We start from the raw sequence: 288,358 nt of genomic DNA on the forward strand, positions 1-288,358 counted from the left end.
ACAATTTGAGTCTTGCCATAGAGGATGCAACCAACCTTTATATGTAGTGACTAGTCTTAAAAATGAGTAAGACTGTCCATTCAGAATGAAATGTGAGAAGATGGAGGAATTGGGAAGAAGGGCTCTCTCCCTCTTCTTCTGCCTCTAAGATGGGGGTGGGCCAGACGGTGGGGAGGTGACATGAAAGACAGGATTGAGGAGCATGACAGAAGACCCAGAATGAGTATTTTGGATTTGGGGGAATGAGAAAGAATCCTGACCAAGAAAAGGTTAAGGAATTGTGAAGCAATTGACAGCAATCAGCTGAAACTGGGAACACTCTGTATTGGCACTGAGAGCAGAGTTGGTTCTTGTGTCTCCCCTTCCCCGCCCTCGCCAAGTAGACGCAGGCTCCAACTTTCAGAATCTGAGGGGGGTGTTCTGTAAGACTGATAGAAGGCTGGGGCTTGCTGTGTTTTACCAGTGTAGATGAAGGGGCTTCGTCTTAGAAAAGGAGAGTGTGTGTGCTGAGATCTTGATGTGGGTCCTGAAAATGACAGACGGTGAGCACAGCAGGAAAGCACAGGACAGGACAGAGGGGGGCGGGACCAACTCTTAACGGTGTGGCCTGGCTGTTAACAGCGCTCAGAAAATCTAGGAAACAGAGCCAGCGTTCCCAGGCTTCCGCAGCAATCCACCTGGCGGCGAGATTTTGCGGTCCTCGCCCACACATCAGTCCCACCCAAGCCGCAATCGAAGGTAGGGATCTCCCTTTCCCGGGTACCCGGATCCCAGCCTGACCCGGAATCTTCTCTGCCGACCCGGAAACAGAACCGTGCGGCGGAAGCGCCGCCGTGGAGCCACCGCCCCCTCGCCGCCTAGCCTCTGCGTTGGGTATCCGGACCGCTGTGGCGCTGGGTCGCCCTGATGGTCCCGGACTGGCTGCGGCGGCAGAGGCGGCGAGAGGATGACCTCTCCCTGGGAGCGGAGTGCCGACTTGGCTCGTTTCTATACTGTCACCGAGCCCCAGCGACACCCGAGGGGCTACACTGTGTATAAGGTCACCGCCCGGGTGAGTGCTGGTGTCCGCATAGGAAAGCCGGGACTGGTACCTGAGGGTTTTGGGGTGGGGACCGGGGTGTGGGGGTGCCTGACCGTGGTCAGAGCCAAGGCGGGGACTGGGTGCGCCCAGTGGCTGGACACGCATCGGAGGGAAGACTTCAGGATGGCTGGGGAAGTGGCTGCATGAGGGATGCCCGGCTCGCCAGTGGAGGGGTTGCGGTAGAGTCCCCGTTCTGGAGTGGGGCCGTGGTGGTTGGTTTTAAATGGATGACTCAGCCCCTATTCCGTTTAGACTTTCTCTTCTGAATCAGAAATTTGCAGAAGTGGATTTGGTTTGCTCCAGATGAATAATGTAGACTTAATTTATGCACTGTTGGCTTATGTAATACAATGTACTTCTCTTGATCTCTTACTGAGAATCAGGTTTGCTCCGAGGCAGATAGTCTTGGGAAAGATGTCAGTGTTGGCCGCTAACCTTGACCCGCCGGGTCTTTGCCTCAGATGTTCGTGGTTTTCAGTAGGCAGCCTGTGAAGTATGCTGAGGGCCTCTTGTATGAGTTTCCTTGAGGGCACACAATTGTGAGGATCCTTTTATATCAATTAACTGATCCGATTTGTAGTACTTTGTTTATATTCCATTGCTCTTGTCTATTTTTTTAAAAGATGTATTTATTAGAGAGAGAGAGAGAGAGAGAGAGAGAGAGAAATTGATCTTCCATCTGCTGGTTCACTCCCCAGATGCCTGCAGCAGCCAGGGTTGAGCCCAGAATTCCATCTGGGTCTGCCATGTGGCAGGCATTCATTTACTAGGGCTGTCATCTGATGCCTCCTTAGGCACATGAGCAGGAAGCTGGATCCAAAGCGGAGATAGGACTCTATCCCAGGCACTGCCATGTGGGACGTCATTGTCCCAGGATGGCTTAACTTGCTATGCCTCAGTACCTGCCCCATTGTTTTGGGTTTTAGAGTTTGTATCTCCCTTTTAGGAGAGTAAGAATAACACGATTGTCTTTATGTATGTAATGGATGTGTATTTGTGTATGAATATGTATAGTAGTCATTTTATATACATTGCTCAATTTAATCTTCATTTTAATAATGAGGAAACAGATGAAAAGAAGTTTAGTAACTCGTCCAGCTTTACATTGTAAGGCAGTAGCAAATCTGGAGTTTGAAACCATTTCTGCTTAATATATATAAAACGTTAAGAATTGCCTTTATTCTTACCACTTTTTAAAGAAGGGAGGTACAGATACTGTAATAGTACAGTATGCATTCAGGAAATGTGGTAATCATGTGTGGTAGAAAGCTGAGAAAGCAGGGCTTGCGAGAACCTTCAGGTGGACTTAGGTAGGCAGAGTTTTGGGGGTGGCAAGTGGCATGTGGTATATGGAAACGGTACACAGTTTAGACAAATGTGAGAAGGCACGATGAGCAGGTTTGCCTAAAAATAGGAACAATGTTCCCATCCCAGTGTGTTATTTACCTCTTAGTATAACACTTAGCAAAAATTATATTGTGTTAATCTGCTTGCCTGTTAGTGTCTTTTAATAGAGCAGGTCTCTATCATTGGTATTTGTTTCCTAAGGTGGTGCATGGCTCACAGTGCTGAAAAACATTGTTGAGTGTTTTCCTTCCCACACGAGTGGCATATCCAATCAATGTTTAGTTTGAGGCACTAAGTGCAGTGAGGGCCATAGGACTGAATAAAGTATGCATCTTCCTTTGAAGAATGCTCATCATAGAAGAGAATTTGCCATATTTAACAGGCACAGTGTTAGAAAGTGTTAAATTCTGTAAAAGACTACAGAAAAAAACTTTGGGAATTCAGAAGATAGATTGCTTCTGACTCAAGGGATAGGGCCCCTAAAGGCCTGGACGTGGGAATGTGTATGGAGCTTGAATAGTAACCATTAAGTATGATATTTTGTTCTTATTTTTACAAAAGAAAAAGTTAGTTAGATTCAGATCTTATATACAAGAGATCGTTAATTCATGGAAAATTTGTATTTTGAAAGTAAGCATGGATTTCAAAAAATTTTTTTGCATCACAAATGAACTCATTATTTTTCATTTATTTATTTATTTGAAAGAGTTATAGGGACTGGTTTTGTGGCATAGTAGTTTAAGCATCATCCTGTACTGCCAGCATCCCATATGGGCTCTGGTTCAAGTCCTAGTTGCTCCTCTTCCATTCAGCTCTTTACTATAGCATGGGAACACAATAGAAGATGGCCCAAGTGGTAGGGTCTGTGCACCCAAATGGGAGACCTGGAAGAAGCTCCTGGATACTGGCTTCAGATTGGCTCGCTCCAGCTGTTGCAGCCATTTGGGGAGTGAACTAGTGGATGGAAGACCTCTCTCTGTGTCTTTCCCTCTCTCTGTCTGTAACAGTGCCTCTCAGGTAAATAATTCAATCTTTAAAAAAAAGAGAGAGAAATCTATCTGCAGGTTCACTCCCCAGATGGCTGCAATGGGCAGGGCTTGGCCAGTCTGAAGCAGGAGCTTCAGCCTGGTCTCCCACCTGGGTGCAGCAGGGCCCAAGGACTTGGGCCATTCTCTGCTGCTTTCCCAGGCACATTAGCAGGAAGCTGGATAGGAAGTGGAGTAGCCGGGACTCAAACTGGCGCCCATATGGGATGCCAGCACTCCAGAGGGCAGCTTAACCTGCCACACCACATCGCTAGCCTCTGAACTTTTCTTTTTTTAATTTAAAAAATTTATTATTTATTTGAAAGACAGAGTTAGAGAGAGGCAGAGGCAGAGAGAAAGTGAGGTCCTGCATCTGCTGGTTCATTCTGCAGTTGGCTGCAACGGCTGGAGCTGGGAGATTTTTTTGTTTTGTTTTTTTAACAGGCAGAGTGGACAGTGAGAGAGAGGGAGAGAAAGGTCTTCCTTTACTGTTGGTTCACCCTCCAATGGCCGCTGTGGCCGGCGCACCGCGCTGATCCGAAGCCAGGAGCCAGGTGCTTCTCCTGGTCTCCCATGCGGATGCAGGGCCCAAGGACTTGGGCCATCCTCCACTGCACTCCCGGGCCACAGCAGAGAGCTGGCCTGGAAGAGGGCAACCGGGACAGAATCCGGCGCCCTGACCAGGACTAGAACGCGGTGTGCTGGCGCTGCAGGCAGAGGATTAGCCTATTGAGCCGCAGCGCTGGCCCTGGAGCTGGGAGTTTTTTCCAGGTCTCTCATGTGGGCGCAGGGCCCAAGGACTTGGGCCATTTTCTACTGCTTTCCCAGGCCATAGCAGAGAGCTGGATAGGAAGTGGAGCAGCCGCAACTCAAACCAGCGCCCATATGGGATGCCAGCACTGCAGGCGGCAGCTTTACCTGCTGTACCACAGTGCCAGCCCCTGAACTTATCTTTTAATTCACCTTTCTATGAACTTTCATTGAGCTAACTTTTACAATATAAAATAGAGGGTAAAGTAGCACATTGCCCTTAGAATTAACCAAATCCATGTCTTTGCACATGCCGTGTTGCTGAGGTTATTTGAACCTGAAAATTTTTCACAGTGCCTATCTTCTCCCTGTAAATATTTGTATCTTTATTTACTGCTTATGTTATAGATTTTGTTCTTTGGATTTAAGGTTTGAGGGTCAATGTAGAGAGATACTTTAAAAGTAACTGCTTAATATTATAAGACAAGTAAAATGTTTATTATTTTTTGAGACTTAAGAAGAAAAACACCTTTCCTCTGGAGAATAAACCAGGTAAGTTGTCTCCCCGGAGAGAACTTCTCGAGATAAAAGCTAGGAATGTCTTCTGCGTGTTTCCTGCTACCAGTTTAATTCTAGCTTCAAGGAGCAATTTCTGTATTCTTGATTTATGCCAGGTTCTTTCTTTCTTTCTTTCTTTTTTTTTTTTTTTTTTTTTTAGAGGAAAGGTGTATTGTCGGGTGTGGCATCCCTGATGTGCTGGGGGGAGAGGGTGAGAGAGTAAGAGAGCTTAGGAGAGCGTGAGAGGGAGATCGAGAGCACGTGTTCAGGAACAGCTCCTGTTAACCTTTTGCCGGGGAGCCAGGTCACTGGAAGTGCCGTTGTTAAGTTTTGGATGACGGAAGAGCGATTTCATTTTCTTAAGTCTCCCTTGTGCTTTTTTCTTTTTTTCTTTTGGCAGTTCTCTGGAAGCTGGTAGGCTTAGATAACATTGTGTCTAGTCACAGGCATGCTCACAGATTCCCTAGATAAATTGTATGATGCTTCTTAATTTTTATCTTAATTAAGCACCTCTTTTCCAAATTAGAAAATTGTTTTGTAATTTCTTTTGATTCTTTAGTTGAAGGAAACATAAAAAAGTACCATCAGCAGTATTTCTGGTTGTTTCATCATAGTACGTTTAGAAAACTCTGATATTGTGATATAGATTTCTCAACAGCATTGGGTGAATGGCAGTTCTGGTCTATATTCTGTCCATGATGTGGAAAGAAAATATATGATTTTATTCTTTTTTTTAAAGATTTATTTATTTATTTATTTGAAAGAGTTACAGGGAGAGGGAGAGAGAGAGAGAGCATCATCTGCTGTTGACTCCCCAGTTGGCTGGAGCTGGACCAGGCCAAAACCAGGAACCAGGAACTCCATCTGGGTCTCCCACATGGGTGATAGAGGTCCAAATACTTGGCACATTCTCTACTGCCTTCCCAGGCACTTTAGCAGAGAGCTGGATGAGAAGTGGAGTAGCCAGGACTTGAATTGGCATCCGTATGAGACGTTGGTATTGCAGATGGCAGTGGGTTACGCTGCAGAAGGCCACAATGCTGGCTTCAGTATTTCATTCTTAGGACAGTAAGAGATAGTTACCTTCATATGAAACCTGAGGTGTTTTCCTAAGTTCAGGATTTGCCATGGGCAAGAATGGAGATGGATGGACTGTAAAAATTGTGTTAGTGTTTCTTAATTGTATTTGAGTTTTTATAGATGTTGCATAAATAAATAATGACAATAGTAAATGAGCAACATATGATAAAAATAAAAAGTTGATTGACTAGATGCTTTTGAGAAATACTATATATCTTCCATTTACTATTATAGGCTTTGAGGAATTATACTGTAAAAAAGTTTTCTTTCTCAGGTCAGGTCAAAGTAACTTTGAATTGATTATTAAGCTTTTCTTTGCTCTCTTCCTAAAACACTGATTTTAAAGATTAGTGATATTCTGTGCAACATGGTTTGTGAACACTGCTTTAGGATAATTTTCAGGATGACTGGGTGACAGAATTTGCTATAGCAGAAAGTTCTTCCAGTATTTGCTAAGCCAGTAGTACTTAACACTAAATGGAAATTTGTGAGCTTTCAATGAAAGGAATCATTGCTTTAAATTTCAGCTTTCATGGAATTTATTGGCTGAATTTTATGACAAACTATTTAAACTCACCCAGAAAAAATTAAGTGCTAATAATCTGTATTAGAGTGAATTTACAGTATTTTGTGTGAGTTGTTCTTATTGTGATGATTGCTGATAAACTTTTTTTTTTTTTAAAAAAAGATTTATTTATTCATCTGGAAGTTACACAGAGAGAGAGAAAGGTCTTCCATCCACTGGTCCATTCCCCAAAAGGCCACAACAATGGCAGGGCTGGACCATGCTGAAGCCAGGAGCCAGGAGCTTCCTCAGGGTCTCCCACATGGGTGCAAGGGCCCAAGTACTTTGGCCATTTTGCTGCTTTCCTAGGTGCATTAGCAGGGAGCTGGATCAGAAGTGGAGTAGCTGGCGCTTGAACCAGCACTGTGTGGGTTTCTGGCTTTGCAGGTGACTGCTTGATCTGCTGTGCCACCAGTGCCTGCCCTGCTAACAGACTTTTTGTTTTTATTTATTTATTTTTTAATTAATTATTTAATTTTTTTTTGACAGGCAGAGTGGACAGTGAGAGAGAGAGAGAGACAGAGAGAAAGGTCTTCCTTTGCCGTTGGTTCATCCTCCAATGGCCGCCAAGGCCAGCGCGCTGCGGCCGGCGCACCGCGCTGATCCGATGGCAGGAGCCAGGTACTTATCCTGGTCTCCCATGGGGTGCAGGGCCCAAGCACTTGGGCCATCCTCCACTGCACTCCCTGGCCACAGCAGAGAGCTGGCCTGGAAGAGGGGCAACCGGGACAGAATCCGGCGCCCCGACTGGGACTAGAACCCGGTGTGCCGGCGCCGCAAGGCGGAGGATTAGCCTAGTGAGCCACGGCGCCGGCCACTAACAGACTTTTAAACGTTACAAAAACCTGGGCCTTAGGACTCAGTTTTAATCATTTTTAAGATGGTCACAGTCTTCACTCAGATTTTTGATTGTTATTTTTCATCAACTTTTCAATAACTAAAGAGAATCACAGAAAAAGTTATTATTAATGAACACATAGGGTCAACTTACGTTATTCTACTATATTTTTGGTTTCCATTGCAGAGAATATATTATTAAAGTATGTAAATGAGATTATACATGTGGGGTTAATGAATCCCTTATAGTGGCAGTGCCAAGTGGTTGAACTAGGTAATATACTTGGAACGTGAGGATTTTTTTTAAAGGTTTATTTTATTTATTTATTTATTTATTTTTTTGACAGGCAGAGTGGACAGTGAGAGAGAGAGACAGAGAGAAAGGTCTTCCTTTGCCGTTGGTTCATCCTCCAATGGCCGCCGCGGCCGGCACGCTGCGGCCGGCGCACCGCGCTGATCCGATGGCAGGAGCCAGGAGCCAGGTGCTTTTCCTGGTCTCCCATGGGGTGCAGGGCCCAAGCACCCGGGCCATCCTCCACTGCACTCCCTGGCCACAGCAGAGAGCTGGCCTGGAAGAGGGGCAACTGGGACAGAATCCGGCGCCCCGACCGGGACTAGAACCCGGTGTGCCGGCACCGCAAGGCGGAGGATTAGCCTAGTGAGCCGCGGCACCGGTCAATATTTTATTTATTTGAAAGACAGAGTTACAGAGAGAGGTAGAGGAGGAGAGAGAGAGAGAGAGAGAGGTCTTTCATCTGTGGTTCACTCCCCAAATGGCCACAATGGCTGGAGTTGAGCCAATCCAAAGCCAGGATCCAGGAGCCTCCTCTGGATCTCCCACGTGGGTGCAGGGGTCCAGGGACTTGGGCCATTCTCTGCTGCTTTCCTAGGCACATTATCAGGGAGCTGGCCTGGCCCCAAGATTTTTTTTAGAAGGTAGTGATGTAAAAGTCAGACACCATGTGTTCTCCATTGTACTCTAGTCCCTGGCAGCAGAGTAGTTACTAATATTTGTTGAATGAGTAAGGGACAAAATAAGTGAAACTTAATGGTGATAAGGTTTTGTGGAAGTATGTAAACTTAATTATTGCTGAAAATACCATAGATAGAGTCAGTAAAGTTCATTGGAAAGAGCACTAGATCAGGAGTCAGAAAACCCTAGTAGTAATTCCAGATCTGATGGTGAATGAATGCCAAGTGATGTTAGCTGTGTGACTTCTCTGGATCACCTCATTTTCTTATCCATAAAAGGCACCATAAAATGCTTTATGGATGTCATTGTGCAAAATCAAGTTGTTTTTTCCATGCTTAGCATAGTGTCTTGAGCAGCTTATGTTAGCATAGGTGCAGGTTCTTCATAATAAAAAAAGGGCTAAGAAACAGTGTCTAAGACTAATTCTTGAAGTGGTACCAGAGTGCTGGGGGGTAGGAGGAAGTGTTACCTAAAAAAGAGAAGCAGAAACACCAGGGTGGAAAGACAAGCATTGTAAAGGTGCTTTATAGATGTGATTTCACTAAGCTTCGTTTATGCTGTCGGGGAAAAGGGTCATTAATACCTAACAAATAGTTTTTATCTAACTTCCTTCCTTGATTTGGGAAGTAAAAATGATTTTGGGTGGTTAAATAGTTCCTTTTGTAAGCTTAAAATTAAAGATTTTCACTTAGGTAGTTTAAGAATACTTAATCTTTGATTTTCTGTATTTTCTACAATAGCTATGAGTTGCTAATATTCTCATGAAAGCAGTAAAAGTCTAAAATTACTAAACCATGTTCTTATTTATTTATTTTATTTTTTTAAAGATTACTTATTTGAAAGGCAGAGTTAGAGAAAGAGAGATCTTTGATCTGCTGGTTCACTCCTCAAATAGCTGCAATAACCAGGCCTAGGCTGTGCCAAAGCCAGGAGCCAGGAGTTTCTTCCAGGTCTTCCACATGGGTAAAGGGGCCCAAGCACTTGGGCCATCCTCTATTGGTTTCCCAGGCTGTTAGCAGAGAGCTGGATTGGAAGTGGAGCAGTTGAGACTTGAAGTGAAGCCCATTTGGGATGCTGGTGTCACAGGCGGTGACTTAATTTGCTATTCCACAATGCTGGCCCCATTTATTTTATTTTTATCTTTTATTTGAGAGGCAGAGACCCAAAGGGAGAGACAGAGCCTCCATTCTCTGCTTCACTCTCCAAATGCCCCCAACAGCCCCTTGCTGTGGCCAAAGCCAGGAGCCAGCCACTCAATCCAGGTCCAAACCATGTTCTTAACTGCTTCTAGGACACCACTGTGATCTGGACACTGAGGATTGGATGTCACAGGAAGGGCCTAGGGTGAAATACGTCCAAGTCAGCTCTTAGCACATTACTGGTCAGTGAGATATAAAAATAAGTCGGAGGACTATGCCCTCTTCCCTCCTGCACCTGCACACAGTCAGTCCACAACTAGACCATGCGCTCCCTGAAGGCATGGCTCACCATTGTACCTCCAGCACATGGCAGAAGAATGTGAACTCCTGAAATGGCTGAGAAATCATAACTCCATTGGTTATTTCCAATAAAATGATTTTTAAAGTTGTGGCTATTGTTAGGGGTTGTTACTGTATTTTTGCTTATGTGGTACTAAGTGCTTAATTCCTGAGAGTGGCTCACCTGAAGAAAATCCAAAATGTGATACTGCTAATATGTACATTAAACTCAGAAATAATTTCTGTCACAAAATGGTCATTTGTGTGTGTGTTAAGGCAGATTATTTAAAATAGTAAGATACCTTAATGTGTTACAAATTTGGAAACTCAATTTTTCAGAAAAGAACAAATTGTGAAATGTAAGGTATGTCTGGGTAAACTTTACTGTAAGTGATCATATGTTGACTGCTTTTGGTGGGTTACTTATTAGTGGATTAACAGCGGATCCATGACTTTTCTTCTCATTAACACATTTATAAAAACCTAAAGACTCATAGAAGACAAAATTAAGTCATTTAATTATGTGAAATGCCATACAACGGGAAAGATGTGTGTGCTTGTGGGGAATGGGCTGGCTTTTGAAAATAATAGTTAAGGGGCCAGTACTGTGGCTCAGTGGGTTAACGCCCTGGCCTGAAGTGCCGGCATCCCATGTGGGCGCAGGTTCGAGTCCTAGCTGCTCCTCTTCTAATCCAGCTCTCTCATGGCCTGGGAAAGCAGTGGAAGATGGCCCAAGTCCTTGGGCCCCGGCACCCGTGTGGGAGACCTGGAAGAATCTCCTGGCTCCTGGCTTCAGATCGGTGCAGCTCTGGCCCTTGCGGCCAGTTGGGGAGTGAACCAGCGGATGGAAGACCTCTCTCTCTGTCTCTACCTCTCTCTGTAACTCTTTCAAATAAATAAAAATAAAAAAGATGAAAGTAATAGCTGAAATAAACTTGGATAAAATAATATAATGATAGTTACCTGTTTGAGCCTCTTATGTTAAATCTATTGTGTTTAGTATGGTGGCAATTGGCCACATGTAGCTATTTTAATTTAAATTTAAGTGAAATAAAATAAAAAAATTCGGCTCTTCAGTTGAAGTAGCCCTTGGTAGCCTGTGGCGAGTATTGAACAGTGCAGATAGGGAACATTGTTTTTCATTATCATAGAAAGTTTTCTGTTGGACAGTGTCTTCAATCAAATTTATTCTGAAAGTTGATGATTACAGTGAGGAGAAATTGGAACTCTTTGCCTTCTGGAATTCATAAGAAAGTTAACACTCTCTGTTGCCGAGTGGGGGCCGGCGGCAAACTTTTAAATTATATAGATTTCTTGCTGTGTTCTTATTTGATGTTCATAGCAGCCAGGTTTGGTCCATAGTGTTGTCTCCATTTTATAGATGGGATGAAGCCTGCAAGTAGAGGAACCATAATCTGAATGAATTTGTCTGACTTTAAATCATATATATATATTTGCTTTGGATCTCAAGGGTAGTATTGAATTGCTCATCATCTGTAGTTCCAAGTATTTTGTTATCAGTCATTCCTTCCATAGGCAACCACTTTAATGTGTTTGGTGTGTCTCTTTGTTTGCTGCTGCAAAATATTGTAGCATCAAGTTCATTAATTTTACATTCACATAGATGGTATTAATGCATAACCTAATTAAGACTTCCCTACACTACAGTGTCATTTGATGACTTAACCACCCAGCCTTCTTCTTTTTTTAAAAAAATTATTTATTTGAAAGGCAGAGAGACAGAGAGAGAGATCTCCTATCTGCTGGTTCAGTTCCCAAATACCTGCAGCAGCTGGGGCTGGACCAGGCTGGAGCCAGGAGCTGGGAACTCAGTCCAGGTCTCCCGCATGGGTGGCAGGGACCCAAGTTCTTGAGACATTATCTGTTGCTTCCCAGGGTATGTATTTTTAGGAAACTGGAATCAGGACCAAGCTGGCACTTGAACCCATCCACTCTGCTGTGGGAAACAGGTGTCCCAGGAGCTATGCCACCTTCTTTTCAAAAGTTTTATATGGTAGTTTTTTACCTGGTTGTTAGGCTTTTTGGTCTTTATGATTAGGGAGGTCTAAAAGAATCTTCTGTTTCCTCAAGGTGTGTGATAGAAGGATTATTTGTCTTTGAATACTTGCATATACTTTGTTGATGTTACCTTTGCTTGCTTCTTCACCAGTAGATGGTTAGTGATTACTTGTCACAGATATTGTTGTGTCTGAGTATTCCATCAGCTTTTTCTTTAATTGAAATCTTATTGGCCTACTTACAGATTCCCATACAAATGTAGTTGTAAGAAGCAATGTAGAGTTCCCTTGTATATGGTGCCCAAGTGCAGCTGCTCTTTATGCTCTCATTTCTATGTCGCTTGGAAGGGGAGTAGACAGGGCTGTTAGTTAGGGCTTCAGGCATGCTCTTCTGAATGCAGTATATGAGCTTCTAGCTTGTGGACCTGATTTTAGCTGCTTTTTTGCTTAATATCTAGTATGTGTTTCAAATAGTGAAGGTATGATATAGCCAAGTTTTGGGTAAGTAATTCAGAATTGATTTTCTTGGACTTAAATTGAATTTTTATACAAGTACTCTTGAAAATAATTATACAAATTGGAATCTTAACTCTTGGTAGTGATGAAATGCTTCTGTGTATGTTTTGTTTTAGGTTGTTTCACGAAGAAATCCAGAGGATGTCCAGGAGGTAACATTTTATCCATATGGAAATTTAATTTTATATATGTGATAACACATTTAATTAGATGGTTTATTGAGGAAACTGCCTGAATCATGTGTATGTCAGTCTTCGTATGTGTGTGTGAAGACATTCTTCAGCTCACAAAACAGTAGCTGAAGTGTCCTGTTTTCAGACCTGCTAAGTAGATATTTGGTCTTAGTAGGTGTAGATTTATGTAAATAAGATTTGAAGGATTACAGTGCTGCTTAAAAGTGATGATTATTCTGGTAATTAATACTCATAAGATTTCAGTATTAAGGGCCCCTGTTTACCCATTTCAAAAGCATGATGCCTGTTTAATAAAATGAAGTGTCTTACAACTGAAATTACCTTAAAGATTATAATAGTAAAAGTCAAATAGTAAATATTTAATCACAGTAAGTAAAAGTAAAATAGTAAAAGCAGACTCTGTGTACTTCCACTTTTATGTTGAATTGACATGTTGGCATCTTGGAAAACTATGTTAGGTGTAGATATTTCTTTTTAACTTTTTAAGTTAGTCATTCTTTTGCAGGTTCCTTTTCTCATTTTTCCCTTCCCTTTTTCTAAAATGATAGCAATCTGATACGTGTTTTGCATACAACTGTGAAGTCTCTATATATTATTCCTCTGGGCTTGCTTATCTTTAGGAATCCTTACCGAGGACCATGCTTCTTTTAATGCTTCTTGATTGATTTTCATTTTGGTCCCTGCTTATTTGCACTAAGACTAGAAAGACATATTTGTATATTGGGGATTTTCTTTCTTTTTTTCTTTACCTCACTTGTGTTTAAAACAATTGGTATAAATTTACAATCTCGATTTTGCAACAATTTTTTTTCCTCCCCCAATTGAATTTGACTATCTCTAGATGGAATATGTACTTTTTATTTAGCTGCAGGCCCACTGAACAGAACTGACTTGATTCATGCATTTAAGTTGTCTGTTTGACACTGATTGGTTTAGATAACATTTAAACTTTGTGCATTACCATTGCTTGATGAGACTGATCTGATATTTGTTTTTATCCCATGATTAAAAAGCTCAATAAAAGATAGATCTTTAAAAGATTTCCTATTGTTTTCTTCATGATTTTTAAATATCTTGCTTCCCACCCCCCCCCCCCCCCCCAACAATCAGGAAGAATGTAATATTGTTATTTTGGAAAAAGAAGATACATATGCTGGTGAAAATAGTTTGCACCATTGTTTAATTAAAGTACTCTAATTAAGTATCAGTTGATTAGTATGAACTGTTTTTTAGAGTTTTACTAATTATGTTAAACTAATTAACATAATTTATTGAGTCAACACCAAACAACAGGCTATTCTGTTTTTGAAGATTTGCAGCACTGTGAAAATTGAAATCGGTTGTGTCTCCTTTGAAAACGTTGCTTGATTGATGTGTTGTAGTTTGTAGCTTGATGTTCCCCTTTTCCAGGGAGAATCCTGAACCAACCTATCCATGAACATACTCTCTGCCATTTCCTTAATCCTTTTGGGGTGAAACTCTTTTATAATAAGAACTGTTGGTGAACCATTCATCAGAAAACTCTTGTAAGTGTCCTTTAGTTAGACAATTGCATGGTCCTTTGTTAGAGATGATGTTACTTTTAAAGTCTTCTATCTACTTGGCTTCTTAAAATGTAGAATAACCTGGGAATTATAGCAATTTTTTTTTCTTTTTTAGATTCCCCCTTATTTCATTTAAATACCAGAATTCTTTTTTTTTCTTTAAAGATTTATTTATTTATTTGAAAGGCAGAATTACAGAGAGAAAGAGAGAGAGAGAGAGACAGAGAATATCTTTCATCCACTGATTCACTCCCCAAATAATTGCAATGGCTGTAGCTGGGCTGATTTGAAGCCAGGAGCCAGGAGCTTCTTGCAGGTCTTTCACATGGGTGCAGAGGCCTAAGTATTTGGGCTATCCTCTGCTGCTTTCCCAGGTGCATTAGCAGGGAGCTGGATCAGAAGTGGAGCAGCTGGGACTTGAACTGCTCCCTATGGGATGCTGGTACCGCAAGTGGCAGCTTTACCCGCTATGCCATAGCACCAACTCTTAAACACTGGGGTTGAAATGTAGGAGAGAAATTCACCACTTCCCACTTCCTTTTCTTTCACTTTCTTTCTCCATTAACTAATTGATTTAGTTATTGCTTTTAGAATGTAGTCAGGGAGTTTGTGGATTAAAAAGGATTCCATAGCCTAGGCAGCTCATGTTAAGAGCCTCGGGTGGTCACTGATGTCATACATGAGAGTGTTAATTGTTAAATTAACAACAGGGGTCACTGTGCACTAACTCCCTGTGTAGGAGCTCTGTCCCCAATGAATTGTATTATGAGAGTTAACTGTGATACTTGTTCTCAAACAGTTTTGTGTGTGTGCAAATTGTTGAAATCTTTACTTAGTATAGAGTTGGTCTTCTGTGTACAAAGTTAATTGAAAATGAATCTTAATGGAGAATGGGACTAGGAAGGGGAGAGGGAGGAGAAGAGGGGTGGGAGTGTGGGAGGGAGGACGGGTGTGGTGGGAAGAATATATTCCTAAAGTTGTACATATGGAATTTGTATTCCTTAGAAAATTAATTAGTTGTGGCTCATTAGGCTAATTCTCCGCCTGCGGCGCCAGCACCCTGGGTTCTAGTCCTGGTCGGGGCACCAGATTCTGTCTCGATTGCTCTTCTTCCAGTCCAGCACTCTACTGTGGCCCGGGAGTGCAGTGGAGGATGGCCCAGGTGCTTGGGCCCTGCACCCATATGGGAGACCAGGAAGAAGCACCTGGCTCCTGGCTTCGGATCGGCACAGCACGCCGGCCGCAGTGCACAGGCCGTAGTGGGTGACCAACGGAAAAGGGAGACCTTTCTCTGTCTCTCTTCTCTGTCTAACTCTGCCTGTCAAAAAATAAAAAATAAATAAAAAATAAAAAATAGAAAATTAATTAGTTAATTAAAAAAAAGAATGTAGTCAGGCTTCACATAGGCTATTGAGGACTAGTAGATGTACTGTTAATCCAACCAAATACAGGTCCAGTAAAATATGAGGAATTTTGGGTGCTTTTCCTTTATATGTACCTTGGCACATACCATCATATCTCAGTCTTTCTTCCTAAGAATGCTTAAAAAAAACCCCAGAAATACTTATTTGGAGTAAATACATTATCTAGGGTAGCTTTCTTTTTCTTTTAAAATTCCCTGTATAAATTTGTATTTGATAAGAATAACATGGATTAATCTGCAGGGGGACAGCAGTGGCCTCTTTTTCAGCTTTTTCTCTAGAACATAAGCAATCTGTAGAAGGATAAAGAGATAGTGTGGCAGTGCCCTCCATCCCCACCCCTTTAAAGAAAAGTAATCTGGGGCTGGTGCTGGTGCTGTGGCGTAGCAGGTAAAGTTGCCACCTGCAGTGCTGGCATCCCACGTGGGTGCCAGTTTGAGCCCTGGCTGCTCCACTTCTGATCTAGCTCACTGCTTATGTGCCTGGGAAAGCAGTAGAAGATGGCACAAGTTCTTGGGCCCCTGCACCCATGTGGGAGACCCAGAGGAGACTCCTAGCTCCTGGCTTCGAATTGGCCCGGCTGTGTCCATTGTGGCCATTTGGGGAATGAACCAGCAGTTGGAGGACCTCTCTCTCTACCTCCGCCTCTCTGTAACTCTGCCTTTCAAATAAATAAATATTTAAAAAATAAAGAAAAATAACCTATGCCCATCTTTCAATAGGTAGCATATTTCACTGGTGAGATTTGGGAAGGGAACAGGACTATACTGGAACGTCCTATGTCTCTTGTCAGCAGCTTCTAACTTTTAATCCCTTTCATAGTAAAATAGTTTTAGAGATAGGTACACAGAGATATAAAAGGAAAGAAAAAACTCTTGAAGAGAGAGGAGAAAGCTCGTAAGCAAATACAAGTATGGTGGTAATGTTGGTTACAAGAAAAGATGATCCAACAAATTTTTAACTATGAGAGTAGAAGGGACAAATTTTGAATTGGATAATTTTGTAAAATTCAAGGATCAAGAATCTTTGTTATCATTAAGTGTAATTGAAAAGGAAACATATTAGGTAAAAAAAAATTTTCAGGGAATGCTTTAAAGCCAAAATTGAAGCTTTTATTAAATTTGTGGTCTACATATGATTGTCATTGAGTTAATATCTCATTGAAAGATTATCTTCAAAGTGTTTTTAAAGAGTAACATTTATGCAGTTGGCTCACTAAATCGACAAGGAATGGGAAAATATTGGACATTCATTAGAGAAAATAATTTTTCTTGTGTCTTTGGGTACTTTGTGTCACCCAAAAATAATCATCAGTCCTTGGAATTAATTGTACTTTTGTTCACTTTTTCCTTTTGAAGATTTCTGGAAACTTGTAATCTTAAAAAGGGTACGAAGGAAAAGAGGCACTGGATAACACCATTTTGCAGTGCTCTTTGGTATTTTTTGTTCAGTCCAAGTGCTGAGAATAAGGAATATGTGAGTGAATAAATTAGGGCATAGTGAAGAAAAGTAGACCATCCCCGTGGGGGTTCTAATTCTTCCTCTTGCAGACTGCCTTCCAGTTTATATACCCCAGTCTTTTAATCATTACTTAAATGGTTAAATTCTGTCCGTCGCGGTACTCATTCTATTTTTTTTTTTTTTGACAGGCAGAGTGGATAGTGAGAGAGAGAGACAGAGAGAAAGAAGGTCTTTCTTTGCCGTTGGTTCACCCTCCAATGGCCGCCATGGCTGGTGTGCTGCGGCTGGCGCACCGCGCTGATCCGAAGGCAGGAGCCAGGTACTTATCCTGGTCTCCCATGGGGTGCAGGGCCCAAGCACTTGGGCCATCCTTCACTGCCTTCCCTGGCCACAGCAGAGAGCTGGCCTGGAAGAGGGGCAACTGGGACAGAATCCGGCGCCTTGACCGGGACTAGAACCCGGTGTGCCGGCGCTGCTAGGTAGAAGATTTGCCTAGTGAGCTGCGGCGCCGGCCGCAGTACTCATTCTTAAAAAGGATTTTAACTAGATATGAATTTTATCTGTAAACTTAGAATGTCTTTTTTTAAAAAAAATGTATCTATTTATTTGAAATGCAGAGTTACACAGAGAGAGAAGAAGCAGAGTGAGAGAGAGAGAGCGAGAGAGGTCTTCTATCCGCTGGGTCACCCCTCAATTGGCTGCAATGGCCAGAGCTGTGCCGATCTGAAGCCAGGAGCCAGGAGCTTCTTCTGGGTCTCCCACGCAGGTGCAGGGGCCCAAGGACTTGGCCTATCTTCTGCTTTCCTACACCATAGCAGAGAGCTGGATCAGAAGTGGAGCAGCCGGGACTTGAACCGGTGCTCATATGTGATGCTGGCACTGCAGGCGGCAGCTTTTCCTGCTATGCCACAGTGCTGGCCCTGAAAATTTTTTTTAAAAGACTTACTTATTTATTTAAGAACAGTTACAGAGAGCAAGAGAGATCTTCCACCCTCTGGTTCACTCTCCCAATGGCTGCAATAATCAGGGCTGGGCCAGGCCAAAGCCAGGAACCAGGAGCTTCTTCCAGGTCTCCCATGTGGGTGCAGGCTGCGCCATAGCACCAGCCCCTAGAAAGTTTAAAAAAGAAAAATTATCTTAATTTTCATTTGAAAGGCAGAGAGAGAGCTAGAAAGAGGTCTCCTATTTGCTGGTTCACTCCCCAAACGCCCTTAACAACCAGGATTGTGCAGGTTGAAGCTGGGAGCCTTGAACTCAATCTGGGTCTCCCATGTGGGTGGTGGGGTTTATTTCATCCATTATCTGCTGCTTACCAGGGAGTGCTTTGACAGGAAAATAGGAATTAGGAACAGAGGTGGGACTGAACACAGGCACTCCCAATATGGGACGTATCCTATGTGGCATCTTAACCCTGTGCCAAATACCCACCCCTTATCTGCAAATTTGATTATTTCCATAAGGTACTGTCTTTTCAAAAGCTGTCACATCCAATGGCTTTAAACCTTATGTAATGTTCAGTTCATAATGACATTTACCTTATATAACATAAATCCATTACCCATTTTCCCTTGAAAATTTAGTTCTACCATAATATGTTTCAAAAATATGAATGTAACATTGTTTTTCCTCATGATAAAATTATCATACAACTAAATTAGAAACTACAGACAAGCAAAAAATATGATAATTAAAATCACCCAAACCTCACAATCCTGGGCCCTTTTTTACTTTTCAGCTGTTGGCTTGATCTTATTAGTTAGATCTTTTCACCCTTTCACTGGTACTGTTGGTTTTATGCTTTCGCATGTCTCATCCACTTCCATTTTATCATAAAGTCTCTTCTTGTATCCCAGTGGCCCATCTCTTGTCCCAGCCAGACTTCTCAGCACTTTGCAGTTGGTCTCCTCCTCCTTCATTCTGCCTGGTCATCTGGTCTTAGAGGCCCCTGGCATTCCCTTGTTAATTTTTTTTTAACCTCATTACACACATGGGGAAACGTTTCCTGAGTGATTACAGCTGTCTTCTGATTTCTCACAACTCAATAGATCTTGCTCTGTTTTTGCTCTTAAACCCCAAACTCACCTACCTTTTTTTTAAGATTTATCTTACAGCTGGCACCGCGGCTCACTAGGCTAATCCTCCGCCTAGCGGCGCTGGCACACTGGGTTCTAGTCCTGGTTGGGGCGCCGGATTCTGTCCCAGTTGCCCCTCTTCCAGGCCAGCTCTCTGCTGTGGCCAGGGAGTGCAGTGGAGGATGGCCCAAGTGCTTGGGCCCTGCACCCCATGGGAGACCAGGATAAGTACCTGGCTCCTGCCTTCGGATCAGCGTGGTGCGCCGGCCGCAGCATGCTGGCCGCGGCGGCCATTGGAGGGTGAACCAACGGCAAAGAAAGACCTTCTTTCTCTCTGTCTCTCTCTCTCACTATCCACTCTGCCTGTCAAAAAAAAAAAAAAAAAAAAGATTTATCTTACTTATTTTAAAGACAGAGTTACAGAGAGAGGTAGAGCCAGAGAGAGAGAGAGGTTTTCCATTCCTCTGGTTCACTACCCAAATGACCGCAACGGCCAGAGCTGAGCTGATCCGAAACCAGGAACAACTTCTGGGTCTCCCATGTGGGTGTGGGGGCCTAAGGACTTAGGCTGTCCTCTACTGCCTTCCCAGGCCACAGCAGAGAGCTGGATCAGAAGTGGAGCAGCCAGGACTTGAACTGGTGCCCATATAGGATGCCGGCACTGCAGGCTGGGATTTAACCCATTGTGCCATAGCACCATCCCCAAACCCGCCTATCTTATTGAACACATTCAATGAGATGCCTCACAAACACCTAAATTGAATATGTTTAAGACTGATTTTTTTTTAAGATTTATTTTATTTACTTGAAAGGTAGAGTTACAGAGAGGGAGATACACGAACACACACACAAACACAGAGAGAGAGACAGAGAGAAAGCAAGAGAGAGAGGGATATCTTCCATCTGCTTGTTTATTCCCCAAATGGCTGCAACAGCTAGGGCTGGGCCAAGCTGAAGCCTGGAGCCTGGAACTCCATCCAGGTCTTCCATGTGGGTTTCAGGGATCCAAGCATTTGGACCATCCTGTGCTGCTTTCTCAGGTGCATCAACAAGGAGCTGGATCAGAAGTGGAAGAGCCAGGGACCAGCCCTAATGTGGGATCCTGGTGGTAGCTTAATTTGGGGTATCACCATGCTAGCCCCTAAATTGAACATCTTTCTTGCTTCAAAGCTGCTGTTTTCTTTTCTGTTCTTCGTCCCAGAGAATGGCAGCTTCACTTACCCAGTGGCAAAAGTCAAAATTCTAGTAAAATATATGAGGTATATTTCTCTCCTTTGAGTAACTTTGTCCCCATTCTCCACTCTCCCATTGTTTTGTCTGGCTGATGACCTTTTCCCTCTGGACTCTCAGCTGAGATAATACTTTCTGTAAAGTCTTCTCAGGTACCCAAGGCTGGTTTAGACTCTTCTAGAACACTGTTGGGCTGCTCCTCAGTATTTATCAAGCCATCTATCATGCATCTCTTACTTTGGTTAATTCTTCCAAACTAGAGTATGAGCCTTTGAAGGGAAGGACTGTGGTTCTCATCTGCTGCAGCATTGGTGCCACCACAATGCTTAGCACAAAGTAAGGCCGAAAAAATACTTGTTTTGGAGATTGTTTTTCTGGTTGAATAAATGAATAATGAAAGGGAAGCATGAGGAAGAAGCAATTCGTTTAAATTAATTCGTATTATGGTCTGCCTAGCCTCCTCAGTCTATAACTGTACTAGACAAAAAGCCCTACTCATCAAGGTAGAATTTTTGGTACCATGACAGAGTTTGACAAAGGATTTCGATATATACAGAGAACAGGTTTTTTGGTAAGATTCCTTAAGCAACCTTTGTGGCCTATTATTTGCTCAGTAAACTATGTTGTATATAAACAAACTTAGAGTTTGTTAAAGGTGAGATGATTGGATTATGTGGAAGCTAAGGTCCCAGTATACCAAGAAATGAAATTTAGAACTCAGTTTTACCTTATTTTGTGGAGAATGAGGGACTGGCTCAGTGATAGCAAGGTCATATGTCAAGTTCTTTTTCTTTACTGTTTTCCAGTTTAATATGAGTAAATTTGAACAGTAATTCGTGAATTATTAGTGTTATCTAGATATTATCATTTTGTGTTTTGCAGTGTACTAGTTTCAATGATCTGATCAGTAATCACCTTGTCCTCAGAATTCATATTACAGGTTTAAATTGAGTTTTATAAAAGAAAGGTCTATGAAATACAATAGTTCATGTTAATTATTTACTACATAGTCATTTCTTCTTCAGTATTACTTAAGTTATCTTTTTAGGCAAATGCTGAGTGTGTCCTTTGTGTTTAAAAATTTGCTAAATTAGTAATTTTGTGTTCTTAAGCATGCTCTGTTGAGAATGAATACATGTTTTTCACATTGAGCTCATTTCCAGACAAATAGCAATTAGGTTTTGAAGAGATCAAGTTACTGAATACTTGTCTAGTATGAATAAAACTGTATTTGTTAAATTTAAAAACCCAAACAGAATTACTACATTTTTAAGGCAAATTTTATGAATTAATTCCAGACAGTTATCTATATTGGTTAGAATATCTGTTTGCCTTTGACAGTTTTGAATGCTTTAATGAAAAGATTATTTGATGTTCAGAATGGTTTTGCTATAAGATACACGCTTAATATTTTTTCTCTTTTTAGATAATTGTATGGAAGAGATACAGTGATTTTAAGAAACTGCATAAAGAGCTGTGGCAAATTCATAAAAACCTATTTCGACATTCAGAGTTGTTTCCTCCTTTTGCAAAAGGAATAGTGTTTGGTAAGTGCTATTTTGAAATTGCAATTTAATAAAGGTGATGATTAGCTAATTGTGTGAGTCTACTCAACTCTCGCCCAACTCCATACACTGCGAAGTCAGTGACCCTTTTACTTAAGATGGTTTATATTGTTTAGCAAACACTTGCAGTTGTTTCTTTATGATCTTAATATAGCTATTGACTAAGTCTGAACTGTTAGATTCCTGATGTTTCTGAGACTGATCAAATAAAAAACATCTGTATTTGATAAGATTTAATTATGTATTTGATATAGAAAAGGTAAGTGGAAAATATAGGAAAAAAACACAAAAATGATCACAACAATTTAAAAACACTCAAGGATAAACACAGTTATATGGTTCATAGTTTGGATTATGTTCTACCAATGTGGTTTGTGTGAGAGGTCTTCAAAAAGTTCATGAAAAGTACATTTAATGATGGCACTATGTATAGATTTCAAAATACTTTTGAGCCAAAAAAAGCATTTATTAAAAAAATACTTTCATTTATTTGAAAGACAGAGAGAGAAAGGGAGAGCAAAAGACAGAGATCTTCCATCTGCTGGTTCATTCTGCCTGCCTGCACTAGCTAGGGCTGGGCGAGGCTAAAGCCAGGACCCCAGAATCAATTCTGGTCTCCAACAAGGAAGGCATGGACCGCAAGCTCCTTTGAGCCACCATCTGCTGCCTCCCAGGATGTGCACTAGCAGGAAGCTGGGCTTGGAAGCACAGCTAGAATTTGAACCCAGGCACTCTGATGGGGGACACTTGCAGTGGATATTGGAGACTCTGACCTAGAGCACCTGCAAAGCCATTTTTGGACTTGTGACCCTCAAGGACTGTGTGAGATAGTCAATGTTCCTTGTAGGCTACTCTCTGGTTTGAGAGTAACTTTTTACATAATAACTGGCTAATAGATTTGGTTACCTAGAAGTGGGTGCTCTCACGAAAAGATTGAAAATGGGGAGAGAGCTTTTGGAATGAGCATGGGCCTTGAGATGATTGGTAGTGAGTGCCTGAATACTCAAAGAAGTGATTAATAGACCCCTTGTGGGCCATAGTGAGCATTTGCAAGGAAGTTGGGTAAATGCAGGCGTACACCTTCCGGATAGGTTAACGCCGGCGAGACCTCGGAGACACCAGACGCGTTTATCGGCTTTTCAGCTTTCACTTTATTTTTCAGCAGACTCGCGTTACATGTCGCGAACGCCCGCCCTGTCACTGGCATTCATTCACAACTCCTTCATTCACCACTCCCGCTTACTACTCGCATTCATTCACAGCTCCCGCCTGTTACCGGCGTTCATTCATAACTCCGTCCTGTTTCCGGCGTTCATTCTTAACTCCACCTTTTACCGGCGTTCATTCATTCACTCTGCCCTTTTACCGGCGTTCATTCATTCACTCCGTCTTTTTCCAGCGTTCATTCATTCCTCCGTTTTTTTCCAGCGTTCATTCATTCCTCCGTCTTTTACCAGCGTTCATTCATTCCTCCGTCTTTTACCAGCGTTCATTCACTCACTCCCGCCCACCGTCCACCTATTTATATATATCATTCACGGAAAACATGTTACCAACTAAGTGTGGGAAACATGCAATAACAGGATGCTTAAAGTCAAAACAGGATCTTGCAATTAGCAACGGGCAGGGTGGAAAAAGCCCAGCACTAAACTTCTTGTCGGGAGCGGCACAGCTGGCCAGGCTGTCCCGTTCCCCGACATCTCCCCCTTATTTCTTTGCCAAATGGAGTGGTACTGTGCCTGTCTTAGGTGACCAAGAGCATCTATCGGGCTTACCCGTCATTGGCACATGAACATGAGGTGTGGAGGGAGCGTTCATGCCCTGTCTTAGGTTGCCTTGAAGACCTCTCAGAACTTACCCGTCTTTGACTACCATTCCAGCAGATTCAGCCACACCTGAATCTGTCCATTTTGCATGGGGTACTGGTTAGCTGGCTTGTTTAACCACCATTTGCGTATTAACAGCCCTTGCAAGATCCGAACAATAATTGATCCTGTTATTAACATGCTACCCAAAAGACGGGAACACAAACTGCAGTAGATCGAATAACACAGGGTATGCCAACCAGGCCTAATCTTGCAACAGCTGAATAGCAGTATATCATCAAGTGCCTGGGCGGTAGATCTTGTGATGCTATCAAGTATGGACAGTGTGGAGGTTTGGCTCACGGCCATGCCAATAGCGGCCTAACAAGCTGATAACGCCGCAATTACTGCAACAACGACCACGGTGACTCCAAAGTCTCTCCTGTGTTGAACAGCCATAGAGAAGTCCTTCTCAGGCAAATACACAACTGGAGAGGGAGAGGTAGGGCTCTCAAGAGACCCCAATACTCATCCAGCTTGGCCATCGTCGGTGACAGTGGCGTCATTATTAGTAGGAGTAGGATCACGATCATCTTGCCACTCTATTGTTCTTGTCCGTCTTTCTGGAGTCCAGATTGGATTTTTTTCTTCCTGTGGGAGAAAACAAACAGCGCCTCGTACCCTTCTTATTAAAGGGTATGGGCCTTTCCATTTGTTATCTTGTGGGTCTTTCCACATAATCATTTTTCTAACGTGTGGCTGAGCTTCTGTCGGTTCATGGGGTTTATTACTATTGGGGGTCTGTTCCAAGATTACATGACGTTCTGCCGGGGTGAGACCATCAGCTTTTTTATTTAAAAAATTTATGGTAAGTAAGGCGAGGTTGAGAATGTCTTTAGGGGAACGGGATAGTGCCCCTATTCCCCCTTTTTGTTTTAATACAAAGTTTTTCAGATACAGATTAGTGCGTTCCACAACGGCTTGTCCAGTAGGGTTATATGGGATGCCGGTTAAATGAGAGATATGAAAAGTTGCTAAAAACTCAGCAAAAGCCTTAGAAGTATAAGCAGGTCCATTATCAGTTTTTATTATATTAGGAATTCCCCAAGAAGCAAAACATTGTAACATATGTTGCATTACATGGGAAGTGGACTCTTTGGCGGTGGCGGTAGCCATAACTACTCCTGAGTAAGTATCCACCGTAACATGGACACAGGATAGCTTGCCAAAGGCAGGGATATGCGTTACATCCATTTGCCAAATGTGACATGGATAAAGGCCCCGGGGATTAGCTCCAGTAGGCATAGTAACAGGCTAATGAATAACACATTTTTCACAATTTTGGACAATAGATTTAGCTTTACGAATAGGGATATTAAACCTCATACTTAAGGTCTTACTATTAACATGCCAAAGTTTGTGATATTCTGTTGCCTGTTCCATGGCAGTGCAAGCTAAAAGGAAGCGGGAATGTTGATCGGCAAGGGCATTTCTCGCGGTGAGAGGACCTGGCAGGGAGGTATGTGCTCTAATATGGGTGATAAAAATGGGATCTGATCTCCTAAATAAAGCGTGCTGAACAAGCTCAAAATAAGGAAACACTGTAGAACTTTTGGATATTAACGAAGGGGAGCCTAGCCTCTTAACAGCATTAACATCATATAAGCTATCAGAAACGATATTAAGAGGACCCTCAACCATATTTAATAACTTAGCCACTACAGCTAGCTCTGCATGTTGAGGTGAGGGAGATGCAGTAACTGCATGATGCACCTGACCTTGTAAAATAGCCACCCCGGTACCTCCTTTTGCTCCATCAGTAAAAGCTATGGGTGCTTTGGGAATGGGATTAGAATAAACTCTTTTAAAATAGTGTAAGGGTACCGTGTCGCAAAATCTAATAAAGGGATGATTGGGATAATGGTTATCTACACTTATGTCAAGGGTGATGGTGATGTGGGACCATTGCCAAGTTTCCTTAGCCCACTCCTGAATGACTACAGACTCTAACGGAAGAATGCAGGACTGTGGTCTTCTCCCTGCAATTTCTATGACTCGGTGGATGGCTTGTAAAACTAAATTTCCCATAGCCTCCGCATAGGAGGTAATAGATCTGGGCATATGGTTATGTGGGTATATAAACAACAATGGTCCTTCTTGCCAGAGTAAAGCATAGGGATAATGACTTTGTATGAACACCAAAATATTTAAGGGCATAGTGGGGTCACACCGCTGCATAGCAGTGCTCTTAAGGCGCTGTTCAAAATTTTTTAATACTGCTTTTGCCTCCTTTGTAAGTTGTCTGGGTGAATTTAGGCATACATCGCCTTCCAGAAGTCGGAACAAAGGGTGCATTTCTTCAGTAGTCATTTTACAATAAGGCCGAATCCAGTTTAAATTTCCACACAATTTTTGTAAGTCATTTAAGGTTTTAACATGATGAGTGGAGATGATGGGGGTTAAAGAACTCTGCCCAATTTGGTTTCAGGCGCCGCCGTGGGTGGGGAGTTGAATCCCCAGTATTTATAAAAAAAGCGGCTTCATCGTCATTACGAGCACTTTCGTTTTCAAGCATTTGCCTTCTAGTCTGTTTCTCCGGCCCAGATTCTAAAACTATGGGCCTCATCTCGCTGGAACCATTGCCGGCAAAACAGCAACAGCGCATAGAATGAGGGGGTGGTTCATAAGGAGGAGCGGAGGGCATTAAGGGCAACTCCGAGTATAGTGGAAGCGATCCCAGCGTCTGCGAATGTTTCGCTTTTGGTCGGGCTCCTCCGCTTGCTTCCATCCTTTGTTCCTCTATACTATCTCCCTTTTCGCTACTATCATGGGAGTCTTCGCTGAGCTCCTCCAGTAGTTCAGAGCCTTCATCTAAGAGTTCCCAGATCTGGTCATCCTCCGACCGTAAAGCAGTATCTATCAGATACCACAAGCGGATCACTCCCTCCTCGACTCCAGCGTTTTGCAATTCACGTCCCACCCGTCTCCACCGAACCTGTGATAAATCTCCTTCTTCAACAAACCAAGGACAAGTTTTATATAGTATCCTCGTAAAATTGCACACAGCTACACTCTTTACGGGCGTCCCCGTTGCCTTTAAAAGGCGGCTAATCAATAGGTGCATTTTCGTGGTGGACTGTGTGTTCCCCATTGTACCGCAGTATTCCTAGGCTTTTTCCCCTAGACTCCCGTCTATAGACGTTTTTTTTCTTACCTTCTTTCCGCGTCGCAGCGATCCGAGTCACGGCACCAGTTGCAGGCGTACACCTTCCGGATAGGTTAACGCCGGCGAGACCTCGGAGACACCAGACGCGTTTATCGGCTTTTCAGCTTTCACTTTATTTTTCAGCAGACTCGCGTTACATGTCGCGAACGCCCGCCCTGTCACTGGCATTCATTCACAACTCCTTCATTCACCACTCCCGCTTACTACTCGCATTCATTCACAGCTCCCGCCTGTTACCGGCGTTCATTCATAACTCCGTCCTGTTTCCGGCGTTCATTCTTAACTCCACCTTTTACCGGCGTTCATTCATTCACTCTGCCCTTTTACCGGCGTTCATTCATTCACTCCGTCTTTTTCCAGCGTTCATTCATTCCTCCGTCTTTTTCCAGCGTTCATTCATTCCTCCGTCTTTTACCAGCGTTCATTCACTCACTCCCGCCCACCGTCCACCTATTTATATATATCATTCACGGAAAACATGTTACCAACTAAGTGTGGGAAACATGCAATAACAGGATGCTTAAAGTCAAAACAGGATCTTGCAATTAGCAACGGGCAGGGTGGAAAAAGCCCAGCACTAAACTTCTTGTCGGGAGCGGCACAGCTGGCCAGGCTGTCCCGTTCCCTGACAGGTAAATGTTACTGGAAACCAAGGAAGGAGGATCTTTATTTAGTTGGAGAAGGTTCAGCCACACTGTTGCCTACAGTTATGTGGAAAGAAGGAAATAAACCAAATGAACTGGTTAATCTTGCTAAGATTTCCAACCAGAGTATTTAAAGTACAGTATGATTTCTTCTTGCTGCTTATCACAAGATGTGATAGGAGAGAAACTAAAGGAAGGGTTACTCAAGAAAAAGAACTTAGGACTTGTCTTGAAAATGCTGTCTTTCCAGATAGCAAACAACTATCACAAGTAAGAAATGACCTCTGGGGCCAGCATGTGGTGCAGCAGGTGAAGCCACTGCTTTGGACGCCAGTATTCTGTATTAGAGTGCTAATTCAAGTCAACTTCCAGTCGAGTGCAGAAAGACAAAAGAGGATGGCCGCAGTGCTTGAGCCCCTGCCACCCATGTTCGAGACCCAGGTGGAGTTCCCGGCTCCTGGCTTTGACCTGGTCTAGCCCTGGCCATTGTGGCCATTTGGGAAATGAATCAGTGGATGGAAGATCTTTCTTTTCCTTTCTCTGTATCTCTCTCTTGCTCTGGCTTTCAAATAAGTAAATAAATGACTTCTGATTAAAGATCAAATTGAGGGCCTTGCCAGGGAAACATGTTCTGAAGATAAAGCCTTAAAAATATTTTTTTAAGACCTCAGAAAAATTGAGGGAGACTAAATATTCTCTGGAGAGATTAAGTTTTTCGTGTGTGTGTGTGTATGTGTGTGTGTGTTTTTTTTTTAAAGATTTATTTACTATTTATTAGAGAGGCAGAGTTACAGACAGGGGGCGGGGAGGGGAGGAGAGAGAGAGAGAGATTGATTTTTCCGCTGATTCACTCCCCAAATGGCCACAATGGCCAGAGCTGGGCCTATCCTAAGCCAGGAGCCACGAGCTTTTTCTGGGTCTCCTACGTGGGAACAGGGGCCCAAGCACTTGGACCATCTTCCATTGCTTTCCCAGACATATTAGCATAGAACTGGATCAGAAGTAGAGCAGCTAGGACTTGAATTGGCATCCATATGGGATGCTGACACCACAGGCAGAGGCTTGATGTACTATGCCACAGCACTAGCCCAACAACAAGGTCTTAAGGAAGTAGAAGCCACAGACAAATCAGCAAAACCAAAGGTAGAAAAGATCTTAGATAGTTGAAGAGATTTATGGGTATGACATTGGTCTAATGGGACAAGCCCAAAGAATACCAGGAGACCTAAAATGATCTATGCAGAAACACTTTTTTGGACTGACAGGCACAGAAGCAGTGAAAAATGAGGAGAGGCATTTTGTAGTCCCAAAATTATATTGGCAGGAAGCAGACTGAAAAACCTACACAGCTACAAACCTGTTACCTTTGATAAGGGGATATGACTCATAAGCTTTAGCTAGTAGCCCAGAGGCCAGAGCCAGAGCTTTGTAGCATTATTCCCAGGCTGTGAGACTTAAGAACTCCCAGTGTGTGTGCCCTGCCTCCCACTCCCCCCTTATTGTACAGGTGTGCCAGTAGATCTATGCCTGATCTGCTGTTGCATTCTGTGCTGGATGTGTAGGTGGTGGATAAGTTGTCTCGTTTGACAGGTCAGGAAGAATTGTCCTTAAGGAATTACTAGGGCACTTCAAAAGTTAGTAGGAAGTGAAATGAAAAGGCACTTTTATTTTGGTGCAGAAAGTGAAATGGAAAGGCATTTTTATTTTGGTGCAGAAAGTTTAAAATCCGTGTAGAGCTTTTCCATGTTGTACATTTTCCATGGCCTTTCTGAAGACGCTCGTGTACGTCAGGAACTGTACCTGAGGAACCTCATTCACGCCTGGACCTGGCTGAGATGGAATTCTGGACTCTGAACTGCTACCGTAATGGGATGAGACCTGTGGGGACCTTGGGAGGAGGCTGAGTGTATCTTGTATGCAGGAAGGATGGGAATCATTGAGGGCCAAAGGGTGCTCTGGTGGTCAGCTTCTAGAATGGTGCTCAGTGGTCCCTGCCCCTGGTATTCATGTCCTTGTCCCATGAATTAGGGTTAGTCTGTGTATGGCAGAAGGGACACTGTGTCCCTTTCAGGGGTAGATTATGAAAACCTGCAGCTTCCATCTTGGGTGTACTTGCCCCCAGCCTGCGTCTCCCCTCTGTGCATTATCCCTTGTTTTGGGGAGTCCAGTGGCCGTGTTGTGAGAACACTCGGGCAGCCTGTGGAGGTGAGGAATTTTTCCAGCTTACAGAAAGTTGAAAATAATGAATGAAAAGTAGTGCCAGACCATCTATACACCTTTTAACCAGATTCACCTATTGTTAAGCTTTTATCCCTTTTGCTTATCATTTGCTTGTCTGTTTTCCTCCTCACCCCACTGCTCTAACACATATGTGTATCTAAGACATTTGTACATACTTTTTTTTTTTTTCTCCTGAGCTGCCTCGGAATAAATTCCAAATTTAATGGCCTGTTAATTTTAATTATTTCAATGTGAATTTCCTGAGACTAGTGATCTCTTATTACAGCAGCAGTTCAGTTATCAACTTGGATAAATTTAGTTCTTATTTTTAAAAAATTATTTATTTGAAAGAGAGAAGGAGCGAGTGAGAACTTCCATTTGTTGGTTCCCTCCACAAATGGCCGCAACAGCTGGGGCTGGTCCAGGCTGAAGCCAGGAGCCCAGAGCACCATCTGGGTCTCCTGTGGGGGTGACAGAGGCCCAAGCAACTTGGATCATCCTCTGCTGCTTTCCCATATGCATTAGCAGGGAGCTGGATCAGAAGTGAAGCAACTGGGACTCAAATCAGCCTCTGATGTGTGGTGCTGGGTTAATCTGTGGCACCACCACCCTGGTCCCTACATTTAATATTGATTCAGTACTTTGATCTAACTTACTATCTGTATTCCAGTTTTGTCAGTTGGTTTGATAATGTCTTTTCTGTCAGTTGGTTTGATAATGTCTTTTCTCCCTCGAGAGTAGAATCCATCTTAGCATTCATATTTCATTTAGTTATCATTTTCCTTTGGTCTCTTTTTGTCTAGAACATTTCTATATCCTTTTTTTGTTCTTTTACTACATTGGCATTTTTTTTTTTTTATTTTTTGACAGGCAGAGTGGACAGTGAGAGAGAGAGACAGAGAGAAAGGTCTTCCTTTGCCGTTGGTTCACCTTCCAATGGCCGCCGCGGCCGGCGCGCTGCGGTGCGCTGATCCGATGGCAGGAGCCAGGAGCCAGGTGCTTTTCCTGGTCTCCCATGGAGTGCAGGGCCCAAGCACCTGGGCCATCCTCCACTGCACTCCCTGGCCACAGCAGAGGGCTGGCCTGGAAGAGGGGCAACCGGGACAGAAACCGGCGCCCCGACTAGAACCCGGTGTGCCGGCACCGCTAGGCGGAGGATTAGCCTAGTGAACCGCGGCGCCGGCTACATTGGCATTTTTAAAAGAAATTTTTATCATTTATTTGAGAGGCAGAGAGACAGAGACAGACAGGAAGAGCTTATAGCTGCCTTTTCACTCCCCAGATGTCCACAATATCTGGGACAGGGCCTGGTGAGTGGGGAACGGGGAGTTCATTCCAGGTCTCCTGCATGGGTGGCAGGAATCCAATTACTTGAACCATCACCATTGCCTTCCAGGGTCTGTATTAGTGGGAAGCTAAAGTCAGGAGCCACAGGCTGGTATCAAGCCCAGGTTCTCCTATGTGGCATGTGGATGTCTTAACTGGCATCTTACCTCCTAGGCCAAGTGCCTGGCCCACGTTGGCATTTTTGAAGAATGAAGAATGCATTCTCCTCTCTCTGTTTCTCCCCTCCTCACGACCATTTTTCAGAGATGATCATCATTTTAGTTCTCTGATGTTTCCTCGTGTGTAGTTTGTGGTAATGGAATATTCCTGGCTGGTACTCCTTCTCAGAGTATCATATCTGAAGGCCTATAATGTGCACCTGACTCTCATGAATGATAGGCATTTGTGTCACCTGGTCTAAGTATTGGTCAGCTTTTCCTCTGTGTGTTAGTTTCTTGTGGCTGCTGTAACAAGTGACCACAAACTTGGTGACTTAAAATGATGGAAATTTGTTTTCTCAAAGAACTTTGGTTCTGGAGACCAAACTGTGAAATTGACATCACTTGGCTGAAACTGAGGTGTTGGCAGGACTGTGTTCCTTTCTGAGACTTGAGGGGAGAGTCCGTTCCCTGCCTCTTTTAGTTTGTATCTGTCGGCATCGATTGGCTGTGGCAGTGTCATTTCAAACTTGGAGGTTCTCATCTTTAAGCCTCTGTCTGCACTGTCTTCATATTAACCTTTCTGTGAAATCTGCCTCTCATGTAAGGAAACATGTGTTGGCATTTAGTGCCTTTCTGGGTAATGCAGGATAATCTCTCCATTGTAAGATTCATAATCATAAACACAAAGACTCTTTTTTCCAAGTAAGCTAACATTTACAGGTTCCAAGGATTAGGAGCTGTTATCTTTGGGGGAGGAGAATAATCATTTTTCAGACTACCACACACTGTATATTCATTTTTAAAATTTCTTACAGCTAGTAAGATTTAGCATTCATTGATGATTCATGTATGAATGAGTGATTGGTGATGACTAAAGAAAGATTTTCTAATTCCAACACCCCCTCCATGTTGGCCATTGCCCTCCCTTCTCCCTTTATCTTTGCATCTTTTAAAAAATGCTTATTTGAGATACACACACACACACACACACACATACACACTCAGTGAGTGAGTATGCAGTAGATGGAGCTTCTATCTGCTGGTTCACCCCAGCTGCCCATGTCTAGGCCTGGGTTGGGAGCTGAAAACTCAATCTGTGTCTCCCATGGGGGTGGTAGAAGCCCAATTACTTAATCCATAACCATGACCTCTCATAGTCTACATTAGCAGGAAGCTGGAATTAGGAGTTGGAGCCAGATATTGAACCCAGGTGTTGCATTATGGGCTGGGGCATCCTAACTACTAAAGACCCAGTGATCTTCCCCATCTGTGTATTGCTCTCTGTATCTGTGTATGCACTGTGTTTGTGAATGTACCCATTTATCCCTTACTGATTGGAACTCATACACCTCTTTTCTCCTGATAGGCTGGAGCCCATTAATGTCCTTGCTTTGGTGCTCAAATGGTTCCCGTTTTGAATGATAAGAGCACTTTTAAGCTGACTTCTCTGTCCTTGTAACTTGCTGCTGCCATATTTTTCTTTCTTTTTATTTTAATACTTATTATTTTTCAGCATAACTATTTAGTGCTTGTCTTGAATTTTTCTGCTATAGGCCAGCAATCTACCCCTTCTTCGAGAAACCCTGGTGGTTATTGTCGGGAATGGTGTTCAGGGCTGTGCCAGTTAGCCATGTAGCACATTTTATCTGCAGATCCTTGACTTGCTGGGCCTCCTTTTCCAGCTGGCCTGGATGAGCTTGGTCAGTAGAGGGTGTTGGAGGGACCCTGCAGGATATAGGGTATTGATGTGCTTGAGTTCCTGCTTGCTCCACGCTGCCAGTGGAGTGTGTTTAATACCAGAAGGTGTTCATGCTCTGGCAGATTTTGTTGTGGATTTCTGCATGTGGCTCCTGACCTTTTAGCCTGGGCCTTCTGGCACCACGGCAGAGACTTTCCTGCTCGCCTCTCCTGGGCTGTGGTCCTTTGCCCTCTAGCTTTGGCTCTCCTGCTTTGGAACAGCTGGGGCTGGGGCAGCTCAGCTAACCTCGCTCATTCAGTGTGCCGCAACCACACCATCTCCAGTGAGATCTGAATTCTAGCACCTCTTTCAAATACTTCTTTTGGTTCTTTCCCTCCACCCTAGAAAAATCCCGTAGGGTTCTTTTTTTATTTTTAAAGATTTATTTATTTACTTGAAAGTCAGAGTTACACACAGAGAGAAGGAGAGGCAGAGAGAGAGAGAGAGAGAGAGAGAGAGAGGTCTTCCATTTGCTGGCACTCCCCGGATGGCCACAACGGCCGGAGCTGTGCCGATCCGAAGCAAGGAGCTTATTCCCCACAGTTTGGTGACCATCCAGTTAAGGGCACCAAGGCACGTTAGGCCTGTTGGAGAGCAAGCTTCCAACTGTGTTTCTGCACAGCTGCCCCTCTGCTTCATCCCGCGAGCCCCATGTAGGCTTGTTTCTGGTGCATCTTCTGACGTGGACACTGCTGACTCCAGGCTGGGTTTCCCTGATGCCCCCTCTTACTCTGCATGTCTGGCTGCTGGCATTGGCCTGCCGTTACCCCGGAAAGTTGTTTCTCAGGACCTTCCCTGCACAGATGCTCAGACCCCAGGCCTTGCAGCATGTTGCTCCTGAGTGGTTCCTCACACCATGACAGTCTGCCCGCCCGCCCGCCCGCCTGCCTGCCTGCCTGCCATCCTTGACTTGCTCAGACTCTGGACAGGTCTTTCTTTTTTGACAACTCTGGGTCAGTTCTGACCTGGGGAACCCAGCAAACTTCTTCCTCATCTGGTGGCTGCAGCCATGACTTCTCTGTGAAGACCTGAACCCCAGCCTGGGGAGGGGTTTCCCCTTCCCAGTGTTCCTTCCTTGGCATTCTCCTTCCCCCTGGGGTATTCAGTATCCTCTTTTACTTTCTCATTATTCTGTTGTCATGGTTAATAATTCTTCAGATGAAACTTTCCCCATTCAGATTGCTGTGTGGTTTGGATCCCTACTGACTGTCTCTTTAGTTTAGGAAGAAGTGTGAGCAGCATGAAATAATTCAGAATGGCCTCTCTCCACTGGCTTGTAGTCTACAAGGCATAGTGATTTCTTCAGGCTGATTACAGGGCTCTAGAACTCCCTGGACTTCAGTCTTGCTTCCTCAGGATGTTCTGCATGGTTTACAGCTGCCTGAGATTTGAGGGCAAGATGCAGAGAATCTCATTTAGTGGACCAACATCAGTTTCGTTTATTGTCATCAGAAGCTTGTTGCTACAATTCAACAAATGATAGTAACAATTATGGTTTTTAATGACATCTGGAATCACAGGGACCCTTCAAAAAGTTCTTGAAAATGCATATGGTGAAAAATAATGCATGGGTTTCAGAAATTCTGGTGAGATGAAAATAATCTTTTAATTCCATTTTTTCCCATGAAGTTTTTGAAATCCCATCATATAATAGGAAAATACTTGTGTTTTCTTAGGTGAAAAACAGTTGAGAGATATGAGTGATAGAGATAGATCAATAGCAAAAGAAACATTAGTTCTTCTGGGGCCATCAATCACTTCTGTTTCCCTACTAAGCATTTGGGAGTTAATAAGCTCTTAACATCTTAGGCTGTTAACTATCGACTGCTTGCTTTTGGCATTGGAGCTCAGACTTCATGGTACTTCACGTTTCTGTTGCCTTGTGTTCACAGTTACTATCCAATATCTATGGTTCTGTACTTTTTTCTTTATATGTTCCTGTTTAAAGTTGCAGTTTTGGGACCAGTGCTGTGGTGAAATGGGTTAAGCTGCTGCCTGCAGTGCCTGCATCTCCTCTGGGTGCCAGTCTGGGTCTTGGCTACTCACCTCTGGTCCAGCTCCCTGCTGATGAGCATGCAAAAGCACCAGAAGATGGACCAAGTACTTGGGCCCTCCCCAGGCTGGGGTTCAGGTCTTCACGGAGAAGTCATGGCTGCAGCCACCAGACGAGGAAGAAGTTTGCTGGGTTTCCCAGGTCAGAACTGACCCAGAGTTGTCAAAAAAGAAAGACAGACCTGTCCAGAGTTGGAGCAAGTCAAGGATGGCAGGCAGGCAGGCGGGCGGGCAGACTGTCATGGTGTGAGGAACCACTCAGGAGCAACATGCTGCAAGGCCTGGGGTCTGAGCATCTGTGCAGGGAAGGTCCTGAATACCCATGGTAGGAAGGTCTCCTACCCATGTAGGAGACCCAAATGAAGCTCCTGGCTTTGGTCTGGCCATTGTGGCCATTTGGGTAGTGAACCAACAGATGGAAGATCTCTCTGCCTCCCCCCCCGCCCCACCCCATCTCTCCTCTCTCTCTAATTCTGACTTTCAAATAAAATGAAATAGAAAAAAAAGTTGCAATTACTCTTTGTAATTGCAACTATCTCTTTTGACTGGCATCTCACTGCTCCTGTGCCTGACAAGTGTGATTATGTGCCAAAAGTCCATTATTGATAGTGTCTTCTTTGACGACTTTTAGTCCAGTAATAAGCTTATCACTGAGTGAAAGGGAGTGGCTTCTAAATTGGTTAAGGTTTTCAGCTATTATTGTCTGTTGTTATCGATTATCTTCAACTTTTTTCGCATCCTTCCATATTGTAGAATGAAAGTTTCTTATTAATCTTAATAAGTAAGCAATTTATCTCTTTCAATAAATAGTACAGTCCATTTGTAATACTTGATAACTGTAGTGAACCCTGCAGGCTGCAGCTGTGGTGTTGTGGAGGGAATGGTGGTTGATCATTTGTCTTTTAGCTCCTCCCTCATGTTTAGTAAGTAAACCTCAGCTACAAAGAAGCCCTGTTTTAATTTACAGAATCATCAGAGCTGCAGTGCCTGTTCTAGTGGAACAGTGAAAATAGCAGTTAGATTTGGACCTAAATCTTCCGTCCACTCTTTATTGGTGGGTGATCTTACGCAGGTTAACATCTGGCTTTAGTTTTCATGTTGGTAAGATAGGGGTAAGACCTTGTGTTCTGAGGATCCTAGTGGTGGTGTGTCTGGGTGAGTGGCTAATGCAGCTCAACTAGTATTGCTTTCTGTCATTTCGTTAGTTGGCCAGTCTTCTGCCACACTGGATCCTGTGTCTCTTTCTTCAGTTCTGCAGAGCTCTACTGTGAAGTTCCAGGTTTGCCTTCCAGACTTTAGGTCTCCTCTTCTAGGAAGTTCTCCATGTTTCCTGTAGGCTGAGGTGGATTTTCTCTACACCCAGTTGTTTCTCATCAGGATGGCACTTAACTCATTTTATTTTTCTCTATTGTTTTGAATTGGGAAAAATTTCAGATATACAGAAAGAAACATGTTTAGTAAATACCTATAAACCCGTTTTCCTCAAGTTCATGAATTATTCATGTTTTGCCACATTTTCTGTATTTCTCTGTGTCTCATTTTTGCTCATATCATTTGAGCATAAGTAGCAGATATTGTGACATTTTGCCCTTACGTCCCGTATTTCTCCTGTGACCACTGTATTATACCCTTCAAATGTATTTTATTTATTTATTTTTAAAGATTTATTTATTTATTTGAAAGAGTTACAGAGAGAGAAAGAGAGAGAGCAAGCTCTTCTGTCTGCTGGTTCATTCCCCAGATGTTTATAACAGCCGGGGCTGGGCCAGGCTGAAGCCAGGAGCTTCTTCCAGATCTCCCACAAGTGTCCAGTGATTCTCCAATTGTCCTAAACATGTCTGTGTAAGCTTCTTTTAGAGGCTGTAGTCATGCCCTTTCTGTTTGTTTCATGTGGAATAGTCTTTATAAAGCTTGTTTTTGTTGTTCACGACATTGACATTTTTATAGACTGTAGAATGGTTAGTTTGTTGAAGGTTTCACAATCTGGAACTGATTGTTTTCTTGTGATTAGCTCTTTTTTTTAAAAAAAATTTTTTTTTTATCATGAGACTGTGATTTCCTATGAGAAAGAGACATGCAGCTCCTGACAGCTAAGATCTAGCCTGGCACTAGCTTTCAGTTCAACCTTGATTTTCCTTGGATTTGGCCTGGCATTCGCAGCTGGCCTGTGTTGTTCTCCTGTTGAACATAAACAGTTTCACAGAACACAAATAGTAGACAGAGTCACTCTGTGTCCTTGGATCAAGACAAAAACAAAACAAGAACTCCCTGTAATTACTGAGAACCAAACAAGCACATGAACGTTTTTCAAGTCACAAAAGTGATATTCTGTCTACCATGAGTGCTGCTTTTTCATAAATCATAGCTTTAGTGTTGCTTTGTTCTCACCTTGTTGGGATATTTATTAAAAATCATGGAATTAGTAGAATTAGGTGTTTCTGATAGCAGCATAGAATTATTCCTGCTTCCCGACAGCATCTAATCTTGAGCAAAGCCCCCACTTCGTTGAATCTTTCCCCCAAGTGGCTTGCATAAGCTTGATCCTGGAAGTTCTTCCTAACACACTCTTGATAAAATGCCCCAAAGTTCCCAATGGTGTGTATTCTCCCTAATTTCGAGGAATTATCAGTCCACTGTGTTTAGCCAGAGGGTGTTCCTGCTGCTGTTCAGCTAGACAGAATTCACACCAGAGACTCTTGGCCACTCTTGACTCTGAGAGTGAATTTTTGATATATTTAAGAATTGGCCGGCGCCGAGGCTCACTAGGCTAATCCTCTGCCTGCGGCGCCGGCATACTGGGATCTAGTCCTGGTCGGGGGCGCCGGATTCTGTCCCGGTTGCCCCTCTTCCAGGCCAGCTCTCTGCTGTGGCCCGGGAGTGCAGTGGAGGATGGCCCAAGTGCTTGGGCCCTGCACCCCATGGGAGACCAGGAGAAGCACCTGGCTCCTGGCTTCTGATCTGTGCGCTGCGCCGGCTGCAGTGCGCCAGCCATGGCAGCCATTGGAAGGTGAACCAACGGCAAAAGGAAGACCTTTCTCTCTCTCTCTCTCTCTCTCTCTCTCTCTCTGTCCACTCTGCCTGTCAAATAAATAAATAAATAATCATCAACATCAAGCTTTTCTGGCTAGTTCCTATTAGTCAAGAATAAGTTTTAGTTTCATATAGCCAGTTTTTGGTCAACGACATTTGTATTTTTTTAAAGTTATTATTATTATTTTGACAGGCAGAGTAGATAGTGAGAGAGAGAAACAGAGAGAAAGGTCTTCCTTTTTGCCGTTGGTTCACCCTCCAATGGCCGCCGCGGCCAGTGTGCTGCAGCCGGCTCACCGCACTGATCCGAAGGCAGGAGCCAGGTACTTATCCTGGTCTCCCATGGGGTGCAGGGCCCAAGCACTTGGGCCATCCTCCACTGCACTCCCTGGCCACAGCAGAGAGCTGGCCTGGAAGAGGGGCAACCAGGACAGAATCCGGTGCCCCGACCAGGACTAGAACCCGGTGTGCCGGCGCCACTAGGTGGAGGATTAGCCTAGTGAGCCGTGGCGCCGGCCCATTTTTTTTAAAGTTATAAAGTAAACTACTTCTAGATAATAACAGAAAATAGAGAAAATATTGAAGTTTATAAGTCAGGGAGAGAGGCTTTATTTTCAGTGATTTAACAGCCAAATTAGAATCCCTCCACCCCTGCCACAGCAGTTAATAAACCATTGTTGGATAAGTGGGGCTGGGGCAGTGCCTTATATATATTATGCACACATAATACATTTATATATTATGTAATATTGCACAGTCAACCTCAAGGAAAAATTGTTTTCCATTTTCTGTCTTTACCTATATTTTCCCTACTCTGTTCACAGGCAAGTAAACATTAGCAAACAGTGTGAATGGAAATCTAAATAAATCTTCAACAAGAGAAGCACCTGTTCATGATTTCTCATGTTGTTGCTACCTTTCAAGTGAAATCTTGATTTTATTACGGGATAAACAGCTATGGATTAGCCACAAGAGTGTTATTGTCCACCATTAGGATGACTATGGACTCTTGTTACTTTTTTTTTTTTTAATTTTAGAATTACAGGGCTTTGTTACTTGTATTAAAGCCAATAGTTATTATGTTAAAAGCCATCTGCCTCTCTTTTTTTTATGCTACTGATACTATTTTTGTTATTATACTGCAATATCTTAGGGACAAAGAAGTGAGTGTGTTCTTTCATATTTGCTTTGATGATTGTATTCAATGTAATTGAATCTTCTAATACATAGCCTTTATTTTTGGTTTTCCTCTAGTCTGAAAAAGATGTTTTAATTCTTCTCTGCTTGTCTGAGTTTAGTGAAACAGAAATGCATAGATCAATAAAAGTATGACAGAGGCAAGCTTTTAACATATTTATTGCATTGTTCAAGTATTTTTGTCTAGTTTAATGGGGAGGTGAGGTGAGATACTGAGATTAAAGTCTCCAGATTTTTATGTATTTATTTCAGATATAAATATGACCTTTTTAGGGTATCATTAAATATTAAGAAGGCTACCATTAAAATTTCTTAACAAGTAGTTGACACATTTAAAAATGATATCACATGGTCTTGTGGGTTAAAGTATAAAGTAATATATATATTTTCTAGGTTTCTGTTCTAAGATCATTAATATTTTAAAAATTACTAATATTAATTCCCAGAGACAAATTGGTTTTTTGTCTAAAGGATAAATATATTGGACCAGAATCATAAGCACAGGTTTATATTTTCTTACCTAAACAAGAGAAGAGATAATGAGCATTTTACCCATCTGGCCAGTGGATTTTTCCCAAGATTGGATAATTGAGATTTTTTTCGGGCCAGAGAATTTGTTCTACTTATTGGGGCTCTTTTTTGAGTTTGTTTCCAGATAATATTATTAATGGGTAAGCTAGGGGTGGACCATTTGGTGCAGGCGTTAAGGTAGTGCTTGGGACATCATATCCCATATCTGAGTGCCTGGGGTCAAGTTCTGGCTGTTTCTGATTCAAGTTTTCTGCCGATGTGCAGCCTGAGAGGCAGAAGGTGGCGGCTCAAGTAGTTGAGTCCCTGCCATCTGTGTGGGAGACCTAACTGAGTTCCAAGTTCCTGGCTTTGGCCTGGCCCAACTCCAGCTAATATGGTGTTTGGGGAGTGACCAGCAGATGGGAGATCTCTTTCTCACTCTCTATGAGACTCTGCCTTTTAATAAATAAAAAAATTAGGTAAGTCAGTAATGTTATTTTAGATATGCTGTTGTTCACTGGGAGAATTGAGTATAATTGTTGCCTATAAACTGAGAACTATGAGAAAAATAGATTTGGCATGTGGTTTATTTTATTTTCTTGAAAGGCAGAGAGAGAGAGAGAGAGAGAGAGAGAGAGAGAGATCTTTATTCGCTGGTTCACTCCCCAAATGCCTGCAGCAGTTGGACTGGGCCAGGCCAAAACAAGCAGCTGAGAAATAAATCTGGTCTCCCAGTTGGCAGGGATCTAACTAGCTGAACCATCACTGCTGCCTCCCAGGGTGTGCAGGAGCAGGAAGTTGGAACTGGGAGAAGAGCCGTGTCTCAAACCCAGGCTCTGATATGGGATACAGGCTTCTAAGTGGCATCTTTTTTTTTATTTTTTTTTTTATTTTTTTTTTTTTAAGATTTATTTATTTATTTGAAAGTCAGAGTTACACAGAGAGAGGAGAGGCAGAGAGAGAGAGAGAGGTCTTCCATCCGATGGTTCACTTCCCAATTGGCCACAATGGCCGGAGCTGTGCTGATCTGAAGCCAGTAGCCAGGAGCTTCTTCTGGGTCTCGCACAAGGGTGCAGAGGCCCAAGGACATGGGCCATCTTCTGCTTTCCCAGGCCATAGCAGAGAGCTGGATCGAAAGTAGAGCAGCCAGGTCTCGAACTGGTGCCCATATGGATGCTGGGGCTTCAGGCCAGGGCATTAATCCACTGTGCCACAGCGCTGGCCCCATCTAGTGGCATCTTAACTGCTGTGCCAAGCACCCACCCCAGGATTAGCATATTAGGTTTGGTTACTTGTGACATAATTTATTTTATTTTTAAAATTTGCTTATTTATTTGAAAGTCAGGTTTATACAGAGAGAGAAGGAGAGGCAGAGAGAAAGACAGCAAGAGAGAGAGAGACAGAGAGGGAGAGGGAGAGAGAGAGAGGTCTTCCATCCGCTGGTTCACTCCCCAATTGGCTGCAATGGCCAGAGCTATGCTAATCCAAAGCCAGGAGCCAGGAGCTTCTTCCAGGTCTCCCATGTGAGTGCAGGGGCCCAAGGACTTGGGCCATCTTCTACGGCTTTCCCAGGCCATGGCAGAGAGCTGGATTGGAAGTGGAGCAGCCGGGACTTGAACCGGTGCCCATATGGGATGCCAGCACTGCAGGCATCAGCTTTACCTGCTATGCCACAGCACCAGCCCCCTTGTGACAGAATTTAAAGCAAGACAGAATTCCATTTGTTTCTCAAGGCAAAAGATCTGTCAGTAGCCTCAGGCCTAGCAGTGCCATCGTGATCAGGAATCTAAGCTCCTGCTTGTTCTGTCATTTTTAACATTCCACTTCATAGGCCTTCCTGGAAGGGGAAAGTGACAAAGAAGAAAAGTGAGGGGAGAGAGCTGTATTTTAAGAGATTCCTGGGCACATACAGAATACCTTTGCTTACGTGTTTTGGCCCCAAACCAGTCCATGTCCACACCTAACTGCAAGGCCAGCTGGCAGTGGTAGTTTTCTTCTCTGGGCTGCCGTGCACCCAGTTACAAATGGGACATCAGCTTACTGAGGGGGAAGGAAGTGAGAAGAGATACTTGGAGAGCAACTGGAAGCCTGTTCCATAGTAAATCAAACATTATACTGGATGTTAGGAATCTTGTTCACTACCACTTGTCTGCTGCCAACCTTCCGTGGTCTTGAGTCTTTGAGGATGCTGATGAAGTTATAGTCCCTTTTCTTAGAAAAATTTTCAGTGTGTATGAGTATCTGTGAGGAATTCTGGATTGTTGTCCTGGAAACTTGTCTGTGAGCTGTGGCATAGGGCATTGTTTATGAACCCACAGTTAAGATTTCTCCTTGGGTCGGCGCTGTGGCGCAGCGGGTTAACACCCTGGCCTGAGGTGCTGTCATCCCATATGGGCGTCAGTTCGAGGCCCGCCTGCTCTTCTTCTGATCCAGCTCTCTGCTATGGCCTGGGAAAGCAGTAGAAGATGGCCCAAGTCCTTGGAGCCCTGCACCCACGTGGGAGACCCAGAAGAAGTTCCTGGCTCCTGGCTTCCAATTGGCGCAGCTCTGTTTGTTGCGGCCAACTAGGGAGTGAACCATTGGATAGAAGACCTCTTTCTCTCTCTCTGTCTCTGCCTCTCCTCCCTCTGTGTAACTTTGACTTTCAAATAAATAAATAAATCTTAGAAATAAAAAAAAGATTTCTCCTTAGGATTTTCCAGTGTAAGATAATTTATTTATTTTTTTTTAAAGAAAATTTTTCTGGGGCCAGCACTGTGATGTAATAGGTTAAGCCTCCATCTACAGTGCCAGCATCCCATATGGGTGCTAGTTCAAGTTTCAGCTGTTCCACTTCCTATCCAGCTCCCTACTAATGACCCTGGGAAAGCAGTAGAACATGGTCCAAGTGCTTGGGCCCCTGCACCCAAGTTGGAGACCCAGATGAAGCTCCTGGCTCCTGGCTTTGTTCTGGCTCAGGCCCAGCCATTGTGGCCATTTGGGGAGTGAAGCAGTAGCTGAAAGATACCTCTCTCTCTCTCTCGCTCTCTTGCTCTCTCTCTCTTTCCTTCTCTCTCTGTATCTGCCTTTCAAATAAATAAATCTTTAAAAATTATTTTTCCAAGTTTTCTTTTTTTTATTTATTTTATTTTATTTTATTTTTTTGACAGGCAGAGTGGAAAGTGAGAGAGAGAGATAGAGGGAAAGTCTTCCTTTGCCATTGGTTCACCCTCCAATGGCCACTGTGGCCGGCACACCGCGCTGATCCGATGGCAGGAGCCAGTGCTTCTCCTGGTCTTCCATGGGGTGCAGGGCCCAAGCACTTGGGCCATCCTCCACTGCACTCCCTGGCCACAGCAGAGAGCTGGCCTGGAAGAGGGGCAACCGGGACAGAATCCGGCGCCCCGACCGGGGCTAGAACCCTGTGTGCCAGCACCGCAAGGTGGAGGATTAGCCTATTGAGCCACGGCGCCGGCCCAAGTTTTCATTATTTTTTTAAATAGAGAAATGAAGCTCTTTTTTAAAGATTTATTTAATTTATTTGAATGGCAGAGTTAGAGACAGAGACAGAGATGGAGACAGAGAGAGGTCCTCCATCCTCTGGTTCACTCCCCAAATGGCTGCAATGACCAGGGTTGGGCCAGGCCAAAGTCAGGAGTCAGAAGCTTCCCCCAGGTCTCCCATGGGGGTGCGGGGGCCCAAGTACTAGGACCACCTCTGCTGCCTTCCTAGGGGCATAAACAGAGAGATGGATCAGAAGTAGAGCAGCCAGGACCTGAACCAGGATCTGTATGCAATGCCAGCACTGCAGGCAGTGGCTTTACCTGCTATGCCACAGCACTGGTCCCGTTTTCATTATTTACTGACACAGTCAACAGAAATTTGCCAGCATGCTCTGTGTGCTAGTTACAGTGGTAGCACTTAAAGATTCATAGACAGTGTGATAATCTGTTAAGTATGCTACGATGTGCCTGGCATAGAAGTGGGAGCCTTAAGTACTTCATCCATTTTCTCCATTTCACAAATAAACAAATCATCTGCTTGAGATTTTAGAGCTAGTGAATGATAGAGCTTGTGTTGGAGCCCATATCTAACTCCAAAACCTTCTTTATCATGAAACAGATACTTTTCCCTAAGCTTGAGACAGGTTGGGTAGAGTTTTAAGTTCTTGCCTTGAGTTAGAAGACCGGGAGTCTCTCTGTGCCTTAGTTTTCTGTTAACATTTTGTAAAACCGCTTAAAATGTTTCAGTTTGTAATGATGTTGCTCTTTTGATTTTGTATTTTTTTAAACCTATATTGCAATCAGTGTGATACATGACATGCCAGCCAACCAGTAATCTAATCTAAGAGTAATTCAGTATGATATTTGAAAATGTCTTATCAGCATTCAAATTGTATGTATCATTAAAAATTCTATGAAAACCACCTTTCGATCACCTTATAAAGCATATCTCACTGGTGTTGTGTGTGTTCTTTTTTCTCACGAGCTTGCTGTCATGTACGCTGACAGCCTCACACATGGAGTTGAGCATAAAAGCCTTTTGCTTCGAGCTGAGGTTTTTGACCCCACTGATAGTACAGATGTTCTCATAATTTCCTCTCTTCAGCCCTGTTCTAAATCAAAGAGTAGAAAAGGGAAAATTGTGTGAGTAATTACAGTATTAAATTATGATAGAAAACCATTGGAGTTCTTTAAAATTCTCTTTTCAACTTCAGTTTCAAATCATCAGCTCCTTAACTGGTGTTTCTTACAGTGATGGGTCCTGGATTATGAACACAGCATTTATTTATCACTGACACCTCTGCCTCTTGTTTTATAGTAACCTTGTTTTCTTTTCTAGTGATAGTGTTGCTGATTCTAATGGTAGGGATTAGATTTGACTTCGGAAGTTTGCTTGATAAGCCCAGCAAGTAGGCAGTGGTGGGCCTGCAGCTGCTTTCTGATCCGTGGCATAGCCAGTGGGTTGATCATTCTTTCCTTAAGTGTGGGTTCCTGTTTAATCCTAGGACGATTTGAGGAAACTGTTATTGAAGAGAGAAGACAGTGCGCTGAAGACCTGCTCCAGTTTTCTGCCAATATTCCTGCTCTTTACAACAGTAAACAACTTGAAGATTTCTTCAAGGTTTGGTCATCTTTCTGGAATATTTTATATCTTATTAAACACTTTTGTTTTCTAACTTGTAGCAAAATAAAACAGAAAGTGTTGCTTTCTTTTGAATTTTGTTGTTTTCTAAAAAAAGTAGAACAGCTAAATAATAAAGTCTGAGATACAGATTCTATTTTTAGTGCAGATATGTATACAATTTCAGCTTGATATTTTAAAAATTATATCAATTTTTCTTTTTTCTTTTTTGAAAGCAATGTTTGTTTTCATTGTACAGTGACACACACACACACACACACATCTTCTCTCTGCTGGTTCATTACTCAAATGCCTACAACAGTCAGGGCTGGGCCAGGCTGAAGCAGGAAGCCTGAAACTCCATCTGGGTCTTCCACAAGGGTGGCAGGGAGTCAAGTACTTGAGCTATCATCTACTTCCTTCTAGGGTGCACATTAGCAAGGAGCTGGATCCCAAGTGGAGAAGTTGGGACTCTAACTGGGCATAGTGATGTGGGGTACAAGTGTTCCAGGTGACAGCTGCTGTGCCAAATGCCTATCCTATCTGCTTAATTTTTTTACTCTATAAACTACATGAAGATCATACATTTGGCTTTTGCTTATGACCCAATGCAGATCTTGAGAATAATTGAATTGATAAACAATTAGCTCTTTATTATTCTTTTTACTGTTGTTTCTCTGTGTCAGGGAATCTAAGCCTGTAGGTAAAGGCATTATTATTAAGCAAGGAGAATATTGCTTTATAGAAGTAACAAAAAGCAGTCATGCAAATTAACGCATGCCACAGAACTGAAAAAACAGTTTGGGTTAGGAAAATCATGGAGTAAACAATCTAAGTAAAAATGACCTGTTTATCCTCTCTTTTGTATCTGGGAATTCCTGATTATAATGATGGCTGGAAGACACTTGCTTATAGACTTTGTGAAATGAGACACTTGTTTTTAGGGTTTGTGAAAGCTTGAGTGTCTTCTTTTGAGAAAGATCTATTGCCCATTGTTTAATTGGATTATTATTATTTTTTTGCTATTGAGTTTTTTGAGTTCCTTATATGTTCTGGATGTTAGCCCCTTGTCAGATGAATAGTTTGCATTTCTCTCATTCTCTAGCTTGTCTCTTTACTGATTCTTTTGCTATGTAGAAGCTTGTTAGTTGGATGTAATCCCATTATCTAATTTTGCTTTGTTTCCTGTGCTTTTGAGATCATATCCAAAAAATCTTTGCCTATTCCAATGTCTCACTTACGTTTTCTTCTAGTAGTTTCAAAAGGCAGAGAGTGAGAGAGCGAGAGAGAGAAAGAGAGAGCACACACATGCTCACATTCACTGGTTCACTCCTCAAATGCCCACAATGGTCAGGGCTGGCTCGGGCTGAAGCTGGGAGCCAGGAACTCAGTGTTGGTCTCCCACATGGGTGGCAGGGACCCAGCTACCTGTTGCATCCCAGGGTCTACATTGGCTGGGAGCTGGTGCCAGGAATCAAACCCTGGGCACTGCAGTATGGGGCACAGGCATCTTAATCGGCACCTCAACTGCCAGGCCAAATGTCTTGGTAACTAACCCTTTTTGTTAGTGTCTTTAGTCTGAACTGAATCTGTGGACTCTGTTTCCTGTGAATTATGTGATCGCTGATATCTCTACTTAATTTTTAATTTAGTTTCATTTGTAAGCATGGCCACTTAGGGATTAGTCCTGTATCAGCTTAGTGCTTGGCCAGAGTTTGGCCATTACTTGGGCTTAAATACCTGTGTTGTTATAAGCTCCCCCTTAATGCTGATGGTTCTCTCTCTATTTTCAAAATTGAGGCAGTTTTTAAGTTTGCCCTGATTTTACTTTCTTTTGAGATTTCCTGCATTTGCTCTGTGCATAGGTACTGTTTCATGCTTTGCCAAAGGCTTGGGTGATGGTTCCTTTTCTGCTCTCTCTTCCATGAGTGGGTAGCTTATTCAGACCTCCTGTGACTCTGTTTTCCTGGATCTCCCTGCTATATGCCTTGTCTTTTGCAAACTGCCACTCAAGCTTGCTGAGCCACTGATGCTCACCATTCATCTAGCACTGAGAATGCCAGCGTTACTGACAGCAGTGTTGAGGGTGGATTATTTTCTATGCTTCAGTCCAGATCACATCAGTTTCCCACACAAGTGAGTTTGTTGGTTTTCACGGTTTGCCTTGCCCTTCTATGGTTAGCATGGCAGTCTCACTGCAATGGGGGTGGGACAGCCTCTAGCAAGAAAGTCCCAGACTCCCATAGTTCTCACTGTGGTTCTGTGGCTTTTGTGATAAACTGCGTTTTCATTTGCTTTATGCTTTTGATCAATTTCTAGAGCCCTCAATGGTAGTTTTTTAACAGATTTATCCAGTTTTGTCATTGCCTTTTTAAAAACCATTTGTTGATCTACTCATTCTACGGTATTTGAAGTTTTTCCCTCTATGTTAACTTAATTAACATAAAATTTTGAGATATTATATGACAATTTTTTACTACTTACTCAGAAAATACTACAAAGATTACTCGTTTTGAACTGGAGTGTATTTTTTTTTTTTTTTTTTTTGACAGGCAGAGTTAGACAATGAGAAAGGTCTTCCTTCCATTGGTTCATCCCCCAAATGGCCGCTACGGCCAGCGCACTGTGCCAATCCGAAGCCAGGAACCAGGTGCTTCTTCCTGGTCTCCCATGCAGGTGCGGGGGCCCAAGTACATGGGCCGTCCTCCACTGCCTTCCGGGGCCACAACAGAGAGCTGGACTGGAAGAGGACCAACCAGGACAGAACTGGCGCCCCAACTGGGACTAGAACCCAGAGTGTGGGCGCCACAGGTGGAGGATTAGCCTAGTAAGCTGCAGCGCCGGCCTGAACTGCAGTTTTAAAATAGACTTGTGGCGGCCGGTGCTGCGGCTCAATAGGCTAATCCTCTGCCTAGCGGCGCCGGCACACCGGGTTCTAGTCCTGGTCGGGGCGCCGGATTCTGTCCCGGTTGCCCCTCTTCCAGGCCAGCTCTCTGCTGTGGCCAGGGAGTGCAGTGGAGGATGGCCCAAGTGCTTGCGCCCTGCACCCAATGGGAGACCAGGAGAAGCACCTGGCTCCTGCCTTCGGATCAGTGTGGTGCGCTGGCCGCGGCGGTCATTGGAGGGTGAACCAACGGCAAAGGAAGACCTTTCTCTCTGTCTCTCTCTCTCACTGTCCACTCTGCCTGTCAAAAAAAAAAAAAAAAAAAAAAAGACTTGTGGCATATTTTTATGCTACGTCCCTCTAGTTTCTATAGAATATTTTTTTTACTTTTATTTTTGTTTCATTAAAGATTTGTTCTTTATTACTTTGTAGAATGCTGTTTGATAAATAATATATCTCTAGGATTGCAAACTAAGATATTTTGAAGTTTTTAATCTTATAAGCAGCTCTTATATCAGCTAATAATAAGCGTTTACTATTCTAAATACGTATATTGTATTTTAAATTTATTTTTTATTTGAAAGGAAGAGTTACAGAGAGGCAGAGCAGAAAGAGAGATCTTCCATCTGCTGGTTTGCTCTCCAAATAGCTGCAACATCTGGAGCTGGGTGCAAGGTGTCCGGCACATAACAAATCTTCCCAGGCAGACGAATCAATTCACAAGCTTTTATTGGGATTCCTCTCCCAGGGGAGGTTCCTCAGTCCCAACAGAGCAGGGGCTGAGAAGTCTTGCGTCAGACTTTGTGAGGGCTCCTTTTGTAGGTACAGGGCGTGGGGGTTAAAGGTTGAGGCAGGTCTGATCCTCATTGGTTGACCTTTAGGCACAGGTGGGGACCTTTTTTTTTATTTTTTATTTATTTATTTTTTATTTTTATTTTTTGACAGGCAGAGTGGACAGTGAGAGAGAGAGACAGAGAGAAAGGTCTTCCTTTGCCTTTGGTTCACACTCCAATGGCGGCCGCGGCCGGCGCACCGCACTGATCCAATGGCAGGAGCCAGGTACTTCTCCTGGTCTCCCATGGGGTGCAGGGCCCAAGTACTTGGGCCATTCTCCACTGCACTCCCTGGCCACAACAGAGAGCTGGCCTGGAAGAGGGGCAACCGGGACAGAATCCTGTGCCCCGACCAGGACTAGAACCCGGTGTGCCGGCGCCGCAAGGCGGAGGATTAGCCTAGTGAGCTGCGGCGCCGGCCTCAACAGGTGGGGACCTTGATGAGGACTTTTCTTCCCCTGAAGTATGGGTGGGGACTCTCCATTCTGGGAAGTATAGGCCTTCTCTCCTTGTGGATTACAAAGCTACCAGTTATAATTATTTAAGAATTATAAATTCGTAAATCTGTGATTGGAGCACAGTGTAAAATTGTATCACCACTCCTTGTTTGATGATAGCATTCTCTGGTTTCAAAGAGAGTAACAGTAAATATCTTTTGATGTCTGAATTTGCAAACTTAAATGTAAATTTAAAATGATGGTCACATAGAGATGAAGCTTATATTTTTAAAAATATCTTTCAAAATGTGTTTCTTTGCTGACAATATCTTGCTTCTTTGGTTTTCCTACATTTTATACAGATAGCTCTCAAATGTACGTGGCTTCTCAGATCACTGGAGGTATTCTGTGCTATGTTGTTGTTTATAATGCGATAAAATTTAGTGACTTCTTAATGGATTCCATAATTTATCATTAATTGAAATGACTAGGCAGTAAGGATACTGAACAATATATTTTAGCGGATGAGATTTTTCTTCTGCATTTTCTTTATGGGTACTTTTGATAGATTTAAATTTTTTTTAAGAGAAATATTCCCATTGAATGTTTAAATACTAGACTATTTTTAGAGCAGTTTAGGTTTATAGAAAAATTATGCAGAAAGGATAATTTTCCATAAATTTCCTCTTCCCTACTGCCACTCCACAGTGCCCTTGATAAGTAGCATGTTGTATTGGTATGACACGTTTATTACAACTGTTTTTCTGATATTGGTATACCTCTTGATTTTTTGAATACAGTAGTAGTTGAGTTTAATAGATTAATAGTTGCTGTAATCATTGTACTTATACTCAGTTGAAATATTACTGCTTTTTTTAAAATTAGTTTTAATGACTGTGAAACACAATTGCTCTGATCTTTTTAGGGTGGAATAATTAATGATGGTTCTGAATTAATTGGTCCTGCTGAAGCTTACCCTGATTCCCTCGTTGATTCCTTTCCTGAGTGTAGCACAGAAGGTAAGAGTCTAATTTTCTTGACATTTCTGAGGTTTCAGTTGCAGAAGGGTGTCAGTCTTACCTGCATTACAAAAAACAGATACATGGAGGAATTTGAGGTTTCTTCACTGACTCTAGAATGCTTCTTTTCCTTGATCCTGGGTCCACTGGACTGGGCTGGTGATGTTTCACATTTGATTGCTTGCTTTTGAAATGTTATAATGAGTAGTTTGGAGTTTAGTAAGGCAATCCTGTATTAGACAATACAAATGCTAATATAAGAATGCCTTACTTAAGTTTTTTAGAAGCACTTGGAGACAATTCCAAGGCTGGCTTTAAACATTTAGTCATATCTCAAAGAAGAGACCTAGGGCAGTTTTAGTGTCTTTTATGTTTTCTAATAGCTTGAGTCTAAACTAAAGCAATTTTTGTACTTTCAATCACTTTAACACAAGAATGCTTAATCTCTTGTTTTATTCCTGTATTAAACCATACTTGAATTTCTATGAAGATTTAAATATGTACATTTTAGCCTTTGGATTTCCATAACTAGTTTTCTTTCAGGAAAGATTATGGAATTAAATAAAAAATAGATTTGAAAAGAGATGAGGAGGGTCTTTAAAAGGAAAAATAATTAGATTTGTCCAAGGTGGCTTAGGTTTGGTTTGTAAAAGATAAAATAACAGACTAAGTCATATTTCTTGAACTCTTTTATGAGTAAAAGTTTATGACAGAGGAGGATGCCTTATGACTCTGTCACTGGAGGTAGTCATGTCTTCTTTTGAGAAATGTCTATTTAGGTCTATTGCCCATTGTTTAATCAGATTATTATTATTAATTATTATTTTTGCTATTGAGTTGTTTTAGTTCTTTTTATGTTCTGAATGTTAACCCCTTGTCAGATGAACAGTTGGCATTTCTCCCGTTCTCTAGCTTGTCTCTTTACTGATTCTTTGGCTGTTTAGAAGCTTCTTAGTTGGATGTAATCCCGTTTGTCTAGTTTTGCTTTTGTTATTATTTATTTGTGCTCTCACATTGAGAAGAAGTTGATGTTTGCTTGTAATAGTCCCTTGGACTGAGCAGCAGAATACGTTAGTTTAAGCCATGTGTTCTATGTAGTGCATAGGAGTCACATGCTCAGGTCTCCCTTGGGCAGCATCTTTGACTCCATCCCGGTTCTACCGAGGTCATAGAAGAACATTGTTGGGCCGGCGCCGCGGCTCACTAGGCTAATCCTCCGCCTAGCGGCGCCGGCACACCGGGTTCTAGTCCCGGTTGGGGCGCCGGATTCTGTCCCGGTTGCCCCTCTTCCAGGCCAGCTCTCTGCTGTGGCCAGGGAGTGCAGTGGAGGATGGCCCAGGTGCTTGGGCCCTGCACCCCATGGGAGACCAGGAAAAGCACCTGGCTCCTGGCTCCTGCCATCGGATCAGCGTGGTGCGCTGGCTGCAGCGCGCTGGCCGCGGCGGCCATTGGAGGGTGAACCAACGGCAAAGGAAGACCTTTCTCTCTGTCTCTCTCTCTCACTGTCCACTCTGCCTGTCAAAAACAAACAAACAAACAAACAAACAAACAAAAAGAACATTGTTGATCATACTTTACTTTATACTCCATGGTTTTATTCATGTATTTTTTTGGTGGGGCAGGGGGAATATTTATTCTCTGTAACCTGCTTTAGTCAGAGATCTTTGCTAGCTTTTAGAAAATCTAGTGCATGTTTGGTGTCCTAGTGTAATTGTGATTCTAGAAGGAGTTTCCTTTGAAGATGACTAGTCTGTGATAACCTGATCTGGCTGTTGTCTCAGATTGCTTTTCTTCTTCTTCTTCTTCTTCTTCTTTTTAAAAGATTTATTTATTTGAAAGGTAGAGTTACAGAGAAAAGGAGACAGAGAGCTTCCACCTGCTGCTTCACTCGCCAAATGGTTGCAATGATCATGGCTGTGCCAGGCTGATGCCAGGAGCTTCCTCCGGGTCTTTCATGTAGGTGCAGGGGCCCAGGGACTTGGCCATCTTCTCCTGCTTTCCCAGGTGCATTAGCAGGGGCTGGATCAGAAGTGGAGCAGCCGGGACTCAACTGGTGCTCATATGGGATGCCGGCACCTCAGGCCACCGCTTAAGTTGCTGCACTAAAGTGTCGGCCCCTGCCTCAAATTTCTTATTCCTAGGAGAGATGCATACATATTTTTCATCTGTAAAACATACTGACTCTGTGATGTCCACTAGAGAAAAAGTAGGAATGTTAGAAAAATTTCAGAGGGTATTCGGTGAAGAGTATTGTTCTTGGGAATGCAGATTTTCTTTCTCCTCCTAAGTATTTAGTGAGGAGTATTGTTTTTGGAAATGCATAATCATTATCTCCTCCTCCTCCCCTTCCCCCCTCCCTCCCACCCCACCCCCACTTCCAGGAATCGAAGATTGTTACGATGTGGGAGATATTACATTCTTTTAATGACCATAATAAGCCTTTATTGCCAGAGAGAGTCAGCCATGGGATGAGGAGGGCGTCTCAGGAATTGATTTCAGTGGAAGGTAGTTGTGGATGAGAGCCGTGCAGAGGTCTTTTTGTCCTCTGCTGTAGTCTGAGAGAAGGGGAGGAGCATTATTATTAGGAATGACTTTTCTTGGGATGGTCTTCTCAAATATTGCAGGCCACGCAAGAGAACAGATGGCTATATTAATGTTCAAAGAGATGCAGCCTAGGCCGGCACCGTGGCTCTACTTGGCTAATCCTCCGCCTGTGGCGCCAGTACCCTGGGTTCTAGTCCCGGTTGGGGCGCTGGATTCTGTTCCAGTTGTTTTTCTTCCAGTCCAGCTCTCTGCTGTGGCCTGGGAAGGCAGTGGAGGATGGCCCAAGAGCGTGGGCCCTGCACCTGCATGGGAGACCAGGAGGAAGCACCTGGCTCCTGGCTTCGGATAGGCCCAGTGCGCTGGCCGCAACACACCGGCCGTAGCGGCCACTTGGGGGGGTGAACCAATGGAAAAAGGAAGACCTTTCTGTCTCTCTCACTCTCTAACTCTGCCTGTCCAAAAAAAAAAAAAAAAAAAAAAGAAAAAAGAAAAACAACAACAACAGAAAAGACTTAGGATGCCTGAAGTAATTAGCTTTCTGTCACTCTAATGAAATGGCCAAGGTAGCCCAATTTAGAAAAGAGAGAAATTGATTTTGGCTTCACAGTTCAAGACTGGGTGTGGTCCATTGGCTGGCTACCCCTTAATGGTGCCCCTGCTGTGCGGTATCCTGCAGTAGCACTGAGCGACAGATGGCAGGGGTCAGGGAGCTCACTTGCTGTCTGTGTTTGGGATCTCTTTTTGAAACCTGGGGGCTTTAATCCTGGGAGTGCTCAACAACGATCCAGTCCAACCCAAGCACCTCCCAAAGGCCTCACCTGCAAATGCCATAGCTGGATTAAGTTTTCACCCTTTTAGTACCATTAGCATAAGACTTTGGGGAACACAGGGGCCTTTGGGGGGGAGCATTTAACATCTAAACCAAAGTAACGCCTATAAGTAATATTGATGCTTTATCTTGTCACCGCAGTTTAGTTTTTCAACCACATTACCGTCTCTAAAATATACTGCAGTCCACACAGAATTACAAACATGGAGCTGGAAATGCTGTTCATGGGATGGTTATGTGTTTTTCTCCCTCCCAGCCTTTGTGCCCGACAGAGACAGAAGGAAGTGTCGGACATCTTCCAAATGCATTGTCATTTGAGAGGGAAAATGGCTTTTAAATATCCTAAGATTGTCTGGGACTGTGGGAATGTGGGAGATTCACTTCATACCGAAAGATTTACAAGTCTCAAGCAGGACATAGGGTCAGGGCATCCAGGAGTAGAAGGACAGGAGAGCCAGTAGCCAGCAGCCAGTGCGGCCCACAAGTAGCAGTGATATGGAGGCTGGGGAGTGGCAGTTGTTTGTGGTTTGGACTTAGAGCCAAAATGTGAAGTCCACTGTTGGGCACTGCCTAAAATAGTCCCTAACAACATGGCACCTGGGGGGTCATTGGGAGGGCATGACTGCGGTTGCTGCAGTTAAACCGTTTGAGATTAGACCACCTGCAGGGATAGGTCCGATTTATTTCTGGACACGTGGACAGTGTGTGATCCTTATACGTCGCTTAAGGTGCCCCTGTGCGTGGTCCACCCGTGCCTGCATGACCTTTTTGCTGATTGGCTCCCCTACTGTGCATGTCCTTCGTAAGCTTTATAAGCCTGTGCAATTCCTCAATAAAGCGGTTCCTGCTTCGACAGAACTCACAGGTGCTTGTGGTGTGTACTTGACCCGTCGACCTTACCCTTCCTGTTTGCCTTGTCGGGGAGTGTCTGTATTGGTTCCTGCTGGTCAGGGACCATCCTCGGACTTGAGACCCCGACAAGTGGCGCCCAACGTGGGGCACGACGGGCTCAAATGAGCCCTAAAGAAGGACTGACTCCGGCCTAAGTAAAAGTACCGGCGGATGTGGCTAATCGAGGCTCTCTGGGTAGGTATCCCTGAAAGGATGGGGCAATTTCATGCTAAGTTTAAGGACCCAGCGCCTAAGGCGCTGAGATACACACTAAAGACTCAAGGCTTAAAGCCACACAAAAAATTTTGCACACCTAAGCCGGTTGATAGGAAACAGATGGGCTGGGTGGTTAATGAGGAACGTCAGGAGGCTCATAAATCCCGAGGCAGTTGAAACTCAGGTAGAGCCTTCAGGTGTGGTGGTAACCCCTAAAGGCCCAGCATGGCCTCAACCCACCGCACCCCCATTTACAGAGGGGATGTCCGGCCCATGTGGCCACCTCCTTATGGTCATTCCCCTCCTTTGGATCACCCGCTGCCATCTTGTCCTTCTAACCAAGATGGCTTGCAGCCGCCATCTTACCTTGCATGGCTTTTCCGGTAAATGTCAATCCAGGAGGTTACCGGCCTGCACCGTGGTATCCTTGGGAAGCCCATGAGCTAAAAGAATTAAAAAAGGCTGTTTCTGAAGATGGGCCAAATTCTCCATGGACCGAGACTATTCTCCAGGGTTTTGCTCATCAACAATGTACTACCCAAGACTGGAAAAATTGGGCTAAAGCTGTACTCCCTGGTCCTCTATACATAAAGTGGTGTGCCTTTATTAATGACGAATGTCATACGCAGGCGGAAAGAAACCAGGCCGCTAATCCTCCTGTACCGGTAACTTTTGGGATGCTTTCTGGACAGATCATAGGCATTCTATGAGGATCTCCTAGAGGAGGAAGAACATCAACAGCAATTTAAGCCACCAGGCTCCTTAAGCAACTACAGGGGTGACCCGTTCTTCGAGGCTTCTAGGACTGGTGTTCCAGCCCCCCAGGTCAGACCTCACCCCCAATCCTAGAGGCCACTGTTCCATTGGTCCCTGCAGTTCAATGGCTCCCGGGGCCACCTATATGGGTGGAACAGTGGCCACTGCCTTGAAACAAGTTGTCAATATTAAAAGAAATCATATCAGAACAATTACAACTGGGATATATTAGGCCCTCTATGAGTCCATGGAATAGCCCTGTTTTTGTTATTCGAAAGACTTCTGGACAAGAAAGTCACCCAGGAGGACCCCCTCCTGAGGAGTAATTTTCTTTTCTCTTACAGAGATGAAAAGACCATATTGGACTCTCTGCCTCATTGTGACTGGATCATCATGATGCATCAGGAGTGCTGCTTTTATGTGAATCGCTCCGGCATTGTCCAGGACAAGATCAAGACCCTCCAAGAAGACCTTGAAAAACATTGTACCTGTGGTTGGGCCTTGGGGGATGGCTTCCTTATCTCCTTCCCCTTGTGAGCCCCTTGGTCTTCATTGTCCTTGTAAATTTGTCTAAGATCGCATCACTGCGGTCCAGTTAATGGTGGTCTGACAACAATATGCCACTCTTCAAAAACCAGGTTATGCCGCTCTTTAAGCGCCAGATTGGGAACCCTATACATCCGCCCACGGCCACTGCCAAGATGTAGAGGTATAATACATCATACCCTGAGTTGCTGAGGTGGTAGCCAATGATGGGTAAGATCCCCTGGGACTGCCCCTAACAGCTGGAGTAATAGTCAAAGATGGGTAAGATCCCCAGAGGGGACAACCTAAGACAGACATGCTCCTTAAAGGGCTAATCCCAGTGAGAGGGGACAACCTAAGACAGGCATACTCTCCGCTCAGTTCATCTTCCTCTCTTTAATATAAAACAAAAAGGGGGATATGTTGGCCATTGCCTAAAATAGTCCCTAACAACATGGCACCTGGGGGGTGATGGGGGGGGGGGCGTGTCTGCGGTTGCTGCAGTTAAACTGCTCGAGATTGGACCACCTGCAGGGATAGGTCCGATTTATTTCCAGACACGTGGACAGTGTGTGATCCCTATACGTCGCTTAAGGTGCCCCTGTGCATGGTCCACCCGTGCCTGCGTGACCTTTTTGCTGATTGGCTCCCCTACTGTGCATGTCCTTCGTAAGCTTTATAAGCCTGTGCACTTCCTCAATAAAGTGGTTCCTGCTTCGACAGAACTCACAGGTGCTTGTGGTGTGTACTTGACCCGTCGACCTTACCCTTCCTGTTTGCCTTGTCGGGGAGTGTCTGTACTGGCCCCTGCTGGTCAGGGGACAGTCTTGGGCTTGAGACCCCAACAGTCCACTCCATGGCAACTTATCTGAGAGCGGTATTTTAGATGGTGTTTTGAAAGTGAATTGCCATACTCCATGCTTGTGATACAGTTTGCTGGTGGACTGAGCCATAGGGACAAATCCTATGTGCTGTTTCAGATTCCGTCAGTTATAGTTTGAATGGCATGTAGTCTTAGTTTGTTTTCTGTTGCTGTAAAGGAAACAGCCAAGGTTGGGTGCTTTATGAAAGAAAAAAAAAATTTATTTAGCTCACAGTTTTGGAGGCTTTGAAAGCCCAAGATGAGACAATAGCTCTGTCCTTTTGGCCTCGGGTGCAGCCCCTCTGGCAGCATCGTGACCCAACAAACAAGCAGAACCGGAACCTGCCCTGTGCAGAGGGATTACATGGTAAGCTAGGAAGCCAGAGACCGGGGAGGGAGCAATCTTGCTCTTTTAATAACAACACACTCTTAGGGGAGCCACCCAGGGCCCCAGAAGAACTGTGTTAGCCTCTTCTGAGGGTGATGCCCCCCACTGACCTAACTCCTTTCCTCTAGACTCCTCTGCTTGAAGGTTCTCCTACCTCAACTCTTCGGCACAGAAACGTCAGGGGTCGCACTGTATCCAGACCACAGCAAGCTCATCGTTGTTAATATCTTAACAATACAGGCCGGCGCCGCGGCTCACTAGGCTAATCCTCCGCCTAGCGGCGCCGGCACACCGGGTTCTAGTCCCGGTCGGGGCGCCGGATTCTGTCCCGGTTGCCCCTCTTCCAGGCCAGCCCTCTGCTGTGGCCCGGGAGTGCAGTGGAGGATGGCCCAGGTGCTTGGGCCCTGCACCCCATGGGAGACCAGGAAAAGCACCTGGCTCCTGGCTCCTGCCATCGGATCAGCGCGGTGCGCCGGCCGCATCGCGCTGGCCGCGGCGGCCATTGGAGGGTGAACCAACGGCAAAGGAAGACCTTTCTCTCTGTCTCTCTCTCTCTCACTGTCCACTCTGCCTGTCAAAAAAAAAAAAAAAAAAAAATCTTAACAATACAGTTGATCTTTCTTTTTTTGGAAATTAAAGCTTTCTGAGGAAAATAGGAAGATCTGGATTTCTGTTTTTTTGGAAACTGCAATTATTCCATATTAAAGGGATAGAGAAATCTCTTTAAAGTTTCATAAAATCAATAATTTTGTGATGAATCGGTAAATATATTTCATTTAAAACTGAAAATTATGAAATTATTTGATAGATTTTTGGGTACAAAGTTAATATTTATCTTTTTGAAAAAATTTATATATTTATTTGAAAGAGTTACAGAGAAATAAAGATCTTCCATCAGCTGGTTCACTCCCAAAGTAGACGCAACAGCCAGGGGTGATCCAGGCTGAAGCTAGGAGCTAGGAGCTTCATCTGGGTCTCCCATGTTGGTGGCAGGCACCCAAGCACTTGCGCCATCCTCCGCTGCTTTCTCAGGCGCATTAGCAGGGAGCTGGATGGGAAGTAGAGCAGCTGGGACTTGTACTGGTGCCCAAATGGTATGCAGGTGTCGCAGGCGGTGGCTTAACCTATTGTGCCACAACACCAACCTCTGTTTTACATTTTTTTAGATGAAATGGTGCTTACAGCATTTAATTTCAAAGCAATTCAACTGTTTTCTCAAAAATGGAAAAAGATTTAATTGGTGAACATTTTATTTCCATTTTAAACTTTTTTGTGAAACGAAACTTGGCTATGAAGTTACAGTAACACTTGTGGATCCCTGCCCAAATTGGTACACCGGAATTGAGCTTCTTGGCCTGTTTCTTTAATCTTTTGGCCCATCTGAAGGAAGTAGGTTGCTTTATTGCTCTGCTGGCTGTTGCTCCTGGTTGCTTCAATGTTGGTATAATGTCTCATCTGCCGATGCATGCTGTTTCTACCTCCTGATACACTACTTGACTTCCTTTGCAGTTTTGGTAGGCTGTTTTCTAGGATCGTTCAGCAAGTAAGAGAATATGACTAGGTGATCATAACTACAGATTGAGAAATGAGCTTATCCATAGCAGATCCTAGAAGTGAATATTCTTATATATCTCCGAATAGCAGCAGCTGCCTTTGTTTTGACTATAAATTGTGAATAGAACTCCCCAAATACTCGTTGGAACAATTGTAGAGAGAAGAAAAAGATCTTTACTAAGCTGTATTACATTAGTCATAAAATGGGGTGAATGAGATGGACATTTTAGGGACAGCATCTTTTTGCTGGACTTTATAAGCTTTCTTAAAAGTGACATTTCCCCCATGATTTGTGTGTTTATTTGATGGCAAAGTAATAGTTAGTTTCTGTACATAGACAGTAATTCTTGCCTGAATTGTAGTTAAACTGTCTTAAATTGCATAGTGTTGACTATTTAAAACATTCAGTGGACTAATTGGAAAAGTATACAGTTATTTTTGTTTGAACCGAATCTTCTTTATCAAAATGCCATTTATTTCCTCTTTTTATTTTCTTTTTTTTTTTTAAAGGAATAGCATTCTTTTCAAAAAAAGATTTATTTTATTTATTTGAAAGGGAGAGTTACAGAGAGAGAGGGAGAGGCAGAGACAGAGAGCTCTTCCATCTACTGGTTCACTCCCCAGATGGCTGCAGTGGCCAGAGTTGGGCTAGACTGAAGCCAGGAACCAGGAGCTGCTTCTGGGTTTCCCACGTGGGTGCAGGGGCCTAAGCACTTGGACCATCTTCCACTGCTTTCCCAGGCCTATTAGCGGAGAACTGGATTGGAGGAACAGTCTGGACATGAACTGGCACTATGTGGGATCCTGGCATCGTGGGTGGGGGCTTTATCCATTAGGCCACAACGCCGGCCCCACATTTGTCTTATTTCCATTTGTTGGATTTAAAGTTGGTATTTTTGAGTCAGGATCATTTTAAACAGGAATATTCCTCAGCATACTGGCTATGTAGCAAACAAATCTGTTTTTTAGATGAACTGGATTACATGGTGTAGTGTAACCTGACAAAATATAGAAAGTTGAAAGTAATTTAAATTTAATCAGAATATAATGCAAATGTCCACTAGGTGGCACCATGATAACTGTAAATCTTGTGCTGGGCTTCTAGGCCTTCTAGTATTAATGTTATTCTGGTGCTTACTCAGCTTTAAGAAATTACTTTTTTCTCTTAAGTGTTTATTTACTCAACTAAATTTTATTTACTTCTGTTGAATTTACTGTGATGGAAGGTGCTTAAAATAAATAGAAATATAGCAGGTCATTTTTCTTAAGATAAACACAAATGAGAATGTGTTTTGTATGAAACCACACATCAAACAAATGATACAAATTATAAATATTGACTCCTGAAAATGCTAGAGCAACTGAAGATAATAATAGACTTTAGGAGTTTAGGGGTCAGTTGGGACAAATCACAAAATAATTCATAATATGTCATGAAATTAGGGTTTTAGAGTAGAAGGAATCCCATATGTTGCAAGTAAAAAAAAGTAATTTTAGAGAAATGAAGCCATGTGCCTTCTAGGTAATGGGTATTATAGGTGTTTAATAGCACTCACAGACTAGTTTGAAATGAAAATCTTATTTTTTAATTTATTTGACAGGTAGAGTTAGGTAGAGTTATAGACAGTGAGAGAGAAAAACAGAGAGAAAGGTCTTCCTTCCGTTGGTTCACCCCTCAAATGGCCGCTACAGCTGGAACTGCGCCGGTCTGAACCAGGAGCCAGGTGCTTCCTCCTGGTCTCCTATGCAGGTGCAGGGGCCCAAGAACTTGGGTCATCCTCCACTGCCTTCCTGGGCCACAGCAGAGAGCTGTACTGGAAGAGGAGCAGTTAGGACTAGAACCAGCGTCCATATGGGATGCTGGCACTGCAGGCAGAGGATTAACCAAGTGAGCCATGGCACCAGCCCCATGGAATGAAAATTTAACTTCAGGGGCTGGCGCTGTGGTGCAGTGGGTTAATGCCCTGGCCTGAAGCGCAGGCATCCCATATGGGTGCCAGTTCTAGTCCCGGCTGTTCCTCTTCCCGTTCTGCTCTCTGCTATGGCCTGGGAAAGCAATAGAAGATGGCCAAAGTCCTTGGGCCCCTACACCCACATGGGAGACCCGTAAGAAGCTCCTGGCTCCTGGCTTCGGATAGGTGCAGCTCCGGCTGTTGCAGCCATCTGGGGAATGAACCAGCAGATGGAAGACCTCATTCTCTGTCTCTACTTCTTTCTGTTACTCTGTCTTTCAAATAAATAAAATAAATCTTAAAGAAAATTTAACTTTATGGTTGGGAGGCAAGAGAAGGCGTATTTGGTGTAGAAGCTGAGCATGGACTACTTGCCCGCTGGTTACAGGTTTGCTCTATTGGAGCCCAGAGAAGGGTGTGGAGAGCAGCAGACTGAAGTGCACTGGGGGAAAAGGGAAGCCTAGAGAGATTATGGTTATGGTTAGTATGTTTTCTGAGTTTATTCTGTATTTCACCAAATGTGTACAGTGGATATTCCGGTGTTCCTTTCATAAAATTTCAAGGATGAAGCGTAGACACGTCCTAAGGATCTTGGACATATCTCAAGGATGTTACAAAGATGTGGAACATCAAAGGAATGGTTCTTTTTAGTAACAACCACTATTGACAAATGATAGGTAGGGAATCAAGTACAGGCATCCTAACTGGCAGTACGCTTTGGATTTAGATATTAATTTAAAATCCAATTTCTAAGGGCTTATGTCTTAATGGAGACTGATATGGGTGTCTTCCACCTTAGGGTAACCTTTGTTCAGCTGGCTAGGTGTCTTGCTTTGTGCTTGAAGCATGAGTCATTGCTACTAGGGAAAGGAGAAATTCTGTTTTGTTGACTATGGCAATATTTGAACCTCAGAGCTCAGTGAAAGCCATCAGCTAATAATAATGAGGCCATGTATTTTATATATAGTCACCCATGAGAGACCACCTGTTGTTCTAAAGGAGACCGATCTCTTTTTACAGATGGTCTTCAAATACAGATTTCTGATGGCATATAGTATAAAGATTTATTCTCTGGCAACTCAGCCTTTTCCCCTGGGGCTTGTCTTTCAGAGATGGTGTCCGAGGCAGATTTCACTGTACTGCCCTACTCTGAGCACTTCAAAGCACAGAGGTGAGGGTAGGTAGGTGAACTGGGATGCTAACTAAATCCCTCATGTCTGTAGCTGCTTTTTAACAAGTCACCTGGGGCCCTCTAATAGCCCTGAGACTTGAATCTCTGTGATATGAACCTGGAGGCAGAACGCTTTGATAGAACCTTTGACTTTTTCCCCTTGTATCACTTCCAAAAAAGGCTTAGGGTTTGGACTGGATGGTGCTGGAGAAGGATACACCTTTTACTCTTCTGATGGCCTAGAGGGCCCCTTTAAGTATGGATTGACTTCGGGTTGGTTTAACTTTTCAGGAACAGTCTCTATGTTGTATCGTATGTCAGTGGTTGCCCTGCCTCAGCCGTAGTGTTCTTCCTACCTCCCTAAACTGAGAACCTGCCCCTTGTTTGTTGCTCCCTAAGTCTTCCTGGTTAACATTCTTCCTGAGTTTTAGGGAGCTGGTCTCTACTTCAGGTGATATTGATAGGTAGTTTTGTAGAATTGTGAGACTGTAGTTTCTAGGAATTGAGCAAGCACTCTGCTGAGCAGACATATTAAGGATATGAGATGGATAAACAAGGCCCTGAGTGTCTTCATATATATAAGTGAGATTCATTGCCATGGTGATAAAGGACATTTGAAAACATTGTCTTTCCTTGAGCAGGCTGGAGAAGCAGGTTGAAAAGAAGAATATTTAATAATTACTTATATTCGGAAAAGAAAGATATCGGTGTGTCCTGAAGATGATTAGCAGCAGCATATGATTGTGGGGATTCGACAGGTTAGGCTTTCCAGGCAAGGCAAAGGGCTGTTTAGGTTTAAGAGAGTTAAACAAATCAGGCAAGGAGGAGGTGTCAGGGGTTAGCCTGCTTTGAACACATTTTTCTTTATAATCATTTATTTGTAACTTCTCTTCAGGGTTAGGAATGACTGCCAGATGATCCCTATAGGTTTATATTTTCTAAGCAATGCCTATATAACTTCTTTTATTCTCAGAGTCTTAATTTTATCCCCTGTAAGCATCTCTTTGATATTTTTCAGGTACCAAGCTTAAGGGCTCACCATGTACAAGAGTATTATTAAAATCTGTCATGTAGAACTGCCTGAATTTCACCAATAATAGGGAGATTATTGATTCCCTGCAATCGTCTTACTAATATTTAGTGTATCTTTCTAGCCTTTTCCCCAGCATGTTTGTGTCTTTAAATTAGAGCTGTAGCGTACATACTGTTTTATCATTTGTTTTTGCATATTATATCATGAGTACATTAGCAGCAAACACTGTCCTGTAATATTGTGTCACAGGAAGTCACATAATCTTCTGTTCTTAGGAACTTATTCCCCAGTTTTTGTGATGGACATTCTTACCCATAGATTTTTCCATATGTGTGATAGTGTTTGGTATAAATTGCTGAATTTCTGGGTTGGAGATGTAAGTGGTTTTTGTACTTTGATATGCTTTACCTAACTGGCTTCCAAAAAGGTTGAACCGGAAGTCTTTTTGTTTCCCTTTGTTTCTTCTGGTTTGGCTAAAAAACTCCTCTTCCTAACCTGCTTGTGTTGTGTGTGTGTGTGTTTGTTGTTGCTGTTTGCTTGCTTTTAAAGAGTCTTCATTTAGAAATTGGGTAGAATTTGGCCAGCGCCGTGGCTCACTAGGCTAATGCTCCGCCTGCAGCGCTGGCACCCTGGGTTCTAGTCCCGGTTGGGGCCCTGGATTCTGTCCTGGTTGCTCCTTCCTGTCCAGCTCTCTGCTGTGGCCCGGGAAAGCAGTGGAGGATGGCCCACGTGCTTGGGCCCTGCACCAGCATGGGAGACCAGGAGGAAGCACCTAGCTCCTGGCTTTGGATCAGCGCAGCGTGCCAGTTGTAGCGGCCATTTGGGGGGTGAACTAATGGAAGGAAGCCCTTTCTCTCTATCTCTCTCACTAACTCTGCCTGTCAAAAAAAAAAAAAAAGAAATTGGGTAGAATTTAAAAACACTTTGAAAAACATATTTGCCTATTTACTTGTTATGTTACTATATGATTTTCTCCGTAAGTATTTTGGTGGCCTTTTCTGATCTAATCTTAATTTTGATTTTCTTTGCTAATAAAATAAGCTTGGAAGGGTAAAAGGAAGTATGAGAATGTTACTATGTTTTTGTGGTTGAAAGCCAAAAAACTGAGTAGACATAACTTTCACTTCTTGCCCTTTGTTGTTATTGTTCTTGCTAGAAAGGAAAATCAGGCAAAGTATGACGCAGGACAGTGTGGTAGATGGTGTGAAGGTGACAGTTACAAGACACTGGATAACAGACAAAAGTTCTGTAACACGTTTCCTTTCTATTGTGATTAGCTGTATAAATCAGAACTGTTTTTCCAACTATTTGTACATCAGTTGCAATGGACTAGGGAAATAGATTTGTATTGAAATACATAGAATATTTTAAAATTATTTAAAAGATATCTTGTAATAAAGTGATATTTCTCAGAATAGTGGCTGAATAACTTTGTAGATGGCTATAAAGGAGTCTGATGATGGAGTTCTGTCAGGATGACTGAATTGCCTGAGAACTGAAAAGATTTCCACTCATTTGAGATTGTGGATTTAATGAAATCTGTTGCTTTTTGGGAACAGAATGGGTTCTTTATGATTATTCTAAGGATTTGAAAAAAAAATTGAACACAGGGGTATATTGACAGGGTGCCAAAGTACTGTCTAAAGCAGATTTGAAATTTGAGCTTAGCTGCCAGTAACATGTTTTTACCTTAACTTATTTTATTTGATATGAAGTAAGCAATTTGAGTCTATAATAGAGGTTGGCAAACTATGGCCCATGGGCTGAATGTGGCCCGCCACCTGTTTTTGAATGGCCTATAAGCAAAGAATAGTTTTTACCTTTTCAAATGGTTGGTTGACCAAAATCAAAAGAATATTATTTTGTTACATGAAAATTATATGGAATTCAAGTTTCAGTGTCTATAAATAAAGTTTTATTGGAACACAGCCATGGTTATTCATTTATAGGTTGTCTATGGCTGCCTTTGTTTTATAGCAGCAAAGTTGAGTAGCCGTGACAGGGACCATATGGCTTGCAAAGCCTAGAATATTTACTCTGGCCCTTTAGAGAAAAAACTGCTTATCACTGATGTAGAATTGTATAGCTTAATTTACCTCCAATTTTGATTTAGTGTGTAATCCCAAGGAAATAACTTTTTCTTTAATGCATTTTCTTTTCTGGGAGATGGCCATTAATGTTCAGTTGTGATATGGATCTCATAGCTGATCCCAAACTGTTTTTCACATGACCCTGTTGTCAATCTGACAGTGCTCAGTGATCACTGTCTCTCAAAATGTGATCTTCAGTCCCATGCGTGTTCCTGGGATCTTTGCAGGAGATCCACAAGGCAGAAACTCTTTTGATAATGACACTTTGGGACATTCTTTGCCTTTTCACCCTGTTGACATGTGAACTGATGCCCGAAACAATGGTAGCGCCGGGCCTGGGTGTGAATGATGACAGTGACACCACACTAACTCAGTGCACATACTTGTAGGAAATCGATTCTAATTTCTTGTAAGAATGTCCTCGATAAGGCAGTAAAAACTCTTAATTTGATTAAGTCTCAGCCTTTGGTATATGTCTTCTTAATATTCCACATAATAATATGGGAATGTACATAAAGTACTCTTGCATACTGAATTACCTTGGTTTTCTTCAGGCCAAGCATTTGTGCAGTTGTCTGAATCACAAACTGAGTTAGCTGCTTTTTCCATGGGAGGCCGTTTTTCTTGAAAAAATAATTTTTTTGAAATAATAAAATTGTTTTTCAGGCTTGGGTGTTCGGCAGATTTTGTTTATGATTTATGCAGATTCTTTTTTTCTTGAAAATAAATAAAGTGAGCTGACACTTCAAGGAAAACAACTGATACTATTTGTTGCCAATAATGAAGCAAAGCTTTCAGTTCCAGATTGGGAATTTTAGATAACTTCTGTCGCTACTTTGAGTGTGACAGTTTCCCAACACTTAAGTAATTTTCTGATGAAATTGGCGGTGATATTAACACACATGATTTTTGGGAGATATTTTAGTAATAAAATGTTGTGTCAGTATTTGGAAGACCTGCGCAGCTCAGACAACCAGTATTTTCAGAATGGCCAATGTGTAATGCTACAAACTCATGCGTGGATCAAGAATGCCTTCAGTGTGCAAACAGACCAATAGATTTGAATGTAGCAGAAGTCAGATTTACTTTGATAGGATTTCTGATTCCATATTATAGCCAAACTTTAAGAAACCACCTCTTAGAAGGTTTTGGTATAGTATCAAAGAGCAGCACCCACAATTATCTGAAAAAAAAAAATACTGGAATATTTGTTCCTTTTTTAGTTACATATCATGTCATATGTTCTTCATGTCTTTTCAACCAAAACAATGTAATGTGAACAGACTGTATGCAGAATCAGATGTAAGAGTGTAGACATTTTCTGTCAAGCCAGGTATTAACAGATTTGTAAAAATGTGAAGCAGTGCCGCTTTTCTAAGTCAATATTTTTGTACTTTGGGAACTTTAGTTATTTTTTGTTAAAATGATGTTAATGGCTTTATTTTTAAAATTTTTAATTTTTTTAAAAAGATTATTTATTTGAAAGGTGGACAGAGAGGAGAGAGAGGGGTGTGGATAGCGGTCTTCCATACGCTGGTTCATAACCAAATAGCCGCAATGGCTAGAGCTCAGCTGATATAAAGCCAGGAGCTTTTTCCCGGTCTCCCACGTGGGTGCAGGGGCCCAAGGACTTGGGCCATCCTCTACTGCTTTCTCAGGCCATAGCAGAGAGCTGGATCATAAGTGGAGCAGCTGGGATTCACATTGACACCCATATGGTATGCCAGTACTGCAGGTGGCAGCTTTACCTGCTACCCCACAGTGCTGGCCCCTCAGTGGCTGTAATGCTTCATTTAAAAAATGTCCTAGTATTGATACTTAGAAAAAAGGTATCAATGTAGTATTGGTAAACATTTACAGATAGAGTCTATGTAAGCAGAAGCTTTTTTGAGTCTTTAGTCTTTTTGAGATTGTAAAGGGAGATCCTGAGAGAAGCAAGGTTGATATCTGGTGTGGTGGGTCAGGCCCAGGTGCCATGGAATCAGTTGTATGAAGTGGGAGAAGTCATTTTTCGTGCTACATAGTTCCAGAATGCCTATTACTGATTTGTTTTTCTGTGTGAAAACTAAGATGAGGGGCCAGCACTGTGGCATAGCCGGTAAATCTGCCATCTGCTGTGCTGGCATCTCACATAGGGTTACGTTGCCCTATGTGTGGCATAGGTTCGAATCCCGGCTGCTCCACTTTTGATCCAGCTCTCTGCTATTGCCTGGGAAAGCACTAGAAGATGGCTCAAGTGCTGGGCGCCTGCACCCGTGTGGGAGACCAGGAAGAAGCTCCAGGCTCCTGGCTTCAGATAGGTGCAGCTCCAGCTGTTGCAGCCAACTGGGGAGTGAACCAGCAGATGAAAGACCTCTCTCTCTCTCTCTCTCTGCCTCTCTCTGTGTAACTCTTTCAAATAAATAAAATATATCTTAAAAAAAAAAACAAAACAGAATTAAGATGTAAAGGTAGGCCAAAGTTCTCTCTGAAAGCTAGTGGAAGAGCCTAAAACAAAAATTTCTTAAAAATTCAGTCTTTAGGGGCCGGTACTGTGGTGTAGCGAGTAAAGCCATCACCTTCTTTGTTAGTATCCCAGATGGGCACTGATTCAAGTCCCGGCTGCTCGACTTCCAATTCAGCTCACTGCTATGGCCTAGGAAAGCAGTAGAAGATGGCCGAAGTCCTTGGGCCCTTGTACTCACATGGGAGACTTGGAAGATATTTCAGGATTGGCCCACCTCTGGTCATTGTGGCCATTTGGGGAGTGAACAAACGATGGAAGACCTCTCTCTTCCTCTCTCTGCCTCTGACTCTGTAACTCCCTTCACTTTTCAAATAAGTAAATAAATTTTTTAAAAAGTCAGTCTTTTTTAAAAAAATAGCATACAGTTTCCAGATGTTAATACCTAAAAGCACTACTTTGAGGATGTGTTATTTCATCATTATACAGATGTATAATTTTTTTAAAGATTTAATTTATTTGAAAGTCAGAATTACACAGAGAGAGAAGGAGAGGCAGAGAGAGAGAGAGAGAGAGAGAGAGAGAGAGAGGTCTTCCATCCGATGGTTCACTCCCCAAGTTGAGCTGCACCGATCGGAAGCCAGGAGCCAGGAGCTTCTTCCAAGTCTCCCACATGGGTGCAGGGGCCCAAGGACTTGGGCCATCTTCTACTGCTTTCCCAGGCCATAGCAGAGAGCTAGATCAGAAGTGAAGCAGCTGTGACTCGAACCGGTGCCCATATTGGATGCCAGCACTGCAGGCAGAGGCTTCACTTGCTACACCACAGTGCCGGCCCCTAGAGTGTTATGAGAATCTTTTATACTTTATCATTGACTCCGTTCCTTATTTAAAGACTTATATAATGGGGTAGATATTTGACCTACCATTAGGACATGCACATCACAGAGTACCTGGGTTTGATTTCTGGTTCCAGCTTCTGATTCCAGCTTGCTACCATGCAGATCCTGGGAGGCAGTAGTGCTGGCTCAAGTAATTGTATTGATGCCACCCATAAGGGAGACCTGGAATGAGTTCCCAGCTCCTAGCTCTGGCCCAGCCCAGTGTGGCAATTGCAGGCATTTGTGGGGAATGAACGAGTAAGTGAGAGCTGTCTGTCTCTCCATCTCTGTGTACCTCTTGAACAAATTCAAAACAGATTTTAAAGCTTTGCATAATTAGTAGTATTACCAAGTGATTTGCTGTTGATCACGTCGTAGGTTTTTTTTGTTTTGTTTTTATTTGACAGGTAGAGTTATAGACTGTGAGAGAGAGACAGAAAGGTCTTTCTTCCTTTGGTTCACTCCCCTAATGGCCGCTACGGCTGGCGCTGCACTGATCCGAAGTCAGGAGCCTGGTGCTTCCTCCCAGTCTCCCCTGCAGGTGCCAACCTCCACTGCCTTCCCGGGCCACAGCAGAGAGCTGGAATGGAAGAGGGGCAACCGGGACAGAATCCGGTGCCCCAACCAGGACTAGAACCCTGGGTGCTGGCGCTGCAAGCGGAGGATTAGCCAAGTGAGCCACAGCGCCGGCCCACGTAGTAGGTTTTAAGATCTGGGATTCATGCTGTTTTTTTTTTTTTTTTTTTTGTAAACTCTTTTTTTATTTATTTTTTTGACAGGCAGAGTGGACAGTGAGAGAGAGAGACAGAGAGAAAGGTCTTCCTTTGCCGTTGGTTCACCCTCCAATGGCCGCCACGGCCAGCGCACCACACTGATCCGAAGGCAGGAGCCAGGTGCTTTTCCTGGTCTCCCATGGGGTGCAGGGCCCAAGCACTTGGGCCATCCTCCACTGCACTCCCTGGCCACAGCAGAGAGCTGGCCTGGAAGAAGGGCAACTGGGACTAGAACCCGTTGTGCTGGCGCCGCAAGGCAGAGGATTAGCCTAGTGAGCCTCAGCGCCGGCTTAATGCTGGTTTTGATCTTAATCCAAAACTTACTCTTTTTCCTTTATCATAATGCTGTTTTTTCTTTTTTAAGCAGTTGTGTGTATATACAATAGTTTTCTGCAAACTGTTTACAAGATCTTGTGGTAAAGGCTCTTCTTGGCAGTAAGGGAGGATAAAAACTTGCCTTCAGTTTCAGTTAGATGATTAAGGCAAGGAGATTGTCTTCCAGAGCTATTAAGAAACAGTGCAAAAGTGAGTGAACTAAACTGAAACAAATTGCTGGACACTGACTTCCATCACTAAATTACAGCCTTCCAAATTGACTTGGATAGTATGAAAAAATGAACAGTTAGCATGATTTGCATTCTTTTGGCTGGTCCTCAATTTAATATCTGTTTGCTGTTGTGATCATATTTTTAGGCTTCTCCAGTGACAGCGATCTGGTATCTCTTACTGTTGATGTGGATTCTCTTGCCGAGTTAGATGATGGAATGGCTTCCAATCAAAATTCTCCCATTAGAACTTCTGGTCTCAATCTTTCTTCGGATTCTTCAGCACTAGGGGCTGTTGCCTCTGACAGCGAACAGAATAAAACAGAAGAAGAAAGGGAAAGTCGTAGCCGCTTTCCTGGCAGTTTAAAACCCAGGCTTGGCAAGAGAGATTATTTGGAGAAAGCAGGAGAATTAATAAAGCTGGCTTTGAAAAAGGAAGAAGAAGACGACTATGAAGCTGCTTCTGATTTTTATCGGAGAGGAGTTGACTTGCTCCTAGAAGGCGTTCAAGGTACAATTTTGTCTGTATTAATCTGTGTTGGCACATTCTTATGTTGATCCCTGGGGAAGAAAATATATACATACAACTGTATCTTCTGTATAATCCCATATAGAAGTAAGACTAAAAATGAGAAATTGATGAAGCTTAATTTGATATTTGCCTGTATACTTTGGTTACATGAGATGTCAGACATTTCCCAGAGGTATTTAACGTTATACTTGCATCAGTTAAGCTACAAAAACAAGATTCCTTTAAAAATCAGCAAGTCACCCGGTCTCTTGTGTGAATATTTTTTTTTGCTTGATCAAAGTGTTGACCACCTGACACCTCCCTCAGGTATTCACAGATTCTCTAGCACATTCACTCTTTTTTTAAAAGTAGTTGATTAAAAAAATCTTTCTTAATGTAAAGAGGTTTCATTTTCCACATATACTGATTTAGGAGTAGAGTGACACTTCCCATCCTACCCTGCCTTCCACCTATGCCCACACTCATGCTCCTACCCTTAGTGCATTCACTCTTAATGGCCCAAAGAGACAAAATGAAATGTGCTTTTGAACTAAGAATCTAAAAGATTCTTAGATTTGCCTGCTACTCTACCCTCTTAGTTAGTTGCACCATATTCTCATCTAAGTAATGGGTATGACATGGGATATGTGGAGTTGAATGTAATTGAATGTCTATAGGTAGAATTGAATTTTTTTTTAAAGCATCAGCTTTTGTTCTAGTCCTTTGCCTTTTCCCTTAAGAAGCAGGGTGTAGGGGCCAGTGTTGGGTGCAATGCTTAAGCTACCATATGGGATGTGTGCATTTCACATTGGAGTGCCTGTGTTTCCCTGATCCTACTAAAGTGCACCCTGGAGGGCAGCAAGTGGTGGCTCAACTAGCTGGGTCTTGCCTACTCACATGGGAGACCCGGATTGAGTTCTTGGCTCCAGTCTAAAGCTTGGCCCAGCCCTAGCTCTTGTGGGTATGTGGGGAGTGGCAGATCTCTCTTTTTCTCCCTTTCACTCTGCCTTTCAAGTAAGTAAATAAACAAAAATAAACAAAATAAACAAAAAAGTGGGATGAAGCATTCTTCAGTAAGTTACGTTAGTTTTTACACACAGCAATGACAAGTTAATGTGACATTCTTGCAGTGGTTGTCTTTCCAGAAAGTCGTCTTTCTTACTGTTGTTCTGTGGTCTTTGAGTTGTTGGTACCCTTCAGATTACCATAGCCTCTCCTATATTACCACTTTTTCCTGCAGTACTCTTATATGTGATAGGAGTAAATTTAAAAAATCAGAGTATGATTGAAAAATCAAAGTTGAAATTTATTCAGCTAGTCAAACTTGAGACTGTCAACCCAGAAACAACCAGTAACTTGCCTGTGCTGGCTGTTCTGCAAGTCTCATTTTCGTTACATGTTTTATACTTTTCCTATGGGTTGAGTACATGCATTAAATCAGGCTTGAACAATATAGATTTATTTTTAAAAAGATTTATTTATTTGAAAGGCAGAGCTTGAGAGAGAAGTTTTAAAGGAGAGATCTTCCATCTGCTGGTTCATTCCCCAAATGGTGCAATAGCCAGGGCTAGGCCAAGCTGAAACCAGGAGGCAGGAACTCCATCTGGGTCTACCACATGAGTGTCAGGGGCACAAGCACTTGGGCTGTCCTGTGCATTAGCAGGGAACTGGATTGGAAGCAGAGCAGCCAGGACTTGAACCGGCAATCTGACATGGGATATTGGTATTGCAGGCAGTGGCTTAACCTGCTGACCATAGCACCGTCCCCTAAACAATATAGATTTATGTGTGTTTGTCAGTCACATTGAAAATTGGAGTATGCCTCACTGAAAATTGAAGAACAGCTAGTAATAGCCAACAGACTTGACTATTAATTAAGGAGGCACATTATATTCTCACTTTCATTTCCATATGGAATATTATCTATATGCAGAGACAAACAGTGGGGTCGTTACTCACTCTTCCTTTAAAGGCTCTAAGAAGGAAAGCTCACCTCTTGTTAGGGGACAGTTGATGCTTCCTTGCCCATGAGTGCTGTTTCCTTGGTCAGGGTAGAGATGGTTGTGGGTCTTGGAAAGGTCTTTATACTGGGCGTGTCCACAGCACAGACGGTGCCTGGCTGATTGAGTTCATGCTGGTATCCTGTAGTACAAGAGTCTCTCTGGTTTGCTCTTTAAACCTGGCAGCTTTATAATGTAGTATGAAGATGTATGCCTAGCTGTATAGCGAGGAATAGGGAATTTGTCGGGGATTCTAACTGCTCCTTGACTAGAATTTTGACCGATTCTGTGGTTTTTAGCGTTCACTCTCACCTCCACAGCTACCTGGTACTACCAGTCTGTGAATTTCCAGGGAGTTTTACTGTGTTATCTGAGTCAGGCAATTTTCTTGAGTTTCTCAAGTCAATAATCTCTTATCCATCTACATTCTAGCTTCTGAAATACTGATCTTGTTTCTCAATCTCTGTATTTTATGTGGTTTTTGCCTTAAGTAAATTCTTTTTACTTCCACGTTAATGGTGTTTCAGAAGGGACCATTGCTTAGTAGATATGTTCAGTTTGCTATGCTTAACTGGAAATTTGTATTTCACAGTTGCTAATCATTTTGGTGGACCTGAGGATTAAAAAGCTATTTATACTTTGAGTGTGTAGCAGTCAAAAGGAATTGGAATTTTGTTATTTGTTTGTTTGGTTAGTAATTAGTATCTTGGTGAAGTTGCTGATATAACCATTTAGAAACTGTTAAAACATGCAGTTCCAAATAGTTGATGGTATGATTCATTTTCCATTAAAGTTGTCATAATTTTAGCTATCACTTAAGATTTCTAATTGAGAAACTCATTCTTAAGTCATGGGTTGACTGATAGATTATTTTGATCTAATTTTGTTTTCAGATGGTACCATATTCTAGATTTTTTGGTTTATTTGCTGGTGAAACATTGTCATTTTAGAGGTTCACTTATTTTTGTTTTGTGTCTTATCTGTCATCTTCGGTTAGGAGTTTAAAATGGAGCTGAACTGCTGAAGATCTACTCTGGTATCTGCCCCTTTTCCTTTCGGATATTTGTGTGCTGAGACATCACTTGAGTCTCATTGACATAGGGGAGACACAACAGTGTGTCATCTTTCTGTCTGAAAGCCATCTGCATTTGATGTCAGGACACTTCATAAATGTTGCCACTTGATGGCACCAGAAAAATAAAAATCTGCTTCAAAATGAGAATTATAGATGCATGTCAGCAAATAACAAAGAATGTATCTTTTGGTTAGTTCCTTTGCTGATTGTGCTGGTGAGTTATTTCTCCCCTAGAACTTGATACTAAACCTGTTAGACCCCTGTGTTAAGAAATGTTACTGTTGTCCTCTCTCTCTCTCTCTCTCTCTCTCTGCCTCTCCTCTCTCTGTGTAACGCTGACTTTCAAATAAATAAATAAATTTAAAAAAAGGGGGGGGCGGTGCTGTGTCGCAGAGGATTAACACCCTGGCCTGAAGCTCCAGCATCCCATATGGACCCCGGTTCGAAACCCGGCTGCTCCACTTCTGATCCAGCTCTCTGCTATGGCCTGGGAAAGCAGTAGAAGATGGCCCAAGTCCTTGGGCCCCTGCACCTGCGTGGGAGACCCAGAAGAAGCTCCGAGCTTCTGGCTTCGGATCGGCACAGCTCTGGCCATTGTGGCCAACTGGGGAGTGAACCATCGGATGGAAGACCTCTCTCTCTCTCTCTCTCTCTCTCTCTCTGCCTCTCCTCTCTGTGTAACTCTTTCAAATAAATAAATAAATCTTAAAAAAAAAAAAAAAAGAAATGTTACTATTGAAACATATTTCTTCTATTTAATGTTTGTCTGTCTTCCTGAAACTACTGTGTCCATTCCTGCTGTGCATCATTTTCTTTTTTTTAGATTTATTTTATTTATTTGAAAGACAGAGTTAGAGGTGGGGGACAGAAAGATCTTCATCTGCTGGTTCACTCCCCAAAAGACCAGGGCTGAGTCAGAGCGAATCCAGGAGGTAGGAGCTTCTGGGTCTTTTACATGGGTGCAGGGGCCCAAGCACTTGGGTCATCTCTTGCTGTTTTCCCAGGTACATTAGCAAGGAACTGGATCAGAAGTGGAGCAGCCAGGACTTGAACTAGTTCCCATATAGGACGCCAGTGTGACAGGCAGTGCTGGCCCTGGTTTCTGTTGTTAATGTGCCATCAAATCCAGAAATTTAATCATTGACTTATTGCTTTTAGTCTTATTTGTTCATAATATGATCAATTTTTATTCAGCTAAACTGTGGAACCCACAATCATGGAATTATAATTTTTAACCAATATTTGAAATAACTTTTGCTTCAATTCTCATGGTTGTAGATTTAACTGCCCATCAAATGAAAAGTCAGATCAATGTTTCCAATCCAAGGAATCTTTAAAAGTATACCAGTTACCACTTATAACAGGCATATGGACATTATCCTTTAATTTATGGGAAAATTGGGTACTGTAGCTTGATTTGATGTTTATACTTAGAAGAGATGCTTTCTTTGGGACAGTTTGTTCCTTTGTGACAAAACTTATTGAAACAGCCTTATAATCCATAATCCATATAAATCATTGTAATTCAACTCTTTTTATGACAGTTGTTCCCATTCCCTCAGTTTGGATTGGCATTCTTTATAGTACAATAGTTATTTCTGGATATCTGATAATCCAGGCAAAATCATCTTTCAGAACTAAGCAGGAGTGCTTTATACAGAGATTCTTATGAATTGATACAGTTTGTTATTTCACTACCAAACTATTTATCCTAGAGGAGTTTATCTGGGTAGATCTGATAAAGATGGCATGATGTTTTTCTTACTAACAGGTGTTTGCACAGCTGAGATGGAATGCAAAACGCAACAGTAGCAGTTCTGTTTGCCAGTCCAACAGAGAGGAAGCATACCCTGATAGTGGTGACTTTGAATACACTTCACTTATTCTAATGGGCTAGAAATGGTTCTTGAAATGAAGATGATACCATCTACTCTTCTAAATTCTCAGGTCTTTGTGGGCATAGGAAGGAAAGTCCAGAAGTCAAGGTGGAAGGAATGAAGTTGACTCTTTGGAAAGAATGTTGTAATGCGTGCCATTCTTTTATGGCCGTCTTGTTTGTTTATTAGTGTAGGTGGCTGATGGAATTAATCTGTATTCTCAATGTGGTCTTATTTGGATAGTTGTGATAATGTAGAGTGGCAAATGGATTGCATACAGGTGTTACTGACATGTTTAAATAACAGCAATTTATTAACTGTTACTTGCTTGCCACTTTGTCACTATACAAAATTTCTTGGGTTATTTAAAATTTTCAGAACAGTTCCACAAACTAAACTATAGCTGATCATACTGGGCTTTGTCTAAGGACACCGAAACGTAGAGGGTGCAGAAATTTAATATAATGATTCTGGAAGCTTGGCACCTAGTTAGTGAGAATAATTATTTAAAACAGGATGCTACCAGATGGTGAGCATTGTTAGTAACACCCATCTGTGGGCTACATTATGAATTACAGAGTTGATTTGAGAACTGGTTTGTATATAGTTTGTGTCAGGTGCCAAAATCGCTGGCTTGCTATGTTTGTAAGGTAGATACAATAATCCCCATTTTACAGATGGAAGAAACTAAGATTTATATAAATTAAGCTTTTTGCTCAAGGATACAAGCCAGTAAGAGTTGTGCCAGGATTTTAATCTAGGTCTTTCTCAGTCCAAATCTTCTATTTTCCCCCATGAGGTCATGCTACTTCTCAACATTTTAAAATGGAGAAGCAACAGATCTTCCCCACTCTCAAATATTTGAAAACTTTATTTTGAATATTTGTTCTTTTTCTATCTACCCATTTGTTTATTCATTCAACCATCCCATCTGTCCATCTAGTTTATTGTTCAACAGGTTTTATCCTTGTATCTATCAGGCACTGTGATAGGGACTATACTTTTTTTCATAAAGATGCAAAATAAAATTGAGTGATGTCCCTTCAAAATGAGATGTTTCTGTCAACTCCATAGCATGTTAATATGACCCATGACCATGTAGTAGATATCCATTTGAAAATATTATCTGGGATTGGCATGTGGCTTGGTGGTTTAAGCCAGTGCCTATGACACCAGTATCCCATATTGGAATGCCCATTTGAGTCCTGGCTGTTCTACTTCAGATCCAGCTGTATGCTAATATATCTGAGATGGTAGTAGGAGATGGCCCAAGTACTTAGAACCCTGCCACCCATGTAGGTGACCTAGATGGAGTGCCTGGCTTCTGACCTTGGCATGGCGCAGCTCTGGCTTTTGTGGGCATCTGGAGTGTGAACCAGTGGATGGAAGATCTCTGTCTCTCTGTCTCTTCCTATTTGTCACTCTTCTTTTCAAATAAATAAATAAACAAATCTTTTTTTTTTTTTTAAAGAAAATTTTGACTGGCTGATTTGCTGCCTCAGCCATACTTGTTGCTTCTTACTTGCTGCTTATGCCATGCGTTTGTCCTCTCCCTCCCTCCACCCTGTCCTCTTCGCTCTTCTTCCCCTTCCTTCTTTTTGCTTTACCTTCCTTTCCATCTCTCTCTGCTTCCTGGCTTTGTTTCCATTGAGCCCTCTTGCTTGCAATTTCGTTCATAATGAAAAGAGCTCCTAGATGTTGTTGATGTGTAATTTTTCTTTCAAAATGTTGTTGCTATTTTTGACCAGTGAGACTATTTCTAATGTTAACACTCAGCTAAGAGATGCAAACAGTCTTTTGCCATCTTTCATAGTTTATCCCATTCCTGGGTAGACATGTGCTAGGGATGCCAAGACATTTTTTTAAAATGGTGTGCTCAGGAACTGCATCTTTTGCATCTTTTTTGGGTCTTGACTGTCTTTTCTTGGGAGAAACCATTAACTGACAGACACTTCTAGGTTTCTTTTAAGTTACTTAGACTTCGTTCCAAATTGAGCCATACTCAGAAGGGCTTTAAAGACCCTGTAAATGTGACTAGTTTCTGTATATTGGAATGATATATACTCAAGTACTGTAAAAAGCAGGTTGGGCCATTCATTCCTTTGAATGAGAGTTACGCAGATATTTAGAAACACCCCCCCCCCCCAAAAAAAAAAAAAAAGAATAAGCTTGTTTGCTTTGGAATGAACGGATATCTGAAAAATATTCTAAGTCTGGCTTTGATAAAGGGAAATAAGTCAGATGACTTTTTTTTTTAAAGATTTATTTATTTATTTGAAAGTCAGAGTTACACAGAAAGGAGAGGCAGAAAGAGAGAGAGAGAGAGAGAGAGAATCTTCCATCGGCTGGTTCACTCCCCAATTGGCCACAATGGCCGGAGCTGCACATATCTGAAGCCAGGAGCCAGAAGCTTCCTCTGGGTCTTCCCATGTGGGGGCAGGGGCCTAAGGACTTGGACCATCTCTTCCCCTTTCCCAGGCCATAGCAGAGAGTTGGATTAGAAGTAGGGCAGCCGGGACTCGAACCAGCGCCCATATGGATGCTGGCACTACAGGTGGCAGCTTTACCCACTACGCCACAGCGCCGGCCCCAAATGACTTCTTATTGTTGAATTTCAGAATCGAAAAAATGTAACTTTAGAAATAGAAGTCTAGTCATTTCATGTTTATTAACTCAAAAGATATTACAAAAGTATTTTCAAGTCAACTTTATATTTAAATGGTTGCCCAGTTTGGTAACAAAATATAGCATCATATAGGGCTAGCAAAACAAAAGCTGTGGTTTTAATGGGCAGTTGTGGTGTGAACTTTTTGTTTTGTATTGCGTTGACTTTTAACCGTCAATTTCTGAGCCTCTTTGAGAACTATTGCAGTCAACTTTTTCATTTCTGTAAAAATGGCAGTTGGAATTTTGATAGGGGTTGTATTAAATTTGTAAAAACTTAGGGAATACTGCCATCTTGACAATATTAAGTCTTCTGTGAATATAGGGAGTCTTAACTCTTCTTTAGGTCTTTGTTAATTTCTTTTAGCAGTGTTTTGCAGTTTTCAATGTATGAGTTTTTGAGTTTTCTTTTTTTTTTTTACTTCCTTGGTTGAATTATTCCTAGGTATTTTATTCTTTTGAAAGCTATTGTAAGTGGTATTTGGAGGGAGGAGGGGAAGTAAGTATTGTTATCTTCTTAGAATTGTATCTTGAAATATATGAAGTCCGTTCTCTTTATATGAATAATTTTTTAAAATAATTTTTTTCAGATTCTTCATTCCCAGTATATATAAACACAGCTGTGGCTAGCAACTTCTTGAATTCATCTATTAGCTCTAGCAGGTTGTTGTGTATTCTTTAGGATTTCTATATATAGGAGTATTATCAGTGAATAGTATAGTTTTATTTCTTCCTTTTCAATTTGAATAACTTTAATGTCTTTTTCTTTCTTAATCTTGTGACTAGAATGTTCTGTAGAGTTTTCAAGAGCATTGGGAAAACAGGCATCTTTGTCTTATCCCTGATCTCGCGGCCAAAGCTTTCAAAGTGTGATGTTAGCTGTTTATTTCTCATAGATGCCCTTTATCAAACAGAGGAAGTGCCTATCTAGTCCCAGTTCCCTGGATTTTTAATTCTAGTTATTTATTTTTTTTTGTCATGAAAAAATGTTAAATTCTGGCAGGTTTTTTTCTACATCATTTGGACTGATCATAAGTTTTCCCCTCCCTTTGTTCTATTAATGTCGTGTATTACATTGATTTTCTTATGTTATGCCACGCTGGCTTTTCTAGGATAAATCTACTTGGCACAGAGATTTTTATCTTGAATTTGAACCCAGTTGGGCCCTTTAGTCACTCTTTTATGTTTTATTATCATTGTAATACACTTGGAAAAGAGGGGGTACTTTTTGAAGGAAACTCTGCCCCTATTAATCTGGAATTTGAAATCTTCTTTTTCTTTTTAAAAAATTTTATTTGACAGGTAGAGTTATAGACGTGAGAGAGAGAGACAGAGAGAAAGGTCTTCCTTCCGTTGGTTCACTCCCCAAATGGCCGTTATAGCCAGGACTGCACTTATCTGAAGCCAGGAGCCAGGTGCTTCTTTCTGGTCTTCCATGTGGGTACAGGAGCCCAAGCACTTGGGCCATCCTCCTCTGCCCTCCTGGGCCACAGCAGAGAACTGGACTGGAAGAGGAGCTACCAGGACTAGAACCCAGCGCCCTTTTGGGATACTGTTGCTGTAGGCAGAGGATTAACCAAGTGAGCCACGGCGCCAGCCCTGAAATCTTTTTCAAAGAACAACACTATTAAACAAATTCAGAATATTTCTATTATGAAAAATTTCCATCACCTATTTTTTTTTATTTATTTGAGAGGAAGAGTTACAGACAGTGAGAGAGAGAAACAGAGAGAAAGGTCTTCCCTCCATTGGTTCACTCTCCAGATGGCCGCAATGGCCAGAGCTGCGCTGATCCGAAGCCAGGAGCCAGGAGCTTCTTCCTGGTCTCCCAAGTGGGTGCAGGAGCCCAAGCTCTCGGGCCATCTTCCACTGTCTTCCCAGGTGCATTAGCAGTGAGCTGGATTGGAAGTGGAGCAGCCAGGACTCAAACGAGGGCCTATATTGGATGCCGGCGTTGCAGGTGGTGGCTTAACCTGCTATGTCACAGTGTTGGCCTCTCCACAGTCTTCTTTCTCTTAAAATAAAACATATACTCTTTAATTGAATAAATTGCCCCAGATAAGAATTTTTATGACCTTAACTGTTTTGAAACTGGTAGAAGAAAGCATTTTAAAGCAGTAATATTGAGATTTTTTTAATAGAGATTTGAAGCAATATGCCAGTTATATTCTTGTCTTCTCTCTCTGTCAGCATTCTGAGTTTTCTTTTCTTTAGTTGGTCTAGGAAGTATCTGCCGACAGGGGAAGGCAGCTACTAATACAGTGAACTCAGAAGGAACTGTTCCGTAGGTTCAGAGAGAACACTTTAGAGTCTCTATGTTCACAAATGAAAAGAGAGTTGCTTTTCAAATTACCCTATACTCAGGTCAGGCCTTCTTTCAGGTTTTATGTTGGACTGGACTCTTTCAGTTATAGGTAACAAAAACCTAAGCAACTCAGAGAAGCTCACATAGAAAAGAGTGGTTTAGCCCACAAAAGTGAATGGTTCAATGGCTGCGTACAGTTTGATCCAGGTGTTCAAGAAGTATCACCTGCTCTCCGTCTTTCTATTTTCCCGTCTCTGTCCACACCCTATAATTGCTGATCCCTTTGTCAGGTTTGATTTTATTTCCAAATGACGTGAAAGATAACCCCCAGTAGCTCCAGGTGATACAGGTGTTTTCCTCAGGATCTTAGAAGAAGCTGTTTTCTCCCAACATCTTCAGTAAGGGCAGAGAGAGGACTAACCTGGCATGGGTCACGTGCCTTCACCTCTGTCTCTAACTTGGGTCAGCAGGGAAAGGTGGACAGAGCTATGCCTGGGGAACCATGTGCACTGAACAGCACAACTATAGGAGTAAACCTAGGAGGAGTGGATCAAAGTGGAGGAAAAAAAACAAAGGGAATGCCATCCCTGTTTCTCCTTCCTGTTCCAATAGTGCCATGTGTTGTTATTCTTTATCCCCTCACTTTAAAAGAAAGGTTGTTTTGGTTGTTTATGTTTTCTCTTACATGTTTTTTTTAGATTATAATTCTCTAGAGAGCAGACATCTTTTTTTTTTTTAAGTTGAAGGATGATTATATATACAGAAAAGCACATGTTATAAGCATATAGTTCCGTGTATTCTCACACAAGGAAAACTCCCGTAGAGCTGGTAGCCAGGGGTCAAGGAATAGAATTTGGCACCCTAGAAGCTTCCTTCCATCCCCTTCCAGTCACTGACTCTCCATAAGTGATTGCTCTCCTGATCAGAGATCACTGGACGAGGTCTGTGCTTTTTCTACTGCTGTTGCTTGCATGGGCGGTGTTGTTTTTGTTGGTTCGAGCCTCACCTGGGCAGTTTCATTTGTGGCTGATGATGACAGGATGGATTGGTGTCTTGTATTCCTTTTTTTTTTTTTTTTTTTTGACAGGCAGAACGGACAGTGAGAGAGAGAGACAGAGAGAAAGGTCTTCCTTTGCTGTTGGTTCACCCTCCAATGGCCGCCACGGCCGGCGCACTGCGGCCAGAGCACTGCGCTGATCCGATGGCAGGAGCCAGGTACTTATCCTGGTCTCCCATGGGGTGCAGGGCCCAAGCACCTGGGCCATCCTCCACTGCACTCCCGGGCCACAGCAGAGAGCTGGCCTGGAAGAGGGGCAACCGGGACAGAATCCGGTGCCCCGACTGGGACTAGAACCCGGTGTGCCGGCGCCACAAGGCGGAGGATTAGCCTAGTGAGCCGCGGCGCCGGCCGTCTTGTATTCCTTTATTTCTGTAGGATCCTCATTTTTCTCTCATTTTGTTCTTTCCCTTTGTTCTGTCACTGCCACAGACTTCAAGAGGGATCAGCCATTTCTGATACATCTGATTCTTCCTCAGGAAGAAAGCTCTGCTGAGACTCACTTTTTTTTTTTTTTTTTTTAGTTGCCGTCAATAAGAAATTTACTTGTTTTAAAAAAATCCAAATGCTGGCATTGTCCAGAAAAATTTAACAGGTTTATTTATAATTGTTATAAAGTTGAACTGCTGAAACTTGTTCACTGAAACATTTTGACTTGCATTAATGCTTTACGTCCCTGCATTTATATTAAAAATCCACACACAAAAATGAAAATGGAAAAACTGCCAATACCTGATTTCTGTCCCCTATTTTCCACTCGCAATCATATACTTAGGTACCTTTTGACCCATGGGAAAAAATATCTAACGTTCAGAACTACCAATAACAGGAAGAAGAGAAAAAAAAAATTTTGAGAATGAAATGTTTCCCGTCATAGTGGATTCTTAAGCACGTTCTCCACGTATGCGGCGTGCTAGCTGGATGTCTTTTGGCATAATTGTTACACGTTTGGCATGGATAGCACACAGGTTGGTGTCTTCAAAAAGGCCAACCAGATAGGCCCCACTTGCCTCCTGCAAAGCACCAATAGCTGCGCTCTGGAAGCGCAGATCTGTTTTGAAGTCCTGAGCGATTTCTCGCACCAGACGCTGGAAGGGGAGTTTGCAAATCAGAAGCCCAGTGGACTTCTGATAACGTCTGATTTCACGAAGTGCCACAGTACCAGGCCTGTAACGATGAGGTTTCTTCACCCCTCCAGTAGAGGGCGCACTCTTGCGAGCGGCTTTTGTAGCCAGTTGCTTCCTGAGTGCTTTACCACCAGTCGATTTGCGGGCAGTCTGCTTTGTATGAGCCATGGTATAAAGACCTCCTTACTTAACCCCCCTTCTCCTTCGGCTGGAGCTCGGCGAGCGAGAGGCGGCGCTGGCGTTAGAGAGCAACGGCGGCCGAGACTCACTTTTGGCTCCACTTATTTTCACAGCCTCTGCTCCAAATTGCCATTGTCACAACCTATTTTTAGTAGTTTGGCATTAGTTGGACTTTCCTTTTCTGGGTGTGATTTTTTTTTCCCCTGTGCTGTAAGTCCTAGAGAGATCTTCCATCCACTGATTCACTTCCCAGATGGACGCAACGGCCCAAGCTGGGCAGACCCTAAGCCAGGAGCCAGAAGCTTCATCCACATGGGTGCAAGGGCCAAAGGACATGACCATTTTCTGCTTTCACAGGCCATAGCAGAGAGTTGGATTGGTTGTGGAGCAACTGGAACTTGAACCTGCGCCCCTGTGGGATTCTCGCACTGCAGGGGGTGGCTTTACAGCACAATAGCAACCCCCCTCCCATCTCTTAAGCTTTTCCTCCCCATGGGACCCTGGGAGTTATGTTATAATTTGGTTTATTTCCTTTTTTACAGATAATCTGAAGGTCATGGTATTCTTTGTTTTCTAGTAATGCTGAGAATGTGGGTCACATGTGGATTTATTTAAGCTCTCTTGATTTTTTGAGAGGTTATGTGGTGAGGTTGGAAATTGGGTAGCCGCCATTGTCCTCCAGGCCTGAGAGTCCACATGCATTGTTTTTTCAGTGTTCAGCAACTTTTGCATGTGAATAAACCTTAATCAACTGTGATATATATATATATATATATATATTCTCTTTTTATATATAATTTGATGGCTGATATTTATTCATGATTTATGTATATATATTTTTATTTTCCTATTTATGTATTTGCTGAATTTAAAGGTAAATTACAGACACTAGGGCCTTTACCCTACATAGTTTGCATTTCCAGAAAATAGGGTCACTCTCCCACATGTCCGCAATATAATTATCATACTTAACAAATTTAGGAATGATTCTGTGGGAAAGAATGTAATCAGTTTCTGTAACAGATACCCAACTGTTAAAATTGTATGCACTTCTTCTTTTGTCAAGTTTGGTAAGTTGTATTTTTCAAGGAATTTGTCTGCTTAACACAAATATTAATTGTAGCACTATTTATAGTATCTCCTAATCTTTGATGTCTGTTAGATCTTTCTTGATGTTGGTAATTTGTTATATTTTTCTTTTGTTCTTAAGTTGTATTAGGGATTTGTCAGTGTTATTAATGTTAAACAGAATCGACTCTTTAAAAAGACTGTTGTATGTTTTGTATGTTTGCTTTCTATCTTACAGATTTCTATTCCTTTATTTCCTTCTGTTTACTTCAGGTCTGACTCTTCTTTTAATTTTTTAGAAGCTTGATTCTTTGAATTTCAGTTTCTCCTCTCATATACATTTATAATTATAATTATATATTCCACTAAGTACTTCAGCTACATTTTGTGGGTGTTGATATGTTGTATTTTCATTGTCCTCAGTTAAAAATATTTTATACTTTTTTCTTAATTCTATTTTATTGGTTTTCTATTTTTGCTGTAACAAATTTAGTAACTTCCAACACAAACTTATTTGTGGTTTTGTGGCTTGGAAATCTGACATAAGTTTCCTGTGGCTAACGTTGAAGAGGTGAGTAAGACTATGTTCATTGATAGATACACTAGAGGAGAATCACTTCCCCTACCTTTTCTAGCTTCTAGAGACTACCTGCAAGCCTTGGCTTTGGTCCTCTTCCTCCTCCTCCTTTTTTTTTTTTTTTTTAAATACAAGATTTACTTTATTTATTAGAGAGGTAGAGTTACAGACAGAGAGAGGGAGAGAGAGAGAGAGAGGTCTTCCATCCTCTGGTTCACTCCCCAAATGGCCACAATGGCTGGAGCTGATCTGATCCTAAGCCAGGAGCTTTTTCCCGGTCTCCCACGTGAGTGCAGGGGCCCAAGGACTTGGGCCATCTACCACTGCTTTCCCAGGCCATTCGTAGGGAGCTGGATTGGAAGTGGAACAACCAGGACATGAATGGATGCCCATAAGGGATGCCAGCACTCAGGCAGCGACTCTACCTGCTGGCCACTCTCTTCCTCCTTCTTACAAGCCAGCAATGTTGCACCTCATTTACTGTTCTGCAGATCAGATCCCACTCTGATCTTCAGCCAGCAAAGGTTATCTAATTTTAAGAACCCATATGATTTGGTTAGGTTTATTCAGATAATCCAGAATAATTGCCCCAGCTGAAGATCTCTAACCTTAAATCACATTTGTGAAGTCCCTTTAACCAGATACAGTCAAATGGTCACAGATTTTGGGCTTCGGGATCCATTCATTGTCCTGCCTCTCTTATACCTATAAATTACTTAGAAGTGTATCACAGTGTGCTGTTTAATTTTCTGGAAGTTGGAATTTTTCCTTGTTACTGATCTCCAGTTTAATTCCGTGGTGTTCAAAGAACCCTTGGTGTGAGGTGTTCCAGTTTTTTGAAGTTTGTTGAGGCTTTCTGTATGATCAAACCATCCTGCTTTTTCAATTGTTTTAATTCAGGGCCTCAAAATGGTGTTCTTGCTAAATTCAAAATGTGACCTGAGGGGTTTCATGATATTTTCTATCATGTTACTGCTCTATTCATGTTTATAGAAAATTTTTCTTACTTTTAGTAGTTTTAGCCATTTTTGTGTGTAATCAATCATTGAATATAGAATAGACATAGATATACAAGGGTTCTTCATAAAGTTCATGGAAAGTGTGTATTATGGAAAAACTATGCATAGATTTCACATTTTTGCATCAAAATAAACATCTTTAATTCTATTTTTCCATGAACTTTTTAAAGTACCTTCATATAGGATTAAAATGATCTTCAAATTGTATGGGGTATGATTAAATCATTATCTAATCAAACATCTGTGTTACTGGTTTATGTGAGAAAGCTCCACAAACACAGTAAAAATCCCCCTGTGAAATAGTTATCTTGAATGAATCCACACCAGTGGTTGCCTCCTCGCCTACAAAAGAAAAACACACTGTTGGATAATGAAAAACAAAAACTTTGGGTACCCAATCAAATAAGAGCAGGGATTAGAAACAACCCTATATGGCACTTAACTTTTTTTTTTAAGTATTTCATTTATTTGAAAGAGAGAAAAAGAGGGGTGTGAGAGAGAAGATAATTTCTAGTCTGTTTATTCACCCCAAAATGCTCACAATAGCCAGGGCTGGGGCAGGCTGAAGCCAAGAACTGGAGTTCATGTGGGTGTTAGGGGGCCCAGCTACTTTAGCCATCAGCTGGTACCTCCCAGGATGTGCATTAGCAGAAAGTAGAACAGAGAGCAAAGCTGAGACTTGAACCCAAGGCACTCTGGGTGTGTCAAGTGGTGGTTTATCCCACCCTACCAAATGCCCACCCTGAAATTGGATTTTTTATTGTAATTGATTGGCCTGATAGTTGGGGTGGGAACAGTGCCATGACCGTATACTGCTGATAAAAGTCCTTTTACCCAAGCAACAGGAAGACTGGAGGGATTAAATGAGAAAAGGCAAATACATAACAGTGCATAGTTATAATCACTTTAAATGATGTGTTCCAGTGACATAGGAAATAGAATATAGAACATGTGTTCTTGAAAACAGTGGTTTTCAAAGCACTGGGTGAACATCACACAATGAAGCATAGTGGTTTCTGAGAGAAGAAACAAATGATGTGAGGCGCAGGATTGTCCCAGCTTACTGTCTTGAGTTTTCAGGCTGTAGTGCAGGGGGAAAGAAGCTACATGGGTCCTGGCGAAACCTCTGGGTTCAGGAGAGGGTATTGAGAGGCTCCGGAGACCATAACTAGAGTGCACAGTTTGTGCTTACAGGGTAGAGATGCAGGATCATTGCCCGACTGCCAGTGTTTTTTCTAGAGCATAGATAACTGCATAGAGATTGGCAGAGTATCCTTTAGAATAGTCAGCAGAGTACTGGTAAGTACATGTGTGTGAGGAAGCCATCCCAGGTCTATGAAAGAAAGGATTAGGGGAAACAGTGCTGGATGTTCACACAAGGCCAGGAATCATGTGTGTTCACAAAAGGTATTCTCAGAAAGCTCAGTCTGAGGACAGCATCCTCGGAGAGAATAACCGTGGAGGAAGAGTCAGTCTAGGCCCATTCTAACAAATCTTAAAAGCAAGACAGAAAAGGAGCAAACTCTTTCCGGGACACATCACTGCAGCCTAGAACAAGGCTCAAGAGTATTGATAAAACTTAGACAAAAAATCCTACACACAACGGAGTAAAACCTGTAGTAGCTGGATTAACCTTCTAAGGAGGTGGGCATTTAGTGCAGCTGTTAAGAGACATCACTTGGGTCACCCGCATCCCATATTGGAGTGCTTGGGTTCTGGTCCCAGGCTGTGCTTCTGATCTAGCTTCCTGCTAATGTACACTGTGAGATGCAGCAAATATTGGCTTGAGTAATTGGCTTCCTGTCATCCATGTGGGTGATTAGGATTGAGTTTGAGCTTCTGCTGTGACCTGGCCCAGGCGCTACTGTTTTTAGGGAGTGAACTAGTAGATGGAAGATCTCTGTTCTGTTCCTGTCTCTCTTTCTCTGTCTTGTTGCATTTCAAATAAAAACAAACAAAAAGTGAATGATTAATAAAAAAAAACCCAAAACATGATTCAGGCAAAAAAGCAGGAAAAAATATGACCTTAAATGATAGAAAAAGTGAGATAATCAAAACATATCCAGAAATGACATATATGTTAGAATTATCACACAAGGACTTAAATAGTTATTATAAATATATTCATATTATAAGTATTCATTGAAGAGGTTATGGTAGAGATTTAGAAGAATTACAAAAGGCCCAAATTGAACTTCTAGAGATGAAAGCTACCACATCAGAAATGAAAAATATAAGGAATGGGATTATTAGCAGAATTAGATGTTATAGAAGGAAAGATTAATCGACTTAAGGACATAGGAATAGAAACTATCCCCCCAAAGAACATGGAGAGGTGACAGAATAAGAGAAAAATTAATACAGCATCATTGTTCTGTGTAACAGTTTACCAGGAGCCCCTGGTAAAGGAAGAAGAAGAACAAAATATTTGAGGAAAGAATGCCTAAAAGCTTTTCAAATCTGATAAAAACAATAAACCCCACACACAAGAGAAATGAAAACCATAACAAGGCATATAACAATCAAAACATTTTTTTTTAATTTATATGAAAGAGTTATAGAGAAAGGTAGAGACCGAGAGAGAGAGGTCTTCCATCCGCTGGTTCACTCCCCAGTTGGCTGCAGTGGCTGGAGCTGCACTGATCCGAAGCCAGGAGCTTCTTCTGGGTCTCTCACGCAGGTCCACTGCTCTCCCAGGCCACAGCAGAGAGCTGGATCAGAAGAGGAGCAGCCAGGACTAGAATCAGCACCCATATGGGGTACTGGTGCTTTAGGCCAGAGCTTTAGCCTGCTGTGCCACAGCACCGGCCCCCACAATCAAATTTTTTAAAACCAACAAGAAAGAAGAACTCTTAAAAGCAGGCACGAAAAATAGACATACTGAACAGAACAAAGGTAAGAATGATATCTGATTTCTTGTTGGAATCAATGCAAGCAAAAAGACACTTGATCAGCATTACTAATGTAGGGAAAGAAAAAACAATACCCTGACAATTGGGAATACTATACCCAATAAAAACACCTTTCAACACCTAAAGGCAAAATAAAGTATTGCTAATTGAAAGTGATTGATATGTTCATTGTTTTTCTTGTTTGTTCTAGCTAAAGCTTTGCCAGTTTTATTGATTTTTTTCAAATGAGTGTTTTTAAATTTCTGTATACTTTTTCTTTTGTCCTATTTCATGTCTCTCTTCTCTTGTCTTATTTTTGTGTAGTTTGCTTTTCCTTTTTAGGCTTTGTCTTATTTAGGTTATTGATGGAGGTCTTCTTTTTCTCTGTAGGTTTTTAAAGCTATAAATGTCCTGTTAAGCACTGCTGGCTCATCCCATAAATTTTGATACTTTTTTCACATTTATTCAGCTTGGAAAAAAAAAGTCCAGTTTCTTTTGTAGTTTTTTCTTTGATTCATATATTCTTTTTTTAAAAATATTTATTTATTTATTTGAAAGTCAGAATTACACAGAGAGAGAAGGAGAGGCAGAGAGAGAGAAAGAGAGAGGACTTCCATCCGCTGGCTCACTCCCCAAATGGCCGCAAGGACCAGAGCTGTGCCAATCCGAAGCCAGGAACCAGGAGCTTCTTCCTGGTCTCCCACGTGGGTGCAGAGGCCCAAGCACATGGGCCATCTTCCACTGCTTTCCCAGGTCATAGCAGAGAGCTGGATTGGAAGTGGAGCAGCCAGGACTAAAACCGGGACCCTCATAGGATGCCAGCACTGCAGGCAGCAGCTTTACCTGCTATGCCACAGTGCTGGCCTCGGTTCATATATTCTTAGGAAACGCATTTTTAAATTTTGAAACATTTGTCGATTTCTCATGGTTAGTTTTGTTGTTAATTTGTATTTCATTTTGATTGTCATGTATATACATAATTTAAATTCTTTTAAGTAATTTATGCTTATTTATACTTTTTTAAAAAAGATTTATTTATTTATTTAAAAAGGCAGAGTTACAGAGAGGCAGAGGCAGAGGCAGAGAGAGGTCTTCTGTCCGCAGGTTCACCCCCAAATGGCTGGATCAGAAGTGGAGCAGCTGGGTCTTGAACTGGCTCCCATATGGGATGGTGCAATGCAGGTTGTGGCTTTACCTACTAGGCCACTGCACCAGCCCCATCTGCTTTTTTACCCCTTTCTTTTATGGTAAATATTTTCTAGTACAATTTAATCTGGTTTTTAAAAAATACCATTTTTTGTTTTCTGTCATACTTCCACTGTAGATTAACAAACATTTTAACTTAAAACATTCTACTTCTTGGGCTGGTGTTGTGGCACAGTGGTTTAAGCTTCTGCCCGTGATGCTGGCATTCCATATTCAAACGCATGTTTGAGTTCCACCTGCTCTGCTTACTGTCCAGTTCTGCGGCCATTTGGAGAGTGAATCAGCACATGGCAGATCTCTCTGTGTCTCTTTCTGTCACTCTGCCTTTCAAATAAGTAAAAATAATTCTTTTAAAAAATTCTGCTTCAGAATGAGACTGCCTTCATCCCAATACTTTGCTTCAGTATTGCTCCCCCCTCTTCCCACTCCTTTTTGTATTATTGTCAGGTATGTTAGATCTTCATGTAAGCTTACAGTGTAGTTTTATCATTACTTTTTAAGTGCATTTGTTATTTTAAATTCAGTTTGGTTATGGAATGAGAAAATATATTTATTCTGTCTTTCATATATAAGTAATTTCCTTTACTTGTACTTTTTATTTTGTGTTCAGATTTGAGTTACTCTTGTATCATTTCCTTTTTAAAAAGTGTTTTCTATATGTTAGGTCTACTGGCAACTAACTCTCAATCTTTATTTGGGTATGCGTCTGTTATGCCTTTATTTATTTTTTAATATATTTTATTTATTTATTTGACAGGTAGAATTACAGACAGTGAGAGAGAGAGACAGAGAGAAAGGTCTTCCTTCCATTGGTTCACTCTCCAAATGGCTGCAGTGGCCTGAGCTGTGCGGATCCGAAGCCAGGAGCCAGGTGCTTCTTCCTGGGAAGAGGAGCAACCAGGACTAGAACTGGCCCCCATATGGAATGCTGGCACTGCAGGCAGAGGATTAACCTACTGCGCCACGGTGCCAGCCCCCACCTTTATTTATTTTTTTTTTAAGATTTATTTTTTATTTATTTGAATGGCAGAGTTACAGAGAGGCAGAGGCAGAGAGAGAGAGAGAGAGAGAGATCCTCCATTCACTGGTTCACTCTGGTTATGGCCACAATGACAGGGGCTGTGCCAATCTGAAGCCAGGAGCTAGGAGCCTCTTCCAGATCTCCAATGCAGGTGCAGGGACCCAAGGATCTGGGCCATCCTCTACCACTTTCCCAGGTCACAGCAGAGAGCTGGGCCGGAAATGGAGCAGCCAGGACTCAAACCAGCGCCCACATGGGATGCCAGCACTGCAGGCAGCAGCTTTACTCAATATGCCACAGTGCGCTGGCCCTAGTCTTTATTTTTGAAAGATACCATCAGATTCTAAGTTGACAGTTTTTGTTTTTTCTTTAGTATTTTATATATTCTATCCCACTCCTTTTTTTTTTTTTTGCCAGGCAGAGTTAGACGGAGAGAGAGAGTAATAGACAGTGAGAGAGACAGAGAGAAAGGTCACCCCCCCGAATGGCCGCCATGGCTGGCACGCTGCGCCGATCCGAAGCCAGGAGCCAAGTGCTTCCTCCTGGTCTCCCATGCGGGTCCAGGGCCCAAGCACTTGGGCCATCCTCCACTGCCTTCCCGGGCCACAGCAGAGAGCTGGACTGGAAGAGGAACAACCGGGATAAAATCTGGCTCCCCAACTGGGACTAGAACTTGGGGTTCTGGCGCCGCAGGCGGAGGATTAGCCTAGTGAGCCGTGGCGCTGGCCACCCACTGCTTTTTGACTTCTGTTTTTCGATAACAATTCAGTTGTTAATCTTGTTGAGATTCCCTGGAATATGATGTGTAAGGTTTATGATCGCTTTTGTTACTGGAATATTTTCTCATTGTTTTAGCTTTTGAGGGTTTGGCTGTTAAATATCAGAGGTGCAGATATCTTTGAGTTTACCCTTGTTGGTATTTGTTGTATCTGTATTATTTCTTAACTTTCTTAGATGTGTAGGTCACTCTTCATCAAGATTGGCATGTTTTCAGTCATTATTGCCTCAAATATTTGTCCTTTTTTTTTTCCCTCTATTTTTTGGACTGGAATTATAGGTGTCATTGCTGGTTTTCAAAGATGTTCCCTTTGTTTTCAATTTCTTCTTGCTGTTATTGTTTTCTTCTCTCTCTTTTTTAAAGATTTTATTTTTATTTATTTGAAAGGCAGAGTTACAGAAAGAGGGAGACCGACAGAGAGAAAGAGAGATCTTTCATCCTCTAATTCACTCCCTAAGTGAGGGCAATGGTTGGAGTTGGATCAGACCAAATGCAGGAGCTAGGAGCTTCTTCAGGATTTGGCCATGTGGGTACAGGGCCCAAGGACTTGGGCTGTTCTCCACTGCTTTCCCAGTCTCATTGGCAGGGAGTTGGATTGGAAGTGAAGCATCCGGGACTTGAACCGGCTCCCGTATTTTATGCCAGTGTTGCCGGTGGTGACCCAACCCGCTGTGCCACAGTGGCGTTCCTACTATTTTCTTTTATCCAGACAATATCATGTCTACTCACCTGTCTGCAAGCTTTCAGGCTCCCTTTTATGGCAGCTCAATCTGCTGTTGTGTAATTTTTAACTCTACAATTTTTGTGTGGTTCTTTATTTTTCCATTTCTGTCTCTTCACTGTTAAGCTGTATTTGATAATCCATTGCCTTTGTATTTTCTTTAATTCCTTAATTCTTTCCAGTTCTTTGAACATTTTTATAATGGTTGTTTTGAAGTCTTTGTTTCCTAGATACATCTGGATCCACTCACAGTTTTTATTGACTGTTTTTCCCTCTTTCTTTGCGTGTCTCATTTTGTTGTAAACTTGACATTTTTGATAATGTCTTACAATAACTCCACATTCTACCTTCTCCCCATTCCTCATGGGTATGGTTGTGGTTGCTGGTTTTCTTGTTGTTTGTTTTGTGGTCAGCCAATGATTGTTCACAGGCTGTGCTTAAACAGCGTGAGTCTGTGGGGTCTGCGTGTGGTTTAGGGAAGAGATCAGATCTGCCCTGGTTTTTGCCTCCCATTTGTTAATGACCTCCCATTCATCAAGAGTGAGTAGATAGCTGGGGCTCTCTGTGGCCTTTCTGTGCTGTATGCAACCCCTGTGGTCCCCAGGAGTTTATGGAAACTAATCAAAGCATGACATGCCCATCTTTCCCAGGTTTCCCTGTTCAGTTTTTGCTTGTCTGATGTTTGCCATTAGTCACCGTTGATTTGAACGTTTGTTCAGGCATGAAGCTTTTCTGTGGTGACCCAAGTCAGGTGCAACCCCTCCAGTAGAAGGAAGGCTGTTGGTGCTCATATCTGCCACGCTGCTGTGCTGCCAGGGCCGGCAGGAGGACCTCCAGGTTAAAACCCCACAGGCCCTTGTTTCTATTATTGCAGTTCAGCACTTTTCTTACATAAGTACTTCTCAGTTGTTTTGTATGTCCTTGGTTGTTGTTTTTGATAATTTTGTACAATGACCTTCTTTCACCTTCTGGAAGGCATCAGTAGTATCCTTCTCATTTTAGAATTTCTCATAAGCTATGCTCTGTTTGGGTGCCCCAGTGATTCTTCAGTTGATAACACCTTCTTGGTCATTTTTTAAAAAGATGTTTTTATTTTGGGAGGGAGGGAAGGAAGGAAAGAGAAAGAGAGAGAGAGGCAGAGAGAAAGACAGAGATAGATAGATACTCTCTCTGCTGGTTTACTTCTCAAATGGCCACAACAGCCAGGTCTGGGCCAGGCAGGAGCCAGGAGCTTCCTCCAGGTCATCCATGTGGTTGGCAAGGCCCAAGTATTTGGGCCATCTTCCACTGACTTCCCAGGCACATTAGCAGGAAGTTGGATTGGAAGCTGAAGAGCTAAGACTTGAACTGAAGCTCTGATGCGGGATGCTGGCATTGTAATCCATGGCTTAACCTGCTGTGCTCCAATGCTGGCCCTCTACTGTTTGGTCTTATACATCTCAATTCCTAAAGGAAGCCTTTCCTTACTTCTACTCAGACCAAAAAAGATTTCCTGAGTTTTGTTGTCATTAAGCACTGTTTTTCCTTAAGTTCTTATTTTATTTACTATGAATTACTATTTGTGCAGTTATTTATTGAATGATTATATCTTCAATTTACTTGTAATGTCCTTGAATGCAAGATATTTTCTCACTCACTGGTGTATCCTATAGTGTAGTGCCTGCACAGAAATGGATATATTTATCCTAAAGATTTGACAATTTGTAGAATTTAGCCATTTGAAGTAGAATTAGTTTTTATGCATTATCATTACATTTATATTTGTTACTACACAAGGGTACTTCAGAAAGTTTGTGGGAAAGTGAAATTATAAGATGTTTATTTCCATGTAAAAATATTCTAAATGCATGCATAGTCTTTTTTTTAAATAAAATGGCATTTCTCATGAATTTTTGAAGACTCTCTGTTTGTATTTGGTGGATCTAGATGGAATGGGTGCCATTAGAAATGACAATGAACTTTTAACTTATGCCCAGATGCTTAGTATACTGTAGCCTGTTGGCACAAAGTGCTGTATTTCTTACAGGGTTATAGCTAAGGGAAGATAATCCAAATAAATGGTTAGCTGCGCTGTGCTTCTTGAATTATTGTCTATTTTGGTGTCAACTTTTACATTGAGAGTTTCATGTTTTAATGACAAAAATGTTTACCGGAAATTATAGCTTGGAAAAAAGAGCCACTTTCCTGCTTCAGCCAAAAGCTAGGTACAGCATTGATGTGGGGTAAAGTAGCTGTGGAGTTTTATATTCAGATTGTATGAACAGTAAACAGAGCATCTAAAATAACCACTTGCACATTGCAACAAACACATCATCATTTGCTTAAAAAAGAGTTATAATTACAGTTGACGAAGCATGGACACCATAAAAAATGCATTAGTTTGGCTTGACACATTAATTACCTGTTTTTGCAGATGTTTTTATGTATTGTTGTGTGAACAGTTTACAAAATAATTACAGGAAAGTCATATGGAAAATAAACTAAGTGGGTGGTTTCTCATCTAAATATTTTCATTCATGTGAATCTGTGTGAGGCACAGCTGCTCCATGGCAAAAGCAGAGAGATGAGGATTCTCGAAGGGTTTTTTATTAGACAATCTCTGTCATCAGTATCAGCACATTTTTATCTCATTAGCAACATTATTTAAAAACATTAAATTTAGTGGACTGGTTTAATCCCTGTGGTTATTGAAAATTCATTGATTCTAATCAGAAGAAATATAAATATCTGTGAGTATTCTGAAGTGAACCAAATGAAACAAACAAAATAACCCTAATGGAAAACTGTTCTTTTAGCATCAACAGGTTATTAGGCATCTTGTGAAAAACTTAGATATTACTTAGTAATGTCTTGAGTTACACAGTAATATATAACTTGAAACTTTTTATATGTTCATATTAGACTTACTTGTTTTATCTTATAATTAAGCTTTAAGTGTTGTGTAAGTTGCCCAGAAACTTACCTATTCTGTCTTAGGAGATAGTGAAAATGTAAATCTGTTTTTTTTTTTTTTTTTTTTTTTTCCCCAGAGGCTTACTGTATTGCCGTTTGTGGTCTCAAAGTAGGTTTCAGGGGCTGTTATTTAGGCCAGCAGTTAAGACTCCTGTGTCTCACATCAGAGTACCTGACTTCAATACCAGACTCCAGCATCTGATTCCAAAATCCTGCTGATGTGGATATCTGGGGTCAGTAGTGACAGCTCAAGTAATTGGGTTCTTGCCACCCACATGGGATGTCTGGATTGAGTTCCTGGCTTCTAGCCCAAGCCATTATGGACATTTGGGGAATGAGCTGGGCATTTGGGGAGTAAGCCAGCCAGTTGGAACTCTGTCTTTTTCTGTCTCTCTCTCTCCCTCTGCCTCTGAAATGAATAAATTTTAAAATGTGGCTTTCAGTTAAAAAATAACCAGGTCATTATGTAATTTTATAGACTGTTAAGAAAAACTTCTTTCAAAATTGTTTCTGTCAGGGTGGGTATTGTGGTGCATGTGTTATGCCACCACTTGGGAAGCCCGCATCCCACATTGGAGTCCCAATGTATATCCCAGCTTCTAATTCAGCTTCCTGCTAAGCTGCCTGGGAGGTAGCAGATGATGGCTAAGTAGTCTTTAGGTCCCTGCCACCTATGTGGGAGAAACTGATGGAATTCTGGGCTCCTGTCTTTACCATGGCCCAGTCCTGGTTGTTGTGGGCATTTGGGGAGTGAACCATCGGATGCAAGACCTTTCTTTTCTTTTCTTTTCTTTTTTTTAATATTTATTTATTTATTTGAAAGTCAGACAGAGAAGGAGAAGCAGAGAGAGAGAGAGAGAGGTCTTCCATCCGATGGTGAACTCCTCATCTGGCCGCAAAGGCCGGAGCTGTGCTGATCTGAAACCAGGAGCCAGGAGCTTCTTCTGGGTCTCCCATGCAGGTGCAGGGGCCCAAGGACTTGGGCCATCTTCTACTGCTTTCCCAGGCCATAGCAGAGAGCTGGATCGGAAGTGGAGCAGCTGGGTCTTTAACTGGCTTCCATATGGGATGCCAGAGCTTCAGGCCAGGGCGTTAATGCCACAGCATCGGCCCTGCAAGATCTTTCTTTTCTCTTTCATTCTGACTTTCAAAAAAAAAAAAAAAATTTGTAACTGCCAAACAATAAGAAGGTAGTATGTGGGCTTCATTCTATGTATACATTGTTTTATAATTATTACATCCCTGCTGCATTTCCCACATTGATGTAACAGTTTTCCATATAATTAAATCAAAAGGTAGATTCTCTTTTTAGTTCATTCCTGCCACTTTTTAAATTTTCCCTAAGAAGCCTTTTATTTAAGGAATACAAATTTCGTAAGTACAACTTTAGGAATTGTGGTGGAATGAGAAGGCCATGCCAAGTTGGCTGCTGGCAAGCAAGCGTCAAGGAATATAGTTATTCTTCCCACCATATCTGCCACCCCCCTTTCCCTGTCCCATTCTCCAGTAAGGTTGATTTTCTTTTTTTGATTGGTTTGTTTATTTGAAAGTCAGAGTTACAAAGAGAGAGAAGGAGAGGCAGAGAGAGAGAGAGACCTAGAGAGAGAGATCTTCCATCCGCTGGTTCACTCCCCAATTGGCCACAATGCCGGAGCTGCACTGATCTGAAGCCAGGAGCCAGGAGCTTCTTCTGGGTCTCCCACGCAGGTGCAGGGGCCCAAGGACTTGGGCCATCTTCTACTGCTTTCCCAGGCCATAGCAGAGAGCTGGATCAGAAGAGGAGCAGCTGGGACTAGAACCAGCGCCCTTATGGGATGCTTTTACCCGCTATGCCACAGGGCCAGCCCCGAGAACAAGTTTTACAGTTAACTTTCATAATACAACTCATTGAGGGCAGAGGTCCTGCATGGAAGTTAGTGCACAGTGTTATGCCACTTTTGGACTGTGTTACTCTCTGTTCCTTTGTGTCTGTTTCAGCTACAGAGATGATGAAGACAGTAGTTTTGCATATATTCCCTGGCATGCATTTCACATAATGGTTGGTTTTTAGAGAAAGGCACTGAGTTCTAAAAAGAGGTAATTGAGGCACCCATAGGCAGGAAGGGACAGTAGCCCCCTGTTCTCTGTGGTTTTACTTTCCTTGTTCTCAGTTACACATAGTCGCCACATGCTTTTTCTTTTTTTATAGTCACCACATTATGAAAAAATTAAATAATAAAGTCCAGAAATTAATAATTGATAGGTTTTCATTTGCACACCATTCTGAGCAGTGTGATGAACACACAGTCTTAGGCAGTCTCAGCCAGTCTTGCCTGTTTTCTGGAGGATGAATCGTCGCTTTGTCCAGAGTATCCACACTGCATATGATCTGCCACTTAGTGACTCGGTAGCCCTTTCAGTTATCAGATTGACTACTGGTACTCTCCTGGTCTCAGGCATCTACTGACTGTCTTGGAATACATCTCTTATGCATAAGGGTTGTCTACTGGCTAATTGGACCTTGCAATAGCTGTGGAGGTGAATTCATTTACTTATCCATTCATTTATTAGACAACATTTTATTGATGGAGACTTCTACATGTAATATTCTGTGATAATTCTCTGATCTGCTACTGGAGCATAACAGCTGAGTAACTATTAGGCATCTCTTTCGAACAGGGTGGGAGGGGAGGAATAAGTGGTGTGTAGAACTTTTCCCTCTTCTCTTTTTAGTGAAATTGGCTTTAAGTATGATATACTCTGGGGATGTTGCTTGACACATTCTTTGAATTATTTAAATATGGCGATAGGTATCTTCATGTTAAAGCAGTCTGCAGAAAGATGGCATGGGGTGTATAGTATGTCAATTTAATTTTTAAGGTAGGGAATGCATTAAAAGAGTCTGAATAAACTGCTTGTAGTCAGTAATTCTCTCGATCACTTTATATCCTATATAAGCAAAAATATGTGAATTGGTATCATGACATCAAGAAAACAATTGTTAGCCTCTAGATTCTTCTATATATTTAATATTTAATATTCCTCTTACAGCTAATGAAAGAATGAGCAGAAGGCTTTTTTTTGAGGTTTGGGGGACTTTATTTGTCAACATGGCAGATAAAAATATTTATATGGAATTTCATTTCCAAATTTTCCCTTAATTTTTTTCCCCATCTCATGAGGCAAATTTTTAATGCCTTAGTTCTGGTTCTTTATCCTCCTTCTCTCATTTTTCCCCCAGTATTTACAATTAGCTGTTTTAAATCTTATCTTAATATTTTAGAAGTCATTTGACTTTAGAATATAAAGGAAACTTAGGTGATTATTATTGTTTGGACAGGAGTTTATTATTACTGCAGGGTAATGTTGTTATAGTTTTTAATTTTTTTAACATGGTTATTTATTTTAAAGGCAGAGAAAGAGAGACAGAGACAGGAGAGAAATCTACCATCTGCTGGTTCAGTCCTCAAATGGCTCCTGACGCCAGGAGCCAGGAGCTCCATCCGGGTCTCCCTTGTGGGTAGTAGGGGCCCAAGCTCTTGAACCATCTTTCACTGTCTTCCCAGGCACATCAGCTAGAAGCCAGATCAGAAGTGGAATAGCCAGGATTTTAACCAGCACTCCAGTAGGGGATGCTGGCAATGCAAGCAACTGTTTAACCCACTGTGCCACAGCACCTGTCTCCAGCTTTTAATTTTTTTATTTATTTAGTTTCATTTTATTTGAAAGGCAGAGAGATTCAGAGACAGAGCAATCTTCCATCTACTAGTTCACTCTTCAGCTGCCCACAGGTTCCCGGGCTGGATCAGGCCAAAGTCAGAATCCTGGAACTCAACCTGAGTCTCCCTTGTGGGTGGCAGGGTGTGCATTAGCGGCTAACTGGATTGGAAGCAGATCTTAAAGCAGGGGCTTAAGCAGGCACTGATATGGGATGTGACTTAACCATGGTTCCAACATCAGACTTGCAGTGTTGTTTTAAAGGGAGTGAGCAGGTTAGTCTTTTGGGCACACTCTGAAAATTACAAAGCAAGGAAAAATAAGTTAGGGAGCCAAAAGAAAAAACTGAATTTAAGAAAATGTTGTCTCTGTAGACATTTTCCATTGTATATTGTCATGATGGCTAGTTTCCATCCAGTATTACTGATAGTAGAAACACTACTAAATAACATTGAAGGCAGTTGTAATTGAGGAAGTGCCTGGGCTTGAATATTCTTATGACTTTTGCTTTCACTATTCTTTAGTACCTCTTTGAACTTCTAACAGTCATATAACAATTAGTGTTGACAGAACATTAACTGAGGGCTAGCTAAATGCAGATGGGAAGCAGATTCCATGACTGACCGGTTCATATTATGCATGGAAGGACTGACAGCGTCTGAGTTGTGGTAGACATGTAGCATCGTAAACAACTGTGCTTCTCAAGGTTGCCTTTTGTTGTCAGAACACTTAGTGTGAGGCAGAAATGGTAGGCTGTATCTGAAAAGAACAAAACACCATTAAATATAATAAATCAGCACTTAAAAAAAACTATAACTACCAAGGACATCTCAAACAAGAGTATTGTTTTATGTGACTAAAGAAAAAAAAAAAAGCAACGACAAGCAAAAACTCACTCCAGCAAATCCAGATGGATTTGGATGTTCTTTCTAATGCGATGAATCTGAATGGATCCAGGCATGTCTGATGAAGCGCAGTGGCATTGGGGCTGTTGGAGAGTGTGGAGAAGAGAAACAGACAGACACTGTAAGACGTGACTGTCATAATGAGGCTTACGTGGAGCTTAAGTCCTGCGCATGTGGTAAAAATCAGGTGGAGTTTTGAAAGTCTCTGCAAATTTCCCATGAAATACAAATAACAGACTTTATTTCAAGAAGTCTAAATTGTTCAGTTCTGCCTCCTGCATAGCTTTTTTTTTTTTTTTTTTTTTTTTGGTTGAACAGATGATGAGGGTGTTAGCTACATTGTCTTTAGTGACTTAAGGGAAGAATTGGAAGAACTACTTTATATTCTAGGTTTTTTTTTTTTTTTTTTTTTTTTTTTTTTTTTAAACAGGCAGAGTGGACAGTGAGAGAGAGAAACAGAGAGAAAGGTCTTCCTTTGCCGTTGGTTCACCCTCCAATGGCCGCCGCGGCCGGCGCGCTGTGGCCGGCGCACCGTGCTTATCCAATGGCAGGAGCCAGGAGCCAGGTGCTTTTCCTGGTCTCCCATGGGGTGCAGGGCTCAAGCACCTGGGCCATCCTCCACTGCACTCCCGGGCCACAGCAGAGAGCTGGCCTGGAAGAGGGGCAACCGGGACAGAATCCGGCGCCCCAACCGGGACTAGAACCCGGTGTGCCAGCGCCGCTAGGCGGAAGATTAGCCTAGTGAGCCGCGGCGCCGGCCTATATTCTAGGTTGTAAAACTGATTTTTGTTAGTTCCAAGAGTACAAATGCCCTTTTATTTTTTTCCTGGGTAAATGGGAAAAGGCCCTTTTGTCCCCTAAATACCAATCTTTGAATAGCAAAGATATTTGAGAGGCCAGTTTTTCTTAGCTAGGCCTATTTTCTTTTGCATAGTGTGAATTATACCTTTTGGTAGCCCTAAGTTTTCTCAGGTTTGTCTGTTGTTTGGGTCTTTCTCCTTTTCTCTGATTCTGCTGTGCTGTGTTGCCTGTCTTTCTCAAAGTCTGTTTATTTTCTTTTCATCTTTGTTCCCATACTCACCTGTGCTGGTCCTGGTCTCTGGATCTTTCTTATTCTTCTTAGAAATAGTAGAAGGATTAAATTCAAGTTCCAGTTACATTTATTTCTCTTGAGAGGTAGCTTAATATAATGGCAAGTGCCCTGAAGTTTGGTATAAGATATGGTTTAGGTTCAGGCTGTTATATTGTGAAAGACACTTGCATCCTTGAGCTTTAATTTTCTTTGTTATAAAAAAGAGGGGTGGACTGGGTTGGTTCTGTGGCTCACTAGGCTAATCCTCCGCCTGCGGCACCGGCATACCGGGTTCTAGTCCCGGTCGGGGCACCAGATTCTGTCTCGGTTGCTCCTCTTCCAGTCCAGCTCTCTGCTGTGGCCTGGGAATGCAGTGGAGGATGGCCCAAGTGCTTGGGCCCTGGACCCGCATGGGAGACCAGGAGGAAGCACCTGGCTCCTGGCTTCGGATCAGCGCGGTGCGCCGGCTGCCAGCTGCAACAGCCATTGGGGAGTGAACCAACAGAAAAGGAAGATCTTTCTGTCTTTCTCTCTCACTGTCCACTCTGCCTGTCAAAAAAAAAAAAAAGGGGGGGGGGTGGACCTTTGGTGAAGTGGTTAAATGCTGTTTGGTGTGCCTGCATTCCATCATAGAATAACTGGGTTCTAGTCTTGGCTCTGCTTCTTCTTCTTCTTCTTCTTCTTCTTCTTTTTTTTTTTTTTTTTAATTTATTTGACAGAGTTAGAGACAGAGAGAAAGGTCTTCCTTCCGTTGGTTCACCCCCGCAAATGGCCGCTACGGCTGGAACTACGCCAATCTGAAGCCAGGAGCCAGGTGCTTCCTCCTGGTCTCCCATGTGGGTACAGGGCCCAAGCACTTGGGCCATCCACTGCCTTCCCGGGCCACAGCAGAGAGGCGGAGTGGAAGAGGAGCAACCGGGACTAGAACCCAGCACCCATATGGGATGCCGGCTCCGCAGGTGGAGAATTAACCAAGTAAGCCACAGTGCCGGCCTGGCTCTGCTTCTAATTATAGTGCACACCCTGGGAGGCAGCAGGTGACTCAGGTGGTTGTGTCCCTACCATCCATGTGGAAGACCAAGATCGAGTTCTCAGCTCTTCGCTTCAGCCTAGCCCACCGCTGGCTATTGCAGGCATTTGGGCGATTGAATCAGTCAATGAAAGGTGTCTCTGTCTCTTTCTCCCCCCTTTTTTAATACAGAACTGAAAATATAAAAGGGGGAAGTATATCTTTTGTAAATAACATATGATACCAAGTGGTGATGGCTTCTTGGGTAAGTTAGGTTTTCCAGATTCTGTTATCTGCAGACCATGCCTTCTGTAAAGCTTGTCTTAGTGACAGGAGTCAGAGTTGATGCTCTGAGAAATGTAAGGTCAGTAGTCCAGTGTTTGTTTCCAGCAGCCATCCTGTAGCCATTCTCCCTCCTGATTAGAAATTAAGAAGTGGCCGGCGCTGTGGGTCAGTAGGCTAATCCTTCACCTGCGGCACCGGCCCCCAGGGTTCTAGTCCCGGTCAGGGCACTGGATTCTGTCCCGGCTGCTTCTCTTCCAGTCCACCTCTCTGCTGTGGCCCGGGAGTGCAGTGGAGGATGGCCCAGGTCCTTGGGCCCTGCACCCGCATGGGAGACCAGGAGGAAGCACCTGGCTCCTGGCTTCGGATCAGCGTGCCAGCCGCAGTGGCCTTTGAGGGGTGAACCAATGGAAAAAGGAAGACCTTTCTCTCTGTCTCTCTCTCACTGTCCACTCTGCCTGTCAAAAATTAAAAAAAAAAAAAAAAGAAATTAAGAAGTAAAGAAATGTATGTTGTCACTGCCCACATAAGACATCTTTTATGATACCCTAGAACTTTTTGATATAAAAATATTTAATAAGGGGAGTAGATTTCCTCTTTTAAATGCTAGATCCGGTGGAAATTCTTGCTGTGTCTGAATGATTAACAGAAATGTAGAGAACCTTAGTGAAGTTATTATTTTATCTTTAGGTAGAATATAAACCTCTGTATCCACTTTGGAGAAGATGCTAAGTGGCTGGCCATGTTACTAGATAAATAAGAGCCACTTGACCTAAAGTGGAAATTGAAGGTTGAATTCTAGATACCTAGCTTCCTTTGAATGACAGACATTATAAGGTGTCTCCCACCCCCTCCCCCCCGTGTGTGTGTGTGTTTGTGTGTTTTAAAATGAATAACAAGAGGCTGGCACTGTGGCGGAGCTGGTAAAGCCGCTGCCTGCAGTACCGGCATCCCATATGGGTGCTGTTTCGAGTCCCAGCTGCTCGGCTTCTGATCCAGCTCTCTGCTATGGTCTGGGAAAGCAATAGAAGATGGCCCAAGTCCTTGGGCCCCTGTACCCCCTATACCCGCATGGGAGACCTGGAAGAAGCTCCTGGCTCCTGGCTTTGGATCAGCCCAGCTCTGGCCATTGTGGCCATTTGGGGAGTGAATTAGTGGATGGAATACCTCTCTCTCTCTCTCTCTCTCTCTCTTCCCCTCTCCCTCCCTCCTCCTCCCTCTCTCCCTCTCTCCCTCTCTCTCTCTCCCCACCTCTCTGTAACTCTGTCTTTCAAATAAATAAATAAATCTTTAAAAAAAATGAGGAACAAACAGTAAGAAAGCAAAGAGGTTAGAATCAATGGACCATTTAAAAACCAATTGAAGTCTATTTAAAGTCACAGTTATCAATTATTTGATGAGTTAGAATTGTTCTGGAAATCAGTAGACTCCTCTTTTATTTCTAGTACTCACGAATTTAAGTACACATCCAACAGCAGAGTCTGCAAGAGGTGGTTTTCATTCCGCTGGTCATCAGCACTTGTGGTGCCCCCTTTATAATGTGTGGATGAGGGCAGAATCACAGTACCTGTATATAGGGTTGCATTTTTAAAAAAGCTTCCAGTCTCTCCATCACTTGGTTGTAGTTTCCATGGAAGCGGGACCACCATCAACAGCAGGAGTCCGTGTCAACTGCTGGCTTCTGATTCTTGTTTCTCTTGTTACTATGGAGACTACCTAGAAAGCAGGAGGGGAAAAAAAAACCGAGAAGTTTAGAAAACAGTTGATTTGATGACAAGGATTGGTTACAAGTCTTGCTGTAATGAAGTGTTCCAAAATCTTGGCATTTTTGAATTTCATATTGTTTTGTGAGGCAGATTGAATATTTTTGAACAAAGCAAACTTTGAAGCTTTGTTAAAGGTTAAATGCTGAATTAAAAAAAAAATCAAGTGCCATAGTTCCTAGTTAGGGTTGAAGAAATTGTAAATAAGGGAGGTTTAAATTAGGGTTTGAAAGGCATAGCCTAAATGAGAAGAGCTAGCGATAATGGCAATAGCAGCATCTGAAAACAGGAAGCCCTAAACCAAGTCCTAGCAGTGCAGAAGCAGTGAAGAGCTCTTGTTTATGTGATACATTGTATCATCTAAGCCTGTGCTAGACATCTAGGGGATTTTCACAGATAGATTATACCTGTTTCCTGGCTGATTAGGAAAACCTTCTAAAAACTTGAATGTAGAGAGTAAGTGAGCTCTAAAAACTGCTGACGTTTTAATTGAGGTTTGAGGAGCTGGAGAGTAAATGAGTGTTGCTTGTCTTAGGATGAAAGGGCAAGACCAAGGCAAACTGTGACTGCAGGTGAAGCACCAGGGAGGGAAGGTGCCTGAAAGCTGGGAGGGCACCAAGTGCACGTTTGAATCACCTTAGGCGAAGAGGAATCGAATTGGAGTTTTACTTGAGATCAGGGACCCCTGTAACTCTAGGGCTGTGTGTGTGTGTGTGTGTGTGTGTGTGTATGTATGTGTTGGCATTGGCCCAACCTATGGCTGCTGCCAGTTCCCCCTCCTCTTACGTAACAGAGAAGGTCCAGTCTGTGTTGTGCTGTCTCTTCCTTTCTCCAGCTGTGGCCAGGATGGTAGGATTCTGTGATTGGCTCAGGTCCCGAGAGGGAGGCTCAGCCTTTGCTAACTAGACCTTGGCAGCGAGGGGGACTGAGATCTGAAACAGCAGCTTTTACTCAGACTGCATGGTTCGCTTGGGAGGAAGTGCTGGAAGGGGAGGAGAGAGGGGCCTTTCCCAGAAGAAACGGAGAACAAGCTGTTCCAAGCAGAGGAGTGAGAAGGAAGAGATTTTTCTATGAGTAGTCTTTTGAGGAAAATATCTTCTTTGCTATAATTCAGTTCCCTTCATTTCAACAAACCAGGAAACATTACTTTGTAGGATTTGGTTTTGAGAGGAAAAAACAAGGTTTAAAAATCATGCAGTTATTGCTTCCTTTATGATTGCTTCTTTTTTAACTTTTATATATGTTGTCTCCTTTAATTGCTATAATCTTTAGAGGTTTTTTTTTTTTTTTTTTTTTTTTTTTTTTTTTTTTTTGACAGGCAGAGTGGACAGTGAGAGAGAGAGACAGAGAGAAAGGTCTTCCTTTGCCGTTGGTTCACCCTCCAATGGCCGCCGCGGCCGGCGCGCTGCGGCCGGCGCAGCGCGCTGATCCGATGGCAGGAGCCAGGAGCCAGGTGCTTTTCCTGGTCTCCCATGGGGTGCAGGGCCCAAGCACCTGGGCCATCCTCCACTGCACTCCCTGGCCACAGCAGAGGGCTGGCCTGGAAGAGGGGCAACCGGGACAGAATCCGGCGCCCCGACCGGGACTAGAACCTGGGGTGCCAGCGCCGCTAGGCGGAGGATTAGCCTAGTGAGCCGCGGCGCCCGCCGGTATTTGTTTTTGTTTCATGGAATCAGAAGGAGGTACAGAGAGAGTTGACATGAGCTAACGTAGTTCACAGGACTAGTGAGAAGCAGAGCTGGAATTGACATAACTAGCCATGGTTTCTGGAATATAACCCAGGTGTTTTCCACTACATACTTGCTTTTTGGTTACCTTCATTCAAAGAATGCACAGACTCATTTATAAAAATAGCATGGTATAGTGCTTTAATAAAGATGGATTATTAATGTATTTGCATATGAGAATAGTATAGATAAATGAAATCTTAGTGATCATATGGAACACTGGTTTTCAAATTTTTTGAGTCTCAGCCTTGGAATCTTTTCTTGAGATGAACAGCTATATCTTCATTAAGTTTATACAAAGAATAAAATGATCCCATTCTGGAGAAAAGAGAGCCCAATACTCCCTTTAAAGTCTGCAGAGTCTTTATTTTATTTATTTATTTATTTTGACAGGCAGAGTTAGTGAGAGAGAGAGACAGAGAGAAAGGTCTTCCTTTTGCTGTTGGTTCACCCCCTGGTGGCCGCTGCAGCCAGCGCACCTCACTGATCCGATGGCAGGATCCAGGTGCTTCTCCTGGTCTCCCATGCAGGTGCAGCGCCCAAGCACTTGGGCCATCCTCCACTGCACTTCCGGACCACAGCAGAGAGCTGGATAGGAAGAGGGGCAACCGGGACAGAATCCGGTGCCCCGACCAGGGCTAGAACCCCGGGTGCCGGTGCCGCAGGTGGAGGATTAGCCTATTGAGCCGCGGCACTGGCCCTGCAGAGTCTTTAGAAGCTACTGTAGTATGGTTTGTCTAGGGAAACAGATCCTTACAGGGAAAACAGCTTGTTCATTATCATATAATTTTATTTTACAGTGGTTTCAGTTGCATTTTTGTTTTCAGTTTTTTTTTTTTTTGACAGGCAGAGTGGACAGTGAGAGAGAGAGACAGAGAGAAAGGTCTTCCTTTGCCGTTGGTTCACCCTCCAATGGCTGCCGCGGCCAGTGTGCTGCGGCCAGCGCACCGCGCTGATCCGATGGCAGGAGCCAGGTACTTATCCTGGTCTCCCATGGGGTGTAGGGCCCAAGGACTTGGGCCATCCTCCACTGCACTCCCGGGCCACAGCAGAGAGCTGGCCTGGAAGAGGGGCAACTGGGACAGAATCCGGTGCCCCGACCGGGACTAGAACCCGGTGTGCCAGTGCCACAAGGCGGAGGATTAGCCTAGTGAGCCGCGGCGCCGGCCTGTTTTCAGTTTTAATATGGCTCATAATTTGTTGCTAATAAAAAACCATGAAGAATATAAAATAAAAAAACAATGAGAGTGAATTCAGTTACCTTGCATTCTTCACTTTGGTGGTAGTTTTACATAGTTGATGTCATATCAGTTCCATGTCAGAGCTCTTATGCACATCATTAAGATGAGTTGGACAGCTGGGTACTATCTGGATTAGGGCTAGTCATTTGTCCTCAGAGTTTTATGTACTATGTTTCTTATGTATTTGACTCCTCCTAAAATAAGTCAAATTCTCAATATATTTAAATAGGAGAGCGGCAGAATTTGGGTAAATACAATTCATGGAGTAATATTTGGAACTCATTGATCTTAATAGCTTCCATGTCTTTTACACTTTTGAATATCTCCTCTTTTTAGTTAGAAATATAAACAAGCAGTGAATTGCGTGAAAGTATTTAATCATCAGGCTTGATGAAAGGTTATTTTTTCTCATCACTCCAGTTTTTTGGTTTTCTCCTTGTAGGAGAGTCGAGCCCTACGCGCCGGGAAGCTGTGAAGAGGAGAACAGCAGAGTATCTCATGCGGGCTGAAAGTATCTCCAGTCTTCATAGGAAGCCTCAACTTGATGATCTGTCTCAGGTGTGGATCATGTTTTGAGATTTGCTTTCTCCTTTTCTTGGCTGTTTGCTCACTTCTTACTGTGCCCTTAATCTCCCCACCTGTATGTTCTTATGATACCTGACTATTTTAACATACTCTTTTATCGGTTCATGCTAAAATTACTCATCTGAAGTGTAAGTCCTGTAAAAGGTCTGCTATAGGTCAGCTTGAATTATAAAGGCATAATTCTAGCAAGACCATTTAAGCTCTTTGGAACCACCCCTAGACTCAGCTAAAAGGCAGACAAATGCTTAGAGCATTAGAAACATCGTGGTTATTATTGTTCTAATGCAATAGCTGTCTAAATTTGGTTAATTTCTAGAAGAAACCTTTGTGTTTTATTTTTAACTTAGGTTTTCAGATGTAGTTTAAGAATTGTATCTTCTTGAGATGGGAAAAAAGTATTTAGTTTATATTCTTAATTTAAGAGTCTCTTTTCTTACTGGCTTGTTCATATCCAGCTCTGCCAACTAAAAGCCAGGGAAGATCAAGTGAGATACTTACCTGTACTTCTTAGCTTCCATCTCTATATCTGAATGCTGAGGGTGATTCCTGGCTGTCTGGTTATTTATTATTAAATGAAGCTGGAAAAAAAAATCACCCAGGCTGTGAGGGGGAAACACATATACCAAGAGCCTGCTTAGCAAAAACACCAGACCCTAAGCAAATACTAGTTTAATTAGTTTTAGCCCCATTCTTCATCTCCTTTCATAACTTTTTCCTATATATTTTTATGTATATGTACTTTTTGAAAATTATGTCTCAGGCTTTTAGTTTGAAAAAGTCTAATTTTTAATCTTGTTTTGTTGGACCACTGTAACTTTTTGTTACTTCTCTGAGACATTTTCAATTTTTGTATTTTTTTTTTTAAATGCAGTTACATGGGTTAGTGTTTGGTGCAGTAGTTGTTACTTGAGATGCCTACACCCCATATCAGGATATTTGGTTCAAATCCTGGCTCTTCTGCTTCCAATTCAGTTTCCTACTACTGTGCACCCTGGAGGCAGCAAGTGATTACTCAAGTTCTTGGGTCCTTGCCACCCATGTAGGAGACCCAAATTGAATTCCGGGCTCCTGACTTTGACCTGGCAGGGTTTTGGTTGTTGTGGGCATTTGGAGATTGAATCATTGGATGGTAGATCTCCATTTCTCTGTCTCTGTCTCTGCCTTCCATATAAAATGAAAATACATAGAAAAATATAGTTATCAAAATTGTACTTACTAGTATAAGATATTGTATTCTGAGAACTTATTTATTTATTTATTTATTTGAGAGGTGAAGAGACAGAGAGAGCTCCCATCCGCTTGTTTCACTCCTAAATTCCCTTAAAATGTGTGAGACAGGTCTAGGTCGAAGCTAGGGAGCTGGCAACTCAATTTAGGTCTCCTGCATGGGTGGCATGGACCCAACTACTTGAAGCATCACCCATTGCCTCTTAGGGTCTGGCATTGGCAGGAAGCTGGAATCAGGAGCCAGAGGTGGGAGTTGAACCCAGAAACTGACACGGGGCATGAGTGTCTTAACTGTTAGGCCAAAACCCTGCCTCTGAGATTTTTTTGGTGTTAAGTGTTTGACTATTCATTATAGAACAAAAAGCTTATATTCTAACCTGGAAGTAATATATTGATGTTACTTAGTCTAACAGAGTGATTGTATTTCATTTTTCATTTAAAATTTTTTTATTTATTTTATTTGAAAGGCAGAGTGACAGAGAGGCAGAGGGATAGAGAGAGAGCGCGAGAGAGGTCTTCCATCTGCCAGTTCACTCCCTAAAAGGCTGCAGCAGCTGGAGCTGGGCCAGTTTGAAGCTAGGAACCCAGAATTTCTTCCGGGTCTCCCGTGCAGGCACAGGGGCCCAAGGACTTGGGCCATCTTCCACTGCTTTCCCAGGCCACGGCAGAGAGGTGGATTGGAAGTGGAGCAGCCAGGACTTGAACCGGCGCCCATATGGGATGCCGGCACTAAGGCAGCAGCTTTACCTGCTAGGCCACAGCAGCGGCCCTGCGATTGTATTTTAAATAGCATTCTGCTGATTCCTTTTCAGAGTTTGAATTACTGACATCCTTGTATTCTGTATCTTATTTGCTAATCTTTTCCTAGTATGTCGTTGTTTTAATTATATTAATACGTTTATTTCCCTTAACTTCACTGTTTCACTTTTTTTAAGATTTATTTATTTATTTATTTGTAAGGCAGAATTACAGAGAAAGAGAGAGAGGGAGAGGGAGAGGGAGAGGTTGAGAAAGAGAGAGAGAGAGAGAGAGAGAGTTCTTCCATCCATTGTTTCACTTCCCAAATGGCTACAGTGGCCAGTGCTGGGCCAGGCTGAAGCCAGGAGCCTGGAACGCCACCCAGGTCTCCCACATGAGTGCAGCGTCTTCATCTTCGGCTGCTTTCCCGGGCACATTAGCAGGGAGCTGGATTGGCAGTGGAGCAGATGGGACTCCAACAGACACTCACATGGAACGCTGGCATCGCAGGGGGCTGCTTAACCCGGTGTCACAACTCCAGCCCCACTATTGAATTTTATAATTTAAAATGGAACATTGGATAAAGAAAATGTGGTGTATATACACTATGGAATATTACTCAGCTGTAAAAAAAGAATGAAATCCTGTCTTTCACAACAAAATGGATGCAACTGGAGACTATTATACTTGGTGAAATAAGCCAGTCCCAAAAAAGACAAATATCATATGATTTCCCTGATTTGTGATAACTAATAGAGTACAAAAAATGTAATGTGTAAGAGCGAAATTGACGCTTTGAGATCTAATTATTATTTACAGCCTTTGTTGCTACTGTGAGGAATAATGTTTTTTCTTCTTAGTATTGCTTGAATTCTTTACTTCCTGGAGGCTTAGGCTTAGCATTATAAAATCAACTGAGAGTGTTCTCTTTGAAAAATTAGAAGAAAGAATAATAGGCCGGCGCCGCGGCTCACTTGATTATCCTCTGCCTGCGGTGCTGGCACCCCGGGCTCTAGCCCTGGTTGGGGTGCCGGATTCTGTCTCGGTCGCTCCTCTTCCAGGCCAGCTCTCTGCTGTGGCCCGGGAGTGCAGTGGAGGATGGCCCAAGTGCTTGGGCCCTGCACCCCATGGGAGACCAGGAGAAGCACCTGGCTCCTGCCTTCGGATCAGCGCAGCGCGCCGGCTGTAGCGGCCATTAGGGGGGTGAACCAACGGAAAGGAAGACCTTTCTGTCTTTCTCTCTCACTGTCCACTCTGCCTGTCAAAAAAAATAATAATAATAATAAGGGAAGGAGCAGGGAGTGTATCACTATGCTCCTAAATCTGTATATATGACATGAGATTTGTTTACCTTATATAGATTAAAAGAGTTGGAAAAAAGGAATGATTACCTAAACATTAGTTTGAAATCAATTACCATTTTCCATGGGGTTGGCAAACCTCCCTGTATGCAATCCTGTGAACTTACATAATGTACTGAATACTTCTTGCTCATAATACTCTAAAAGTTTTAGTGTTTCAAAATAACCGGTATTCTCATTCCATTAAAGTTAATTTTGAATGTTCTACCTATTTATATTCATTATATTCATTCCAGTCCCCCTATTTTTTTTTTTTTTTTTTTGACAGGCAGAGTAGACAGAGAGAGAGAGAGACAGAGAGAAAGGTCTTCCTTTTTCCGTTGGTTTACCCCCAATAGCCCCTCTGGCTGGCGCACCATGCTGATCCGAAGCCAGGAGCCAGGTGCTTCTCCTGGTTTCCCATGCGGGTGCAGGGGCCAAGCACTTGGGCCATCCTCCACTGCACTCCCGGGCCACAGCAGAGAGCTGGATTGGAAGAGGAGCAACCTGGACAGAATCCAGCGCCCCGACCGGGACTAGAACCTGGGGTGCCGGCACCACAGGCAGAGGATTAGCCTAGTGAGCTGCAGCGCCGGCCCAGTCCCCCTACTTTTGCATCTGTGTTATGTTTTCCCACAGATATGTCTGTGGAGCAGTAATTTCTTAGTCAAATAAATAATATAAAGCCTCCAGTGTAGTTTTTGATTTGGAGAACAGAACCATAAAGTATAGCGTTTGAGTTTCTCTTTGATCATAACTTCTAATGAAAATAAGATTGAAGAGATCTAATATAGGAAAGCTGATTATATTAGGTTATATATTAATTCATTAAGCATCTGACTTTATATCTAGCATCAAACTAGATATACTTTGGAGCCAAACAAATGACACAGTCTCTGCGCTTAGAAATCCTATAGCTTAATTAAAAACCAATATGTACACAGTTGATGAAACAAGTTAGTGAGACTAGTGAGGACCGTGTTGAATAATGGGAAATTATATCAGAAAGGATAGAAAGGGTACCTACTAAATCCAGGTTGATCTGTAGGATTCTTTTCATTTCTTAGGGAAGCTAGAGAAGGGTAGATGGATGCTTTTCTTTTATGGCAAGCATTTTTTTAATTTTCTTGTGTGTATGTTACTCTTTTTAAGCCAGGCCCTCATTGGTCATATGATGCTTGATTAAGTTAAATGTCTTCCAGAGGTTTGTGGCTAGCTTGGTGAATTTATTGTTTCTCTTCTTCCTCCTCCTCCTCCTCTTCTTCTGCTTCTCCTTCTTTTTTTCTCTTTTAAAATATTAGTTTATTTATTTGAAAGACAGTTACAGAGAGGCAGAGGCAGAGAGAGAGAGATCTTCCATCTGCTGGTTCACTCCCAAATGGCTGCAAATGGCCAGAATTCGGCCTATATGAAGCCAGGAGTTTCCTCCAGGTCTCCCATGTAGGTTCAGGGGCCCAGGAACTTGGACCATCTGCTGCTGTTTTCCCAGGCACATTAGCAGGAAGCTGGGTTGGAAGTGGAGCAGCTAGAACCCAAACTGGCACCCATCTGTGATGCTGGCACTGCAGGTGGTGGGTTTACACACTACACCACAGCACTGGCTCCTATTTCTCTTCTTTCATTATCTTTGGGCCTGAATTCCTTCGTTTCTTCCCTTCCCCCCCTTTCTCCCTTCCTCCCTTCCTCCCTTCCTCCCAGGTAGAGTTATAAACAGAGAGAGAGAGACAGAGAGAAGGGTCTTCCTTCCATTGGTTCACTCACCAAATGGCTGCTACGGCCGGTGTGCTGCACTGATCTGAAGCCAGTAGCCAGGTGCTTCTTCCTGGTCTCCCATGCGGGTGCAGGGGCCCAAGCACTTGGGCCATCCTCCACTGCCCTCCTGGGCCACAGCAGAGTGCTAGACTGGAAAAGGGGCAGCCGGGACTAGAACCCGGTGCCCATATGGAATGCCGGAGCTGCAGGCGGAGGATTAACCAAGTGAGCCATGGTGCTGGCCCTGGGCCTGATTTTCAACCAGTGCAATGAAGGGACTGGCATGAATGCTTTCTGAGGCGTACTCTGCTCGAATTTTGTGTTAAGCAGATAATATGTCTCTTGAATAAGTGTGCAAACATTTTTTTAAAGATTTTTTATTTATTTGAAAGAGTTATAGAGAGAGGTAGAAACACAGAGAGAGAGAGATCTTCCATACACTGGTTCACTCCCCAGATGGCTGCAATGGCCGGAACTGCGCTGATCCGAAGCCAGGAGCCAGGAGCTTCTTCTGGGTCTCCCACATGGGTACAGGGGCCCAAGGACTTGGGCCATCTTCCACTGCTTTCTCAAGCCACAGCAGAGAGCTGGATCAGAAGAGGAGCAGCCGGGAGTAGAACTGGCGCCCATATGGGATGCTGGCGCTTCAGCCAGGGCTTTAACCCACTGTACCACAGTGCCGGTCCCGAAACATTTCTTTCTAGCCTGGCTGATTAAGAAAATGAAATAAACTTTTTTGGCTTTAAAAATTGTTGTTGATTACTTTTTTCCTTTGGGTACAGTGTAAGTCATGACATCCTCCAAGTTTTCTATGATGGTTTAAATTTTTGCTTTTTTGACTGTTTAAGGGGTAAATATGAAAGTTCTAATTCTCCCAGTTATTCATGTTAATATCCTCTTCTAAAAAGAAAAGAAAAGAAAGTGCTCTCTACCCTTTTCCCCTCATTATTTTATTACCAAAAGGCTCCAAGAAAACTTAAGGAGCAGATTTTAGATAGAAATGAGCTTTGTTTTATGGAATGGTGAGCTTTTAAATGAAGGAGATTGGTTTCTGTTCTTTTTTCTTAAATTATAGATAACTGAATGGTTTAAGAATTAATATTGAAAGGGGATTTCCTTAGAAACAAGTTATAATCACATTTTCACTATTTTTAGCTAAAAAAATTTTATTCCAAAACAGTTAAATTTAGAAAAAGAGCAAATGATCTAAATTTTGGCAGAAGAGATTGTGCAGTTCCTAACGTGTGACTGTGTCTTCATCATGCAGTTACAAGGTGTGAACGAAAACCAGCATGTGGAATGTCGACCTCTATGAATAGTTTGTAGATTTTGATAATACTGAAAGTATTTTTCTGTTGTGCCTTTTGTTTGCTGGTCTTATTAGTTGATATTTTTCCATTCTTCTTTAGGAAAAGTAGTTAAACTTGGATGGTGTCACCCTCGGGGGACTCTATAAATCAGTAATAGGGCTGAAGTTAAGTGTCAGGTGAGAAACATGGTCTACATGAGGCTTGGGAGACCAGGTATTAGGGTTGGTAAGTTGCCTGTGAAAATCTTTACAAAGACAGAAATCCGTGGATGAAGCCAAGCTCAGGAGTTGTGTAGTTAGATGGGAGGTTTTGGAGCATGCATCCTTGATAGTCTTTTGTAATGCTTTCCTTTTGCCCTTGGTGACTTATTTTTTTCCCCTAAAAGGTATCCCTCTGTCAGGTTATGTGAGAAGTAGCTCACCTTACTCCAAATGTGGTTGGAGAGTCAGCTGCATCAGTATCACCTGGCAGCTTGTTGGAAATGCAGACTCCCAACCTGCCAGATCTTCATTTTAATTAGATCCTCAAGTGATGTGCATATGCATTAAAGTTTGAGAAGTTTTGCACCAACAGATTAGTAAGAACAGAGAGAGGGATCACTGAGAACCAACAATAGTACCAAGGGGCAATGATTGTGGGCAGCCTAAACCACAGCCATAAAGGAAATTTTCAAAATAGAAACAAAGGTAAGCTTCACTTACCCTGTTAACGAGAATATGGAGCAGGAATAGTAAATAGTTTTCACTAGTTTGCTAACTCCAGCCCACAGACAGGGGCTGTAAAGAGTGCCTGTATTTGGGGCCTGCACTGCAATGCAGTGGGTTAAGCCATGACCTGCAGTGTCGGCATCCCATATGGGCGCCAGTTTGAGTCCTGGCTGCTCCATTTCTTATCCAGCTCCGTTCTAATGCACCTGGGGAAAAAGTGGAGGATGACCCAGCTGCTTAGGCCCCTGCACCCAGATGGGAGACCTGGAAGAAGTTCCTGGTTCCTGGCTTTGGCCAGGCCCAGCCCTGACTGTTGTGGCCGTTTGGGGAGTGAACCAGTAAATGGAAGATTCTCTCTCTCTCTCTCTTCTCTGGGTCTCTCCCTTCCTCTCTCTGTGACTGTGCCTTTCAAATAAATAAATAAATCTTAGAAAAAAAGAGGTGCCTGTATCAGGGGAGTTGTGAGACAGTGTGGGATTAACAGAGGTACCTGCCGTGGGCTTAACCAGTTGAGTGAAATCTACCGGGGCATTTCAAAAAGTTCATGAAAAAGTGCAAATACAAGATAATTTTATTTCGGTGCTAAATTGTGTTTTGAAATCTATATGTAGTTTTTACATCATATGCATATCTGTGAACTTGTTGAAGACCCTTCATCCTTGCCTTTTCTGGCTTTGAAAGTTGTTGGACCATCATATATTCTTGCTCTCTTGACCTTGGCTTATAGACAGACACAGCTACTTCTTGCTTCTCTATGTATCTTCTGCTAATAGTGGCTAATAAATGTAAGTGAAAATCTTAACTTTTCTCATTGAGAAAGTCAGCCATATTGTCTAAAAATTTATTCTCCTCTTTGTTAAAAGAGATAGAAATTTCCCTAACAATGGTGCATTATTTCATAAGATTTAATACCCTCTTATCTTTTACTTCTTTGCCATCCTAAGATTGCTTGGTTTTGCTGCTTCTCATTTTTCTCATCTGAAGAAAAAAAGAAAATTGTTGGATCTGGTCTCTAAAATCCCTTTCTATTCTTAGAATTCTGTGGATTAGTTTCTTTTTGCCATTTGAAGAAAGAAACAGATCTGTAGGATTCTACCCCATTTAAATGCTACATGTAAGAAATAAAGATTTTTTTTTATTGATGATTTATTTCTTGATCTTCTTTGTTCCTTTCTCTGATCTTAAACTTTTATGGGTGGTTAAAGTAGTAAAAGAACTTTATTGATCACTTAGCTTTTGGTCTTTCCTCATTACCATTTCAGCATTCTTGTCTTTGCAAGAGTAACCTTAACTAAATAGCTGTTTTCATTGGGTTATTTCTCATAGCAAATCTTGTCATCTAGCCTCTGGAGAATATATTCTAGACCTTTCTTCTTGGTGTTTGAGCCTTGTAAAAACTAACTCTGTGTGTTTAGCTTTATTTTCTCTCTGTTCTCCAATTTGAATGTTATGCCTTCACTGGACCTGGGCCCTTTCAATCCTATATAGGATATTTTTCTCCTAACCTAATTTCCACATAGCATTTAAAAATCACCCTTGATCCCGCTTCTTTCTGAGACAACAGTCTGTCATACACTAATGACTATTTCTGTCGTTTGGGATTTTTAAGAGAATGTTTTATTGTTGTTTGATTTTTTCAGGTATTTGGCTCATCTCCTCAAAGGAATTATGAATGTCTTGAGGTTGGAGACCGTGCTTGCCTTTTAGAAGCTTTACATCCTTCTTAGTTATCATGCGCACAGTGGGTACACAGTCATTTTTTTTGAAAGATGTAGTGGAGATTTTACAGTTTCCTTTCTTTGCTGTTGAAATTGCCAAAGGGAACCTGTTCCTTTCTTTGGAAATGGAAATCTCCAATGGCATCAATGAATCAAAAGGTAGGGATGTCTTTGGCCATATTTTCAAAGACAAGAGTAATGGATAAGAATATCATTTAAAGTACTCTTTTTTTTTTTTTTTTTTTTTTTTGATAGGCAGAGTGGATAGTGAGAGAGAGAGACAGAGAGAAAGGTCTTCCTTTTGCCGTTGGTTCACCCTCCAATGGCTGCCACAGCCGGCGCGCTGCAGCTGGCGCACTGCGCTGATCCGAAGCCAGGAGCCAGGTGCTTTTCCTGGTCTCCCATGGGGTGCAGGGCCCAAGCACCTGGGCCATCCTCCACTGCACTCCCTGGCCACAGCAGAGAGCTGGCCTGGAAGAGGGGTAACCAGGACAGAATCCGGTGCCCTGACCGGGACTAGAACCCGGTGTGCTGGTGCCACTAGGTGGAGGATTAGCCTATTGAGCCACGGTGCCGGCCCGAAAGTATTCTTTTTTTCCCTTGTAGCCTTTCCCTGAAACTCCTTTTGCCAAAATCACAAAGCGTTCTTTCACGTTCTTGAAAATATAGCAGAGGAAGATGACGTGCTGATGATCAGAAAGTGTGGTATAATAGCTGGCAGGCAGTAGAGTAAGGAGGTGAGTTCTAGGATCTTTCACTGTTCTTCTGACTACCCGTAAACATTCCTGCCATTCTGAGTTACCCTTTATCTATCTGTGAAGTGGGGATTCTAATATTGATTTCCTGTGAGAACCGTACATAGGGAGCATGAGGGATCAATACAGTATAAATTTGTAGATAGAAGAGATTGTTTCTCTGATATGTCTGTTTACATGTGTAACACTAAAATACTTTCCCAAATGTTCTTATAGCCTTAAAAATTCCCCTTAGATTTTAAGCTCTAACGAGACAGAGATGTAACTTTTTTATGGCATTTAGCTCAGCATTCCATGAAGTGAAATATTTAATAAGTAGTTCATGAAACCTATCCAAGAGGCATGAATTAAATAAGTTTTAAAGATTATTGCCCAATCTGTTTACTATTGTCATCAGCTTTCTCAAGTTGTATGTTTAAAAACTAAAGAGTCATCCTTTTTTTAAACATAACTAGATCAGATACATTGTAATTAGTATTGGTGTGCTAAACCTAAAAACAAGCACACAAAAAATTGAAAACCGATTAGAACTGCTGCTTTTAGAAAACTGCACAGGTGGTAGTTTCCCAGTTGTAAGTGACATCTGATTTTTCCAGGCAACCTTTCTCTGCTCTTCCCATCTCTCTTCCTCCTCCTCCTCCTCTATTTATTTCTCCCTCACTCCTTTCAATGAATGAAAACATGCTAGGCACTGTGAGTATGAAGATGAATAAGGCACATTTCCCGTTCTCTAGGAGCTTTCTGTCTAAGTGATCTTGACCTGCATGGGCTCTTGAAATGTCCAGAAGCTATCTCGGTAATTCTCTTACGATGTTAGGTTAATCAGGGTATTTTTTTCTTCTGCTTATGAGGTCAAAATGTTTCCTTTGTATTCTCATGGCTTCTTAATAATGTTATAAGGCATGTTCTGCGTAGATCGGACGTCTGCATGTCTCCTGTCAGTCTGTGCAGCATCACCATTTTAATGCAGGGGTTTATAGAGCAATCCTTTCTGGTTCTAAATGCCAGATGGAGGTGTTCTTCGAGTTTTTCTAATATGACGGCTTATTTTACTGACAGAGAAAAACTAAAACCAATAGATACAAGTTAGTATTATTTCTTAATTTTTAGGGTGCTGAAATGCTTTTCTATATTCACTGATCTCATTTGGTTTTTTTTTTTTTTGGCTAAAAGACTTTTCTGTATCACAGATGTTCAGACATTTGCTGAAAAATTCCCATAAATCATCTCTTAACCTCAATTCTGGTAATGATTGTTTATATGATGGAGTTTCTTAGGTTTTTTTTTTTTATCATTACCAGTAATTTTGCTGCTTGAACTTGAATCTGCTGATTTCCTTTTAAAACATATAGCAGATATGTATAAGATAACATTAAAAGAACATAGTTTCATGATGACAGAGAATGGCCTGTTACTCTCCCCCTCTCCCTGCCCCACTTCTATTCATTAATACATTGGTTTTTAGTTATCCCCTTCTAAACTACTCTTGTACCATATCGGGTAAATATAAGGCTGTGATTGATTGTTGTCTCAAGTTACCTGTTTGTTGAAAAAGTTTCATGCTAGCTGTGTAGTCCTGAATTAAAATATTGCTCTAGAAACTATATCAGCTCATTAATTTTTCTTTTTAAAATTTTGTTTTCAATGTTATGAGTTATTTACTTGCAACTTTTTCCTTACTTTTTCTTTTTGATTTTTTTTTTATTTTTCATTACAAACAAACTTCTTCCTTTTATCTTTCCATTCTCTGATTTATGATAAATTTAGTTTCCTTTGGCCTGGCATTTGCTTCAGCAGGCAGTCTTCCTTCAAGTACCTCCCTGATTGATGTGTAATCTTTGATATCTTCCATTAGCCTCCAGGATTACTAAGTTCAAGGCCCCCTTGGAACCTAAGGAGCCCTGCCGAGGAGCTGAAGGCCTTCAGAGTCCTTGGGGTGATTGACAAGGTAATTCTTCAGTGTCTCTTCAAGAGTTTAGTCATAAATCGACTGCATGCTGACATTTTGTCTTTGAAGCTTTGGATCTTAAGGATATGAAACAAAAGGAGAAAATGACTCAAATGCATCTGCACTTTAAAATAACAAAAGCAGACTAGAAAAAGCTTTTATCTAAGCAATTCATGTAAGGTCATGCAAAATATATTTGAGCTAAAGGAGTGGGTACATATTTGTTGGCATTCTGTCGAGTAAGGGGTTTGGTTTTATAAAAGTGTTGTAGTAAGGTGAAGATGCACTTTGGGTTAATGTTGTGAGTTGGTAATTGTTCAACATGCATTGATATAGTCTAATAGTAAAGAGAAAGGCGGCGTTTCTTAATAACTGTTCTTTGTTGAGTACCTACTGCGTGTCAGATTCTCCTAATCCTGTTGTTTTTATCTTTATGGGAAATTGATGTTTAGAGCTAACTTAAGTAACTTGCCCAGAAGTCACATAACTAATTTGGAGATTCAGACCTTAATCTTTGTGACTCCAAAACCCAATAGCTTGGCTTTTTCCACTAAAACAATCCCACCTCTCAAAAAATTTATGTTTGCAATAAAAATACTGAGCTAACAGCAATATCTGCCATTATTGCATGCAAATTTGATGACATCTCAGATGTGGTAAGTAACAGTACTGACCCTGTTTAATAGTTTACAAATTAATTTAAAAATCTTAGACAGTAAACCTTGTTTTTGTTTATTTGTGAGACAGATGGGGGTGGGAGAGAAAGAGATGTTGATTGATTGATTCTGTCTGCTGGTTTGCTCCCCAGATTTCTAACAGCCAAAGGCTGGGAGTCCCACATGGGAGGCAGGAGCCAAATTACTTGAGCCATACCTCTGCCTCCCAGGGTCTATATCAGCGGAAACCTATAGTCAGGAGCAGGGCTTCATGTTGAAGTCTGGGCTTCCCAGTATGGGGCATGAGTATCCCAGTTGGTGTCTCAACTGGTAGACAGATTCCTACCCCAACCTATATTTTAAATGTATTTGATCAATTACTATGTAACTATTCAAAATAGAAGAAAATGGTTTATTTGATATTAAGGTATAAGTTAATTTATATCTTTCCCACCATCAGCCATTTTTTGAAGTACCTTAGTATTCATTTATAACCTAATGTTCATTGAGTATATTTTCTGTTCTAAACTATACATGTGATTATGTGTTCTTCTCCTCTTCTAGCCCCCTTTCTTCTATCATAATTCTGAGATAGCCTCTTAGCTATGTTTTCTCTAACTTTTCCAGTTTGGAGAACATTGTATTTACAAGTAGATGGAAACAAAATGATAATTGAGTAGTACTAGATTCTTGATTTCTGTGTAGATACGTGTACTTTCTTTTTTTTAAGAAAGCTTTTTTTAGTGTACCTTCTTGATATACAGTTTCTGCCCCTTGTCTTAGATTTAATACTTTCAACAAGAAATCTTGGGTGAAGCTATGAGTCTCAACAGGTTTGTCCAAACAAGAACTTTTGACAGTAGAGGCATAATTGATTAGTCTTTACTCTGTTAACCTGGGAAGTGTGTTGTGTATTCGTTGGCCTCCATTTAACAATTTAAAATTAACTATTTAAATTAAAGAGATAAGGAAATACGTATTTTGGGAATTAGCAAGCTTTAAAAGTTTTTAAAATTTGTAATATAATGTCTACTTTTAAAAACATGGATTAGGGGCCGGTGGTGTGGTGTAGTGGGTAAAGCCACCACCTGCAATGCCATCATCGCATATGGGCGCCGGTTTGAGTCGCAGCTGCTCCTGTTCCAATCTACCTCTCTGCTGTGGCCTGGGAAAGCAGTAGAGAGGATGGCCCAACTCCTTGGGCCCCTGCACCTGTGTGGGAGACCTGGAGGAAGCTCCTGGCTCCTGGCTTTGGATCAGCGCAGCTCTGGCTGTTGTGGCCAGTTGGGGAGTAAACCAGCAGATGGAAGACCTCTCTCTCTCTCTCTCTCTCTCTCTGTAACTCTGACTTTCAAATAAATAAATAAATAAATCTTTAAAAAAAAATCCATGGGTCAGTAGATTTTTTTAAAAATTGAATTTTTTTAAAGATAGGTTCCTCTCCATTGTAAGGAGGAATATCTAAAATTTTGGTTTTAGGAACTTGAAGTTTGGAAGAGAAATGTTGCATAAATTCTAAATGTGAGAAAATATACAGAATGTTAATCTACTTCCTGCAGAACACATTTTCTTGGATTCTTATTATCGTATCTGTTTTGATGAATTATTTTGCATGCTATCTATTAACTTAGAAAAGTACAGATCTGAATTGAACTGTGTTAGGAATGGGATTTTACAAACTTTTGTTTAGAAAGTAAACAAAGCAGATTTGTTCACTAGTATCTAGACTGTAGGCTACATGAGACAAAGCCTGGGTCTTTCTCATTCACCACTGTAAACTCAGCTTCTAGAATCACGTCTGGCATGTAATGGGCACTCAATATTTGTTGAATAAATGAATTGAAATTTAAGTAATTTTAAATACATCATATTTAGAGTGACACCTACTGGTGTAATCTGAGACTGCTCCCTAGTACCATTTTCAGTGCACACAATGGTACGAGGTACAAGATTCAAAAAGGTGTCTTCCCGTGGGGACGGTAATTCCATAGCTGTGCATTGATCTAGTATTCAAAATGAAGTAAGTGACTTTCTGTTCTTTAATTGGAGTTATATACTCTTTCATTAACATAGATAAACAATGTGGGATTTAAGCATCAGAGTTCATTATGAAAAAACAAAAATCTTCAACAAAATATTGGAAAGTAGAACTTAGCAATACCTAAAAAAGTATTATATCCCATAATCAAATGGAGTTGATTCCTGCAATGCAAGGTGGATTAAATATTTGAAAATCAATGTAATCCAACCATGTTAATAGCATAAAGAAGAAAGTCACATGATTATAGCAATTGATACATAATTAGCATCTGAATATTCAAAGACAATTCATGAACAAAACTTCTCTAAAAACAGAAGAAAGGGAAACTTTCCTCAACTTGGTAAATGATATCTACATAAAACTTAGAGCTAATATCATACCCAATGGTCAGTACTGAATGATTTATTCCCAAGATGGGAAACAAGACACATTTTTAGTCCTGATATTCAACATGATATTGGAAGTTCTAGATAGTGCTATAAGGGAAGAAAATGAAGTAAAAGACATTGGGATTGGAAAGAAAGATAAATACTTTTCCTTGTTTAAAGGTAGCAGTCAACACATATAAAGCCATGAGATCCATCATAAAACAGGAATAAAAGATTTCAGTAAAGTTGCAAGATAGAAAAAAATGAGCATAGAAAAATTTGTTAGTATTTCTATATACTACCATCAAACTCATAAAAACTGGAATTAAAATAAAATACTATTTATAATCATTCTAATAATACAAAAGTAGTAGATTTTATAAATCTAGCAAAATATGTATGGGACTTTTCTTAAAAGATTTATTTTTTTTATTTGAAAGAATTACAGAGAGAGAGAGAGAGAGAGGTCTTCAATCCACTGATTCACTCCCCAAATGGCTGCTATGGCCAGAGCTGATCCCATCCAAAGCCAGGAACCAAGAGCTTCTTCCGGGTCTACAACATGGGTGCAGGGGCCCAAGGATTTGGGCCATCCTCTGCTGCTTTCCCAGGCACATTAGCAGGGAGCTGTTTTTGAAATGGAATAGCCAGGACTCAAACCAGGGCCTCTATTAAATGCTGGCGCTGCAGGGCTTTCACCAGCTGTGCCACAGAGCTGACTCCCATGTAGGACTTTTATGCTGTAAACAAACTTCAAAATACCCTGATAGAAATTAAAGATGTAAATAATTGGAAAACCATGTTTATAACCAGAGGATTCAATGTAGTAAAGATATGAATTCTGGAGATGGGTGTTTGGCACAGCAGTTAAATTGTTGGGATGCCTGCATCCTATACTGGCGTGATTGATTCGGTTCTGGTCCTGGCTTCTCTTCCAATTCCGGCTTCCTGCTTTTGCACACCCTGGATGCATTAGTTGATGGTTCAAGTACCTGGGTTCATGCTGCCTATGTGGAAGACCTGGATTGACTCAGTTTCTTGACTTTAGACCGGCCCAACCCTGGATTTTGCAGTCTTTTGGAGAGTGAACAGTGGATGGAAGATTCTCTCTCTCTCTCCTTTCTCTCTGCCTTTCAAATAAAAATAATAAATGAATCTATTAAAAAATTTTTAAAGAAAGGATGCATGTGCTCCCCAAATTGATACACAGTTTTGACACACTCATCAGCAATTGTAGTTATAAACCAGGTTATTCTTAAGTAATACCCCTGACCTCAGCTAGGTTCTCACAGTGAATATTGGAGAAAAATCCTCTGAGGCTTTCAAGAGGGAGGCAGGTGAGGGTACAGCAAAAACTGGTGGACATTCAAGGAGAAATTGATGATTCCACTATTATATTTGTTTTTTTAAAGATTTATTTATTTATTTGAAAGAGTTACACAGAGAGAAGGAGAGGCAGAGAGAGAGAGAGAGAGGGAGAGAGGGAGGGGTCTTCCTCCATCCACTGGCTCACTCTCCAATTGGCCACAATGGCCGGAACTGCGCCAATCCAAAGCCAGGAGCCAGGAGCTTCTTCTGGGTCTCCCATGTGGGTACAGAGGCCCAGTGACATGGGCCATCTTCTACTGCTTTCCCAGGCCATAGCAGAGAGCTAGATTGGAAGTGGAGCAGCTGGGACTTGAACCAGTGCCCATAGGGGATGCCAGTGCTGCAGGTGGTGGCTCTACCTGCTATGCCACATTACTGGCCACCACTATTATATTTGGATTTGTCAAGACCTCTCTTTAAAAAATGAGTGGGTGTAGCAGGCAGAAAATCATTAAGGACACAGTTGAATTCAACAGCACTTTAACTACCTGGATTTAGTGGATGTCCATAAACTAGTTCATCCAAAACCAGAAGAGTGCATGTTTTTCTCAAACTAATGCAGAATATTCATTAGGATAGACCACATTCTTGTCCATAAAACATACCTACACAAATTTAAAATACAAAATATACAATGTATGCTGTCAAATCAGAATTAAACTAAATAACACAAATAGGTAGAAAATTCCAAAATATCAGAAGTTATGCAACATACTTCTAAATGACACATGGGTTGAAGAATGTATCTTAAGACAAAGTTTCAGTTGTCTTATGAGATGCAGTAAAAGCAGTTTTTAGAAGGAATTTTATACTGTTAAATGAATAAATTAGAAGAGAGAGAAATCTAGATTAAATCTAGTAATCTAAGTTTCTACCATGGGAATCTATAAATAGAAAAGCAAATTAAATCCATAGTAAGAAGATGGAAAAAGTCATAAAAATTGTGTAGAAATTAATGAAATTGAATGCAGGAAATCATAGAGGATTAATAGAGAAAACAGGAAATTAATAGAGAAATAAACAAAACTAAATGCTGGTTTTTGAAAATATCAATAAAATTGATAAGCCTTTAGTCAGGATAATTAAGAAAAATAGAATAAAAATGAAAGAAGGACCATCACGACAGATCCCATGGATGTTAAAAGAATAATAAACACTTGAGCAACTCAAATTTGGTAATCACAGATTTGATAACCTAGATGGAATTGAGCAGTACTTTCAAAGACATAAGCTGTCAGAAGTCATAAAAGAAGAAGCAAGCAATCCAAATAAGTGTATAGCTATTGAATAAATTGAGTCAATAATTAATAACCTTCCAGTATAGAAAGTGTGTGTTTTCACTATTGAATCCTACCAAGCATGAACAGAAAAATTATACCAATTGTCTATCATGTCTTCTAACAGAAAGAAGAAGAAAGATTATTTCCTAATTCAATCCGTGAGCTTGGCATTGTCCTAATACCAAAACCAGACAAGGAGATTACAAGAAATAAAAATGAAAGACCAGTGTCTCTCATGAACATAGTTTGAAAAAGTCTCATTAAAATGTTAGAAATTGAATACAACAGTGAATGAAAAGTGTTATAAAATATGGCCAAGTGGAATTTATCACAGTAGGCAGAGCAGGTTCAACATTCAGAAACTAAGGTAGGGTCGGCATTGTGCTCAACCAGTTAAGCCTCCACTTGCAGCGTCAGCATTCCATGTTAGAGCACTAGCTTGTGTCTTGGCTGGTTAGCTTCTGATCCAGCTTTCTGCTGATGCACGTGGGAAGGCACTGGAAGATGGCCCAAGTACTTGGGACCCCACCACCAATGTGCAAGACTCAAATGGAATTCCTGACTCCTGGCTTCAGCCTGGTCCAGCCCTGGCTGTTGCAGCTATTTGGGGAGTAAACCAGTGGATGGAAGATCTCTCTTTCTTTTTCTCTGTCACCCTGCTTTTCAAATAAATCTTTACAAAAGAAAAACTGAAATACTCCAGCATATCCATAGGCTAGGAAGAAAAATCACATAATTCTATCAGTAGATGTTCAAAAAAGCATTTGGCATTATGTAACACCCTTGATGAAAGCTCTCAGAACTTAACTTGGGGGAACTTCCTCAGCTTGAAGAGAATGTTTACAAAATGCCTAAACTGACATTACAGGTAATGGTGCAGAACTGAAAGTCTCCTGACAACATCAGTAACAAGACAAGGATGTCTCCTCCTCTTATGTGCTTTTTTTTTTTTTTTTTAGATTTATTGATTTATTTTGAGAGGTAGAGTTATAGACAGAGGTAGAGTTACAGAGGGAAAGACAGAGAGAAAGGTCTTTCATCTGCCGGTTTACTCCACAAATGGCTGCAACAGTTGGAGCTAAGCCGATCAGGAGCCAGGAGCCTTTTTCGGGTCCACTACTTGTGTGCAGGGGCCCAAGCACTTGGGCCATCTTCTACTGCTTTCCCAGGCCATTAGCAGGAAGCTGGATAGGTAGAGGAGCAGCGGGGCAAGGAACTGGAGCTCGCTCATATGGATGCTGGTGCTGCAGGCAGAGGCTTTACCTACCATGCCGCAGCGCCGGCCCCCACCATGCTTTTCTAACAGTACTGGAAGTCCTACCTAATAAAGTAGGAATAGAAGAACTAAAATGTATTTAAATTGGGAAGGAAGAAATAGAACTGTCTTTGTTGACGGATGGTATGTTTGTCTATGCAAAAAAAAAAAAAATCTGAACGAATACAAAAATGTCTGGAATTAATGATTATTGCAAGGTTACAGGATACAAAATTAATATACAAAAGTCAATAGGCTGAAGTGAAAAAGATATAATTCACTCATAACCCTGATGACCATTAAAAATTGGTTTTGCATTTTGATAAGTGAAGAGACTTCAAAAATTTCATGTAAAAATGGAATTAAAAGCCAGTTTATTTTGGTGCAAAAAGTTTTTGAAATCTAGGCATAGGTTTTCATAATGTTCATTTCCATGAACTTTTTGAAATCTTTGCCTACACTGCTCCTCTCCTTTTTCTATTCTAATATGCACAGGAAGGTCCCATTAGCCTGTGACTTCAAATGAGATCATAGTGTTGTTAACATCTAACTTATAATGACTTTTGGTAGCCTTTACCTGCATTATAACGGGACCTTCTTTTGTACCTTTTCCATCCCAGAACTATTTCTGAGAGATTACGGTCTCATATGAGTTTACCAGTGAATGTGTATACTGGAAGGTCCTGCTCTGCCACTCTCCAGGCCTGCAGGGGTTCCTTGGTGGTTCCGTGTCTGCCTCAGACACTGCTATTCTTCCTCAGCGTAGTGCTTACCAGACTGTTGTTGATTGCCCTCTTCCATGTTGAACTTGGTTTCCCTAGGGCGGAGATCACATCTGGCGTGTTCATAGCTTTTCCCTTGATCTCTAATACTGTGCCTGCACATAATAGGCATTCAGCAAATATATGTTGAATTGATTTCTTGAATTTTGCTCATTTGGGGAGGGGAGAGGTCAGATGCCCACCCGTCAGTTTGCTTTTTAATTTTATGTATGATCTCAAATGTTTTTCTGTTATCTTTTATTTTTTTTCCTTTAAGTTTTGCTTTCAGTACTGTTTAATCAGGCTTTTTTGTTTGTTTGTTTTTTTATATCAAGAAGAGAACTTGCATCCTTTGTATATTTGGAGCACAACAGTTTATTTTTCATGTTAATATTTCTAGAGGATTCCATTTTAGCATCATTAGGGTATATCAGAATAAAATATCTCTGGACTGTCTCTTCTACAAGCTGAAATCTGCAGTGTTATGAAGAAAACCATTTTCTTGATTTACTATATAACAATTTTTGTTACTTTTTATAATAGACTTAAAAAAGTCCAATTTTTTAAAGTGTATACTGGCACTCGGCACATGAATATATCGCTTTTTTTGTGCCCAAACTGTTCTGTACTTTCTGATCATTTTATCAATTACAGGCTGTTTATGGAATGAGTTAAGCTATCAGATACATTTTTGGGATCTGTGCCCTAAGTAGAATCATTTTGTATGCCTGGTTTAATTCATTATGGCTATTGTCTATGTTTGAGGATGATGCAAAAAAGTTGGTGTCAGATATACTTTCTGGTGTTTAGTGGCTGATTCTGTGGTACATAGCTGCTGTCATAAAACACTGTGCTGAAAACTGTTGTCGTATTGAAAGGAGGGATGCAAATGGGATAGATAGAAGTCATGCTTTTAAGAGTCCAGTGGAACATCAGTCATTGTGAATGAGGAAGAAGTGATAGGACACTTGCATGAAACAGTTTGAAATGCTGTGATGCGGATGGGAGGAGGGAGTTTTCTTAAGGATTTCAGAATGACCCACAGGCTCAGGTGTAGTCACTCATAGTGCCAGATTGTGCAGCTAATGTTAATAACCATAAACTAATTTGTATTGTTGAAGGGAATGTAGCTTGCCCATAGATTTTTTTTTTTTTTTTTTGACAGGCAGAGTGGATAATGAGAGAAAGAAACAGAGAGAAAGGTCTTCCATTTGCTGTTGGTTCACCCGCCAATGGCTGCCACGGCTGGCGTGCTGCGGCCAGCGCACCGCGCTGATCTGAAGGCAGGAGCCACGTGCTTATCTTGGTCTCCATGGGGTACAGGGCCCAAGCATTTGGGCCATCCTCCACTGCACTCCCTGGCCACAGCAGAGAGCTGGCCTGGAAGAGGGGCAACAGGGATAGAATCTGGCGCCCCGACCAGGACTAGAACCCGTTGTGCCGGCGCCGCTAGGTGGAGGATTAGCCTATTGAGCCGTGGCGCTGGCCGCCCATAGATTTTAACTATAAAGTCAGAATAAACTTTGATGATAATTAATAATATCATCTTTTAAAAAGATTTATTTATTTATTTATTTATTTTTATTTGAAAGGCAGAGTTACAGAGAGGCAGAGAGAGAGAGAGAGAGAGAGAGAGAGAAAGTCTTCTAACCACTGGTTCACTCCCCAGATGGCTGCAATGGCTAGAGCTGAGCTGATCTGAAGCCAAGAGCCAGGAGTTTCTTCCAGGTCTCCCACATAGGTTCAGGGGCTCCAGGACTTGGGCTGTCCTCTATTGCTTTCTCACGCTGCAGCAAAAGCTGGATCAGAAGTGGAACAGCCAGGACTCAAACTGGCGCCCATATGGGATGCCGGCACTGCAGGCGGGGGCTTAGCCCACTGTACCACAGCACTGGGCTCAATAATACCATCTTTAAGGAAGTACATATATCTAATATACTTATTTTGATGATAAGGGGCAACCACGTTTGAGACACATAAATATTAGTTATGTGTTTTTTAAAGTTCTGTGTTTTTGGGTGGGTATTTGGTACAGCAGTTAAGTTACCTCTTACAATGCCTAAATCTCAAGTCAGAGTGCCTGGTTCAAATCCCAGCCACTCCACTTCAGAGCCAGCTTCCTGCTAATGCATACCCTGGGAGGCAGCAAGTGATGGTACAAGGAGTTAGAACCTTGTCATCCACATGGAAGACGGATGTATTTTCAGGCTCCTGGCTCCAGCCTGGTCCAGCCTGGCTGTTGTAGGCATTTGGGAAGTGAACCAGCAGATAGGTCTCTATCTGCCTTTCAAATAAAATGAAAACGAAAAAATTCAAAAAACCAATGCTTTGATATCTTATTCTGCCTGCCCTGTATTATTTGAATATATGCCTCCTTTCTGAGGGTACTTTAAAAAGTTTGTGGAATATGTGTATTATGAGAAAGTCAATGGATTTCAAGATTTTTTTCACCAAAATAAACTTATGTACTTTGATTCATTTATTTGACAGCCAGAGTGACAGATAGGGAGAATGGAAGAGATGAGGGGGAGGAAGGGAGAGAAGGGTGGAGAGAGAGAGAGAGAGACAGAGAGACAGAGATAAACAGAGATTGATTGATTGTTCTTCCAGTGGTTCACTCCTCAAATGGCTGCAACAGTCAGGGCTGCAGCAGGCTGAAACGCAGAGCCCAGATCTAAATCCAAGTCTCCTACATGGGTGGCAGCTGCTTCCTATGGTGCACATTATTAGCAGGAAGCTGGATCAGAAGTATAGTAGCTTGAACTTGAACCAGGCACTCTGATATGGGATGCTGGGGGGCCAAGTGGCAACCTAGCCACTGAACTGTAGCTTTTTATTTATTATTATTATTATTAAAGATTTATTTATTTATTTGAAAGAGTTAGAGAGAGAAGGAGAGGCAGAGAGAGAGAGGTCTTCCATCTGCTGGTTCACTCCCCAGTTGGCCACAATGGCCAGAGCTGCGCCTATCCGGAGCCAGGAGCCTGGAGCTTCTTCCAGGTCTCCCACGTGGGTGCTGGGGTCCAAGGACTTGGGCCATCTTCTACTGCTTTCCCAGGCCATAGCAGAGAGCTGGATTGGAAGTGGAACGCTGGGACTTGAACCAGCATCCATATGGGATGCTGGCACTATAGGTTACGCTTTACCTGCTGCGCCACGGCGCCGGCCCCTGTACTGTAGCTTTTGATGTTATTTCTGTGCCTCTCCCAATAAGACTTCAGATTCCTCTGATGACCAAGCATACTTCTTGAATATTAAGGGCGAAGAAAGAAATAATGTATATATTTAAAGATTTGAAGTAATCTGAACCTGCATCTCAAAATATATTGCATCTGAAGCATCAGAGCAAGAGTTTAAAACTGTCAAACTGAAAACTGTCGTAACATTCCTAGTCCTGCTTGTTTTCATGTTTCTCATAGAGCACACCTGTAGATTGTTGGCAGGGGACTTTATACAGCCATTGAAATTGTCAGTTTGAGAATGCGTGTTGTGCCTGCCTGCCTGCCTATGTTTTATATATCCTTTAAGATATTTTAGAATTTTTCAGAGCATGAATACATACTAAGATACCATCAAATTTTAAGCAGTATCAGAAGTCCTGCTCCATCTGCTACTGAAGTACAGGCTCATTAAAAACATTTAAAAATAATGACATGTAAACCACTTAGAGATTCCTTGTCCTTAAGGCAGTTTCTTCTGAATAGGAATCAGGCTACCTTTGACATTGGCAGCCTTGTTGTATATGCATTGATTGAATTGAGGTTACCTGTGTATCCAGTATTATAAGAGAGTGTTTATTAATGTCTGAGTACAGACTGCATTGATTCTGAACATTATATGAAAGAATACCATGTGAGTATATTTGTTATTTTTTAGGGACTTATTTCAGCTTTTTGGACCTATAAGCTGATCAAGTATATTTATAGAGCACATCTAGTAGCAGAATGAAAATATTAAATCAGGCTATGAATGGACAGTGAAATAGTTTACATCAGCATTAGAGTGTTAGGTTTTTCTAGCAAATGCAAATAAGAATCCAAAGCTAAATAAAATAGACTGTAGTTTTAGTTGAATTAATTTTCATCTAAATTTAACAGTGTCAAGTCATCATCTAAAGTGAACTGCAGAATTCAAACCAGAGAAATAGAATAAATGGATTCTTTATGGAATTGAATGGCATGAGATGAACTTGGGCCTATAAACCCAGAACTTTAGAGTTTTAACCTCTCTTTAGCATAATCTCCTTATGGCCTTGGGCAGGTTTTTCACAAAAACAGAAAACCGACAATCAAAATGAGAATGACAAAGGTGTAGAGATCCAGCTTTTAAAGCATTTGGATCTGCGAAGAGGCTCCTGAGTGGTTGTTTTTCCTAGCTCTTTAGCGATTCTGTTTTAAACCCAATTTCTGTCTTTTATATTCTGCTTTCTGCTGTATTTATATCCGGTTCCCTTACAAAGACACACCATGTCCTTTGGAAGAATGTTTTTTGCAGTAATAGATGTATAGGCCCGGAATTGAAAATTTATACAGAGTAAAACTCTCTTTTCATCTGTATAAAAGGCATTTCTGTGGTGGGTTTATTGTTCCATAAATCGTTAACCTCACGTCCTAGTATGAGACATCATTGAAGGATGGCTCACATTCATTGACATTTGGCACATATGAATGTTAGAGAGTTTACATTCATGTTTGTGGTGGAAATAATTACTCCCTGGATTATTTACGGGAGAATATGCTGTGTTTTGCTTCACTCTAGGACAGGACTAGATTTTGTTATTTTGCCTCAAGATGCACAGTCCAGGGGTTTGGCCAAGGGAAGCAGAGAATTACTTCTATAGAAAGAATTTATTTAGAGCAGTTGTAGGTACTCAGCAAAATTGAGAGGAAGATATAAATACTTCCTCTAAATCTGCAGCCCCCACACATATGTTCATAGCCTCCTGTGTTACTTAAACCCCCTAGCAGAGTGCTACACTTCCTATGATTGATGAACTTACAGTTCCATATCACTCCCATTCTGTCCCGTTAACCTGAGTTTGGTCTGAGGACACCTTTGTACTTGAGTCACTACAGAAGGACCTGCAACCTAACTTAGTATGTAAACTAACGGAAAGCCTCGCTCTCGGGAATATACTTTTGCAACAAAAAGCTGAGTCTCTGCCAGTCACAACAGATGAACTTAGGCCAATCAGATGTGGCCAGTTGGTTGGACCAGTTTCAAATAAACCTAACACTGAGCTATAACCATTTGTGCTATCTCTGTACCTTTCATTTTCTGCCATTATAGCTGCCTGACTACATTGCTGGGTGGAGTTTTCTGAACCTATTCTGGTTCTGAGATGAGAGCTACCTGGTTTGCCAGTTATTCTTTGCTTGGTTAAATTCTGCTAAATTTAGTTTGTATAAAGTTTTAATTTTAACCCATAGTTTACATTAGGGCTTATTATTCCTGTTATACCTATTCTGTGTGTTCGGATGAGTGGACAGTGACATGGATCCACTGTTGTAGTATCATGCAGAGCATTTTCATTGCTCTTAAAAAAATCTGTGTTCCACCTCTTCATTCTCCTGCAAAATCTGATAACCACCGATATTTTCACTATCTTCTTAGTTTTTACTTTTTCTAGAATGTCCTATAGTTGCAGTCATACAGTATGTAGCTTTTGTAGATTGGCTTCCTTAGTAATGTGCATTTAAGGTTTCTCCCTGTTTTTTCATAGTTTGATCTCTCATTTCTTTTTAGCTGTCAAGGGTTTTCTGTTACTTGAATGTACCAGTTTATTTATCCCTTCATTGACTGAAGAGCATCTTGGTTGCACTTGAGTTTTGCAGTAATGAATAAACATCTGTGTGCAGATTTTTGTTGTAGACATACCTTTGTGTAGACACCAAAGAACACAATTGTTGGATGGTATCTGGTGAGAGTATGTTCAATTTTGCAAGAAACTGCCAATTTTTCTTCCAAAGTGGCCATACTATTTTGCCTTCCCAACAGTAGTAAATGAGAGTTCCTGTTGCTCTGTGTCCTTATCAGCATTTGGTATTGTCATTGTTCTAGATTTTGATCATTCTTAATACATGTGTAGTGTTATCTCATTTTAATTTGCACTTCCCTGGTGACATATGGTGTTGAGCATCTTTCACATACACTTTTTTGCTACCTGTATATCTTTTTTGGTGAAGTACCAGCTAGTCTTTGGGCCATTTTAAAAAAAGATTTACTTACTTATTTGAAAGAGTATGAGAGAGAGTGAGATACAGACTGAGAGAGAGAGACAGACACAGATCTTCTTTCACTGGTTTACTCTCCAGTAATTACAACAGTTGGGGCTGATCCAGGTCAAAGCCAGGAGCCAGGAGCTGCATTTGGGTCTCCCATGAGGGTGGCCGGGGACAAGCACTTAGCCCATCTTCCACTGCTTTCCCAGGTGTATTAGCAGGGAGCTGGTTTGGAAGTAGAGCAGCCAGGACTCAAAATAGGGTTTATGTGGGATGCCAGTGTTGCAGATGATGGCTTAATCTGCTATGCCATGAAGCTGAAATTCTGATATAGGATGCTGGTGTTGCATGTGGCAGCTTATCCTGCTGTGCCACACAGCTCTTTACTCATTTTTTAAAATTAAATATATATTTAAAAATTTCAACTGACACATAATTGTACATATTTATGGAGTCTCATTTCAGCGTGCACATACAATATATGATAATTGGATCAGATTAATTGATATAATCGCTAACTCAAACATTTATCATTTCTTTGTGTCGAAAACATTCAGAATTCTCTCTGCTACTGCTTTGAAATATACAATTAATGGTTGTTAACCATAGTCACCCTACTGTGCTATAGAACACTAGAAGTTAATCCTAACCAACTGTACCTCTCAACCCGTTCACTGTCCTCTCCTACCTCCACTCCCCATCTTCTGGTAGCCATTTTTCTATTCTTTACTTTTATGAGATGGACTTTTTAAAGCTTCTATATGTACGTGAGAACTTGTGGTATTTGTTCTTCTGTGTGTGACTTATGTCACTTTACATAATGTCCTTTTGTTTCATCCATGTTTTGTTCTATTTTATTTTATTTGAAAAGAAGAGAGAGAGAGAGAAATATCAGTTGATCTAGCTGCTGATTAACTTCCTAATTGTCTTTGCCTTCAATGGCTGGGGCTGTGTCTATTTTTTTTTAATAGTTATATATTTATTTGAAGGAACTATGGAGAGAGAGGGAGAGACAGAGATCTTTCATCTGCTGGTTCACTCTCCAAATGTCCACAACGACCAGTTTGGGGCCAGACCAAAGCCAGGAGCTTCCTCCAGGTCTCCCCAATGTGTGGCAGAGGCTCAAGCACTTGGGCCATCCTCTGCTGTTTTTCTCAGGCCATTAGCAGGGGGCTGGATTGGAAGCGGACCAGTTGGGATATGAACCAGTGCCCATATGGGATGCCCATGTTGCAGGCAGTGGCTTTACTTGCTATGCCATGAAGCTGACCCTGTGTCCCATTTTTAAAACAGTTTTTGTTTTCATATTGTTGAATTTGAAGAGTTTGTGTAAAGTTTATATAGCGGTTCTTTATCAGATTTATTTTTTTATAAATATTTTCTGCCTGTCTGGTTTGTTTTTGCCTCCTCTTGACATTCTCTTTGGCAGAGCAAAAGCTTTTAATTTAAATGAAGTCCATTTATCAGTTTTTTATTCATGGCTGGGTTGTGGCATTAAGGTATCTTTCCTATGTTATCTTTTAGGAATTTTACGTTTTACATTTAGGTCTGTGATCCGTTCTAGGTTAACTTTGTTAAGGATGTAAGGTTGTGTGGAGATTGACCTTTTCACATGTGGATGTCCAAGTTATTCCAACATCATTTGTTAAAAAGACTATCTTTGCTCCATTGTATTGCCTTTGCTCCTTTGTTAAAGCTCAGTTGAGCGTATTTATGTGGGTCTCTTTTCTGGGCTCTGTATTCTGTTTCACTGATCTATTTGTCTGTTTTTCAGCCAATACCACACTGTCTTATATTGGCGTCCAGTAGTGTCAGTCTCCCAACTTTGTTCCCCTTTATTATCCTGTTGGCTCTTCTTTGTCATTTGCATCTCTGTATGAACTTTAGAATCAGTTTGTTGATGTCACTACAAAAGAATTTAAAAGAATCTTTTTATTTTTTCTGATCCTAAGCTTAATTTGCTAAAAACAACAACAGGACAAAAACTTTGCCCAACCATATTTTCTGCCCTTTGGAGAAATTAATATAGTGATGATTAGCTTTTGAATTTTAAGTATAATATATTTGCAGATCTATTTTAGCAGTATCAAAATATTCATAATATATTTGTAACATATCTTAGAAACTAAGTTATTCTGGTAGTATTTGCCCTGTTTTTAACTATTAACAAAATGACAAAACATGATCCTTAAAAAAATCATCATGATTATTCAAGTTCCTAATGAATCAGAGGTATAAACTGAGTTCACATTGGGCATACACACAAGACAAGTATAATATGGGATTATAGGAACCATAGATAGTTGCACTCAATAGGTTATGGTTTTATTAATTAGAGAGTAGGATCATGGGCTTTATTATGACAATTCTTAGGGTTCATGGATGTTTTAATAATGGCCTAGTTTTAAATTAGTTTGTAATTAATTCTCTGTGGAGGTTTTGAAGAATATTTTTAAAAATTTGCGTTAAGATTAGAATTAACATAAAGTTAATGCATGTGTGGCCATTTTAAAAGCAAGAATTAAAAGACTTTTTTGTCTGATTTTCTTAAAAATATTTTGTATATTGATTTTCTTCTGATTACATTTACATTTTATTTATCATTATTTTGGAGTTTGGCTAGGCCCTTGTGAATCTGCTTTTAAAAGCTGTAGTATTTTGTTTTTATATGAGATATTGTGGTAAATATGATTATTACTTTAAGAAAATTAATTTCTGAGTAGTCAGATAGCAGATATTCTAATTGGTGTTTTGTTAAACCTGTCTCAAAGTGTGTTTTCCTTGGGTAATGTTTGAATTGCTGGTATGATGATACCCAGAAAAATGAACCTTTCAAAAAATGTTACTGCATGAACAATATATAGTTTTGTTATTATTGATGGAGAAATTTAATAAAACATCTTAAATCGTCTATTACATTTTACTCATCCTATGCTTATTTTGAATAAAATTGTTGGTGATTTTAAATATAATTAGGCTTTTGAAGATTCACCGTTTTTTCAAAGAAAAATCATCACATAATGACTTAAGTATTAGAACCAGTGTTTCTCTTGTGTTTGTTTTCTGGCACTGGAGTCTCCTGTGACCTTGGGTCCGTTTTCTATGGGTGACTGATGGTTCCTGATGCTCTGTGTTTTCTGGTTGCTTGCCTGTTGCCTGCCTCTGGGTTCGTCATCCCCCTTATGCTGAGTTAGGCAGTATTTCTTCAGTCTCTTATCTTGGGGCTTTGATGCATATGTTCTGAAGGTGGCCACAGTGACTTTGGGTAGCAGCAGATGGTAAACCTTCAGGCTGCCACCGGCTATACTGGTGTTAAGTTGGAAAGTTAACGTTTGATGAAGAATCAGTAGTGCATATGAAAGAGCTTTCACTGCTGAAATATCTTTTAATTAAAAAATTAGCATACTAAAACCTTTATAAATGTCTGGGCATTTAAAGAAATCTGAAATTAGTTGTTTTCTTATAGACATAAAGTAGTTATATCCCAGCTTAATTTCACATCTTTTGCTCTTCCTAACCTGGTTCTTTTTCCTCTGCCTCTACCCTAATTTGTCAATAGTTGACAATTAAGATTACCTGATAAATGGAAAAGGGGGCTGTTTTTTTGGTGTTACAGGTGTTTGGATAAACATTTAAAGTATACTTTGAATTACAGAATTTGGGGTTTTATTAATTAAAAAGAAATGTAGATTTTGAGCACTGCCTCCTTACAGTCTGGTTACATAGGGTCTTGTCTTCTACCTTTAAGATAGATTTCTGTATTAAACAGAAGCCTAGAGATCAGTCTACCTCCATGAGATATTTTACTTTGTCCTAAGTATGCTGGTGGTTCTTGACTTTTTCATCTAACCACAAGGTGGTACGCTTTTTATATTGCTTATTCACATCATGATAATGTGCTCTGTTGGAAGTTCTAGCACAGATGAGTGTGGATAACCTTCTGAAGTTTTTCTTTCTTTCTTTCCGTCTTGTTCCTCTGAAATCCTAGGGATACCATTCATACCTTTTTTTTAAAAAAAAGATTTATTTATTTATTTATTTGAAAGGCAGAGTTACAGGGAGGCAGAGGCAGAGAGAGAGAGAAAAGTGAGGTCTTCCATCTGCTAGTTCACTCTCCAAATGGTCACAACGGCTGGAGCTACACCAGTCCGAAACCAGGAGCCAGGAGCTTCCTCTGAGTCTCCCAGGTGGGTGCAGGAGCCCAAGGACTTGGGCCATCTTCTACTGATTTCCCAGGCCAAAGCAGAGAGCTAGATTGGAAGTGGAGCCAGGACTCAAACCCATATGGGATGGTTGGCTTTACTGCAGATGTTGGCTTTACCCACTATGCCACAACGCTGGCCCCATTTACACTTTTCTTGATTGACAGTAGGTCCTTGAGAGTGAAAATATCCTTCAGATATTTATATGGTGGAAAGATCCTTTATGGTTTTAAGTTTCTGTGTCAAATTTCACTTTTCATACTTTGGTTCTCCTCAGTGAAATGACTATTGTGAAACCAAGAACAGGTTGGACTCATGGCAGAACAGTAGAGAAGTGTGTCTGCACGGTCTGTTCACACTGATGCTCTGGACGCTGCCACTTCTGATGGCCTGAAGCTGTAGGCATGACATCTTCTACTTTTGGAGTTGCTGGGCAGTGGTACAGGGCTCATTGCTAGCCTTCTGATGCCAAAGAGAAAGTTAGACCCCAGCTGGGGAGAGCTGTTGGTAGTAACGATCACTTCATACTCTTCCCTGTTTTCTGATAGTTGGGATTTTATGAGATGTCTCATGAGGATAAGGTGTGGAATTAACAGTAGAAATGCATTTTGTAGACTGTAAGAATTCAAAATGAGAATGGATTTTTAGCAGAAAATATGAATAACATTTGATTATTATCTCATGATATTAGAGGAGGGAAGCAGAATTTTAGTGCTGTAGATTTGTTGCTTAAAACATTTCCACAGAAGGATAACTTTACCCACTCTCGTAAAACTCATCTGCTACTACTCAAGTTATGTGCAGACTCTTTTAAAATGAGAGTACAGTAAATATACGTCACTGATCTGAAACTGTTGGGAAAAACTCTCTCATTTGCAGGATTGGGCTTGTAGATTTGCTATGGCCTGTACATTGCGCTGATCCCATTCCTTCGGGCAGGCTTACTTCTGTGTCCATTCCCAGCAGAATACTTGCCTGGTTGGAATCTCATTCAGGTTACATCAGCAAGCACCAATACTGCTGCAACACCATTAAGGATCAGGCTATGTTTGTCCGGTTTGAGTATCCCTGTGAGCGTTTTGTAAACATTGTTTTAACCTTTGTGAGTTTTTCTGGAGTCCTATGAAATAATGGCCACCGAAATAGAGACAGACATTTCCTCAAGTTACCCAGGTAATCTTCCTTTTTGAAGGAATTAGAACTGAAGTTATTTTCAGAGACCTCCAGGCTTCTGATGTCAGCATTTAGATTAAATATCTAAAAGGATTCTAGAATAGGGTGACACTTAAAGTCCACCACAGGGAATTCTCCACACTTCTTGGCCACCATCATGATGTCTTTGATGTAGCATATCTCTTTTCCACATTTATTCCTCTTTGTATACTTAAAAAAAAAATCATTTGATGCTCTTGGTGTCCCTCCTCTGCCGTCTTTGCAAAGGTGATGTCTGGTTAAATAGTAGGCATTCCCATATTCTAATTAACAAAAAGACCCAGACCTACAGTCGGTTGGAGCTGCTCCTACTACTGTTTAGAAAGAAGAGTGGTGCTGGTGGAACTGAAGAACAGATGAGACTAGTCCTGAAGGGATACGTTGTCTGCTTTTCTTCCAGTTAGGAGGAGTCATTATATATATTAGAGTGGGCTAAGATGGAGTAATCTCCTTTGTTAGACCATATGCTACTATGGTGCTGATAAGTATGTGTGAAAAATGACAGGGAAAAGTAAATTAATTGTATTCTTTCAATAAGGTATGCTATTCCGGGTAATTATTTCATGACAGTTTTAGTTATAGTACTTGTTTTTATCGGGAAATAAATGATGGTTTTAGGAGCCTTTTATTGGAAAGACAATTGTATCAAATTAGTACAAATTAGATTTTTGTCTTTATAAAGGTGAGCAAACCCATGAGCAGTTTTTAAATTGATGTGTTCTAGTCTACAAATGAACAAATTCTGTTTGAGGGTTAAAGAAGCTATTATTTTGTCCTTTGTGCTGACAGCTTCATTACAGATTGGCCTACTGTTGGCATTAAAAAAATGTTTGGCTCCTTATGATCTTTGTGCATGCAACTATAATATTAATGCAGCACCACAGCACTGTTCATTAAGAAATGACTTTAAATGAGGTTGAAGCATGTAAATTTGGAAAGATACAGATGTTAAATGCAGTCATTTCTCTTTGTGTACAGCCGTATGGCTAATAATTTCCAAGTGGCTAAAGCTCTTGTTAGCAAGAGTGCTGGTGTGTTAAGAATGGCTCTATAAATAACTTTAAGAACTGAAGTTGAAGGTGCTTCTTTTAAAGACTATTGTTAACTAAACATTATTGCCAAACAGATGGAAAGCATTCACCAGCCTGATGTTTTTAGGTCTAATTATATTATCACCAGCCCTGTACGGCTCAGTTGAAGAGGTGTATCCAGAGGCCAATTTATAATCATTTAGCCAACACCTGTTTGGGAGAAATTGACAGTCAAAGGGCACATTTAAAAAAAATCACATATGTTCTTGTGTTTATTGCCTCAATGTGAACATTTTCTAGTCACAAACAAACTTGGTAGAAGAAAGTAAACATAAACAGAAGCAGCCCTTCCTGGCCATGTTGATCCATCTTAATTTGCCCTTTTTATCGGCTCTGCTTTATGCTTCATGGCTGAGGCCAGCAGAGATATCATTTCTGTTTTATGCAGGTATATTCTGTGCAGTCAATTAAGAGGCTTCTGGTAGGGAAAAGAAATTCCTTCCTTTGATTGTACAACTTCCGTATCTTTTCATCTAGCGAGATGTTTTCTTTTTCATATAGCTGAATTATATTCAAACAGGAATGGCCTTCTGGTGAGTGACTTAAAGGAGTCACAACTTGATATCAGAAGAGAATTAAGGAACACTAAATGTCTTCCAATACTCAACAGATGTTCACTGAATCTTTCTTTGCAGAGAGAGGCACCATGGTGCCTCCTTTTGCACTCATGATATGTTAATTTCACTTTGAAGGTTCAAGTTCTATGAGTATATTTCATCAGAGTATGCATCAGAGTCTTAGGATTGGTGGTGTCTGTACCTCAGAGGGCAGTTAAGGAGCAATCAAAACCCAAACCTTTGTTGAACTGATGATGCCACTAGCTTGTTTGTTTTAGTGTTTTTCCTTCTTCTACCTGCTTTACTATTGAAAAATTTATATCTAGCATCTCCATTTTCTTTTTTACCTGTTATTATTATTATTTTTAAAGATTTACTTATTTGTTTGAAAGGCAGGGTTACAGAGGGAGAGGGAGAGGGAGAGAAAAAGAGAAAGATCTTCACCCTATGGTTCACTCCCCAAATAGCCTCAACAGTCAGAGTTGGACTGGTCCGAAGCCAGGAGCCAGGAGCTTCTTCTGTGTCTCCCACGTGGGTGCGGGGTCCCAAGTACTTGGGCCATCTTCTGCTGCTTTTCCAGGACATTAGCAGAAGCTGGATGGGAAGTGGAGCAATCCCATAAGGGATGTGGGTGTCTCAGGCAGTAGCTTTTACCTGCTATGCCACAATGCTGGCCCCATTTTTTACCTTTTATTAACTCAGGGCAGTCTGGCTTCTGTCCTTGGCAGGTCACTGCAGAATGCAGTAGTGGCTTCCTCGTGGATTTAGCCAGTGGTCCCTTCCCAGTCCTCATTCTTTATGGCTTCTCTTTGTTGTTTGGCACAACTGATTGCTCTCATCTTAAGTGTTCCCTTTCTGTGACACCTGAACCACTGTGTTTTCCTGATTCTCTTTGGATTTTTCTCCCTACGTTTTTGGTTGTTGTTTAATTTCACCCATACTATTCCAGTCATGTATAAACTTCAAAATTCAAGCACCAAAATATTGTATTTTTTACTGTTTATATATAGAACATAGCTTAGCAGTTGAACAGGAAGAAACCTAGAGCCAGACTGCCAAGCTTAAATTTTGCATCTCTCACTTCTTAGCTTTCTGATCATGGGTAATTTAGCAGTTTTCTATTTGTTTCCTCATCTGCAAAGTGGATTGACAAAATATATCTACCTCTCTGGAGCGCTGAGCTCATTACATAATTTAATTCTTTAAAGCCCAGCATCGTACCAGGTAGAAAGGAAGCATTCCAGTGAGGGGCACACTCTCATATCTTTAATTTTTATCTTTATGGAGAATGTCCAAATATCAATTATTATTATTTAAAATTTTATATATAAATTTTAAATTTTACTTTGAGAGAGAGAGGGAGAGGGGGAGTGGGAGGAGGGAGCAAGCGAGCCTCTATCTGCTGGTTCACACTTTCCATACCCACAACAGCTGGGTCTGGGCCAGGCAAAATCTGGGAGCGAGGAACTCATTCTGGATCACCAGCATGGGTGGAGGGTCCTGCCCACTTGAACAATCACCGGTTGCCTCCTAGAGTCCACTTTAGCAGGAACCTGGAATTGGAAGCAGAGCTGGAACTTGAACCTAGGCACTCAGACACGGTGTTCAGGATTGTCTCAAGTGCCACCTTAACTGCTGTGCCAAGCATCTAGCCCCTCAGTCTTCAGTTTTGACTTATTTTCTATGCTTCATTTCCATATTGCCCTCTTCCTCTTGTACTTTTATATTTAAATCTGCTAGCCATACATTTAATGAACACTTACCATATGAAGACAACAATGTATTATGTGATAGGAGAAATATAATTTCTGTTTACCAAAAATCTAGCAACTTAGAACAACCAAGTAATATCTTAATTCTGTAGATCAGAGGACTGACGCAGGTCTCTTTGGACTAAAATCAAGGCCCTGGCAAGGCTGTATTCCTTACTGGAGTCTCTGGCAAAGGGTTGACTTCCAGGATCATTCAAGTCATTGGCTGGTTTCTGTTTCCTTCTGGCTGCCAACCAAAGGCAGCTCCTCACTCCTAGAAGCTGTCTGTGTTTCTTCTCAGCCTGGCTGGGAGCTCCTAGTGGTCTCTGCTCTTCTTTCATGTGGCTCTCATGTCTCAGAACGAGCAACTGAATGTCCTTCTGCAACTCAGATCTCTCCTGTTTCTCTTTCTGCTGGATCGCGTCTCTGCCTTCTATTTCTTCTTGCAGGGTTTTCTTCTTTTCAGGGTTCCTGTAATATGATGGAACCCACTCAGATAATCCTGAAAAAAATCTGTTTACCTTAATTATGTCTGCCATGTCCTGTCCTCTCCCCTCCCCTCCCCTTCCCTCCCCTCCACTCCCCTCCTCACCTCTCCCCTCCCCTCCTCACCTCTCCCCTCCCCTCCTCACCTCTCCTCTCCCCTCCCCTCCTCTTCCCTCTCCTCCTCTCCTCTTCCCTCCTCTCTCCTCCCCTCCCCTCCCCTCCACTCCCCTCCCCTCCCCTCTCCTCCCCTCCTCACCTCTCCCTTCCCCTTCCCTCCCCTTCACTCCCCTCCTCTCCCCTTCACTCCCCTCCCCTCCCCTCTCCTCCCCTCCTCACCTCTCCCCTCCCCTCCCCTTCACTCCCCTCCTCTCCCCTCCCCTCCCCTCCCCTCCCCTTCACTCCCCTCCCCTCATCTCCCCTCGTCTCCCCTCCCCTCCACTCCCCTCCCCTCCTCTCCTCTCCCCCCACTTCACTCCCCCTCCCCTCCCCTCCTCGCCTCTCCCCTCCCCTCCTCGCCTCTCCCCTCCTCTCCTCTCCCCCTTCACTCCTCTTCTCTCCCCTCCCCTCCCCTATCCTCTCCTCTTCTTCCCCCTTCCTTCCTCCCTTTCTTTTTTCCTTTCTCCCATCCCTCCCCCTTTCTTTCTTCTAGTAGCATAACACATTCACAGATGCTGGAGATTAGGTTCTGAACACATTTGGGGCCATTATTCTGTCTATGACATGCTCCTGGGAAGCCGATGGCTGCTCAGGTGATAGACAAGTGAATAAATAAACCAAATTTAATGATTAGAGATGCTGCTGTAGAAGTTGATACTGTATAACCTGGAAGAACATAGCAGTACTGAGAGGTAACACTGGCATTTGGGCTGAATATACAAAGGAGGAGTACTTGTTTGAAAAGTGGCTGGGAAACATTTCCAGGAGAACAGCAGTAACACTTTAACATGTTTAAATGAAAGTTGCTATCTTTTTTTTTTTTTAAAGATTTATTTATTTATTTGAAAGAGTTACACAGAGAAAGGAGAGGCAGAGAGAGAAGGGAGGGGGGTGTCTTTCATCCGCTGGTTCACTGTCCAATTGGCCACAACAGCCGGAGCTGCACTGATCCGAAGCCGGGAGCCAGGAGCTTCCTCCAGGTTCCCCACGCGATGCAGGAGCCCAGGGACTTGGGCCATCCTCCACTGCCTTCCCAGGCCATATGTGATGCCAGTACTTTAGGCCAGGGCGTTAACCCACTGTGCCACAGTGCTGGCCCTAGGAAGGTGCTATCTTATCAGACTGGCTTCCCCTGTTAACTCTCCTGTTTCCTCTTACCAGACTTTTACTGTCCTAAGCTTAACATCTTTAAAACAATTTATTAATTTTCATTTTATTTGAAAGGCAGAGAGACAGAGACAGACAGACATCTTCCATTCACTGGTTCATTCCTCAAATGCCTGCCATGCCCAGGACTGGGCCAGGCAAAACCAGGATCCTGGAATGCCATCCAGGTCTCCCAAGTTGGGGTGATGGGACCCAAGTGCTTGAGCCATCATCTACTACCTCCAGGGAATTAGTAGGAAGCTGGATTGGAGGTTGAGGAGCCAGGACACAAACAAGGCACTATGATCAAAATTGCAGGCGTGCCAAGTGGCATTTTAACCACAGTGCCAAATTCCTACTTGTCTTTTTTTTTTTCATTTTATTTGGATGGTGGATACACAGACATATAGACTCACACACATACCTTCTGTATATTTATTTACTTTCAAAATTCCCACAGTAGCTGGGTCTGGTTCAGGCTGAAGCTAGGAGCTCAGAACTTAATCCATGGGGACTGCACTGTGGCATAGTGTGTAAAGCTGCTGCTTGCAGTGCCAGCATCCCATATGAGCGCGGTTTGAGTCCTGGCTGCTCCACTTCCAATCCAGCTCTCTCCTATGGCCTGGGAAAGCAGTGGAAGATGGCCCAAGTCCTTGGGCCCCTGCACCCACGTGGAATACCTGGAGGAAGCTTCTGGCTTTGAATTGGCACAGCTCCAGCCGCTGAGGCCATCTGAGGAGTGAACCAGCAGTTGGAAGACCTCTCTTGCTCTCTCTCTCTCTCTGCATCTCTTACCTCTGCCTTCAAGTAAATAAATAAATCTTAAAAAAAACAAAACTTAAACCAGGTCTCCAACATGGGTGACAGTGACCCAAGGACTGGAATCATCATCTGCTCTGTCTCAGAGTATGCATCAGCAGGAAACTAGATTAGAAGTGGAGGAACTGGGACTTGAACCAGGTTCTCTGACACATGGGATTTAAGTGTCTCAAGAGGCAACTTTAACTGCTGAGCCAAATGCCTGCCCCTCTAATTTATGTTTTAAAAGGAAAATCCTGGGGCTGGTGCCATGGCATAGCGGGTAAAGCTACCATCTGCAATGCCAGCATCCTATATGGGCACTGGTTTGAGTTCTGGCTGCTCCATTTCCAATCCAACTCTATGGTGATGTGCCTGGGAAAGCAGTAAAAGATGGGCAAAGTACTTGGGCCCCTGCCACCCACATGAGAGACTAGAAGAAGCTCTTGGCTCCTGGCTTTGGACTAGCCCAGCTCTGGCCATTGTGGCCATTTGGGAAGTGAACCAGTGAATGGAAGATCTCTTCTCTCTCTCTGTTTCTCTTTCTCTCTCTGTCCCCCCCCCCCCCCCGCCCCTCCTGCTCATGCTGCTCAGCGTGTAAAAGGCCTTCATCATGGAGACTTTCGTCCACCTCTGCTCGCTTGGCAGCTGGACGGCACTGCTAGCCTGAGCGCTGGTGACGGGGCTGCTGGCCCTCAGCACACTGGTCCTGTACGTGACTGTTGTGAACGTGCACTCCTAGGCTCGGCGTCCAGCACGGATGCGCCTCCTGCCTGCCTCCTGCCTGCCTCCTGCCTCGCCCCGGGTGTGAGTGAAGTAAACAGTGTTTGAAAAGCAGAAAAAAAATTGATAAATAAATCAATTTATTTAATTTGAAAGGCAGAGCTACAGAGGCACAGAGGCAGAAAGAGGTCTTCCATCTGCTGGTTTACTCCCCAGATGGCTGCAACAGTTGGAGCTGAGCCAATCCAAAGCCAGGAGCCAGCAGCTTCTGCTGGATCTCTAACGTGGGTGCAGGGGCCCAAGGACTTGGACCATCTTCTACTGCTTTCCCAGGCCATAGGAGAGAGCTGGATTGGAAGAGGAGCAGCTGGGACATGAACTGGCACCCATGTGGTATGCTGGCACTGCAGGTAGTGGCTTTACCCTCTATGCTACAGTGCCACCCCCCCCCCCCCTTAAGATTATAAATCTTAAAAAAAAAAAAAAAAGGAGGAAAATCCTGTCTGCTGATCTGAGAGTAGACCACAGAGCAGCACTGATGGAACAGGGAGATGAACTGGGAGGTCGTTGTTAAAAGTCACATAAGAACTGGTGTTTGCTTGGTTCAGGCTAATTTTGCTTGTAAGCGTGAATTCATGAGTTCAGATTCTGTATGCCTTTTTTTTCCTTTAGTTTTTATTATTTATTTGAGGTGGCAGGCACACACATACATGTGCACACACACAGACACACAGAAGCAGAGAGAAGCTGCTGCCATTTTCTGGTCACTCCCCATAGGCCTGTGATGGCTACAGCCAGCCCATGTTGAAGCTAGAAGCTGGGAGCACGGTCCAGATCTTCTAAATGGGTGGTAGGAACCCAATTACTTGAGCCATGGCCTGTTGCCTCCTAGGGTTTTGCATCAGCAGGAAGCTGGGAATTGAAACTAGACACTCTGTTTTGAAATGTGAGAATCTTAACTGCTAGGCTAAATGTCAGCTCCCAGATTCTGGCTTTGTTTTGAAGATGGAGCTGATGCGATTTGTTGACAGTAAAAAGAGGAATTAAGGATGAGCCTGGGGATGCTGGCATAGTGATGCAGCAGGCTAAGTCACTGCCTGTGATGTTGGCATCCCATCCCCAACTGCTGGTTCAAGTCGTAGCTGCTCTGCTTCCCATCTAGCTCCCTGCTGATGTCCATGGGAAAGCAATGGACAGTGACCCAAGTGCTAGGGCCCCTGCCATCCAGGGAGGAGACCCAGATGGAGTTCCTGAGTACTAACTTCAGCCTGACCCAGCCCAGGCCATTGTGACTATTTGGGGAGTGAACCAGTGGATGGAAGATTCTTTCTCGGTATCCCTCAGCCCCCATCACTCTGTATTTCAGATAAATAAATGAGCAAATAAACAAATAAATTTTAAAAAAGAAAGAAGAAGGGATGAGCCTGGGGTGGAGAAGCAGGCCAGAAGGATGCCCAGGGCTGCCAGATTCTGAGTTCGTGAGATCACATTATAGAAGTTGCTCCATAAGAAGTTTTAGGAAGCAAATTGAGATTTCATCACTTTTTTTTTATTGTTGTTGTCATTACTGCTTAATATTAGCCATAAACGCTCCAGAGAAAAAATTGGTTGTCTAAAATAGTATTTTCTTTACTTTTAAGAAATATATTTAAAACTAAATCTGGGAAACATAGTAAGGATTCTAAGATACGGCCTTTAAGAAACAGACATCATAATGAAACCTGTTTGTGGATGAGACTTATTTTAAATCTGTGATTTGGCCTAAATCTATTTAGAAATTGATAGTTTGGGGGAGTCAATTCTAACACCCTCCAACTCGTAAAGTTTGTTTCCAAAAGTTAAGAGTTAGTGTTTTATTGCATTGTGAATAAGTTGCTACTCATGTCTTCTATGTAGGTTTTACTTGTAATGGACACAAGGACTGAACAGACCTTCATTTTAAAAGTAAGTAGAATTTGTATGTTAATGAATTTTGGATATTTATTTTTCAAATTATGCTTCTGAAGAAGAGATATTTACAGTTCCTGCCCTGGATGTTTGAATGTCTCTGTGGTGGTCTGTATTTAATTTTCTTTCTATCCTTCCATCCTAGTTGCTAAGAACTCTGTAACATACGTTTAGTGTGGATAAATTGAAGAATGATTTCTTGCTGTTTAAATGTGTAGTGTGAACTTGAAATACTTATCAAATACATTTTATATAAGACTGCATAAATCTCACCTTTGATTATGATTGTGGTTTTTAAGCACAAAATACTGCCTTAAGTTCTGTGTTAAAGGTGTTTGGGAAAGTTGTCTGCATCAATGGCCCTGTTTTTGATCTGAATTCAATTTTGACCTCATTTATACCTCAATTTATAATTAATTAAATAAGAGAAGAAACCCTCCATTTTGTAATTTTGAAATTGAATTTAGAATAGATTGTGATAGTACATATTCTCAAAAATACCCAAATTTTATGCATTTCTACAAAATCCAGAAGGTTGAATTGATGAATTTTCTGTTACTTTTTCTGATACTTTTCCTTTTGCTGGTGAGACGCTGCCGGGGGTCGCCTGGACGCACACTGAAGCAGGTTTCTTTCCAGGACTGTCCTTCGTCACTGACATTTCCCTGGTTTTGAAACTCAGGGTTTGGCACTAGAAAACACACATACCTTGTTCCCTCGGAGAAGACTTGATCATCTCTGTCCTTTTTTGGAATACAATTTTAAAGTTGCCTGTTTAGTCTCGGGCTACCATTTGCGTCTTCGGAACTCGAATTGATCTCACTATGTCTACTGCTTTAAAGATATACATAAGTAAAATACAACTTAAAAGGTCACAGCGAAATAACTGTGTGTCATCGTGATGACTTAGTTTGAGAGCGTCTCTAATAAAAACACTGACCCACGTAATTGATTTTAATGGCAGCTTTGTGGCATCTTCCGTTCTCTGGATGCACGCCAGATGCCATCAGCAGAGCCTCCAGGGACCGAGGGGCACAGAGCAGCAGATGAGTGATTTCTCTGAAGCCCAGAGTAACTCGGATAGATTAGTTTGGTTGATAAACACAGAGCACAGCAGGCTCCAAAGGCAGCTGAGGGTACAACTGACCTTTTTGTTCTCTGTCAGGGTCTAAGGAAAAGCAGCGAGTACAGCAGGAACAGAAAGACCATCATCCCCCGCTGTGTGCCCAACATGGTGTGTCTGCACAAGTACATCATCTCGGAGGAGTCGGTGTTTCTGGTGCTACAGCACGTGGAAGGTCGGTGTGCACGCGGGCTTGTCCGTGGCCTAAGGAATGTCACCCACTTGGCTTCCCAGTTCTGAAAACGTCCTCCTCACACGTGCCATTTCAGGAGCAGATAAATGCACGAGATGCATGGGACACAGGTCCCTCTGCTCTGCTCTGCCTCCCTGTTTTGAGTTATGAGGGAAAATGAAAAGCTGGGTGCACAGCAGATTTCTTTGAACTATGGTAACATTCTTGAGCCTACTGAGCTGCTTTCTCACAGAATTTATTTCACATAATGAGAACTTTAATGTGACTGCTGAAAAAGCTTGGTTTTATTTGAGGGATTTGTATTTCATTCTCTTGTTCTCTGCAAAACAAAAAAAGACACGTTTATGTTAGATGACTAAAATGAAAAGTGTCCCCTGAAGAATTAATTAATTATCTCCCCCCCCCCTTTTATGAAGCAGGGGTGTTTGCTTAACACTTGACATTACGTAGTTATTCTGATCTCAGTTTTTATGAATACAGCCATTGGCACCACATATGGGTACAAAGCACAGAACAGTGCTACCTTCAAATCATTTGTGAAATTCCAGCTCTTAGTAGAGGGAACAGGTGGCAAAAATAAATGGTATGTTTTAATTTGGCATTGCCCTCTAATACCTGAATTTAAATAAATAGTCTTTGATTTAGAATGACTGAAGATAGCAAACACAAATTCACTTAATAAAATATTGCCTTCTGCCTTCTAAGAGATTTTCTTAAAATAGTAAAAAAAAAAAAAAAAAGTAGTACTTAATTTCCGTGTTTCATGAAGGCATCATTGTTCTTATATTACTGAAGATGAAGACCAATTCTGCTTTACTAATAGGCATAGCATCTGAATGTAATACATTTTCCCAGGAAAAGCTGTCTGTGCATTCTGGATTGAGGTCTCTTATGATAACTAATGCAAGATTTTTGACGGGGGCAATAAACTATTAATATTGTTTATTATGAAGTACAGCACAAGATAACTACAGCTGGAGGGAAGACCTCCATATGCAGTGTTTAATAGGAAATTCAGAAGGGGCTCCATGGTCTCCCAGGTATTAAGAGAGTTAATTGCGTGTGTGAATTGGATAACTAATTCACCTTTGTTCAGACATTACAGACAGCTTTTATCTGAGGATACCAGTGCATTACAGACATTATTGAATTAGAGGTCATGTCATCTGATAGCGAAATACAGCCACCTCTGGTGTGGAACAAAATAACTTGCGTAGTAATAATCCATAATAATTTAGAACAAGGTCAGTAGGATGAATGTAATTATAGTCAGTATTCTATTGCCCAGCGTGGATTATTCATGTCGGAGATTACCAGTGGCGAATTTCAGTCCTAGCTTTACCTTTGTTAATTTGTAGCTTTCTCTCCCTTTTCCTCATCTTCCTCCTCCGCATCATACTTCAGATTTTTTTCTGCCATCTTCTTGCTTTTCCTTGTATATCTTAAAGCTAATATTTCAACTGATTTTACTTTAATATTATAGGCCATTTTAATAATATTTTTAAAATAAAGAGACACATACCTTTCAAATTTTAAACTTTTTTATAGATTCTCTTTACTAAGTTTTATTTACCTTTACCATTGTCCATATCTGACTTTGAATGGTCATGTGACCCTAGTATTTGTTCTGGATTTTTTTTTAGGGATTTATTTATTTGAAAGGTAGAGTTATAGCAAGGGAAGGAGGGAAAGAGAGGGAGGGAAGAGGGAGGGAGGGAGATCCATCTTCTGTCTGCTGGTTCGCTCCCTGATGGCTGCAATGGCCAGGACTGGGCAGAGCTGAAGCCAGGAGCTTCTTCCTGGTCTCTCGAATGGGTGGCAGAGGCTGAAGTACTTGGGCCATTTTTTGCTCCTTTTTTCAGGCCATTGACAGGAGCTCGATCAGAAGTGAAGCATCTGAGACTTGAACCAGAGCCCATATGGGATGCCAGCATTACAGGAGGTGGCTTAATCTGATATCCACAACGTTGGCCCCATCCTGGATTTTTTAAACATGGGAAGAAGATAATTTTGACTGTACATGTCAAGTATCTATTGTTTAATTTTAGGACGGCTTTATAATAGTAAATTATAGTGTAATTAGGAACTCAATTCATTTACTATTTACATTTATTGAACATATACTATATGGTAGATTGTTTTTTAGGTGAACAAGAGAGGAAAAGAACCTAAGCTTTTGAAACTTAAATTCTTCTGAATAATTTAACAAAAGGAAAAAAAAACCCAAATCAAGAGAATATATAATTCCAGACTGTATTGATTCTTAACTTTGGGAGATATAAAAGAGGACAGCTGGGAAGCACTGTAGATGAAGTAGTCAAGGGCACCCTCTCTGAGAAGGTGACAGTTAAGAGGAGTTTGATAAACAGTAAAGGAGACCATTTGCTTGGAGTGTAATAGGTGTGGTAGATGAGGCTATTTGAGAAACGGGTAGCCAAGTCTTTTAATGTCAGAGTAAAGACTTTGGCTTTCATTCAAGTGCATTGAGAAAATGTTGGACATCTAAAGCAGTGACAGGTCTTGTTTACATTTTTAAAAGGTCGTTCTGACCATTGTATGAGGGAGGAGGTTGTAGAAAGACAAGAATAAGATCAATGAAAAGGCTAATACAGTAATCTAAGCAAAATATGATGGGTTGGCATTCTGGGGTACATGGTGATGTTTTGAGGGTAAAGTCAATGGAATCTGTGATGGATTCAAGATCAGGGAAGAGAAGAACCTCAGATTCTTGTAATGCCATGTCTCAGTGGGCTTGGGCAGTGGTGTGGACTAGGTGATGGTAGTGTGCTGCCTCTTAGACATCAGGGGGACTTTTCTGTGGCACCATCATGAATTAGGTCAGAAAAATGTCACTTTTGTGTGTGCAGTGATTACTGAAGAAGTAAACCTTGAATAGTTGTCTTCTGCGTAATATGAGTGCTTAAAAGTATTTATGATTTGTGACTTTGACATCCCAGTGTTTGCAGAACTAGTCATAATTTACGTGAGCCTGTTGGACTTCTTTCTTCCCATCTGTAATTCATTCAGGTGGAAACTTACTGATTGCCTACTGAGGCAGAGGCATAGTTCTAATATGGCAGTGAACAAAACAGACTTTGTCCAGTTGGTGCTTATATTGTATTATAGAGGCAGCACAGGCAATAAGCAAATGCATAAGTAAATATTCATATGTCTGATAGAGAAAAATGCTATGGAGTAGAGTTAAGTGAAGAAAAGGGAAGGGGCTGCCAAATGGGTGGCAGGTCACTTTACTGAGAAGGGGAAGTTCAGTGAGAGACGTGAAGGAAGCAAGAGAAACTACAATGGGAATAATGTATTCTTGTAGGTTATGTAGGTTTTCAGTATGTGATGGGACCAAAATTCTGCTTCTCTATCCCTGCATCCAGCATTAAATTTAACTGGACACCAAACAGAGAATGGGAAGAGCTAAAACAGTCCCGCCCTCCCCACCCATGCCCCCCCGCTTCCCCCTTGTAGATAGTTGTTTTTTTTTTTTTTTTTTTTTTTTTTTTTTTTTTTTTTAAGACTTCTTTCTTACTTTGAAAAGCAGAGTGACAGAGAGGGAGGGAGAAATAGAGAGGAAGATAGATAGATATTGAGATCTTCTATCTGCCGGTTCACTTCCCAAATGGCCAGGACAGCCAGGGCTAGACCAGGCTGAAGCATGGAGCCAAGAATTCCATCTGGGTCTCCCTTGTGGTAGGCAGGGGCCCAAGTACTTGGGCCATCCTCTGTTGCTTTCCCAGGTGCCTTGGCAGGGAGGTGGATTGGAAGCAGAGCAGCTGAGACTCAAACCATTGCTCCAGTATGGAAATTGATGCTGGCATGCAGGCAGTAACTTAACTCAATGCATAATGACCCTGACCCCTGAATATACAGTTTTTATAATTCAGGTTAGGGTAGTTGTTTGGGCTGGGAACAAATTCCAAAAAGAAAATGCCGATAGCCACATTAAGAATTTATTCCTGGGGCTGGCTTTGTGGCATAGCAGGTAAAGCTGCCACCTGTGATGCTGGCATCCCATATGGGCACCTGTTTGTGTCCTGGCTGCTCCACTTCCAGTCCAGCTCCCTGCTATGGCATGGGAAAAGCAGCAGAAGATGGCACAAGTGCTTGGGCCCCTCTACCCACGCTGGAGACCCGGAAGAAGCTCCTGGCTCCTGGCTTTGGTCTGGCCCAGCCCTGGCCATTGCGGCCATCTAGGGAATGAACCAGTGGATAGAAAAATCTCTCTCTTTCTCTGTCTCTCCCTCTCTGTAACTCTGACTTTTCAAACAACTAAATCTTTAAAAAAATTGTTTGTTACAATGACAATCATGGAAATTAAATACGATGCCATATTTGATTAATCAAAGAGGTAAATTTGCTAATACCTGATATAGGCAAGTTGCTGTGAAGGTGGCGCTGTTTCATTTTGCTTGTAGGAATGGATTCTGGAAAAGCAATATAGCAACGTATAGAAGTGTTAAAAATACTCATGCTTCTTGATTTAATACATCCATTTCTGGATTCTGCCCTAATGAAATAATCAGAGATGTCAAAGATGTGTATGTGAAAAATTGGAAGCAGCTTGAATGTCAATAGAAGCACATTTAAATACGTCACACTACCACGTGAATTTGCTATATAGCCATCTAAGCTTGTGTTCTTGTGAACATTAGAAAATGTTTATGATATGATGTCAGTTGTGAATTACAAGCTTTAAAGTAAATACTGTAATAGTTTAATGGTACTTATCATTAGGTGATAGGATTATGGGTGATTTTTGTGGTTTTAATGTTTTTCTTGTTCTTTTCAATATTTTTGGAAAGTTTTATGAACAGATCATGTATTTGTTTTGACATAGGAGGAATGTATGACCTCCCCAATGATACTGTTAGTATTTTTAGACCTCTTGCCTGGGAAGATTTTTTTTTTTTTTTTTGACAAGCAGAGTGGATAGTGAGAGAGAGAGACAGAAAGGTCTTCCTTCTGTTGGTTCACCCCCCAAATGGCCGCCACGGCTGGCGCTGCGTCAATCTGAAGCCAGGAGCCAGGTGCTTCCTCCTGGTCTCCCATGCGGGTGCAGGACCCAAGCACTTGGGCCATCTTCCACTGCACTCCCGGGCCACAGCAGAGAGCTGGACTGGAAGAGGAGCAACTGGGACAGAATCCAGCGCCCCAACTGGGACTAGAACCTGGTGTGCCGGCACCGCAGGCGGAGGATTAACCTATTGAGCCGCAACACCGGCCACCTGGGAAGATTTTTCAAAAAAAATTTGTAAAGGCATCACCTTTTTGTAATGTACCTTAATACATACTTCTTTAATGCTTATTTTATATGCTAGATAGAGTCTTCTACTGGTGATTATTAAGACCTTACTGTCTGGTAAAGGAGATAATAGAAGCAAAAAAGTAATGTTAATATGAAGTAGGATATTGTAAATGGTTTAGGAGGGAATGAAGTGGTATAGAGAATTCTGAGAAAATATGAATTGTATCCAGTGAAGGGATACAAAAAAAAAAAAAAAACTGATGAGAGAAAAATTCTGGAAAAAAAATTTTCCAGCATGAATACGAGTCTTAAGAAGTATATATTGGAGAAACTAGGGGGAAAAAAGTCAGAGTTCAGTGTAGTATGAGGGAAAGGCCACCATGGTGTCTATGTGAATTAGAATTCTTCTAATTCAGATGAAGTGTGTGAGAGTAAAGGGCAAGGGTCAAGTCCTGGGTTGATCCTGCATTGCTGAGAGGCTCATTTGCCATGCCTGTATATTAGTGGGTAGAGAGGAGTTGTGTTCTTGAATGAAGAAATGTCAGGATGGAGATTTCTGGTAAAATGAAGATTCATTGGCAGCAATTAGTATAATAGAGTGATGCCGGGGTGGCTTTAAGGTAAGGATCTGTAACTGAAGCGTAATCCCAAGAAGCCCAGAGTGATCAGTGAAATTCAAAGAGAATGGCTAGCAGAAACATTATGGGTAGATTGTACAGCATTTGGAAACTTGTTAAATGCTGGAAAAGTGAGAGAGAGAAAAATAACCCAAGACTGATCCAAAGCTTTTGCTCCAGAATGACTCTGAACTTAGAGGAGCTGATTTGGGTCAAAAATAATTTAGGCACATTGAGTTTTAGGTTTCAGTAATTCTTGCAATTGGAGTTGGCTTAAGAATGAATGAAACACTTAGTAGAACCTTGTTAGGCACTGTTTCTTGCTGATTACTGGAACTTTAAAGATACAGAGACTGTCTACTTTGTGATAGCACATCTCTTTCTGGAGAGTTACATCAGATTTAACCAGTGTTGACTCAGGGCCAGTGCTGTGGCACAGCAGGTAAAGCCACGACCTGCAATGCTAGCATCCCATACAAGCACCAGTTCAAGTCCTGGCTCCTGCACTTCCCATCCAGCTCCCTGCTAATGCACCTGGGAAAGCAGCAGAAAATGGCCCAAGTGCTTGGGCCCCTGTACCCATATGGGACATCCAGATGAATCTCCTGGCTTCTGGCTTCAGCCTGGCCCAACCTGCAGCTGTTTTGGCCATTTGGGGAGTGAGCCAGCAGATGGAAGATCTCTCTCTGTCTCTGTCTCATTCTCCTTCATTCTCATTCTCTCTCCTCTTTCCCCTCTCTCCTCTCCCCTCTCTCCTCTCTCTGTCTCTCTCTCTCTCTGTCTCTCTCTCTCTCACCCTACCTTTCAAATAAATAAATCTTTAAAAAACCAAAAAAACTAAGCACTTACTCAATGCCTGTCATGGCTTGCACTTCATAGGTAGTAGACAGAAAAAGACCTGGACCTTTCCTCAAAGTCATCATCATCTTAGAAGAGTTGAAAACCATCCGAGGCATTTCATTTGGAATGTATAAGATGCTCAGGTTCAAGTTCAGGCATTATGGTTAGACTGCCACATTATAGGTATTTGTGAGAAGAATGTTATAATTGTGGCCATCTGGGCAGCGAGCCAGTGGATGAAGGATCTCTCTCTCCTTCCCTCTCTCTCTCCCCCTCTCTTTCCCTTCTCCCTCTCCCTGTAACTCTGGCTTTCAAATACATAAATAAATTTAAAAAAAAGACTAAAGAATATAGAATCAATGCACAGATACTTTGGGGAGTGAGTAAATTTCAAAGCCATGTATGAATGCCTAAACTTTAGTTTGAATATTGGGAATTACGGAATACTGAGTATATTCTAAAGAGAGCAGGAAGTGTTAAGTAAGAAAAAAATGAAAGGAAAAACAGATCAACACATGTCCTGTGCCATTAACTGTTATTGAAAGGGAGATCACTGGTAGCAAGAGATGTGTGAGAATTCTGAGATCAATGCTATGATAATTACTCTGTATTGAGTAAAGCTCTCCAAAATGGAAATTAAGAATAGTATGTTAAGAATAAATCTTTCAACTCCTATAAAGAAGGCATATTTTTCAGTCTCTTTTAAAAAAGATTTATTTATTTAAAAGGCACAGTGACAGAGGGAGGGGGAGAGACAAAGAGAGATCTTCCATCTCTTGGTTTACCCCCCAGATTGCTGCAACAGCCAGGGTTAGACCTACTGAAGCCAGGAGCCTGGAATTCCCTGCTGGTCTTCCATGCAAGTAGCAAGGATCCAAGTACTTGAGTCAGCCTCTGCTGCCACCCAGGGTGCACATTAGCAAATAGCTGGATCAGAAGCAGAGGAGCTGGGACTAAACCAGGTAGGAGTACTCTTACAGGGCATATGGACATCCCCAGAGTTAGGCTGTGCCACAGTGCCTGCCGAAGGGGTGGAGATTTTAAAGTTTATTCTTTTTTTTTTTTTTTTTTTTGACAGGCAGAGTGGACAGTGAGAGAGAGAGACAGAGAGAGAAAGGTCTTCCTTTTGCTGTTGGTTCACCCTCCAATGGCCGCCGCTGCAGCCGGCGCACCGCGCTGATCCGATGGCAGGAGCCAGGATCCAGGTGCTTTTCCTGGTCTCCCATGGGGTGCAGGGCCCAAGCACCTGGGCCATCCTCCACTGCACTCCCTGGCCATAGCAGAGAGCTGGCCTGGAAGAGGGGCAACCGGGACAGAATCCGGCGCCCCAACCGGGACTAGAACCCGGTGTGCCGGCGCCGCAAGGTGGAGGATTAGCCTATTGAGCCACGGCGCCGGCCTGATTTTAAAGTTTATTCTAAAACAGAAGAAAACTATGGTGAAAAAATACCTATATGACAAGTATTTCTGATAGAACACTGAATTATTTCATATTTATTTGATTTAAATGAAAGTGATTTTTATGATTGTAGTTTAGTTTTATAGATACGTATCGGAATATAGAATCAGATTTACATACGCTTGCTTCATTAAATGGCTTCCCAAATAATCTTCCTCAGTAGCTTTTCTTGGTCTTACACAACACGTGATATGTATGGGGGGGCATAAAATGGGAAAAATATTACTGTGTCATTTATAAAGGCATAATTATATGCCAGATGCCAAATTTCCCCTCCAGGCCTGGACTGGGCATTTCAAAATGGAATAATATTGTTGCTTTTTTTTCCCAACTGTAATATACAATTTTAAGCAGCACTTATCTATGTATTTCCATTTGACCAGTTATTACGTAAACAGATCAGAACATAATCAGATGTTTCTAAGACTAAATAATTGACTTAAAAACAGAATTTCAGCTGTGAGATTTCATCTTAGTATGTGTTATAACTAATTTCCCTCCAAAGGAAGAAATAGGTTGTCATTTTAGAAATAATTGGTACTAGGAAATATACTTGAATCTGTACTCACCAGTCAGCAATAACAACAAAAAGATTTCAGTTTGCTAAATATACTTGTCTTACTTGTATTATCAAGTGATAACCACACTTGATATTAATGGGTATCATTAATACCCATTAATATCAAGTGTGCTTGTTTTTGATTGATTGCAAACATAAATAAATTACTGTAAATTTAGAGATTTTAATTTTTTTTCTTATACCTGTTCACAGGTGGCAAACTTTGGTCATATATCAGTAAATTTCTAAACAGAAGCCCTGAAGAGAGCTTTGAAATCAAGGGAGTGAAAAAATCTACACTCACTCAAGTTCACCTGCAACAGCCAACTGCTAGTCCTCAGGACAGCAGCAGCTTTGAATCCAGAGGCAGTGACGGTGGAAGTATGCTTAAAGCTCTTCCTTTGAAGACTAGTCTCACTCCAAGTTCTCAGGACGACAGCAACCAGGAAGATGATGGCCAAGATAGCTCTCCAAAATGGCCAGATTCTGGCTCAAGTTCAGAAGAAGAATGCACCACTAGTTATTTAACATTATGCAATGAATATGGGCAAGAGAAGATTGAACCAGGGTCTTTGAGTGAGGAGCCTTTCCTGAAGACTGAAGGAAGTGGTGTTGATACCAAAGCCATGAAGAGCTTCCCAGCCCACCTTGGTGCCGGCAGTGACGGCACAGGCCCACAGCTGGTGACTCAGGAGCTGAAGTTCTTCCCTGGAGATGAAGACCCAGAAGCAGTCCGTTCTCCAGGGGCATCAGAGTCCCTCAGCAGATCGAAAAATAGCCCCATGGAATTCTTCAGGATAGACAGCAAGGACAGCACAAGTGAACTCCTGGGACTTGATTTGGGAGAAAAATTGTATAGTCTGAAATCAGAACCTTTGAAACCATTCTTTGCACTTCCAGAGGGAGACAGCTCTTCCAGGAGTTTTGATGGCAGTGAGAGCAAGGTCGAGTTGAAAGCTCAGGACAGCATTAGCAGGGGCTCCGATGACTCAGTGCCTGTTATTTCGTTTAAAGATGTTGCTTTTGATGATATCAGTGGTACTGATGAAGGAAGGCCTGATCTTCTCGTCAATCTACCTGGTGAACTGGAGGCAACAAAAGAAGCTGCAGCCATGGGACCTACTAAGTTTGCCCAGGCTACCATGGGCATAATAGAAAACAAACTCTTGGAAGCCCCCGATGTTTTATGCCTGAGACTGAGTCCTGAACAATGCCTAGCACATGAAGCACAAGACACGGAGAAGTTGAGTGAGCCCTGTAGGCCCCAACCCCACAGTGTAACAGAGAAGCACTATGCACAGGAGGACCTGGGGAGGTTGTTTGTAGCAGCTGCTGATCAGAGTAGTTCAGGAGAGCCGTCCTTGTTACACAGCACAGATCCTAAGTTGCAAGGACTTGGAATAACTGCAAGCATCAAAGAAGAGCACTTAGTCCATATTTCTAATTCACTCTCAGGTGCTAATGAATATAATGTAAACACAGACACTTTAAAACCAGAAGAAGTGTTACTGTTTTCAGATCAGACTGATGATTTGGCTAAAGAAGAAGCGACTGCTTTATTCCAGAGAGACTCTGAGATTAAGGGAGAAAGTGGGTTAGTGCTGGATGGAGACAAGGAAATACATCAGATTTTTGAGGACCTTGATAAAAAATTAGCACTAAACTCCAGGTTTTATATCCCAGAGGGCTGCATTCAAAGATGGGCAGCTGAAATGGTGGTAGCCCTTGATGCTTTACATAGAGAGGGAATTGTGTGCCGCGATTTGAACCCAAACAACATCTTATTGAATGATAGAGGTCAGGAACTTTTGCAAATGCATTTCTTTTTATTCGCTGTTGCTTCCAATTAACTGAGTAGGCGTTTTATCTTGTAATTAGTATCTTCATTTCCTGTCTAGAGCTTCATTATCAGTGCAGCAAATTCACCCCCAGTAATAGCTTCTAGTACTTAATGATGCCATTATTCTTAATGATACTGTTTTTAGCTACAAAAGGAGTAATTACAGTTCACTTCTGCAGAAAATGGAAGAGAAAAATGTTTTGATTTCTCCTGTCGTTTTGTTTTTAGGACACATTCAGCTAACGTATTTTAGCAGGTGGAGTGAGGTGGAAGATTCCTGTGACAGCGATGCCATAGAGAGAATGTACTGTGCGCCAGGTTAGAGCAATCTCCTAAAATGTCTCACTTGGAAAAGTGGCTCAGCTGCTCTTATTTCTTTACAGAAGTTGTGTTTTTCACCAGCAGTTCACTTATTTGGTTATCTCTTTAATCCTTTAAAGAAGAGAATTTGGGCATAAAACCATGATTTAGTCCATAGGGGTATATGTGTATGCATATTTGTTGTTGTTAAATGGATCTATACTTCCCTCAGGGCTGGCAGTGAATTCTTAGAAATGTCTTAGCTTTGTAATGATTCGAAGGACCTTTAAATAACTTGAATTGGGGCTGGCATTTACCTCCTGTGTTGGATGGCCTGGGTTTGATACCTACTTTAGCTTCTGACACTAGCTTCCTGCTAATGCAGATCTTGGGAGGCAGCAGTGAGGGCTTGAATAACTGGGCTCCCGCCGCCCACGTGGGAGTCCTGGATTGAATTCCTGGCTCACAGCTTCCACCTGGCTCAGCCCAGACCATTGTGGGCAGTTGAGTAGTGAACTGGTAGATGGGCATTTTCTGTCAGTCTCTCTGCTTCTCAAAAAAAATAAGAACAAAACGCCAAACCTAAACATCTTTAAATGGATCATGTTTGTTTGTTTAGCTGTCAGAGATGGTTGATAAAAAGGGTTAAGTTCCTTAATATGGATAAAATGCAGATTTTAGAAAATGAAATGTGATTTCAGTGATGAGCCAACCTAGTATTTTACAGCGTATTTGAAAAAGGTCTTTATATATTTAAGAAAATTAAGGAAGCATGTTTTTAAAAAATTAGAGCTTAAGTTCTGCAGGTGTTTGATCCTTTGTTGATTATTTTAGGTATCTTAAGCATATTGAGTTCTTTTCTATCATCTGTGTGGATGGGGCTATATTTGAATCCAAAGTTTGTTCCCCCTTTGCCTAGCACTTCGCCTCTTTGGTTGGCCACAGTTACTTCTCTTGTCACCCATTGGCTTTCAAAGGAGTTTCAAGCTGATTATGTTGACATGATGTGCTTGGTTGCTGATTAATATGGTGCTTAATGCTTACTAGCTAACTAGTGTGTTGATGCTTGTTTCTCTGTATAATAGGAAATGGTTATCGTTAGGATTGAAAGAGCTGTATTGTTTTTTGTTACAACATTCATTGTTAAGAATTATTTTGTAGCTTTTCAAGCTACAAAGCAAATAGCCTGAAACTTTCCAAGAACAAGTATCTTCCTGTCTGGCAGTTATACCCTTCCTTCTCCTTCTTTCTAGTGACAGTAGAGCATGCCTACATTATTGTGTTTTTCTCAAATAGATAATGTGATGCTGGTTTTTGTTGTTGGAATTTTATGAATGTGATTTAGTTAACGAGGGAAGAGTTTTATCATGAAATCACTTTATTGCAGTTATTTGGTTTTTTAAAAATCTCTAATTTGATAATGAACAACATGTTAGGTGCTCAACATATTTTTATTTATGATGAATTTGGAGGTTTTAGGATCAGAAGTAAAATTGGAAGTTCTTTTGCTGAAACCTGTACTACATCCTGTAATACAGTGCCATGTAAACCACTCAGCAAAACCAGACGTTCATGGGCTTAGTAAATGCTCACCACTGAGTCCTTATCTTTTGTTTTTATTGTTATGTTCTTATTTAAAACTGTCTGTGAGGTTGTTCTAGCAGATTGATTTTTCTTAGTTTCAAGTGCACTCATTTTTACTTTAATGCTCATAGCGTGTTGGCATGCTGAGAACTTTAATATCTATGAAACAGAACCATATTATATTCATCAACAGGTACACACTTTGAGTTTCATGTGCTGAAATGCTGAATTGAATACAGTTCCTAAGTTCTAATTTGCAAGCCTGTTCCCTGAAATCACAATTCTCACAGTTCACCAGCAGGTGGCAGTCCACCATTAATGGATTTTTGCTGTCCTCTTCCAGCTTGTCCTTCACTAACATTTGAAAAAAGCTGTAGTCTGAAGAGGAGCTTTGATGTAATTCTTTGCATAAAAGAATTATACTTTCAAGCTTTGTGACTCGCAAAAATGTTGTAGTATTATAGCATACAATGAACAGCGTGGAAAATCTCCTCATTCCTTGGGCCTGTTACTTTTAGCAACAAGGTAAAACTAGTAAAGGGCTTAATCAGAAAGTAAATGAATGCTGTAATTTAGATGATCTCAAACCCAGAGAGTTCTAGGACTCAGTTAATCCCATGTGTTCCTGCCCCTGACTTAGACTGACTCTGTAAGGAGAATCAGAGCAAAACTTTGTAAATTACTATTTATTTCAAAGCTGAATAGCAGTGCTAAAAGTATGATAAAAGTAGGCTCTCCCCAACCCCTTCTCAAAGGGTGCAGTAATGATAATATGCTAATATTTCAGTGTTTAAAAATCACCATTCAATATGTACATGGAGACATAGAGTACTTAGCCACCTTTTGATCTACCTTTAGAACAGTAAGTGTTAAAGTAATTCCCCTCCCACTTCCTAATTCTAACCTTAGTGTTATCATCCAAGTAACTCTGAAGCAGGTTAAGCAGCTGATGTTTGGTTATAAAGTAAAGTTGTCACAAGATTCGTTTCTGTTTAAACAGTGTGCAACCTCTACTCCTCCCTCTCCTCCCTCCTGGGAATCCTTATCACATATTTGTCCTAAAAACATTACCCACCTGCCCTGTACTTTATAATATCAGCAATGTATCTTTTATCTTCTGGATGATGTGCCTTTATATTTTGAGAAAAATTTCCAGTAACAGATTCGATTTACATGGACAGAAACTTGAGCAAATGCCAAACTAGCAGGGGGGCCATTATTCTGCTCTATAAATAAGTTTAAAAAAGAAAAAAAAAACACACAGAAACCTGTGAATCAACATGTTTTGGTCTAATTGAGGGGAGAAGCAAGATAGATAAATTTTGAAATGCAAATGATCACCTTCTGTTATTTAAGAATGGTTTCTGACAACTTTGTGATCTTAGATTTTTTAAAAAGTCATATTCATTTAAACAGTGTATATGCCCAAGGATGTCTGAGATTTCCAAGTTTCTACAATAAAACTAAGAACTTTTTTTTAAAGTTGCCACTTTTTTATATTAAAGAAAACGAATCCAACAACAAAAAGACAAAACCCATGGAGCTTTCTCTGTCTACATCTGTGAAAAAGCCAGCACATAAATGGCTGCAGCTGCAGATCCATCAAGAGGATCTTGAGAATACGAATTCACTGATCAAACCCAGCCCTGTTTTCAAAGTAGAAACCATTCCTTTTAGGTTCACTTTGTATCCTTAGATTATCTAGGATGATTCTCTAGAAAGGTTTTATTATTTTAAATAAACATCCTTCATGGTAAATGGGTTCTTTTCATACCGCAGAAGCACAGAAATGGAGTTCAGAAAGAGTAAAAGCAAAGCAGTAGTCCACAAAGTGGGAATAGATTGTACAGCATGGCCATGTGAATGTGACACTGTCTTGTGTCCTTTTGAGGAGACTTTTAGATCCTTCCTTAGGAGACTTCGACATATTCTCTGTTGTGGTGGTGGTGAGAAATTATAGAATAAGTGCACAGGGACATTGGTTTTTTCTTCTCCAGTGGCCTTCCTTGTAGTTACTATTATTTTACCTCTGTGTGTACACACACATTCACACACATGATGCCAAAGGACAGCTATCCTTTGTCATTTGAACTGTTATCATAGTGTGGAATAAGTTTCTGTTATAGCATCTTAAGTATAACAGAAAAATAATATTAAGGTGTAAAGGGGGAGAATTTTTTTCTTTTTCCACCAGTATTTTTTTAAGCCACCTGGATCCTAATCATTAAAAAGCAGCTAGAAAATAGAAGCTATACTGTTAACCATATAAAACACAGAAGACTGTATTTGAAAATTTAGTAGAAAATCCCACACAGTGAAGTAAAATTATTTATATGTTAGCGTTTATGTAATACAGTTGCCCCTGCTAGTCTTAGACAAGTTGATACGGTACCGTATCAGCTTGTGGGTGTGTGTGTGTGTCTTTCACTTTTATTTTCCACCCGTGGCAGGCCTTTCATTTGAAATGCTTGAAATTTACATCGCTACTTCTCACCGAATACTTTTCAGACTTGAGAATTTATAGGTGAATATGTGTGCAAATTGAAGAAGTCCAAAATGCTTTTCGCTGCAGCCCAATCTCCATGCTCCCAGATGTCAAATGACAGCTTTGCTTCCTCTCTTAGGCGATTTCACACTTGGAAACAGCTCACAGCTGACGGCGAAAAGTGAAACATAGAGAATTCATGCTGAAAAGTGTCTGCAAAATTCAGTTTTCGAGCGTGACATTTATTTACTAACATCCTTTGCTCCTCTAGCTTGGCTTTATAAGATAATTCATGAATCTAGTTTTGTGGGTAGTCTCTCTTGTTCTTCTCCATAAACGTGCTTTCCACTTGATTTGTTTCTTTTGAAGCCCGGTGCTGTGTGTGGTAGTTATATATTGATAATTACAAGTAGAACTCAGACCACGGATAGAGGAACGTGTCTTGACGTCATCAGAAGTTTAAGATTTTAAGTAAAATATTTAACTGAAATTGAAAATTCTCAAACCTAGCTATTGGTTCCAGATCAGGCAGTAACTTGTTGGGTGACTTTGGGCAAGTTATTTCAGACTTTTTCAGCTCTCAATTTAATAATTGTAAAATAGATCTGTTGAGTGTAAATAAAAATCAGATACCAAATCCTCTGATACCCTACTTACACAAAAGTTAGTCAGCATTCAAATTCATCTTATTAAGGCAAGATTTTTTTTCTTCAAGGATAAATACCGATTTCTTATCTAACATTAGTAGGATTAAAAGAATTATTTCATTTGGGCTACTTGTAAAAAATATATTCTTATTCATTTACAGAGTATGTGTGGAAATGAGAGATCTGTGGAAAACATTTTCATGTAGAGGAAAAAGCCAAGACAACTTTGAAGTGGGGTCAAAGTTGAAAGCCAAGGTTCTCAACAAAGTTGCTTAAAGAAGAAAGAATTATTTAGATATGAATTTATGAGTCCTGGGTAATTTCACCAAGCATGAGGACTCTTAATTTTAGGAATGTGAAGCTAAGAGACAAAGCAAATAAATATAGATATATATTTCAAATAATGGTAATGATATAACCAGGAAAAATGAATATAGCTATGGTGTAGTCTTATTTTTTTCCTAAAGGAAAAAGAAGAAAAAAGCAAAAAGGAGCTGTAGAAATAATTTTAAAAGAAAAAAAAATAGTTGTGGTTAAGATTTAAATGCTGTGTTCAAACAGTAGTTCTTTGTTTCATTTAGCCTTAAGCAGCTTCAACAGGAGCTGTCTTGTAATATGGGAGATGGTTTAATGTGGTTCTTGAATGATTAGTAAATGTGTTTAATTCTTTGCCTTTTGTGCTTATTCTCATAAAAAACAAATTTTTGTCTACTTCAGGAGAACCAGTAACTTTTCAGGTTTGCCTTAGAATATTGAAAATTTTATACCAGGGAATCTTTCCTGATATACTTCAAACTTGAAATGTATAAAATATAAGCAAAAAAAAAAAAAAAAAAAAACCAAACAAACCACAAAACAAAAAAACAAAGGCCTCCAGTCAGTACAAGTCTTACCTTGTCCAGGCAAGTCCCTGCTGATGTAAAGAAAATAAAAGAGTCTCTTTAGGAAGAGGGAAGGGTCTGGAACCCTGGTATCCATCCCGAGTTAAGATCACTCTGTGTTGAAACAGACCTGTTCTTAAATTATACTTCACCATAGCTGGCTACAGAATCATTTGTCTCTAGAGGTGAGAATGAGACAGAGTAATAGCAAAGAGTTTGGTCCCTGCTATTTGGTCTCTGAGTGAATGACACATTAGCACATCCCAAGAGAAGACATTCTTCAGCTGTCAAAACTAGAAAGTTGATAAGATGAGTGAATCGATAAGCTTTGTACAGTATCTCGGGATGTTTCAAAATTTCCCTGATATGTGGGTTTGAGGGAGGGGGGTTCCTTTAAGCTGTAGTTTATTAAAAAGAAATTAATTTTAACCTTTTTGTTTACTCCAGATCATTTTCTGTATGACCTTGGGCAAATTTCTTTTTCAGAAGAGAGCCCTGACACTAAAGACTTGCAATTCTAAGTAATCACTGCTGTATAAGACTTCTTGTTTTGGGTGTCTACATTGATATTTGGCAACTATTCAGCTAATTGCCTCCACCATGCATTATTGTAAAGAAGCAAGTGAACTCCCTTGTCTCGGATAGGTTACAAAGAAGTGGCTGTGCTCAGTCTTACATGTTGTGTACAAGTGCAATCGGCTGGCTACTTTGGTCAAATCATCAGATTTTATACCCTATACATTCTTGTCAATTTGAATTTCCATGAAAGAACCAGGTCTTTGTCCTTCTAAGCAATCCTTCACAAATATTTCCTTCAAATACATGTTCTTAAATGCGAAGGTTTTAAAAAGTTAATGATGAGAGGGCAAACAGGATTTCAGAAGCTCCTTTAATCACAGCACGTGTGGCAGTCTGCTTGCCTAACATAGCAACGAAGCATCGGAGAGAGATGGAGAGCGAGAACGCTGTGCCTGTCATTCCCACAGTTTTCAGTTAGCCTTTTCCCCATCAATCAACTTTAATGGCTTTGGTTGGGTAACACTGTGACACCCGATGGCTATTCAGAATGGAGTTGTTGTGATATGATCAATGGAAAATGGAGCATGCTGTTGGTTTCTTTTTTTTTTTTCCCCTACCAGAAATGCAGGGGGAGAGAGCAAGCAAGATTGTATAGAGCTCAGAATTATAATTATAATCAGTCAACCAGAAGTCCTGCAGTGGTTACTCATTGCTTATTTGATCTCACAAGGAAACGGTACAGTAATGATACCTATAAACTCCCTTGAAAAGTAATACTTGGCCCTGTGGTGCTGAATCAAGTGAATCGAAGGAATTTTGACCCAAGTTGTGCAGATAATTGCAGGAAAGCTCAGAACGTGGTTGCCAGGTCACCACGACAACCAGAAATTCAGAGCTGGGTGGTGGGAGAGAAGCGGAGTTCCGTATCTGGCCAGGCCTCGCCTAGAGTAGCTGAGTGTAGCCTGTGCTCACTTCCAGTTCCCCACAGTACAGCAGGCATAGGGTTCAGGTAATTGAATTACCTGAAGAGCAACTGAATTAATAATGAGGCGGTGGCAGGAAGCAAGACTGGAGACAGATGAACGAAGCAAGCAAATGCGTGTTGGGTGGAGCAGCCCGGCCTCCCCCCTCACCTGGCGGTGCTGGAAGCAGCACAGGGCCCCAGCTGCTGCAGACTCTTCTCCCTGGAAAGTTCCAGGCTCTGTCATTGGTCTTTTCTGAATGATACACTCATGAAGTGGGCTAATGTGGTCCTGGGAACTTGCAAAGTTCATATACCCTATTCTACAAGTATGGCATTTGAATAAGCAGTTGAGTACACTATCAGAGGGCTTTATGGGGTATAGAATGGGTAATCGGGCAGCCAATGCTTTTGGAAATAATATCAAATGAAAAAAAGGGCGCAAAATGCCCATTTGAGAGGACAGACTAGGCAGTGAAACTTCCAGGCCTGGTCATCTGTCACCGTGAGCCTGGAGGTCTGCTCCTGAGAGGTGTTGGGAGATCTTAGGCAAGAACATTCCTTCTGTCCAGATTAACTCACATCACATACAGGCTCCCTGTGACTGCAGTGTGCCTTCGGACTTTTAAACTCGAAGCTGATAAACTTTGATCATTTATTTAGTTTATAGCTTTAGAGGAACAATCCAAGGCTGAAATGAAAATGAATTTTTCTTCTCCTAATTGCTGTGGCTTTTAGTTTTGCTTTCAGTCATAACATTTTTGTCTTCTTTGTGTAAACTAGCAAATCTGTCTATCTAAAATAATTCCAAGGGGATAGCTAGGTAGTGTAGTTGTCCTACAGTGTACTTCAATAAATTTGGTTTTGATAACCTTTAAAAAAATACTTCTGACTGATAATACTGACCTCAAGAGAGCAGCAGCCAGATAATGTAGCCAGTTTACATGGTTGTAACACGGTTCATGTAATGAAGTGCCAGATTCCTTACGTTGAGAGGGATAGGGGAAACCGTGAGTTGCTTTCCAGGCCTGTCCCCTCTCTGCTCCCAGGGTGTTTCAGCGTTTTCCCCTTGGTGTAGCACATGCCACCCATGCCAGAGCACACTGTGGCATGCATGCAGCAGCAGTTGTTATTCTGCAGAGGGAGCGTGGATTGGTGTCCGCTCTGCCACCCAAGTTTAAGCCTGGAATACCCGTGGTCATCAGCTGACGCACCTGCACTCTCACCCTTTTCTAACCTCTGTCTCAACCTGAAGCCAAGGATGCTTGAGAGAATATTGGGGACTTTCTATACTGGAATATGTCAAAGTGCAAAGGGCTGGATGTAGATCTCTATGCTCAATGGGATTTAAAGAACACAGTGTGATGAGGCCTCTGTAGGTGCTTTGAATGCCATGAATGAACAGTGCTGCAAATGCAAGATTGATATATTTATTCAACAAACATTAAGTGCCTCCTGTGTCCCAGGCACTGTGCCTGGGAGTCAGAAATAAAAGCCATAATTGGTATAATATTGACAGTTACTTTTGAAGATTTCTATGAAAGGGAGACTACCCAAACAGAGGACATATACAATTGGTTAACTAGGATGTTAATAGACCTTTATAGGTGAATAGTTGTATTTATAGAATGGTAATTTACTGAGCTAACAAAAGACGTGCTTAGCTGTCCCTGTTCCCACAGTTTAGTTCCATATATTGTTGGACACAAAAAATGCTTTCTTCTGTGTTTCTTTCTCTTTGCTCTTTAGTCATCAGCTGTACTGGAAGACTAATGCTCAGCCCCTGCATAGAAAATCTTTATACACAGCAAGAGCTGGTGAGAGAAATTGACGAGGATTTTGTAATTCTAGTCCCTTTCAATTAGCAACAGATGCTGCCGGGAGAGATTGTGTGGGGACACAGTGCTGTTTCTCTACTCTAGCTGACATGGAATGCTCACTGCACAAGAAAGATGTTCTTTTCCTTGGTCCAAGTGTGTCACTAATGAGACGTCAGATTTTTTTTTTTTTAACCTTTCTCTGCTCTTAATCCATGAATGAAGTCTGTCTTCCTTGGAAGAGAGTCAGGAAATTCTTGACCAATTGTAACAGCAGTTAAATCTTATTAAACACTTAAAGACACTGTTTTCTCTTTCTGATACTATAAAAGTGTACACAGTGCTTAATTTTAAGATTTTCTGTAATTTTTCTTCTTGCACTGTCTTCTTGCACTGTCTTCTTCTCTGGATCCTAAAAATTCATTTGTTTTTGTCACTGTGTTTATTTGCCATTCTGCCAAAGTATACTTTCTCCTGATTATCCTTTTAATGTACTACATGGGGCCACCATTCTGATATTTGGATTGAATGTTGTATTGTTTAAGTGAAAGATTCTTTCAGCATCTGAATGTTGATTTGAGTGTTACATGAACACGTTATTTGCAGAAGTTGCTGTTTTCTCAGTGATTTTTATGTGGCCTTTAATAATAGTTCCACAGTTACTGTAAATGAGAGTGGAAAAAAAAGTGTAAGGTTCTATTTATGATAAAGGAGTACAGTTAAAAACAGTTTAGGAGAAATATTTAAGTAGTTCTAAATTAAAACAGAATATTTCTTTCTTTAAAAAACATTTATATATTTACTTGAAAGGCAGAGTTACTTAGAGAGGGAAAGACAGAGAGAGAGAGAGATCTTCCGTTCCCTGGTACACTCCGCACGTGGCTGCAACTGCCAGAGCTGGGCCAAGCTGAAGGCAGGAGCCTGGAGCTCCACCCAGGTCTCCCACATGGGTGACAGGGACCCAGTCACTTAGGCCATCTTCTGCTGCTTTTCCCAAAGACATTAGTAGGGAGCTGGATCAGAAGTAGAGTAGGGGCCAGCGCCGTGGCTCACTTGGTTAATCCTCTGCCTGCAGTGCCAGCATCCCATATAGGTCCCGTATTCTAGTCCCGGTTGCCCCTCTTCCAGTCCAGCTCTCTGCTGTGGCCCGGGAGGGTAGTGGAGGATGCTCAAGTGCTTGGGTCCCTGCACCTGCATGGGAGACCAGGAGGAAGCACCTGGCTACTGGCTTCGGATCCACGCAGCGCCAGCTGTAGTGGCCATCTGGGGAGTGAACCAACGGAAGGAAGACCTTTCTCTCTGTCTCTCTTTCTCTCTCACTGTCTAACTCTGTCAAATAAATTAAAAAAAAAAAAAGTAGAGTAGCCAGGTCTTGAACTGGTGCCCATACGGGTTGCTGGCATTGCAGGTGGCGGCTTAACTTGCTGTACCACAAGTTAATATTTGTATATGTGAAATTCTCTTCTAAGAAAATTCTGAATGTGCTGCATTTTCCATCCTGTCTTGGTGTGAAGATAGCAGCAAAGGGCATCCTGCTGGAGGGAAGCTATGGAATTTTCTTAGAGGTGTTTGGAATGAGGATGGGCAACTCTGTTGTTAGTGGAGATAACGAGAAGGAGAAGATGACCCGAGTGGGTCTCCCTTAGTGGAGAAACCAGGAAGCAGAAACCTCTGGTCCCAGCAGTCTGACGGTGTGTCTGAATGCGGAACATCACATTCCTTTGTGTGTCTAGCATGTTAACAGACGTAAATTCTGAATTTGGGATGTTGAGGCAACACAGTTGCTTAAAATGTAAGATGCTTTATACAACTTTGTGAAAAGGTTGGTCTATTTCTAGCTTCAGTTCAATATGGGTTCTCTACTTTTCTCATTTTTCTATGCAATTTCCAGCAGAGTTTTTGAGAGGTGTCTTTGACAAGTCCATGGATTTAGACTGTGTAGTCTCCAAGAGCAGAGTCTGTAGCCCGGAGGTGAGTGAATGTCATCTCCCTGTGCTGGAGCCCCAGAGTGCCCCCAGTGTCTCTCACATCCCCTCCCCCTCCCAGGCTGAGAGACTCTGCTTTGCTGCTTGCCCTCCCGTCCCATGCACAAGAGATGGCTTAGGGTTCCCTGAGTCTAAGCTTTCTGCCTTTTTCACTCCTTTACTCTTCAGGAACTGGGCTTTATTATAGTTACGGTTTTGAATTCAGGCGAAACAATGTGATTTTTGTCTAGAAGAGGGAAACTTTTTTTTTTTGAAAGATTTATTTATTTATTTGAAAGAGTTACACACAGAGAGAAGGAGAGGCAGAGGGAGAGGGAGAGAGAGGTCTTCCATCCTCTGGTTCACTCCCCAGTTGGCCAATCTGACGCCAGGAGCCAGGAGCTTCTTCCGGGTCTTCCACATGGGTGCAGGGACCCAAGCAGTTGGGCCATCCTCTGCTGCTTTCCCAGGCCAAGTAGAGAGCTGAACTGGAAGTGGAGCAGCCGGGTCTCGAACTGGGGCCCATATGGGATGCTGGCACTGCTGGCAGCAGCTTTATCCTACGCTACAGCGCCGGCCCCAAAGAAAGAGACTTTGAAATCTACAACTGATTATCGTTAAGGAGTCCACAATGACTTCATTCCATGTTTTAGCAAGGTCCTTGGCAATATGGGTTGCCAAGGCAGCCTTATTTTGCTGAAAAAATATCCTGGCTTGTTAAAGAATGTTCCATGAGGTGTTAAACATGAGTAAAACAAAGGCAGGCCAAGCACATTTTATGTTGTGGTATCTTTACTGTTGGATTTAAACCTGTTAATTCACTGTTAAAAGATAGTTTGAATCATTAGTATGAATCAGTGAGGTTCTGTATTGAAGACAGAATGTCAGAATTGAGAGTACTGACATGAAAGTTCTAGAATTTTACTGAAGCATTCACACATTTGATGTCCTTAAGCATTTTTGGATGAGTTGAAGTCTAATCTGGAGCTGATTCTGTGTCTTCAGTACATTAAAAAATGACAGTGGTTCGATTTGGCGACCCTGATGCATTTCACTTGCCACCCAGGGAAAGGCAGGAGTGGCTGTGCAGAGAAAGGAGAAAGGGGGGAGCTAACTCAGCAGAAGCCCATTCCTTGAGCATCTTATGTGAATGGAGGGAGAAGTTAGATAAAAGGCTCAGGCGTGCTTTGAAAACACTTCCAGGGTGTGTAAGATGTAGAAAGAATGTCAGAAGCCTGGCTGTCCTCATTTTCAGGGAAACTTAGTGACCCATAGCCAGGCCCAAACAGCAGCATAGCCAGAGCCCTGGGAATACATCTGTTTCATGCACAGACAAAAATCCGGAGTTCTTTGATATCACCATCTCTTTGTGAGTTTTGGTGGAAATGACCTGAAAATTGTTCTCTGAAGGAACAGGTTTAGTTTTTCCCCCTGATCATTCTGCTTAATGCCTGCCTGTAGGAGCTACACTTGTGGAGAGGAAGGGAAGCTATTTTACCCAGCCTAGCAACGGCACATAGAGAACAGTCCTGGGGGAAGGGTTTGCGCAAAAATGTAATGCTTTGGGTTTTATAAGAGCAACATTTTGGAAATTGACAAAGCAGTGATAGGATTTACTCTATTATTATAAATTTTTTCTGGTTTGCAAGATTTTTCAAATTTGAGGTAGAAATTTAAAGGGATTTCTCAGCTTTGCTATACTTTTGAAATAACCTCACAGATTTATTTATTATTTCTTTACATTCTCTACTTTTGACATTAGACATATATATCTTGTGTTTGTAGTAAGTACCCTATAGGTTTATATATAAATCAGTGTTCTTGTTTTATATTCACATCATTTATTTATTTATTTACTTTATAGAAAGCTTTTATTTAATAAATATAACTTTCATAATTACAACTTTTAGATTATAGCAATTCTTCCCCCCCATATCTGCCTTCCCACCCCCAAACCATCCTACCTCCTATCCCTCTCCCATCTCATTCTTCATTAAGATTCATTTTTAATTACCTTTATATACAAAAATCAACTCTATACTAAGTAAAGATTTCAACAGTTTGCACCCACACAGACACACAAAGTATAAAGTACTGTTTGAAGACTAGTTTTATTGTAAATTCTCATAGTTCAACACATTAAGGACAGAGGTCCTACATGGGGAGCAAGTGCACAGTGACTCCTGTTGTTATTTACATCTTTTATATAAGTTCTGCAAGTAAAGCAATGGATAGCCATATGACTTCAGGCTTCTTTTGGGTAATACAATTTCAGTATATATCTTAAGATTTTAATCTAAGAATTATTGGTCCTTAAGGATATTAAAAGGACAACTCAAGCCCTTCATTCTGATAATTAAAAGAAAAAATATTTTTATGTCTTAAAACCTAAAAAGAAGAAATTCCACAAGTTCTGACCTTCATTTGTTCTAATATTTAAGCTTCTCAGCTGGTAGGAAGTTCTTTGTATCTTTCCTGGAGAACTCTTTGTTGTAGCTTAGAGTCTATGAAGATCAAGGACCATTGGTCCTGATGTCAGTTTCATGTAATTAGTGCATCCCTGCTAACAGAAAGTCATTTTGAAGAGCTGCGTTGTTAAGAGGGTGATTTAAAACTTGTTCAGTGTCTTTTTTTCCGATTTTGTGTTTTGTTATCCACCTTGGCTGGCCCAGTTGAGTTAAAGATGACATTCAGCCTAGCTGTCGTGTACTTGGAGAGGCAATTTTTCTTAAGTGGGACCCGCAGGCTCTTTGGTCTGAGTGCCATTAGAAAACTGAACTGTCACATCCAGGAGGAGTGAAGAAACAGAAAATCAGGGAAAGGCAAGGACATAAGCTGTCAGGGAGGAAGAAAGGTAAAAATCAAGGAATGGTGGGAAAAAAAGGGATCATGAAAGAAGTTGACCATGGTTACAGTGCTAGGTGTCCCAGCAGTTATCTGACTTGTGCATGCAGCATCCAGGATGAGCTAGCAAGCCCAGTGGGGAGAGGGAAAGTGAGCCGGCTGTAGGGACTCTTGCTGCGGTCTTCATGGCCTCACGTTCATATCGGGGCTCATCAGACACTGTGGCAGTCGGTCTACATTTGAAATGATATGGTGCTCATTATCTACCTGTGTAGGACCCTGAGAGGAACCTACCAGGGCTTTGAAAGTGGCACAGAACTGATGACCCTAGTTCTTCGATTCCTTCGTTGAACAGGTTCACAGATACCAATAAAGGAACAGACACACCTCCTCTGTCCCATGAAGTTCCTGTCAAACATTTCCTCCCAAGTACTTCTGACTGCAGTATAGCACATGGGCAGCCCAGGGGACTGGTGAAATAGATTCTGAGTTTTCTTAGAAGTCTTTTTATCTTGCAAATCGTGCAAATTTCACATGATGTCCCGTAATAGGTGTGTGTGTCTTTTAGTAGTAACACAGTATCTCTCTCTCACACAGAGTCTCTGAGGCTCAGGAAGATGCACTATACATGTCTGACAGTTTCAGAACGCCCTCCCCTCTGTCCCCACCCCACACACTAGGCCACATTTCATCTGGGGTGCAGATTCGCAGGAGTCACGTGGGAGAACAGGCATTCCAGGCAGCTTTTGGTGGCCCAGGCTCTACTGGAGATGATACTGTAGGTATTTGCTGAATTTGCAAGGTACCTCTCTGAATTATATGAGCAATTGGTGACATAAATCCACCTGAACAAACCTATACTCACTTCTAACAAGGGACCGTATGAGCACAGACTTGAGGGGTAGTTCTAGTCTAGCACACTCAAAACTGTTCATCTCACATGCCTCTGAGCTGTCTGGGTCCCAGGTCCGTTGTCTTCTTGGACACAGAAATAGTATTCTGTTTCTCTCAAAGTCGAATTGGTTCTTTACAGAGTTGCCTGGAAATTTTAAATAATTCATGTCAAGTGTGAAACCCAGCTCCTTACGTATGGTAAACAGCCCGTGCATGTTAGCTGCTATTTGATTGTGGAGACTATCATCACTGCAGTGTGTGCCTACTGTGAGCAGAGCAGCATTTGTGCATGCAAAGCGCGGCCTGCTGGTGGCACGTTCAGAACAGATGGTGAAGAAATAATTTTGCGTCTGGAATTGTGAGCAGGTGAAAAACCTTTATATCAAACTAAGAAATATGAGTATATACTGCTTGCTGTATGGTGAAGGTAAATGGAATAAGTGAAATTTTTAAGCAAAAAGGTGTTTAAAAATGAAACCATTAACTATGCTAGTGGGAAAATGGATTTTTTTTTTTTTTAGTTTTACATTATTTAGCAATGTGGCCAAAGCATAATAGTTCTATGGAGTATTAGTGCCTAGTGTGGTACCTAGTTTACACTCCCTCTTATAGCTGCTTTGTGTATCTTGCTGGAATGAATCTGATAGGTTCAGACCTTTTTATGGAGGACTGATTATATATACATGCCTGATTAAGCAAGACATTCGAATGTTACTTAATGGTCAGTGAGAAGCCATTTAAGATTTTTGAACAGGGAAATGATGTAATCCATTGCGTGCTTTATTATACTGGAAGGAAATGTACAAAAGGTTATATTTGATGACATAACTATAGTCAGTTTTCTGGTTTTGCTTTTTTACAGTTGCTAAACACGTATCCTCTCTAGTAGCACACTTCTGAAAGTAATAGTGGCTTTCTGGGGGAGGTAGGGAGTAGGAGTGGGAAGTATATCTGAATCTGGGAAGGGGTAGCGTTGAGTCACTGAAATACAGCCCCTCGGGATTATCCTCCATGAGAATCCCTATTTTAGGGAACCCCAAGTATCAGAATCATGGAATGTAGAGCTAAGTTTAACCCCAAGATCTTCAGATCTTCCTTTCACATTATGGATAAGTGAATTCCTGAAGATTCAACCCAGGACTCTAGATTCCTAGCCCATTTTTCTTTCTATCCTGAATTACATGAAAACTGCAGAGGAAACTTCATAGGTGAACGCACTTAGGGAAGTTTGTCCTATATTTGTCGTCTTCTTTGCTGCAGGGTCACGAGCCTGAATGTTTTTGGCTCTACTCTTACTAGATGGTACAATTCATGTAAATCACTAAGATAAAACTTTTAGGGATGGATGTTTGATGTAGAGGTTAGGGCATCACTTAATGATTGCTTACTTTGCATTATTTGAGTACCTGGGAGTCATTCAACAGCTGGGAGATATCTGTATGTCTGTGCCCTGCCTCTACCTTTCAAAGAAATAAATGAATTAAATTAAAAAATTTTTACCACCCAAGAGGCAAATTACTAAAAACATTTATGTTTTCACCAGTCTTTTTTGTAAACATATACTTTTAAATTAGAAATCTGTTGTTTTCTAGCTTTTTTTAAAAAATCATATATATATATATAATTTACTTACATACATAAATCTTATGTGAAGACATCATTTAAAATGGTTGTGTCCCAATCATAGAGATGTCCAGCAATGTTTATGATTAAGCCTCTGTTGTTAGATCATTCTTATTTTCTCAAACCGGCAACTATTTTACAACTACAGATGGTTCTATAGGAGCTGTCCAGGTATTCACACAATAATTTGGATTAATGTTTTTTTCTTTTTACTGCCTCACTGAGGGCAGGTAGTTATAGAATCCAGGTTATGATCTGGCACTTGAAGAGGACAGCAGGTTAGAGAAGTGCTGGGTGCCAGGGGCCATGGTTTCATGCTGTTAGAAACCCAGGAAAAGGTAACTTGAAGGAGTTTTGTGCAGTAGAGTAATTTCAGTATTTTGCATAGGAATGGCTGTTTTGTCTTGTCTTGTCCTCCATGACCTTTGCTGCAAACCTTGAAGTCCATGCTGTTCTAGAACTTCCTGGTGTTCTTACACCATTGGTGTATTAAACAGTGGTTAAAAAGACTGGATGCCTACATGCCCCTTCCGTTTATTACCTTCTGCCTTCCAACCTAACTGCTTACAAACTTTAGGATATTATGAGTTGTAGAATACCTATCGTCAAATTAAGGGTATTTTTTTCAATCAAGTGGGAATGGAAGGGTGGAGGTTGGCAAGGGAAAACTAATTGAATGTCATCAGGAAAGGATGGACAAGAAGCCATCAAATAACGATGTAAGGTCCAAAAGTTGCTGATTTGTTCAGGACGCTGGAAGATGATACCTAAAAACTCTCATTATGTGTAAATGCTTGTGCTGGGGAGAAATGGGCATAACAGAAAAAACTGTAATTTGTAAATATTCTAAGAGCTCTTATTTTAGCCAGTAGTTCCAGTTGTGGCTTAAAACAATATATCTGTACTTCTAAGTAACAAAATGAGTAGATTTGCATTTCATATGCTCTTTCTTAGTTGAAAACCATTGATTATGTAGGGGATGGACGATGACACTGCTGTATGACATTGGACAGGGCTTTTCACCTCCATGGTTTCTAACCTCTTAAGTAAAAGGATGATTAATATTGCTGTTGATAATTTTTGAAGTTCCTTCTGAACCTAATGAGTCTTTATTTTTAAAACAAAAGAAGGCCTCTGAGGTAGAATTGGCTATCCCTTCTGAAATCTGAAAAATTAAGCAAAATGCTGATCTTGTAGGTTCATGGAACTTTTAAGTACAGCATCTTGAAGGTGTCCCTCTATCAACTAAAGAACAAATGTCTCAGTTTAATATATGACTGCATAAAAAAAATGCAACCACAGTAGGTGACCAAAGGGATAAGTAACTTTCAGGAATTTTGAAAGCCCAGTAGTATTTAGTATATGCTCTCTCAGCATTAAAAAGGTCACCTTGCTAATACATGTTAATTTTGAAAGTTTAATTGACCTTTGGAATTTTAATATCAACCTTTTTTGGTATGTTTAGAGGTTGGAGCCATCACGGAAGAAACAGAAGCCTGTGACTGGTGGAGTCTGGGTGCTGTCCTCTTTGAACTTCTCACTGGCAAGGTAAGCACTGACCTGGACGGTTAATAAATTGATCCAGATGCTACCTTGATTTCCAATTGGGAACGTTAGCCTTTGCCTTTAGTTTTTAGGTCAGGGACTAAGTAAGAAAAGCTTTGGTGCCAAAGGCAAGCAGAGTACTGGAAGTCTTATCAAGATTATAGATTTTTTAAAAAGTCAAATTATATTTCTTTGAATAAATTGTTGGTAAAATTGCATCACAGTGATACTTAGGTATAAGACTTAAATTTTTTTTTCTGAATTGGTGAGTCTGCTACTATCAGATCTTTAAGGTTCATTAGTATTAGATGTATTAGAATTCTCTGGATGTTTTAAATATCTTGTTTGGAGCCAGGATGGAATTCTGATTTTAGAAAATTAATGTAGATATTAAAGGTAATATCTTTTTTTCTCAATACTATAATTTTTTCCTACTTATACTAGCATAACGAAAGAATTTATACAATCTCCGATAAATAAATTTTATACAAAGCTTTCTTTAAAAAAATATTTTCGGGGCTGATGCTGTGGCATTGTAGGCTAAGCCTTTGCCTGCAGTTCTGGCATCCTATTTGGGCGTTGGTTCATGTCCAGGTTACTCCTTTTCTGATCTAGCTCTCTGCTTATGGCCTGAGAAACAGTAGAAGATGGCCCAAGTGCAAGGGCCCCTGCACCCATGTGGGAGACCCAGAAGAAGCTCCTGGTTTCAGATTGTCCCAACTGCAACCATTGTTGATATTTGGGGAATGAACCAGCAGTTGGAAGACCTCTCTCTCTGTCTCTCCCTCCCTCCCTCCCTCTCTCTCTCTTTCTGTAACTCTGCCTCTCAAATAATTAAAAAATCTTTAAAAAATTATTTTTACTGTATTTGAAAAAGAGAGAGAGAGAGACAGAGACAGAGAGACAGAGACAGACATGTCTTCCATTAGCTAGTTCACATATCTTCTATTAGCTAGTTCACTCTTCAAATGCCCTCAGCAGACAGGGCTGGGCTAGACTGAAGCCCAGGAGGGTCTCCCACATGGGTAGCAGGAGCCCAGGTACTTCAGCCATCACCTACTGCCTGCTATAGTCCACATTAGCAGTCAGTGGAATTGGGAGTGGAGGAGCTGAGTTTCAGACCAGCACTCTGACACAGCATGTGGGTGTCCCTAACAGTGTCTTAACTGCTGAGCCAGATGCCTGCTGTAATAACCTTTACATATGATGTTTGAGATTAATAGACTTTAGTAAAGGAAATGAGCAATTATGCTCTTTTTGTAAAATTTATTTATTTTTAAGATTTATTTATTATTTGAAAGGCAGAGTTACGGAGAGGCAGAGGTAGAGAGGTCTTCCAATCCTTTGGTTCACTCCCCAGATGGATGCAATGGCCGGAGCTGCACCGATCTGAAGCCAGGAGCCAGGACTTCTTCTGGGTCTCCCACATGGGTGCAGGGGCCCAAGGACTTAGGCCATCTTCTACTGCTTTTCCAAGCCATAGCAAAGAACTGGATGGGAAGTGGAGCAGCCGGGATTCGAACTGGTGCCCATATGGGATGCCAGCACTGCAGGCGGTGGCTTTACCTGCTATGCCACACAGCACCAACTCCAAGCAGTTACACTCTTAGAAATAGTCAAGTACCTTCAATGTGTGGATAATACCAACTTAACGACTGTTGTGAAGTTGACATGTGTAAATCAGCTTTGTGTACATTTGAACTATAAAGTGCTATACCAACATGAATTATCAACACATTCTGAAAATTTGAAGATTTAATTTTAAAAGAACACCGATTATTTAAGAGATATTAACTCCCATGTTAGTAATGTAAATTTTTCTGTTATGAGTCATTCATCTTATCATGAAGGGAAAGGGAGCTGTAACATACTGAGCTCTCTGTGACCATGCTGATTGTCTGCCTTTGTTTCAGTTAGAAGTTCTGTGGCCTCATAGCCCTCAGGCTCAATTGCTTAGGTGGAACTGTGTTAATTATTATACTTCCAATTGAGGTAATTGTTAAGCTTTCTGTACTTGCTGTCCATAAATCCTGTGATGGATTAGACAATGGTGTTATTTGGGATAAGAAGTGTTCCTGATTGATTGTTTCAGACTCTGGTAGAGTGCCATCCAGCAGGAATAAACACTCACACTACCCTGAACATGCCAGAATGTGTCTCTGAAGAGGCTCGCTCACTCATTCAACAGGTAATTTAATTGACTTATTGGCCAAGTTTATCAGCCATGCAACTTAGCAGAGCCTGAAAGCTCCAAAACTTTAAAAGAAATTAGTTTTGAGCAAGAGAGACTCATTTATGATTGCACATTCAGAACTTATACTGTGTATCCTTAGGCTTCTGCTCTTACTGGAGTATTGGTAGGATCAGAGAAGACAGAGAAGATAGTTAAAACTTTTTTTTTTTTTTTTTTAATGAAGGCTGATGGTTAGTTCCATATGTTTGTGCTGGTGTGAGATTTTAGTATTGCTTTTAGCTTGTGTGGGCTGTTCTATTTTTGCTATTGATTTTGTAACTGTTTATGAATAGGTATTTTTAATCTTTTAAATTTACAAATAGTGAGGGGCTACTCAGGTTGATTAGGAGAGAACTGTTGTTAGAAAATCTTGTCAAGTTAGATCATTCTACGGCTTCATCCATATGGAACTTGGACATTGATGTTAATTCATACAGTTCTGGTGGCTTTGATGAAAGAATATTGATAATAGAAGGTCAGTATCCCAGCAATGGGCTTGGAACTCAAGCATGCTTCTTTTATTCATTCCCAATATTTAAAATACTCCTCTAGTTTTTTTTAATTTAATTTAATTTATTTTATTTATTTATTTTTTATTTTTTGACAGGCAGAGTGGACAGTGAAAGAGAGAGAGAGAGAGAAAGGTCTTCCTTTGCTGTTGGTTCACCCTCCAATGGCCACCGTGGCCGGCGCGCTGCGGCTGGCGCACCGCGCTGATCCAATGGCAGGAGCCAGGTACTTATCCTGGTCTCCCATGGGGTGCAGGGCCCATGTACTTGGGCCATCCTCCACTGCACTCCCTGGCCACAGCAGAGGGCTGGCCTGGAAGAGGGGCAACTGGGACAGAATCCAGCATCCCGACCGGGACTAGAACCCGGTGTGCTGGCGCCGCAAGGTGGAGGATTAGCCTAGTGAGCCGCGGCGCTGGCCTCTAGTTTTGAATAATGAGTTTTGTGCAGTAAACTGAAGACTGCTAGTTTTGTAGAATGTTAGGCTTATAGCAAATGAGCAAGAATGGTCAGGCCTGGGTTCCTTATAGTTTATGAAAAACATAAAGGAAAAGGTTATTTGAAAAAGAACAAGTAAAATTATTTAATACAACATGTTTTTTAAAAAAATAATCAGGGAAAACAAATGAACAGCAAAGAAAAAAGGATTGGGAAGAATCTGTTAAGACAATTAACTGGTATTCTCATAAAGAGTGATTTTGGTGTAATTCAGCAGATATTTAATGCAAGGACAGTGTTATACACTACATAGATAAGACTCAGAAATAACTGACACAAGGTAGAATTTGATAAAGGCTATCAAAGATGTTTAAAAACTATTTTGGCAAGTAAAGAGAGAAGGTGTTACAGTCAGTGCAGTGCAGGAAAGATTTTATGGAGTTAATATTATTTTTGCTGGACCATAGACAGGATTTAATCATGGCAAGGGAGTGTGTGGGGGAATTGGCTAGGTGGAATGAACAGCTCAGACAGACAATGAAGGAATCAGAAAGACTCAGTTTAGGAAATGAAAAATCTGGTTAATCTGAGGTGGAATGCTTACTGTAAAGATGAACAATAGTAGTATGTGAGTGTAAAAAGGGAAACTGTGGTTCTTTTTTATAAACACCAAGGTAGAGTAGTGGTGGTAGTTCATTCATCAAAAATTTGAGATTTGGAGATTTTGTACAGAAGAAAGAGAGGATCAGAGTTGTACTCGAAAGATCACTTTACCCAGATTCTGTAAAATATAATCAAGTTGGAAATACAAAGATGAGAATACCCCAGTCACTTTGGATCATCTTAATGGAAAATAATGAATAGCTATTCATTTGATCTCATCTTATTTGGGGGCACAAGGTAAGCATTTTTTGGTAAATAATTTTAAAGAAGGATAATAACTGCTGGTTTTTGTTGTTGTTGTTGTTTGTTTCTTTTCCTTAAAGAAATAGTCAAGTTATTGAGGGTAGAATTACCACAATAGTATGTCATGTTCTGTCCCTGTCTTTATTAGAACTTAATAGGAGTCTAGGTATGTTAAATCCCAGGATGCAGACACCATAACTTAGAGTGGAATGAGTCTTCGTCATTGGCCTGCCTAAGGAAACCACCACTCATGTTGAGGAAACATCGTCAGGAAAGGGAAAAGGGGGCTCTTGACATGATTAGCAATTTGTCATTTTGACTTTCCTCTTCCACTACCTCACAGGTCAGAGGTTATTTAAAAAAAAAATCAAAAATGATTTATTTGGAAATAATTATTCTGCTTTGATGAAATTCTCTCCTTTTTGGTCTCTCAGTTCCTTGCTTTGTTCTTAGATTTCATAATCCCCTGTCCCCATGGTTCAGTCATCTGTCCCAGTCAAGTGAATGGTGCTGAAGTAAATATACTTCCTCTCGAAGTGCAAAACACTCCTCAGGTGTGTTTGTGCTTTGCAGCGGTTAGGTAATTGTGGCACAGTCGCTTTCAGTTAAAAGGTATTATGTGAGGAGACCCAAACAGACTTCTGTGCCCTGCGGCTCAGCTCTATCACCTGTTCTTGAAGGGGGACGTTAGCAGTGGCTGTCTTGGATGCTGTATCTGGAATGTGCCACTAGCTGACACATTCTCTTCACCAACAGAATCTTTGTGTGATCTCTGTTGCTACCTGTTACAGTGTGTAAAATGGCAGGATAAGCAAGATAGTCATGCGTAAACCAATTTTGCCTTTGTGTATGGATTTATATTTGCAAATATGTGGAGAAATCCATGAACTAAGTAAATTGACTTCAATAAAAGTCAAAATATGAACCTTTGGAATTTCACATTCGAAGTCATGTTTTAGAAAGAGTGGGTAGAAAAGCCAGTTGTAACAAAGCTGAAAGAACTGATATGTTATATATATATATATATATATATATATATATATTTCCTGAAATATTAAAGAATATAATGCTAGACCTATGAATAGACATGAATTTGTTGATTGTGAAAACAGGTTTGATAGACTTAGGATATTTCTATATGTTTTATAATAAGAGCTTTCTCTTAACACATTTTAACAGTTTCTAATATAAAAATTCTTTGAGTAATTTGTTTCACTAAAGAGTAATAGGAGCATTTTGTATACTAGACATAAGAATTCCAAGTGAAAAGACAAGTTAGTGTTTTGAAGTATATACTTCATTCCCTTTATGGATTTGGTAATATTGAAGTAAACTAATAGATTCTTGGCATTTGTAGATCGCACATTCATCGAGTAGTGTGATATGGATAAGGCTTAGATTTTGGAGTCAAAATTCAAACCCTAACATTGCCATTTGCTACCGATATAAAACAACTTACTTAATTTTTCTGAGCCTCTTCTCATCTGTAAAATGCAGATAATAAGAGTAGCTCGTTGTAGAGTTGTTGTGAATAAAATGATCTATATTAAGCACTGAGAATAATGCCTGGCATACCATAAATGTTATACAAAAGTTTGTTATTATTGTTGTTGTTATTTAAGATTTATTTTTTATTTATTTAAAAGACAGAGTTACAGGGAGAGGAAGAGAGACAGGGAGAGAGAGCTCTTCTATCCACTGGCTCCTTCCACAAATGGCTGGCCAGGATGAAGCAAGGAGCCCAGAGCTTTCTCTGAGTCTCCCACGTGGGTGCACGGGCCCAAGCACTTGGGCCATCCTGCACTGCCTTCCCAGGCATATCAGCTGAATCTGAAGTGGTTACAGCCAAGCCTTGAACTGGTACCCAAATGGAATGCTGGCATTGCAGGTGGAGGCCCAACCTGCTACATCACAACATTGTTTAAAGTTCATGACAATCATTTTTAATTTGATGATGCATTTATTTGAATTATAAGTCTACTCACATAAGAATAAGACAGCTGCTTGTGATGCAGGTGAAAAGATCTAAAACAGCAGTGGAATGACACATAAGAGGCAATCCACTGATATTTATCATATAAATAGTTGAATTAATGTATATGAATGATATAAAAAGTAGAAGTAGAGAAAAACAGGGAAAAAAGGAAGAAATTTTGGTTAAGTTTGAATAGTGGAATTTCCTATATATAGGATCATTAATGTTGTGAAGAAATAATTAAATATTTCAGTTGCACTTGGCAATATTCTGTAGGAAGAAATATTTATTGTAGGTGTATTCTCAATTTTGAGTGGCTGTGGCTGCATGAAGGAGGTAGCAAGTACTGTCCCATAAAAAATTATTAAGTTGGATGTAATTACTAAAACCATGTTGTAATCCTGCAGTAACCACTAAAATACCCTAAAACAAACTGGTAAGGGAAATTCAGTAGAACTAAAATGGTACAGGAAAAATAGTTAACAGTTACAAAAGAAAGCAGTAAATAAATAACAAAAATGACAATGGGAGACAAGTAGTAAAGTAGCATATATAAACCTACCATATCAATAATTAGATTCAAATCATTAAATCATTAAATTCAGTAATTCAGATGTCTGCCCTTTTTTGGGCAGACATTATTAAATTGGGTAAAAAATTAAGATCCAACTCTCTTATATTTCAAAAATCTCTTAGATAGACTATAGAAACAGTAACCATAGAGAGAGGGAGTGGCTATATTAAGTACAATAAAGTAAATGGTAAGATAAGAACCCTACTAGAATTATGTTTCATAATGATAAAAGAGTGAATACATAGGACACTATTAGAATTACAAATTACTACATGCCAGTAATGGCCTTAAAACATGTGAGATGGAATCTAATTGAATTGAAAAATAGACAATCCACTAAATACTAGATGGAGGCTTTTTTATCCCATTCTTAATAATTGATAAGAAATCAGGGAAGATTTAGACAACTCAACATTGTTAAACAACACTTACTGAAATGTATAGAACAATGCATCCACTGACTCAGAATACATATTTTACCAAGTACCTAAGCTTCAATATAGATGATATGCTAGGCCATAAAACAAGTTTCAGTATTTAAAAGGATTGAAATCACATAATGTACTCTGACCGTAACACAGTTTTTAAATTAAGAATCAGCAATAGAAAGAGATTTTCTGGCTCATAAATATTTTGAAATTAACACACTTCTAGGTTATGTATGGGTCCAAGAAGAAATCCTAAGAAAAGGTAGGAAATGTTTTTAACTGACTGAAAATGAACATACAGTACACCATAATATGTAGGATGGAGCTAAAAAAGCAGTTCTTAAAGAAAATGTATGGCTTTAAATACCTATATAGAGAAAAAAGAAAAGTTCTCAAGTCAAAATGTAAGTTTGCACTTTATGGAACTATGGAAAGAAGCAAAATGACTCCAAAGCAAGTAGAAGAAAGGAAGCAGAAGTCAAAAAGCAAAATTAGAGAAGAATCAAGAAAATCACAAGTTGTTTTTTTAAAATTGTATACAAGTTTTCAAATTGTATATGAAAAGGAAGAGAACCTAGAATATCTAAAATTTTGAAAAGAGAGCAAATTTGGAGGACTTACACTGATAAAGCCATGATAATTAAGACAACAGTGTATTTTTTAATAAATGGTGCTAGGAATCAAATATTCACATGCTAAAAACAAAATGAGCTCAAACCCTTACTTCACACTATATACAAAATTTAACACAAGTAGTTCATAGACGTCTGTGTAATATATATAAGCTAAAGCTATAAAAATCATAGAAGAAAACATAGGAGAAAGTCTTTATGACTTTGGGTAATGCACAGTTACTAGAAGTGACACCAAAAGCATGCTCTCATAAAAAGAAAAATATTAAATTAGACTTCATTAAAGTGAAATACATTGCCCTTCCAAAGGCATCATTTAGAAAATGAAAAGACAACTCACAGACTGTGAGAAAATATTTGCAAATCTTCTATCTGATAAAGAACTTGTATTCAAATGTAGAAAGAATGCTTGTAACTCAAGTTAGACAACTCAGGTGGACAAAAGATTAGGTGTTTCATTAAGGAAGCTGTAAGGACATGAGAAGATGCTCAACATCTAGGGAATGCAAATTGGAACTGTAACAAGATACCACCAATACCCACCAGAAAGACACTTATCAGAGAGACAGTGGCAACTGTTGTTGAGGGTATAGAGAAACCAGAACCCTCACACTCTGCTGGTGGGAATGTAAAATAGTACAGCCACTTGAGAAAAGTTTGGCAATTTCTTAAAATTTTAAGCCTAAACCTAGCATGTGAACCAGCAATTCTATATCTAAAGATATGCTTGAGAGATGAAAACATATCCACACAAAGGCATACACATGAATGTTAATAGCTACATTATTCATGGTAGCCCCAAACTGGAAAAGTCCAAATATCCATTAATTAATTATTGAATGGATTAACAAAATGTGGTATATTCAACCACTGGAATACTATTCAGATGTGACTAGGATCATCTATTCACATAGATAACTGCTATACGGTGGCTGTTAATACCTGCTATACTGTGGATGTTAATTCCTGCTATACTGCGGATGGGTCTCAAAAACATGCTAAATGAAAGAAGGAGCTGCAGAATACTACACAAAGTTTGTGATTTTATTGACATGGAATGTCAGAAAGGGAACATTTATAGGCACAGAAAACAGCTCAGTGAGTACCTGGGACTGGGAATGGGAGTGAGGAGTAACTGCAAATGGCATAGGGAAATTTTTAGCATAATCAGAATGTTCTAAAACTGGTTTATGATGATGGTTATGTATCGGTAACTTAACTAAAAATCATTAAATTGTACAGTCTCAATAGGTGAACTTTTTATCATGTAAGTTATCCCTGTGCAAATCTATTAGGACAGGAATCTGAGGGTGCATGAGTGTCTGAAGGCATTTTCTCCCAGCATGCCCAGCAGCCAACATCATCATATATGACTGCTTCATTTTCTCACATTACTAGCAATCTTGTTAAATGTTACATTATTAACTTTCTTTATACTTGATTCCTTTTTCTGAAGAATTCAAGCATTGATTCATTCACTGGATCATGAGTCAGCTATTCCAAGAAAGTGGTTTTGGAACTGGAACTAGCTTATTCAGACTTTAGGTAGAGTTCAGTACCTATATACAGTGAACATGTAGAGTTCAGTACAAATCAAAAGACATTGTGCCTCCCAGACTTCCTGGTCATGAAGTACCTGGCTTTCTCAGAGTTTAGTGCGGTGTCTAATTATTCTCATCATGTACTCTTGGAACAGGGCATTGGCAGGTGTTACTATCTTATTACACTATATGAGGACGAGGAAAACAAAGTGAGTTACTCAGGGTCATGTTTCAAATCAGTAAAAAAGCCATAAACTCAGTTCAGATATTCCTCCCCACCCCACAGCTAGAACCTTTCAAGAAAACATAGTCAGGTGGCTGCTAATCAAGTCCATATGTCACTGGGTTGAATTCAGTTCTTTTCTCTCATATATTTTGTTTTCCTTTGATTTGCCAGTTGGATTCTTGTTGCTCACTAAATTCTTATTTTTTAGCTCTTGCAGTTCAACCCACTGGAGCGCCTTGGTGCTGGAGTTGCTGGTGTTGAAGACATCAAATCGCATCCATTTTTCACCCCTGTGGATTGGGCAGAACTGATGAGATGAACCCAGAGCAGGGTTATTTTCACCCAATATGATTTTCTGTGTGACAGGCACAGTCACTATGGAGCACCAAAGCATCTGGATAAAGACCTTTGAGGAAATGGAAGGAAAGGCTAAGAGAGATTCATTTGCAGTTTCCACCTGGACAACATATTAGTTAATCTTGTCACGGGCTGTTGTATGCACACCTGTAACTGAGGTGTGACTTTAATGTAATTTATATTTGGTGTCGCGGATGAGTTGTAGAGCCAACTAAAGGAACAGTGCTCTTCCGAAAGTTCTCTGATAAGAAGCTCTGAGTGCAGCATTAAGTTTTGCTTGAAAGAAGGACCCTTACATGGCAGCTAACAGTGCTTTGCGCTAACTAGGATTGGTCTGATTAAATTAATATGGTGAATAATACACTAATGTGCTTCATGAAGGCTATCATTCATGGGACTTACACAGTGCGAAAAAGGAATGTACACATAATATCTGAGCAGAAACTGTACTGTGATGCTGATGATTAACACATCTTGAATGTGGTCCCAGGTTAATTCTGTGAGAAGAAAACACTCTTGTGTTCTCAGTTTTGTGCTTTGTGACTGATACTTGCTTATGTAGAGAAGAGTTCATGGAAACACTCACTTTTGTCCTCTTCCATTTCATCTTTCTTTTCCTGTCTTTCCAGTTCATGTTCTTCAGACTGCTGCTAGCACACATACAACAGAAAAGGGAAGGCAGTATTTATTCCTCCAAATTATATCAACTTAATAAAACTAAGAAATCATGATGTAAAATAAACATGGTAAACATTTAGATCTCTCCTTCATTAAGTAGCTTAATATTTTTACTTTTAATATTTATTATTATTATTGTTATTATTATTATTTTAGGTCTCTGTTCCTTTCTTTTTGGATTACTGGTTTCACTTGGTTCTCCTGTTTGACTCTGTTTTACCTGTGGGCTTTGTGTCCCAAGAACCAAAGGATCTCATGGAAATGCACTTGAATGGCAATCCTATTTTATTACTTAGAGTGATGAGGCCTCCAGGTTTGAACTCCTGATGTACCTGATGTACCTGATGTAGGGAGAATGAGTAGTCACACATCTCCAGACGTTTGCATTTGTTGTTTCTTTTTGTTGCTAAAGAAATTACAGAAATTTGTAAAATGCTTTAAGTGTTAATGTCCGTTTTTTAAACTTTATCCAAAGAAGAAAAAGTCAGTCTTTCAAAGTTAGAAGTCACCAGAAAGAATTGAAATTTGCTGTATGTTTTAATCTTTGTATTTTCGAAATCTGTGCAAGAAAGAATCCATAGCTATCCAAGAGCATTTGCAAAGCTTTCATCTGCCCTTGACCAGATCCTCCCACCAAATTAAATGGAAACAGAAAATACTTCAGTGAAACAAAGGAAATGTGCAAGCATTTTTCCTTTTTCTATTATTCTGCTCCCTGTTTTCCTTTTTGGTCCCCTTGTAACCCAAACGCCAGCTGAAGGGCTGCAACAACACCAGGTTGGGAAACAGGTCACTAGGATCATAGCTCAATCAAGATGACATCACTCCCTGGAACTAGATTTCAACTCATCATCCCCTGGCCTCATAACAGGAACTCATGCAGGTGAGACCTAAGAATGACTTCCTGTGTAGGTCTGTAGGAAGTCTGCAAGTACTTAGCACTGGCCATTACAGAACTTCCTTCCAAAAGTGCCCTCTGACATGAAGTAGGACTTAACAACTAAGGTGACTATCCCTGCCCTACCATGTGATTTGGATCCCTTGTATTCAAGGGATAGTAATGTCAAAACATGTTTGTGAGGTCAGTCTGTGAACACAATTCCACTGCTTTAATTTCTCCCTCTTTTTCTCTGTTTGGAGCCTGTGCTTAATGTAAATAGTACCCTTCATAATCATGGTGGATATAAATTATTTTGGTAATAAACACACAGGGTAAATGACTGGGGTTCAACCCAAGTCTATTTGATGACTTATGCATGTTTTAAGCTCTAATGCTGTGAGTGCTTCTGTTTTTTGTTGCTGCAATAGATAGATAGATAGAGATATATTTTTTTTTAACTAGAGGAGTAAGTTTGGATCAAAAGTCATAAAAGAGAATTTCACTTAGTATTTCTCATTTCTTAATTGTAAAACAATATATTGTAAAACTCACCATTTTAACCATTTTTTATTATCTTTTTAAAAAAAGGGCTTACCTGTTTTAAAGGCAGAGAGAAAAAACTCTTCTATCTGCTGGTTCACTCCTCAGATGATTGCAACAGCCATGGATGAGTGCAGGCTGGGCCACACAGAACCCAGGAGACAGGAACTCCATCCAGGTCTCCCACATGGCTGGGAGGGTCCAAGTACTTGGGCCATCCTCCGCTGCCTTCCCAGACACATTTGCAAGACACTGAATTGGAAGCTGAGTAGTTGGGATTCAAACAGACACTCTGATCTGGGATTCTGGCTTCACAGGCAGCAGCTTAACCCATGGTGCCATTAATGCTGGCCCCTATTGTAACCTGTTGTAAGTATATGATTAAGTTGCCAATGCCATTCACTATTATTTTACAGTGCTCTTTATAGAAGGGCTTTTCCAGACAGGTTGCTAATACTGTTATGGTACAATGCCGCTTGTCTTAAGATGTGATATAAAAACCTACCATTTCCATTTCACACAGGAGTTAAGTTAAACTACTTAAGAATAAAAAAATGCCATCATTTTAGCAATTTGTTTTAAATGTGATATGTTAAGATTATTTGAGACTTAAATATTTTTAATGTGTTACAATAACTGAACTCTTGAATTTTATTTTTAATTGATAATAATTGTGTGTTTTTATCTTCTACAATGTTGTATTTCAATTCATTTATATATTGTGAAATTATCAAAACAGGTGTGAAATCATCAAAACAGGCTAATTAGCATTTAAAATCTACCTTAGCTATTTTGAAACATATAATACATTATTATTAACTATGGTCACCTTGCTGTACCGTGCATCTCTAGAACCTATTCCTCCTGTGTAATTGAAACATTGTATCCTCTGACCAGTGTGTCCCATTGTGCTACCTACCTCTGTACCCCCAGCATCTGGTTACAGTTTATCTGCTGTTTACTTTTTTGAACTAATTGAACTCTTGATAATATATTCAAACTTTGTCTTAAAGTTTTTTAAAAAAATTTTTTGACAGGCAGAGAGCATGAGTGAACGAGCTCCCTCTACTGGCTCACTCCCCAAATATTCACAACAGCTGGGGCAAGGGCTAGGCTGGAGCTGAAGCCAGGAGCCAGGAATGCGATGCAGGTCTTCCACATGGATGGCAGGAACCCAATTACTTGAGTCACCTCCCTGGTGTCCCAGGGTCTGTCTGGAGCTTGAGCAGGGATTTAAACCCAGGAATTTGGATGAGGGGTGTAGGTATCTTAACCACTAGGCTATGCACCTGCTCCCTAAACTTCTGTTTCAAACAGCTTATTCACATTATTTTGGCTTTCATACTTATTGTGTCTTATTTAGGGCCAGTGTGAACCAAGATTGAGTTTTACTTTCATGCAATGTAGATACTGAAGATTATAAAATTTATAGATGATACTCCTGTTATGACTAGTAACATTAGGTTGAACTCACTTGCCCATTAGTCAGTGTCGCTCCCCCTCTTCGTGGAGGAGCAACACTAAACCCTGCCTAGGCTTCATATCCGAGTCACGGCACCATTATGTCGCTCCCCCTCTTCGTGGAGGAACGACACAGGACCCTGCGCTGTTCTTTCGTCTGCTCGGCCCTCCCCGGGTTTGCTGCTGGTTCTTCCCGGGTTGGCTACTATCCCTTCCACCTCCGTGGAAGGGCAGTTCCCCCTGGCCACATTCCCCACTTCCACAGGGGAGCGGCACACCGCCGGCCGGCTCTCTGGGGGGCTGCACAGGTGTTCCCTTAGATGTTCCCCTTAGATGTTCCTGGTGCATGCCATCTCTCTCCTCCTTTATAGTCCTCCTCCGCCAATCCTAACTCGGCTGCCCACACACCGAGTACGCTGCTCTCCTCCAATCAGGAGCAAGTCCTACTGTTTATTGGTTGAACTGGAGGCAGCTGTGCGGAAGCTGTTTACTTCTCTCCCAGCGCCATATTGTGGGAGAGCAGATGCATAGAATAAGTCTTAATTCCAGTAACTCAGTCTAGTCCGGATTGCTCCCCACAGATCCCCCTTTCTTTTTATTTTTTGGCGTTGATACGCGCCTGTCTTCGGTGTCCCGCGGCACACACTCTGCTCTACTTGCTAGAGTTGCCACAGGTTCTTACAAGTCCTATCAGTCAGGAAAACCGAATCCGGGTCCTCTCTTCGCCATGTTGTGAGGAGGTTTTTAGGCGCTGATGCGTGCCTGTGTTCGGTGACCTGCGGCTCACACTCTGGTCGAGCCGCCTGCTGGCGCTTACCGCCTTAATCAGGCAGACCGAATCCAAGCTTTCTCATTGCCGTATTGTGGGGGAGACTTATTAGTGTTGGTTTGTGCCTATCTTCGGTGACCTGCGGCGCATAAGCTGCTAGCAGCCCGCAGGTGCTCATCGCCTCACTTAATCAGGCAAACCGAATCCAAGCTTTCTCGTTGCCATGTTGAGGGGAGGCCTTTCTATTTCTCTATTTCTCTATCTCCGGGCATTCCTATTTCTCCCATTTTACTTCTATCTTCCAGCATTCCTATTTCTCTCATTTTACTTCTAAAACTTCTGTTTCTCTTATCCCCGCAGCTTCCCGGCGCCTCGCCCTGCCGGCAGCTTCCCGGCTTTGCGCCGCTTCAGCCAGCGCCTCTCTCATCTGCGCGGCTCGGCTTTGCGCGCACACTCCGCGGTCTCGCACTTAACCCTTTCGCGTCTGAACCACGGCCTCGCGCCAGCCCCGCGTTCCCTATGTACTTGAGCCCCGCACGCTCTGTCTGCGCGCGGCAGCCTCCACGAGTCACACAGCGTAGCTTACGTGTCTGCCACTAGCATTCAATCTAAGTTCCCCGGGCTAGCCTGGCGAATTCAACCCAGCTCACGTTTCCGCCCCACGATCTGGCTTCCCGTCCTTTGCTCCCCGGGCTAATCAGATGGATCCCAATCTGGCTTACGTTTCAGCTTCTGGTTTCAACTTTTCGCCCCCTATTCCCGGGCTAACTTGAGAATCCCAAAATGGCTTTCGTTTCCGCCTTGGCCTGCCCCCCGCGGCTTCAATTTCCCTAACATTTTTCTCTACCCGGTATGTTTCCCCAAGCTTTCCTCCAACAATACTCCTCCCTCATTTCTCCTGGCCTCTCCCCACAGTCCGTATCCGAGTCTGTTTGTTCTAGCTTTCACTTTCGCTTTCGACCTTAGAGATTTCTCCCAGCTTCCCCCCGTAGTCCGTAGTCCGTATCTGCGTCTATGCCTAGGCTTTCAATAGCTTCTTCCGGCACCTTTTTCGTCTGGCTTTTCCCTAGGCTGTTTGCTAGTCTCTCTCTCCGGTATTTTCCCTTGGCTGTTTGCTAGTCTCTCTCTCCGATATTTTCCCAGTTCTTCCCGTTTCTTCCCTTCTAAGTTTCCTATCTGTCCTAAGTTTCCTATCCGTCCTAAGTTTCCTAATCCGAGCTAGGTTTCCTATCCGAGCTAGGTTTCCTATCCGAGTTAGGTTTCCTATCCGAGTCACGGCACCATTATGTCGCTCCCCCTCTTCGTGGAGGAGCAACACTAAACCCTGCCTAGGCTTCATATCTGAGTCACGGCACCATTATGTCGCTCCCCCTCTTTGTGGAGGAACGACACAGGACCCTGCGCTGTTCTTTCGTCTGCTCGGCCCTCCCCGGGTTTGCTGCTGGTTCTTCCCGGGTTGGCTACTATCCCTTCCACCTCCGTGGAAGGGCAGTTCCCCCTGGCCACATTCCCCACTTCCACAGGGGAGCGGCACACCGCCGGCCGGCTCTCTGGGGGGCTGCACAGGTGTTCCCTTAGATGTTCCCCTTAGATGTTCCTGGTGCATGCCATCTCTCTCCTCCTTTATAGTCCTCCTCCGCCAATCCTAACTCGGCTGCCCACACGCCGAGTACGCTGCTCTCCTCCAATCAGGAGCAAGTCCTACTGTTTATTGGTTGAACTGGAGGCAGCTGTGCGGAAGCTGTTTACTTCTCTCCCAGCGCCATATTGTGGGAGAGCAGATGCATAGAATAAGTCTTAATTCCAGTAACTCAGTCTAGTCCGGATTGCTCCCCACAAGTCAGGAATATAAGTAGAATACAGTCTACCTACAGCTCTAAAAGACTCCTTGCTTCCCAAGGGTCCCTTATAGCATCTTTGTTGCACTCATGTATGGATTACTTTATAATGAAGGACAAAGCAAGAGACTTATTATTTTCTTTGGACAAGTTGTTTTAACTTCTATATGTCTAAATTCTCTGGGTCGTGGAGCTAGGTATTTCAAGCTCTTTCTTTGAGGTTCTGGAATATAATGGAGAACTGTAGAATGGTGCCCTGGTCTTATTTCTGTAACTAATTAGTGATAAAGCCTTAATCAAATACAATGTAATGAACCCATCCCCTCACCTTTGAATGACAGGGTAGGTAAATGCTAAGCTCTAGAAGTATGAGGTGTGTTTTCTATTTTTCAGAGTGAACTAGTTTGACAAACCAAACATTGAAAAAAAGACAAGATTAATAAAAATTTTAAATTGGCACTTAAATATTTTCTTATAATTATTTTTCTAGTAATCCCAGATTTTGTGTTGTTGCCATATACTTGCTGAGCTGCATAGCCCTTGGTAGGTATATGACTATAAAAATTATAAATAGAATAGATTATTATTTTAAAAAGATTATTTATTTGAAAGGCAGGGTTACAGAAGCACAGAGAAAGAGAGGCAGACAGACAGACAGGTCTACTCGCTGGTTCACTCCCCAAATGGTCGCAATAGCTGATGCTGGGCTGATCTGAAGCCAGGAGACCGGTGCTTCTTCCAGGTCTACCACGTGGGTACAGGAGCCCAAGGTCTTGGACCATCTTCTATTGCTTTCCCAGGCCATAGCAGAGAGGTGGATTGGAAGTGGGGCAGCCAGGATTCAAACCGGCGCCCATATGGGATGCCGGCACTGCAGGTGGCAGCTTTACTTGCTATGCCACGGCGCTTGCCCCAGAATAGATTATTAAGAGGTTCTGTTTCAGTCAGCTTCTACACTAGAAAAGGAGAGTTGAAGGCCCAGGTACACGGGCCTTTCTGTTCATATTTATAATGTAGAGCATTAGCCTCTACCAGTCTAGGTAATTGGGATTTTAGAGTATTTGATGTCTGCTCAGCTCATTTTAAGGAATTTAGTAACAAGCCCTCCTATTGCAGGGTTACTAAATGGCAAAAGCTGTGAGGTCAGCTATTTCTAAATATAGTTGTAAACATGATAGCAGTAGGGAAATGCGAAGCAATGTACTACAGGTTTTTGTGCCTTGGCATCACTTACTCTCTCAAGAGCAGTAAAAAGGAAACCAGAACACAGGCTTCCTCTGGGGTAAGATTTATGATTGTGGTGCTATGTAGTCAGATAGTATGACTTTGTATTTTTTTTTTTTTTTTTTTGGTCCCCATCACATGACTTCTTGCCTTGATCAAGGTATCTCATCTCAGGGAGAAACAGAGGCACAGGCAATTTGTGAAGAGAGACAGTAACCTAAGTGAGGTCAGTCATCTCGGGCAGTGCAGTGGAGCACTTGTCAGGTGTTTTGGTCTAGGTTTCTGGAGCAGTAATAGAGCGTTGTCTTTGTAGAACTGGAGTGAAAGTGCAATTGTTTGTTCTTCCTCTGGAAGAGCTAGGCAGAAGCTGGAACAACTACTATCCCAAGAGAAGACATGGTTTACCTGTCCTTGGAAAGGACTAAGTGACATCTAGAGTCAGGGCTATCTCTGTCTCCTGGCTGAGGCAGCTGGATGGTGGGTAGGAAAGGAAAGGGCCGTGCGTATCCGCAGAGGGCTGTGGATTTCTGTAGGGCAGGGGTACCTCTTACTGTGGTACAGGAGAATGGCAGGTGAAGCGGCTTTGGGGCACATACAGAATTGCTGGCAACCTGCTCTTGCAAATCTCAAAACCATTTCACATAAAATGGTAACTTCTAGGAAAGTTGATACAATTCTTCCCAAGGCTTAGATATTTGGTAGTGTTTGGAATCCACAAGGCAGAAGTTTGATCACCCCTGCTAAAAGAGGCAAAAGTCAAAGAGGACTATAAAGGAATTGGAGCCTGTCTCAGTGCCAACACAGTGATGGAAAGGTTATGTTGCTTTATCACGTGGGAGCTGTGCTCCTGTATAGAAGTGGCTCAGTAGAAACAGGTAGTACACAAGAAAAGGAGGTGTGATGTTAGCAAACATTAAAAAGAAGTTTGCAACACTTCAGGTTATCGTGGTTCTAGAAACAAAATATTGGATAATTGAAGGATCTGTGTTTAGCAACAAGATTCTAGTGATTAATGAAACTTCTTTAAAACTAAACTCCTGAGGCTGGTGTTGCAGTGCAGTAGGTAGACCCCACTTACAACGCCAGCATCCCATATTGGAGTGCTGCTTCAAGCCCTGGCTGCTCTGTTTCCAATCTAGCTCCCTGCTAATGCACCTGGGAAAGCAGCAGATAATGACCCAAGTAATTGGGCCCCTGCCACTCACATGGGAGATCTGAATGGAGTTTTGGCTCCTGTATTTGGCCTTGCCCAGCCCTGGCTATTTGAGGAGTGAACCAGCAGTTGGAAGATCTCTCTCTCTCTCTCTCTCTCTCTCTCTTTCTCTTTCAAATAAGTAAATACATCTTAACAACAACAACAAAAACCCTAAACGCTTCACCTGAGCATGCTTTCTTGTTCTTTTCCAATTTCATTTCCCTGTTCTCTCCTTATAGGTTTTTCTGGTCACTTACAGGGACGAGAAAGCAGCATAAATAATAAGTAGGACATCCTATGGTCAGTATGCGAGCATGCACAGGAGAGATCTGAGGAGCTGCAGGGCGCCTGCCTGCATTAGAGCAGTCCCTTGAAGTGTAAATAGGATTTTTAAACATAAGGGTTTGTTCCCCGTTTTTAAAATATTTCTTGGGAGAAGGGAAGTTTCCAAGGGCACATGAAAAGTTACAAAATAGCTGTGTACACAGGCATGGAGATGGGAACTTCAAAAACTGTAGGTTCTTTTTTGACTGGTTCTAGGTAAATGAACTTGACAGGCAGGTTAGGTCCAGGTTAAATGCCATGCTGAGACTTTGAACTTCATGTTCTAGATTGTAAGGAATTAGTGAAGGTTCTAAGAGAGCTGACATTATTACAGCCTGCTGTTAAAAAGACAGGTTTAGGGTGAGAATGGAGAGTAAACTGGAGGGAGAGAGATTAGACAGGAGAGCAGGTAGGAACTATGGGAGAAATTCAGTGCGAAAGAAAGCCCTGAAGTAGAATGGTGGAAGATAAAGGAGGGGCATGTGGGCATCCTCTCGTGCCCGTCTCTCCAGTGTACAGAGGAGATTTTCTCTATCAAATAATTACTTTTCTTGCTTCTTGAAACCAGGAGATTACAGATTGTCGTTTGTGCAATCCCCTCCAAGGAGTCATCAGAGACACACTGGGAACTCTCATATACCTCTCCATGTGTTGATAATGATGTCAACTGCGCAGACCACAAAACCCATGGGCCCTATCCACTCTCTTTCCTCAGTTTGTGGCATTCCACCCACATATAAGATTTAAGATTTAACTTAAAAAAAAAACATTTGCCATACTCACTTCATATGAAAACAGGGCTATTAATATCACATAATTTGAACTCATGGCAATGATTATAAATTGCAGGAAGTGTATATGTCATGTAGATGTCATAATTCAGTGAAGATAATTTTTATAACTACATACCAAATAATATGACATCCATATAATTTTTATGCTCTAAATTTATTTTATTTTTGACAGGCAGAGTTAGACAGTGAGAGAGAGAGACAGAGAGAAAGGTATTTCTTCCTTTGGCCCGCCCCCCCAAATAGCTGCCACGGCCGGTGCACTGTGCTGATCCAAAGCCAGGAGCCAGATGCTTCCTCCTGGTCTCCCATGCGGGCACAGGGCCCAAGCACCTGGGCCATCCTCCACCACCCTCCGTGGACACAGCAGAGAGCTAGACTGGAAGAGGAGCAGCCGGGACAGAATCTGGTGCCCCAACTGAGACTAGAACCCAGGGTGCTGGTGCCGCAGGCGGAGGATTAGCCTAGTGAGCCGTGGTGCTGGCCAACTCTAAATTTATTAACTTCCACATTTTGAAAGGAAATGTAATGTTTGTCTTGCTAGGTCTGTCCTATTTCAAATAGTTTAATGATGTCCAGTTCCATCCATTGTGTTGCAGATATTTTGTTCTTTTTTATGGCTGAGTAATATTCTGTCATATGTATGTGCCATATTTTCTTTATACAACCATCAGTTGATGGACATCTAGGTTGATTCCGTATCTTTAGCTATTGTGAATTGGGCTGCTATCAGCATGGGAGTGCAGGTATTTCTTTCATATGCTGCTTTCATTTCCTTTGGATATATTCACAGAAGTGGGATGGCTGGGTCATATGGTAGATCCATTTTCATTTTTGAGGAATCTCCATACTGTTTTTCAAGCGGTTGTACTAATTTGCATTTCTACCAGCAGCATATTAGGGTATCCTTTTCTCCACAACTTTATCAGCATTTGTTATTTTTTGATTTTTGGATAATTGCCATTCTAACTGGAGTGCAGTGATACTTTATTATGGCTTTTATCCCAATTTCCCTGATGACTAGTGATCCTGAGCATTTTTTCATGCATCTTTTGGCCATTTGTCTGTCTTTGAAAAATGGCTATTCACATCCTTTGCCCTTTTCATAACTGGACTGTTTCGTTGCTGAGTTTCTTGAGCTCCTTATATATTCTGTGAATTAGTCCTTTATCAGATGTGTTTTCCAGATGCTTTCTTTCATTCCGTCAATTGTCCTTTCACTTTACTAATTGTTCCCTTTGCTGTGCAGAAGCTTCTTATCTTGATGTAGAAGTCTTTGCTTAGGCCAATGTCTTGCAGAATTTCCCCTGTTTTCCTCTAGTAGTTTGTAAGTTTTGGTCTTAAGTTTAGATCCTTTATCCCTTTTGAGTTCATTTTTTTCTATTGAGTGTAAGAGAGGTCTTGTTTCAGATTTCTGTATGTAGAAATCCAGTTTTTCCAACACCATCTATTGAAGGCTGTCCTTTCTCCAGGGAACATTTTTAGCTTGTTTGTCAAAGATTAGTTGGTTGTAGATGTGTGAATTTATTTCTAGCATTTTTTTTCCTGTTCTGTCTACATATCTACTTTTATTCTGATCAGCTCTCAAGTTTGAGAACCACTGGCTTAGTTTAACTCAGGTTAATGCCTCTGCCTTGTTTATGTTCCCTTTCCCAGGGAATGTGTTTTGCATTTGAAGACATTCCCAACAGCATATTTCCTAAGAGGCTGGCTCAGGGAATGCTTGTGTCAGTGGGACAGAGTGAGAGAAGGAAATGGATAATGGGGAGAAGAAGGTAGAGAAAAGGCAAGGGGAGTAGGCAGTTGGATAAAGAGAAAGTTAGAGAAGGACAGAGGATGAGCACTTGGTGGGGACTGGGTCAGCTCCCACAAAGAGAATCACTCTTTGATCACCGTTACCCGTAATCAGATGAATCACCATTCGTAGGCATCTTCTGCATTTTCAGATCCATTTTAGAAATGGATAGTATCAACATCAAATTACAATTCTTTTGAGTACCTACATTTTTTTTCTCCTTCTTAAGCAGAGCTGCAATCCAAATTCAGTATTTGGTTCCTGCATTGTTCAAAATTGAAATGCAAAGAATCAGAACCTAGTTTGGGAATGATAACAGAATGTTCTCTTTGGATTCTGACAACACAGCAGAGCTGCTCTGTATTTTCTTTAAAACTGGGGGACTCAGCTGGGGATGCTTTCTGGGTAGGCTTAGTTTCAAGCTTTCAAAAAGGGCATAAAGCTTCATAGTAGTGAAGTGAAATTAGATGTTATCCTGCGGATTCAGGGTGCTCATGTCTGTCAGGGTGAGGGAAATAGGAGTGATCACTATCTTTTTAAAATGTTTCACTTTAAATTATTGGTCTTTTGTTTATAATGTGCCAAAATATTAGATACCTATATTAATAAGTATATTTTGACCAACTATATACTTAACTTCTGAAGAAGCACCTGCACAATGCTTAGATCATTTGGTGTTTGCAGTAGGTAGGATTTCAGTATCAGCAGTTCCTTCATCTAGCTCTATGCCATGCTTGGACTCAGCTTTAATAACTGCTGGATAAGTATATGTGACACTAGGGCCTAAGCTACCATTGATAGGACATGCTTTATATTTTTTCCAATAACGGGTAGAGGTTCCCTCCACCCCTCCCCACCACCACACACATACCCCTCCCCCTCCTACATACTCACCTCCACACACATACCCCATACATTATGACCAGAGGCACACCCAAGTGGTTCTGGTTAGGGAACACAGAACCTGGCGAACAGAGAGTCATTTGGATCCTATCAGAGTCAACCCTGCTGTTGATAAGTGACCTTTGGGGCAGCCTCCCCAGTTACCTGAGAGTAGAGGCCATGGCTTTTTCTATCCTATATTCCGTCTCTTATTTTACCCATATAACCTGTCATTCAGATGTGAGGTTCTGAGCACTGATTAAGTGTCCTATAGAGAGAAGGGAATGCTGGAATGAACCTGATATTTGAGAAAGAACCGCTGCCCATTTTTACCCTGCCCTCTCTTTCTTCAAGCCTTACACTGAGATTCAGCCCACCCCTTCTGGGCCAGGCCTCCACCTAATTGACTATAGCAGGACCTGAAGCCTCTGCCAGACCCATATCACCTTGGCATCAGAAGTCGCTGCAAGGCACAGGGCTTCCTTTCGCCTGCACCCCATGTGGTGCTATTATCAGAGCACCACATTCTTGGAACGAGAACACCCCCGTCACACCTTCCCTGCTTGTAAGGATCCTTTCTAGACTGCAGTCTGGGTCTGGCCCTCACCATTTAGTTGGCCTTGCTGGCGCTGGTGAATCTTGGCACCCAGAAAGCAGGAGCGACAGCCATCCTGATGTTGCCACTCTGTCCCTCTGCTGCAGATTGAAGCTATATCCCGTAGCTTATCTCCACTGTGGGCTATCATGGTTTGGGGGAGAGAGGGGAGAGCAGTTGCTGCCTGCTGCAGCTGTCTCCTTTTGAATCCGCCGCCCCCATCCCCCAGGTGCCAAAACAACTCGCTGGGTTGAGAATGCTCCCCGTCTCTACCTCTCCCGCCCGTTGCAGGGCTGGTCACAGCTTTCCAACGAGCCTTTTGTTGCGGATGCTCTAAATCCATGGTAGGGAAATTACCAAGAGACTCTTCTCCAGGCTGCCCTCCCTCCCCTTGCTCCGTCTCTTTCTTTCCTTCCTTTGTCTCCTTCCGTAGCTAGGGTCAGAATCCCTAGCCAGACTGAGAACATGGTTGCTATTCCAGGACCCAGATGCCAATATGTGGCAGCATCTGGCTTATTGGCAAGCGCTGCCAGCAGTTGTGCTGGCTGCTTCTAGGCCTGTCATGTGGCTGAGCCTGCTGATGGGGGCCCTGTCACAAAACGGAGTTTCTTTGAGAATATGGTTGCAACCAAGGAGCCCACTGGAAAACAATGAGTTGCGCGACGAGGACATGAATTATTGGGCAGGGTGGCTGCGGACTGTTAGCTTTGATGCTGCTCCTGGACCTGTTTTGCAAAAATCCCTATTTCATGTTTTGGAGACGGCTCCTTGTGTAACCTTACCTTCTTGTGCTGTTAGTGTTTCAGGTGCCTTAAGGCATGGAGCTCCTTGAAAGAGAAACACAAATCACTAAAAATGTTGAGATAAAATCCTGCTCCTCAGAGGCGCCTGTTTGGCACAGGGAGCGCATGATAACAGCTTGCTTTAGAAAGGTGACATTTCTGCTGAAGGCTGAATAATAAAAAATGCATTTTAAAAACTCAGCTCTTCTGCGTCTTCTGATGGTTGACTTTGGAAGGGAAGGCCATTTCTCCGACGTGAGGGGTCTTTTATTTTTGAGCCTGGCCTCCCCAGCCATGTCACAGGCACGTTAACTCTTGCCGTCATCACTGGGCTGAGGAGCTTTTCAAATGAATTATCACATAATAGAGCCTTTGATCCTTCCCCTCCCCCCCTCCCCCCACACCCCCTCTCCCATTTTCCTGAGCTGCAAGCACTGAGTGCTCAGAATGTGTCAAGCACCATTCAAGACATGGAGGGGCCGAGACAAAAATAAGAAAAAACATTTCTGCCTTCAAGGACACAGGTCATTGGTGACGAGATGTCAGATGCTTCTCTCTTTTTTCTTCTCCATGGCCTATTCCATTGGCCAGGGCACTGATCATTTGACCTTGACCTGTGCCAGTTGGCATGGCAAGTTAATAGGAGTTGTGATGGGAAACAAGGTGTTGTAGTTCTTCATTGAGCCATGGCATGTTCATTCTTGATTGTGAACACCTAAGGGCAGCAATTGTATCCTTGACTTTTTACAACTCTGCTCCGAGTTAGCAACCCCTACTCACCGTGACCCCTCTACCCATCTCTCCATAACACAGGGCACACACACACACACACACACACAAACACACAGCAAACACGCACTAATGCAGGGGTTCTTTGCAAAGCTGAAGCCTGAGATGGACTCAGAAAGAGAATGAAGAAGAAGCAATTATTAGCTTGAATTAAGAGTTGATGATGGTCCTGGGAAGATGGTGATGATAGCAGTAGCATCCTGCCTATGTCATTCCAGAGATACATGTGACTGGATAGCCAGACCCCAAACTTCGTAAGAACGAGGGGCTGGGAATCCCAAAATACAAGTGGTTGGGCCCAACATACCAGCAGACCCATGACTTCGTGGTATATGAAAGATGAAATGAGGCAACAGGAGGCTTCTGAGTGGATTGGGCAGCAGGAGAGCCCAGAGTCAGCTGGTCAGGTGGTGTTCACGGGGAAGGTCAGTGGGCCGATCTGAGGACAGCAGCCGAAGGTGAAAGGTGCTTTGCCTTATCTTGACAGCTGGTGAGTGCAAAGAGCTCCTGGTAAGAGGGATTGAAGGGGCTGGCCCTTGAACTCTTATAATTGACCTGCCAGAACTGCCTTAGAAACAGGACCCTACACTGAGGAAAAATTGCTGTGATGGAATCATAAGTGAGCAGGACAGGAGCAAGGAAAAGGACCAGGCCAGAGGAAAGGAAGAGTTGTCTTTATTTTATTTTCTTTATTTTTAGAATGATTAAATTTTTTATTTTGTTTAAGTAATATAACTTGCATTTAATATATATAAATTTGGGAACATGGTGATTCTCCCCCGCCCCCCATACTCCTACTTTTCTTCATCCCTCTATTCCTTTCCCATTCTTATTTTTTACAGAGATCACTTTTTAGTTAATTTTATACTCATAAGATTAGCCTTACACTATAAAGAGAGGTTACCAAATAGTATGAAAAACAAACAAACAAATAAACAAGAAAAACATTGTTCCTTGACAGTCAAGGCAAGAACTGTTCAGAATAACAGTATCTCAAGGTGTCATTTGCACACCTCTAGATTACCTTTTACTCCATTAGTTATCACAAATCAGAGAAACCATATGGTATTTGTCTTTTTTGGCTGATTTCACTAAATACATGGTTTCCAGTTGCATTCATTTTGTTGTAAATGACAGAATCTTTTTTTTAACCACTGTGTAGTATTCCATAGTTTTTATATACTCTAGCTTCTTTATCCAGTCTTTCACTGATGGACATCTGGGTTGATTCCATATCTTAGCTACTGTAAATTGAACGGAAATAAACATGCGGTTACAGATAACTCTTCTTCTTCTTCTTCTTCTTCTTCTTTTTTTTTTTTTGACAGGCAGAGTGGACAGTGAGAGAGACAGAGAGAAAGGTCTTCCTTTTTTGCCATTGGTTCACCCTCCAAAGGCCGCTGCAGCCGGCGTACCATGCTGATCCGATGGCAGGAGCCAGGTACTTATCCTGGTCTCCCATGGGGTGCAGGGCCCAAGCACTTGGGCCACCCTCCACTGCACTCCCTGGCCACAGCAGAGAGCTGGCCTGGAAGAGGGGCGACTGGGACTAGAACCCGGTATGCCGGCGTCGCAAGGCGGAGGATTAGCCTAGTGAGCCGTGGTGCCAGCGGAGATAACTCTTTCTTATATTGATTTCATTTCCTTTGGATAAATTCCCAGAAGTGGGATGGCTGGGTCATATGGTAGATCTATATTAAGCTTTTTGAGATATCTCCATACTGTCTTCTATGGTGGCTGTACCAGTTTATATTCCTACTAACGGTGGATTAGGGTACTCTACTTGCCACATCCACACCAGCATTTGTTGTTTGTTGATTTCTGTAGGAGAGCCATTCTAACGGGGGTGAGGTGAAACCTCATTGTGGTTTTGATTTGCATTTCCCTGATGGCTAGTGATCTTAAGTATTGTTTCATGTGTCTATTGGCCATTTGAATTTCCTCTTTTGAAAAATGTCTGTTCATGTCCTTTGCACATTTCTTGACTAGGTTGTTTGTTTTGTAATTGTTGAGTTTCTTGAACTCTTCATAGATTCTGGAGGTTAATCCTTTATCAGTTACATAGTTTGCAAATATTTTTTACCATTCTGTCCTTCGTCTCTTCACTTTGCTGAGTATTTCTTTTGCAGTGCAGAAGCTTCTCAGTTTCATATAATCTCACTTGTTAATTTTGGCATTGATTGCCTGTGCTTCTGAGGTCTTTCCCAAGAAGTCTTTCCCTATGCCAATATGTTGTAGGGTTTCCCCAATGTTCTCTAGTAATTTCATGGCATGGAGTCATAGATTTAGGTCTTTAATCCATTTTGAGTGGATTTCTGAATGCGGAGAACCAGTTTTCCAAGCATCATTTGTTGAAGTGATTGTCTTGGCTTCAGGTGTTGATTTTTGCTCCTTTATCAAACAGAAACAACAAAGGAAAGACCTCTGTGGAGTTAGAAACTTTTATTCAACTTGCTGTATTCTTTTTTTCTTTTGATTTTATTTATTTGAGAGGTAGAGTTACAGACAGTGAGAGGGAGAGACAGAAAGGTATTCCATACACTGATTCACTCCCCAGATGGCCGCAACAGCCGGAGCTGCACTGATCTGGAGCCAGGAGCCAGGAGCTTCCTCCCGGTCTCCCATGCGGGTGCAGGGGCCCAAGCACTTGGGTCATCTATACTGCTTTCCCAGGCCATAGCAGAGAGCTGGATTGGAAGAGGGGCAGCTGGGACTAGAACTGGTGCCCATATGGGATGCTGGCACCGCAGGTGGAGGACTAACCTACTGCACCATGGTGCCAGCCCTGCTTTATTCTTATAATTTAGGAAAACTAATGTCACATAAAATGCACACTACTTGAGAAGCAAGTCCCTTACAAAGATACTAGAAGAAAAAATAGAATTAGGATATAATAATAATATCTCTACAATGAAAAATTCCAGAAATATATGCTCACAAAACAGACTGAAATTCAGTATGAAAATTCTATAAGACATTAAACATAAATCATAATTAGAAAACTCATAAATGAGGTGACAACTCAGAAAAGAAAAGAATTAGAAGGAGCACTCAGAAATAAAGACTAAACTAGACATCCTAAGTTTCTAAGAACAACAGGTAATGCCTTGAGAGAAATATCACTTGAAAAGAACAGTTTTTTAAAAGAAAGATAAAAAGGGCTCAAGAGAAATTGCCAAATACTGAAGTAGGCAAAGAAGATGGTTATCAGGAGGTTACACTGCTTATCTGAGAATGTGATAGTATGACTAAACCAAGAAAAGAAAAAACAGACTGTAAGCCCCTAGAAGAGTAACAGCACGTGATTTATAAGGGAACAAGTTTATTCTTACACATCTCAGTAACAACATTTTATCAAGAGCAAAAATACTCTAGGGAAGTATAAACATATATACAATAAAACTGGCTTTTTAGTGTGAAAGGCACAAATGTAATCTGTATATAAAGAATGCAGTATTTTTCCTATTTTAGTTTTGGTTGCTATACTAAGTATCATAGATTTGTGGCTTATAAACCACAGACTTAATTCTCACAGCTCTGGAAGCTGGAAGTCCAAGAACAGAGTGCCAGCATGGTTGGGTTGTGCTGAGGGCTCTTCTCAGTTGTACATTGCTGACTTCTTGTGTCCTCACGTAGGGGAGAGTTCCTTTGTCAAGGGCATGGATCCCATTCATGAAAGCTTTACAACTATGACCTCATCTAATCCTAATGACATCCCCAAAGTCCCACCTCCTAATACCATCACGTTGGGAGGTAGGGTTTCAGCATGAATTTGGGGAGGGCACAAATAGACCATAAAAAGTCCCCCATGAACTCTGCCTAAGAACTTAGTAGAGAATATCTTATAGACAACTGAATTGATGAGCAAGACACCAACATAAAAACTGAAACTTTGACTAAAGGTGGCAGAACTGCAGAAGTGGGGAGAGCATGTGCAAAAACTGTTGAGTGTTTGGTAATCATACTGGTGGTGATATCGGGGGCATGCTCTGTAACATTGTGCTATGCCTGAATGTTGATGACAACACAACATTCTTAACGTTGGAATCTGAATTAGTCCATTTGTCATAACCATAATGAGATACTTGAGGTGGGATGACTATAAGGAAAAGAAGTTTATTTAGCTCACAATTCTAGAGGTTCAAGGATATGCCACCAGCATCAACTTGACTGTAGGGAGGACCTCGTGGCAGAAGGTGTAACAGTGGCAGGAGCACATGCAGGAGGAAAAAATCACTTAGGAAACCAGAGAACAATTCTGAGGTTGAGTTCATTCTAACAGCAACTCACCCTCAAGAGAAGCAAACTTAGGGTCCCATGAGAACTACCCTAATCCTGTTCAAGGGCAGCACTTCCAGTAACCTAATAACCTCCAGCACACCCACCTCCTGTTGGGGACCAAACCTCCAAGATGGGAACCCTTGGGACACTAATCATGCATGAATTATAGCTGAACTCAATAATCAATGTGATGGTAGTAATGAGTGAGGCCTTTGGGGGAGTAGTTAGGTTATGAGTATGATTAGTGCCCTTATCAAAGATAGTGAACAGGATTGCCTCGCTCCTTCCCCCATGTGAGGAGGCCAGATGGAGACCCCTGTGAAACAGCAGGTTTTCTCCGGACACTGAATCTACTAGTGCCTTGTTTTGAGGTTTCTGGCCTCTAGCACTGTGAGAAATAAACTTATGCTGCTTCTAAACTACCAAGACTAAGGGTAGGAAAACGGGACAAGACCCCTAGTTTAATACAAGTAAGAAATATTAGCATATTCCAATTCCATCATCTCCTTTACTTTTAAGAACCAAGATTCTCAGAATGAAAGAAAAGATGCTGGTGGTATAGAGAAGTAGTTAAGTAAAAATTCTGTAGCATTAAATTTGAATAGAAAGTTTCATTTATGAGATGTTCCACTGAAAAGCCAATGAAGTCCCACATAGTGAGAGTGTCTCTAGTACCTGGGTTATGGTTTTTAAAAATACTGTATCTCTCTGAAAGAAAACTAGGGCTTCCTGGAGAAATAAGTCTGATGCAAGAAATTTGCAGCATGCAGTTATAACAGAGAACATGAGCACCATCAAAGACTTCTGGGACCATGTCAAAGGGGGCTCAAAACCTACAGGCCAAAGATGGGACAGTTTGACCTTTAATAACGATGACAATTGAAACTCAGCATGTATGTTTGTATCCATAACTCAATTAATAGCTTAAATAATACTAAAAAGAACTGATTTTCTTCTGCGAATTATAGGGAACCAATTCATTATCTTAAAAATTGGGAACGAAAAGGAGAGAATCAAGCTTTTATCCTGATTTTTATATGAACTGTACCACTGGATATTCAAAGAGCAAGTGAGAGATAGGATGTCTTCATAAAGCTGTTCTGGCAGCGGAAGGAAAAGAAGTGATAGAATGTCACCATTTCGCCACCACAGGGGATGGATTCAAGCTCTAAGTATCAATGACTTCTAAGATCACAAAAAAGACAACTAGGCATGTGCCTCCTATTGTATTGACAGACATCACCTATTCTCTTGCTGAAAGTATGCAGCCTGAGTCTGGACTTGATGTGAATTGAGCTGCCAATTTGTAAAAAATACAGAGGACACAGAAACATGTTGAACTCTACTGTAAGAATACAGTCAGCAAAATCCAGACACTGGATAACTAGAGAGAAAATAGGTATTTCAACACATAATTTATAAAGAAATTAAGAAATGAGAGAGAAACATATAGATTTACTACAATATTTGAAGGGTACCATTAAGCAATAGCATCTAGAGATACATATTTGGGTGATAAAATGAGTTTTTAAATGCAAAGAAGTGATAACAGGATAATTGTACTTTTGGAAAAGGGAGTCATAATTGGGTAGAACATGGGAAAAACTTTTAGGAATGAAAATATGTTATGTTTCAAATGGAAAAAATAGAAGATTTGGGCTACTTTGTCCTGTTACCAGATATCATTTTATTGGCATTTTATGCAGTTTAGAAAAAGGAAGTCCTTCCTGAAGGCATTTACTACTATTGGCTGGTAAATATCAACATCTGCAGTGCCTCTGATGTGAAAGGGGTCTCTTTGCTGGTGCCCTTGTGCAGTGTACAACCTGTGTAACTTTATGAAATGGCTTGTGTCTGTTGTTGACGTCAAGCCCATCTCAGTTCAGTGTTACTAAGGAGAGATTGCTTTTTCCTAGCAAACATCATTTTGTTCTTTGAGGAATTCTCCTTGCAGTTTTGTAGTCCGGTGGGATAGACAAAATGCTCTTCCAGCTAGCATTTCTCTTGTTCATCTTAGCGTGCAGCATCCTTAAGGTAGAGTGAAGTACTTCCTGAGATGGTGTGTGGAATCAGAAATCTTGAAGGGGCTGGGTGATGGCCAAGGCAGGAAGTTTCCTGATATCACACCTCTGCTGGGCTACCAGTTTGGGTCCCAGACCTCATCTTGGCTTGGTCCAGAACAGGTTCACTGTAATTCCTCAGGTTCTGGGAGTACAAACACATGTTTAGCAAAAGTTCAAAAGATTGTGAGATAAATCAGAATGGCAGTTTATTAATTTTTCATAACAATAGTACCTGCTAAATCAACCAGAGTGGGACTCATGTTAGCTCTGTTCTTTACTAGGCAAGTACCTCTGAAGCCAGAAGGGAGGTGGATGATGCTAATAGCTGGTGACATTCTCATCACATTCTGATCCACCCATCTCCACTCCAGGGAGATACCTGCCAGCTGGACCAAAACACTTGTGTCAACCGTGTCAACATTGTGCAGTACACACACTTACAAATTCTTGCTTGCTAGTTTCCCAGGTTCCACAAAGATGGAGGAAGGGGACACCTTCACAGGCAGCCTGAGCAGCTGGGTCAACCCTGGTGGTTAGTGCCATGACAGTTGCAGCAGCCAGCTCCCCTCACATAGAAGGAGTTGCAGGTAAATGAATCTAATAAACATGGAGCGCCTTTCTTGGATTAGACACAGAGAGGACCCAGCAGCCTCTCCTGATCCTAAGTTTCTCAGATTCTAGGAGAGATGGATTTACACATTCCTTCCCATTTCCACTGGGTTCCTCATCTTGATTGACTTATTGTCTAGTAGGGCCAGAGTGAAACACTGCTTGCCCGCTCCTACTGGTTGATATATAGAGAGATGCAGTATACCCTGTGTGACTGAATCCGAGAGTCTCAGCTTCGGCTAGGCCTGCATTGGGGCTATCACACATTTATGATGACTGGGCTTCTGAATGCCATATTACTGAGCTTCTTTTCTTGGCTGGCAGTGTATAATGTACTGAACTACACCTGAGCCATGTCCATACATTTGGTGAGACTGGATCACATCTATTCAATCCTGTTGGTTGCAGCCTTATCAGGTAGAAGCCTGCCGTTCAGTTCTGTAGTTAGAGAAAACAGCAGAAACTTCCTGTGAGTGTGGCAAAGTACTGAGAGACGGGACTGCATGTCTCCACCCTTCCTTTAACGGTGTAGGCCCACGTGATTGGGTTTGGCTGGCTTTTCTGTTTGTTTGTCTGTTTTTTTAATCTGTCCCAGAACATGGAGCTCATGTGGGGGCTGCTGGAGGTTTCCGAGGCTCGTCCTGCCCTGAGCTCAGGTAATCATGGTTTGTGAGCCCCCTGCTGTCCCCAGGTCCTTCAGCCTCACAGCCACTGTCTGATCTTCTCACATCCCTGGCACTGGGTCCGGAAGCAAAGTATCTAAAATTAAAAGAGTTGTTTCCATCATGGAATTTTGAACTAACCTTTAGAACTCAAATAAGGGCTTGGTGAGGATAATCAAAGAATTAATCTGGAGAGGTAAATGTTCCCAAGAAGACCCGAGGACCCATCTGTTAAAGATGTTGGACCTGACATGGAGATGATTTATGTATATTTTTGATTTAGAAGAGTTCTGTAAAGAAAAATTTGTTTCCATGAGTTTTTGGTTTAATTGCCTGGCAGGGAAGGAAATCCCAACACAACAGCGTGGAACTGGGGCATGAAAAGCAGCAAGTGAAACGGATTTATGAAGCCCATAAATAAAAATGAAACTCATTTCATTGTCCAAATTGAGTGGAAAGGCACAATCTATCCCAATTCTGATAAATGGCAGAATGGGACACACATAGGGGAAAGTTCTTTCCATTTTAATAAGGCAAGACAATGGGTGTAACATAACTGAGGAATTTCAGAAAAAGGGACATTTCATTTTTGCCAGATTTGACCAAGGAGGCATGCTACCCATATTTACTCTGTGGGGAAAAAGGCACCACTCCAAAAAGAAGTACAATTGACTGCATATTTAAATCGTGCCCAAGTGAGCATTTTCCTATAAAAGCACTAAGTAGTGGAAGGAATGAGGAGCAAAGGCCAAGGTGACAGCGTGTTAGGCAGTAGTTCTTCAGACTCCTGGGATTGGAGGGGTTGCCAGCCTTTTAATGTTCTCTCCTAAGATGCACATCGGTACTTAGCTGTTCTTGGACAGCTGTTTATTCCTGGACAAATGGATCAGATAAGACCGAGGCGAGTGCCAGCAATGAACCAGCTATATTTTAAAGGAAGGGGGTGGTGCAATTGGGAGTGCCTGCCCCTTGATGGCAGGACATGGGTGTTCTGAGGCTCCTTGGGGAGGTAGGGCACTGGGTGTGGATTTTCAGCCCTTCTTCGCTGGCATGCGGCTTGGACCTGCTCTTTTTCCAAAGTAAATTCCCTCTGAAGTCATGATTGGGCCATTAATCTGATTTGCTGATGTAGACTTGAATGACACCTCTCTGACCAATAAGGGCTCTCCTACAATGTTGGGTAAAAAGGAGGGAGAAGAGAAAGAAACTCACCTTTAAAACCAGGCTAACCTCCTCTGACATGGATGAGGGAAAAACCCAGAAGGAACGAATTTGAAAAGTTTACTTCAGGTTGAGAGATTCTAATTCCACTACTTTTGTGTGTGTGTGTGTTGTTGTTTGATAGACATGACAGCATCTCCTCATTATTATGGAAAATATAGGGTTGGTGGTAATTACTATCTGAATATGAATGGGAGCAGAAGTGGGCATAGCCTGCACTGGCCTTTCTTTGACAAGGTATAACTTTCTTCTGAATTTCTGTGTTAATTAATGCTTATTTAAAAACCACTTTAATTGGTAGTAAACACCTCAACTTTTTGTACTCATTAAAATGCAGCCATTGATGTGTGATGGATTTTTTTAAAGCTTAATTAACTTTCCTCCTGTATATATAACCTATAATAATGACAAACATATTGGGAAAAATTACTCTTGCTTTTTCCCCCTTTCTCCCTACCCCCATTAGAAAGACATTTTTAGCTGTGCTCCTCACTTTGTCAGGATCAGACACTATTAATTTGGCATTTTGGAGACGAGCAGGTGCCAGGAAATCAAAGCTTTTTGAGACATTGATTATTTCTAAAGCAAACACTTGCATATCTGCTGAGGAAACAGGCTGGTGTTTTTTTTTTTTTTTTTTTTAAGTGAAGAAAAAGTTTAAAGAAACTGAGACTCCAGATAACTCAAGACTTACCTTCAGTATTTTCTGGGTATCAGAATTTTTAAGATGCTCTTAGAAATCTTTTCTTGGAGTTGGTTATAATTGTGTAGGAACTGACTAGTGTATTTCTCCTCTTTTGCATTAAGAGATGTAATTACTATTTTTTTCTTTTTTTAACTTTTATTTAATGAATATAAATTTCCAAAGTACAGCTTATAGATTACAATGGCTCCCCTCCCATAACGTCCCTCCCACCTGCTACCCTCCCCTTTTGCACTCCCTCTCCTCTTCCATTCACATCAAGATTCATTTTCGATTCTCTTTATATACAGAAGGTCAGTTTAGCATACATTAAGTAAAGATTTCAACAGTTTGCTCCCACACAGAAACATAAATTGAAAAATACTGTTTGAGTACTAGTCATAGCATTAAATCTCAATGTACAGCACACTAAGGCCAAAGATCCTACATGAGGAGTAAGTGCACAGTGACTCCTGTTGTTGACTTAACAAATTGACACTCTTGTTTATGGCATCAGTAATCACCCTAGGCTCTTGTCATGAGCTGCCAAGGCTATGGAAGCCCCCTGAGTTCACCGACTCTGATCATATTTAGACAGGGCCATGGTCAAAGTGGAAGTTCTCTCCTCCCTTCAGAGAAAGGTACCTCCTTCTTTGATGACCCATTCTTTCCACTGGGATCTCACTCGTTGAGATCTTTCATTTAGGCTTTTTTTTTTTTTCCCCAGAGTATCTTGGCTTTCCATGCCTGAAATACTCTCATGGGCATTTCAGCCGGATCCGCATGCCTTAAGGGCTGATTCTGAGGCCAGAGTGCTGTTTAGGACATCTGCCATTCTATGAGTCTGCTGTGTATCTCACTTCCCATGTTGGATCGTTCTCTCCCTTTTTTTTTTCTATCAGCTAGTATTTGCAGACACTATTCTTGTTTATGTGATCCCTTTGGTTCTTAGTCCTATCATTATGATCAATTGTGAACAGAAATTGATCACTGGGACTAGTGAGATGGCATTGGTACATGCCACCTTGATGGGATTGAATTGGAATCCCCTGGTATGTTTCTAACTCTACGGTTTGAGGTAAGTCAGCTTGAGCATGTCCCGAATTGCACATCTCTTCCCTCTCTTATTCCCACTCTTATATTTAACAGCGATCACTTTTCAGTTAAGTTTCAGCACTTAGGAATAATTGTGTATTGATTACAGTATTCAACCAAAAGTATTAAGTAGAACAAACAAAAAAAATACTGAGGGATAACATATTAAATTACTATTTTTTGAAGATTTATTTATTTACTTGAATGGTAGTGGTGCAGACCTAGGGAGAGAAAGACAGAGAGAAAAGTCTTCCATCTGCTGGTTCACTCCCCAAATGGCTGCAACAGCTGGAGCTGGGATGATCCAAAGCCGGAGACAGGAGCTTCCCCTGGGTCTCCCACTCAGGTACAGGGGCCCAAGTATTTGGGCTATCTTCTGCTGCTTTCCCAGGCCTTAGTAGAGAGCTGGATTGGAAGAGGAGCAGCTGGGATATGAGCCCAGCACACATGGGATACTGGTACCACAGGCAGAGGCTTAGCTCACTAAGCCACAGTGCTGCCCCCAAGATGTAATTACTATTAAGATAATATAATTACATTAAAGAAAATTTAGAAAATAGGAACAGTTCTTAATAATCTCACTACCATAACACAATGACAATTTTTGATTTTTCATAATCCCCTTGCATTCTTTGTTCATATTGGACATGAAATTCCTAAACAGCAAAACCAAATCATGTATAGAAGGAAATTAACCAAAACACCATTAAGCCCTAGAGCACTTTATTTATAATGCTAAGGCAGTATAGGACAAAATTCCCCATGTCCTGCTAATATGACAATGCCAACCAGAATGAATGTAGGGGCCATTTGATGTCGTAGCACTTTTGGCTGTTGGAGTCAACAGTTGTGCTGCTTTTATAATTAGCATCTAATATGTAATTTCACGTAAATTACACACGACTCATGATAGACAGTGGCCAACAGTCAACAGTCAATAAACATTTACTGAGCAACTAGTATATACCGAGCATTGTCACATTCTGATACACAGTGGTAAGCAAGGCAGAGCAGGTACATAAAATCATGATTCTTGAACTTTCGTTGTGTGCAGTGTTCTGGGGATTTGTTAAAATTGAAAATTCTGTTTCAGTAGATTTGGGGTAGGGCCTGAGATTCTAACAAGAGATAAGCCTCACCTTCAAACACAGAGCTTACTCAACCTCTGAGTGCACCTCTCTTAATGTGAGCAGAGGAAAGTCTCTTAACATGAAAAATGCAATTCATTTTAAGGTTTGCTCAGAAGACCCTATACCTGTTATTTTTTCCCCAAAAACCTTTTATTTAAGGAATACAAACTTCATGCATTTCATAAATACCACTTCAGGAACTTCAGGAATATAGTGATTCTTACCACTGTACCTGCCCTCCCACCCACACTCTCACACCTCTTCCTCTTCCCTCTCATATTCCCATTCTTATTTTTTACTAAGACCTGTTTTCAATTAATTTTATACACATGTGATTATACTAAGTGTTCGACAAATTGTGTGGAAAAAAATAACTTCCCAACAGTCGAGACAAGGGCTGTTCAAAGTCATTGTATCTCAAAGTGTTAATTTCACTTCTATAGATTACCTTTTAGGTGCTCTGTTAGTTATGACAGATCAGGGAGAACATATAGTATTTGTCTTTTTGAGACTGTTTTATTTGGCAAAGTATGTTTTCCACTTTGATCCATTTGATAACAAACAACATTTCTCTCTCTTTTTTTTTTTTACTGCTGTATAGCATTCCATGGTGTACATATCCCATAATTTCTTTATCCAGTTTCAATTGACAAGCATTTGGGCTGATTCCATGTATTCGCTATTGTGAATTGAGCTACAGTAAATATGGGGGTGCAGATAGGTCTTTTATTTGCTGATTTCATTTCCCTTGGATAAATTCCCAGAAGTGGGAAGGCTGGGTCATATGGTAGGTCTATATTCAGATTATCTGAAGTCTCTCTATACTATCTTCCACAGTAGCTGTACCGGATTACATATCAACCAACAGTGGATTAGGGTACCTTTCCCCTCCTGCATCATTGCCAGCTTTTGTTGTTTGTTAATTTTTGTATCAGAGCCATTTTTTTTTTTTTTGACGGGCAGAGTGGACAATGAGAGAGACAGACAGAGAGAAAGGTCTTCCTTTGCCATTGGTTCACCCTCCAATGGCCGCCGCGGCTGGTGCGCTGTGGCCGGAGCACCGTGCTGATCCGATGGCAGGAGCCAGGTACTTATCCTGGTCTCCCATGGGGTGCAGGGCCCAAGGACTTGGGCCATCCTCCACTGCACTCCCTGGCCACAGCAGAGAGCTGGCCTGGAAGAGGGGCAACCGGGACAGTATCCGGCGCCCCAACCGGGACTAGAACCCGGTGTGCCGGCACTGCTAGGCGGAGGATTAGCCTAGTGTGCCACGGCGACGGCCCTCAGAGCCATTCTAATGGGGGTGAGGTGAAACCTGATTGTGGTTTTGATTTGCATTTCCCTGATGGCTAGTGATCCTGAGCATTTTTTCATGTGTCTGTTGGCCATTAGGATTTCCTCTTTACGTCCTTTTTTCCATTTCTTAACTGGTTATTTTGTTGTTATTGAGTTTCTTGATCTCTTAGTATTTTCTGGTTATTAATCCTTTATCAGTTGCATCGTTTGCAAATAATTTCTCCTTTTCTGGCAGTTGCCTCTTCGCTTAGCTGAGTGTTTGTTTTGCAGTAAAGAAACTTTTCAATTTGGTGCAATCCCATTTTGTCAATTTTGGCTTTGATTGCCTGTGCCTCTGTGGTCTTTTCCAAGAACTCTTTACCTATGCTGATGTCCTGCAGAGGTTCCCCAGTATTCTCTAATAATTTGATGGTATTGGATCATAGATTTCGGTGTTTAATCCATTTTGAGTGGATTTTTGTGTAAAGTGTAAAGTATGGGTCTTGCTTCATACTTCTGCATGCAGAGATCCAGTTTTCCCATCACCATTTGTTGAAGAGACTGTACTTGCTCCAGGGATTTTATTTTAGCTCCTTTCTCAAAGATAAGTAGGTTGTAGATGTGTGGGTTGATTTCTGACATTTCTGTTCTCTTCCATTGGTCTATCCATCTGTTTTTGTACCAGTATCAGGCTGTTTTCATAATAACTGTCCTGTATAGTGTGTATTGAAATCTGGTATTGTGATGTCTTTGGCTTCATTTTTATTGTATAAGATTAATTTAGCAATTTGGGGTCTCCTGTGTTTCCATATGAATTTCAGCATCATTTATTCCTATATCTCAGAAGAATGTCCTTGGTATTTTTATTGGTATCACATTGAATCTGTAAATTGATTTCGGTAGTGTGGACATTTTGATGATATTAATTCTTCCAATCCATGAACATGGGAGATTTTCCCATTTTTTGTGTCTTCTCTTTCTTTAATGTTTTGTAATTCTCATCGTAGAGATCTTTGACACCCTTTGTTAAATTTATTGCAAGGTATTTGATTTTTTTGTAGCCATTATGAATGGGATTGATCTCAGTTCTTTCTCAGCCATGACATTGTATACAAAGGTTGTTGATTTTTGTGTGTTGATTTTATATCCTGCCACTTTCCCAAACTCTTCTATGAGTTCCAACAGTCTCTTAGTGGAGTCTTTTGGATCTCCTATATATAGAATCATGTCATCTGCAAATAGGGATGACTTGACTTCCTCCTTCCTAATTTGTATCCCTTTAATTTCTTTTTCTTGCCTAATGGCTCTGGCTAAAACTTCCAGGCCTATATTGAATAGCAATGGTGAGAATGGCATCTCTGTCTGGTTCTGGATATCAGTGGGAATGTTTCCAACTTTTCCTCATTGAATAGTATGCTGGATGAGGGTTTGTCATGAATTGCCTTGATTGTGTTGAGAAATGTTCCTTCTATACCCAGTTTGCTTAAAATTTTCATCATGAAAGAGTGATTTCTCTGCATTTATTGAGATAATCATATGGTTTTTGTTCTTCAGTTTGCTAATTTTGTGTATCACATTGATTTGCAAATGCTGAACCATCCTTGCATACCAGGGATAAATCCCACTTGATCTGGGTGAATGATCTTTCTGATGTGTTGCTGGATTTGATTGGCTAGTGTTTTGTTGAGGATTTTTGCATCTATGTTCATCAGGGAAATTGGTCTGTAGTTCTCTTTCTCTGTTATATCTTTTTCAGGTTTAGGAATTAGGGTAATGCTGGCTTCATAGATGGAGCTTGGGAGGATTCCCTCTCTCTCAATTGTTTTGAATAACTTGAGAAGAAGTAGAGTTATCTCTTCTTTAAATGTCTGGTAGAATTCAGCATTGAAGCCATCTGGTCTTGGGCTTTTCTTTGCTGGGAGGGTCTTTATTAATGATTCAGTTTCTGTCTTGGTTATTGGTCTGTTTGGGTTTTCTGTGTCTTCATGGCTCAATTTAGGCAGGTTATATGTGTCCAGGAATCTATCCATTTCTTCAGGGTTTCACGATTTGTTGGCATACAGCTCTTTGTAGTAATTTCTGATGATTCTTTTTATTTCTATGGTGACTGTTATTACATTTCCTTTTTAATCTGTAATTTTATTGATTTGAGTCTTCTCCATATTTTTTTTTTTTCTTTTCTTTTTTTATTTAGTTGGGCCTATGGTATGCCAATTTTTTTTTCAAAACCCCAGCTCTTCGTTTTGTTGCTCTTTTGCATTTTTATTTGAATTTTGATTATTTCTTCTCTAATTTTAATTATTTCTTACCTCCTACTAGTTTGGGTTTTTTTTTTTCTATAATTATTTCTTACCTCCTACTAGTTTGGGGTTTGGTTTGTTGTTGTTTTTTTTTTTTTTTTCTAGGTCTTTGAGATGCATTGATAGCTCACTTATTTGGTGGCTTTCAACTTTCTTGATGTAGGTACCAATTGCTATAAACTTGCCTTTTAACACTGCTTTTGTTGTATCCCATAAGTTTTGATATGTTGTATTGTTATCTTCATTAGTTTTCCAGAAATTTTTTGATTTCTCCAGTCACTCACTGTTCATTTAGGAGTATGTTGCTCAGTCTCCATGTATTTGCATATGTTCTAGAGATTCTTGAGTTGTTATTTTTCAACTTTGTTCCATTGTGGTCCAAGAAGATGCATGGTATGATTTTAATTTTTTTAAATTTTCTGAGACTTGCTTTATGGCCTAGTATGTGGTCTATCCTTGAGAATTTTCCATGTACTGGTGAGAAGAATGGGTATTTTGCATCTGCAGGGTGAAAAGTTCTGTAGATATCCGTTAGGTCCATTTGGTCTATAGTGTTGACCAACTCTGATGTTTCCTTGCTGACTTTCTGTCTGGTTGATCTGTCCATTGCTGAAAGTGGGATATTGAAAAACCCCATTATTATTGTATTGTAGTCTATGTTTCCCTTTAGATCCATTAGCATTAAGCCAGGTAACCTGTAATTAGGTGCATATACATTTACAGTAGTCACATTGTCCTGTTGAATTGATCCCTTAATCATTACATAATGCCCTTCTTTGTACCTTTTGACAATTTTTGTGTTAAAATCTATTTTGTCTGATATTAGGATGGCTACAACAGAACTTTTTTGGTTTCTGTTGGCATGGAATGTCTTTTTCCATCCTTTCACTCTGCACGCATCTTTGTTGGTAACATATGTTTCTTGTAGGCAGCAAATAGATGGATTTTGTTTTTTGTTTACTTGTTTTTTAATCCATGTAGCCAGTTTGTCTTTTAACTGGAGAGTTGAGGCTATTACAATCAAGGTGACTATTGATAAGTAATGACTTTGCCCAGCCATTTCCCCATAAATATTCCTGTTGTTTACTTTGGATTTCCTTTGTACTTTTACTTATTGATTTTCTACCTTCACCTTCTTTCATAGTGATGACCATGTTTCTGTGTTTCTGTGTGCAGCACATCCTTAAACATCTTTTGTAAGGCTGGATGAATGGTGACAAATTCTTTAAATGTCTGTTTGTTATGGAAGGTCTTTATTTTACCTTTCTTCATAAATGAGAGCTTTGGAGGGTACAGTATTCTGAGTTGACTATTATTTTCTCTTTAGACTTGGAATATATGTCGCCATTCTCTCCTATCCTGTAGGGTATCTAATGAGAAGTCTGCTGTGAGTCCAATTGAAGATCCTCTGAAATTAATCTGGTGTTTCTCTCATGCACATTTTAGAATCTTTATGTTTTACTGTGGAGAGTTTGATTACAATGTGTTGTCATGAAGATCTTTTCTTATCATGTCATTAGGAGTTCTATGTGCTTCCTACACTTGGACTTTTTTTTTTTTTTTTTTTTTTTTTTTTTACTTTTTGACAGGCAGAGTGGACAGTGAGAGAGAGAGACAGACAGAGAGAAAGGTCTTCCTTTACCGTTGGTTCACTCTCCAATGGCTACTGCGGCCGGCATGCTGCAGCCGGTGCACCACACTGATCCGAAGCCAGGAGCCAGGAGCTTCTCCTGGTCTCCCCTGGGGTGCAGGGCCCAAGCACTTGGGCCATCCTCCACTGCACTCCTGGGCCACAGCAGAGGGCAACCGGGACAGAATCTGGCGCCCCGACCAGGACTAGAACCCGGTGTGCTGGCGCCGCAGGTGGAGGATTAGCCTAGTGAGCCACGGCGCTGGCCTGGACTCACTTTCTTTCTCCAAATTAGGGAAGTTTTCTATAATTATTTCATTAAAAAAGACCTTTAATTCATTCTCTCTTTCCATGGCTGCAGGAACTCCTAAGACCTATATGTTGGGTCATTTGATAGTATCCTTTAGATCTTCAGCACTGTTTTTTAGTTTTTTAATTTCTTCTTCTTCTTTTTGATTTTTTTTGGTATGATTGTATAATTTCCCAAGATTTTTCTTCTGTCTCAGATATTCTTTCTTTTGCCTCGAGTCTATTCTTAAGGCTTTCCACCATATTTTTTATTTGTTCAATTCTTCATTCCCAACATTTAGTTTTAATTTCTCTTTAAAATCTCAACTTTATGGGAAAAATTTTCATTCATATCATGTACAGATTTCTTTAGTTCATGAATTTGCTTCTGATTACTTCTAAATAATCCTGTGATCAATTTTTTTGAATTTTGTTTCTGGCATTTGTCAGTCTCTTCATCTTCACATTCTAATATTGAAGTGTTGTGTTCTTTTGGGGGCATCATGTTGTCTTCCTTATTTTTGTTTCTTAAATTGCTGTGTTTATTTTTAGGCATTTGTGGTGATACTTGTTGGGTCCCCCTCCCCCACCTCCCGTGATGGCTTTTATGTTTGAACTGTGCCTTGGTGGCTTGGCGGAGTGAACACCCAGAAGTATGTGCTGGGTGTGGTCAAGGGGCTCTGTTCAGTGCTCCAGGATGAGGGGAGTATCCAGGGTGACACAGTGACACTCAAGTTGGTCATGGTAAATATCTGTTTGTTTGTTTGTTTTTAATCAGAGGGGAGGTTTGTTCTGCTCTGTTGGTGTATTCTCATGCTAACCTCATCTCCTCAAAGGGGATGAATTCCTGGGTGTGGGGAACAACCCGGACTGGACTGAGTTACTGGAATTAAGACTTATTCTATGCATCTGCTCTCCCACAATATGGCGCTGGGAGAGAAGAAAACAGCTTCTACACAGCTGCCTCTTGCCAACTTGAGTGATGACCTCCAGGAGCTGATCCTGCTCCTGACTGGAGGAGAGCAGCGTACTCGGCGTGTGGGCAGCCGAGTTAGGATTGGCGGAGGAGGACTATAAAGGAGGAGAGAGACGGCATGCACCAGGAACATCTAAGGGGAACATCTAAGGGGAACACCTGTGCAGCTCCCGAGAGAGCCGGCCGGCGGTGTGCCGCTCCCCTGCGGAAGTGGGGAAAGTGGCCAGGGGGAACCGCCCTTCCACGGAGGTGGAAGGGGTGGTAGCCAACCCGGGAAGGACCAGCAGCCAACCCGGGAAGGACCAGCAGCAAACCCGGGGAGGGCCGAGCAGACAAAAGAACAACGCAGGGTCCTGTGTCGTTCCTCCACGAAGACGGGGAGCGACATAATGGTGCCGTGACTCGGATATGAAGCCTAGGCAGGGTTCAGTGTTGCTCCTCCACGAAGAGGGGGAGCGACACCTGGGCGCTAGCCCCAGTGGGTACAATTTTCATCCATGCGTCACAAGAACCACACAAAGGATCCCTGCAGTCCTTGGTGTGAGCATGGATCCTGCAGCAGTGACCCTCACCAGGGAATCAGGGAGCTCTGAACATGTGGAGCTCTCCACAGTGACTGCCCAAAGTCCCAGTCATACCTGTGCCCTCCTGTGCAGTTACAGTGTTTTCACAGTCCTGGTACACAAGGCTCCCATGGTCACAAGCACTCAGCTCCCTGTCAATTCTCCCAGCCAAAGTCAGGAGTCTCCTCTTGCTGGTTGCTGGATGAGCAGACATGAGCTGGTGTAGCTGTTGCATATGTCTAAAATGGTGCCCACCCTTTCTCAGCCAGTTACAGGACTCCAGTGCCAGGTGGTTGGGAGAGAGGAATGTGTCCCCACTTTTTTCCCTCTAGGTTGGCAGGTAAACTGCCCCCACAGGGCTCCAAGCCGGGCCTACGCCAAGCTCTTCCTGCAGCTTCATCATCAGTGGGTCAGGCTGCTGTCATCTGGTCTCACCTCACTCCAAAGCTGGTGCTGCAGCTCTTGGCTCCTGGGGTCCTGAGCTGTGTGCATTCATACACTCAATGTAGGTCCACAGTGTTCCCCCAATTTGCCTGGAGTTTCCTCTGCCATTTTCTCCCTAACCCTTCCCTGAGATTTTACTCTCTCCACTTTTTTTTTTTTTTTAACTATACTCCTCTAGACTAGAGCAGTAAGCTCTCTCCCTATTCAGCCATCTTCAATCAAAAGTCCTGTCTGTTATTCTTTTACAGTGTCTGATTGGCCAGAAATTTCCTAATGGCCTTTAATTTGCTCCAAAAAGCTCAATATTGAAAGGAACCTAAAAAGTTATTTAGTCTGAAGTTTCATTTGCAATTATTACATTTCTGTAGTCAAGCATCACCCTCTAAGGTTACTGAATCATTATCTTCATATTTAGAGCCTGGCTGATGTGCAGTGGAAGATTAACATGCTCTCTGATCCTACCCCGTGTGAGTGCAGGTTTGACCATAAGCATTGTGTGTCTGAATGTTTTCTGTGTTCTTCTAGACCCCTGTTGCTAAGATCAAGTCAAGGAGATACCCAGGACAGAACTTATGTTATATGCTTCCCACAATGCTTGACACATTGCAAATATTCACTAATAGCTTATTTTATCTACTAAAGCTTTGAAAGTGAAAATATTGTCCATGTATCAGGAGATCCATATTGCCAGGAAGCATGTTAGAATCTCAGGAAGTTCCCCAGAACTTCTGTAACAGAACTGCACCCAGTGATCTGCAGGCACACTAAAGATCTGAGAAATACATATGCATTTTGTTGCTTTGTCTGCCACAACATTTTGTCAGTGCCATGGCACAGGGCTTGGCGTATGCAGGCTGACAGGTGATTATTCGTTGACTAGTGACTGTTGGTCATTGCCTTGGGTCTTCAGCAAGCCAGGCTGCAGCCTGAAAAGAGGAGTCTCTGTACCACCAGTGCCACATTAGTTCCAGGATGACAGATGAAAGAAGGGAGAGAAGCCCTTGTTCTGTGTCTGGCAGCTCTAACATATCTGGAAGGCTTGACATTCATATCTAGTGTTTACTTCAAGGTCCATTGTAGGATTTTCCAGACTGAAGCTAACCTATGGGGTCTCCCCCATGCCTTCCGCGACCCTAGAGACTTGATACTTTCTTAAACTCCTTCCAGCTCTATGGTGACTTGGACGTTAGAGCAAGCTTCATGCCTACATGGAAATCTGGTCTCCAAAGCCTTCAGGGTCAGTCTTTCTTCAGTGGTGGTACCAGGGTTATCCCTGAGGACTGGAATGTGGGTCATGGTTCTTCCCTAGCATGGCCAACACCCAGTCTGTGTTTCTCCTGGAAAGACAGGTGCAGGGTATGCCAAGGGAGTCCAGCACTCTCATCCATGCCAAATTATTTTAAGAATCCTTGTGATTTTTTTTCCTTAGGATATCAAATGAGCTAACTTGAGGATAGCTTTATATTACCAAAATGTTTTATAAATAATTGAATAATGAGCCTCCGAGTAGTGTTGTAATAATATTTTATTTAATAATATATCAACTGAGAAATATAATAATAAAACATCCTCTCACTAGAGCTATTATGCTCAAAACTAATGACCATTGTCTAGGATCGTGTTTCGGAGATATAGGTGGTTGAGCCAAAGTTTTCCTCACCCCAGAACTTGTCTGGAAAAATTAAAAGCACTAAATCCTTGATACAAATTTATTTTACTTAAAATAAAAAAATTTTCCCCTGATTTCAATTTATACATAATTTTAAAGAGAATTTGAAAAATGTAAAAACTTTCAAAAAAGTAATAAAAATCATTATCCATGGCTCAGAAAATCATAGGTCATGTTTTTTATTATATTCCCTTCTGGTCTTTTTAATGCACATTGTGTATTGTCACATAAAATTAAGATTATTCAGAATAGAAAATTTTGCATTTTTTGTTCACCTGACATCATGTTGTAAGCATTTCTACATGTCCCTAAACATGCTTTGAAAATAGCGTTTAGCTTTACTCATAAGGTACAATTACATAGCTGCCCCACGCTGTTGTGTACTGATTCTGTGCTCTTCCCTCAGAATGTTTCCAACTTTTGGTACCAATGCCCAAATCACCTTTCCAGCAATCTGTCTTTGGGAAATAGACTGCAATTCATGCAAAATCTTTATTACTGGATCGAGTTGGCATGTTAGCTCGTTTAAGACTGTTGCTGTACATTTGCCCAACCAGTATCTAGAATAAAGTTTCACTTTGCTCTGGCATTTTAAGACCAGTTCTTTGAAAATGGCAGTGTCAGAACCCAAACTCGGACCAGCTGAGTGTTCCACTTAGTTCATTTTAACTCACTGGAATTGTAAGCTGGGCAGGAGAGGTAGCAGAACAGAGTAGGGGAGAAGAACAGGGGTAGGAGTGAGGGCTGAGGTCAGTTAGATGGTATCCATGTTTCTGGTGTCAGATCTCACTGGCCGCATGAATCACTAGGGTGACGTATTTCCCAGCAGTGGATTCCTCTGTCTGTCTTTGTCCCTGTCAGATCCTCTCCTCTGTATTCTCCGTCTCTACCCCTTCTCTGCACCAGCTGATTAGCTCTTCCATCAACTGTCTTGATCCTGTCACTTCTGAGAATCCACATTCCTCCCAGATTTCATGGGCTGAGCTTGGGGGACGCATATTCTCACAAGTGACTGAACTCTTCATTGCTGTACTAGAATAGGCTTGGTAATGCCATGGCACCAAATAACACCAGAATCTTAGTGCTTCACCCAAGCAAGCTTACTTCTGATGCAGGTAGGGTCTTCCAGTGGAGTAAGGCTCAACCATCTAGTTCCATGTATTTGGTGGCACCTTAATCTGCAGTCCTGATTTGAAGTTAACCATGGCAGATGAGGAGAGTTCAGAAAATTGTGCATTATCTTTTAAGTTGCTTCAACCTGGAAGTGACACACAGTTATAGCTTTGTTGTCAAAACTAGGAACATTACCCCATTTTCTTACTTGAGTGAGGAAAATGTGATTCTCTCTATGTCGAGGAAGAAAAGACAACTGATCATAGTGATGAGTGTTGTATCTGCCTAAATTACAAACTCCCCAGACTAACAAAACTTAATAAATTCTAAACATAGAATCCTTATTACACAGGTGCAAGCAGCACTGATATATAGTAAATTATGAGAGCCTCCACTGCATAGGCTTTATATTTCAAACAGAATTTGTTACCTACTAATGTGCAAAATGAAAACAACCACATCATGTGGACCTTGATGCCATGATGGGGCTCAAGGTAACCTAAGAATCTGCCTATGTTTTCAGATACGAATTGTGTCACTTAGAGAGTGTAATGAGTAAGCTAATTGTGGAGAGATTGCAAGTAGATTTCAATTTGTGTGCCATTTTTGCTCAATTGGCTGTAGACTGCTTGGAACTCTATTGCTGTGTCTATAAGGACTCTAAAAAGAATCTAGGCTCAGTGGAGAAGAGAACAGTGATCCATTCACTCAACACATGTTTACAAAGCACTTTCTATGTAGCAGGCACTGTAGCAGCCAGTTTTGATGCTTCCAGCTCACATGCAACTTACAGTATCCCTGTCACTTAGTGGTGCCTTTCAGGGGACATGTACATGTCTGCATGTGTGTGTGCATGTGTGTAGCAGGGGAGGGAAGTGGAGGCACAGTATCTAGTTCATATTTTCACCCCTAGAAATGTGTGAGCTAATATGACTGTGAAGATTTGGTGGGCCAGATCCAAGCAATCGAAGCAATTGCTGATCGGATTTCACGTGCACTCCTGTAAGAAGGCTGTAAGCTTTGAAGTGTGTTCTCCTTGTTGTGGTGAGTCCTGGGAACCAGCCATATGTGTCTACCCTGTGACATGTGTTTTCTAGGGACTGAAGGTGCAGCAGAGCACTGTCTCCTTTTATGCTTTTCTCCTTCCCAGGCTCATTCCTCTGGCTTTTATGTAAAACTTTGCTAATTCTTATTCATTAGGTGTTAGATTTTATTCCTTTACACAAACTTCTCTTTTCTTGAGAAACTTACACTAGGAAATGGGAACATTAGTTCCCTTCCTCTATTCCTCCAAGTATTTTACAATATTTTAAATTTATTTCCATTTTATTTAAGAGGGAGGGAGGGAGAGAGAGAGAGAGAGAGAGAGAGAGAGAGACTGACCTCCATTTCCATCTGCTTGTTCACTGTCCAAATGCCCATAACAGCCTGGGCTTGATCCAGGTCTCCCATGTGGGTGGTGGAGGCCCAAGTACTTGAGCCATCATCTGCTCCTTTAACAGGAAGCCGGATTGATAATGGAAGAGCCAGGACCTGAACCAGGCACTTGGATATAGAATGTAGGAGTTCTGGGATAAGGGTGGGGGGGCCTTTACAGCTGCACCAAGTACCTGCCCCCACTTCTGGATATTTTTTAATCCTCCCGAGCACAGGAGGAAGAGGAAAGCTGCCTTGCCTCTTCAGTTCCTTCAGCAGAAGGGATACAAAGAGCAGCGGGAGCTCAGAGGGGCTCCTTGTCAGCCGCGGTTATGGGTCGGCTTCTCCACGGAGTCTCTGCTGGGTAAGCGGGGACGTGGTGAAGCGCACAGCAGCGCCTGGGCAGGATCTTTGGCAGGATACTGGCAGCTCCCCACGCCCTGGGCTGCCTTTGTTGGCGCCGGCAGGAGTCGCCTGGCTCCGCAGTAGTTCTGGAGTCTAGTACTCACTCAAGACCTTCTCAAGGCCTGCGGTTTGTAGGAAGTCAAAGACTGTGCCAGCCTTGAGTTCTAACATGGCTGCATCATGATATTGGGCTGTTGCCAAAATTAAAAAGACTGAGTAAACATAGATTTATTTCTCAAGAAAAATAGGAAATACACTTTCACACATTTTTCTTTATCATCTCTGTATTTACAGAGTAAATATGATAAGTCTAGAAACAAGTTGTTAAAAATATTTCTTCTATTGGGTTGTACAGAATATTTGATAGTCATGATTATACTAATATATGCACACAGATAAATGTTACAATATTGTGCCTGTCTGCAATCAGACATTTCAGAGCCGTGATGGGAAACTTTTTGAAGCTGTTTCATTGATTTAAGAATTGTTTTGGGAGGCTGGCCTTGTGGTGCAGCAGGTTAACCTGCCACTCGTGACACCAGCATCCTACATGAGTACTGTTTCGAGTCCCAGCTGCTCTGCTTCTGTTCATGCTCCCTGCTAATGCACCTGGGTAGGCACAGTTAGATGGCCCATGTACTTGCCCCCTGCCAACCACGGGAGACTAGCGTGGTATTCCTGGCCCCTGTCTTCGACCTGGCTCAGCCCTGGCCATTGTGGTCATTTGGGGAGTGAACCAGCAGATGGAAGATCTCTTTTCCACTTCTCTCTGTCACTCTGCCTTTCAAATAAAATAAATAAATACATCTGTTTTTTTTAAAGAATCATTTTGATCTCTGAGTACTCACTATTTGAATTGCATATGGAAGGAGAAGTTATTCTAATGAGAAAATTCTCAGTAGCAAAATAATGAAATGATTCACTTATGAAGTTAGTCTCTACTCACACATCCCTTCCTGCTTTATACTAGAGGTTCAGCCCTGCCCATTTGGTCTATATCTTTAATAACTTTGGCTCTCTATCCATCTCTTAGTTAATTTTGGGATGTGGGAAACATTTGACAACACTTAAAAATACTTAAAAAAAGGTAGAGCATAGGTTCTAAGCCTCACCAAGTCTTGTTTGCATTCACCTGCCTGATGTCACCCATATCCCTGTCTGCTTCCTCACTGTGCCCCCCCAGGCATATATTTGGCTTATTAGCTATGCCTCAATTCCCTAAACTTGCCCCCACAGCCTTTGGACATCTTTGCCCTCTGCCTGGAAGCCTCTTCCCAGATATCTTTTGTCCTGCTGTCTCTTTGCACACATACCCTAGTGCTATTTGAAAGAGCACCCCACCCTATCACCCTTTTACACTCAATTTTTCTTCATAAGAAAAATGATCAAGACCCGATGTTCTATTATATTTGCATGTTTATTATCACCTTCTTGCATCAGAATAGAAGTTCTGTATTCATTGTATGTTTTCAACGTATTCATCAGGCATCTGTATCTCTTTTGTTTGCAGGCGCTATTCAAAGACTAACACAGTGAGTCAATGCTCAATAAATAATTCTTGAATAAACAAAGAAATAAATAACATTAATAAAGAAATGAATAAATTATATGATTTATGCTGGGCTTTCATGTAAGAATTTGTTTTAAACCCAGAGTGTTTTGCCAAGTGGGCTGGTTGCCAGTGTGTCTGGCCTCTCCCCCAGCAGCGATCTCCTTGCCCTGTGTGGCTCCCGTCCTGCCTTTGGCCACCCCTGCTGCCCTTGGCCGGGGCGCAGTCATGCTCAGGGAACCAGCACCATTCAGGCTCTTGTTTCTGTCTCCTGGTGATTTGATGGGGCAAAGCCACTCTCCAGAGCCTCAGGGCCCCAGCTTTCCTAGCACGCTGGCGGTCTCACTCCCTCAGAGCCACTGGGTCAGAAAGAAATGTCTTCCGTGGGTGAAGGAATATTATTATTATTTTTATTTTGAATTTAGAATTTAAGCAGCACTGTTTTTGTTAGAGCTGATCTTGTGCTCCTGGATTGTGGCCAGGGGGACATGGGACATTCTGCCTAAGTCTTCAGGTGGGGCAGGAGTGGGGGTTGAAATTCCTGAGCAAAGTCAGCTTTCTTGGATTTTTTGGTGTGAGTGTGTAGGTGGGGGGCTGAGTGTGCAGGAGAGGGTGCCTAAGCACACTTGGCAGGTGTAAAGGCGAGTTGAGCAGAAGACAGACTCTGAAGTTAAAGTGCATATGCTCTCTGGGGGTGTCAGTTAGCAGTGGAGACAGGGAATGGGGCTGGGTGGGGTGAGGAGGCATGGTCTCAGTGTCCAGGAAGGACGTTTAGTGCAGTGGAAGGAGGCTCAGCCATGCCTCAGGCAGAGCTGCTGATTTTGCGCACAAGAGAGACTGGAGGCATCACCTGAGCAGGGAGCAATTGCATCCCATAATCCAGCGGGGCACAGGACTGGGGCACCTGGGAGTGGAGGACGCCTCGAGGTGGTCCATTTGACTTTTAGCGCCCTTTGATTCTGGGTTATTTCCTTTAACTTCAGGGTCAGCCAGACCTAACTCATTTTGGTGGCAGCTGATGTGAGACATCAGAGATTTTCAGGGTAGCTAGCGTCTGTGCTAGCCCTGACCCCTCTTCCACAACAGGATGGACTGGGGAAGCTGAAAGAGTGGTGCTGCAACTCCATCTCCTGCCCTCGGCTTTGCCCTGCGAACGCTCGCCTGTGATGCTGTGTGGTGTGGAACTCTGGAGGATGCAAGTGAGCTGGCCCTTTCCTCAAACCTCAGTCCCGATCGAAAGACGAGTGAGCCTACTAACTGCCATCTCGAGCAGCTTCCCCAACCCCCAGTGTGAGGACAGGGTAATGACGTCCAATTTTGCACACTTCAGATCCATTAGTAGCAATTACCTTTCTCGAGGTGTTTTGAGTTAGTTTTAACATAGCATTCTTACAGTTGGTGGATAATGACAGTAATAATGTACACAACATTTTCAAGTCGCTGGTTTTAGCTACAATAACACCATTAGTAGGTCTATTTAACAGATGCATTTCATGCTAAAAGTTAAGGTTCTCATGATTCCTCTCCCTTCCCCCACATAAACCCTTAACTGCTGTTTTATTCAGTGGAGATTTTTTTTACTCCAAAGTTGCAAAGATATTTTTCCTGTCTTGGGTCTTCTTAGTGAAATAGGAGGGGTGTATATTTAGTTTTGTTTAGATTTATTAATTGTCCTGCTATTCTTATTTTTTTTTTTAAAGATTTATCCATTTGTTGATTTGAAAGAACAACCGAGAGAGAGAGAGAGAGACAGAGGGAGCTATCTTTCGTTCCCTGGTTCACTCTCCAAATGTCCCAACAGCCAGGCCTGGGCCAGGCCACAGCCAGGAGCCAGGAGCTCTAGCCTGCTCTCCCACATGGGAGGCAGGGGCCCAGATGCTTAGGACACAGTAGCAGGGTACTGAATTGGAAGAGTATCAACCAAGGTTCAAACTGGCACTCTGATATGAGATGTGAGTGTCACAGTGGCTGTACCACAACGCCCACCCCTACCTGTTCTTATTTAGCTGTGCTTTTAATGACATACAAGCTGATTCCAAAGTTCACACAAATTAGAAATACATGTATCTTCCAAAAGTCATTTGGAGGTCTGTGAGCAGTCACTGGAGTGGGTTCTACACAGTGCCTTCAAGGCAGATGGATGAGGAGAAGGTTCGCTTATTTCTTTTGTTGCTACCCCTAGTAATTGAGGTGGATGGTGGGTTTACTCAATTCTGTTCCCCCACTGCCTCCTGGAAGCCATCTCTCACCACTCCAAGGACCGGAGAGCTCTTCTCTCAAGCCCTGTACCCCTTTAGATAATTTGCTTTTCTACTGCCCCTTCTCTCCTTGCCTCTGGCAGGTGATGTTTTGAACACAACATGTTGTGTCTGCTGTATAGTCAGTGACTTGGCCCCCTACGTTAGTTCACTAAAGCTGCAGTAGCAACAGAGGACCTCAAACTGAGTGGCTTAAAATAACAGACGTGGATTCTCTCACAGTTTAAATTCAGGTGCTCATGGGCTGTACTCCCAGTGAGACTCGATCCCTCATGGCATCTTTCCACTTCCGCAGGTTGCTGTTGAATCCTGGCACTCCCTGACCAAGCTCTGCCTCTGTTGTCACCTGGTGTCCTCCCTGTGTGTCTCTCGTCACACTATGTTTTTCTCTTCTTTGTATTGTTTTAGGGTCCACCCTAATGACCACATCTTAACTTGATTACATCTGTGAAGACCCCATTTCCAAATCAGGTCCCATTCACGGTACTACAGGCTAGGACTCGAGCTTATCTTATTGGAGGACACAATCCAGCCGTACTCATGTCCCAAATGAACTGTAATCTTATGTGGTGCTTCCTAAAGCCTTGGCCATGGAAGGGGAATCCTTAGGCTCTTTTTCAAAGGAATGTCCTGTTGTCGAATGCACTAGAAAAACAGAAACACTGTCTTTGCCTCTGACCTGGGGACTTGAGATGCTTACTACCGTATTAAAGATTCTTAGAAATCCTGTTACAAAGACACTTGATTAAGTCAACTTTTTTTTCACTAGACTTTTTTTTATTTGTACACAAGGCTTTTTTTCTACCCCCTTCTCCAGGATTCCTACATTAACAGCAATGAGAATTCCTTGGGGGGATTATAGGCCCATTGAATGCTGTTTTTGCCATATGAATCGCCCCAAATGAGGAAAGCAGAATAATATGACATTCAGTAGAGTAATTTTTTTTTTGCATTAAATGGATTCTGGAGAATAGGAGGGATTTTTAAAAGACTCAATTCTGAGTGATTCTCAAATTCAGTCAAGAGCTGTCTAGAATGGCTACAAGTCCCCCACGCTCAGCCGAATCCCCTGACCCCTGAATAGTATGTTACCTCACCTGAAAATGGGGCAAGCATATCTTAAAAATGTACACAGCATAATTACTATTTGAGTCCAGTAATTCAAGCAGGAAAATCAGTGAAGTCAGTGAGTCCTTATGCTATTCTGTGTTTTCAATCACAATGATTGTGACAGAATGTGAGCTGCCTGGGAAAAACTTGAATTTATGCTTATATTTAAAGGAACATAATGATGATAATTTTCCAACAAGAAAAAAATCTTTTTGATCCTGTCAACACTGTATAAGGGTTTTTTTGGGTAAAAAAATTATCTTTTAATTCCTTTTTCCATTCACTTAAAAATTTATTGGTCGATTTATTTGACAGGCAGACACACACACACACACACACACAGAGACAGACAGACAGAGACAGAGAGACAGAGAGACAGAGAGATATCCTATTTACTGATTCAGTCCCCAGAGAGATCCTATTTACTGGTTCAGTCCCCAGAATCCCATAAGAGCATCAGCCAGAACTGAGCCAGGCTGGGAACTGAATCTATATCTGACACATGGATAGCAGGGGCCCTACTACTTGAGCCATCTCTGCCATCCCTCAGGGTCTACATGAACAAGAAACTGCGGTCAGAAGCAGAATAGCATATCAAACTCTGGTCTGGGACATGGACATTTTAACTGGTGTCTCTATTGCTAGACTGAGTATTTGCCCCACTGTGTGAGTTTTTTTTTGTGTGTCTTTTTAGCAAAAGTTTAATCCCAGATGAGTTTTTTAGCAAATGTGTGACAGCTATCCTCCATCCCTCTGTGTCTGTTGGTGCAGTTTGTGGCAATAAATCCATTTTGGTACTTGCCTGGAGAAACTCCAGCTAGGAAGGCCAGTCTTCTGGTGAAAATGACACATGTTCTATCATAAAGCTGAATAAGAGTGTTTTTTGACTCATAGGTATATCATGATGTAAGACAAAGCTAATGTATTTATCACAAATAGATTCACTAGAGGGCTACTAGTGATGGCATTCTTTTTTTTTTTTTTTTTTTTTTTTTTTTTTTTTTGACAGGCAGAGTGGACAGTGAGAGAGAGAGACAGAGAGAAAGGTCTTCCTTTGCCGTTGGTTCACCCTCCAATGGCCGCCGCGGCCGGCGCACCGCGCTGATCCGATGGCAGGAGCCAGGTGCTTTTCCTGGTCTCCCATGGGGTGCAGGGCCCAAGCACTTGGGCCATCCTCCACTGCACTCCCTGGCCACAGCAGAGAGCTGGCCTGGAAGAGGGGCAACCGGGACAGAATCCAGCGCCCCGACCGGGGCTAGAACCCGGTGTGCTGGCACCGCAAGGCGGAGGATTAGCCTAGTGAGCCGTGGCGCCGCCTCTTTGTTTTTTTAAAGTATGCAGGGCAACTTGAAATTCATTGCAAGTTCCCTGGAAGTAGTTCATACTTGTGGCACATTTCAATTAAGGTTTACTTTGCATCTATTGTGTTTCCACACAAATTTTCAATGTACATTAAGAGTGGTAAAGAAGAGCATGGGCTCTTAAGTCAGGCAGCCCCTGGTCCAGGTGGGCATCACTCCTTCCTGTCCTGTGGTCTTGTGCTGATGAGGTGCTCCACAATCCTCAGATTTCTTATCTGTAAAATGGCAATGGTATCAGCTCTCTCAAATGGCTATTGTGAGGAGCCAGTGAGAAAAATGTATCTAAAGCTCTGTTTCTGCCATGTAAAGCAGTGAGCTTAATGCCCACCAGGTACTGTACAGGGAATGTGTGTAAAAACTTATTCATCACCCAGCGAATGTCAGCACTGGTATCTGCTGCCTTATTCACATTTTTGGTCTATTTAAGAAACACTTATTGCCATCATCTGTCATACTGAGGTATAACCTAGAAGTGGAGTTGTAGCTTCCATAGCCTTGGCTGGGAGAGTGAGAGATGGAAACCAGAACCACCTCCCAGGTGTCTCCATGGGGATAATTTTTATCAATTTTGCTTCAATATGGGAGGTTTTAGGAGGATGCATTTGCTTGCATTCCTCAACAAGGCCATGCTTGGCAACTGGGCAGGACTCAGAAGGCCTGCCTGTGTGAGCAGTGAAGTTCAGGCCAGCTTCCTGTCTCCCAGCCTTGCGCCCGCCTCATCAGGACTGAGGCAGGAGAAGGTGCCCTTTCCCGTTTCCTATGGAAGGGCCTGTGGGCCAGCAGCCATTTCCTTAGTGCATGCGTGTGGTTGAACATTACGCCAAGTCTTCTCAGAAGGAATTTCTCTCCAGGGTGAGGGGCAGAAACCATGGTGCTCCCTTTGAGCCCCTGGTTTGTGTTATCTCCTGAGTGTTGACTGACAATTCCCCTGGATTATGAGAAGGCTTAGAATCAGACCGGAGCCTCCCTCGTGCAAGTAGATAGTGTTTCATCGTAGGCATTTCCCGAGCTGAAGGGTCCCTGTCTCACAGCAAGCTAGGTCTCTGAGGGTGCTGTCAGTGAGGCTGGGACACCTTGTAAATGGATTAATCTGTGCGCTTGTTTAGTGCGCTGCTCAGACGGGGTTGTCAGGTAAGCTTTGATCTTTCTACTTTGGGTTACAATTAAGTTCACGTTCATGCCATAAATATTTATTGTGTATGCCACAGGGCTCTACCCCCAGGAGCTTGTCAAGGAAGAGGCATAGACACAGGTAAACAACTAAGCAAATTGATTACACATTGGGGGCAAGTACTGTCATGGATTGTCACTGTGTGTGTTTTGGGGACAAGAGTTTCTTTTTATTTATTTATTTATTTATTTATTTATTTATTTGAAAGAGTTAGTGAGAGAGAGAGCGAGATCGAGAGAGAGATCGATCTTCCATCAGCTGGTTCACTCTCCAGATGGCCACAATGGCCAGGGCTGGGCCTGGCTGAAATTAGAAGCTAAGAGCTTCACCCATGTGGATGGCAGGGGCCAAAGTACTTGGGTCATTTTCTGTTGCTTTTCCCAGGCCATTAGCAGAAGTGGAGCAGCTGGGAGTTGAATTGGCACCCATATGGGCTGCTGGCATTCTAGGCAGTGACCATACCTGCTAAGCCACAATGGCGGCACCATGGGCAGGAGGTTCTTTAGACAGCATAAGCAGGGAAAGTATCTAAGAGAATTAGGTAACATAATGAAAATCCTTAGTTTGGCACCTGATGTATGATAAACTCTCAATTCATAACATCTACTACTGTTACTACTCATTATTATTGTCACTTTCCCTAATTATGTGCTACTCAGTGTGTGACGGTGAAAGAGGAGACCTTGTGAGGACTCAGAGAAACGACAAGCTTGCAGGTGTGTCAGCTCGTGCTACCTGCATGCATCTCTGCCTCTTTCAGCTTGGCAGGCAGCCCTTCCTTGTGGGTGACTCGCAGGAACTTAGCCGTACCTCTCACAGTGGAGCTACCGTTTGATTCTCACCTCCAGATCATCAGCCCCAAGCATTCGCCTGCTGCAGCTGCCCAGGATCTTTGAATCTGGAGTTTCCTGATTACTGCTGTTGTGCAAGTTTCAGTTCATGTCCATTTAGAACCCAATGCAATTAAGTCCTGAAAATCAATGCAGGGGCCATGAATAGCGAGGAATAGCTATCCCTTCCTTGCAGGGATAATACTCATTGTTATTTTTTAAAAAGATTTATTGATTTATTTTAAAGAATTACACAAAGAGAGAAGGAGAGGCAGAGGGAGAGAGGTCTTCCATCTGCTGGTTCACTTCCCAATTGGCCGCAATGGCCAGAGCTGCACCGATCTGTAGCCAGGAGCCAGGAGCTTCTTCCAGATCTCCCATGTGGGTGCAGGGACCCAAGACCTGGGCCATCTTCTACTGCTTTCCCAGGCCATAGCAGAGAGCTGGATCGGAAGTGGAGCAGCCAGGCCTCAAACCGGTGCCCACATGGAATGCCGGTGCTGCAGGCAGCGGCTTTACCAGTTACGCCACAGCTCCAGCCCCAATATTCAATGTTATTAAGTGAATTGAAACAGAGCCTCTCCAATGTACTGTTTGTGGATGCTCTATGAACTTCTGAAACAGTCAGCCCATGTAGTAACAGAGAAGGGAAGGATTAAGGCCTGAGGCTGGAAGTTTTGTGAGTGTGACAGGTGTACTTCACTGTGTTCCTAGGGGCACTGCAAGGTGAATAGAAGTCCCTGAGCAGTCTTGACCCAAGAACTCGGGAGAGCAGAGAGTCTCCATCTTGCCCAGGATTCCATGCCTTGCCTTGGTTACCTAAGGGAATGCACTTACTACTCTATTACCTGGTAAATTAGGAGAGTGATGCAGTCAGGTATATTTATCATGAAGAGAACTAAAGATAATTAATACAGTGCGTCGAATGCAAATTGCACCCACAGCACTTATCTCATTTTCAATTAGCACAAATGTTACAGCACTGTGGGCTTGTTATGGTTTTACCATGGGCTGGGTAATTAATTTCTGTGAGCCACATATCAGGCACCTGGTAATGCCGTTTATTAATAAATGTCACCCCAGGTATTGGTTTGTTAGAAGAGGTAAATAAATGGAATGTGCAGTTGTCTGCCCTGTGCAAATCTATTTTTACACCTCACTGAGTCTTTTCACTTGTTTGTTTAGTGACTAGAGCAACAACTGGGATTACAATTGCAAACAAAGGAAAACCCCCACTCCGATGTAGCCTCCAAGGGGATTCCCTTTCTTTCCTCTCGGGGATCACCAGGGCTGTGGGTGGAGTTGCTTCAGGAAGCATTTTCCCCATGAGACCCATGAGGGAAGGGAGACAGGGGAGACCTCTGGAGAGCACTCTGTGAGACCTCAGTCTCATTGGCACGCTGATCTGTAAGTGCACCTTTGGGGTGCAAAGGATGGAACCCTGCATCCATGGTCCGTCTCATCTCTGCTCCCTTTCCCTGGACAGTGTCTCATTTCCACCCTTTCCTACCTAATCCATGTCATGGGTGCCAGCAACATGAGAAGGTAGCATTTGGCAGCTTTTGATGAGGGTGTGTCGTTGAGCAGACGTTGCATATTTTTGTGATGTTTTCCACATTCTTGAACTTTGTCTTCTCCTCATTAGCAGATGACATTAGATTTCCTTTTTAAAAATAATTGGCGGGGCCGGCGCTGTGGCTCACTTTGTTAATCCTCTACCTGCGGAGCCGGCATCCCATATGGGCGCCAGGTTCTAGTCCTGGTTGCTCCTCTTCCAGTCTAGCTTTCTGCTGTGGCCCAGGAAGGCAGTGGAGGATGGCCCAAGGGCTTGGGCCCTGCACTCGCATGGGAGACCAGGAGGAAGCACCTGGCTCCTGGCTTCGGATCAGCATAGCTCCAGCCATAGTGGCCATTTGCGGGGGGGGGGGGGGGGGGGGATGAACCAACAGAAGGAAGATCTTTCTGTCTCTCTCACTGTCTAACTCTAGCTGTCAAATTAAAAAAAAAATAATTGGCAGTTTTTTTTGTTTGAATTTTTTTTTATTTGAGGAGAAGAAGAGAGTGAGAGAGGGAGAGGGAGATATTAGATAGATAGATAGATAGATAGACAGACATCGATCTTCTATCTGCTGACTCACTCCCCAAATGCCCAAAACAGCTAGGGCTGGACCAGGCCAAAGCCAGGAGCCAGGAATTCAATCTGGGTCTCCTACACAGATGACCCAAGTACTTGAGTCATCACCTTCTGCCTCCCAGGGTGCATCAGCAGGAAGTTGGAATCAGAAGCTGAGGCAGAACTTGAACCCGGGCAATCTGATATGGGATATGGATGTCCCAAGTGGCATCTTGACTGCTATACCAAATGCTCCCTGCCCACCAGTTGGCAGATTCTGCTGTATACCTATGATGGCCTACATGTTTTTCAGTCTCTCAGAGGGTGATGAGCTCAAACTGCATTGATTGAAGCTCTTGCGATGAGATCAGGCTTGTCTGGTAAACAGTGTTTTCTTGTTGCCCTGATATAGCTGGGACCTTAATCCGAACTCAGCACCCCTACCTTATGTTTTGAGTTTTCCTGCTCCTTGAGGAATTCCTGGGGTGACCCTATATGAAAACCTATTATGTTCTGATTCACTGATTTAATACATGTAAAGTACTTTCACTATGCCTGGCACTACTATTACTAGTGGTTAGTGTGATTGTTATTATCAGTATCGGTTACCTTGGTCTCAAGGTGACATAGGAGCAACATTAATGGTGTTTCCATAGGGAGAGGCTGGCAGAGAGTGATCATCCATTTAGCAGATAATTATTGAACCTCTGCTAGGTGCCAGACACTGTTTTGGTGGTACAGATAAATAGACAAAAATCATGGGGCTAATGAAGTATACGTTACATTGGAGGCAGGAAAGAAAGAAGCAGATCAGAATAAATAATATGCCGGAGAGTCTGAGTGAAATGGAGACATCAGATAGGGAGGGAATAGTATGAATAGGACACCCAAGGAAAGCCCCACTGAGAAGGAGCCTTTGAGCAAAGACACAAAGGAGGTGAGGAAGCTGGCTTGTAGACACCCAGGGGAAGGAGTCTTCCAGGCAGTGAGCACAGCAAGTGTAAGGGCCCTGGGCCAGGCAGATGCCCAGAAAAACAAGGAGGTCAATAAGGCCAGAGTGGAACAAGTAGGAAGAGATGGTAAGAGAGGAAACCTCAGCAGTTAAGAGAGCAAGGTCAGTAGAATCTTGTGTGTGTTTTTAAGAACTTTGTAGTTCCCTCTGAGATAGGAACATTGTGGGCAGAGGAGGGGTGTGATCTGATTTGGGTTTTCAAGGGGTCAGCCTGGCCTTTGTTTCAGAAATAGGTGGTGGAAGATGAAGGCAGAAGCATGGAGACCAGTGAGGAGGGCGTATTAGTTCCCTATTGCTGTTGCAACAAATTACTACCAACTTAGTGGCTTAACAACAACACAGATCCACCGTTTTACGGTTCTGGAGGCTGGAGTCCTAAAATCAGGAGGTTAGCAGGACTGTGTTCCTTCTGGAGGTTTAGGAGGAGAAGCCATTTCCTTGACTTTTGTAACTTCCAAAGACCGCCTGTGTTCCTTTACTCATGGCTGCTGCCTCTAGCCTCAAAGCCAGAAGCATAGCATCTTGAAATCTCTCTTTCTGTGACCTCTGTTTCCATCACTGTGTTGCCTTCTTTGACACTGAAACTCCTATTTGCCATAAAAGGCCCTTGTGGTTATATTGGGCCCTCACACTTAATCCAGGATAATTCCTCTGTCTGTGGATCGTTAATCACATCTGCAAAGTCCTTTTTGACTACTAAGGTAGAGTGTTCATAGGAGATGGGGATTATGTCGCATATCTTTGAAAGGCCTTTATTTGGACTATCATGGAGGTTGATTGAATGTTAATACAAGTGAAAGATGAGGGTGGCATGAGCAAAATTGATGAGAAGTAGTCAAATCTTGGTAATGTATCTGGCTGCCTTATACTTTGGACCAGTTCAGCATGGAAGCTTCCATGATTCTCTGGGCCTGTACAGGCAGCCCCAATCCATTACCACTTTCCATTACCCCTTGCTATGAGGTCTACTCCTCATAGCAAGTTTGTGCACAGATCAAGGAACCACAGATAGTTGGAATGGGATGGGGCCTCAAGGGCTATCAAGTTCACATTACCTGTCTATAACTTTCTGGATTTTTGTGGGCCCGCTGAAAACTTGCTAAGTTGGTTACTTTTAAAGACTATTTTGAAGAGCATTTTCAGGTTTGTAGCAAAATTGAGAGAAAGGTAGAGATTTTCCATATACTCTTTGCCCCCACCCGTACATAACCTCCCCTGTTATCAACATCTACCAGCTGAGTGGTCCATTTGGTACAACTGATAAACCTCCACTGCTACACCGTCACCTCCCAAAGTCCATAGTTTACACTAGGTTCATTCTTGGCACTGTGTATTCTGTCAGTCTGAAAAATATACCCACCATTATAGCATCATCCAGAATATTTTCACTGCCTTAAAAATCCTCTGTGTAGTTTTAACGAACTTTGTTTATCCTTTTACTCATTTGATCAGAATTGACAGGGCATCTATTGAGTACAGTGCTCTGTGCTATGTAAAAGCAGAAACAGAAGATGTAGGAGTCATGGTCCTTATTCCTGGGAGCTTGTCATCTATTTGAAAAGAATCAGAGGACCATTATAGAGCAAAGTGTAAGTGAGTGAAAAATCAAATGTAAGATTTATGCATCAGTACCGAGGGTGAAAGGAATGTGGAGAGGCTTCCTAGAGGAAGTAACAGGTCATGGATCTTTATGTTTTAATTGGGGCCAGTCTGAGGATTGCTAGCTTTCAATTTTGCTAAGAATGGACATTAGAAAAATTCTTACCATCTCTTATTGCCATCATTTCATTATAGGTAGAACATTTACACATCCAAGATACAAAAAGGACATGATCTCAGAATGAAGGGAGTCCTTGATCTTAGACTTCCAGCTTCCAGCTTGTAAGCAAACAAATGGCTGTTGTTTAAGCCACCCAGTCTTTAGAATTTCATTATGGCAACTCCAGCAAACTACTACAGACATGATTCAACCAAGTATAATGCCGGATATCCTTTTGAAAAAGCTTAGACAATCCATTGTGTGATGAAAGGATTCAAAGATGGATTTCACCATTTCTGGGCCCTTTGTTGTATTTGCTCCCTATCTATTCCTGTTCTTCTCACCACACCTGGGCACGATGGGCCTGGGCTGGGCACTGTCACATAGGATGCTGTGCAATGACATCACCCAGATAGACTTTCTGCTTAGGTGACTTTCAGAGCCATCCACAGAGAGTTCTCTTCAGTCGCAGGTTCAGCACACTCATGTCCATGTCAAGGCTGATATGTAAGGGGATTGTTGGGGCAGGGTAGGAGCTCTAACAGCACCATTTTCCCTGCTCCCAGCCTTATTATCGATTTCCAAGGACCTTGGTCTCACCCAGGCCAGCCCTGCCCCCTTTCTGCACCCAGTGGAAATTGTCGGCCTGCTCCCTCATGAATATGGATTTCCATCATCCCTCGCTGTAGGGATGGATGTTGGGGGCAGAGCCGTTGATTACATTTCCAGCCAATCATTGCCCATTAGCAGGGAAGAGCGGTGGGCATTATGCCTCTTCAGTCAGGAGCCATTTGCATTTTGTTGGGCCTCGCTTTCTTTCTGAGCATGTATGGACTCTCAGCACACTCAATTACTCCTGCATCCGCCTCTTCCTCTGTGGTGCTCTTTCCCTTTCTAAGTGTCTTGATTGGATTCGCCAGATAGCTTTGTGCTAACTGCAGCTGTTTAGCATACCCCTGGGTGGAGGGTGATAAGGACATTGGGAGCTTGGGTTGGCTGTAACCAACAGGAAGCAAGTATCTTTCCTTATCCCTTTCTGCTCGCCCCTATTTCCTCTCTCGCTTCCCACCCCAAGAACCCTTGGCAGTTTGGCGGGAACAGGCCCAGCAGATGGTGGGGTAGGTGTTCTACATTTTGCATCTTTGTGGGAGGTCCTTCCTTCCAGAGGTGTCTGCCCAGTGCCCTGTCCCTGGACATGTTGGTTTCCTGACTGCTTTGGCAGGGTCTGTGGGATCTGACATGTAGATGGCGCGTTTCCTTAGAACTTCTGCTTCTGAGAGAGGGGGTCCAGGACTCTAAGGAATGAGAAAGCAACTGCTCCTCCTCCCTGGGCTAGAAAACTGGGAGAACTGGAGGCTTGGCCTGGGAGACAGGCATGTCCATGCCTTGTTCACATACCTGCAGAACCAATACCGTGTGAACACAACTGGGAATGCCAGAGGATCTCCCTCTCGCAGGATCGTGCTATGTTTAACCCCCTTCTCCTGCCTCCTCTGGAGTCACAGACATGCGTTTGCTCCGGTTAAGGCTGGAGCGGCTTCCCTACGCTCCTCTGGACAGCGCCTGTGCTCCCCCCGCCTACAGCCCCCCACTCTGTGGTCTTACCAGGGATGCTGTTTTGTTTGCTTTTCCTCTTTTGTTTTGCCTCTTCAAGAAAATGGAAAGTGAGCACCTGAGAAGGAGAGAGAGAGAGGGAGGCAGAAGGGGAAGAGACTGCAAGCTCTCAATGATCTGAGCACGATAAAGGGAGGTTACCTGTGTGTTTGTCAACAAGATGAAATAAATAAGAGCAAAAAAAAAAAAAAAAAAAAAGAAAAAAAAGGACAGCAGGCAAAGGCAATCAAATATGTATTTAATTAAAGCAAACATAAAAATAAAAGTTACATGTTGAATCAATAAACAGCACTTTTTTCTACATGCATTTTGAACAAGACAGATCAGAATCTTGCATGATGAAGACATAATGTGTCATAATAATTAGGAACACAGACAAAAGAACAGCTAATCAGCATGCAAATGTATGCAGTTCTGGTGATTCAGATGAGGCAGATTTCTACCTCTTTTTTGCTTGATTCATCTTCATTGCTAATCATCTGAAGGCTGCCAAATGTTCACTGACACTAATGTATTATAGGTCAAGAGAGGCAGGTCTTCACCTATTACCCCCCCAAACAATATGCTTCCCTTCCCTGTTTCCTCTTCAGGATTTTCAGCAATCACTGCCAGATGCAATCAGACTCCTTGAATAGGAGCAACTGAGGCTTGTTTGTGGCTCGGATTCATTAGAATCAGGAGGCTGAAGAAAGGAATAAATTACTTAATTGCACAAAAAAGTTGCAGCCAAAGTGATGGTGAGAGAAACTGATTGTGTAGATACGCATTAGGCCACTCTTGGAATGGAGCGTCTTAGAATAGCTGGTAGTTTGGCCTCACAGATTCAGACAGATTTGGGTGTCCTCCAAAACAGATGGCTCCACATACCATCTATTCTTCTCTTTGTCAGGTTTTACCATTTATTTGATCTTGGTCCCTCTCTGATGCTGGTTGTGTTAGTTGTAACACAAATATGCATTCAGATCATATCCATTTAGTCTGGCCTCTCCCAACTTTTGTTCTTCCTCTTTATTTTTTTTTCCTCTCTCTCTTTTTAAAAAATTTTTTTTTCCTTTTGAGAAGATGATCAAGTTGAATTAAACCCTTGTTGTCCAACTCTTGAATGCTCCTTCACATGAAATGCAGAAAATGGAAAGAGTGCGAAGGCCTGCAGTGCAGGGAAGGGAGCCTCAGGCTGGATGGAGAAGAAGGGAATTGTTGCTCAAATGGGGAAAAGAAAAAAGACAGCAGTTGCTCTGTTTTCCAAACACTAGGGCATATATATATATATATATATGTATATATGCACAACATTAGCCAGTGCACTTCAGATATAGACCTAAGGAGGAAGAAACAAAACCCTACAGAATAGCCCCGCAAGTGTTTCCTTCTCCTTGCTCTTACACTCTGGCATGTCCCTGCAGCCTCTGGCCTCCGGCTCATGCATTCTGCTCAGGTTCTTGGTCATGTGCCTGACTTGTGGGTGGTCTTAAGGTCTTGAAGAAGGAGTTTCATTTTCTCTGTGGAGTCTCTGCATTGCTGGTGCTGTGTGCCTGTAGGTAGGGGGTGTTGGACGCAGATGGGGGCCAGCACAGCACAAGAGCCCTGGCAGGGCAGAAGTTGGGAAAGAAATTATTATGATGAATTTATGCCTAAAAAAAGTGTTCTGTCAGGGAAGAGGCTTTTGTGGCACTGTTAAAAAGTAACTGGCTATGGGGCCAGTGCTGTGGTGTAGTGGGTTAAGTGACTGTCTATGATGCCGGCATCCCATATGGGCACCTGTGTTAGTCCCAGCTGCTCCACCTCTGATCCAGCTCCCTGCTAATGTGCCTGGGAAAACAGCAGAAGATGACCAAAATGTTTGGGTCCATGCACCCACATGGGAGACCTGGATGGAGTTCTGGACTCCTGGCTTCAGCCTGGTCATCACAGCCATTTGGGGGAGTGAACGAGCCGATGGAAGATTCTCTTTCTCTCTGTCTCTCCCTCTCTCTGTAACTGTCTTTCAAATAAATAAATAAAATCTTAAAACAAACAAAAAAATTGGCCAAGCTGATTGATCCACTTTTTCAGACCTCCCCCACTGCCCTGCCCCGGCTTTTGCTCTTGCTGTTCCTTTCTGCCTGACCATCCCTTCGGCAGATCCTTCCAAGCCTTGGTCCTCTCCTCAGTTGGGTCTTAGTATCAATACCATGGCCTCGAAGGGGCCAGCTCTACCTTCCAAGGTTTAGTTAGTCATTAGCCTTCCACTCTATCTCTGTCTTGTTTTTATTTCCTTACTGTCACCTGGATTTACTTCGTGTGTCTATTTGGTGTTTCAATACATGTGTATTAGCCACCATCTCTATGACAAGGTGAGTTTCATGAGATCAGGGCAGAAGTGGTGTCTTCCTGTTTCAGCCTTGTTTCCTCTGCGTCTAGACCTGGCTCCCATTGCAGGCATGCAATTAATTTATTCAAATTAGTACTGAAAAGGAATGCCTAGCAGTCAATTACATTAACCATGTGCTCCACAACGTTACTCAACTTAGTGTGTTTTATTATGCTATGAAGCAGTAACAAAATTTGCTGGAGGCAAAAATGTAGGCCACTGATATTCTAAGTTGCAAAGATACTTTGACCCACTTTTTAAGGTCACACACACAGATGAGGTAGTGACTTAGAAAGAAAAGACATTACTTTTCCTGAAGTCATCGCTGTGTGTCAACTTAGTACGAGTTGGGAGTCAGCCATCTTTATAGTTCGGTGTAGTCCTTTGGGTATGGGTGGGAACCACAGAGGATTCTAAGTGTGTGAGAAAAGTAGAGAGGAGGGAAGAAGAGAGAATAGGGAGAGGAGAAAAGAGAGACTTTTTTTTTTTTTAAGATTTATTTGAAAGGTAGAGTTACAGAGAGAGAGAGAGGGAGCAACAGAAAGAGATCTTCCATCAGCTGGTTCATTCCCCAAATGCTTGTGACGGCCAGGCCTGGGCCACGCTGAAGCCAGGAGCTTCCTCTGGGTCTCTCATGTGGGTGCAGGTGCCCAGGCACTTGGGCCATCCTCTTCTGCTCTCCCAGGTGCATTAGTAGGGAGCTGGATCAGAAGCAGAGCAGCCTGGTCTCAGCACCCATATGGGATGCTGGCATCACAGGAAGTGGCTTTACCTGCTGTGCCACAGCACCGGCCCCAGGAGAGACATTCTGAATAGCAAAGGTTAGTCGGCTCCCATTTGGCCAGATGCACTCTCCTGTGTTCTTTATTGCCCTGTGGCAAACATTAGAGGCACTGCGGCTGGACACAATGATGGAACCATGAAGTGAAATGCCAGTTTCACTATTAAGGTCTCTATTAAGTGAATGGACATGGATTAACTGCTTTTTCTAGGTGCCAAATAAACCAATGGAGCCACAAAGAAAAATCTTTTAAAGGGTCTATTATGCAGACCGAGGTTGGCTGCTGAGAGTCCCCTCTCCCAGCCCTGAGCCCCCTAATTGGGGCATGGTACTGCCTGAGCCCTCCTTCTGGGAAGCCAAGAAGTGTCATTTGCTTTCCTTGCATCATTAAAAACAATTTTTTAAAAGTTCTTTTTCTTGACTTTTCATGACAGAAACAATTGGAAATTAATTTTTTCCTGGACTTATTATCTTTTTCCCCATCTTTTAGTTGGAATGACTTCTTTGTCCCGGGAAGCTTGGAGAGGCCCAACTGCGCAGGACTCATGGAGTCACAGATTTGCTGGGAGTGGGGAGTGGAATGGAGGCTAGATCCTGGGTGAGCAGCTCGGCTCTGGGCATTTTAATTCCGTGAGGAGCTGGCAGGGAGACGGCCAAAGCAGGCCCCAGACCACCTAATCCCTTATCGCGAGGGCCCCAGCTCCATGCCAAGAACTCAACTCTTGGAGCATGGCAGTGGACTTGGGGGAGGCTCTCATCTCTGCAGGAAGCCAGCAGGCAGAATGGACGCCACCAGATAGAGCCTTCTGTAGCCAGTCCAGAGGCATCTGATTATTCAGTTGATTTTTTTTTTCAGGTCCAAATAAGCCTTGTATCCCTTCATCAGAACAAAGCTGAACTTTCCCACTCCCTGGCTGGCAAAGATAGCTGTCTTAGCCTCCTTGGAACAAGCTCCATGGTTACCTTTCTTTCCCCTTTCCTTAGATCTTTTTGTTTGTTTGTTTGTTTTCTTTCTCCTAAAGTAAGAAAGACATTCTTCTGTGCCTTGGCAGACAGCTGTCCGAGGTCCTTCCTCTATTGGGGTCTCACCGTTGGACCCCCAGCCCCTCCCAGTCACACAGGCGACAAAAGCTCCTCCCGCCTCGTCTTTCACATAGGAAGGAGCCGCTCTGCGAGCCAGCAAGTGAAACCTTGGCACCCTCTCAAAGAAACCTGAAGTGAGAAGGGTTCAAGAGGGAGGTCGCTTTGTGCGGAAAAGCTCCCGCCGCAGACCTCTCCGCCAGCCCGGCTGAGGGCCTCCCGTGGGGCACCGGAGAGGTAGAAGCTTGTTCCCACTGGGTATTGTGTCCAGCACAGTTCCTTAGCCGTCACTTTAAACAGGCCGCAGAGAAAGATTCCCATGGGATACGGGAGAGGCAACCCCCACTCCCACCTCCCCCGTCATCCCTCTGTGCTGCCATGGATTTGGGATTTTAGTCTCCAAAGGCTTCATTTCCTATCACCTCCAAGTTAACCCACTGACTCTCTGCCCGGAAGTCCCAGGAGCCAACTGGCTTTTCTATGTCTCAGCTTAATGTTTCTTTAGGCTACATTTGTGTTTGTTACTGAACATGGAGTAAATGAGGAAATCACGTCCTGTGGGAGTGTGGTAGGGCGGACAAACCCGTAAACAATGAACTTACAGCAAGTTAGAGGTGCTGGAGGTCTGTGGCTTAGATCTGAAGTTCTCAGAGACGGACCGCCCTGGTAGAGCGTCATGTCATCATGCGTGATTAGGGTTGTCATAGACTTGTTGATCCAGGAGACGATAAATAATGACTTCACTCTTCTTGGCCTGAGAGGTAGGGATGTTAAGAGTCAGTTGGTGGGCCTGTGCCACAGCTCACTAGGCTAATCCTCTGCCTTGCGGCGCCGGCACACCGGGTTCTAGTCCCGGTCGGGGCGCCGGATTCTGTCCCTGTTGCCCCTCTTCCAGGCCAGCTCTCTGCTGTGGCCCAGGAGTGCAGTGGAGGATGGCGCAAATGCTTGAGCCCTGCACCCGCATGGGAGACCAGGAGAAGTACCTGGCTCCTGCCATCGGATCAGCGCGGTGCACCGGCCACAGTGCGCTGGCTGCGGCGGCCATTGGAGGGTGAACCAACGGCAAAAGGAAGACCTTTCTCTCTGTCTCTCTCTCTCTCACTGTCCACTCTGCCTGTCAAAAAAGAAAAAAAAAAAGAGTCAGTTGGTGTCCCACTGGAACAATAGGGAAACGCCCTGAGCCCTTTCCTCTTTCTTTCTTTCTCTCTTTCTTTCTTTCTTTCTTCTTCTTCCTCTTCTTCTTCTTCTTCTTCTTCTTCTTCTTCTTCTTCTTCTTCTTCTTCTTCTTCTTCTTCTTCTTTTAAGATTTATTTATTTACTTGAAAGTCAGCATTACACAGAGAGAGAAGGAGGTCTTCCATCCGCTGGTTCACTCCCCAGATGGCCACAATGGCCGGAGCTGCGCCGATCCGAAGCCAGGAGCCAGGAGATTCCTCCGGGTCTCCCATTTGGGCCATCTTCTACCGCTTTCCCAAGTTATAACAGAGAGTTGTATCAGAAGTGGAGTAGCTGGGACTCGAAACGGCGCCCATATGGGATGCCAGCACTGCAGGCAGTGGCTTTACCCGCTACGCCACAGCACCCACCCCACCCCTTCCCATTTCACTTGGATAGGATGGTAGCCAGTTTGGAGGGTGGAGGAGATTTCTACCAGCTCATGGGAATAGGGCACCATCCACTCTCATCTCCCCTTTCTCTGCTTGAGAAGATGAATGGTGAGGACTCCATGGTTCCAATGTCTAGTTTAGGTTCAAATGCTTTCATTTTGACATAGGTGAATTTTCATGGCATTGGCAGCTACTCTCAGGAGTGATCACTCAAGATAGAGGAGATCAGATCTTGGCTGAGCAGTTCACCACCCAGGGAGACTGCTGGGAAAGCAGAATAAGAAGGTGGCATTTTATCCTGGCACAAGGAAGAAGGAAGAGAGAGGGAGGAGGGCGATGGTGGTGGTTGTCATTTTGTTGTCCATGGTAGGAGGTGAGCAAGTGTCCCTTTTGGCAGCTAATGTCCTGGCACTGAGACCACGAGTTAAACTTCTCTTCCTAATGATTAATGATACGTGGTGGATTTGTGTCTAAGAAGAAGGTTGAGCTTGACGAACTCTAGGTTCCCATCCAAATGCTTGAAGTTCTGTGTGTCTGTAAGTGAACCGACAACGTTGTCCGGGCACCCATTCCATGCAGGAGAGGCCTCCCAGTGCTGCCCCTCTTGGCTATGGGTGGGTGCTTTTCTGTAGCTGGAACTGAAAACTGGGAGTGATATGGTAAGAATATTGGGTGATGGAGTCAATTCAGACTGGCCAGTTATTAACTGAATATGTATAGTGGGCCTGGCTCTTCGCCAGTGCGGGGAGACAGGGGTGGAGGAGATGAGCGAGGGCACGCAGAGGCCTCTGATGAGATTGGGCATGGGTGGAACAAGGCCTTTGTGTTGTATCCTCTCCATGTTGCCTGCTGTCCCTTGTCTGCTCATGTTGGGGGGCCGGTGGGCCCAGACAGGCAGGGGAAGCTGCCTGTATAGGGAAATTGGTGGTGCTGCTATTATTTCGTTTTCAAGGAGGTCACAGCTTTTTGTGTATAGCAGAGGTGAGATGGCTGTGGCCCCTTCGTGTGGGCATGGGACGATGTCCCCCATAGCCCTCGGAGGACTCCTGAGGAGCTCGTGTGGTCGCTGAACTTGTGGCCTCTCTGATGGCCTCTTCCCTCGCTGCCTGCCCAGGCTGCCTTTGTTTTGACATCTTTGTACCCTCCCCTCCATGTTTCCTGTTTTCATGATTGTTCCCCTTCTGCTGTATTTTTCCTGTGTCTGTCTGGGCTCCCAGATGTTGCAGCTACTGGTTATTTTGGTAACTATCTGGGCATCACAAGATCTTAAAAAAAAAAAAAAAAGACAGTGGAAAAATCCTATATTGGAAAAAAAATTCCATACATGTGTCCCAGATTGGATAATGGACCATCCCAGTGTTTCAGAGACAGTGTCAAACAATAATGCGATTGGGTAAATTCAGTCTCTATATTCACAATTCCTCCATGTCGTGCTGCTCCCCTCGGGCACACAGCAGCAGCCGCTCGTCTTTGTTGAATTAAATGCATTAAGCACCGGACCCTCCCTGGAGATAGAGTTTTAGGTGTGAGAGTTCCCAGTCCTCCTTGAATACTTTTTCTCCACTAGCTGTCATTTTGAAAACACTATCCATACAGCGAGCCAATCAGATGGCAGCGGAGGCCATGCCTGTGAGTATCCCCAGAATAAAAAGAAATGCTGGAGAAGACATATGCTACTCCGATGGGGACTCTAATAGATCCCTGGCACTAGGACGGCCAGCAGTGCCCGGGAATTTGGCCTGAGTAAAGCCTATAGGAAGAGTCTCATTAGCTAATCCTGTGTGGGCCAGATCCTGCAGATAGATAAACTGTTTCTTCGAAACCGTTTAGTCGGCTCTTCTGCTGGTGCCTATGGCGGTGGCACAGCCGGGCTGTGGACTCTAGCACACATGGGGCAGCGTCTTCTTTCTGCCCACTGCAGTCCGGAAGGCCGACCTCAGATGGTGCTGGCAGGACAACTTACTCTTTTTACACCGCTTTTTCATATCCACCGCAGGAAGGAGCCAGGCATGACTATTGATGAATCACAGTTGACAAAAAAGGATACAAGCCCCCAGTGGACTCCCCAGCATACCGTGGACTGGGTGGAGGAAACATTACTGGGTTGAAAAGGAACTCGAGGTCTCCAAGGGGCCCTGTGGCACAGCTGGAAGAGCAGTGAGGTAGAAGTCAGGGCATTGGAGCCCCTCACTGGGTCCTTCCCTGTCCCCACGTCCAATCACTGGGGAAGTCTCACTGAGTCAGCCTTCCAAACTATTTCTCAGATCTACTTCTTTCGTTCTTTTACACAATTTTAGGAGCCGCTTAGGCTGACAGTTACACATTTAAAGGGGAAGCTGTTCTAACATTTCTGCTGTGAATGGGTATAGACTGTTAGGTGTCTACAGCAAGAAGGAGCTAGCCAACGGCTCCTGCACGTTTCTTGTCATAGTTGTGACTGTGTTCCAGGTGGTGGTTCACTGCGTGGCTATTTCTATATCTGTCTATCTATATTTTAAATGAAAAGCTGAATTTGGTCGGAAGTATGTTATGAATTCAGGGAAAACTCAGATCACCTGTGTTAAGGATTTACCTGGGTGGTGATTGTTTCCTGTGTCGTGGATACAGCCCTGTCTACTACTGTCCGTATACACAGGAGACGTAAGCTGTTCTAATGGATAACCAGTTTCAACAGTTCGTACAGCTGTGCAGTTGAATTGTCTTGTGAAGTATTCGCAGTCAGCTTTGGGGGTTTGTTTTGGTTACTTGGTTTTCTGCAGCTTCAGCTACGATGCAGTTGTGGGAATGTCACTGAGCTCCTTTGTCCCTACGATGCGGCATGCTGCAGGTCAGGGACATTTTGACAACAAGAAGGACAGGCTTTTTGAAAAATTTTATTTATTTGAGAGGCAGAGACACACAGAGCTCTCATCTGCTGATTCCTTTTCAAACTATCTGCAATGGCTGGAGCTGGGCCTTGGCTGAAGCCAGGAGCTGAGAACTGGGAACACTAGCCATATCTCCCATGGCATGAACCCATTTACTTGGGCCATCATGATTGCCCCCCAAGTTCTGCTTTAGCAGGTAGTGGGAGGCAGGACCAGAGCCAGGAACTGAACCACGGTACTCTGATGTGGGACGCAGGTGTCCTAACTGCTACGGTAAATGCTGGCCCTGGAAGGGTTGGGTTTTTCAAAGTAAATAAGTAGGACACACTCCCTGGAGAACTTCGACAGCAAGACTGGATCTTCCTGGGCTCCACAGAATAAGCGGCTGCAAAACTCTTACAGCTCCAGAGGATGATAATAAGCGAGGTATCAATCACTGAGGTCAAACTGCTGTTCATGATGCTTCACTCGAATCAACTCAGTTTTCACAGCAACCCCATGAGGTAGACTCTATACTCCATTTATGGTTCAGGGAACCAAGGCGCAGAGATGTTGATTACTCTGCCTAAAGGCACACAGGTGGTTCTCAATTTTGTCAAAATTGGGTATACTTTATTAAGTTTTTCTCCTACACTAGTCTTTTGTTTGCCTGTTTAAGATTCATTTATTTATTTGAAAGGCAGAGTTACAGAGAGGCAAGGGCAGAGAGAGAAGTCTTCCATCTGCTGGTTCACTCCCAAGATGGCCGCAACGGTCAGAGCTGAGCCCATCTGGGGTTTGTCTGAATCTGACAGGACAGGGTGGGTGTCTGTCAATTCTGTTGGGTACTGCTGTGACAGAAATCATATCTTGCTTGGAAATAGTGGGAAACTCTGTGATGTAGAGGCTTGAATCAAACACCTCTCCCTGGGGCCAGCATTGTGGCACAGCAGGTTAAGCCACAGCCTACAAAGCTGGCCATTCCATACCAGTGTGCTGGTTTGAGACCTGGCTGCTCTGCTTCTGATCTAGCTTCCTGCTTATGTGCCTGGGAGGGCACTGGAAAATTGCCTAAGGACGTGAGTCCTGACACTTGTGTAGGAGGCCAGGATGGAGTTTCTGGTTCCTGGCTTTGGCCTAGCCCAGTCCTGGCTGTTGTAGCAGCCATTTGGGGAGTAAATCAGTGAATAGAAGATCTCTTTCTCTCTTGCTTTGTCTCTTTCTCTCTTTCTCTGTCACTCTGCCTTTCAAATCAATCAATCAATCACCTTTTTTTTTTTTGATTAAGAAAAAAGCCTTTCCCTACAAATATTCTGTTAGGAATTTTTTTTTTTTAAGATTTACTTATTTACTTGAAAGTCAGAGTTAAGAGAGGCAGAGAGAGAGAGAGAGACAGGTCTTCTACCCCCTGGTTTACTCCCCAGATGACCACAATAGCCAGAGCTGCACTGATCTGAAGCCAGGTGCCAGGAGCTTCCTCCAGGTCTCCCACAAGGGTGCAGGGGCCCAAGGACTTGGGCCACCTTCCACTGCTTTCCAACCCCATAGCAGAGAGCTGGTTGGGAAGTGGAGAAGCCAGGACTAGAACTGGTGCCCCTATGTGTTGCCGGCACTGCAGGCAGCAGCTTTATCCAGTATGCCACAGCGCTGGCCCCAACAGGAATTATTATCTTGTGTGATAATAAATGAGGCTCAGAGGAGTACACAGGAGGAAGAACAAGCTTTGACAGCCATTTAATATTTATTTAAAAGGCAGAGAGAGAGAGAGAGAGAGATCCCTCCTGCCTGCTCGTTCATACCCCAAATGTCTCCAAGGATGAGGACTGGGTCTGGCCAAAGCAGGAGCAAGGAACACACTCCAGGGGCATCACATGGGTGGCAGGAGCCCAGTGACTTGAGCCATGAAAGCTGACTCAGCAGGAAGTTAGATTAAGGAGCTGAGTGTCCAATCAAGTACTCCAGTAAGAGATGTGTGTATCTAAAAAGGTGTCTTAAAAAGTAGGCTAAATGCCTGTCCCTGAAAGTATTTTTTTATTCTTCTGAACTACTGATGGCGTCAATAGAAAGTACAACTAAAGATCAAATGTCATAGCGGAAAGAGGATAGGATGGCAGGAAGCTTAGAGTTCTTTAGAGAAGTTAAATACATAATGATGAGTTGTTGTGCTGGTTAGGATTAATTTTGGCTGTGAGTGGCAAGAACCCTTGAGTAACAGTGGTTTAAATCATATTGAAATTTATTTCTATGTGAAAGTCCAGGTAGGTGGTCCACCATCAGCAGGGGCCAAGTGTCTGTGTTATTGCTCTACCATCCTTTACGTGTAACTTCTAACTCATAGTCCAAAGTGGCTATGCTAGCTCCAGCCATGTTCTATATCCTTCTAGCCAGCAGGGAGGTGAACAGGACAGAAGGAAAACAAGCCGCTTCTTAAGCGCACTCACTGGGGACTTTCGTATGTCGGCGCATGTATGCACATGTGGTACAACTTCCGAACCTGGTCAGGTGGCCACACCAAGATGCAAGAGAGATTGCGAGATGTAGGTTTTAATTCTGTACAACCATGTTCACAGATCACACGTGGAAAAGGACGGAGATGATATCAAGTTACAACCAGCACAATCGTCTTAGGCTCTTTTTCATCATATTTTGCTTTTTCTTCCCCAAAAGACTGCATTCTCATTGAAGGCAGGGATTTGTTCAATATTCAGCTACAGAATTAGAGACAATGTAAGAGTATAAAAGGGCTGTAGAGGTAATCAGTTGGTGTAGTTTTCTACATTTTTAAAATCTGTGTGTTTTTCATAATAAATCTTTTATGGGACCTCAATATGTAAGACATAAAAGCAATATATTGTTAAAACTAATCTAATCAGTCCAAAGTTATAATTTTATTATTTAAAATTATTTCAGAGGCAAGAAACAACTGGAAAGACAGACACACATATACACACAGGGGGCCGGGGAGAGGAGTGGACAGAGAGCTCCCATCTGCTGGTTTGCTCCCTAGATGCTCACAACAGCTGGGCCTAGTTCAGATTTAAGCCAGTAGCCAGGAATACAATCCAGGTGTCCCATGTGGGTGGCAGGGACCCAACCACTTGAGCCATCATCTGCACCTCCCAAGGTGTGCATTAGCAGGAAGCTGGAGTAGAGAGCAGAGCTGGGACTCAAACTCAGTTACCCCAATGTGGGATGCGAACTTCCACTCCAGCATCTCAACCACAAGGCCAAATGCCTACCTCCTTTAAAAAAATCAGAGGAGTTAAGTTAGAGCATTGATAGTATCTACTCTGCTAATATTTGAGACATGATACATATGAGAGTGTTTTTCCCATTGATTTACAAATAGCTTAAAGTTTACTTTTAAATAATAAAATTCAATACAATATTTTCAGGACCTCTTTAAACTTGAGTTTGAAAATGACTGATCTAGTCCAAACTTCTCATTGTCCATCATGTATCGTGTGGTCCAAAGTGGTGAATTGATTTGGTCAACATCCCAGAGCTAGGCAAAGGTAAAATGAAAGTAAAATGAAATTTATGAGTCAGCAAGTATGAACCAAATTTCCTACGTTGTGCCAGGTGCCAGGATTTATTAAATACTTCTGGAGGTTATAAGAGACTGTTGAGCCCAGAGATGCTACTCAATACATATCTACTGATAGGAGAAAGGCCTCTTAATGATGGAGTACCCAATTAAGGAGAATTCAAGTCCTAAGGGCCAGAATCTTTATCTGATGTGGAGGGGATAACAATACCTATCATGTGTCTGGCTCTTTACAGGAGTGAGCTGTGTTTATTGGAGTGAGCTGTGTTTACAGGAGTGAGCTGTGTTTATTGGAGTGAGCTGTGTTTATTGGAGTGAGCTGTGTTTATTGGAGTGAGCTGTGTTTCAAATTTCTTCTGGATCCCCTTTAGAATCAATTATAATTCTAAGTACATATCAGGTGTTCAAGAAACCCTTGATCATTGACTAAGTGAGGAATTATTTTCTTCTCCAAAGATACAGATTGGAGATAAGGCCAGTGTGATAAATTGTAAAGAATGGCACAACCTTCTCCTCAAGATGGGATGTCTAGTGTCCCAGCCATTGAATCTGGGCTGTTCCTGTGAGATGTTTGAACCGAGAGGATGGGGTGGAAGTGATCCCGTGCAAATCCTGATTGAGAAGCCTTGAAGCTTTTGACTGTGGGCTGCAAATGCTTCCATCAGTGGTCACACTAAGGCTATCCTGGTAGGGGAAGAGAGGCCACATGAAGAGAGATCTTGTCTATCCCAGCTGTGGTCTCAGGCATGGGGTTGAGCCTAGTCGAGAACAGTTGAGTCTGGTTCAGACCAGAGGGGTCACATGGCTTAGCCTGAGCTGAATTGTCAATCCACACTGTCATGAGCTAAATCACATGGTTGTGTTAAGCCACTGAGGTTCAGGTGATTTTCTTGGCAGCACTGAATAAGCCATACATTCAGGCAGATCACTATGCTCGCAAGATAAAGTAGTTCCTGAAGCAATTCCTTGCCCCACAGTGCATTCTTTACACACTTTAGATCTCTTCCATGTCCATCACCTTATTTAATTCTTGTAGAACGTTCTAAGGAGACAGGCAATTGTTATTGTGTCTATTTTAAAGATTGGGAAGTCAAGGCTCAGACAGGTCGCCTCAGATAGGCGAGTTGGAAGACGATTGAGCTTACTGTCCTGTGGAGTTCCCAGGATAAATGATGACCTCCCCTGATGAGAGCAGGTTACTTCTGAGTACAATAGCCTGCATTAGATGAAGAAAGTTGAGACCCGGGAGCTTCACTCTGAGGCTGCTTGTTCTAATGAGCCTTGTGGCTCTGGGCTTCTCTCACCTCCAAGTAGGAAGATTGTGTAACGAGAAACTCATAATGAGGCTTAGCAAGTCCTAGATTTTTTTCTGTGTAGCTCTGAGCCTCTGCTTTGCTGCAGAATTGGGCTGCTTATGAAGGTTTCTAATTCGGGGTCTTAATTTTTGTAAAGCGTGAATTACAAGAAGTCAGAAGAATGATGCAAAGAGCATTTAATAATGCACATTCACAAAAGAAGTGGTGTAACTACATTAATTAGGCAAGTCTTGCGTAAAGATGCAATGTAATTATATATTTGAGACAGTTAATTAGGGAGCTACTTGGAAATTTCAGTGAATATTAAGGTAATTATACATAAATACTATAACCATTAAGACTGCACCCATAATGAAAGCAATAACTAATTACATAAATAACAGCATACTTATGTTTTTACATTACCAACACCTAACAATGCTTCCTCTCCCCCGCCTCCCTTCACCATGCAAATGACAAATCTTCCATTTTTAACTCTGATATTCTTGCAAATGGTTGGGAACAATGACCTTTCTTCCTCTTTCCTCTCTTTTAACAAATCTGGGCCTGCTATAGGAGCTTCCAGTGAGTGGACAGAAATGTAGGATGTGAGGACCGTTTGGCCCTGCCTAACTCCATCTGTGTGGTTGTGAGGAGCAATACACTAGGGCCAAACTGAGTTGTTACTGGAGCGGTGTAGGGCAGGGCCATGGGCAGAATCAAGGAGTGGGCTGCAGAGACCTGGACTCTGGTCCTGGCCTGGCCCCTCATCAGTTAGTTCAACCACCTCAGGAAGGTCACGATTGTCACTGGGCCTCAGTTTCTTCATCATGTCAAATGGGGATAACAGTAATCCTTGCCTTCCAGGATTATGATGGAGAGAAAATATAAAATTGTCACATCCCATCTGATTTAACTCACCAAAATTTGTCTTTGAAGGTTTTGCCCTTCTCTTTGCTTCTCTCAGCATGTGTCTTTTAACTTCACCATTCTCAGGTACCCATCAAGCTACCTAAACCACCATCCCAGTTAAGAATATTTTTATGAAAGAATCTGAAGCTCATTCACACTCAAGTGATTTCCTAATGACTTCAAGTGTTGGGTGAAGTCAAATGAAGTGTGTTTATATTTTAATAGGAAACAAAGTCTTCAGGTGTTGTCTTAACTATTGAATGCCCAGTAAACAGGTGGCTAATGAAATGTTTGGGCTCCAGGTACACTTCTGAGCACTCCTGGTACTTTACATTGTAGGATTTTGCTATTATATGTGGGGAGGTCACATAGAGTGATGAGTAACAGCATGGAACAGGAATCCAAGACAACTAAGGTACACCTCTTGTCTTTATCACTGGCAAGTTATTTAGCCCTTTTAACAATAATACAAGCATTAGTATTTATTGACCAGTTACTATGTTACAGGTACAGTTTTAAGGGCTTTGCTTGTATTAATTTAATCATCACCATGATGTATGCTATTATTGACCTTGTTTTATGAATGAGCAAATTGAGGTTCATGGATGCGAAGTAGATTTGTCATGGGTCTCATGGCTAATAAGTGGAGGATCTTGTTGTACTTGAACTTCTATACTTGGTTCCATGGCCCGAATTCCTTGTCTTTATGACATACTTTTTATTTTCAATGTAAGGTGCTGGTTATTATCATACCTATTTCATGGGGCTATTGTAAATATTAACTACGATAACATGGAGAGAGTGCTTAGCTCAGTGTCAGCACAGGGAAATATTTGGTTATGTCAAGAAGTTTGCCTCTTGCTTCAGATGTCAGAACACATTCATGTCTGATTTCTTCTCCTAGCCAAGTAGAGTCTCTCCCAGGCTGCTCATTGCTTACTGCCTTTCATTATTTTCAGCATAATCAGTTTTTTTGCTTCTTTTTTTAACTTTTATTTAATGAATATAAATTTCCAAAGTACAGCCACTGTAGTGGCTCCCCCCCCATAACTTCCCTCCCACCCACAACCCTCTCCTCTCCTGCTCCCTCTCCTCTTCCATTCACATCAAGATTCGTTTTCAATTATCTTTATATACAGAAGATCAATTTAGTATATATTAAGTAAAGCTTTCAACAGTTTGCACCCACATAGAAACACAAAGTGAAAAATACTGTTTGAGTACTAGTTATAGCATTAAATCACAGTGTACAGCACATTAAGGACAGAGATCCTACATGAGGAGTAAGTGTACAGTGACTCCTGTTGTTGACTTAACAAATTGACACTCTTGTTTATGGTGTCAGTAATCACCCTAGGCTCTTGTCATGAGTTGCCAAGGCTATGGAGGCTTTTTGAGTTCGCCAACTCTGATCATATTTAGACAAGGTCATAGTCAAAGTGGAAGTTCTCTCCTCCCTTTAGAGAAAGGTACCTTTTTCTTTGATTACCTGTTCTTTCCACTGGGATCTCATTCGCAGAGATTTTTCATTTAGGTCATTTCATTTTTTTAAATTTTTTTTTTTTGCCACAGTGTCTTGGCTTTTCATGCCTGAAATACTCTCATGGGCTTTTCAGCCGGATCTGAATGCCTTAAGGGCTGAGCATAATCAGTTTTTCATATGGCATTTTCTTATGCTTATGTGAGATGTGGATGTAATATTGGAGTCTTATTAATGATTCACCTGGTCATTCAGATGAGTGTTGCATGTTCAGAGGAGTTTAAAAGGGAGGCTCCTTGCTTGATAATGACAGTGCCACCGTACCCAAAGTTGTCATCCCTTCCTGTCCCATGCTACTAATTACTTGGAAATCACACATGAGTTTTTATTGGTGAATATCTTGAATATTGATCAATATGAATTGTTTTTATTTCTTCCAATACAATAAAATATACTCCTCTACAGTGATAAGCAGCAGTAGCATTTTGTACTGTTCTCTTAAGAGATGTGAATGATCTATGTGGAACAGGAAAAGACTCTCAGTGCAGCTCTTGGTTCTTGAGTGAAGCCTTAATTAATTTGGAATGGGTTATGCACTAGTCTGTTTCTGTACTCTCATGCACCTACCTTAAAATCTTCAGTTTTTTTCACAGATTCCATGCCTTGCAGTCAGTATTTTAATCTGGAGACTTCCACAATATCAGAAGAAAGTTGTACCAATCATGTATGTGTGTGTGTGTGTGTGTGTGTATGTGTGTATATATACATATATATATTTTAAAGGTTTATTTATTTACTTGAAAGTCAGAGTTACACAGAGAGAGAAGGAGAGCAAGAGAGAGAAAGAGAGGTCTTCCATCTGATGGTGAACTCCCCAATTGTCTGTAACGGTTGGAGCTGTGCTGCTCCGAAACTAGGAGACAAGAGCTACTTCCAGGTCTCCAATGAGGGTGCAGGGGCCCAAGGACTTGGGCCATCCTCCACTATCCTCCCAGGCCACAGCAGAGAGCTGGACGGAAGTGGAGCAGCCAGGTCTCAAACCAGCGCCCATATGGGATGCTGGCACCACAGGTGGTGGCTCCATCCACCAAGCCATAGTGCTGGCCCCCGCAATCATGTATATTAATCATCATTCACTCAAAAGTATAAATAAGTCCTTCATTTTTAATTACATTAGAGAGAAAATGATCTCTGAATATTTGGGGGAAATTGTAAAATACAAAAGAGAAGATTCAATAGAGATGATCCCAGAGAAAATAGAAATAATGTAGCAATCAGAAAGTATTTGGAATTAAAAAAGTATGAATACTGAAATGAGAATTGCAGCAAAATTTCTGAAAGATAAAGTTGAAAACATCTCTGTTTAAAAAGCAAAAAGCAATAGGTACACATGAAAAGTTAAAAGGCAAGAAGTTTGAGTCAGGAGATAAAATTCCTATTCAATAAAAGTTTCATAAAGAGAAACAGATAAATGAACAAATAACCAGAAATAAAAGCTTTTTGAGAGAAAAATATTATAAACAAAGAAAAATTATTAGATTGGGGCCATTGCTGTGGTGCAGCGGTTAAAGCCCTGGCCTGAAGCGCTGGCATCCCATATGGGCATCAGTTCAATACCCGGCTGCTCGACTTCTGATCTAGCTCTCTGCTGTGGCCTGGGAAAGCAGTAGAAGATGGCCCAAGTCCTTGAGCCTCTGCATCCACGTGGCAGACCTGGAAGAAGTTACTGGCTCCTGGCTTCGGATTAGCACAGTTCTGGCTGTTGCAGCCATCTGGGGAGTGAACCAGTGGATGGAAGACCTCTCCCTCTCTCTCTCCCTCTCTCTCTCTCCTTCTCGCTCTGTGTAACTCTTTCAAATAAATAAATAAATCTTTGGAAAAAAAAAGAAAAATAATTAGATTGCCTTGCTGCTGTCATCATAATGCTAGTTGCTAGATTAAAGTTGAAAAATAGGGGCCGGTGCTGTGATGTAGAGGGTAAAACTGCCACCTGCAGTGTCGGCATCCCATATGGGCGACAGTTCAAGACCCTGCTGCTCCACTTCTGATCTAGCTCTCTACTATGGCCTGGGAAAGCAGTCAAAGATGGCCCAAGCCCTTAGGCCCCTGCACTCACGTGGGAGACCCAGAAGAAGCTCCTGGCTCCTGGTTTCAGATTGGTGCAGCTCCAGCCATTGCGGCCAACTGGGGAGTGAACCAATGGATAGAAGACATCTCTCTCTCTCTCTCTCTCTCTCTCTCTCTCTCTCTCTGCATCTCCTTCTCTCTGTGTAACTGACTTTCAAAAAAATAAATAAATCTTTATTAAAAAAAGAAAATTGAAAAATAACTTTCAAGGGCTGGCGCTATGGTGTAGCAGGTAAAGCTGCTGCCTGCAGTGCCGGCATCCCATATGGGCACCCATTTGAGACCCAGTTGCTCCATTTCTGATCCAGCTCTCTGCTGTGGCCTGGGAAAGCAGTAGAACATGGCCCAAGCCCTTGGCCCCCTGCACCCGCGTGGGAGACCCAGGAGAAGCTCCTGGCTCCTGGCTTTGGATTGGTGCAGCTCTGGCCATTGCGGCCAACTGGGGAGTGAACCAGTGGATGGAAGAGCTCTCTCTCTCTGCCTCTCCTTCTCTCTGTGTAACTCTGACTTTCAAGTAAAATAAATAAAACTTAAAAAAAAAAAAAGAAAAATAACTTTCAACTTTTTTTTTTTTTTGACAGGCAGAGTGGACAGTGAGAGAGAGAAAGAGGGAGAAAGGTCTTCCTTTATCGTTGGTTCACCCTCCAATGGCTGCTGCGGCCAGTGTGCTGTGGACAGCGCACCACACTGATCCGAAGCCAGGAGCCAGGTGCTTCTCCTGGTCTCCCGTGCAGGTGCAGGGTCCAAGGACATGGGCCATCCTCCACTGCACTCCTGGGCCACAGCAGAGAGCTGGACTGGAAGAGGGGCAACTGGGACAGAATCCGGCACTCCGACTAGGGCTAGAACCTGGTGTGCCGGCGCTGCAAGTGGAGGATTAGCCTATTGAGCTGCGGCACTGGCCTCAGCTATTTTTTTTTAAATTTAATTTATTTATTTGAAAGACTGGGTTACACACACACATACACACACACCCAGAGAAATCTTTCATCTTCTGGCTCATTCCCCAAATGACTGCAATGTCCAGGACTGGCCCAGACCAAAGCCAGGATCCAGGAACTTCTTCCAGGTCTACCACATGGGTGTATGGGCCTAAGAATTTGGCCCATCTTCTGCTGCTTTCCCATGTGCATTAGCAGGGGGCTGGATGGGAAGTAGAGTAGCCAGGATTTGAATCAGCCGCTGTCACAGATGGTAGCTTTACCCACTAGACCACAATGTCAGACCCACCTTTAAACTTGTAAAAAACGGGTTTGAATCTATATTTCTATACCTAGCCAAACTATCATTCAAGTCTGAAGTCCCAGTAAAGACATTTTTCAGAGATGGGAGAATTCTTAAATTTTATATTGATTGACAATAATAATTGTAAAAACTGATTTTCTGTATTTTACAAAATGCATGTCAAGAAAATTTGTTATTGGTTTTCAGAAGAGATACAGTTTTTGCTTTATTTTAGAGGCAATTATAGACATCAAACAGCTTTAGAATTTGGAAAATATATAGTTCTTTATGCATGTTAAAATGTATTGGTAGTTAAAATAATGTAAACAAAATCTAGTTTTCAAATCACCAGAAGAAAAAGAAAGAAAGAAATATTTCTCAGTAATATAGGAAATAGTGTTGTGGCTAGATCGTTGGATCCCCAAATGCTGCCAGAGACTTGAACACACAGAAATGCAAAAGCAAGGTTTATTTTAGAAGTACAAGTGGAGGGCAGAGGAAGGCTCAGAGCCAGGCTCAGGAGCCTCTTTTAAAGCGGGGTTACCGGGAGGCACAGGCAGTCAAAGCCAAAATTAACTATTGGGATTGCATCAAATTGAGAAGTTTCTGTACTGCAAAAGAAACAGTCAGGAGAGTGAAGAGACAACCGTCAGAATGGGAAAAAATATTTGCAAACTATGCAACAGATAAAGGGTTAATAACCAGAATCTACAAAGAGATCAAGAAACTCCACAAAAACAAAACCAACAACCCAATTAAGAGATGGGCCAAGGACCTCAATAGACATTTTTCAAAAGAGGAAATCCAAATGGCCAACAGGCACATGAAAAAATGTTCAAGGTCATTAGCAATCAGAGAAATGCAAATCAAAACCACAATGAGGTTCCACCTCACCCCGGTTAGAATGGCTCACATTCAGAAATCTACCAACAACAGATGCTGGTGAGGATGTGGGGAAAAAGGGACACTAACCCACTGTTGGTGGGAATGCAGACTGGTCAAGCCACTATGGAGGTCAGTCTGGAGATTCCTCAGAAACCTGAAGATAGCCCTACCGTTCGACCCAGCCATCCCACTCCTTGGAATTTACCCAAAGGAATTTAAATTGGCAAACAAAAAAGCGGTCTGCAGCCTAATGTTTATTGCAGCTCAATTCACAATAGCTAAGACCTGGAACCAACCTAAATGCCCATCAACGGTAGACTGGATAAAGAAATTATGGGATATGTACTCTTTAGAATACTATACCGCAGTAAGAAACAACGAAATCCAGTCATTTGCAACAACATGGAGGAATCTGGAACACATCATGCTGAGTGAAATAAGCCAGTCCCAAAGGGACAAATACCATATGTTCTCCCTGATCGGTGACAACTGACTGAACACCAAAAAGGAAACCTGTTGAAGTGGAATGGACACTATGGGAAACGGTGACTTGATCAGCATAGCCCTGACTGTTAATGAACAACTTAATACATTATCCCTCTTAGTAGTTTTTTTGTCTGTTCTACTTAATATGACTGGTTTAATTCTGTAATTAATACACAGTTATTCTTAAGTGTTGAAATTTAACTGAAATGTGATCCCTGTTAAACATAAGAGTAGGAATAAGAGAGGGAAGAGATATATAATTTGGGACATGCTCAAGCTGACTTGCCCCAAATGGTAGAGTTAGAAACATACCAGGGGACTCCAATTTAATCCCATCAAGGTGGCATGTACCAATGCCATCTCACTAGTCCAAGTGATCAATTTCAGTTCACAATTGATCATAATGAAAGGACTAAGAGTCAAAGGGAGCACATAAACAAGTCTAGTACCTGCTAACACTAACCGATAGAATAAATAAAGGGGAGAGTGATCCAACATGGGAAGTGAGATACTCAGCAGACTCATAGAATGGCAGATGTCCTAAATAGCACTCTGGCCTCAGAATCAGCCCTAAAGGCATTCAGATCTGGCTGAAAAGCCCATGAGAGTATTTCAGGCATGGAAAGCCAAGACACTCTGGCAAAAGATCTCTGTGAGTGAGATCCCAGTGGAAAGAACAGGTCTTCAAAGAAGGAGGTGCCTTTCTCTGAAGGGAGGAGAGAACCTCCACTTTGACTATGACCTTGTCTAAACAAGATAAGAGTCGGAGAACTCAGAGGGCTTCCATAGCCTTGGAAACTCATGACTGGAGCATAGGGAGATTACTGATGCCATAGACAGGAGTGTCAATTGGTAAAGTCAACAACAGGAGTCACTGTGCACTTACCCCTCATGTAGGATCTCTGTCCTTAATGTGCTGTGCATTGAGATTTAATGCTATAACGAGTACTCAAATAATATATTTCACTTTGTGTTTCTATGGGGGTGCAAACTGTTGAAATCTTTACTTAATGCATACTAAACTGATCCTCTGTAAAAAAAAAAAAAAAAAAAGAAAAAAAGAAAAGAAACTATCAACTCCCAACTTGACTCTCACTGGGATTAAACATGACAATAGGTCTGATCTGATTTCATCATCATTAAAAAAAATCATCTATTATTTTTCACTTTATGTTTCTGTGTGGGAGCAAACTGTTGAAATCCTTACTTAATGTATACTAAGCTGATCTTCTGTATATTAAGATAATCGAAAATGAATCTTGATGTGAATGGAAGGGGAGAGGGAGTGGGAAAGGGGAGGGTTGTGGGTGGGAGGGACGGTATGGGGGGGAAGCCATAGTAATCCATTATTCGTACTTTGGAAACGTATATTCATTAAATAAAAGTTAAAAAAAAAATAAAGCGGGGTTACATCATCGAGGCGTGCGGGGGTGGGGTGGGGTGTAACAGTGGATTGGCTAGGGTCACCTCTGGTATTTCCTGATTGAACGCGGTTGTTCCTGATTGGTTCGGGCCCAGGGGATTTCCTTATATGGCGAAGGCTAACGAGCTGCTCTGTTGTAAGTTTCGGTTTCCCCTGAGTGACACTGCTTTTACGGGGAGTTGGGCCTGCCTCCACGAATGGAGGCACTTTTTCAAAATGTAATTATTCCGGCCCTTCAATAGGAAATGGTAAGGAGAAAATGCATATGTGATTTAATCTCATCGGCAAAGTCCCCTTTGCTGTGTAATGTGATATATTGGTGGTTATTGTGATAGGACATAGCCATTTTTGTGGACTGTTATTCAAGCTACCTCAGGAACATAACTACAAAGTCCTTGAGGAGAGAAAATGGTTGGCCTATTCAGGAAGGTTAGTGAAGCTGGAGAGGGAGAGGGATGGTGAGGAAGGAAGGTGAGAGCAAAAATGAATGGTCTGGTAGACTACACTAAGGACTCAAGTTATATTTCTTCATAGGTTTGGTCCTCTGTGAAAAGGGCCAAAACAAGGGGAAAAACACCCTGCTATTTCACTGGAGAATTTGAGGTAGAGAATCAGAGCGTCATATCAGTGGGGATATGGCAGAGATGCGGACCATGGAGATACATGATGGCTTTATAAAGAAGGAAAAGATGCACACAGCATCTACTGTTCAGTCTCTCATGATCAACCTTGGAACAAGAGGGACTAGGGTAAGTTGGAAGCCCCTGGAAGTCCCCCCAGCTACCTGAGGTATTTATTGCTAGAGAATTCTGCATCCCACAGAGCCCAATTTTGGGAGCTTTTAGGTTACTACCCCAATGCATTGCCTCAGAAGAAGGGTCCAGTACATGTCATGCCTTCCCTCTCTCAGGCCCTTGTAGCATGGAGCCATCTTGAAATCTCACCCATTCAGGATTCTATGAAGCAGCCAGAAAGTTGCACCTAGTTGCTCCACCTGCTTAGCCCATTAAACCAGGCAGGCGGCCTCACCTGTCTGTTTCCTGTGCCTCTGCCTCAGAATATAGCTGAGCAGCTTCCCTGAGCAACTTGGTCCAGAGGCCAGGAAGGGAAGTAGCTGAGTGGTTTCACCATCCACCCACTGCCCCAAGAAGCAGCTGAGCAGCCTTTTCTGAGAGACAAGGTGGCTCTGCCCACCTTCCTGTGGCTCCAAGAAACATTTGAGCAGAAGCATGGCCCACAGAGACTCTGAGAAGCAGATACTCAGATGTTAGACACCTGCTTACCCCTAGTCTTGAAATAGCTGGGAAGAATTCCCTGAGAAGGTCAGCATCAGAGCACTGTGAAGTTACCCATGCAACTCTCAGACTCTGATGGGTGCCCCTCTGGGCCCACTGGGGTGGCCATACCTTCACATGACCTGCCAACCTGATGGTTATCCCCCACCCATATCCAGGTGCACTTGCCCCAGCTGAGAAAGCTGCATCACAGCTGGTGGTACAATCTCATGACCCCAGCAGGGTAGGCCACTTGGACACCTACAGACACTGTCAACTTGGATTATAGCTACAGAACCTATACAGACAATACACTAAAGTACCCGCCTAGCACCAAAGTCAACATAGTATATGCAACCAAAACCCTAAAGAACATATCATGAGTAGAAAGACATACTATTAAAAGCACCCTATAAAATTTGCATAGGCAACTAACACACCAGATTCACAAACTACCAATGTAGGGACACAAGAAGCATGAAAAAAAAAAAAAAAGGAACATGGTGTGGGGAGCAACTCGGACTAGACTAAGTTACTGGAATTAAGACTTATTCTATGCATCTGCTCACCCACAATATGGCGCTGGGAGAGGAGTAAACAGCTTCTACACAGCTGCCTGTCACCAGCTTGACAAGCTGCAGGAGCTGCTCCTGATTGGAGGAGAGCATCATGCTCGGCGTGTGGGTAGCAGAGTTGGGATTGGTGGAAGAGGACTATAAAGGAGGAGAGAGACAACATGTACCAGGAACACCTGAGGAACATCTGAGCAGCCCCCGAGAGAGCCAGCCGGCAGTGTGCCGCTCCCCCGCGGAAGTGGGGAAAGTGGCAGGGGGAACCGCCCTTCCACGGAGGTGGAAGGGTCGGCAGCCAACCCGGGAAGAACCAGCAGCAAACCCAGGAAGGGCCGAGCAGACAAAAGAACAGCGCAGGGTCCTGTGTCGTTCCTCCGCGAAGAGGGGGAGCGACATAATGGTGCCGTGACTCGGATAGGAAGCCTAGGAGGCATAACATGGCACCTCAAAGGAACATAACTATCTAGGAAATTGCTGAATTGTGTGAGAAAGAATTCAAAATAATGATTTTAAAGAAATTAATGAGACAAAGGAGAACACAAATGGACAATTCAATGATATCTGGAAGATATGATACAAATCAGTTCAGCAAAGAGAGATTGTACAAAACAGCTAAATCAGAAATCTTCGAGCTAACAGTTCAATAAATGAAATTAAAAATTAAAAATACAGTTGAGAGCCTCAACAGCAGAATTGATCAGGCAGAAGAAATAATTTCTGACTTAAAGAGAGGTCTTTTGACAGATTAAAAAAAGAAAGAAAACAAATTAGAAGGAATGAAGATATTCTTCAAGACTTGTGAGATACCATTAAGCAAGCAAACTTTCACATTATGAGTATTTAGAAGGGGAAGGGAAAAGTTATAGTAAACCCACCCAGTGAAGTAATTACTGAAAACCTTCTAGATCTTGGGAAAGATATGGGCATCTAGGTCCTAGAACCTTGAAGGGTTCCAGATAGGTTCAACCAAAATACTCTTCTCTGAGGCATATTAAAATGAAACTGTTGAAAATACAAGATAAAAAGAGAATTCTAAAAACAGTAAGAGAAAAATATCAAGTCACTTATTCCAATTAGTCTAATGGCAGACTTCTCAGCAGAAACTTTGCAGGCCATGAGAAAATTGGATGGTGTATTCAAAGTCCTAAAAGAAAAAAAATCAATCATTCTATACTATCAAAGCTATCCTTTAGAAATGAAGGAGAAATAAACACTTGCCATGAAAAGCAAAAACTGGAAATTCATCGCCACTAGACTGACCATATATTAAATTTTTAAGGTGTCCTGAAGTAGAAGCAAAAGGATGATAATGACCATCATGAAAACATGCCTAAATACAAAACTCAACAATAGAGCAGATATGTAAAACAGAATCAAACCCTGTCAAGACACAAAATCACTAAACTACAATGATGAACACCAAGACAGGAAGAAAATAACAAAGGATACATAAAACAATAGAAAAAAATTAACTGAATGACAAGAGTATGTCTTTACTTATCAATAACACCCTTGATTGAAATAATTCAAATTACACAATTAAAATATATAATTAGCTCAATGGAAGGAAAAAAAAATCAACAGCATGCTGCCATAAGAAACTTCACTAGTAGAGACACAAAGAGCGTGAAGGGCTGGAAAAAGATATACCATGCAAATGGAAACCATAGTTATACTTGTATCAGACAAAATAGGCTTTAATTAAAAACATTATAAAAATAGACACAGTCACTTTAAAATGATAAATCGATTCAATGAGGGCACATGACAAATGTAAATATACATATTCACCCTGAGTTGGAGCACCCACTTACATAAAGCAAACATTATTAGCTCTAAAAGGAGAGAGAAAGTTTAATACAATAACAGGGGACATCAACATTCCACTTTTACTGATGTACAGATCATCCAGACCAAAAAAATTAACAAAGAAATATTGGAGTTAAACTGTACTGTTTACCAAACAGTTGTAGACATTTACAGAATATTTCATCCAAAATCTGTAGAATACACATTCTTCCCATCAACACACGAAACATTATCCAGGACAGACCACAAGTTAGGCCACAAAATAAGTCTTAAAAAGTTCAAAAAAATCCAAGTCATAGTATGTATCTTTTCTGACTATAATAGAACAAAACTAGAAATCGACAACAAAAAGTCCCTTTTTTGTCCTTTTGTTAAAAATATTTCAAGTAATACAGAAAAGTATAAAGAAGAATTCAATGAGCACACATAGATTTCACAAAACAACATTCTCTTGAGTGACCAATGGTCAATGAAGAAATTAAAAGAGAAATTAAAACATTTCTTAAAAGAAACAAAAATGCAAAAAATTGGCCTCTATGATCAAGTTACTTCAAGTCTTAAACTTGCAATTCTAAAATTTTATCAATGAGTAACATTGTAACTACAACTGTCATTTGAAATCTTACACTTTTGAAACACCAGCTGTTATAGAGATGTAGTAACCTAGATACTTGTATTCTATTATGCTTTTCATATCTGCATTATAAAGTCAAACAACAGAGACCTCCTCACATTGCCATTTGAGCCTATTTTCAGTCTGATACAACATACATGCCTTTTCTTTTGTATTAATGGCTTTTTACTTTCATGAATGGTGATTTAGGCATTTCACACACTTTGTAAAACCATGTCTACTTTGAGGGGCAAAATTTTGCAATTATTATCAACAGTAGAATTGCCTTTTGAAATATACCTTAAATCTGTATACTTATTAGTATAGTAGCATATATCTGATTTTTTGAATATGGAGCTGGAGGGTACTCTTCTTTCATACCAGAAAATCAAGTACATAATATCATCAGTGTATTCAATTGCATACACTGAAGAACTCTGCAGAATTTCATCAGAATCCACTTTCAGTTTGTTAAATAATTTCTCGGGAGAGCTACTGAGAGAAGAGAGTTACAACATCCTCATGATAAAATCAGGAATCTCTTCAGAATTAATTCTTTTTTTTTTTTTTTGACAGGCAGAGTTAGACAGTGAGAGAGAGAGAGAGAGAGAGAGAGAGAGACAGAGAAAAAGGTCTTCCTTTTCCGTTGGTTCAACCCCCAAATGGCCGCTATGGCTGGCACGCTGCGCCGATCCGAAGCCAGGAGCCAGGTGTTTCCTCCTGGTCTCCCATGCGGGTGCAGGGCCCAAGCACTTGGGCCATCCTCCACTGCCTTCCCAGGCCACAGCAGAGCTGGACTGGAAGAGGAGCAACTGGGACTAGAACCCAGAATGCTGGCGCCACAGGTGGAGGATTAGCCAAGTGAGTTGCGGCGCCAGCCCACAATTAATTCTTTTTCTTTTCTTTTCTTCTTTTTTTTTTTTTTGACAGGCAGAGTGGACAGTGAGAGAGAGAGAGAAAGGTCTTCCTTTGCCGTTGGTTCACCCTCCAATGGCCGCTGCGGCTGGTGCGCTGCAGCCGGCGCACCGCGCTGATCTGATGGCAGGAGCCAGGTACTTCTCCTGGTCTCCCATGGGGTGCAGGGCCCAAGCACTTGGGCCATCCTCCACTGCACTCCCTGGCCACAGCAGAGAGCTGGCCTGGAAGAGGGGCAACCGGGACTAGAACCCGGTGTGCCAGCGCCGCTAGGCGGAGGATTAGCCTAGTGAGCCGCGGCGCCGGCTCACAGTTAATTCTTATAAAGGCAGTTTTGGTTATGTTGATCCAAGTAGTGCAGAGATGGCAGTTTGGGTAAAGGCAAAGTCTTCATTTTTGTTTCCCCAAATGTTGTCTCACTTGAGTTAGGAGGGCTTGGAAATACCCAAGAATTATCTTCTAGAGAATTTCTGCTGTAAGGGTTGTGTTCCTGAAAGTTTGTACCATCATTAGGAAAGCATCTCTCATTATCTGTCCATGCTTGGAGAACTGCTTTCTCTGATAAAATATTCATATATCCTGGAAAAGGGGAAGATGTAGTATGACAGACAGCTTTGCCATTTGGTGAGAGAGGGCCAGGTCTTTCGTATGATGCAGTAAAATTTGTCAAGTGGAGTTTTGTGCTTTTTGTCTTTCCCAAGGTTTTCCATGCAGGCTGCTGGGGCGTAGGCTTTCTTGGTTGCAGGTGGGGTTTTCAGTTTTCTTAGTAGGTCAGTGTGTACTTTAGTCACCAGATGTAGAGTAGACATTTGTCTCTTCAGTTCCCAGTATGCGTGCTGCATATTATCACTTGAAATGCTTACTCTTTATTTATTTATTTATTTGACAGGTAGTTATAGACAGTGAGAGAGAGAGAAAGAGAGAGAGAAAGAGAGAAAAAGGTCTTCCTTCCATTAGTTCACTCCGCAAGCACTTGGGCCATCCTCCACTGCTCTCCCGGGCCACAGCAGAGCTGGACTGGAAGAGGAGCCACTGGGACTAGAACCCGGCACTCATATGGGATGCTGGAGCTGCAGGTGGAGGATTAACCAAGTGAGCCATGGCACAGGCCCCGAAATGCTTACTCCTTAGAGCGGGCAGTTCTTCAGATGGACCCATTTGCTTGGCCTGTTGTTCTATTTTGAGATTACCACATTCTTTCCTCATCAATTGCAGCTCTTTTTCCAAACCATGGATCTTCAGGTCACAGTTCAGCTTCTCCACCTCTCGGTGTGAGGAAGGAGATTTTAAATTCCTCATCACCTGCAGGGTTTCCACTTCTGTTCTTAGCTGGAGGAGTTCTGCTTCTTTAGACTGTAGTCGTTCATTCAACACTTTCAGAAATTGTGACCTGTCTATTCATTTTACCCAACTTGTTCTTCAAATGGTCTCTATCAACGCAAACCTCTCGATATGCATGAGAGGCGTTATGTACTCGTTCTCCTCCCACAGAACTTCTTTCTTCATCGGATCCAGCCCCTATAAGCTTTTCTTCCAAAAACCTTATTCATTAAGAAAGAGTTCTCTGAATCTTTAAATCGTTTTTTGGTATCTTCACATGCAAAATGTGACAAGAGCAAAATGTGAAGCAACAGATTCATCTCCTGAATATGTAGAGTCCCGAGTCACGGCAGCAGGGCCAACCCCAGGGCCGCCGGGTTCCGGTTCCCCAGCGTTTGAGAACCGGGTCGGCAGGGGTCACCACAGACTTCCGGTTCCCTCAGGGACGCCGCTTCCCTGGCGAAGGCAGCTGCCGTAGGTGCCCCGCACAGGGGCTCCGTTTCTTTTGCTTAGGCCACCCGAGGCCCGACCGGCCCAGCACTTTGGCTGCAGCACTGGAGCTTCTGGAACAAGAGGCGAGCCAGGGCAGATGGAGCCCACGAGGCGGGAGGAGCGGTCGAGCCACCGCCTCTGCCGGCACTGCCGCTGTAGCCGCAGCTGGAGAAGCCATAAACACACTTTGAACATAACTCTAAATAATATGCTTGACAGAACTTTTTATTTAAAAAATTATTTATTGGAAAGGCAGAGTTACAGTGAACCAGTCCACCTACTAAACGGCTGCAACAGCTGGGGCTGGGCCAGGCCGAAGCCAGGAGCCAGGAGCGTCTTCTGGATCTCCTACATGGGTGGCAGGGACCCAAGCACTTGGGCCACCCTTTGCTGCTTTTCCTGGTGCATTAGCACAGAGCTGGATCAAAAGTGGAACAGCCGGGACTCGAACCAGCGCTCATGTGGGACTCTGGCAGTGCAGGCTGTGGCTTAACCTGCTGTGTCACAACGTGATCCTTTGAAAGGACGCTGTAGGTTAGTTTCCTTCTTTCTTCTTGTGTCTCTGCTCCCTTGCTGATAGCCCATTCCTCTGGTCATTGCCGAGGTTCGATTGGAGGAGGGTACCACATCACCACTGGGATGACTGAGAGATTGGGCACAGCCTGAATGGTACCTTGGAACATGGACCAGATGCTTAGGGGACATCCTTGCAGCCCCTGCTCCAGGTTTCCCTAGATTGCTGGATGCTTTGCAGCGCCCCATACATGGTGCAGGTGAAGCTCAGCCTGAATTAAGTGCTAAGGTTCATCAGACCCTTAGAAGGATCACAGATCAGCAAGTGGTTCCTGAACAAGAGGGACATCTCCCACGTAGTTCATAGTTCTTTCTTGTTTGAACCTAAACTTTGTAAACCTTGAAGTTGATTCCACATGGGAAACAAAACCGTGTTTTATTTAAGTATTAAAAAAACAAAACAAAAACAAAAAACCAAACTTGGAAAATAGGCCTCCTAACCGTTGCAGCCAAAGTGCTTAGAGTTAGCTAAAGGAGCTCAAAATGACAGCTGAACTTGACAGGGCCATGAGCTGCAGATAAAGGGGGGGAGGTTTAGATGTTTCTGTTCCCAGAGACTCTCATTATGGTAAATGTAAACATCGATTGCTGTTCATTAGACTTTTCATATTTGCATATTGTATGACTGTATCCTGCCCCTCCCCACATCCTGTCTCTCTCACTCCTAGCTGACCTCTGCGTAGTCTGAATATTCTGGCCAAGTCCCCAGGGGTTTGGGAACTGATCCGTTTAGAAGACGTGGATTTGGACCCCCGAGGAAGTCATTCTGCCCGGCTGAAACCTTGCTTCTGGATCCTGCTCCCTCGCAGCAGCGTGGGGATGGCATTATGGCTCAGAGAGCTGTCTCTCTCTCCCTAATTAAAGTCCTGTGTCTCTCAGGTCACATGTGGCTGGAAAGCAAACTAGAAATCAGTCTTACAGCTTTACGGTTGGAATTGACCTGGTTTGTTCTTTTCATCATATGCATGTGTGGCCAGGTGGTGTTTTGTTCTGGGTGTACATACAGAATTTTCTTTCCTCAGCCAAAGAGCAGGTAAGGGATCTTGGTAGATAGGATGGACACTTCTGGGGCAGATTTTGGGGGTGGGGGGGGGGAGAGAGAGAGAGGGAGGGGGAGAGGGAGAGGGAGGGAGACACTGACTCTGAGACTTCGGAGAGTGTTAGAAATCAGATTTCCCAAAAGTGGACACCTGGAAAAACCCTATGCCATATTGGCTATTGCATCTCAAGAATGACATAATGGAACTGGAGAAAGTCCAGGATAGGGCAGCTGAATTAATTAAAGAGTTGGAATGGTTTTAAAAAACACTTTTAATCTCAGGTTGTAAGAGTAATATTCTTCACAGAAATTTTGGGAAATATTCAAGGCAAAAATAAAATAAAATTATATATTAGCTTGTCATCCTGAGGTGATAGGTAGTTAACATTTTTGGTATTTTTTCAGTCTTTTCAATGTGTACTAACACACACACATGTATGTATATAAATTGGTGCCAAATAAATGTGTGTAAAGCATATATGTATGTATATTAACATAGTCACATAACATACATAAAATTTTGTATCTGGGGAGGGTGTTGTGGCGTAATGGGTTAAGCTGCTGCCTGCAATGCTGTCATCCCGTATGGTTAATGGTTCAAGTCCTGGCTGCTCCACTTCCCATCCAGCTCCCTGCTTATGTGCCTGGGAGAGCAGCTGAGGATGGCCCATGTGTTTGGAACCCTGCGCTCAAGTGGGAGACCTGGAAGAAATTCTTGGCTCCTGGCTTTGGCCTGGTCCAATCCCTGCCATTGTGGCCACTTGGGGAGTGAACCAGTGGTTGGAAGATCTCTCTCTCTCTCTCTCTCTCTCTCTCAACTTTGCCTTTCAAATAAATAATTTAAAAAAAATCTAAATTTATTTGGAAGGCAGAGTTACAGAGAGGCAGAGGCAGAGAGAGAGAGAGAGAGAGAGAGAGAGAGAGAGAGAGTCTTCCATCTACTGGTGCACTCCCCAAATGGTCGCAATGGCTGGAGCTGGGCAGATCCAAAGCTAGGAGTCAGGAACTTCTTCCCGGTCTCCCACACAGGTGCAGGGGCCAAGGGCTTGGGCCATCTTCCACTGCCTTCCCAGGCCATAGCAGAGAGCTGGTTTGGAAGTGGAGCAGCCAGATCTGAACTGCCACCCATATAGGATGCCAGCACTGCAGGTGGCAACTTTACCCATTATGCCACAGTGCCAGCTCCTAAAATAAATCTTAAAAAAGCAAAATTTGTATCCTATTGGGTACATGTTTTGCATCCTATTAGATATATGTTTTCTTGTCCTAAATATTTTTGAACATGCTAATGACTATGACATAGCAATTGATGGGTCTACAAAAATGTATTAAACTGCTTCTATACTATTTGATTTAACTTATGTTTACATTATGCTTAATTAAGTACATATTTATATTTATGAAGAGCACTTTAATACTGCAATGAAATGTTTTCTACATTAATCCTTTTGGGAATCTCTGATAATTTTCTTAAGATCAGTTCTTAGAAGTAGACTTCCACAGCCAAATTCTGAACATTTTTAAAGTTCTTGCCAGATTGTAGTAGAGACATATGGGATGAATTTAGAAGTTGAGGATTTTGTCAACATGAAATGCTAGATGCTGCATGGAGGCATGGATGAAGTCTATAAAAATACAAGGGTTTTAATTGGTCAAGTAGAGATTTGTTAAACAAATGCTGAAATATTGACATAGCAATTTTTGGAATCTAATGAGGGGAGCTTTGGCGCCAACGAAAAGAAGGTGTGATTTGTCTGGCAGAGAGAGGATCTGTATAATTCTCTGTCTTGAAAAGTAACAACTGGCTAAAAATACAGAGAGATTCTGTAGGATTTTAGATAGTGCAGTGTAAATGGAGGAGTTTTCTGGTAGGTTTTGTCATTAGCAAATGCTGTCACTGTGTGCCTAGAGCTGAATGGTCCTGTCGTGACATGTGAGCGTGCATTGTGAGTGTGTGGTGCTGAGCAAAGGGATCACAGCATGTCTGAAGTCCCCGTACCTAGAAAGTGTCACAAAGGGCTCTCGTAAACCCCCCAGCGATGGCTTCCAGAACTCTGACAGTGGCAGAGTGATCCACACTTAATCTTAGCTGAAAGAGGTACCATTTTTGTGCATGCAGATGCATCTTCTTATGGAGCAGTGTAGATACTGGTGTGGGAAGCAGTCTGTTCATTCATGTCAAATACTATCACAGGATGGAAGGGTGGAAGCAGTGGTATGGCACTTCAGGATTTTTTTTTTTTTTGAGTGGAGACCAGTGTTTTTCCCTTGTGGGCTGGGAGACAGGGTTTTCCGGGAGAGAGTAATGTGCAGGAAGGAAGAAAGTCAGAAATCATCTTCCGAGATGGGTACCTGATGCCACAGTTAAGAGTGCTTGGGACCCCTGCATCGTATGTGGGAGTGCTTGGGTTTCTGTCCTACCTCTGCTCCTGATTCCAGCTTTCTGCTGTTGCATACCATGGGAGGTAGCAGGTGACAGCGTAAGTGCTTGGACTCCTACCATCCAAAGGGGGACATGGATTGAATTCTTAGCTCGTAGTTTCAGCCTGGCTCAGCCCTGGCCGTTGCACGCATGTGAGGAATAAACCAGCAGATGGGAGATCTCTGTCTCCCTACCTGTCAAATAAAAGAAAATAAATAAAAATTTTAAAAAGTATTAGCTCCAAATTTGTTGAAATAACTGTAGTATTTGACATAATGACTTCAGTATTTGACATCAGTTTCTCCCCATTTCCTGTACTACCCCCCCCCCCCAAGCCGTATGTCTCCCTTCTACTATAGGTTCAAGAAGAATGAACAGTGTGTTCATTGATGAGCAAAAGAGAGTGCATGCGGGCATGGTACAGAGTGGCTGAAGTTTTCTTCAACATTCTATACTGTTACTCTGAAATAACTGTCTTAAAATATGAAAGCTGCATGTCAAGCAATAAGTGTGAATTCTTAGTTGAGACATGCAATTGATGAAAAGTATGTTCACTGTGACATTTATCTTCCAGATTTCATATATTATGAGAAGAGTGCTAGTGCTGAGACTGAGGCTCTGGGAATACTCTCTCAGGGCTCCAAAAGTTATAAGAGGCAGGGAAAGAGAAAGTCTTTTTTTCTTAAGAAATTAGATGAAACAGAAGTGATGGGAAAGACAGCCTAGCAAGGTAGGCTTAGAAGCTATCCTACACTTTCTGTCTGAGACTGGGCAAGAAAGTAGATCCTAAAGGTGACTATTAACCTGCATCTAGTCCAGCTGGGTTAGACTATCAGGCCTCCCTATGATTAATGCTAACTCTATTGTTCAGAGCCTCACCAAGCTTAATACTCATCCTCACCTCCGTCCTTTGTGCCACTATCAGAAACAAATACCACTTGGGTAAGTAAAGACACTTGGATGATACTGCCACCACCAGTGAACAACAGGTGAACCTGGGGCTGGTCTCAGTGCTCAAATGGGCATAGGCAAAGGCAGGTCTGGACCTCTGAGTGCTTGCATCTCAGGTCAATACCATGGCACTGACAAGGTGGGCAAGGTGTGTACTATTAAGAAATTGTGCTAGTGGCCAGCACTGTGGCACAGCGGATTAAGGCCCAGCCTGCAGTGCCAGCATCGCATTTGAGTGCTGGTTTGAATCTTGGATGCTCCACTTCCAGTCCAGCTCCCTGCTAATGCACCTGGGAAAGCAATGGAGGATGGCCCAAGACCTTGGGCCCCTGCACCAATGTGGGAGACCTGGAGGAAGCTCATGGCTCCTTGACTTCGGATTTGTCCAACTGTTGTGGCCACTGGGGAGTGAACCAGCGGATGGAAGACTTCTCTTTATCTCTCCCTACCTCTCTAACTGTCTTTCACATAAATAAAAATAAATCTTAAAAAAAAAAGAAATTGTGCTGATGACAACTATGAGTTTTCAGAAAGTTCATGGAAATGCAAATTATGAAAAGCCTATGCATAGATTTCAAAATTTTTGCATATCAAAATAAGCTTATCTTTTAGTTCCATTTCCAGTGGACTTTTTGAAGCTCTCTCATATATCTCACTTAAAATGTGCCAGGCACTCTCTAGCTGACACATGCGTTAGGTCATTTGATCAACCCTCTGATGAAATTACTAGTATTACGATTCTGATTTTATGGACAAGGTGAGCGAAGCAGGGAGTAAGTAACTTACCTAAGGTCAGCCAGCCAGCGAGTGTTGAGACAGCAGTTCTGATCCGGGCCGTCTGGCTCCTGCATCCGTGTCTTCATTAGTGCTCCATTTTCCTTCCAAGGTCCAAGGTGTCTGATCAGCATTCAAGGTACATGGCATTGCTGTGAAATGAAGTGAATGAACCGGCCAGGACTGCCTGACTTTTCCTGCCCAGGCCTTTAATGCTGCTTTCAGCCCAGCTGAGTTATTAGTATCTCCTGGTGTTGGATTCTTGGTATTGGCTTTCTGTCTTGTAGGGAAGCTAAGACACAAATGAAAGCAGTTTGGTAGCGTATAGAAAGCAGAGTCATCATGAGAAATGTTCAGAGGGATCATTAGGGAGATACAGAGGACAGTCTGTTGTTTCTGTATGTTGGGCTCCGAGATGTGGAAACTGAGATGGAAAGCATTGTGGGCAGAGAGAACAGCATGAGCGAAGATGCCGAGGACCAAGTCGGGAGACTCCTTTTTAGTTGCTGCTCCCGGGTCCCTCACAGCCAGAATTCTTCCTCTTGTGGGCCAGCAGTTGTATCCTTGAGTTACAGTGTGTCTGTTCCTACAATCTGTGGATGTGATCTCACATACTGATTACCTATCGGTTGCATTCCTGTGGTGAGTTCATTGCTGAGCCACGCTCAGCCTCAGCTTCCTCATCTGTCAAGTGGAATCTAATAGGACCTACCCCAGGAGCTTGTTGGCATGGTCAAAGGTGGTCATGGGTAGGGAGGAATTCCTAGCTTCCCCTGGCACCATGGTGGCTTCATAGCCTTGCTGTTGCTCTCCACCACAGTTGTCTGAGTGTTGGTGGCTGATGATGGCAGCTATCCCCTGCATTTATGGAGGATTCAGGAATTAGAACCTTTTCACGTGCGTGAACCCACTGACATCTCATTTCCTGCCCTGATAGGGAAAATCACTTCATCTCTTTCCCCAGTACGTATTTTCGTTAATGAGTAAACGTAGGTTGAAAACAGAAAGGAGAGGTTGAGAGGGCTGTTGGAAGAAGGCTGGGTAGGCTGTCCCAGTGCGGGGGTGGGGAGCATCATTTGCAGGACCAGTCGCCAGGGACTGACCCATTTTGCCACATCAGCGTCTTTCCATAGAAGTGGAAGCTGGAGTGGCTGCTTAGAACCACTGGTTCTAGCCGGCGCTGCGGCTCACTAGGCTAATCCTCTGCCTTGTGGCGCCGGCACACTAGGTTCTAGTCCCAGTTGGGGCACCAGATTCTGTCCCGGTTGCCCCTCTTCCAGGCCAGCTCTCTGCTGTGGCCAGGGAGTGCAGTGGAGGATGGCCCAAGTGCTTGGGCCCTGCACCCCATGGGAGACCAGGAGAAGTACCTGGCTCCTGCCATCGGATCAGCGCGGTGCGCAGGCCACAGCGCGCCGGCTGTGGCGGCCATTGGAGGGTGAACCAACGGCAAAAGGAAGACCTTTCTCTCTGTCTCTCTCTCTCACTGTCCACTCTGCCTGTCAAAAAAACAAAACAAAAAAAACCCCACTGGTTCCAGACAGGGGTTGGCAGACCAACATGGACATGGGCAGTTGATGAGGGTGTCCACATCCTGTGATTCTCATTTCTCAGGGAGACTCGGCAGGCACTTTGTATAGGGAGTAAGTAACGTAGCATTTTTTCAGAGGTCATGCTGTGGAATAGGCTTGCATAAATGAATGTATTGTTTTTTTAAAAAAATGAAGGCTTTAATTACCTAAACTCTAATTAAATTGTCTCTTCCAGAAAATACACAGAATTAGCTTATTTTGTACCTGACTCCATTTTTTATTTTCATATATTATATATTGGATGATTTTCTATAGAACTCCCAGTTTGACTGCGGCAACACCTCAGAGATGTTCTCAATACACACATATTTTGTGGAGCAACTGTGTGTACCCGTGTGGTGTAACACTTAAGAGCAGTCTAGAGAGTCAGGCTGCCTGCCTCTGTCCCTAATCCTGCCACTTACTAACGCTATGGCCTTTGATAATTATTTAGTCTCCTTCTGCCTCAGTTTACTAATCTGAAAGATGGGTATTATAAGGGTCCCTATCTCATAAAGTCATTATGAAAATTAAATGGGATAATATGAGTAATGTGTTTGGAACAGTGCCTGTGTGTAGTAAATGATCAATACAGGTCAGTCCTTATTATGCACTGGACACTGGACCAGGAGTAGGGATTACAGCTACAAATAAGGCAGACAAGGTCCCTGGACTCTTAGAGCTTGCAGTCCAGTGGAGGAGCTGGAGAGCTTGCAATTAGTTAACAGTGACATGAGGTGCCCTGAGGGTGATGACAGGTGTCTCTAAATGGGCTGGGTAGTTTCTCTTTCCTATCTTATTAACATAGACTGGCTTATTTACCATCATTTGTTCTTCATGACTCTAGAGTTGCCTGATGTCTTCACGGCTCTGGCTGTAAAATGGGCCTAGGCACATTTACTACATGCTTCATACCACCCTATGTGCTTTAATTCATTTATCCTTCATAACAATCCTATCATATAGGTACTACTATTATCTGCATTTTATAGATGAAGAAGTGGAGGCACAGAGAAGTAAGTTACCCCCAGCCACATAGTAGATGTGATAGATACCAGGCACTTGGGTCCAAATCTGCACTCTTCCCTGCTATACTCAACTGCTATGCCATAGGTGAACAAGTGGTCAGGTAGAGTAAAAGGAACACACATGTGGTTATATCCTGGCAGACTCAACTGACTTATGATAGCTAATATCATTTGTCAACTTGGCTGAGCCGTGGTGACTAGATAGGTGTTATTATTGTTCTAGATGTTTCTGCGAGGATGTTTTTGGATGAGATTAACACTGAAACCTGCGGACTCTGAGTCAAGCAGATTGCCCTCCATAGAGTGGGTGGGCCGCGCCCAATCAATTGAAGACCCTAATAGAACAAAAAGACTGAGCTCCCTGAGCAAGGGGCAGTTCTGCAGCAGACAGGGCTTGAATTACAACATGGTTCTTCCTGAGTCTGCAGCCTGCCAGCCAGCCCTGCAGATCGACTTGCCAGCCTCCTTGATCATGTGAATGAGTTCCTTAAGTCAGTCTCTCTCTTTCTCTCCTCTCTCCCCTCTCCCCTCTCCCCTCCCCTCTACCCTCTCTCCCCTCTCTCCTCTCTCCCCTCTATCCCCTCTCCCCTCTCCCCTCTCTCCCCTCTCTCCTCTCCCCTCCCCTCTCCCCTCTCTCCCCTCTCTCCTCTCCCCTCCCCTCTCCCCTCTCTCCCCTCTATCCCCTCTATCCCCTCTCCCCTCTCCCCTCTCTCCCCTCTCTCCTCTCCCCTCCCCTCTCCCCTCTCTCCCCTCTCTCCCCTCTATCCCCTCCCCCTCTCTCCCCTCTCTCCCCTCTATCCCCTCTCCCCTCTCCCCTCTCTCCCCTCTCTCCTCTCCCCTCCCCTCTCCCCTCTCTCCCCTCTCTCCTCTCCCCTCCCCTCTCCCCTCTCTCCCCTCTATCCCCTCTATCCCCTCTCCCCTCTCCCCTCTCCCCTCTCTCCCCTCTCTCCTCTCCCCTCCCCTCTCCCCTCTCTCCCCTCTCTCCCCTCTATCCCCTCTCCCCTCTCCCCTCTCCCCCTCTCTCCCCTCTATCCCCTCTCCCCTCTCTCCCCTCTCTCCTCTCCCCTCCCCTCTCCCCTCTCTCCCCTCTCTCTCCCCTCTATCCCCTCTCCCCTCTCCCCTCTCTCCTCTCTCTCCCCTCTCTCCCCTCTCTCCCCTCTCCCCTCTCTCCCCTCTCTCCCCTCTCTCCTCTCCCCCTCCCCCTCTCCCTCTCTCCCCTCTCTCCCCTCTATCCCCTCTCCCCTCTCCCCTCTCTCCCCTCTCCCCTCTCCCCTCACCCTCTACCCTCTCTCCCCTCTCCCCTCTCTCCCCTCTATCCCCTCTCCCCTCTCCCCTCTCTCCCCTCTCTCCTCTCCCCTCCCCTCTCCCCTCTCTCCCCTCTCTCCTCTCCCCTCCCCTCTATCCCCTCTCCCCTCTCCCCTCTCTCCCCCTCTCTCCCCTCTCTCCCCTCTCCCTCTCTCCTCTCCCTCTCCCTCTCTCCCCTCTCTCCCCTCTCCCCTCTCCCCTCCCCTCTACCCTCACCTCCCCTCTCCCCTCTCTCCCCTCTATCCCCTCTCCCCTCTCCCCCTCTCTCCCCTCTCTCCTCTCCCTCCCCTCTCCCCTCTCTCCCCCTCTCTCCCTCCCCTCCCCTCTCCCCTCTCTCCCCTCTATCCCCTCTATCCCCTCTCCCCTCTCCCTCTCTCCCCTCTCTCCTCTCCCCTCCCCTCTCCCCTCTCTCCCCTCTCTCCCCTCTATCCCCTCTCCCCTCTCTCCCCTCTCTCCCCTCTATCCCCTCTCCCCTCTCCCCTCTCTCCCCTCTCTCCTCTCCCCTCCCCTCTCCCCTCTCTCCCCTCTCTCCTCTCCCCTCCCCTCTCCCCTCTCTCCCCTCTATCCCCTCTATCCCCTCTCCCCTCTCCCCTCTCCCCTCTCTCCCCTCTCTCCTCTCCCCTCCCCTCTCCCCTCTCTCCCCTCTCTCCCCTCTATCCCCTCTCCCCTCTCCCCTCTCTCCCCTCTCTCCCCTCTATCCCCTCTCCCCTCTCTCCCCTCTCTCCTCTCCCCTCCCCTCTCCCCTCTCTCCCCTCTCTCCCCTCTATCCCCTCTCCCCTCTCCCCTCTCTCCCCTCTCTCCCCTCTCTCCCCTCTCTCCCCTCTCTCCCCTCTCCCCTCTCTCCCCTCTCTCCCCTCTATCCCCTCTCCCCTCTCCCCTCTCTCCCCTCTCTCCCCTCTCTCCCCTCTCTCCCCTCTCCCCTCTCTCCCCTCTCTCCCCTCTCCCCTCTCTCCCCTCTCTCCTCTCCCCTCCCCCCTCCCCTCTCCCCTCTCCCCTCCCCTCTCCCCTCTCCCCTCTCCCCTCCCCTCTCCCCTCTCTCCCCTCTCTCCCCTCTATCCCCTCTCCCCTCCCCTCTCCCTTCTCCGCTCTCCCCTCCCCTCTCCCCTCTCTCCCCTCTCCCCTCTCTCCCATCTCCCCTCTCTCCCCTCTCTCCCCTCTCCCCTCTCTCCCCTCTATCCCCTCTCCCCTCTCCCCTCTCCCCCCTCTCCCCTCTCCCCTCTCCCCTCTCCCCTCTCTCCCTTCTCCGCTCTCCCCTCTCTCCTCTCCCCTCTCCTCTCTCCTCTCTCTCGCCCTAGCTAACACTTGGGGCTTCAGAACATTGTCCTCAGGCCCTCATGGCATGGGGCTACATTTCCCAGTCCTCCTGGGTCAGGGACTAACAATCCATTCCTTGATCTTCTAGCCACCTGGGCCACGGGTCTGTTTCCCCTGTTGGTCAGTTCCTGTCTGTCACACTCTGCCTCTGCATTGGCATCCAGTTTGTAAGGTTCTGACTTCACTTTTTTCATGGTTAAGGAGTTAGGATATATATTTTTTTAATGCCTAAGGATCAGATAGGATTGAATCCAGCTGAGTAGCTGAAAACCCTGCCAGACTGGCTTAATGAGGCGAGGTTGATTGTTCTCACATGGCAAGAAATCTGGAGGTGCTTAGAACATATTCTTGTGCTGGGTACCTGCTCAATGCTTTGGTCTTCATGGTTGCACTTTGGTTACTGCATCTCCAGGTGTCGTGGGTGTATTACAGTCAGAAAGGGCTTGACAGAGAAAGGGGAAGTAATAAAGTTGAAGAGCAAGCTTGTTCCATTCTATAGGTTTTTCTCTTTTTGTTTTGCTCTTTGAGGCTGGTGGTGGGTGAGGGGAGAGAGGTTGAAGGAGGGGAAACCTTTCCAGGGACTTCTACCTATATTACAGACAAAAATGGTTTCACATTTGCTTCCTCTAGCCACAAAGGAGGTTAAAGTTGAGTGTTTTGCTTTCTGGCTTCTGTGGTAGAGGAAATCAAAGCGTAGGTGGGTCAGAATATAGGTGTTTATCAAAGGGATGGACATAATTTTTCAGTAAAGGGCCAGCAAGTAAACATTTGAGGCTTTGTAGGCCATGAAGTCTCTGTTGCACCTGCTCAATTCTGCTGTTGTAGGCTGAAAATAACCACAGACAATACATAAATGAATGGGTGTGGCTGTGTTTCAATAAAACTTTATTTACAAAAACAGCAGTATGCTGATTTTGGTCCATGGACCATAGTTTGCTAATCCTTAGATTAATGATTTGACTTCCAATTTCTGACACTGGACCCAAATATTTCAGCCAAAATATTTCATTCTTACAAATTGGGTTCCAGATATCTCTGAAAGATGAGAGTTGGGAGTGGATGTGATGGATGATTTGGTGGTCCCAGGGTTGAAACTGACAGCTGATAGCCTGGTGGAGGACCCTTCCCTTCTCATTGCTTACTGCATGTCCCTGCCCAAGTCACACATCTGGGCCAAGAGATGACAGGGGCATTCACCTGGGAAAGAGAGAATGGTAAACGCTGTAACTAGAAACCTATTGGCACCACACACACCTGCCACCTTTTTTTTAAAGATTTATTTGTTTATTTGAGTGGCAGAGTTACAAACACAGAGAGGGAGAGGCAGAGAGAAAGGTCTTCCATCCGCTGGTTCACTCCCCAAACGGCCACAACAGCTGGAGCTGAGCTGATCCAGTAGCTCAGGAGCCTGTAGCTTCTTCCAGGCTTCCTATGCAGGTGCCCATCTGGGATGCTGGCACTGTGGGCACAGTCTTTTTTTTTAAGATTTATTTATTTATTTGAAAGAGTTACTCAGAAGAGGAGGCAGAGAGAGAGAGAGAGAGAGAGGTCTTCCATCTGCTGGTTCACTCCTCAATTGGCTGCAATGGCCGGAGCTGCACTGATCCAAAGCCAGGAGCCAGGAGCTTCTTCCTGGTCTCCCATGTGGGTGCAGGGGCCCAAGCACTTGGGCCATCTTCTACTGCTTTCCCAGGCCATAGCAGAGGTCTGGTTTGGAAGTGGAGCAGCTGGGCTGCACCCATATGGGATGCCGGTCCATATGAAGCACTGCAGATGGTAGCTTTACCGGCTATGCCGCAGCACTGGCCCCTGCAGGTGGAGTCTTAACCTACTATGCCACAGCTCTGGCCCCTGCTCTCATATCCTTAAGTTCAGAGAATAAGTTAATACTAGTTGTTTGGGCTCAGGGTTAAAGAAAGCTTTTCTAGGGAGCCAAGATGGCGGAATAGTGAGGGTGCGCACCGATAGTCCGGGAAAATTTAGTTTAATAAAAGGGGAGTTACGGTAGCCTCAGAAAAAAGAACCAGGAAAATATTGCAGACAAAACTCTTCTGGATCCAGTGGGCGTGAATCGGAGGACCTACTGGGAGAACAAGGTCGCCCACCGCGCGCGAAAGCTGAACCGCAGGACCGAGCCGCGGGACTGAGCCGCGGAAGCCGAGCTGCGGGACTGAGCTGCGCAAGCTGCAGGGTCTGCACGCAAGTGCTCGAAGGGGAGTGCAACAGCGGGGAGACTTGGGAAGTCCAGGGCTCCGAGTCCACACATCGGCGCTGGAAGGGGAGCAGACCTGCGTGGAGAGCGTGGGAGCCCACAGTTCGGGACATCAGCGGCAGACTCAACACACCAGCGCTGGAACGCGAGGTGAGCCGAACCTCAATAACCCGAGACACCGGCAGGCAAGCGGAGAGAGGAGACTAGAGGGAACGACCCCCGGGGCGGGGGGGACTTCACCAAGCTAACTGGAAGAGAGAGAGAGGGAAAAAAAAAAAGAGGTGACTGGTATGGACACGGGTTTCTCTCTCTCCGCTCACCTCTCAAGGGCGAGCAAGACAAAGAGCAGGCGCCATCTTGGACATACGTCATAAGCAGAGCGACCTCAGGTCTGCACCGGCCCTGAGCCTAGCAGTAAAACCTGACTCTGGGTGGGGCGAATTAACAGGAGATTAGGACTTAGTAAATTTATGGTGCTACTGAACTGAGACTGTGAAAAAAGAGACGGTGGGGGAGAGAACTCACGGAATTCACGTGAGCACTCTCCAGAGACGCTACAATTCCGTAACTTTGGCAACCCAGTGGGAGACTGAAGGAGAATTTGAGCCCACTCTAAGGGCCGAACAGATTCCCTGTGTGTCCTTGGGAAAGAGCTTCTGATCTCTGGCTCCTGTGGGTATATCATTTGCCTGCTAACTACCTCCAACTTTGTTCAGCTGTGCAGAATAACTTCCCTGTTGAATCAAAAAAAAAAAGAGAGAGAGAGAGAGAGAGAGGTTTACCACGCCTAACCTGGGAGTGTCACCTTTGGCACACCAAACAGAGCTCTCAGGCCACACCCATCTCAAGCCCTAAGGCTCCATCAAAAACAGATAGTCCACTTAATCTAGAGTCATAGTATAACAAGAAAAAGCACCACAGTGAAGAAACCAAATATCTCCAATATGACAAATAACAAACGCAAAAACCAAGGTAATAAAAACAAGGAAGTCACCATGAAGCCCTCAAATGAAAAAGACACCCCAATTCAAGATTATGAGGATGATGACATAGAAGAAATGCAAGAAGCAGATCTCAAAAAATTGATAAGAACATTAAGAAGTTCTCAAAAACAAATTCTTGAACTACAGAAATCCTTAATGGACAAGATAGAAAATCTCTCTCGTGAAAATGAAATATTAAGGAGGAATCAAAATGAAACGAAACAACTAGTACAACAGGAAACTGGGATAGTGACTGAAGTGAAGAATTCAATAGATCAAATGAAAAACACAATAGAGAGCCTTACAAACAGAATGGGAGAAGCAGAAGAGAGAATATCGGACTTAGAAGACAGAGAACAGGAAAGGATACAGTCAGACCAAAGAAAAGAAGAGGAAATTAGGAATCTAAAACATATTGTCGGGAATCTTCAGGATACTATTAAAAAACCCAACATTCGGGTTCTAGGAGTTCCTGAAGGCATGGAGAGGGAGAAAGGATTAGAAGGCCTTTTTAGTGAGATATTAGCAGAAAATTTCCCAGGTTTGGAGAAGGACAGAGAAATCCTAGTACAGGAAGCTCACAGAACCCCTAATAAACATGACCAAAAGAGACCCTCACCACGGCACGTTGTAATTAAACTCTCCACAGTGAAACATAAAGAAAAGATCCTAAAATGTGCAAGAGAGAAACGTCAGATTACTCTCAGAGGATCTCCAATCAGACTCACAGCTGACTTCTCATCAGAAACTCTACAAGCTAGGAGGGAATGGCAAGATATAGCCCAGGTACTAAGAGAGAACAACTGCCAGCCCAGAATATTATATCCTGCAAAGCTATCATTTGTGAATGAAGGTGAAATAAAGACTTTTCATAACAAACAGAAATTGAAAGAATTTGTTGCCACTCGTCCAGCCCTGCAAAAGATGCTTAAAGATGTGTTACACACAGAAACAAAGAAACACGGTCATCAATATGAAAGAAGGTAAAGGAAGGAAACCAAGGAAGGAAAGCTCACAGCAAAAGATCACAGGGAATTCAAAGCATATATTAGAACTTATCTTTGGCAAATGGCAGGGCAAAGTTACCACTTATCATTAGTCACATTGAACGTGAATGGCCTGAACTGTCCAGTTAAAAGACACCGTTTGGCTGATTGGGTTAAAAAACAAAACCCATCTATTTGCTGCTTACAAGAAACACATCTTTCCAACAAAGATCCATACAGACTGAAAGTGAAAGGCTGGAAAAAGATATACCATGCCAACAGAAATGAAAAAAGAGCAGGCGTAGCCATCTTAATATCAGACACCATAAACTTTACCACAAAAACCATTAAGAGAGACAAAGAGGGGCACTACATAATGATTAAGGGATCAATTCAACAGGAAGATATAACAATTATCAATGTATATGCACCTAACTACAGGGCACCGGTTTATCTAAAAGATTTGTTAACGGACTTAAAGGGAGACTTAGACCCCAATACAATAGTACTGGGGGACTTCAATACTCCACTCTCAGAAATAGACAGATCAATAGGACAGAAGATCAACAAGGATACAGTAGATTTAAACGACACTATAGCCCAAATGGATCTAACAGATATATACAGAACTTTCAATCCTACAGCTAAAGATTATACATTCTTCTCAGCAGTACATGGAACCTTCTCTAGGATTGACCACATACTAGGCCATAAAGCAAGTCTCAGCAAATTCAAAAGAATTAGAATCATACCATGCAGCTTCTCAGACCATAAAGGAATGAAGTTGGAAATGAACAACTCAGGAATCCCTAGAGCATACGCAAACACATGGAGATTGAACAACATGCTCCTGAATGAACAATGGGTCATAGAAGAAATCAAAAGAGAAATCAAAAACTTTCTGGAAGTAAATGAGGATAACAGCACAACATACCAAAACTTATGGGACGCAGCAAAAGCAGTGTTAAGAGGACAGTTTATATCAATAGGTGCCTACATCAAGAAATTGGAAAGGCACCAAATAGATGAGCTTTCTATTCACCTCAAGGATCTAGAAAACCTACAGCAAACCAGACCCAAATCTAGTAGGAGAAGAGAAATAATTAAAATCAGAGAAGAAATCAACAGAATTGAATCAAGAAAAACATTACAAAAAATCAGCCAAACGAGGAGCTGGTTTTTTGAAAAAATAAACAAAATTGACACCCCATTGGCCCAACTAACTAAAAAAAGAAGAGAAAAGACCCAAATCAATAAAATCAGAGATGAAAAAGGAAATGTAACAACAGACACCACAGAAATAAAAAGAATCATCAGAAATTACTACAAGGACTTGTATGCCAGCAAACAGGGAAACCTATCAGAAATGGATAGATTCCTGGACACATGCAACCTACCTAAATTGAACCAGGAAGACATCGAAAACCTAAACAGACCCATAACTGAGACAGAAATTGAAACAGTAATAAAAGCCCTCACAACAAAGAAAAGCCCAGGACCAGATGGATTCACTGCTGAATTCTACCAGACATTTAAAGAAGAACTAACTCCAATTCTTCTCAAACTATTCAGAACAATTGAAGAAGAGGGAATCCTCCCAAATTCTTTCTATGAAGCCAGCATCACCTTAACTCCTAAGCCGGGAAAAGATGCAGCACTGAAAGAGAATTACAGACCAATATCCCTGATGAACATAGATGCAAAAATCCTCAATAAAATTCTCGCCAATAGAATGCAACAACACATCAGAAAGATCATCCACCCAGACCAAGTGGGATTTATCCCTGGTATGCAGGGATGGTTTAATGTGCGCAAGACAATCAATGTGATACACCACATTAACAGACTGCAGAAGAAAAACCATATGATTCTCTCAATAGATGCCGAGAAAGCATTTGATAAAATACAACACCCGTTCATGATGAAAACTCTAAGCAAACTGGGTTTGGAAGGAACATTCCTCAATACAATCAAAGCAATCTATGAAAAACCCACAGCCAACATCCTATTGAATGGGGAAAAGTTGGAAGCATTTCCACTGAGATCTGGGACCAGACAGGGATGTCCACTCTCACCACTGCTATTCAATATAGTTCTGGAAGTTCTAGCCAGAGCTATTAGGCAAGAAAAAGAAATTAAAGGGATACAAATTGGGAAGGAAGAACTCAAACTATCCCTCTTTGCAGATGACATGATTCTTTATTTAGGGGACCCAAAGAACTCTACCAAGAGACTATTGGAACTCATAGAAGAGTTTGGCAAAGTAGCAGGGTATAAAATCAATGCACAAAAATCAACAGCCTTTGTATACACAGACAATGCCATGGCTGAGGAAGAAATTCTAAGATCAATCCCATTCACAATAGCTACAAAGACAATCAAATACCTTGGAATAAACTTAACCAAGGACGTTAAAGATCTCTACGATGAAAATTACAAAACCTTAAAGAAAGAAATAGAAGAGGATACCAAGAAATGGAAAAATCTTCCATGCTCATGGATTGGAAGAATCAATATCATCAAAATGTCCATTCTCCCAAAAGCAATTTATAGATTCAATGCAATACCAATCAAGATACCGAAGACCTTCTTCTCAGATCTGGAAAAATTGGTGCTGAAATTTATATGGAGGCACAAGAGACCTCGAATAGCTAAAGCAATCTTGTACAACAAAAACAAAGCCGGAGGCATCACAATACCAGATTTCAGGACATACTACAGGGCAGTTGTAATCAAAACAGCATGGTACTGGTACAGAAACAGAAGGATAGACCAATGGAACAGAATTGAAATACCAGAAATCAACCCAAACATCTACAGCCAACTTATATTTGATCAAGGATCTAAAACTAATTCCTTGAGCAAGGACAGTCTATTCAATAAATGGTGCTGGGAAAATTGGATTTCCACGTGCAGAATCATGAAGCAAGACCCCTACCTTACACCTTACACAAAAATCCACTCAACATGGATTAAAGACCTAAATCTACGACCTGACACCATCAAGTTACTAGAGAACATTGGAGAAACCCTTCAAGATATTGGCACAGGCAAAGAGTTTCTGGAAAAGACCCGGGAGGCACAGGCAGTCAAAGCCAAAATCAACTATTGGGATTGCATCAAATTGAGAAGTTTCTGTACTGCAAAAGAAACAGTCAGGAGAGTGAAGAGACAACCGTCAGAATGGGAAAAAATATTTGCAAACTATGCAACAGATAAAGGGTTAATAACCAGAATCTACAAAGAGATCAAGAAACTCCACAAAAACAAAACCAACAACCCACTTAAGAGATGGGCCAAGGAACTCAATAGACATTTTTCAAAAGAGGAAATCCAAATGGCCAACAGGCACATGAAAAAATGTTCAAGGTCATTAGCAATCAGAGAAATGCAAATCAAAACCACAATGAGGTTCCACCTCACCCCGGTTAGAATGGCTCACATTCAGAAATCTACCAACAACAGATGCTGGCGAGGATGTGGGGAAAAAGGGACACTAACCCACTGTTGGTGGGAATGCAAACTGGTCAAGCCACTATGGAAGTCAGTCTGGAGATTCCTCAGAAACCTGAAGATAACCCTACCGTTCGACCCAGCCATCCCACTCCTTGGAATTTACCCAAAGGAATTTAAATTGGCAAACAAAAAAGCGGTCTGCAGCCTAATGTTTATTGCAGCACAATTCACAATAGCTAAGACCTGGAACCAACCTAAATGCCCATCAACGGTAGACTGGATAAAGAAATTATGGGATATGTACTCTTTAGAATACTATACTGCAGTAAGAAACAACGAAATCCAGTCATTTGCAACAAAATGGAGGAATCTGGAACACATCATGCTGAGTGAAATAAGCCAGTCCCAAAGGGACAAATACCATATGTTCTCCCTGATCGGTGACAACTGACTGAACACCAAAAAGGAAACTTGTTGAAGTGAAAGGGACACTATGGGAAACGGTGACTTGATCAGCATAGCCCTGACTGTTAATGAACAACTTAATACATTATCCCTCTTAGTAGTTTTTTTGTCTGTTCTACTTAATATGACTGATTTAATTCTGTAATTAATACACAGTTATTCTTAAGTGTTGAAATTTAACTGAAATGTGATCCCTGTTAAACATGAGAGTAGGAATAAGAGAGGGAAGAGATATATAATTTGGGACATGCTCAAGCTGACTTGCCCCAAATGGTAGAGTTAGAAACATACCAGGGGACTCCAATTTAATCCCATCAAGGTGGCATGTACCAATGCCATCTCACTAGTCCAAGTGATCAATTTCAGTTCGCAATTGATCATAATGAAAGGACTAAGAGTCAAAGGGAGCACATAAGCAAGTCTAGTACCTGCTAACACTAACCGATAGAATAAATAAAGGGGAGAGTGATCCAACATGGGAAGTGAGATACTCAGCAGACTCATAGAATGGCAGATGCCCTAAATAGCACTCTGGCCTCAGAATCAGCCCTAAAGGCATTCAGATCTGGCTGAAAAGCCCATGAGAGTATTTCAGGCATGGAAAGCCAAGACACTCTGGCAAAAGATCTCTGTGAGTGAGATCTCAGTGGAAAGAACAGGTCTTCAAAGAAGGAGGTACCTTTCTCTGAAGGGAGGAGAGAACCTCCACTTTGACTATGACCTTGTCTAAACAAGATAAGAGTCGGAGAACTCAAGGGGCTTCCATAGCCTTGGAAACTCATGACTGGAGCATAGGGAGATTACTGATGCCATAGACAGGAGTGTCAATTGGTAAAGTCAACAACAGGAGTCACTGTGCACTTACTCCTCATGTAGGATCTCTGTCCTTAATGTGCTGTGCATTGAGATTTAATGCTATAACGAGTACTCAAATAATATATTTCACTTTGTGTTTCTATGGGGGTGCAAACTGTTGAAATCTTTACTTAATGCATACTAAACTGATCCTCTGTAAAAAAAAAAAAAAAAAAAAAAAAAAAAAAAAAAAAGAAAAGAAACTATCAACTCCCAACTTGACTCTCACTGGGATTAAACATGACAATAGGTCTGATCTGATTTCATCATCATTAAAAAAAATCATCTATTATTTTTCACTTTATG

The 288,358-nt window shown here is 42.3% G+C and overlaps 2 protein-coding genes and 1 pseudogene across 6 annotated transcripts; 1 reads left to right on the plus strand and 2 right to left on the minus strand.

Moving 5' to 3' along the window:
• The first annotated feature begins 794 nt into the window (after positions 1 to 794).
• RPS6KC1 (ribosomal protein S6 kinase C1) lies at positions 795 to 187,055 on the plus strand. Of its 5 annotated transcripts, XM_002717514.6 has the most exons (15): positions 795 to 1,051; positions 12,345 to 12,380; positions 21,577 to 21,697; positions 44,612 to 44,727; positions 49,807 to 49,900; positions 69,499 to 69,861; positions 106,517 to 106,632; positions 118,062 to 118,154; positions 146,123 to 146,170; positions 147,339 to 147,471; positions 156,432 to 158,015; positions 158,287 to 158,376; positions 176,043 to 176,125; positions 178,215 to 178,310; positions 185,793 to 187,055. In XM_002717514.6, the coding sequence occupies exons 1-15, from the start codon at positions 947 to 949 to the stop codon at positions 185,901 to 185,903; spliced, it is 3,189 nt and encodes a 1,062-aa protein (XP_002717560.1). In that variant the 5' UTR covers positions 795 to 946; the 3' UTR covers positions 185,904 to 187,055. The 5 variants fall into 5 exon arrangements, with proteins under 5 accessions (XP_002717560.1, XP_089168306.1, XP_017203277.1 ...); XM_089312180.1 differs by lacking the exon at positions 158,287 to 158,376; XM_017347788.4 differs by lacking the exon at positions 118,062 to 118,154.
• Positions 81,702 to 82,249, minus strand: LOC100357927 (histone H3.3A-like). The gene has a single exon (XM_002717516.6). The coding sequence runs from the start codon at positions 82,132 to 82,134 to the stop codon at positions 81,724 to 81,726; it is 411 nt and encodes a 136-aa protein (XP_002717562.1). The 5' UTR covers positions 82,135 to 82,249; the 3' UTR covers positions 81,702 to 81,723.
• Positions 187,056 to 266,622: 79,567 nt separating the features above from the next.
• LOC100345262 (5-azacytidine-induced protein 2 pseudogene) lies at positions 266,623 to 268,019 on the minus strand (annotated as a pseudogene).
• Between the last annotated feature and the right edge of the window lie 20,339 nt (positions 268,020 to 288,358).

This window comes from Oryctolagus cuniculus, chromosome 13 (genome assembly GCF_051225735.1).
Source record: "Oryctolagus cuniculus isolate XC-2025 breed Fujian yellow rabbit chromosome 13, ASM5122573v1, whole genome shotgun sequence".
NCBI lineage: Eukaryota > Metazoa > Chordata > Mammalia > Lagomorpha > Leporidae > Oryctolagus > Oryctolagus cuniculus.

Coding starts and splice junctions, on each gene's coding strand:
- RPS6KC1 (XM_002717514.6), top strand. CDS start 947: ATGACCTCTCCCTGGGAGCGGAGTGCCGACTTGGCTCGTTTCTATACT. Junction 1,052..12,344: donor TGTATAAGGTCACCGCCCGG/GTGAGTGCTGGT, acceptor GTTTTGTTTTAG/GTTGTTTCACGAAGAAATCC. Junction 158,016..158,286: donor CATCTTATTGAATGATAGAG/GTCAGGAACTTT, acceptor TTTTGTTTTTAG/GACACATTCAGCTAACGTAT.
- LOC100357927 (XM_002717516.6), bottom strand. CDS start 82,134: ATGGCTCATACAAAGCAGACTGCCCGCAAATCGACTGGTGGTAAAGCA.